We start from the raw sequence: 280,632 nt of genomic DNA on the forward strand, positions 1-280,632 counted from the left end.
CTTTTATAAAAATGTGAAATCTAAAAGTGTAAAGTGCTTGGTTGATGATTGTGTGGCAGTTTGTTTGTTGGTGTCTCTCCATTTGCAGCTCTGTCCCAAAACAATTGCTACGGAGCAGGAGCATCACCGTACAGCTCCTGGAGCTTTGCCTCCCAAGGAAGGAAATGCCCTTGTTTAGTGTCTGAGGCCAATGGAAACTGAGAGCAATGTTCACTAAAATATTGGTTATAGGTAAAATGAGCTCTGGCACTTCTGTACCTCCTTCCTGAGCTCCATGGACATTAGCATTTCCCTTCACCTCCTGTTGGTTGCAGGAGAAGCCGCTGGCACACATGGCTCAGCAGGCACGTCCGTCATCCGTCCTGTCTGAACTGAGCTGCAGAGGGATGCTGGTGGGCTGGGTTAAATTGGGAAGACATGGCTATTAAAGTGCAAAAGCGGATCAAAATCTGTATCTGATGGGAGCTGGTCTCTGCTTGGAACTGAGCTGTGAATTTGAGGGGCTGCAGGCAATGCAAAGGGACACAGAGCCCAGGGTGAGGTGAAAAGGCAGAGGTAGGCAGCAGTTGTCCTGCCTGGTTGGTTTGGAGCCTGGGCTTTGGTTTTGCTCATTGTCGTGTGCGTACTTCTTTCTGGTTCGGCCAGTAGTGTGTTAATCAGTTAAAACTGATGGCAGTTTTGCTGACGAGCTAATATTGTATCCCTCTGGGAAGTGCTGCTGGTGTGTTAGAGTACCTGATTTGTTTTCCTAATGTCTTTCCAAGTGTTTGGAGATCCCCACGCCCACAGCACTGGTCACAAAGCTTTAGTCTCCAAGAAGAGGGTTAGGGATAATGGGACTAAATAGCAGAAGTCTTCAGGGAGGAGAAAACACGTGTAGAAATGCTCAGTTCGGTGAGCTTCTCTAGCAGCTGATTTCGTTTAAAATAAACGCCGAGTGCCTGTGGTGGTTGTCCCTCTGTAGGCATGCATGTTTCATCTTGTCGAATGCTGTTGAGGATCACCCTGGGTAGCTCCAGGAAGAGAGCATACCACCTAACAGCAGGTTAGATCAAGGAAATGTTACATCACGTAGCACTTCCTGGTAAGTGATGATATTATCAGACTCATTCATCTTCGTATGCAAATACAGCCTGCACATGTAGTCACAAATCTGAATGAAAATAGTAGTCTTGAAAAAGAGCAGCTCTGACCTGGAACGTGGACAGAAAGAGCAAAACAGAGTGTGATTCTCCATTAGAAATTGTTGCTTTTCTTTCTTGACCACAGTAACTTTGAATCCTGAATCACTGCATCCACTGTTGGCTGTCCTTTGTCACAACCTCATCTGCGATGGTAGGGAAGAGCAAAAAAGTGAGAAATGGATAGAGCCAAGCCATAACGTAATAAATACAGAATGTTGGGAACTGTGGGCTATCAAAGAAGAGCGCATGCAGGTAGAAGTAAAAGGGACGATGTGCTGTACTGGCAGTATAATCCCATCACGCTGGAAATTTGGGTAGTCTGCTGTAGACGTGTGCTCACAACAGAAAGGTGAGGAGCAGTGTCTGTGCCGGCTGCCACTGGAAACCAACCTGCAGGTTCACTGGTGGTCGTTCCTGCCGGAGCTATTTTAATTTGGTCGCTTCTGTATTTACTTTTAATGTGTTTTTTTACAAAGATGCTTGGCAAATAAAAAAGGAAGGGCACAATGGAAGCCAAACAGAGCTTAACAAAACAAAGAATACATTGAAGGAGAAAACAAGTCAAACTGCAACTGCACTTGAGTCATTACTGCAGACATCAACACGAGTCTTATTCATACGCTGCTTTCCAGGCATGTAATGTCACCCCAAAAAGTAGTTTAGTATGTTCGGATCATGTCTGAGAAACCATCTCTGCCTGTGGAACTTATTTCTGCATTTTTGACATCCTTGAATATCAAGGGCTCCGTCTCCGCCAGCAGACCTCACAGCATGGCTGCCACTTCAAAACGCTGCAGGCTCTTTAATAGTTCTTAACCTTTAGCCACATAAATAGTGACTAATTGCTGTGCACTGTAAACATTCTTAGCTGAAAAAGCATTGAAGTAACGTCCTTTAAAAATAAAACAACTATTAAGTGACCTGGATATGTTATACTCGGTCTCTTATCAGACTTCCTTGTGCTTTTTCTTGGTAACTTGCTTTTAAAATGCAAAGCACGCTGATGAAACACACCATTGAGTAAGTAATCTTTGCTAGCTGTAGCTTACTCGAGCTAGTTTCAAGGCATCTTTCGACTCTTCAAGTTGGTTTCTTGCTGTATTTCTTGTAGCATGTTAGCACTTGGAGGGCCTCCGCTTGAGGTGTAGTAGAACCAACCAAAAGATATAGAAGATCTTATAAACAGTACCCTGAAGAGTTTGGTTAAATGCAGGGCCTTGTATGCTAGTGGATTTTACACATGCATATGTGCATGTGTGTATATATATATATGGTCTTTTCTTAGCTTCTCTTAGGTAATGTTAGTTATCCCATCACTTGCAGTGAAACCGACTTCTGCTTTTACAGTAAATGGTCCTAAAAATCCGTGCTGTCTTCAGCTCTGTAGGTGCTGTGTCTCCTGCAGAAACTCTTGGTCTGCAGAAATCCTCGATATCCTTCTCTGTTCCGTGGCTGTGTAATAGCAAAGTGTCCTGCGCGTTCACTAAAGTGACTGAAAAACGTAGTTTCCTGGCTCTGTTTAGGGCAAGTATTTTCAATGGAAAAATTCTTTGTGCTGAGCCCATTTCTGCTACTTATCTGTCATCTAGCTAATAATGTGTTAACCACAAGGTTATCTGGGCCTGTAAAGTAAAACAAAACAAGCAGTTTAACAGTCAAAAGTGTAGGGAAAAATGCTAATTTAAGAAAGCTGTTAAATATTTGTTATCTTTTTATCATTGTGCGTTGCCACCCACAACTCTTCCAACTGCATGGGAAAGCTGTTGCTTTACAAGCAAGGTGTATAAATAATGCCTAAGAGCACCGCTCCTTTTTATTACATTTGAATCCTGTGGGATTTCTAGAGCATTTCTATGAATAGATTAAACTCTGAGCGTTTTGAGTAACCATGGCTATAAATCAATTTAGCTCTTGGTTTTTCAAGTTACATCTGCTCTTACTAATCCTATATGTACATAGATTTTTTAACAGGCCAGACCAGGCTTTATTTTTATGTATTGGTGAGTTGGCGAAACCACCGCTCTGCTAAAAGCAGGTACCACGAACATGGCAGAACCAAAGAGTCACTTCACCTTAAATTTCTGCTGAGGGACAGGCAACACCACGGAGCGAGGGGAGAAGCTGCATCTCAGGCTGAAATATTGTCAGTGCAATACAAATTTTAATTTCTTTGGACTGCAGTGATTTGGGGGGGGGATGGGACCCCACCCAGAAATCTGTAATACTGAGGGGTTGTCAACAAGGAACGTGGCAATCCCCTCGGCCCCATCTTGCTTTCCTGCAGCTGGCTCCAGGAGGGCGATGGGATGTGTTTCCTGGCGACAGTTCGGTATCTCTATGGTTAAAGGCAGGAGCCGGGCTGCAGCTTGGCTAGCGAGCGCAGGGGGCTGGGGTTCTCCATTTCGCCTTTCACAGCTAGTCGGCGGCTCGGCCATTTTTTTCTGATTTTTGGTGTCTGTCGATGTCTGGTTTCTTTTCAACGATGCGCTGCTGGGCCGAGCCCGCCGCTTTCCCACTCCTCCTCGCTGGCGGCCACGGGGAGGGCGGCGGGGGGGGGGGGCGCGGCGAGCGGGGCCTCGGCGGGGCCTGCCGGGCAGCGGCAGGCCCGGGCGGGGCCGGCCCCGCCAGTCTGTGCCCCGGTCAGGCCTCGGCCTGCGGGCCGGCCCGGAAAGGAGGCCGCAACCCACGGCCCTGCGCCGCCGGGCGAGGGGGAACGCTCCCCTCAGGGGCCGGGGCCTGCGGGCCGCCCGCAGCGGCCGCGCCGGGGGTGTCTGCCCGGCTGGCACCGGCTCGGGTTTGCCCTTGCGGCTACGGCGGGTGAGGGGGGGGTGTGGGGGGGGTGTGCGTGCAGGCGCGGGCGGGCTGTGAGGGCGAGGGGGGCTGCGCCCGCGGGGGCCTCACGGCGGGGCCGTGCCCGTCCCGTCCCCTCAGCGGGGCCGGGGCTGCGGCGGGAGCTGCCGCCGTCCCGCGCCGCCGCCTCACGTGTCCCCCTCCCCTCCCCGCCTCCCGCCTCCGCCCCTTCACCCGCCGCAGCACCGCCGCGGCGCCCTCCGACTTCCCGTAAAGAGTCCGCGCCCGCCGCCCGTTCCGCCGCCGCCGCCTCCCGCCCCATTTCCCCCTTTCGCTGCCACCGCGGGAGTGTCCGAGAGGCGGCGGGGCCGATCGCCGCCCCCCTGCGCCCCGCCGCTCCTTTCCCCCGCTAGCCCGCTCCGGCCTTTCCCCCCGCACCCCCCCCCTCTCTCCTCTCTCCGCGGATCCCTCCGCGCCGCGCTCCGCTCCCTCCGCCCCGCTCGCACTGTTTGGGAGCAACCGGCCGAGCCAGCGGCGCCCCGGCCCCGCCAGCGCAGCGAGGCCCCGCGGACCGGCCCTCGCTCAGCCCCGGCGCGCACCCCCGGCCCTCTCCCCTCTCTCGTCATGTCCCTCAAGCAAGCGGCGGCGGCGGCGCAGGCCGCCGGCAACAACCGCAAGCCCCCCGGCAGCGGCGGCGGCGGCGGCCCCGGCCTCCCGTCAGCCGCGGGCGGCGGGAGGCAGAACATGGGCAGGTGGGTGCGCGGCGGCGGCGGGCCCGGCCCCGGCCTCGGCCCCGCCGCGGAGAGCCCGGCGCGGGCGCCGCTCCCCCTCCCCCGCCGCTTCCCCCCCCCCTACCCCCCCCCCCCCTCCTCCTCCCTGCACCGGCCTCCATGGGCGGCGGCGGCGGCGCGGCCGGGCGGGGGAGCGGGGCCTGCTGCATGGCGGGGGACGCGGCCCGGCGCGGGGGGCTCCGCCCGGCGGGGCGGGAGCCGGCATGGCGGCGGGCGGGGCGCACGCAAGGCCCGCCGAGGGGGCCCCGCCGGTTCCGCAGTGCCGCCGGGGCGAGGCCGCGAGGCCAGGCCGCGGCCGGTTGCCCTTCAGGCGGCCGGGGACGGCGGAGGGCACGGCGGAACCTCCATTTTCCGCGGCGGGGCGGCGGGCAAAGCCCCCCGCGGCCTGGCGGGGCCTGCGGCGGGGGCGAGGGGCGCCGCTTCCCCCGGGCCAACGTGACCCGCCTGCTGAGGAGGAGGAGGAGGAGGAGGGGGGCGGCGGGGGCGAGGCGCCGTAGCCGGCGGCCGCACGTGCGCGGGGGGACGGCGGCGGGAAGGTGCCGGCCGCGATGGCGGCGGCCTCGGGGCCGGGGGGCGGCGGGGTTGTCCCGGGCGGGGGAGGGGGTGGCCGGCCTGCCCGCCCGCCTTGGGGAAGTCGGCAGAGGCCCGCCTGCGGCGGAGCACCTTCAGCTTACTGGGGTTTATTTTTATTTGGATTTTTATTATATTAAAAAAAAAATTTAAATCGCAATAAAATTCTCGCGGGAAGGGAGGCCGCAGAGCGCTTGTTGGCCTCGCCGGTGGATGGTGGTTCCAAGCACGGCTTCGCTTTTTCACAGATTTTTGGGGGCGAGGAATCGGGGTTTTGCAGCAGGCTCATGCCCCTCCTCGCATCTCCCCCTCCCCACGCACGCTGCGGAGGCCCTGCTGTCTCATACTGCCTCTGGAAGATTGATCCTGCTCGGAGAGCCTTAGCTAGACAAATCCACACAGATTTGAGGGAGAGGAAGGGGGAAAAAAAACCCCAAAACTTTCTAGTGTTGTGAATTTTTCTAGTGCTGTGGGGGTCATAACAAACAGTCAAAGCAGGATGGTAACAGTTTTGAAGGTCATAGTCACTCAGAGCAGTTTCATTTCAAGTTTTATTCATATTACTCTTTAACTTGACTTTTAGTCCTACTCAGTTTTGTGCATTGGCAGTAAAACACAATTTATAGTGGTCCCATTGTTGGACATCACTGGAAATAGGGTTTTACTTGTTACCAGTCTGTGGAACTGGAATCAGAAAAGCTTTGGTAGAGTTGAAAACGTCAAAATAAACAAATAATGACAATAATACCTCAGCACTTCATCTCAGTGATTAAATACGTTTTGCATATGGCTGTTCAGATTGAACATGATGTTTACTGTGTCTTGCTAAACAGTTATCCCTGCCAACACACAGTGGCACTGTAGAGGTTAACATGAAGGGCAGCAAAACCTAGAGCATTTTTTTACAAAATTCACTATGATGGTGAGCACTAATTTGTAGATCAGGGGGTGTGAGCTTCAGTTTCTCCAAACTTAAGATTGAAGCCACTGGATTTCTCCTACCAGTGTTGCCTTTCTAGTTTTGTTGGAGAAATCCCACTTCAGAACTCCTTAGGGAGTCCTAGTGGGGCTGTTAAACAACTGACATGTTCCCTCAGAGGTATTCACACTCTTTTTTGTTAATCAGTTTTTCAAGTTACTTCTGAATGACAGTCGGTGGGCTGATGGAGCCCTGTGGAACACCTTCAGAGAACTTCTGTTGCTGTCCTAAAGCAAAGTCTTGTCTTTTGGGGAGTACAAATTCAAAGATGGTTCATGCTGCAAATCTGTTCATGTAAATGAAAAGCTGAGTGGCTTTTCTGTTTGAAAAATCAAGTTGTTTTTTAACTGGCCTGCATCTTGGTTTCAATTTGAAGTATTATATTATTTAATAGAAACTTAAACATCTCCAGTTCACGCCAAGCTTTCTTCCTAGCAGCTCATTTCCCTGCAGCACTAATACTCTCTTTCTTCTTGAGATGCAAAAGAATGTTACTTTTCATGGCTAAGTTGCTCTTAAAGGCTTAGGTTTGGGTAGAAAGCTCATCGATGGTTAACTGTCCTGGACCTAATTTTCTGCTGTGTGTTTATTACTGTAAGATTTAATTGGGCTAAGCACCTGGTCCTGCTAGGACTGATAGTGAGTGGAGGGTCAGCTTTGCTCACTACGTTTGTTTCCATGGTTTCATAATGATGGATAAATGTATTTCGTATTAGAAAAGGTAAAATCTTGTGTGAACAAACAAGACATTCCAGTATTTGTTTTCATTATATTATTAATTTGTTTTACATAAGGGGAAAAATCACAGGTGAAGGTATCTTTAAAAGAAAAACAAACAAGAAGAATTAATACCTCTTTATATAAAGAGGCACTAAGTGAAATGCTCTGTTTGTTTAATCGCAACTGCATGTGCAATATGGCAGATGGGAAATCGGGCTGTAGGGGGGATGTCAATAGCAGGTTGAACTGTAATTGGAGAAAATGTAGACCTCATACACAAACCTGCTCCTCTGTGCTAGTCAAAACATTATCTAATATCTACTCACTGTGTTTTAGTTCAGTTTTGCCCTTGTAGGAGCACAGGAAGGTTAGCTGTCCTGTGATTGAAAGTTGCATCTGTCCCAGTGTTCCTTCAAGCATGGCATCCTTTTTTGTTATCAATTTTTCCCCATTGTTATTTTGTCTGAAGGCAAAACACCTCAAACTCGGGTTTTGGATGGTTACGTGTCTAGTTACAATTGTGGCAGAAGGTCTTTTTCCTTTTCATTTGGTAACTTTCTTGCCTAACTGGACTTGGGAGTGCTTTAAGAATACTCTGAGTTACTGTCTTTTATAAATGGCTTTGCTCATTAAAAAGTTAAAACTGAGATGATCCCATGTTGCGTAGATTGCTTTTGAGACTTAACGCTTCTTGCCTGCTTGTATTTTCCTTTTTCCTTGACACCCTTTCTCATTAGCCTAACTGAAGGCTTAGGGAAAGGGCAGAAGAGAGGTGTCCATCCTGTTCAGACAAGGGATGGTGGATATTGAGTGCTGAGGCGCCCTGGTATAATGGAAGTGACTGTTCTGGAGGTCTGATCACACGTGCCAGTCAGAGTTTTTCTAGTTTGTTCTAACATCTTTGTGTGTGTCGGTTTTAGCAACTGTCCTAAACTGCTGAGCAAAATGAATGGATAACCTGCAGGGCGCTCTCCTTATCACTGATAATGCACTTTAGTAGGATACTATATACCTGCTTTTGAGTAAGTTTTAATTTAACGACTGATTCGCGGCAATGTACACAAAGAGAGTTCCTCAATGACTAAGTCCATCAGCAGGTTGCAGATGTGCTCTGGGTCAGACTTGAGTCAGGTTACTTACATATTCAGACGCTACAGAAGTTGTCATCTTGCAAGAAGACAGGAGTTGACATGATTAATGTCAGTATTGGGGAAAAACTACAGAAAACAGTGCTGCAGGACTTCTTGTATAATCTTAATTTGACAGCTTCGATTCATTCGACTTCTATAGACGAATACTGCACTTAAATGAAACTTTGTACTTCTGATTTCTCCCTTAAGAGAAAGCTTTACTAGCTCTCTGCACTTGTAATGAAAGTTCTTCAGAGTATCCTGTAGATTTGTTTTCAAAGCTCTAGTAATGTCAGCCAGTGCTGCAGAAACATCTATTCACTCTGATAAATTCAGCAGTCTTTGTAGTTGCACTTCTGCTCTAGACATTAGTTGCAGTTTGTTTCTTAGTCTCAAGGTGAAGATGCTGCTGGAGAGAAAGTCTGAGACCTTTTCACATCCTGGAAAGACTTGTGTCCCTTGCATTAGTTTTCGCTTAACTGGGAAAATATAAATGCGTGACCTTGTTTTTGCTTATACAAATGCTCTACTTGGCATGTAAACATTAGGGTGGGAGGTGAGGGATACTGAGGAATAGGATAGTAAATGCTCATAAAAATAGAAAAAAATTTACAAGTTGCTGCAGAGGAAAAATGTGCAGCATTTGGGATTAAGCCCTCCTGGAGACTTCACTCTTACGGTGTGACTGCTGGCCTGCAATGAGTTGGCCACGAAGTGTAATTGCTTGGTTGTTTGTCTGGTGCAGCATTTTTCTGACTTTGTGACTTTGCTACCCCAAAGCAAAGGGTTTACAAGTTGGATTTGCCAGGCTGCTGTGCCTTCTCCTAGGCTTACCTTTAACCACATTTCTGCTGTACAAAATGTATTTTTTTTAATTTACCATACTTACTGTAATCAAGATGTAGTTTTGGGTAGCAGTGCAAATTGCTACTGACCTTTCTAATTTCCCCCAGCCCAGTTTCTTAGGGTTACTCTCCCGTTTTAAACTGTAAACTGGCAAAGACCATCTACTTTCTGCTTTTGTAAAGGTCTTAGTTTTTTTCATATGATGCATCAAAGATGTGTCAAAGGGTAGTTTGAACTTGAGTCTTCACCTGTTGGAATATAAACCTCAGGTTGACGGCCTTGGTTTTAGCAGAAGATGCAGAATTTTGATTGAATTGTAGCATTGGCAGAATTGGTGAATGTCTTTTCTTTTTTCTAATGGTTTGTGTTTAACAGTTGTAGCTGGAAAACAGGAGCTTTGGTCTGTAAAGAGACCTGTTAGATCATAATAGCATATAGAATTTCTGCAGTTAGCTTAACTCTTGGTGTGATGTAGAAGTTAGGACCTTTTACCAGTGTGGATGTGCACAATCAGATTGTTTCTTAAAGAAATGTGGGTAGGAACAGTAATTTTGGAAATGTGGTAAGAGATGGAAAATCTAGAACACCTAGGTTGATGCTTAGAGGGAATATTCCAAACTCTCTGACCAGTCTAGCAACCCAGTTATTTAAGTTCTAAGAATACTTGTAATTAAAATGGGACTGCTTTCTGTTTCAAAGACACCAAACTCTTTCACTTTTGGCCATTTCTGTAGCTGAGGTAGGAAGGAGTATCTTCTAAAATCTTTGAGATCAACAGAGGGAAGTGATGAAATTGTTCAACTTCAGCCACCATCTTTGAAAGAACGTGTTGTTGACACTTTTAATTGTAATAAAAGGAAAAATTGGAACTGGCCTGTACCTCTGTTTGGGTGTTTCACATCTGGTGAAATGACTTTCGGGGAAAGAAGAGGATCATTCATCTGAGTATTATGCAAAAATGATGTTCCAGGTTCACGAAGGGCTCCCTTCAGCACCGTGCTGTAGGTAGCCATTTGACAACTGCCAGACTTAGGAAATGGTGAGACTTGCTTGTCTCCAGAGCAAGCTTGAAGTTGTGTAGCTGCCTTATGGGAAGTTAAGGCTGATAGGTAATTAAATAAAGGCTATTTGCATTAGGGTTTTTTTCGTGAGATTAGTACTCTGCAAGTACTCTGAAAATGTCAGCTAGACATCCGAAATCTGCAGTTAGTGCCAATCAGCAAATGTCATCAGTGTGCGTGATGCTGTATGAGACTACATTTCTGTTTCAGAAGCTTGTTTTCTTCAACGAGTCAGGTGATAGTTTAGTGGTTTTTCATTTTCTCCTCATTAAGGCCTTTTATGGTTCTCTGATGGACTTGCTTATTTCTGCAGAATTTTTTTGAGGGATATTTTTGTTCATTGGGAGAAGTTCCTTTGCTTTCTTGACTAACTCATGAGCCCTATTTATAAGGGCATGTTGTTTTGAGAGCAAGGTTGTATTCAACCACGACATAGTGTTTTCAAAAGCAATTGAATGCAGTTGACATTGAGTTGGATTTAGATTTCAGTGTTGTTTGGATATTCTGAAATGTAGACATGATTCTTCGGGTCTCTAATTAAATGGTTGTGCATCTGTAAGGTGGGTCTATTTAAAAAATTGATTTTTTTTTTTTTTTTTTAATAGAACAGAAGACTTCATTTTGCCTCATGTTACAGTGTGCACTCCTGAAGTCACCATAATACAAATCTAAGTCGCTATGAGAAATATTTGAAACTAGGACTTCTTGGTACAAGGAATTAACTTTGAAATAAGGCACACCAGTAGCGTTGAAGAGCTGTGGCTGTTGCAGACTTGGTAGCAGCAGGGATGCTGTGGGGACTCAAGTGTCTGAGGTGGAGGGCACAGAGTGTTACAGCTCAGTCATTTAAAAGCTTTTTGAAGTGTCCCGAGTGCTACACATTGACAGAGTCGCATTAGAAGTAGTTAGTGTTTTTGTGGGGATGGAGGGACTTAATTAGTTCCACTTGCTGGGTTGTGACAGTAGTTGTAAGCAACCTCTGTGTAGGGCCCTGCGGTCGGGGCTCCTCTGTAGCTTGAGCATGGGTCAGCTCTTTGGGTGGCCCTTAATCAGACGACAGTGACGATGTGCTGAGCCTCTAGTCTTAAAGAAGGGACCCTGTGCTAAGCAGGGATTAAAAGTGGGTTTTGGTTTTGTGTGCCAGTAAGTTTTGGAATTTGCTTTCGTTACAGGATTCTGCTTAAGAGAGAATATTTTTGGATTTTTGTAATGCCATAAGCTTAGTATTTTCTTCATTTTGTCCTTTAATTTATTGTAGGTAACCCTCTTGCCTACTTGCTGATGTTAACTTGCTTGTAGGCAGGTAGTTTGGAGGATAAAAGCTGTGGCCCCTGTAGGTGTCAAGTTCTGCTCTGGGGGAGTGCTGTTTTTCTCTGGTCCCATTCACAACACTAAATTAAGATGGGTTTTTGAATTCTTACTTGTTAAAAATGTACCAGTTTCGGCAGTACTTTTAACCGTATCCCATGTATGTATTTAATTTCAGAGGTCGCAGCAGTGGCAAAGGACCGCCTCAGCCTACAGTAAGTACCTGTTTTTTCCTCATTGTACCACTTCTAGATACGAGGAAACAACTTATGTACAGTGAACCCAAGTATGAATGTAAGAATAGTGGATACTGGAGTATTCACTCATTTTTTTCCGTTGGATACCGTGATGAATATTTTAGACCAAGATACGCTTTTCTAAAGGTGTAGCATCTTGCACTCATTAAGTCTCCTGGGAGGGTGAAGGCGGAGGCTTACTTAAACTTTTGACTACACTAATATAAATCTTCTGCATTTTCTTGCAATGATAGTTGTAGATACGGATAACATTTAACTTAAGGCAATGGTTTTGAATTAGTTCCTATCTGAAGATTATAACGTTGGTTTCTCCTTTAGACAGGTGACAGTAAGACAGCATTTAGTTAAATAAAAATAACAATTTTGTTTAGCTTTACTATAAAATAGTAATTGTTTAGCTTTACTATAAATTACTGTAAATAGTATTATCAGTAACCTGAATGTTTAGCTTTAGTTATTGTCGAGGCTGTATATTGTTGAAGTATAGGTGTGGCTGGACTCGTGGAACCCAACTTTACCAAAGCTAAAGATGTGAATCTCGATTTAAAGACTGGATCTTTGAACTGCAGTAATCAAATATTTGCTAATTTGTTACTGGCCTGGTTTTCAAGGATGACTAATTTTGGGGAATGGGACAGAATTAGGAAGGTTTAAAAGGTCTACAGTTTACTTACGTAAATGTTTATTGAGGATATCAAGACTTCAGTAAAAATAAAGAAGCTTTGAGGAAGAGTGGTGAAGAAAGTCATGGGCAAACACTAAATATCATAAAAGTGTTAGTCTTTACATCCTCCATAGTGAGTGTTGACCCTAGGAGCATCCTTAAACATATCTTTTCAGACCAGGAAGGTGGCTAACATGCAGGAGTAAGTGGATTAAGTAGCTGACAGTGTAAAAGATACGTTGTCAGTTAAAAAGCTCAAAATATGGTGAGGTCCTTGCATGTTTCAGCATCTCTTTGTTTCACAAGCATGAGGTTGACAGGGAGAGATACCGGATGTTGCAACAAAACACAGACATCCTCACCACTTCATGGATGCTTGGGCGAGCGTGTCATCTAGCAACCTGGGTGATATTTGGTTGGCTCTTCTGGGATCTCTCCTAGGATCACAGATTTTGATACTACAGTGAATTACTTTTGACTAATTTTATGATGGATTTTGTAACTCTTTGGTGTTCCATGATTTGATGACTTTAGCCTCTGCTAATGCCTGTAATCAGGTCCGTTAGATGAAAAGATGTACTTCAGCAGGCCCTGAAAGCACCGTTTTACTTCTACGGCAGTTGAAATACCTTATCCTGTTGATGGCTCTTAAACCAGAGAGGGATATTAGCAGGGCTTTTTCAGTTAGGAGTCTGTGCATACGAGCTTCACCCAACCAGCAAGAGGATTTCCGTATCGCTTGGCATTAGGGGCACTCTGTAATGCCTCTCTTGTTTGGAGGGGTGTTCAGATCTGTAATGATCAGAGAAAGGGGAAAGGGTCCTCTGGAAATCTCATGTGACCTAAGTTCTGTGTATATCAACTAAGTAAGGTTTTGGACCACTGTTTCTAGGAACTAGTATGTACTGCTGAAAGCCTGCATTATTTTTGGCACGCTGGCTTTTTGAATTGTTACAAGTGTTTGTCATATATTCATGACGTCTTTTTTTATTTTTCAGATTTCTTTCGATGGCATCTATGCAAACATGAGAATGGTTCACATACTTACATCAGTTGTTGTAAGTCTTCATATTTGGAAGGAGAGTAAACAGTTTCTATAGTGACAGAATTGTTAACTAGTCCACTCATTGTAATGTAATGGAGTGAATATTAAACTTTAACAGTAGACATCTTTTGCCAAGGTTGAACTTTAAAGAATCACAGTAATAGCTATTCTGTGTTTTTGGCTTGGAAAGGTTCAAATACAACTTGCAGATGTATAACAAATCTGTTAGGTGCACTGGTCGTATTTTGAATTTTGTGTCTTTAGAGACATTATGGATAAATATGAGTCTGTTTGCCTTTCTCCCTAGATTTTAAGGGAAGTCCTGACATGCCAAAATTAAGTAAGGCAGACTGTCCCACATCTGCTTGAGTCCAGGATAAGCCTTCACCGCTATTTGTACACAAACATACACACAGGTTTTGGTTTTGCACAAAAACTTATTTGTGTGCATAACTGGTCAAGAATTTTGTGAGTACCAAATATGTTTCTGGGAGTATCTTTCAATCCCTTCAGAGCAAATGCTGGTATACACCCAGCTGTTTGCATCTGCAGAACACAGTGACATATTTATAAATGGGCAAACGTTGATTGAATAGATTTGACTAAAACCAGCTGTATTTTTACACATTGTACTTATGTAAAAAACACAGCTTTGAGAAAATCACTCAAATGTCATTTGTCAGGCTGGTAGAAAGCTGTATTTTCATTTTTCTTGCGTTCTAGGGATCCAAATGTGAAGTACAGGTGAAAAATGGTGGTATATATGAAGGAGTTTTTAAAACCTACAGTCCTAAGGTAATTTTTTTCATTTTGACTCTTCCCTATTTTAAAAGATCCTAATGCTGAATAATCAATGTTTGATTAAGATTTGAATATTTACTTTGAATTATTTTGACTATTCATGTCTAGGTTTACACAAGCAGATTCATTTTTGTAAGCTATTGTAAATGGTTTTTGCAAATATGAGAAGTTATTGAGTAGCTTATTGTGCATTAAGTTAGCGTATTCTTTTTATGTCTCTAATAGTGTGATTTAGTGCTTGATGCTGCTCATCGGAAAACTGCAGAATCCAGTTTGGGGCCAAAACGTGAAGACATACTAGAGAGTATCTTGTTCAAGTCTTCAGATTTTGTTATGGTGCATTTTAAGGATATGGATACCAATTATGCGAGAAGAGGTATACTTGTTTTTAAAGTTGTCTGTATCGTAGATCATAAGTCAAGATTTTCAAAGTAGATGCTTTAGGATCCAAAAACTAAAGTTCGTGTTTAGACTCTTTAATTCTTAATGAGTGGGGAACACCCAAATATCCCATTAAAGTCGATGGAAAGAACAGACGCTCAGTACCTCCCGAAATCAGAACTGTATCAAAATTTTAAAAATAAATTGCAGAACCTTTGTGAGGGCGCACTGTTTTGGGAAGCTGGTTCAGGTGTCTGGAAAGCAAATTCTTAGTGGTGTTACAAAACATTTTACAGATTTTGTGGGAGGTTGGTTGGGGTTTTTTTGGTAAATGTCTTTCTAAATTAGTCTGTTAAAGGTTATATGAGAATACATGAGTAAACAGATTCTTTATGAAAAGATAATTGTTCAGACTTAGTGTATATGTAAGTCTATATTTAGTTAAGTAACTTTTGTCTCTAAACATCCATTCATATAAATACTCTTAAAATACTACTGCAAATGGAGCTAAGAATTCTTAGAAAATCCACTATTTGTGTTTTTAATTTTTGCTTTACTACTTGTAGATCTGTAGGTGAGGCTCTCCAAAACACAGAAGAACCTAGTGAGGTGGCAGGCAAGTGGGGTCTTAAAGTCTTGAAGTCATGGCTTGAAACTGTCAGAATTAAACAATTTTACAGGCAGTTAGGTAGCCTTCTTACTTTTAAATCTGACCTCCAAGAAGCTGAATTTGTTGGAACCTCAGAGTTCTGACATAAGTCAGATAGCTCTAGTTCTTTTACAGATTGGGGGGCGGGGGGCAGCAGATCTCAAGGGTTTTTATGCTTCTGTGTTGATTTTCTGGGCTAAGGAATAAAAGCAAATACATAGCTTTCTGTGCCATGGAGTGAACTTACATATGTGTACATTTTCAGGTTGATCAACAGCTGTCACTGGGAGCTAAGTGGTTATCGTAACACTCATGCTTTATTCGCATGTAGTAGTCCACCAGTCCCTACACGTTTCTAAGGCACATTTAATGAGATCTTTCTCTTTTCACCTTGTGTTTGTACATGCATATGTTCTTGCCTGATTTAAAGCTGAAGAACGAGAGGCTTGTTGTTTCAAGGAATTTGCTTTTCCCAGAAGAAGATGCATAATGTCAGAGCAAATGTAGCATTGAAATGCAGATAAGTTCCAGGTTCTGGATGGGACTTTGAATTTAAATTACACGAGGGCTGGTTTATAATGGGTCTTCTATGAACATCACTTTAATGTAAATGCAAACTGGGCTCTCTGTTACTCAATCTTTATAGATTTTGAGCAGGCGGAATGAAGAATATACTACTACTTCTAGGAATAATTACTCAATGGAAGTTTTCTAGAAGAAAATGACTGCTTCAGGTTGAACAGTCACTCAGTTTGCTTTATTAGGTGGAATGTCTTTGAATCTAAATCTCTTCTCTCCTCTCTGGAGAGGAGAGCTGAAATAAAGCGATAGAGACTTGAAGCAACATAAACTGGAAGGCTGCAAAACTCAGTAACTCATGGGTAAATTCATCTGCTTTCCATTTTGTCTCAAAAATGTATTATCTTGAAATGACATTTGAAAGTCTGTCAGTCTCTGATCACACCTGCAAATTAGAGCAATAAAGGGCTTTCTGCTTCTTGGGAATTAAATAAGTGAAGATTCAAAAGAATGGAAGTATATGAACAGGCATGCAGGAACTGCTGGCCTTTTGTTCTTATAAATAAACCCAAATCTTCATGGTACTGAGTCAGATAAGCCTGTGTGATTCACAGTAAAAGCTGAGTCTGAACTCGTAGGTGAGAAGATGGTGCTCCTTGCCGCCTTTGTGTTGGGAATGGTTACTCTCTGGTGCCCAGAGAAGTTTCACAGTGTTTCATGTAGCCAGGAACAAATATTTTTAAATTGCCTAGCCCTCAATGTTTCTTAGCTTTCACAGACAAGTTAGTAGGCAATTTGGACATAGTTGGTTGGAAAGGCAGCTTGCTCTCACTTCTCCAAAAATGTAGTCAAACGAAAGGCACTTCAGAAGCACTCTGTTGCCACAGGAGAGGCTTACCTGGAGTAGGGTTTGCTGGGGTCTGTGTATGTAGTTTCTTCTACCCCTTAGGAGTCTACTAGACTTTTGAGGAGGCCTTGAAGTAAACTTAATTTCTGCAAAAGGTACTGTTTTGGAAATTTTAGTGTATCCTGGTTTCCTGGTTCAGTGTAAGTATCTGGAGTTCTATGGATTTTTATTCTGGCATTTGCTTCTCTGCCTAGCTGGAGGAGTGTGGACAAAGGGTGCTCCTGACTGTGGGTCTTGATCTTCTCACTTGCCCTCAGACTTGAATAGCAAAGATGTTAGCTGCATTGTCTGCCTGTCTGACCGGGTCAGACAAGAGACTGGAAGAGCACTGGAAAAGAGCAGCAGGTGGGGAGAAAGGGGATGGGATGGATTCTCCTTTCAGAAGAGTGGAAAATACAGTTGTGTGTGAAAGAACCGTCTGAAACAGTCCGCCAAGCACCTTTCATGGCTATCATGCTTGCGCAGCTTTGGAGCAGTGAGCTGATAATTCGTCCTGCAGCTACATCAGTAGTCGAGTGCAAGGGAGGTAACGACAGTAGAGGCTTGGGGTGGGTGAAACAACCCCATTTGGAAGCAGCAGTCTTAGATTTGCTTGTGCCAAGCATGACATTGCACCTTTAGACGCACCAGTGGAGAAAATGCGGTGCCTGCCCAGATTGTAGAAATTGGCAGGGTTGGAAGAAAAAATAGTAGGTCTGTGTAGATAGGGACGTTCTAACAGTTTATGTTTAAAAAATAAATCTGTCCGTACTTCCTGGGCCCCTATTTGCAACTCTGTCAGCCTGCGTAGAGCTTTGTGCTCGTGTAGATTCCTGTTAGGCTTCAGAAGGAATGGAAAGGAGTCACCTGAGGGTCTCTTGCTGTGGAATTAGGGCTTTCTGCAGTGCAGGCAGGCTGATGAATGAAACATGCATTGGAAAGCTCAGGTGAAGTTGTATTATATCCATCATCCCCCTTTCAAACTAGTCTGTCTGCATTTAAAGAGGGACAGGCACCGTCTTCTGCATGTAGCAGTGGAAATCGACTGCTAAAAATGGGCTCCAATGTGCAAGTTGAAATCCTTGGCTGTGCATTAGCATGTAATGTCTTTCTGCTTCACCTTTGAGGCGAAGGTGAAGTGCCTGGATCTCGTAGTTGCTACATTACTTGGGCTGCATGATTGAAATATCTCCTGTGTTCTACAGAAGGAGCTCCTAGGAGTGTTTCCTGTCGTCCTAAACACTGATCAGTCTGCGGTGCTGATTTGCATATGATTCAAATTGGAGTAAGGCTTCAGAGTTGCCTTCTTGGCTTCTCTTTAAAGACAATTCAATATTGTAACTACTGTTAAAGTAAAAGGCTTCTACAATGTTTGTATTGTTTTTTTGGCACCGTTACTGCAGTCTGAGAAAAATATTACAAATCCAGTGAAAAAAGGCAGAAGAGAATTGGCTATTTAAGTTTTTCCTTGAATTAGCACTGCGAGTGGCATCCTTCCAGAGAAAGTGTTGCAAGGGGAATGGCAGTAGGCATATTATGAACAAAGGAAGGAAACCTTGGCTCTGCAAAGCTGGTGGTAACTGGTTTTAATGTTTCAAATCAGTAGTAAGTAGTTACAAAACAATGCGAGTTTACTGTTGAAACCTTCAAGATGAAACCTCAGTTTACTTTGGGCCACGCTAAACTTGATCAAAGCTTGCAGCGTGCAGCACAAACACCTTTGGCACATAATGCCAGTTGGTTTAACAGCATTTGAACTACAGAGTTGCACTTAATTGCGTATTTGTGCTCTTCACCATTAGTAGCTCAAAATATGTTTGTGAAAACAAGCATGTTGAACGCTGAAATTAGTTAAACCTGGACTCTTAATTGCTCTATGCTGGCAGTTTTTTCTCAAACTCATTTAATAGCACATACTTGAAGAATTTGCCCAAGCTGAGTTTTTTCTCAGAAGGTGTATATTTAATTTGCCTTTTCTTAATGTGAATTTCTGTTGCATAGAATTGCCTGTGGGATTTTTTTTTTCTGGTTAGCAGGCTTTAAACCAAGAAGCGAGGTCTTTGATATCAAACTTCTTTACTTCAGAGATGTCACATTAAGCAAGTACAGAGGCAGTGGGGGCTAATTGAGTGTTACAGCTCAAGCTCTTTGTTTGACCAGTTTTCATTTGATCTTTAACTTGAGTTTTACCATGTAGAAAAGCAATTGATTAAAAATTTGGCCATGTCAAGCTGTCATGTGAATTGCTCATTCAACAGCTCAGAGATATGAGGCACCAGATAAGGGGGGGGGCTGAGCCTGAGCAGTCAGTAGTATCTTGTCTGTTTTTACTCTGCCAGTTGGCACTTGTATCAGCAGTTTATGTTTTAGCTTCTACTTGACTAATAACCTTAAGAGCAGTATTTTTCTTTTGGAAACAATTATTTGTAGAATTTATTTTTTTACATATGTTCTCAATTTTGTTGCTCATTAATTTTAGTGAAGTCTGGTTTGACTTGCTGCATTTTTAATCTTGATGTCTCTTGTGCCTGCCTAGCTGTTTGTTCCAGGAAAATAGTGATCTGTGCCTTGAGGTACCGTTCTGCTACATTTAAACTTTGCCTGGATGCTCATGAGACCATATTGTCTGACTAGAAGTCTGCCTTTGTAGCTTGAATTTCTCCTAACTCTGGATTTTCTTTGAGTTGTAGAGGTTAAACTGATGTTGCAGTCTCACTTGTGACTTCAGTTCTAAAGTGAGAGAGAAATGAAGAGCAGTGAAGCTTCCTGTGCCCCATGATATACTGGATTCTACTGGGAAACAGCACTGACTGTACATGTCTTGCTCAGATCTGTAGCATTCATTAGATAGTGGAGTTTTTGTTTTGACTTGGGTTTTGTTTTTCCCCCAGTTCATCTGTATCATTATAATTTTTAACAGTATTCTGATGAATGTTTATGTGGCTTTTTATATAAGAAAATTAGTGGGTTGAGTAGATGAGTTTTGTTAAGCTAGTATTTTATTCACAGCATCCAAAATAACACAGTTGTGTATGGAGTTTGTCTGAAGTAATTTAATAGAAATTAAGGAAACGCTCTTCTGAAATACAGAAGATTACCTCCATCAGTCCTCCTAACTCATACTGATCTAATCCTATTGGAGAAGAGTTCTCTCTACTCCCAGTCAACTAACGTAGAAGCAAATTTCACAGTTTCCTAAGTGACATAAGCAGCCTCCAACTTGCATTTGGTGTACAATGTCCAACCGAGAGAATCAGACATGAAACACTGAATTAATAATGGTCAGCACAGAAGCAGCACTGGTCTGTCTGGGTTATGGCCGTGTTAGCTGCGGGGTATCGATAAGGTCAACGCAGAGTTTCCAAATACAAGTGTCTTACTTTTGCCTCGCTGTTAAATATGCTGTTTGGTTACTCCTTAACTGGGGATTGAGGTAGCACTGTGTTACTATGTAGTTTCAGATGACATTTAAACATATCTTCTGTTAATATTTTGAAGGCCATTTGTGTGAAAGAAGACCGAGAGATATTGTCTTTCAAGTTGGTATACCTTAGAAGTCTGTAGGCTATTCGGAGGGGGAGTTTTTTTGAAGCAAAATTGGGAAATACATGGGGCTGTTAATAGGTGGGAACATTGCTGAGGTTTTAATGTGGAAATGATCTTTGCAATATAATCAGTTTGAATATGTCTGTGAGAGGGACTGAAAGAGTTTAGCTTTGCCTGAATTCAGCCATATAATGTGAAAAAATCCACCTGTATTTATATCTGATGTCTTCCAATTTTTTCTCTCTCCATATCTGTTGTAGTTCCTTCAGAAACAGGTAACTTTTTTGGCAGTCACTCTGTCTCTGCATCTTGCCTTTCATAATGCTTTTGTTACCATAATATGTAACGGAAACTTAATACCTTTGCTCGCACATTTATGGCACTATAAAACATGCATGCGTAACTTCACAGAATCATTTAGAGTATCTTGCAGTTAGTTGATGACTTCTATTCTCACCCTTGATTTTACCTATTCTGTACAGTTGAAAATGCAACGATTGAAATTTGGCATCGGCACATAGGTAGTACAACGAAACGGCTGTTTCAGAACAGTTTACAAGTAATCCCAGAGCCTGCCTGCTAAAGGCATCACATTTAGTGACAAGTCTCACTTGAAAGTGTTAACCTCCAGCTGTGTTGGTGCTGTCACAGCTTTGGTTGGCAGACTGTGACATCTCGCCAGGTGATTGATGCAGGTTTTTACAATTTCACGTGAGCCCTAACCGTGGTGTGCCACGTTAGGTGTCTGTCTTTCATTTGGCTTTCTTATTTTACTGATTCTTTTATATTTGAAATGAATGTGTAGCTAATAAACTTCTCTTTCATACATCTTCTATAACATTTTGTTTCATATAAGCTTATTAACAATGCTTAATTGCTTACCCATAGTTCCTTTGGTTTTTGTGTATGAGTTGAGCATTTCATGAGATAGTGCTGAATGTTACTAGACAGACTAAGCACAGTTAATTTTTATGACACATTGTACCAATAGATGTGCAGAACTTCACTGTGAGATTGGGTGAAACAGGAATAATATGTCAGCATAATAATCATAACAGGAATAATGTCAGCAGTCTCTAAAAAATCTCCAGTGATTGTTTAAAATCAGTGGCCAACTTCATGTATTGTGAATTCTTTTCGTAATGGCTTTAAAGTTCGTTTTTCTCAGTAAGATTTCAGATCTTGCCAAAAGTTAATTTAAGCCACATTCTTCCATATCTGGCACTGACTGGTGGTTTGATTTCATCTTTTATAAAGGTCTGAAATGTTTGCTCCTTATTTTATCAGTAGAATGATAATAGGAAATTCTAGATTGAAGGCTTATTTATTTTAGGCTTATTTATTTATTTATAAGCTTATAACAAGCTTATTTTAATTTTTTAAAGTTCCTTCTGTTTAAGTATGGCAGCTCTGAGATCTAGTTGCTTACAACTATAAAAGCTTGGCTTCCTTGAATGGCTTTGAACATTTTTTTTTACAGCATTTTAATATTCTAGTATTATTCCTTCTTAAGTCTGGCTTGAATGAAGGATGAACAAGTGAAAATAAAAACTCATGATCTTTATTTTTTTATATACGTTTTCATAATTTTTATAAAAAATAAGCAGTAAGGGTCTGCTATTGTTTTTCATATGTTGTCGAGAACAAGAGGTAGAGGGCTTCTGAATCTTGCTGCGTGATTTGGGTTAGCTGCTGCTTGAAAAAACTCTTGCAGGAAACAAGACATCTCCGTTCGTGTCAGAGCGAACGGATGCACCGAGCTAATGGATAATTGAGTTACGCTGCAAAGGGAGTAAAAGTGTGTGCATGCATGCTGGTGCGTTGAGGAGCTGTGGAAATAAAAGCAACTCCGGTATTTGAAGGGAAACTCGTATTTTGCCCATTTAGGGAATGGGATTGGGTTGCAGTCATGCTTTTTTGATATTTGCATAATATGTTAATGTGCAGTTGTGTGGGCTGTTTGGAAAAGTGTATTATACAAGTCTTGGGTTTTCTAGAGGAATGGGGATCCTCAGGTAGTTTCTTTTTTGTTGGGTTTTTTTTCCCCAAAATATACATATAGTTTGTGAAAATATTTTGAAATAACTGAAAGTAATTCCTGCTATTCTTTGATACATTAGAAGTTAGTCTGTACTTCCATAGTTACTCTAAGTATGAAGTAGGCACTTTTCTAATGTAGTTCTATTGAATACAGCAGCTACAAGAGAAGGTGAATGATATTTAATGGGCCTGCGATTCAGCTCTGTTTGGTTGTTCCTCAGATAAACTAGTGTGTACGTCTTCCTGTACTTAACCAAATTGATTTCATCCCCGTCCCTCCCCACTCCGTTGTAGATGCTTTTACTGACTCAGCCATCAGTGCTAAAGTAAATGGTGAACACAAGGAAAAGGATCTTGAACCATGGGATGGAGGAGAGACCACCGCTACTGAGGAGCTTGAGGCATTAGAGACAGATGTTGTAAGTAATGCTTTTTTATCCTCTATGACAGTTGGTAGAAAATAAGCTATTTTTCTGGACATGCCTTGTAACAATTCCTTAATTTTAATCTAATAATGAACTTTTGACTAAAATTGCTGGCCTACATTGTATGGGTGTATGTTCAGTCTTTGTTAGCAGCTGCCATGGTACTTTTCTACAATTTGAATAAGAATAACTGGATCTAAAATGCCACTTTTGGCAAATATTGACAAATGGCAGCTGCTGTGGTAAGGGATGTGTTTGACTCATGGGCTGGCTGAAAGAGGAGCTGTTATTAAGGACTCCATATTCAGCAATACACGGAAGTGATTTAGGTTTAATCAGAGCATTCCTGTTTGACTATCATTGCATTTGAAAATTATGGCAAAATTGTGCTTAGCTAGCTGTCTCTGAGCTAAGATGAAGGAAACTGATGGAAGTTTGACCCATGACTTTAATAAACACAAATACAATCTCAGTAGATTATGAATCGTTAGATGAAGAATATGGTCTCAAATGACATTTCTTTATATATCATAGCAGTCAGCTTTTACTCAACCGTGCATTCTTTTTAGTAAGGTATTCAGACTGCAATATGTTAAAGAAAAAAGGTAATATTGCTGATTAGAGGAGGGTCTAGCCATGTTACTGTGGAGCATATTAACTTTGTCTGGGTAGAATAGTTATCCTGTCAATTTTAGTGTACATATTGTACAGCTGAGATTTATTAGAATACTTAATACTGTCAATGCTTTTCTAAAACATTCAAAACATTTATCATTGTGCTTGAGTGCTGTAATACAAATTTTACTGAAATGGGGAAGTTGTAGAGATCAACAGGGGTCTTCTGCCTGTGGTGTGTGTGTCTCAGATAATTGCATTAGCAGTGCATTTGAAAAGTTTCAGCACTTGCCACAGCAAGGGGCACTTTGATGTTCAGAAGTGTCAATTTGCACTTTTTGGAAAAGGCATTCATGTATGTATTTCTTGCTAGCCAGTAATCTTCTAGTAGGGAGTGGGCATGGTACTTAAAAAAACCCTCATAAAAACAAGGCGAATACACACAACAAACAAAAAACTGCCTTTTGAAGGTAAAATCTGTATATCTGGAGGACAAAGTTCCCTGAAATAAAACTGTGGCTTTAATAACTTTGTTATCTGGACAGTGAATTCATAGGCCCAGGAAAAAGAGCAAAAGTTTTAACTTCTGCCATCAGCCCTTAATTTTAAGGGAATGTGTTTCCAGTGTCATTTTGAAAAACAAGCATCATTTTCTTCTAGTCTAATGGATGGGATCCCAATGACATGTTTCGTTACAATGAAGAAAATTATGGTGTAGTATCAACTTATGACAGCAGTTTATCTTCTTATACGTAAGTTCCAAAATATTTTGTTACTAGATTTGTATTTAATGTTCTCCCTTGTTTGACAAACTTTGTATTCTGAAGATAATTTTACATACTTTCTAAAGTTGTGGAATCAAATAACTGAAAAAGTAATGAATGAATAGTGCTTAAGAAACCTTGCCAGCATTCTGTGACTAGTTAGATGTAGTAATTATTCTATATTCCCTTAAATGGGCACAGTTCATTCCCATTGCAACAGTTTCCGAATTTAGGCGTGCAATAATGGTTATTTCTTACAAAAACTTTTATCAATAGGGTGGAAAATATGCATTTGTGAAACTGTCTTTACATAGCTGCTATACGTACAGTTTGTGTTTAACCTAGAAAAACAATTTGACTAAATCCTAATTTTATCGAGACAATTGTTCAGATAGATACTGGAATGTTGAGCTGTTGCTGATAACTAAGGGGGGGTTGTGTGCTGCAGATGACTTGTTCAGCAGACTTGTCCAAATCTAAACTAAAGTTTTAGTTACAATATAATAACAACTTGAATATAGAAGTAGTATAAAGCCTGCTCTGGCTACTTTGGCAGCGTGGACCTGTTCCCAGTAGTCTGCAGCCATAATGTTAACTGCAAAGCAAATCAATTGCAGATGTTCAACAGCCATTGTGAAATGTCTTTAATGTTTTCCCACTCTTTTAACCCCCAAAGTGTAAACTTACTTTTGAATGTCAAGGAATTGCAGTGAGCGTTTTGGTTTTTGTGTGTAGAATTGGAGCACTTGTCTATGGGTCTCTGGTTCAACTATTGTACTTCTATGATTTTGTTAAAACAGACCTGTAACATGGTGATAATCAAAGTGTCTTAATCGGCTTACATTTGAATCCTGGGGAAGCTGTTCTTTCGTATACTTCGCTGCTCTAAGTACTTTTTGTACTTTTGAACTTTAGTCTTCCATCTTTCTGCTTTATGGATATTAATGGAAACAGATTAAAAACATGAAGGTGGCTTTAACTTGCCACAGACAAATTCTGTTGTTTCCTAGTCAAGCAACGTCCTTTGCTTATCAGTCTGCTAAACTGGGAAACTCTCTTCCTGGCTTTCCCAAGTATGTGATGAGCAGCTGTGTAGCGAAGTGCTTATATGTGCAACCGAAGGATTGTAAAGGATTTATTGTTTGATTGTTTTCTCTTCCTGGAGCTAAGCGTTAGCAGGTATAGTTTGTCAAACTGCATAAAGGTACAAGTGTACTGCATTAGTGTGTTGGTCACCTGCTGTTCGTGCTTCTCTCATCACCAGGTTCTGAACAGTATCTTGCCCATCCCCTTTGTTTCATCTTTAATGGCCTTTTCCCTGTTAGAAAATGTAAAATCACTCTTTTGCTTGTTTAGGTTGCTATCAGTGCTACTGCATACATCCCTTCATTTTTTTCAGTCCCTTTAAATAAATGAGGATGTATTGGGTGTTCTCCCTTCTTGTGTGTGCACTTTTAATACACAGGGTAAGCGAGGCCCATGACTTCAGGTTTGTATGCGTTGTGTTCGTGCGTATCTTACTTAAACCGAAGCTTTATGCTGAAGGGTAAGGTTTTTATTTAACGTTCTTGCAGTTACCATTGATAAGGCCGGTAGATGACTGGCCAAAAATGTGTGTGTGGGGAAAAACTTGTGATGCAGTAGCTGAGTGCTGGTTTGGAATTTGGCAAAGCCACTTGTTTTCCTAGTTCTGCCACCAACACTTGAGTAATCTTGCATATATTGTTTCATGCTTGGCTTGTATCTCCACCTACTTTCTTCATTCTTCATTTTATATTATTCAAAATATGTGCAATAGTGATTATATAATGCCCAGCATAGCACGGTCCAAGCCTCAACTGTGTCCTGTATTTGTATGTAGTTTATTCTAAAGTAAGGTTGGATGAAACAACTTTTGGAACTCAAAGCTAAAATGAGGGATGAAACACACAAAGTTGTTTTATAAAACCTGATACTTTAACAAAAATCAGAATAGGTAAAAACCAAAACCATGGGTAGACAGAAGGATGTGCCTGGTATGATGTCCATCTCTAGTATTTCAGCATTCCATTGCTCGTGTATTGAATTCCTCCTTGGTGGCTTTCCTAAGGGAGCTACATATGCTTTTTGCAATATGCTGTTACTTAATATAGATACACAGAATGAATGGTTTTGAGGTCCTAGGACATGGCAAATGAGTCATGGGTTTCTGGTCCCGTGCTCTAATGTATTGCATTCATCTTTTCTGCAGTTATTTATAACAGGAAGAGCTGAAATTCTATGGCTGGAATTATCAAAGGATTAAGCACGTAACTCTTTAATTTCAGTAGGACTGGGGATTCTTGTGTCTGTTGGGAATGTGTAAATAGCTAAAGAAATGCAAATTTGGTCTCTTACGGTAGGTTCCTATCTAAACAACAGACTAAAGCTTTTTATTACTAATGTACTCAACTGTGTTAAAAGTTGGAGCCTTTGCATAGCTTTAGGGACTGGGGATTTTGCAAGTCACATGGAAAAGCTCTGCAGCCTGACCTCAGCTTTCTAGGCAGGTAAAAGACACTGAATTTGCACATAATATCAAACCAGTCCAGGAATATTGGCATACTTGTACTAAAAAAGACAGCGAGTCTACTGGCTTAAAAGCAAATTTTCTTACTCTGACTTGGTTAGAATTAACGCTATGTAATTTTTGTAGCTCCTTTGTGCTTTTGAATGCATTTCAGAGATTCTTTTCCTTTTCATTGTCTTTTAGGGTGCCATTAGAAAGAGATAATTCAGAAGAGTTTTTAAAACGGGAAGCCAGAGCAACTCAATTAGCAGAGGAAATTGAATCAAGTGCCCAATACAAAGCTCGGGTTGCCTTGGAAAATGATGAAAGAACAGAAGAAGAAAAATATACTGCTGTTCAGAGAAATGCTAATGAACGAGAAGGTCATGGTGTGAACACTAGGTACTTGCATACACTATGAATAGTATTTTTATTTAAATGATGTACATATTTTGGTACAGTAGCAATTTACTCACTGAGACTGTGCTTTTTTCAGCAGGGCTGATTGGGTTAGGAACCTTGTGTAAACAATCCTGTGCTGTTTTTGGCACTTACAGTAACTTGTACACCTCTGCCTGGCCCTGTATTATCTCTGCAGTGGAACAGACTTCCCTGTTCTGATATGTCACTGGTGAATTCATACCAAATTACAGGGAAGGGCAGTGGTTTTGGTATGTCATGGAGAATTTCAGGCATTAGTACTAAATCACGCAGTGTCTGTAGGCTCATAGAAAGTGGACTGTGTGGCCAATTCATGAGGTGAATGTTAGGTCAACATCTGATAGTATTTAGAATTTTCCTTTAGCTTTACTTGAGAAAGATAGAAAACATCAGCAGAGTAGTTAGATCAGGTACTTTTCATTGTCTTTCAGTTCTGTCTTAACACTGATAGAAATTTGCTGTGTTTCAGAGAAAATAAATACATTCCACCTGGACAGAGGAATAGAGATGTCCTGTCCTGGGGAAGTGGAAGACAAAACTCACCAAGGATGGGCCAGTCTGGATCAGGCCCACCAATATCGAGGTCTGGATCCCATACTTCAGAATTCAGTCCTAACTCTGGAGGAGATCAGAGAGTAGTTAACGGAGGCAAGTATCTGAAGTCTAAACGAGTGTGCCTTATAAAATTGCAGTCAATTATCTAATTATGTTGAAACCGTATGTGGTGTGGTCGTAGGATATGTATTTCATAAGCTGGGGTAGCAGTCATCATTTAACACAGAGGTTGTGTTTGGTTTGGGTTTAACGTACGGAACACGCATTTGACTGCACTGTATGTAGCCTCGCAGAGCAGAAATGTCACTTGTTTTCCTTTTCAAACACCTTTGTCTTAGATGATGGTGCAGTCTGCGGTTTTAAAGCTTAGAAATTGCTTTATGTATTAACTGCTGCTAAGCTCTGTGTGGAGGAGTAGCAGTGCTGACACCTAGTGAAAGGGAGGTGGCAGCTGAGGAAGCATCACTCTTCCTTTCTGGTGCATGGATCAATTCTGTTTCCCATGAAAAAGAATAAAGCAACTGACTGACTTTGGGAAAAGAATAATTGTTGGGAAAGTAAGAGAAGTGTTAGGGGGAAAGGAATCAAAAGCCTTCTCTCCAAATAGCTATTTGAGTATTTTCTGCTATACACATGGGTAATATTTATAAACAGACATCGCTAGGCACTGTAGGAATCGGTGTTTCATAAATCAGACACCATTTTTTGAGATGGATTTCAGCAGTAGCCTGTCCTTGAGGCATTATTTTTATAAGTTAAAAATGCTATTATATGAGATGGCTGTGAATAAATGAAAAACGTATAATACTCAAGTGCCTCTATCTGGAGAGGAAGTCTGAGAAACACCTAAAGGTAAGTGAGACTTCCTTTTTGAATGTAGAGTCAGCTGTATAAAGGATGTACAGCTGAGTCTTGCCCAAACAATGCTAACCTTGAAATTTATTTGTAGTATTTGTGGTTTCTGTCATCCTATTACTCTGCTGACTGAACATCATATACCTAAAACATTCAGAATGGCTTGTGAATTCAATTTCTTTGTTTTGGAAACAACAAACCCTATATTCTAGATTAAAATACTACATTAATACTTCAGATAACTGATAAAGGCATAAATGTCAGGATTCAGACACTGAACACCGCTGTTTTTTGTAAAGATACAGTTCCTAGAATTTATATTGCTCATCATTTGGTTTGAAAGTAGCAGTTTGTATAGTCAATACTATATGTGAAACACTGTTTGAGAACTGCTGGTAGCTATTTAAAGACCTTGTCAAGAGTGATGCATACTGTAGAACATATATATGATAGGCTAACAGATCAAACTTTACTGTCTATTCCTTAGTAGTATTTGTAGATCCTAATTAACCCTTTGGGGAGTTTGTGACATTCAGATGTTAAATTTGACCTCCAGTGGAGGAGAGAACCTCGCAGAGACTATTTTATTGGTTGCAGAAATAAACTAATCTATCCCCAAAGGGTTAAACATGAAAAATCATTTTGTCATATTTTACTTTTTTTTTCTGTTGACCTTTTTCCCCATAATTTTTCTTTAGTTTTTATACTTTCCTTCATATCATTTGTTCTGTCAGGTGTTCCCTGGCCATCGCCTTGCCCATCTCCTTCCTCTCGCCCACCTTCTCGCTACCAGTCAGGTCCCAACTCTCTTCCACCTCGGGCAGCCACCCCTACACGGCCGCCCTCCAGGCCCCCCTCGCGGCCCTCCAGGCCCCCGTCTCACCCCTCTGCTCATGGTTCTCCAGCTCCTGTCTCTACTATGCCTAAACGCATGTCTTCAGAAGGTACAATACCACAATTTGTTCATGTTTTTGTTTGTCTTTGTTTAACTCCTTTGTGAGTTTAATTACAAAATTGTTTTTCCTCTTCATTACTTAACCTATAATTTGTGTTTAACTTTAGTTTATCAGACTATTTCTATTAACCTTTTTATTTGAAGAACTTTACAAAAACAAAATAAAGCTGTGACATTTCCCAAGTTGGTATGAAATAAACTCAGCTTTGTAAACGCTGCTCAGTGTCTTAACTTAACCAACAACATCATGCAGGATCTGATAACTTTTGAGGGCATTTTTAGGAATATAAATTTATATAAAATATCAACTCTTTTAATACAGTTGTTCCACATAAAGAAGTTTCAAATTTAACTAATTCATTGAATTACCTTTTGTAAAAAACCATTAATAATAATAATAATACTATATTATTGGAAGTGCACTGTGGAAGGGGATAGAATAAGCTGCTTCAAAGGCAAATCTGTAGAAGACTTTAGATCTGTTTGCGTTGAGGCAGAACAATAAGTCAGCCCCCTAGAAGTCAATAATATGCAGAGAAAGGTTAACCCATGAGTCTTCGGTAACTGCATGCAGAAGTATCTGAACTAAATTTGTTTGTCCTCTGAGGGTACAGTAAGTAATACATTTTAAAATTCTTATTTTATTTAAGTGCACTTAAAAACTAGCCGGCACAACACGATCTAGCAAGCCTGGAAAAATGCAAACTGGTTATAATAAACTCACGGGAAACTTGCAGTCTCTGCCATAGCTGGCTCCCCTGGAGCCACGGGAGAGAGAACAGTCGTCCCACTAATTGAATCAGTAACACTGTTCTACAGCTTGCCTGATAAATGCTCAGGATGGTCCATAACCAGAAAGTGGATGGTAGTGGGCATGTCTGTATGGTGTGCTACTGTCAGTTTATCAGTGTGAGCTTTTTTTATGAGGTGAGATACTGAGAATCCACATGCAAATTCAGTTACTTTTTAGCACTTGCCATTGATTTGTCAGGCATGCAGTGAACTGCTGCTTACCACAACATCTAATTTCTACTACTAGAAGAGGATTGCTGGAAAGTGTGTATTCTTTAAAATACTTGCCTATATATAATTTGGATTGAAGTCTCCTTTAGATTCATGGTTAAAATAGAGCCTGACATGTAAAGATTTATGTAACCAGAAGAGGTACTTGATGTTTTAGAACTTTATCTGAAACCAGAAAGCCATTATCTGAACTTTTCTCTATTATTGACCTACATTAAAACCAAACTGTAATCAGCCAGATTGTCTTCTGCTCATACAGTTTTTCCTTTTGAAGTATCAACAATTGAGTCTGATCTTCTAAACAAAATGTTTGTTAAGATGTAGAAACTGTATTGGTGCTTAGACTTGAGCATAACTATTCTGTGGCAGCTGTATAAGCTGTTCAGAATTCCTGTATTCACTTATGACTTTAGCTTCTGGCGTTAAACATGCATGACTTGAACCTTGGGATAACAATAACTTGTGTAGTTGTAATTTTGCTGACTTGTAAATGAATTGTGACCTGCTGCAGGCAATTTAGCCTCGGTTCAGAATGCTCTGCTGAAATTCCCCAAGAGCATTGGTCAGCCAGTGGTGACTACTCTGTAAATAAACGTTTGGTATCACTGACCACCTGAAAAAAAGTGATGGAAATTTTTTCTTTTCTGGAGAATGTTTGATAGCCTGGAACTGTGCTTATCCAGAGGGAGCTGGGCCACTAACCTTTTTGGCTTGTCTTGCAGTAAGCAATATTGGATACTTGGATTCCAATATTTTAAATCCAGGACTTGCATACCTGTTTCAATTCTGATAAAGCTTCTAAATATCAATGAACGTGAGCTGTCATAGCAAGGTGATGAGTGTGTTGGTAGTCTGGCTGGACCAATGGCTTGGCCTTTTTAGTCTCGTGGATCCCCGGTTCTAGTCGATGTCAGTGTAAATTGCTTGACTGTACTACTGCATTATTGAGAGTTAGATTAAATCCAGTTTTAAAAACGGATAGTATGTTTGGGTACTCTTAGTGATGGACGTTAAGTACTTATTGTGTGGGGTTGTCTTCTTTTTCTCAGGGCCTCCACGGATGTCTCCTAAGGCACAACGGCACCCTCGAGGTCACAGAGTCTCTACTGGTAGGGGTACAATTTCAAGTGGCTTAGAATTTGTATCTCATAATGCACCAGGGGAAGCATCTACTACTGCAGTGGCACGAGGCAGCCCTTCAGGTGGGACGTGGTCATCAGTTGTCAGTGGGGGTAGGTAAAGCTTGGCTTATTGCAGATGGCTTGCCAGGGGTACTTTAGAGTGTGAATGCAAAGCAGAACACTGCGTTTCTAGACAACTCAGGCTCTGAATAAACACTGGTCTGCTAACTTAGCTTGCTTAGATGAAGTGGGAGAAGGATATTCCCAGTTGGCTTAGTAAAATAGTTGGTGAGTCGGTCCTCCAAGTGCAATATTGTCCTAACTGTAGAGAGGTTAAGTCAGGTGCTGTGTGAAGAGAAAGGAGAGAAAAATGTGGGAATAAGTTGCTGAAAGAAGCAGTTTTCAGAGAAGTATTGAAGGAGGCATGACAAGTTACATACGTTCCATTGCATCACTGAATTTGGTTAATGGCAGTGTAACTGGGTTGTGGTTTACAAATGAAGGTTTACAGATGTTTGGATAGAGGAAAGCTGGTGTTAGAAGATGAAATGATACTCAAGTTGGATATATTTTTTCTTTTAAAATCATGCAGGTTTTTAAGTGGTCATTTTGTGTTTGTCTAAGTACTGTAGTAGCAGATATAGTCAGTGTCTCTTCTTTTCTGAATCAGTTAAGATATTTTTTTTAATATTTGACTTCAAATTCAAAGCTCAGTTTTGTGACACAGGCCCTAGTCTTGAGCTTTTGTAGTTGAGGCCGTGTTCTAGTGAGTTGTCAGCAGCTGGGCACTTTCTTGAATTGAAAGGCAAGCGAGTGACAGTGTGAAGTCTGATACCTTTTAGCAGTGCTAGAATTCTAGAGGAGTGTAGTGGGAATGCATTTTTTAGAAGGAAGGTATGAATTAGACCCCCTTAGACCTGTTGCCTTGTGGAAAAGATTTAAACTCTTCTGTTCTGGCATTATCTCTGATTCATCTTCCCTCCCCACCCCTCACTTTATATATTATTAACATGCAAGTAGGACTGTTAAACGACTTAATCTCTCTTTCTCCTCACTCATTTGAAGTTAATATGTGACGTAAAGCAACTAACTAGCCACAGTGGGATGAGCAGGAAGCAGGAGGTACAACTTACTGTTTAAAGAATATACAACTTTCCTTGCTGCTTTAACACAGGGGCAAAAATATACATCAAATAATCTTCTTTCAATAGGATATGTTGTTTTTTTTCCAGCTGGCAAACCTCCAAAAGAGGACGCTGTAAAATGGATGTGTTTTTTCAGCCCTTTAAAAAATGTTTTACATCTGTTTGTATGGAGACCTTGACCATCTTTTCAGTTCTACCTGAAAGTGTGTTAATGTGAGCTGTTGTAGTTGTGCTGCTGGGGGGCTGGGGAGCATATTGCAGTTTCATGGTGGGTCTACAGGGCAGTGGTATATATTAGGGGACAATCTGCAGAAAAATCGCACCACTTATCTGAAATGCTGCGTTGTAAAGAACTAGGAGATGTACCTGAAAGGTAAACAGGTTTTCAATTACTATATAAAGTTCCACTAAGTATTTTAAAGCATGTGTTTAGTCATTTTAAAAATAAGCAAACTGCTGAGCAGATGAGGAAACTTATCCTATAACTGTTTTTTCCTGTTTGTTTCTAGTTCCGAGATTATCCCCTAAAACACACAGGCCTAGGTCTCCAAGGCAGAGCAGCACTCCCACGGGACCAGCTCTGCCTTCTCCTCAGCCTGGTACTATTCCCACTGAATCTGTGGCCATGCCTGTTCCAGCTGCCTCTCCTACACCTGCCAGCCCTGCATCCAACAGAGCAGTTACCCCTTCCAGCGAAGGTAAGTTACCCTCGCTAGCTTGCCAGTGCTCCCTTTCCCTAATCCCTGACAATGAATACACCTATACAAGAGCAAAGCTGCTTTCTAAATGATGGGAAAACTTCTGATGCATTTAATTTGACTGTGTAGCAAGCTCTGCTTTTCCCATGAGGCTAGTTTTAAACTAAGGTTGGAGAGAGGCTTTTGGATAAGTCTGTATGCTTAATTTCTTCTGCCCTTTAAGGAGTATGGGCTTATAGATGTTTGACTTAATTGTGGATTTTTTGTTTTCAAACTGAGTTCCTGGCTGTTTACTAATTTAAAGAAACATAAGCCACTGATTTGAAAGAATATTTTGAGCATAGTGAAAGGAAGGGGGGGAAAAAAAAAGCCATCAAGAGCACAGTCAAATGTCTGAGAACTCTCAGATCTTTGTAATTTTCTGTATGAAGAGCTCAGACTATTGAAAATAATTTGCTCACTTTATAGTTTTTTCAGCCTAGTTAAGGTTCTGTGTATGATGAGAGGGATGTGTTTGGAACTTTTTCATTTGTCTTAAAGACAGTAGGGTGTGGAAGGGGGGAGGATAAATCCTCCAGGCCCTAACTAGATAGCAAAAAATGTGTAACTTAAGGTTTTTCTTCTGTAAGCTAAACATGGTTAAATCTCTCTTCTGTTTCTGTCTTGCCATCTCTCTCTGGTCAGCTTGAGCTGTGTATAAGAGAATAACTTTGGCAATTTCTTTCCTAGCTAAAGATACTAGGCTTCAGGACCAGAGGCAAAATTCTGCAACTGGAAACAAGGAGAATATAAAGCCAAGTGAGACTTCTCCTAGTTTTCCTAAACCTGAAAACAAAGGTTTGTATCGAAAGCTTTTCTATATACTTGAGCAATGTAGGAATTCCAAGCACTAAACCTGCTGTATTGACTGCTTTAGTTAGCATTTTATGGAAGACTTGGAGGTGTTCTGGCTTTGGGTGTTCTACAGTGAAAATTTGGTCATGCAGTTGTGAAGTGGCAGGCCTACAATTTTAAATGTTGTTCTTGACTCATTTCATCAACATGAAGTGTAGAGATGCTCATGTGGATGGTGTGATTTATTTTTTTTTTTTACTTGTTTTCTTCTTCTTTCTTTTTTTCCCCTTTTTTTTTTTTCCTGGTTCACAAAGCTGTTTTTTAGCTCTCTTTGGACCGAGTGAGTGTTTCTGCTCTGAGCTATGCTCACAATACTTCTGAGCATCGTGGTCAGCATAGTTTTTCATAACTGTACTTCTTCCTATTATGCCTTAAACTTGGCTTTCTCTGCAGCATTGCTTATTCATTCAGTTCTCAAAAAAATCTTCCATGTTATTGAACTTAATCAGCATTTCACCTTTAATTGCTATGTCTTGAGACGCTGGCATGTTATGTTTTGAGAGTTTTATTGGATGATTGTTTGTGTTCAGCTGGGTTCTGCAGTCCCTGCACCTCAGGGCTTCTGTCTTAGTGTGATGCATTAGAACTATAGATATGTTAGTTATGTAATGCCATGGTTTCACAGAGTATTTTTGTGTGCTTATACACATAGCTCATGGAATTTTACCAGATACAATAATATCACTGTATTTCATTTTTAGGTACATAAAAATTACCTTTATGCAAGTTTAGAAATGTAAGGGTTGTATATAAAACTTATATTAGAAATGCTTGGACAATGTTGGTCTTCTGTTTGGCAGGTGTATCTCCAATTGTTTCAGAACATAGAAAACAGATTGATGATTTAAAGAAATTTAAGAATGACTTTAGGGTAAGTTTCTCTGTATGTGCGTTCCAGATTATTTTAATGAATTGAATATATTGCATGTGTTAACAGGAAAACAGGTCTTTACTACTCATGCTTAATTTATGGAAGTATCTATAAGAATTCATGCTAGATATTATAAAATCAATGCTGATTCTTGCTAATACAATTGCCTAATACATGTAAATGTGCATATTGACTGTACACTGAAAATAGTACTTGAAAACTGTTTGGTCATTAAGTACAAATAATTATCACATTTATGCTCCGTATGGAAGAGCTGTTTCAAAGTTAAATAAAGGGTTTTGCTGAGGAAAATTGAGGAATTCATACTACTTATTTCCTGGTTATAATGGTTTATTAAATCAGGTTAGCTTTTCAAGTGTTACTGTTAAATCACACAGGGGGATGAGTCCAGAGGGTCGTCTTAAGCTTTCCTGTCACTTCCTAATCAACATATAGGTCACTTGAGTCGCTGAATAGCTTCTTTCACAGCGTAGGCTTAAAACATTGTCAATGTTCATAGATTTCTTTTCTAGTAGAAATGGAAATGTATGTTTTTAAAGGTCATTTCCAGATGATTGAGGCCTGTGGGACTGTATTTTGCTCTGTGAATGTGATAGCATTAGATTGTCTCTTCCTCATTCTGTATATCAATTTACTGAATATATTCTTTGGGTTTTTTTCAGTTACAGTCAAGTTCCTCTTCAGATGCAGTGGATCAGCTGCTAAACAAAGCCCGAGAAGGTGAAAAATCAAGAGATGTAGTTAAAGAAAAGACTGAATCAACCCCTAAAGAATCTATCATAGAAACTGGCAGTAATACTAACTCTAACGGTGGCAGTAGCAAACCTAATAGTCCAAGTATTTCTCCTTCAATAAGTAATAGTTCTGAGCAAAAGCGAGGGCCTGAGGTAACTTCACAAGGTGTACAGACATCTGGGCCTGGAAGTAAACAAGATAAAGAGGATAAAGAGGAGAAGAAAGATACTTCTGAGTGAGTAATTATGCCTTTTAGAATAAGCACATCTGTTATTAGTATTTAACCATTTGTAGAAAAAGCTATTCTGAATGTGTAATATCTTACTGTTTATATGGCTGATGCAAGTGCTCTGTTATACAGAGAAAACAGGTGAAGTGACTGTACTGAAAGTCATCTCATGAGTCAGTGGCAGAGCTGCATGTAGAACTCTGGTCCTGTTGATGCCTAATTGACATCTAAATGCTTATTTAAATGTTTTCCTGGCTCATGTGAGCTGTAGTATCAACAGTAGGAAAACTTTCATGGATAAGTATAGTAAGAGTACTGTCAGTAAGTGGCTTTTTGCATGCCATGTGTTGTTTGAGTTCTCAGAAATCTGACTCACAGATGGAAATGAGGTATTTCATCTCTGTAAATTTTTAATTGCTAGGGAGTTCTGCAGATATGCGCGTAAAAGAATAATGCTGAATATCATCTTCTGTTCTTTATGTTTAGGCAAGTTAGAAAATCAACACTTAATCCTAATGCAAAAGAGTTCAACCCTCGATCTTTTGCTCAAGTAAGTTGTTTGATACTGTTTAACATTGCCTTTGAGTAGATCTTTATAAACAAACCTTTTACTTGGAGGATGATCAAGCTAATCTTGCATATGCATTGCTGAACTCTGTTTGTAGCCGAAACCTTCTACTACACCAACCTCCCCTCGTCCGCAAGCTCAACCTAGCCCCTCCATGGTGGGTCATCAGCAGCCAACCCCAGTGTACACTCAGCCTGTTTGTTTTGCACCAAATATGATGTACCCGGTTCCAGTGAGTCCAGGCGTGCAGGTAAAGCACAGCACATGCTGCAAACTTGTTAATACTTTCCAGGTGATTGTCAGCGAGTTAGGAGATCTAAGTTAAAACAGTGAAATGCATTACCATTGTAAATATGGGCACAGTTGCATTGTTATTAAGTTTTAGCTGTGTAAATACTGACTTTCCCCAGTGGTCCCTCAACCTAGATATTCTAAGAGTCTCAAACACTTGTAAATTCCAGCAGCTCTTACTGCCATTTATTATCAGTCCGTGCAGACTTCCTCCCCAGTCCTCCAAGCATAGTCTTTTAAGTTTTAAGCTATTGTTTCTTCATCCTTAGCTTCCAGCTGTGTCCCACTAGTTTCTGGTCATTTTAGGGATTACTAGGATTTCAAATCTTAACTGTTGGAAAGCTTGAGGTTATACTGCTTGAGGTAGCAGTAGCAGCATTTACTTGACTGGTTGTCACAAACCACGTGGCCTTAGTTGTTTGTACATGCACTTAATCACAGTGATCCAAGAAAATATCATAGATCAGGCAGAGTTCACTAAACCATGTAACATAACAGAGTAAAACACCTCAAAACAGAGTGGGGCCCCCACCCAGACACACACTCAGTTTTAAAAGGAATATCATCACTTCAACTCCTCCTTCTCTTTCAGCCTTTGTATCCTATTCCCATGACGCCCATGCCAGTGAACCAAGCCAAGACATATAGAGCAGGTAAAGGTGAGAATAATACTGCCTGTTTGGTTCTTAGTCTGCATGCAGCATGAATAAATTACAAATGTTTGTGTATTTTCTAGTCCATGTTAATTTGTTTTCGATTGATATTTTAAATGCTATTTTTAATAAAGGGAAGCAAGTGGGAAAAGTAACGCATTTCTGGGCAAAGTAATTCAGCCAGAACATGATAAGTTTGAGTAATGGGGAGTTGCTTGGTTTGGAATCTGATTTGACAAATGGGAAAACATCTCTGTTACTTGCAATGTTTGGGTAAGCTGATCGTCTCCTGTATTTCATAAATGTTACTGGTTTATTTAAAGGGAACTTTCCGTGCTGGTTTTCTGTACTGGTTTACAGTAGAGCTCTGAATGGTGCTTTAAATGGAGGTTTTTTTGTCAACAAGCAAAATTGCTATTTCTTCAGAAAGAGTATGCCATGCTACTCTTCTGGAAGGAGCTTACTGCTGGTTCCAGTTTGTTCTTTTGCATTCCTTCTGCCCCAGTAACTGAACAGCTGGACTAACAATACCCTGTTTTTAACAAGTGACACCTGTGGCTGTGGAGACGAGAACATGTGTGGCGAGATGTGCTCTCTTCTGTGCAGTGCAGCGAAGGAGCAGAAAAATGATGGTCTTGTTTTTGTAGTCACATTTCAGATAATGCTCTAATTCTACACAGTGCATGCTTTCTTGCAGTTTTATACAGTGGTTCATGATGATAGGTTCCAGTGCTGCAGCTCCAGTCACAGGAGGAGGAAATTGTTGAAAAGAGCAGTTCTGCTGTTTAGAAATAAACAAGTAGCCTTTATGAATGTAGGGAAGACAAAAACCTGCAATGTATTTCTGTTTTAAAGCACACTAACTTTACTGTGGCCTGACCCGTGAAATCTTTTGGTTGGTAGCACTGATTGTTTTAATCAGAAATATATTGCTGTGTACTCACGTGCTGTGTGAGGCCGCTCTCCTGTTCTGAATTCCTTTTTTTTAAGTATCATTATTTTCTGCATATCCATTCTGTGTGCAGCATAGTCCCAAAGTGCTGCGTGGGTTAAAGTTCAGTGCCTTTTACGCTGTTCCAGTTGCTTTTTCATATTGTTGATTTGCAGTGTAAATACAATCATCACTGAGTGAATTTACTGGCATCTTCAACATTTCCCTCCTTCCCTCTCTCTCAAGGGCTCTGTCTGCATTGCACACTGCAGTGGAGTTTAGAGGTGCTTGAGTTAGCGTAGTTCCTAGCTGCAGCCTCACAGCAGCAAGCTGGAGCTCACCTTGAACTCTCATGCCCTGTTGCTTAGTAGGCTGAATTAGTTTATTCTGAGTGCCTTGCTGCTGTGGTTTGGTTGGTTGTCTTACCAGGATAGCTCAGTCCCACGCTGGAGTGCTCTGCTCTCTTAATCTTTCTTCCGTCTAATTATTCCTACTCCTCTTCTTCTTATAGGTTGACTTGTCCCCTTCAGTGTTGACTGTGACCTAAAAGTTGCTTTCTGCTATCCTGAGGGTGGTAGCACAGAGCTTAAAAGATGTGAATACCTCAGACTGCGGCTGCGTGGAGACCTTTATTCTGCTCTCCTCAGCCATAAGCACGAGTAATTTTAACAGACTCAGCTTTCCAGTCGATGGAACAGTTGCTGAGTAGTTCCCATAGAGGGTGAATTAAGCCTTTTGAAGGGGACAGGATCAAAATTGCTTGATGTAGGTATCCTGGTATAACCTTTCTCTTCTGTTACTGATTCTTGCCAGTCTTTCTCTCCCTGCACCTTTCCTCCTTCCTTCACAAAAAAAGCAGGCCTGGGTTTGTGGCCGTATACATGTCTCAAAGGCAGTGATGAAAATCAAATGTTTCTTGGAGGAACTCCTTTTCATGCTGTTCCTTTTTGATAGAGCTCTAATATGTGGTTAAAGGTGAGGGGTGAGGATATTCCACTTGGTCACATTGTAACGTAAAACGTTTCAGGAAGATCATCATCCTTCATCCTGTGTTTCTAACGTGAGGCACTCTTTGCTTTGTAGTACCAAATATGCCGCAGCAACGGCAAGACCAACATCACCAGAGCACCATGATGCATCCTGCCTCAGCAGCAGGCCCTCCAATTGTAGCTACGCCACCTGCTTATTCAACACAATATGTTGCATATAGTCCCCAACAGTTTCCTAATCAGCCTCTTGTGCAGCATGTGCCACACTACCAATCTCAGGTAAGAGTCCTTTTAGTCCACGTGCTAAGTCAAACCAGAAATAATTAAGTGGCTCAGTCCTGAATACCCTGTTGTCTCCAGTCATAAGAAGTCACTCTGAACAGTTTCTGTGTTCTGGAGCATACTTGGGGGTGTTGTAATGTGCTTCAAAGCCTGTAACAAATTTTAAGGTCAGTTTAGAAGTTGGCGTTTATTGTTGATGCTACCTTTTTAGCACTTTGAAGAATTCCTTTCAGGTCATGGCCAGGACGTCTCCTAGTTACGTGTTCTAAAAATAAAAGCCATTTGGTGTACTCCTCTTACTTCAAAGGCTTTTAAATATACATGTGTAATTGGATAAATATATAATTACATACATAAGCTTACTACATTATTAAGAGTGGCAAAAATGAGATATGCCAGTGTTTTTTGTCAGTTTCTGCAGAAAATGTTCTTAAATTTTTAGAAACAATTGGGGTAATTGTGATAGTATGAAATCTTTAGTTTGCTCTGCATTTTAGTAAGGCCAAGCTATTACAGAGTTTCTAAGTATGTGATTATTGTTTAGCTGACACTAGTTTCTTTGTAATAGTCCTCCAATTAACTGTCTGTTTTCTTATTTCTGTTGAATGCAGCATCCTCATGTTTATAGCCCTGTAATACAGGGCAACGCTAGAATGATGGCACCACCAACACACGCACAGCCTGGTTTAGTATCTTCTTCTGCAACACAGTATGGTGCGCATGAACAGACGCATGCTATGTATGGTAGGAAACGTTTTGTGTTATATGTAACTTTTTAAGTTCTTATGTTGTGCAGGGATGTATTTAATCTCAAGCTTCAAACGTGGGTATCATTCAGATTACACCAGTAGATGTGGTTTATATTTCATAAGATGATGAGCAGAGCATTGAAAACTGAGCCACCTGGTTAAAATGAAAACTCAAGTATGCTGATTTCAGTAGGATTCCAGTGACCAAGATGAAATTTCAACCTGGGAGCTGCTAAAGAATATCTGCTGAAAGAAGTTTGCTCAAGTTCTCTTGATGCTCTTGACACAACATCCCTTGATTGTTTCTTGATTATAATTAGGACTTGTTTTATTGCAAGGCTATGACCTCAGTTTCAAAACTTGACTTTAGTTCTGACAACTAGTGAAATGCTGTCTTTATGATACTACTAGCATTATTAACAGTATGAACACTGCTGTTTAAGCAAAATAAAACATGTGTTGCTTACCTTTCTTTTTTGGTAAGTCAAGAATAAGTATATGAAACAGCTCATGTATTGCTCTGACTTTGACAATTAGTCTCCAGCATTACCAGATGGGCATATTTCACTTACAGTGAAGTGCTGAAAATGTGGGTTACCTTGTTAACAAAGTAAAATGTGAAAGAACTTCTAAAGCGTTATAAATGTATGATAAATCAATGCCCAATTCAGAGGAAAAAAAACTCACTGCAAAACATGCTATTGAAAGAGGTAGAATCAAGGTTGCTAGAAGACTTGGAAATTGTCATAAAATGTCAAAACAGCAGATGGTCTCTTGAAAACGTGGCATTTCAATACTTGTTATAGCATCTGAGGAAGACTTTTATTGGGTCACGTATATTATTGACTTAGATTCTAATAAAAGATTTTCTGTACCTTTAGACATCTTTGTATGTTTTCCGGTGCTTAGTTTTACACTGCTACTTAATGGAAGTCCATGATGTGTCATGAAAACTTACAAGGCTAAGAATCTGAAGTTTAGTGTGAAATTAATTCTGATTTTAAAAAGTCTGTGTCTTACCCATCTGAAAACATCCTGTCAGATCTCTGCAGTGGTGTGGTAACATAGCTAAGAAACAAAAATAATAGAGGGAAAGCTTTTTGACGCTTGAAGGAAGACTGTTTCGGCTCATTTGTGCTGAAGCTGAAATGAAAGTTACTTGTAGAGATTAAGTCTTTCTCTCACAGGTCCTTGCTAATTGTATTACTTTGATCTTTCCAACTCTTGTGCTTGAGGTGTCCATGTAAACAGATCTTCTGTTTGCTTTTTCATTAGATTAAATAGAATTCCGATAAAGTGAATGATCAAAGGCTTTCAGACCTTTATTGGTGACAACTCTCCTCTCAAATCCTAATTAAAATAAAACCAAACATGAGATAATCTGAGATTTGATTCAGAATGGTTGCATGTGACTTCCTAGCAATTTCCCATTGTGCACCATCCTTATCTTCTGTAACCAGTGGGTTCTACAGCACTGAAGTACAAGCCCCATTCCCTTGGTTGGCTTTGATCAGATGTCTGTATAGTTTTTTCACTGATATTCTAACTTACAACTGCTAGATCTCCTTTTGCGTTGGTTTTGCAGCTTGTCTGCTATAGGTATGTGACTACCTACCAGTGCAAACAACTAAGTTGGGTCAAACTTGAGAATTCTTTGGTATTTCCTGCCGTGTAATTAAATACTACTTTTCTAAGAGCACCTAATTTAACAGAAATTGCGTGTCCCCCTGTGTTCTTTCAAGTAGCTACTTGGTGACTCTTCTAAATATTCTCCCGCCTTCCCAGTAAATGATCAAGCGCTTGAAATTCTTGTTATTGAAACCATTCAATCCAGCTGGATCATGAACTCCATATGAGACACTTTTTTTAAAGAGTATGTTCTTGCCATGTGCAGACGTGTTTATTGCCTAGTGAACATGAATTGGCTCAAATGTACCCTTAACTTACCGAGTTTACAGTTAGCTACACATGAAATGACTTCTGATGTAGTGCAGCACTGTCTCAATTCAGATTTTTGCAAGTCTTCCATGTGCTGAGTACTTGAAGACCTTGCCTAGATGGATTGTGGTTCCTCAAAATGTGTCCATCTGTAACATATTTACTTCAGCTTCCGTTTATCGATATGTGAATGCTTGGGAAAAATGTAGAAATGCCTAAGGTGATAAATATAAGCTGCTTGTGGAGTACATTGCTAAAGAACAACATGCTGGAATCATTCACATCAGATTGAGTGACTATAAGAAAGTATCCATAACTCATGTTCTGTATTTTGGGAATCTTAAGTTTACCCACATTATCTTTGAACTAAATATGCCAATGCCCTTTGATTCTGGTCCTCTCTTAAAACTAACTTGAAAGTACAGAATAACAACTTCCTGAGAAACAACAACCACTGCTGCTTTTGATTTCTGGAGCACTTGCTCAAACAAGTTCTCAGATTTCCTTTTGGCTCTTTAAAATTGCTATCTGATTTTTTTAAAAAACCCACTATTTTTAAATTTACTTTTTTCTCCCATTGGTATCAGGATTCAGTGGGCTATACTGCCCTTTTATCCTTCAAGGTACTAGTGCTGCTTTCTTTGAGATAATTCTTGCAAAATTCACTCAAATTTTTTTCCTGCGTATGTGGTAGAGAGAAGATGTCTGCAAGGACAACCGTGCTGAGACGTGGGGGTTGGGGGGCACTGCTTATGGAGTGTTCTTAAGGTGTGAAATGTTTTCTGGTGAGATCTGAAACTCCATCTTCACTAATGGTTTGGGACAAGTTGAAAGTCTGTGGCAAGTAGTAACCACCTGCCAGCGAAGAGAAATGCCTGTTGATCCATTAAGTGAACTGCCCTCACTGCCAAAAGTTTGGGTTTTGTTTTCCTTCCTGTCTCATGAAGAGATAGCTGAATCCAAAGTACATACAGTGACCTACACTTGTTGATAAGTACTCTTCCACTTTAAAGAAAAGTATTTTTGTCTGATGCTGTTTAATGGGATATTTCTGCACTTCTGGGATTTCCTTGCCAGTCGTTACAGTGTCCTGCTTCTGTTTCACAACCCGCTGTTGACAAGAGCTCAAGAGAAGCAGAGCAGCTGAGCTGCGTGGTCACCAGTAGACCCACCTAAACATATGACGGAGGCGTGTTTAAATCATTGGGTTTTCCCCCCTCAAAACACAATTGGGAAGGACAATGTTCAAGCAACTATCTTTCTTCCCGTCTACCAGCCAGACGATAAAAACGTCTATTACACACTTCAGCTCGTAACTTCTGGAGACGTGAGCCACTTAGATGTCCTTGTCAAGGAGAGTTTGACGTGCAGGCACTGCTGAAGCAGAGCAGCACCCACACCTTTAACTGCCACACGCACGTGCCTGAACGCGGAGCTGTCGTTCTTACCCTGCTAAACTGAACGCTGGTTTCAGAACCTACTGGCTGGCTCAAGTGGTGGCTCTGTGTGATCTCCCTGATGCCACTGTCGCTGGGCTGGCAGAGTTTGCTGGCCATGGTTTGCAGTTTGACTGCTTGGTCTGTGGCGCACAAAGACCCAAACTTGTCTTGTGCTGTTAGTAGAAAATTTGGTTATCGAAGTAGAGGGTGGATATATTAATTCCTGTGACAATGAACTTGTGTTAGTTTTACCATGTAGCTGAATTGCCTGTGTTTTTGGATAACTGGAGTCCTCTGAAAAACTTAACTTTTGCGTTTAAAAACACGTGTGTAAAACCAGACCTTGGTTTTATACAGATGCATTTCCTGTTTTTTTTGTGCTCTCATTCCTGTCCCCATTCTCCCTTCCCCTTTCCCCTTCTGCATATGTTTTACTGGTCTGGTGTTGTCTCTAACTTTATCTGGTTTCTGTCTCAGCAGTAGAGTAAATTCTATTACCCTGATAGTACAATGGTGGATATAATATAAACTTCAGAGGATTCTCCAGGGACTAAGAGTGAACCAGTCACCAAAGGTGTCTTGGAACTGTTAAGAATGACAGTGATATAGCTGAAAAAGCAAGGGGCCAATTTCTGTTCTAGTGTAATTTCATTTTAACCTTCTTATTACAGTGGACTTGTAATAGATCATTAATTGACATAAAGTTTGTTTTTGTGTTAAATAAGAACTGAAGACCTCAGTGTCACAGTTAAGAAGGAAGGCTTACTTGAGACTTGTGTTGTTTCATCTCCACTCATTTGTAAAACTAAGTATCCAGCTCTAATAGCACCTAAGTAAATAAAAATATCTGCATGGTTCTACAATCTTCAAAAAAAAATTAAAAAAAAAAAAAATGACGCTGACCTTTCCAGAAGACGGGAAGTATGCACGTGGCAAGAGGCTAATTTACCTTTCTATTTCCCAAATTCAGCATGTCCCAAAATACCATACAGCAAGGAGACAGGCCCTTCTTTCTACTTTGCCAGTGAGTTGGGTTTTTTGTACTAATTTTGATTGTACAGAAAAGCACTTTCTAAAGAACAGATGTTAAAGGAATGGGACGTGTTGAGGGAACAAGTTTCCTTGCACCAAACCAGTATGTGGAAAACGCAGGAAGGTTCCTTTCAATGGATGGGGGGGATGAAGCTGTTGAGCAGATTTATATGACCACAGGAAGCTGATTTGTCGGTTTTTTAAAATGTATTTTGCATGTCGAGTAATCTCCGGCTTCACTGCGCAGTGTTTTCATCTGCAACCAGAAGCGAGCACTGCATATGGATACTTAAAACCTGGGTGAACTGCCTCGCTCTCTTTCTTTCACGGCCCAAACGGGATTTTTTAAAACTTGGCAAGTTAATCAGCTTCCTAAAAGGAGAAGTATCTTGTGCCTCCTCTCTTTAAAAAGCTGTGGCTCAAGTGCTGAGCCCTTGGGAGGAAATAACTTGAGATGCAACTGAGGTGAAGGGAGCTCTCTGTAGAGTTACTTTGGTGCCGCTGGAGGAGCGCTGTGAACAACGTCCTTTGTCATTAGCATAACGAGAGGTGAGGGCTCCTTGCCGGTGCGTGGCATCGGGTGCTTCCTCCTTGGCAGATGAACATTTCCAGTTACGTTCCCTGGCTCCGGTGCTCCTGTGTGGTGTTGCTGGTGACCTACGTCGGTGTAAGCAATGGGAGAGGGCCTCTTCTCCAGGCTCTACACAACAGCTAATACAGGCTTCAGCCACGTACATGTACTGGGAGAGGCAGATAACTAAAAAACACTGCCTTGTATGTTGGCGTTCATCATAGCACTCTGAGGAAGCTGGGGTTTGGGGCGGTGTGGTTGCAGGATGAACTGTAGCTGTCACCCAAGACATGGGAAAGGAGGACTTGCAGTTCCAGGGTATTTTCCTACTTGCTCCTGTCCTGCAGCGAGACTTGTTGCCGTGTCTGTCTGCAAGTCCATGCAGCCAATGCCAGGCACTCTGCTGGGATTTTTTTGAGTTAGCTCATGCAAGAGGGATGTGAGAAATACCACTCGTTCTCCAAAAATCTCTTCTGAAACAGACTTCCTGTGTTTCTTGTACAGAAATGGTTCTGCATGAACTAGTGTTGTAGGATGCTGACCTGTCCTGTTTTCATGCGTCTTGGTTTGGTGCACTGAAATAACTTTAATAAGCTCGTTCCTTTCGTGGATAATCTTTTAAGTGAAGTCCACTCTACCTGTGTAAAATGACTTCTTTAAATGTTTGTATTATGAAAGAAATTTGCTATTTCTTTGCTTCCTACCATTCAGGTCTTTTAAATGTAGTTATCCTCACCATCTTACTGGGTCTGGCAATAGTTTTGAAGTTTGTTCACTGGTCAGTTCTTGAAAATAGGCTCTTCAGTGCATCTTTGGACGATGACCAACGATAACCAGCATTGGCAGCATTGAAATTCCTACCAGGGAAAATATGAAATTACATTATATGGTTTTTGCATATACCCTCGTAGCTGGGAGTTCTGCTTGATTTCTGCTGCTCTGACCTCTTTTGATTTCAGCTCCTTCTGTGGGTTTGATGGCTGACTACTGCTTGTTTGCCTCTCAGGAAAATGAGTTGCACTTTTGTAGAGTTGAATTCAGTAATTCAATCCATCTGATGTTTTTGCTCGCTTCATTACTGAATCACTTACCTTCACTGTGTATCCCTGCAAGGTTAGTGCAGTTAAATATTTCACGTTAGGAACCAACTTGATCGAAAAGATGCTGAAGTGAGGCAGGTTAGCCCAGGGAGTGTTTCTGGGGGAGAGGAACTTAAGGCATAAAGGGTGAGGAAAACGAGTGTATTTCTGCTGGCATGAACTGAGGTTACTTGCAGCAAGGAGATACGCAGAGCTGTTTTGTCCTTTCCTAGAGCTTTCTCAGCACTTTCTTGGATGCTAGATGGCCATTTGGAAAATCTCCAAAGTACTGACAACTGGGGGAAAATGTTGGATAATTGGTGATTATTTTTTCTTTTCTGTTTTTCACCTGTCTTATCTTGTTTGCTATTTGATACGTGTAGTGAGCTGTTTTGATGAACAGGCAAAAATTCTTGAAAAAAGTCACCGTGGAAGTGCTTTAGTTACGCCTAAGCGAGTGAATTTCTCATGACTGTTTTGCAAGACCTCTTTCACAGGCTTGCCAGTCTCATAGATTTCATTGGCTTGTCATGGACTATTAGTTGCACTAGCTAAATATGGAAAACCTGTTACATTTCTAGAGTTGAAGTTTGAACTCTGGTTTTGAACTAACAAAGATCTGTGCACGTATTTTAGACTTGCTGCCACTTGTCCTGAACCATTCTTGATCTGTATGCAGTATCTGTACAGGATTGAGATAAGTGCCCAAATAACATTTTTTGAAAGGCACTTTAATATTACTATTAAAACATAATTTGCAGCAGTATCTGAAATAGTTTTAACCAAACTTGTAGAGCTTATTAGAGTAATTTGTTAAAGAGAAAATGGGGGAGAGGAGAAGCTAGGCAAATAAAAATTCTTCAATATAAAAAAATCTGGTACTTTAAATGCAAAGCTATGGATAAAAGATATTAGACAGTTATGGAAGAGCTACTGCTATGACAAAAACTTGATCCTGCCCCCACTTCTATATCTATTCTTTAGGGTACTATTCCTCGGTTTAACTGGTTTCTTAAGAGAGAAATTCTTCATTGTGAAGTTTTATTGTATAATGTATCTGCTTCAGAATAACTTAGTTTATTATTCTCTCGGCTATAAAGAAATGAAAGATGAATTGCACAAATGGTTTAAGGGAATACCACATTATTTTGGGGGCTCTTAACAAGTAATGTGGCAGGATGTGGGAAGCCTTGAATAGCTTACAACTTGGAATTAATTTTCATATACATTTTAAAACCTCGTGAATGGAGTTGAAGTTAATTTGTAGTCAGGCGTGCCAGCTCTGTGGCTGAGGCAGTGGGATGAGAGCTGAAGAAGATTTCTGGTAGCATGCCCTTTGGCAAGCAAGTCAATCCCTCTGCATTTATTTCTATTACTTTGACAGAGATAATAACTTTGGGCTTTCTTCAGAGTGTGTATAATAAGGAGGTTGAGAAATTTTCCTACTGTAGAAAGCCTGTAAAAATGATCAGTACAATCATACTGTAAAAATGATCAGTGTTTCCATTGATAATTTTCACATAGTCATAAGGAGGAGTGATGTTTGAAAGTTAAATAGAAGCGTGGTGGGGATGCTGCTGCAAAATAAATTTTAGTAGTGATATGGGAAAAAAAAATTACTTCTATTTGAAAGTGTAACAAAGTGCTGTGGCAGAAGACACTGGTGATTTTGACAGTGTACATAGAAAATAGAGGTGTTTTCAAAACCCCTCTCAATCCGAAATGCTCATAGTGTATGGATATGTTTGTACTCTCCTGCTCACACATAAGTATGTTAGGATCAACTCCAGACTGTAGGAATTTAGGGTTACAACTGTATGTGAAGTTCATCTGCATTAATAGCCTGAAACCGTAGTGCACATCACTGTTAGACCATTTGCTCAGTGAAGATTTAATAGAGCTTTCAAAACAGCAGGGCGGGATTAAATGAAATGTGGTAGGCAGTTATTTTCTAAAGCAGAGACCTTAATAGTGGCCTGCACAGGGGAGAAAAATCTCTTATTAGGCAAGATACTGTCTATATGCATTCTAGTGAGTTGGAATATGTTAGAACTAGTATTTGTAAGCTCTATAGCAAGCCTGACTGGAGGAAACCCAAGTATTTGCACAGGGTAGTAGTGTGTCAGGGCTGGTTAACAGAACACAGTTGCTGTCTTTTTGAGACTTGCTTTTGCTGAATAGTGTTGTGCTTTCAGATGCAGCCACATTTTTGTCCCTTTTCTCCACCCATCTTGTCTTTCATCTTTTATATACACTCAGGCAGTTCTGTGTGTTCGTGAACTTAGAGCCCAGCACAGTGAAACTCTTCAGAAGCTGCAGCAGAGAGTTACTTGCAGGAGTGAGATTACACCTCACTAGCTGTGAATGCATGGGGCAGGTGGTTGTGGAGTAACGGCTGCACTGGAAGTTTCTCCCTGTGCCCTGCTTTGCAGACTTGTTTACTAGGGCAAGAAAACCCATCACTTCTGCAGGTACTCTGCAGACAGGCACTTCATGGGCCATCAAGTGCTAACAGAATACAAACCCCAGTAAAAAAGCTGTAAGCCGATATTGAGCAGTAATTAACTTCAGTCAGAATGACAAAAAGATACCAAAACAAGTAAGGAACACTTGCAGGGAAAACTCAGGAGCAGGTTGATAGTTTGCTTTGACTGTTTTTGTCTTTTAGCACCATTGTCAGCAAAAATAGCCTCCGCCTTGACAAGCTGTAATACTGGAGAGAGTAGCGTGCGTTGTCACGTGCAGAAGCGTAGCTGCGAACTGTGGACTGGTTGTTGCACAAGATCTAAAAGCAGTAGAGGGGAATAGGCAAAGCATCTTCATTTTCTTAGGATCTGGCTTTCCGGTTGCATGCTTTGTGTTTAAAGGAAGACTTGCTGTCATTATGGCCTTTCATACTTTCTTAGATTCTCTCAGAAGTAAAAAAAAAAAAAAAGATTTAGTGTGGCCCATTTTGGAGCAGAGCAGGACCCCTCAAGGCAAGACTTGTTGATACTAGTTTGTTGTTGGAGACTGGTATGGCTGTAGCAACAGATGTGGCTTCACTGTTGTGAAAGTTTTATGTTGTTAAGTTTTTTCCTTTTTTGGAATTTTGTACCTTATTTGCTACCGTTTCAAGGGATTAAGAAGTTCATGGCAATGTTGAGAAGCTCACAGAATGGTGGTGATCCAGAACAGATTCTATAATTGGCCTTGAGGGGAGAGGCAAGATAATGTTATTTTAGTACAAGATACTGGCTTCAGCAAAAATTTGATGCTCAAGCAGCCTCAGTTTTCTCAGCTGTTACATATATACTGTGTGTCCCTATAGCTCTTAAGCATACATGCGGTGTATAACCTTTACACTGACTGTACTGTGAGCAATTTCCAGAAGAGTAGCATGGTGAGGTTAGCCAGGTATAAGGCCAAAGAATTTTTTGGATGGTGGAAATAAAAATGGCTTGTAACACCTTTGAAAAGTATATTTCAGGAAAAACTAAATTGTATGAAAATTATAAATTTGATATTTTAAACTGGTCTGTTTGACAAAACAAAAGATGAAATACTGCTTTTTTCTGTGTAGTATCTGTTACATTGTCAAACTAGGGAAGATGAACTGTCTAATTATGGTTATTTATAGACTTTCCTGCAAAACCAAACTACACAAAAGCAAGGTAAGATACTCAGCTATTTGCAAGATAAATATTTTTTTTTTAGAAGGGGGAGGGAGTATATTTACAGTATGTTTGAGATATAGTGAAATCTTCAAGTGCAGATGGTGACTTGATGAGATGCATATTCTGTATCTGTTGTTAAATATTCTTCTTTTTCATCCTAGTTTCCACTGGCTCACTTGCTCAGCAGTATGCACACCCTAATGCTACCCTGCATCCGCATCCTCCGCATCCTCAGCCTTCTGCCACACCAACTGGCCAGCAGCAAAGCCAACATGCTGGAAGCCACCCTGCTCCTAGCCCCGTGCAGGTAACAGCACTCAAGGCAGTGAATGTCTTTAAATTGTATTTAACAGGCTCTACTGGAAGGTGTTGCATCTCTCTGATGCTTGACGTTGATATATTGATTTCCTTGAGAGGAAAAATGGTAGGATGGAGCAGTTGCGCAGACACGCTGCATGTGACAGATCTCATGCAGGACTTGTCTGGATTCCCCCCTGTTTTCTGGAAGGAAGGGAGCAGAGCTGTGTAATTTAATTTTTCTCTGCTTGGGGTGGCTAGGACTTAAAGGTGGTAGGCTCATGACATAGTTTGTTAGATAAGCTAGCAGGGAAACTTGTGACGATCCCTTTTCCTTAGTAAGGACCAATATCAGAGTCCAGCCATTCATTTCTCTCTCTTCACAGGGTATGAGCTTGTTTCTGTGTTACAATTAAGGAAGGATCATAATTTTGTCAGAGCTTTAATATGAGTGGAGTTACGAGCAGAAATAGCAGATAAATGCTGAGAAGCATTGGATTGTATTTTGTCAACGACAAGCAGCTGAAAACAAAATAGACCTCGTGGTAGTGCTGCATGCCTTACTACCTACTGGTGATAACTCTGGGCTGCGGAGTGCAACTGTGAAGTATGTCCAGCTGCATGGTTGCAGGTTCTCCTTGTTTTTACCTGGCAGTCTAGGTGCTGTTTTCCAGACTCCTGCTCATACCAACTTTCTAGTGCAAGGAGAAAATGAGCCCGGTGGAATTGAAATGAGTTTCCTCACAAACATAGGGATGGTGATCCTTAGGTTTGCCCCTTAAAAGATTCACTATTTAGAGCAGTTTTGCAAACCTTTCGTAATGTTGGTTTACAGAATAAACGCGTCTTGCTTCTAGACCATAATCTGAATGATCTTCTATCTTTTTTTGCAGCATCATCAGCACCAGGCTGCTCAGGCACTCCACCTGGCAAACCCACAACAGCAGTCGGCAATTTACCACGCAGGTCTAGCTCCAACCCCACCTTCCATGACGCCAGGCTCCAATACGCAGTCTCCACAAAATAGTTTTCCTACAGCACAACAAACAGTCTTCACCATTCATCCCTCCCATGTTCAACCTGCATATACCAATCCGCCACACATGGCCCATGTCCCCCAGGTAAACACAGTTTAACAACCTTCAAGACTAAATGTCTTAATGCCACAAAGTTAGGACAGTCGGGCCTGCTGAAGTGATTTCCATTCTGTCACCTCTCAGCACAGACTACCTGTTGTGTTATTTAGGTTTCTGTCTGTACATTGCCTTTATTTAGAATTTTACAAGATATTTGGACCTCAGCTTCCAACACCCAGTGCATCTACAACTGTAGTTTAATGAAGACATCTTAAGCTGGCACTGCTACTGAAAGAAATTGAGCTCTCTTCCCAGTTCCCGGCTCCCATCCTTGTCCTGCCCCACCATTCTGCTCACAGAACTGTTTGGCCATGCAGCAAACCAGACTGGGGACATGATTCAGCTGAAGTGGGCCTCCCCTACCCCCATTTTAGGCTATTTCTCAGTCAAATCAGTTCACTGCTCAGGTTCACTGCATGATCACAGCAAGAGCTGGCATACAGAAAGGTTGGAGGGGAGAGCTGAGTGGAGGAAGGCTGAATTGCTGCTTTTGGTGGCAGTTTTAGGCTCTGCATTGTAGTCAAACTTATACAAGTTCATCCAGTAAAGGATATTCCACAGGATGACTAGGGAGTAGCGTGTGCGTGTGTGTCTGTGTCTGTGTGTGGTTCTAAATGGACTGCTCATGCAGAAGATCCCCGATGCTTGTTGGGCAGCTAAACAACAGTCCTTGCTTCAGGATCAGAAACCCACTTCTCTTAACTGCTCTCTTGTGGTCAACTCACTCAAAAAAGAATTTTGGGAAGGGAAGCACATGACTGATTAATCTAGAGCTCTGCGTAAAGCAGTGTTACAAAGGTTTTCTGATGTTTACTAAATCTCATGGATTTAGTGTGCTTTGTCAAGGAATGGACAGTTAATCAGTAATTTGCCTGCACAATTTCTTCTTCAGACCAAGTACTTGGTGTCTGGCTTATGCCTTCTCATACAGGTTAACGATAGTTTGGGATAGCATGACTAACTGCAGTTAGGGAGGTTAGTCTAATAGGTGTCCAGTCTCTTGCAGAATTCTGATAAAATCTTTGCTTTGGTCCCTGGCACAGTCAGTTAAGCCAATGAATTAATAGTTATTTAGGAATTGTTTTACTGATGTTGAGTTTTTTAGCTTTTTAATTCCATTAGGCTTTTAATTTCTCTGCTTTTGTACTGTGGGAGGATGAGGAGAGGATGCCCAGACTTGACAACTGCTCTGGCATCGTGCCGTGTCCTCCCAGGCTCTGGTTTCAGCCAGAAACAAGGTCCTTGCTCTGCTCTGGTGGGATGGCACTGGTGTGAATGCCCAGGTTGTAGAGCTGCTGGGGGTGCCTTGCCTGCAGCCCTTCGGAAGGGTCTTGCTGCAAGCTCCTGGGTTAGTGGCATGTTCAGTGCCGTGCCTTGGAACACGCAACGTTTCGAGGTCAGCTTAAAGGTAAAATTGTGCTGTACACGCCACGGCCAGGCGCGTGCCTGCGCCGTAGGATGCGACCGTTGCCTTCCTTTCTGTGTGCCAAGCACTTACTAAGCAAACCTCGCTAAAGCAAATCAGATGCAACTTTTAGTCAGAATTGACTGCTCAGTCAGGATTTTTCAGCAATCACAGGCAAAGCCTGCTTTATCCTTGATTTTTGACTTACGCAGTCTCTGCTGTAATTTTTTTAGGATGAAAACTACAGTCTGTAATCCATGATACTTACACCAAACTAACTGACTTTTCAAAATGAAGTAGTTCCCACAAAAATCTCTAATGGAGGAATAACTACAGTTCTGTAAGAAATTTTAAATGCATGTAATTATTCCATTGTGGGGAAACTAATCACTGGATTTAACAGTTTCTTAGCAGCCTCATTTCCAACTTCTGAACACAATTCTGAAATGCCATGCAGTAGGAATTTCAGTTTGGCTAACACAGGCAATCAATTGAATTTCCCTTTAGGTTATCAGATGAATCTCGAGCTGTTAGATATCTCACTTGAGAAACAGTACTTTAAAATTCATTACAGAGTACTGTCAGCTGCCAATTTGCAAAGCGTTTGAGCCACAGCAGAAAATTTTTATCCAATGTGTGTATTGAATACAGCTGCTATATGAATAGCTGCTTTATAATGATGGCTGCGTAATAGCGTGTTTGTCAAAGTAAAAATGGTGCTGATCCTGAAAGGTATTCCTGTTTCACAGCCTTATCTTCTAAGCCTTTTTTAGAGCAAGAGTGAGATTTGAATTGCAGTTCCTGCCTGTAAAGGCTTCTTGAGTGCTACTAATACAGTGCAAGTCTGATAAAGAGTTTGAGGAATGTCTGTGATGAGTCAAGTAACCCTTTTGTCTTTAAGAAATAAAATTGTAGCCACTATCTGCTATTTGTCTTTACTGGCCTTGTGAAACTTGTGAGGCTGCAGTTATTGCACCATAGTGCTCTGTTCATGGGATGCGGTAGACGGACAAAACAAACCTTAGATACAAATGCTTTTTTTTTTTTTTTTTTTTTTCCTTCAAGAGAAACCCAGTTGAGAGCTCTAAGAGTTCCTTAATGTTTTGTGCTTTTAAGAAACTAGTGTTTACTAGCTTTTTAAACCAAAAAATTGATGACCTCTAGAGTCATGAACTGCTCTGAGCTAAAGAAGCCACCTGACAAGTTACTGAACTTGTTTGCCAGAAGGTGATCAGCCATCATAAAGATTAATCTCCTTTTTCCGCTGAGACTTAACTATGATTGCTTAGATTACACAAGGACCTTAACTGTGATGAGCTTAACTGGAAACAGAACAAAGCTGACCTAACAGTATAAAGGGATGAAATCACCCATCGTAGAGTGACTGCTTAGATGGGCACAGGTCACTGGAGAGAGTGGTTTCCAGGGCAGGGAGCCGTGGAAGAATGTGGGGTTGTGCAATGAGCGGCCGAGGAAGGGACGCCAGACTCCCAGTGCGTGTGAAGTTCCTATCTGTACCCGGTGCATTCTCCGCATAGGAAGTGCTTTGATCTAGGTTACTAACAGTAATGTTTTGAAGATTTGTTGCTGAGCTGTTTTTTTTTTTTTTAAATATCCAACTGTTTAACGCTGGCAGTTTCTCCCAGCGCTCACTATCCAAATGGCTAAAATTGAGAATGTGACTCAGAGCCAGCAGTAAGGATTTGAGCCCTTTTTTTTTTTATTATTTTTTAATTTTTTTTTTTAGTTATTATTTTTGTGTTAAGATCTCTGACTTAATCCCTATAGCTAATCTAGTTAAAATGGAGTAAATCTCTGGATTTACTGGTACAGCTGGAGAAAAACTTGACAGTCATGTGGCCAGGAGTGATGCCTCCTTGTGACCATTATACTAAAGAGCTCTTTGTTTCAGGCTCATGTACAGTCAGGAATGGTTCCTTCTCACCCAACTGCCCATGCTCCAATGATGCTAATGACGACACAGCCACCTGGTGGTCCCCAAGCCGCCATCGCTCAAAGTGCACTACAGCCCATTCCAGTCTCGACAACAACACATTTCCCCTATATGACGCACCCTTCAGGTGAGGAGTGTGTGCCCGGGAGACCTGCACCGTAACTGAGCCAGGTCGTGGGAGTGAGGAGAACTGTTATGAACCAGATTTGGGGAAAAGAACAACAAAAAAAAAAACCAAAAAAACAAGCAAAAACAACCTTAAGATGTCCTTGTAGAGTGGCAGGCTGCCGAAGGCAGACCGTTTCTGCAGTTCGCATTTATACTTTGCCAGCCCGAATGCGAGCCTAGATAAGTGTGCAAGATTTAGCTAATTCAGCAAAGACTTTGCTTCTCTCTAGCTGAAGTAGAGAAACACATAACTGTGCAGACACTGGCGCTGTGGGACTGTGTTCTTCCAGGTTTTGCCGTGGGGGATGGACTGTGTAGCCTGTTACAATGATCTGGGGTTTTATTAAATTTAAAGTGATCGGTCTTGAGGACAGGAGTGAAAATGTTGCTTGGGGGTAGGGCTGTTAGACTTCTAATGACTGAAGTAAAGTGACGCCTGAAGTCTAATCTTTAATTCAGAGTAACATTCTGCAGCTTTACTTTTTGGGAAAAGTAGGTGCTGTATGACTTCTTTCCACTTTAAATTTAACCTTACCTAGGTTTCTTTATTATTCATTTCCAAACAACCTCTAAACTTTTGTAGTGAACTAGTTACCTGATTCTTGTTTCCTGGGGAATGTGTGAGCAGAACAAGGCTGCTATCTGAGGGTTTAGGTAGGGAAAAAAAACATCCAAAGGACATCTTGATATGCAGGGTTTTGTTTTGTTCTCTAAAAATAAAAAAGAAAAAAGAAAAATTAAAAAAAAAAAAGAAAAGAAAAAAGTTCAGCTCAGTAGTTGTCCTGTGACCACTTTACTAGCAAACTGTTGTGTGGCTTGCCAATTTATTATTTACATTTGAACTTTTTTTTTACAGTACAAGCCCACCACCAACAGCAGTTGTAAGGCTCATCTGGAATAACTGAAAGGCTGGATACCTTTTGTAGGCCAAATACCCTCCTTCTACTGCTTCTGCCAACTGGAAGCACAGAAAACTAGAATTTCATTTTATTTTGTTTAAAAAAAAAAAAAAATTGATTTCTTGTAACATCCACTAGGAATGCTAACAGTTCATCTTGCAGTGGGAGAGATTCGGACTGAGTAGAGGCATTTAGGAACTTGTGGGCTATTCCATAATTCCATGCACTGTATCTGAGTCCTGCAAGTGCCCCAACTCTGCTTGCTGAAAACTGGAAGTTATTTATTTTTTAATGACCCTTCAAAGTTATGAACTCATCAGCTAGCAAAAGAAGTAACAAGAGTGATTCTTGCTGCTATTATCACTAAAAATCAAGACTTGGAGATCCCTTTTACTTCTAACTAAACTTGAAACAGGTTCAGTAAAAAAAAAAAAAATTCTAATCGTCAAACTGATGAATTATTATTTATAAATCACGTTTGATGAGAATCACTATCGTGAGACAGTGATGTAACTTTTAAGTTAAGAAAACTTTTACTTTGTAGATAATATAAAATAAAAACTTAAAAAAAAATTAAAAAATAAAAAAAGTTTTAAAAACTGACCTACTTAGTGTTTGTGTCTTGTTTTACCAGTATCTTTCTTTCATGTGCTCTCCAGCTTTGGATCCAAATGGGAGCACATGTTTTATTTAGCGCCAGGTAAGCTCTGCCGTGTGTGTCTGTCGTGTGCTGCTGCCGTGTCGCGTGTGTGCCCCCCACCACGAAACCAAATTCATCGTATTTGCCTTGCAGGGCCGTGATGAAAATAAGTGAAAGGTTTCAAGACCAGAAGTTTGGTCTGTAGGTTTTTAACAATTTCTTGTGTTCGGAATGATTCCCTCATGCCTCAGCCTTGATGTCACAACTGGGCCTTGATGATAAAACTACAAGTCAGTGGTGCTGCTGGAGAAGGGAAGAAAGAAATCGGGGTAAGCACGCCTTAAAAAATGACTGGTAACAAGATGGGGAAAAGGGTAGGAGAAAGCAGTTGGCTACCAGCTCCTTCAGTCGCCTCCTTACGCTGCTTGTGGGCTTCCTAACTGCGGCGCAGGCGTCCTGGGATGGCTAACCAGAAGGTGATGCTGGTTAAACTGGGTTATACAGTTGCACTTCAGAGGCAGGAGAAGTCAACTGTAGCAGCTCGCGTGGGCAGCAGTTAATGGCACGTCGTGGCTTGGTGAAAAACGTGCTGGGGAACAGAAATCCTGCGGCAGCTTCTGTCTTCGCTCCTTCCAGCAGCGCAGTAAAATGTAATGAATCCACGTTCAGGAGGGCAGCAGGGGGCACGAGACTGTCACAGACAGTGATGGGGGCTCGGGGCAGGACTCCTTGAGCTGAGTCTTCGGAGGAACAGCTTGTTCACACAGGCTTTGGGCTTGCGTTTCATCTTTAAGGGAGCGTTTCTGTCCTATGGCATCCAATATCTGTTAAAAATGGTATCCAGGCACCTAGAGAGAATCAGACTAAAGACTAAAAGTGAGAAACAAGTTCTAAAAACAGTTTATTAAGAGCAGATTTTTTTATATTATGGTAAAACTGCATTATTCAAGAAATAAGTTACTTGTACAGTACATACAGAAACAATATATAGAAAAACCTACTATACAAGAACAACTCTTCTGTGCAGGTGAAAAGTAGAACTTTCAAATCAATACACTTTTCATCCAACAAACTGTTGGCTTTAATCATCCTGCTAGAGAACACACAGTCGCCTCCCCACCTCTGGTAGTTGCTGGCGAAGGTTGGATCTGTTCGCATCGAACGAGCTTAAATTAAAATTTGGAATACTGTACTCGAACCTGTTAGTCAAGATTTCAAGGCTTTATATGTTTGTTAGAGTAAAACTGCATTGGTTGGATGATAGCAGTGTTTTGTGGTCTGGAGACTAGAAAAAAACCAGAAGCTTTGGCCTCACCCCGGACCTGGAAGAAGCTTTGCCCCAAAATAATTCCAAAGTGAAAACAGACGGGTGAGGCAATGGCGGTGTCAGTGTTTGGTAACCTGCGCTGGCTTGCTGGTGCCGTTCCTCAGAGCTGGGATGCAGGAGGGAGGGATGGATTAGAGATTAATTAATGCTCCGTGTCCTGAACTTCTTCAGAACCTGTCACACATAAGGACACGCAGAAGGCACTGACAGGTTGGGGGGGGGTTCTGTCAGCAAACAGCAAGTGGTTTCCAAAGCCTAAAATGGAGCTGAGGGGGAGAAGGTCTGGCTGGTCCCTTAGGTTATGCGCTAAACCAGGACTCTGCTGTCACAGAGAGCGAAGGCGCTGCTTGTTCGGCATCTGTATTGCCAAAACCAAACTGGTTTCAGTGGGAATTGGGCTTCCCTCCCCGCCAGCCCCCTCCTCGGGGGGCTGCTGGACTGTTGTTGGGCAAGGGCACGGCCGGTTGCTGCCCCGAGGCTCACGGCTTTGTTCCCTTGGATCCAAACTCGGGTTGCACGTGCCCATCTCCAGGGCCAAAGCACACGCTGGTGGTCACATCAGACTTTTATTTCAGTCTAAGAAACGCTTTCTCCTCCACTGGAGCCCAGGAGGTGGCTGTACCTGTGTGGGGGGGCTCTTCCCTTGGTTTCCCCTCCTCCCAAAACTCAACGCTGATACACGGGCTGGGGAACTAAACCTGCCAAGTCCTAGGCTCTTTTCCCAGGTTACTAGAAGAATCTAAAAATTTCTTTGAGTTGCTTATATTCCATAGAATGGAATGGCTTAACGCTCTTTGCCCACCACTATGATAGTACCTTACAGGCTGCATTAATTAGCTGAGTGTGCTGGCAGGAGCAGAGGTAGGGCTGCATGTCAGGCTCTGACCTGTGTCACAAGCTTTCTAGGAGAAATGGAATTTCAAACTCAGTCCTCAAGGAGCTGGGAAAGAGCCCAAAAAACCCCTCAGGTCCCGGTGCAGCTGGGGTCAGGACCACAGCAGGTCTGAGCTGTGGCAGAGCAGACCAAGGTGAGGAGATGGTGGAGCTGGGTGGCTGGACAGCCCCTGGCTGCCTTGTTGGGGAGGTTTGAGGTGGAAATAACTCTATTAAATAATCAGAGCGACTTTCCCACTGCTCAGTAGTGGGGAGAACGGGAGTTCACATCCACTGGAGTTTGTTTGCACAGGGGAAGTGGCTGATGGGGCGATAATGAACTCAATGTATATTTTGCTAATCAAGCGCAGCAATTTCCATTTAAACTACGGAGAAACCCCTTGCAATTAAACTGCAGGTTAAAAATACCACATGCGCGTGCATGTTTAGTTGTTGGCGCTCGAACAATAAGCCCTGGTGTGCCAAAACAACCCATCCCAGCAGCAGCAGCATCTGATTTATCTGGCAAGGGCTGCACCGGCTGTGAATAGCAATCCCTTTTCCCAGCCCGTTCCTTCTTGCAGATGCTCTGAGCGTAGGATGATGCGGGTGAGACGATCTCATCTTTTTGGGGCTGCCTGGAGCTCAGCAGGACTAAAAAGCAGCGCTTTGAACCTTAGATTGAGCATGTGCAAGTGTTTTCTGAGGCGTGCATGAGCCGGGAACCAGGCACCAAGCAGGCAAAGGAGCTGACAACTTGGGCTGTGCTTCATCCCCTTCCCCTCTTCATCCCTATAAATGCAACACCATGGGGAGTCATTTATTAGCAGTGAAGGGCTCTGACTTGCCTGGCACAAACCAGCCCTGGCTCTACGCTCGTGCCATTCGGTGCAGCCTTTGTGCTGGTCCGGGGAAGAAAACGGGCTGCGGATAGGGCCGAGGAGCTCCAGCCGAGGACAGGGCTGCCTTTGTTTCCCCGGCAGCCTCGTCAGGTTTGGCAGCGCTGGAGGGGCGACCGGCCAGTGCAATTTGCTCTTAATGCTCCAGTTTTAAGAGTGAGTGTGTGCCGGTGCGTGCTGAGCGCCGGGAAACACCGATCCCCACCGAAAGACAGGATTGCTCCCTGCGTGCCCATTTTCAAGTTGTTTTAAACAGAAGAAGGGGGGAAAAAAAGACCTTCCCTGCTCTGAATGTACAAAGACAGCCTGGGAGAGGGCTGGGGCAAGAGGTGGGGGAGGCACAAAATGTAAATCCTAAGTGGTTTCTCAAAACAATGGGATCCAGTTTCTCCCAGCCCTCATCCTTTTACTACTTATAAAACCAGATTTGCTCTCACGGCAGCTCCCTGGGCTGTGTTTGGCCCCGGCTGTTTTGGCCCTGCCCAGTCCTGGCTCCTGCCTGTGCTGTAGCTGCCCTTTCTGTCCCAGCCCATCACAACAACGCTGTGATCTCGCCTTCAGTTCCTGACCTTGAGCAGAGCCCAAGGAGCTTTGCCTACCAACCAGGCTTAATGGCAAAACCCTGCCTAGAGGCTGGATTTTTGCAAAACTCCCTAACTCAGCCCCACAAGGCGCTTTGTCTGCTTGCTTTCAAACTAGTTCCTAAATGTTAACGCTCCTGAGGGCTCCCACCTCTATTGAAATTTCAAGAAAAATAAAACCAAGACACTGCCCTGTAAGGCTATTTCAAGGCGAGTTTTGCATCCGAAATCCCGGGGAGCGCTGCACGGGCTGCGCAGAGAAATCTGCAAGTTGAATGCTGCGAACATCCCCTCCTGCATGTCGCAACGACTCCAGCCCCTTCCTTATTCTTAAAATAACAGCAGCTTCTAAGAAGCAGTTCCTCTCTCGGCGCGGCCGCACCGGCTGCCCCAGGTAAAGCTGCACCGGGGCCTGAACACAGCAGCGGGGATGGGGGCACGGCCGCACTCCCGGCTCTGGAGCTGCTCTCCTTGTGCTGGCGCCTTGGCCGGGGATGGGGGGACACTGAGCCCTGGGGATTTGCTGGATGCATGGTTGTTCCCACGGGAGTTACGGCAGCGCCGACGTCTTGCTTGGGCGTGCGACTCACCGTGCCAACAACCTGTGCTCCGAGAGCGGGCTGCAGGCAGGCAAACAGGTTGAAGTGCCTGCTCTGAGTGTCTTTACAGCCGGCGAGATGCCGACCCAAGGCACGTCAAGGGGTACAGCCCCTCTGTGGGCTCGGAGGGGCTGGCTGGGAGAGGCTTTTCCATCAGGCGTACCCCAAAGGGACACACACACACCCCCCACCCCCCCGCCTGCAAAAGGCCGTTGCATAGCTTTAAATACTGCCAAACTCTTGGTGACAGAGTGTTTTAGGCAGGGGGAAAAAAGGCAAACAAGAGCAGGGTGGGCAGCCATCTGTGCTGGCGAGGTTAAAAAAAAAAATGTTTGGGGGATTTGTGCCTAAATGTTTCCATCACTAGGATAAAACGCCTCCATCACTGGGATAGAACACCTCCATCACCAGAGGGAGGTTTGCTGTCAGTCTCCATGTTAGTTCTCAGCTAGTGACATTATTAACGATGGAGCAGTTAGTGTTCACTTCTTAATTAGCGAGGCTAATGGTGTTAAGTATTTGGCTGGTGCAGGGAGTGACTGCCACTGTGCTGGGTTAAAAAAGAAGAGCGAGAAAAGCCAGTTTTTTGCCTTATCTAAAAATAAAGCCTAAACTCTGATCGCGATCAGCATCTTTGCCCAACGCCAGAGCTCAGCTCCGGCAGGTCGGGCTTTGCTGGAGGGTTTGGGAGCGGCAGCACGTGCCAGGGCGGGAGGACGGGGCTCGTCTTTGCCTGCACGGCCTGGAGCAGCAACTGGTCAATGAATTTATAATCCACTTTTTTTTTTTTCTTCTTGTTTTTTTTTTTTTCCTTTCTCCAATTATATGGGTGTAATGCAAGACCCCGGATCCTTCGCTGGGCGCTGTCATGTCAGGGACAGGCGGGAGGCCGAGCCCGACGGCGCGATGCTCGGCACGCAGGGACGCAGGCACGAGCGGCGTGTGTAAACAGTAACGAGAAAGCTTTGATAATAACAACAAGAAATAAAAAAGGCCCTTTAACAGGCCGAAGAGAGGGAGCGCACCCGTACTGGAGTGAAAAATTACCCCCTTCCTTGCAAAAATATAATAATCATCCCTAACCAGAAGGAAGAAATTAGTACATTCTTTCGATGGGATACTCAGAAGGTCTCTAGGATTCCTCCACCCAAAAGTGCATCCCAGTGCTGGCGCGGCGCCCGTCAGAGTGGTGTGTACTGGTTGTCGATGGCGCGGACGTGGCCCCGGCCCGGTGCCTCCACCTCGTAGTCCGAATCGCGGGGCCGGGGGCCGGGGGCCGTGGCTGCCCTGCTGGGGCGCAGGCTCTGGGCCAGCTCGGCCGGCGGCGGCACCAGGTGGAAGATCTGCTCCGGTGGGGGACCCGGGGGGGTCTCGTCGGGGCCGCGGGGGCAGGAGGAGGCGGCAGGGCCGAGGCTGAATTCGGGGCTCCAGCTGGGGATGGGCAGGGGGAGATGGACCGTGCTGCCGGAGCCGGGAGCTGCGGGTGGAGGGGAGAGAGGGCGGGTCAGTGGGATGCTCCTGCTGCCAGGTATCGGGGTGGGGGTGCAGGGAGCATCCCGCAGCTCCCGCCCCAGCCACAGCAATGAGTGGCTGGTGGCAGCTTCTCCTTTCTTGAAAGAGGAAGCCGGGAGCTCGGGAGTCACCTTTTGTGCCACTGCTTGGACACTTCCACTTCCCCCCCTCAATGTGCGGCCAAAGGGCCCAGCTCTGCCCAGCCCCGGGGCACCCACACCCACCCCGGGGACCCTCCCGCTGAGACAGGACCCCCCCACCTCTGTGCCCCGTGGGAACGTCACCCTCGCTCCGTGCCCATGTACCTTGCGACTGGGGCAGGACGACGACGTAGCTGGACAGACGGACGTCGCAAGCTGTCCCGCACTCCAGCGGGATGGGGTAGCGATGGAAGTGGTGCAGCATCTCCACGATGGAGGAGAAGCGGAGGTGCTGGACACGGCACTGGCCCCGCTCTGTCAGCGCCAGCCGCAGGTGCTGCGGGGAGGAGCACAGACCTGTTACCCTTCCACCGGCTGCCTTGCTGGAGGAGATGATGAGGGACACGGGGATATTTGGAGTGTGTAGGGGGGGAGGGGGGACAGAAACGGCCTTAGCATGATGTGCTCTGCTTGCTGCAGGGGGTTTTGCCCCCTCCCAGGAGCAGGTGTGAGGGCAGGGACCAGGCAAGGCGAGCATCTCCATGGGGTGGGGTGGGGTGGGATGGGATGGGATGAGGACCATGCTGCAGCAAGGAGGCTGCCCAAGGGGCTCCTGCCAGATTCCCCCCCCGCCGGCCCCAGCCCCTCTCCCGCCCGTACCTTTGCTCTGCCCTGGAAGTTGAAGGTGAGCACATACTCGCCGCGGCGCGTCTCGCTCTGCCGCACCAGGAAGACACCGTGGCCCTCCAGCCCCCCCAGCTGCACCAGCTGAGCCGCCTTCACACGGGAGATGGGCCCATGGAACCAGGGGCAGGAGGAGAGGAACTGCTCCATCTTCGGCCCCGCCGCCTCCCCCGGGCCCCCCGGCGTCGCCCCTGCCAGCGCACAGGGATGAGCACCCCAGGGACATGGGGAACCCTGCCCACCGCCCCCGGCCCCCTCCCCTCTGGCTCTGCCCCCCTGCCACGCCATTTGGGGATGCCCGATCAGCCTGGCCAGCCACAGCCAGGACCACCCCCCCTGCAGCGAGGGAAGCCCCCAGCCCCTCTGCCCTGTCCCCAGGGTCCCCTGGGCTGCTCACCTTGGCTGAAGGTGTCAGTGCTGGTGGTGGGGCTGGCGGCCGTGGGGTCGGGGTACCGGCACGCCAGGAGCTCGGGGTCGCCCACGTCAGACCTGCCGGGGATGGGAGAAGCCAGGCTGAGCACCGGCGGCGGGGGACGGGAACGGTGCTGGCGGGACACAGAGTGGCTGTCCCCATCCCCAGGGACATCCACCGGGTGCTTACCCCCTGCGCACGCACTCCTGGATCTCGGCTGTCCAGGAGCTCAGCTGCTGCTCATCCCCCGCCTCAAACAGGACATCGGTGGCATTGGTGACCTGGGGGACATCGGAGAGGGACACGGGGGCTTCAGAGAGAGAGAGATGAGCATCCCCCTCCCACCCACGCTGCGCTCGGGCACCAACCCTGACCCCAGCCAGAGCAGAGCATCCCCCACTCCCAATGCCGCACCCCCCCGTGCTCCCCCTCTCCAGCTGGGAAGGGGAACTGAAATTTGGCATGGGAGCTTTCGGCAGCCACGTGCGTCCCAGAGGGTGGGAAAGGCCCTGGGGGCTGGATGAGGACCCCCTTGGCCGGGCCCTACCTTGAGGACGAAGGTGTGGAGGTTATCGGGCATCTCGAGGCGCGTGCACCTCCGCACCTCCTGGACGGTGGAGCAGGCAGCGTGCAGCTTCGGCTTGGAGGCCTGCGGAGGGGAGCACAGCAGCTGAGCTGAGCCCCAACACCCCAAAACACCACTCCACATCCTCCAACAGCTTTTGGGGTGGGGGTTGAGCCTGCCAGGAGTCACCCGAGGCACAGCAGCCAGCAAGGAAATACCCTGCTCTGCAGGGAAATACCCCACCAGCAAGGAAATACCCCATGTGGCAAGGAAATACCCCACCCGGCACTGCCCGGCCACTGTCAGGGCACCCTGGGAGGGCTGAGCGGTGTCTGGAGCGGGGGACCCATCTCAGTGGCCCCAAGGACCCAGCAGAGGAGGGATGGGTGGAGGAGGCGGGGGGGGGAGAAGGGGATTCCCAGCACGACAGCGTGTGCCGGGGAGACTGTGTACACTGCTGGGGAAATCGGGGTGCAGGCAGGGAGCACCCTGATTATGGGTGCAGGGGTGGGGGGTGACAGAGGGCTCGGTGGTGGCGTGCCGAGAGCTCCCCGCAGCCACCTGGCTGGTTTGGCGCCGAGACAGGCACATGACAAAACGCTGAGCAAACACTTCCAGAAAAAGGCTAATAATACCCCTCCCAGCAGCTTTCAGTTCCTCTGCCGCCCAGCGATCCAGCCTGCGGCACAGGATTGGGGTGCAAAATGCCCCTGGGGTTCCCCCGCAGCAGTGCTGGGTGATGGAGCCAACCCCCTCCGTGCTCATCCCAAGCGCGGGGCTCCATGAGCGAGCCACCCCATGCAGCCCGGCAAAGCTCAGCCAGCGCCAGGCTTGCTGCCAGCGCGGCGTGACAAAATTTTGGCGGGTTGTGGTTCCCACAGCGGCTTCAGCATTGAGTCACTCACACCCTGCGCCGGCTCCGGAGGTCCTCGCCGAGCCACGGCCACTGTCCCCGCAAGGGTACCAGGCTGCGGGCGCTTCACCCCCGCAGTGAAACCAAAGTGCCTGAATTTTGCTCTGAGTTTGTGATGCTGGTGGCAAAACCACCCCTGCCATGTCCCCAACCACCTACGTGACCCCAAAGGGGGTCCCCACCAGGCGCTCGGCAACTCAGCACTCCCCATAGTCACCCAACCAAACTATGTTTGGTTGCTTTTTTTTTTTTTTTTTCCATCCCCTCCCTTCTTCCTCCCTCCCTCAACACTCTCAACCGAGGACTCAGTGTACTTTGGGGCCGGAAACGCAGTGTGAGAGGGATCAGCCCTTATCAGCGCCGAGCTGTGCCGAAAAGAAAATTCTTAGAAGTCACTCGCCGAACAGCATCGTGCGATGGGGTTGGTGCCACCGCAGCTGCAATCAGTGTCGCCGGTGGGGCTGGGGGGTGCCGTGAGCCGCCACGGTGGCGCCGGGGCTTTACCCCGAAGGAGTTTAATTTTTTTGCAATCGTTGGAAGAGAACCGTGTCCTGTGCAAAGTCCTGCAGGGAGAAAGCAAAGGGTTGCCCATCCTGGCTGCTTTCCCACACGTGGGTTGTGACGCCCGGCACGTCCCGGAGGTTGCCGGCGTGGCGGGTTTTATCGGCACAGCTCCTGATCGCGGCGCTGGGGTCGGCCTCCCGCTTTCCTAAGAAGCGGGAAATTCCAGGAAAAGGGAGTTCGGCGAAGCCCCCCACGTCCCTCCCTGGGGAGAGCGCAGATGGGGGAGCGCGAAGGGAGAAGGAAATGATGCAGCAGAGAGATACAGTGCCCGAAAAACCAGTCTGGCTTCGGAGAAGTGCCTACCGCAGGCCCGGTGCCCCCGCCCCTCGAACCGCCGCACCTGACCGCAAGATGCCCTGCTCGATGGCGGCTGGTACCGAGAAAGGGATTTCTCAGTAACGAAAACTGCACACTCAACACCCAGCGTGTTCGCCCAGCACCCATGGGCTCCTCCTCAGCAAGAGAGGTGCCGCGGCAGCACGGTGGGGCTGGGTACCCCCCCCCCACCCCACTGCTGGCCAGACTCGGGATGCTCCGGAGGGGATGGGATGCTCAGAATGTTACCCCAGCTCAGTCCCCAGCCCAACCAGCATCAGCTCCCACCCCAGAGACTTCACCCCACCGCTCCCCAAAGGATCCTGTGCACACGGGGGAAACCCCAGCGCAAGGCTGAGCACCCCCCAAAAATCACTTGGGGACATGCTGTCCCATAAAGCTGCATTCTCAAGCCCCCAGGACACAGCGGCCACCGCGCCAGCTCAGAGGCACCCCCCCCAGTCCCACCACCTGGCACCTAAAACGGGCCATCCTGGGGTGTGACACTGGTGATCTCCAGCCCCGGGGGCTGATGGCAGCAGGATGCGGCCCGGCTCCCCCAAACCCCCTCCCCGCAGGGCTGACAGTGGCCGGGCGCTGCTGAGGACATTGGGCCATCGATGGGGACAAGGGTCCTGTTGGCTGGGGGCGGAGGGGACTTCAATTTAGTGCTTGAGAGCGGGGTCCTCCCACCCGCAGTCTGCTGACCCCCAGTATTTGTATTTTTGTTCTTCGCAAGGGATTTTTTTCTAGCGTTTAAAAATATGAAACTTCAGCCAGGCCAGAGCTGTCCCCAGTGTCAGGGGACACGGGACAAACTGGCAGATGGAGGAAAATGCCCCCAGGGTGAAACCCCCTCCTGCTCCCTGCCCAGAGCATCCCACCAGAGCCTGTCAGGGGGGTGAGGGGAGGGAACAGACAACACCCCCCATGTCCCCACGTCCCCAACCCCTGGCAGGTTCCCGAAGGGTGTCACAGGGAGCAGCGGCACGGTATCCGCGGCCACCACGCACCTGGGGAGGGCAAGCGCTCAGGAGAAAGTGGGGTTTGCCAGCATCTGCCAAATATAGGAAGGAGACCGATGCCAGCTCGGGGCTGTGGTCGTGCAGGGAGCGCGAGCTGAAGGTCAGGCCAAGGTCACAGCTGCGCTGGGGCGTTGCAGGAGCAGAGAGGAGCTGCTGTGTTTCCGCCTTGCAAAGCCCCGGTAACAGCTCTCACCGCAGCTCCTTCGCCCACCACTTTCTTTACTACCTGTGTTGAGGCGAGGCCGGGCGCGGTGCCGGCGAGCTGCCCGTGCCGATGAGCGCCGCCGGCTCCTTCCGCGGCGATTCTCCTTCCAGCAGCCTCCACGGCACATCTTCCCGCTTGCCCTTCGTGCTTTCACGTGCGAGGGTGGTGAGGAAACCACTGCCTGGGAGGGCTGGCTCGGCACAGCGGGTCCCCCGGCACCTCTCCAATACGGATATTTTGAATTTTTTTTTTTTTTTTGGAAGCAAAACTCCTCCCAGCCTGCCCACACATGCTGGGAAAGCTCTCACTGTGATGCTCTGAGGTGCTGCCGTGAGGAGCACGACGTGTATGGCTGCACGGGAGACGCTGCCGATGCTGGGAGAGGTTTTTCAGCGGCAGGAAGAGGAAGGCAGCTGGCTTTCCAAGAACAAGCATGAAATCCCACTGCCACGCTGCCCACGCCTGGGAGAGCCGCGGGTGCCTTGAGGTTTGACCGGCACTGCCCACACACCAGCAGGGTGCTGGCACCTACCCAGCACCCCTGGGATCAGCCTTTTTCTGCCAGGTCCCCAAAGTGCTGCCACCACCCGCGATGCTGGTTTGCACGGGAAGGAGCCAGAGCCACCTGCCATTCCCAGTGGATTTGGCCAGTGGCAAAGGCAGCAGTGATGGTGGTGGCACAGCGATGACAGTGGTGGCATGACAACGATGGCAGTGGCATGGTGACGGTGGCAGTGGTACAGCGATGACAGCAGTGACATGATGATGATGGCAGTGTCATGGTGATGACAGCGGTGGCACAGCAATGATGGCAGTGGCACAGCGATGACAGTGGTGGCATGACGATGAGGGCAGTGGCATGGTGATGATGGCAGTGGCACAGCAATGACAGCAGTGGCATGACGATGATGGCAATGGCACGGTGACGATGGTGGTGGCACAGCAATGACGGCGGTGGCATGACGATGATGGCAATGGCACGGTGACGACAGTGGTGGCACAGCAATGATGGCGGTGGCATGGGACTGACGGCGGTGGCACGGCCGTGGTGGTGGGGTCGGCTGGCCGAGCCTGCACGGAGCAGAGAGCAAATCCTTCGAGAGCGGTGGGCGCTGCCGCCGGCCCCTCCACGCGCTGGGGATTTCCCCACGCCGGCTCTTTCGTTTCCACTCTGAGTCACGCCGCGGGAGGCGGGGAAGCGCCACAAGCCCTTGTGCAAGGTCCCTGACGGATACGGGTGAGATTTGTCACTTCTTGTAAATCACGGAGCCCGCCGTGTGCCTCTTACGCAAGGGACAAACCTCAGCCGGAGCTGCAGCGTGCCCAGGCATGGCTCAGCCCCGCCGGGCTGCCGGTGGACGGACAGACAGACGGCCACCGCGATCTGCAGCGGCGCAAGCGCCGGGTTATGCCAACGTAAAACCACATCCCGTGCAAACAGCCCCAGGGAGGTTTTGTGAAGTTTCCCAGGAGCATGGAGGCATGAAGCCCTGTGCCGGGGGATGCCGGGCGAATGGGAGGGGAAACACGTCCACTTGCCACAGCGTAGGGCACTGAGGGGGCACCAGGGGGGATGGAGGGGGCACCAAGAGCTGCGCTGGAGGGTGTGAGGTTCCTGCTGCACCGGCGATCGTCCTCGGGGGTTTCCACTGTGGGTAATCCCAGCCGTCGTCCTTGGGGATTTTGCACCACGGATAATCCCAGCACGTGTCCTTGGGTGTTTGCACGGCCCAGCTAATCCCAGTGTTCATCCTCAGGGATTTGCACCCTGGCTAATCCTGGCATTGATCCTCAGGGATTTGCACCCTGGCTAAACCCGGTGCTCAGCCTTGCAGATTTACAGCACACCTAATCCCAGCCTCTGTCCTCCAGCAGCTAATCCCAGCGCTCCGGGGGGTTGGTAGCACAGCTAATCCCAACGCTCCTCCTCTGGCATTTGCCCCACAGCTGATTCCCAAGGGGACAGGTCCACGCCAGGCAGCCCCAGGCCAATGCCGGTGTTGGGGACAGGCTCTGAGATCCCACTGATTTGGGCCATTTCCCTGCACGCTCGCAGCTTCTCATGTGCCTCCTGCACCCCACATCCACTACGGAGCCCCCCCCAGCTCAGCTCACACCCTCAAAGCTCACTGGGGAGGACCCTAGGGTGGCACACTCTGGCCTTTCTGTTTGCATGCAGAGGCTGTTCACTCTGAAACCTACTGACAGCAGCAGTGAGCGTCCTTATGGAGTTCTTTGTTCTGGGCTTGTGGCACTGGGCATAGGAGCTTTCCTGCCTCTGTTAAGCAGAGAAACATGAGAGGTGATCCCCACTGCGGGCTACTGTGTGAGCTCGAGCTCCCCCACACCCTGGCCATCACTTCCCCAAAAACCCCTCTCTGCCCACCCCAAACCCCAGCCAGCATCCTCAACCCACCAAGAGTGGAGGGACAAAAGAGTTTCCAAGAGACCCCATCTCTGAGCATCCCCAAAGCTCATGGCAGGGGACAGAGCTGTCCCCGAGGGGAACTGGACTCAGCAGTGACAAGAGGCACCGTTGTGCCGGCCTGAAGCGCTGGCTCGGGGGCGGCCAGGGCACAAAGAACCTTCTGTTCCCATCTCCAGTGGCTGCTGAGCGCCGGCGAACGGCGACACAAGAAAACACAGCCCAGACCCCCATCGACCCACTGAGCCCCTATTTCTGATTAAATTAAATCCGGGGCGCTGTGAAACACAACCCCAAGAGCCGCCGGGTAAATCCAGACCGGTGGGGAGGGATTTGGGGGGATCCAGCTAGAAACCCCCGCCCCATCCTCAGGGCTGATTGCTCCTCTTTGTGCATTGATAAACATCCACCAAACGAGGCGGTGACTGCCGGTTCCGTGCCAACGAGTCAATGCTCCCTCCCCAAAACCCAGCAAACCACCCCAAAACCAGAGCCCAGCAGCTGACGTTCACAGCAGGCTTTAGGAAGATGGGGACTATAAACAGGATCTGTAAACAGGCGGCGTTCGCCAGCCCCTTTATATTTTTTTTTTTTATTTTAAGCCAAACTCACTTCCAGCGTGGGCTGCTTTAATAATTTCCTGGAATAAATAACAAGCGCGGAAAGTAAACAAGGTGTCTGCATGCAAGCGGGAGCCGGCTGCAGCCGGGGACTGAGTCACCCCAAAGCCTGGTCCCGGAGGGCTGGGGAACACGGGCTGTCCAGCACAGACCCCATAAAGTCCCCACGGTCCCCAGAATGTCCCAGGATTCCGCATCGCCCCAAGGTTTGGTGTCACCCAGGGGTTTGGCATAACCCAGGACAACGCAATCGCAAGAGCTTCAAGAGCCCACGTGGGAGCATTTGAACCCCCTGGGTGGGTATTTCGGTCCCAAAGCAGGACCTGCCCCTTGCCTGGTGCTGCGCCCTGCCTGGCTGAAGGAAGATGTTGCCCAAAACGCTTCATTTTTAACATAATCTCAAGATGATGCTGAACATTACAACGCCCATCACAGGCATCAGTCAGAGCTGGGACCGGCTGCCCGGCGGGGAGAAGCGGGGTCCGCCCCGGCAGAGCCCCTGCCGCCGGGATAAATCCTTCCAGACCCTGCACTGCCTGCGCAGGCTCTCATAAATATTTACCTTTGAAAGAAGCAGCATTCAGCCTCGAAACAACCACATCCTGGGCCATAGAAAAAAAAAAAAAAAGGAAAAAGAAAAAAAAAAACCCAAGAGACAACTACGCAAAAAAACACCACCGGGCATCTCACACCAGCTGCCAGGGCTGAGCGGGACCCAGCACCCTCCCACACCCACCAGCACCCTGCAGCCTCTCACACCCTCAGCTGTGGGAGGCTCAGGGGAAGCAGCACGGTCCTCGAGTGCTTTCGCAGTCCCTTTTCTTGTGATTCACTTAATATCTCCATTTTTCACTCACTTCTTGGCTTGCAGGCGGTGCTTTCCTACCCGAGCAGCTCTGCAGCATCCCTGTGAGGGAGACGACCCCGACCGTGAGCAGCCAAGTGCTGGCAGGCAGCAAAGCATCACTGCTGTGAGCAGAGGGGTCACAGTGATGGGACAACCCCCCTACCCAAGGCAACAGCAGGGTGGATTTTAAAGGATGGGGATAAAAAGAAAGGAGCCCCTCTCCTGCAAACCCCGACAAACCCAGTGCTCGGGGAAGCAGCAGGTTGGGGATCCGTCCCGCACCCTTCCCCTCACAACCCAATCAAGCCCCAGCGAGCTCCATCCCAGCAACACAGTTTCCAAAATAAGAAACTCTGCTCTTCAGCAATTAACGCCGGGGCTGTGGTTACGCTGCTAAAAGTGTTTTTTCCGTGCATGACCAAGGATGGAAAAAGTTGTGGTTAATAAATGACAAATAACCTTTTGTCTCATTGCCCTCCCCCCGCGTGCCCTCACTCTGTGATACCAAAAAAAAGGGGGGGTGCGAAAAAGAGAAAAAGTCACCACCAAAATCTCAAAAAGACGAAAGGATGCCTAGCCCTGAGCGCCTTCGAAGAACAGCAAGCGTGCAGGGGATGCGCTGCCCGCCCTGCTCAGCGGTGAAAGTCTGCGGGCGGGTTTCGGTGCAGCTCCGGGCACCTTTGGGTGCAGTTTTGCTTCTCCCAAGGGACTCGCAGTGCACCCAAACCCCTCCGGCTCTTACCCCACGGCAGATTTCCCAGCTCCTGCCCTGGGGATGCCCAGCGAGGGATGCCAGGAGAGGAATGCAGCTCTCCAGCCACATGCTGTCCAGCCGCCGAGGGACGATGCAACAAGGTCGCTCTTGGCCGGAGGATCAAGGCAGCAACCCCCGCCAGCCTGGGATTGTTTAATATTTTTATGACAACAAAAAGAGAAAATAACATGCAGCATGAGCCGGCTCGCCCCTGGGCAAACCATAGGGACCAGGGCAGGAGCACACATGGTCCAGCCTGCTCTGGCTTGCAGGATGGAGGACACCAAATGAAAACCAGACTGACACAAGCGTGCTCTTCCCCAGGCCAGCGTGATGACGGGACACTGAGATGCTTCCCATCACTGGCAAACCCCTTCTCATGGGCACCAGTTGCCTGTGGGCTCCAGCAAAACCCCCCTGGGGTGCCCTGCTCATGGTGGCCCTGGGAGGAAAAGACCATTTTGCATCGTTTTTTTGCAGGAATAGAGGAACAAAGGAGCTCATGGGGCTGCAGCGGCGACAAGGGCATTTGTGCATCCAACTTGGCGCATCAAGTTTTTAAGCATAGTTATAGGTCACTAATAAGAGGAAACGTGCTTTGGATCTGAAGCAAAGCGTTGTGTTGCAAAAGAGGGGGTTTGCTCAAGTCCCTGCCTGGGATAAAGATGCAAACACAGCTGCTGCTGTGGGTCAAGGCTTCCCAAAATGTGGCCTCTCCATCCCTGTGGGCAGGAACCAGCAGCAGCTCCCCCTCCACTACTGTCTCTCCATATATCCTTGGGCGAGTCACTTAAGGCCATGTTTGAACAGTCCCAATTGCTCCTGGAGGTACAAAGCAGCTCCAGGAGGAGCCAAAATGGGGATGAGGACTACAACACGGAGATGTCCCCCACCCTACGCCTGGCCAGCTGCCACACAGAGCCCCAGGCGCTGAAAATCAGAGCCCAGCAGCATAGGACCTGCTTGCTCAGGAGGTGGCAGTTCTCGGAAACCAGCTTCAGGTGAAAGGAAGGGGAAAAAGAAAAAAAAAAAAAAAAGAAAAAAAAAGGAAGTCAAAGCAGTCTCACGCTGAGCAGAGATAAAAATACTGCTCCTCCTGCGGCCACGGCTGAAGACGTACGAGCCATGACAGAGGCACCACGGGTTTTCACCGGAAGCAGTCTTCCCGACTCGTCTCGGCATGCCATCAATTTACGGGATGCACTGGATTTCATTAAAACACTATAAAGAAACCAGTGCAAATGCAAATCCCATTTCCCTTCCCCTTCCTGTAAAAACATCTGGTCAACAGAAACGGCTCAGGACATTTCCGTTGCAAATCACAGTTTTCATGGAGTTTAGGACTTGGCTCTATAAAAGGCACTTGGGGCTGGGGCTCAGCTGATGAACAGGACAGCCCCAAAATCCTGAGGGGCTGCCCTGAAACATGCAAACCTGTTTTGCCAGCTTTGACTTAAATTTATGAAAGTGGAGAGGCCTCGGAGCTACCCAAGTCTACAACTTATATGAGAATAAATGGCGTGGTAGAGGAGAAAGCCCTTAGTGCCTCCACAGAAAGCAGGGAGCGCTGGCGAGCATCGCCTTCATACTAAACATCAGAGAATCCACCTGGGCTGCACAACTAGGACCATACCCAGGGTTTCACTGGTTTTCCTGTGCACGTGTACATATACACCCATAGGTACAAGCACTATAGATACCCCGATATCCCCCTGCTCCGGGCACTCTGCATGTCAGGATGGCCCCAGTGTGCCAGGTCCAGCTCCAGCAGTCTCACGCCCCGGAGCATCATCACCTCACCCTGACACTGAGGGGTGGCACGACCCCCTCGCACCCCTCTGCTCCTCAACACACCAGCACCCTCCGGCGTGTCCCCAGGGTGGGGGTCTGGGTGCCCTGAGCCCACCAGTGCCCTGCGAGCGGCTCCTGGGAGAGCTCCGGATCCGAATCCTCTCCAAATCCCCTCCCTTTGCAACATCATTTTTCCAGCGCTCGAGGGAGGAAGGAGCAATGCCAAAACCAACCCAGCAGCGGCTGCAAGCATGGGAAGCCCCATCTCATCCGGCTGGAGCTCATCGGGCACATCCCTGGGGGAGGGGATGGCCACACCGGGCAGCACCGCAGGGACGGCCGGTGGCTCCTGCACAACCCGCCGACACTCATCCCTTCACCCCTTTGCCCAGCGCAGCGCTGGCCGCAGCCACCCAAGCAGTAAATGGGATTAGGGCTTTTCAAAGCACCCTGCTCCCTTTGATGCCGGGCACGTTACAGGATTAGGCTGAGAGGCCCCCGCTGGAGCGCACCGGGGGGGGCAAAGTAGCAGGGAAAATAAGATGAAAGCTGCCAAAAGCAGCAGCCAAGCCATGGCGGGGCACGTGTGGGGCCAGCTCCCTTTCCCCACACACCCTGCCTTTCCAAGGCCATAGCAAGGTGCTGAATATTTGGGGGCTTGGTGTGATGCTGTAAAGCCATGAGGCTGAGCCGAATTTCCGTTTACATTGTATTTTTTAAAGGGTAGAAAGGGAGAAGAGGAGGGCACTTCTGGGGAGGCCTCGAGGGTGACCAAGCCTAATGGTCCAGAGACCCGCCAGGGATTAAAGCCCCCAAAGACTGTTTTTACAGTCACTTACTTAAAACCACTTCTTCACGATGTTGCTTATCTAAAAGCAATCTTTCACAGTGATCAACAGCATCTTCAGATCAGGAACAGATCCATAACGCGGGAGACAGAGGCAAAACCCTGTGAGCATCCTGGGGCCAGAGGATAGAGGGGAAGGGGCATCCCACAGCCTTCCCCAGGGAGTTATTGGGTATGATTTAGTTTTTTTAAAGGAAAAAAAAAAAACGCTAACAAGCTGTTCTGTTCCCACTGCTCCAGGGTTTGCCTCCTTGCTGGGTTGGGGAATGGGACCCACCAGCAGGGCACAGGGCTTTCCACCACCCCCAGAATTCAACCGCAGTTACTGGGAAAGGAGCTGGATTGATTCTGCCGTAAACGAGACAGGATCTGGCCCTGGCCCTGGCCCAGTTAATTAGAAAGGAAGGACCCGCCCTGAGAATATTTGCACAGGAAGCAATTTGCTCCGGAGACTCGCGAAATCCAACGAGGAACATCCCCCCCCGCCTTCCGTGGACCTGGCTGAGAAACCCCCTGCTTGGGGCCCTGGGGGGCCGCGGGGTCCCCGGCCTCGTGGTGACAGGGACTCACTGGGAAATCTCTGTGGGACAGAGATTTGTTGCAAACTGGAAGGAATAATGGTGCAGAGCACTGGGTGAACTTGCTAAATGTTTGTTTTAAATGCCTCCCACCCGTGGGTCAAAGCCGGTCAGGGGCTGCGGGGAGAGGAAGAATGTGCTGTGCACTGGGCTTGCTTCCCAAAGGGAGGAAGGGGAAAAAAAAAAATAAAGAAAAAAGGAAAGAAAAGAAAAAAAAAAAAAAGGGAAAAAAGCAGCGTTCGCAAGCACCAAGTCCTGGGGGCAGGTGGGATGCAGTAGGGGCCCGACCGAGCGCTTGTCCTGCGGGACAAAGGTGCTGCTGTGGTGTGCAAGGGCCAGTGGGGCTTCTGCTCCCTCCCTTGAGCCCAAACACCTTTGGGGGAAAAGCTCGACAGAAAGGACGGCTTGGCTTTCCCCGGGGCCATGCCAGGTCACCAGGAATTTTACCTGGTGTGGAATCAGCCAAATCCATTGCAGCCAAAGCCCACCCCCACCCCGTGCCGGGGAGCACAGCCAGCCCCGGGAGGGCATCCCCTCGCTTCGCTTTTATTTTTGGCTCTTGCAAAGCCCCGATGAGGAGGAGCAAAGCCAGCAACAGATTTGGCAGCAGCGCTTGAAATAGCACCAGCCCAACGCCTCCTCCCCACCGGCCGGGCTGTTCCCTGAGGCGGGGTCTGACGTGCTGGGAGCACCCTCAAAGAGCCCCAAAGTGATGCTGTTTGGAGCCAGAACTCCCCGTGACCCGGGATGGGGACACACGCTCCCATGGGGACAAATAACCGCAACCCTGACTCGACGGAGCAAAACTGGCTTTTACTTTCAGATTTCACAATTTTGGTGTTCTTTTTTTTTTTTTTTAATATTTAATACTGGACTCGTTTGACAAAAATAGCAGGAATTTAGCCAGCTGCTCCCTGGCCCCGCTGCCACGGTGAGCAGCAAACACAGCCTGAAGGCAGGGACAAGGCTCTGGCTCTACCCAAGGCTTCCTCCTTCCAAAGCACAAGTTAGTCAAAGTTAAACAAGCGCACACAAAAAAAAAAAAAAGGAAAAAAGAAAACCCAGCCCATCATGCCTGCGTAAGACCTGCCATGTGGAGGAACTGTCTTTTTAAAGATTAAACACCACGGCTCCCCCCGCACCGCTCCCCGTTCACTCACATCCTGCATCATCTCCGCTCCAGCCGGCGTCTAAGCACCACGGGAGCTCCCCAGGGTAGCCGAGATCTGAATTTCTAGCCGCAAAAGTACTTACAAAAGTAAAATTAAACTCCCTTACAGGTCCCACGGGGAGCAGGGGAAGGCACAGAGCCTAATTTCTGTTTTCCCCTTCCTCTCCCAACTTGCCCAGGCGAGAAGATTCCCTGGCTGCTGAAGCCACAGGACAGGGTGAATTTGGGGTTCGCCAGACACGGTGACCCCTCGCCTTGCTGGGATGGGCCCGTGGCGCTGGGAACCAGCGGTGCAGAGGCCACCAGACCCTGTCCTCAGCTCTGAATCTGAGGGCAAAGCAGGCGCTCTAGCCAAAAAAGCCAGGTTTGGGGTCCCAGCAAGGAGAAACGCAATTGCATCTCGACCGATTGCAATAATTAGCGCTCACATCGCCCGTGGCATGTGGACGTGGCATCTTTTGCCCCCTGAGCGTGAGCCTGTGGCAGTGGCTCTCCTCAGAGGTCTCAAATACAGGGTTCAGCCTCTGCACCTTCCCACAGGACGTTGCCGGCACCCTGGCACCGTCCCCAACCTGCTGCCGAGGGACCCGCAGCATCGCCTGGCTGCAACGGGTAAGACCCATCCTTACCTTGGGCGGGTCAAAGAGCTCCAGCACGTACTCCTCGCCCTCGGACGTCCCCGCTCGCCGCAGCACCAGCCGGCAGCGCTGCCAGCGCGTCCCGCTGTCCAGGGAGGTCTCATCCAGCAGCCCGTACTTGAGGAACCCCTCCTTGCGCACCTCGGGGGGCTGCTCCCGCGACAGCCCCCACGGCAGGATGCGCTTGCCCAGTCCCGGCTTAAGAGCTGCCGCTGCCTCCGCCGCCGCATCCCCATCCCCGTCCCCAGGGAGGGCATCCGAGGAACGGCGTCGGAAGAGGCTGCGCCAGCTCCTGCGCAGCTGGCTGAGGGAGAAGGGCCGCCGCGCCGGCCCTGCCAACTCCTCCGAGCTCCAGGACTTCCGCAGCCCCATTGGGGTGGCCTCAGGGGCTCGGCTGGGCTGTTCGGGGTGGGGGCTCGGCTCCACCTCTGTTTTGGCAGCCACCGTGCCCAAGGAGGCATCCGTGTGCCGCCGGTGAGTCTCCCGGTAATCCCGCGCCGGGCCGGCGGGCAGGATGCGGAGCTGGTTCATGGCGAAGCCCTCCTTCACCTCATGGCAGAAGTACTGCTGGAAGAGGTCGGTGAACTGCACCGAGAAGTTCTCGGCGGCCAGGAGGTCATGGTGCGGGTGCTCGGTGGCGAAGCGCAGGTAGTGCCGTGCCAGCTCCTTGGCGGTGCTGATGGCGTGCAGCTCGCAGAACTCATGCCAGCCCCGGGGATGCGCTGGCGTGCCGGCCGGCAGAGCGTGCCCATTCATTGCCGTGGCTCCAGCGAGGCGGCCGCGCTGCAAAGACAGAGCACACCGGCGGCGTCAGGGTGGCCCCCACACCTCAATACCTCCCCCACTGCCCCGGTAGCCCCCAGCCAGCACGGCCGTAAGCCGCTCCGAATGCGCACCCATGGGGCAAGCGGCCAAGGGTGGCCGGCTTCCCAGTCCCATAAGCCACCACTACAACTTGCCACGGGCCACGCAAGACATTGAGCACTCAAGCCCTGATGTGGCGCCTCGCATCCCCATCCCCAGCTGGCAGGGCCGTGCCTCAGTTTCTCCACCTGCAAGGTGGGGTGCAGGCAGGTCCTAGAGCGGGGCGTCTGCACGGCTTCCTGCCAGCACAGCTGCCTGCAGCTGCCCGCCGCCCCACGGGGACGCCCGGCCGGGCCGCATCCGCTCTCCTCCTGCCAAGGCTTCGCAGCGCCGATGGGTTTCCCTCCAGGGACCTATTTCAACAGAGCTGATAAAACTGGAGTGGGGGCGGGAGGGGAGGAAACAACATGAAAAGCTGCAGAAATCCAGGGACAGAGCTGCCTCGCCTGCCAAATCCACCCAGCTCCACCGGCCTGGGGAGACGCGGCCGCGCCACCGGCGCAGCCAGGGACGAGGACGTGTCCCCGAGGGGATGCTCCGCTGCCGTCAGGCTCTGGCAAACCATGTCATATCTCTGCCCCGAGCAGATTTTGCTGCGAGGCCAATCTGACGGCACCCATGGCCAGCGTGCAGCCGCCCCGGCGTGCCTGGCTGAGCCATTCCCCACGGCCGGCCCAGCTGCACCGCGCTGCTTACCGCTGAACCTCGTGCTCGCCCGCCGCACTTATCGGGGCCGTGCACTCCGCTCAGGCAGGAAACATCGGCCAACCCACCCGGATCCTGCCGCGCCGGCACGGGCACTGCCACCTCCCCGAAACTCCGGCCGCTCGGCAACAGCACCCCGGCTGCTGGGAGGGGAGGAAAAGGGATTGCATTTGTCCTGGGGAGGAAAAATTTTTTAAAAAAGAATAAAAAAATAAATAAAAGAGGGGCCAGGAGGAAGTGAGCGGGGCAATGCGGAGCACGCCAGCACGGCGGATCTGGTTTGCAGCCGGGGAGGTGATAACGCCGGGAAGCGAACCTCTATCTCTGCCCACCCGCCGCCCTTCCTAGCACGTCCTGCGAAGTTTCTAGGCGAGGGGAGATGTTATCTGCGCCCCGCCAGCCTCACTCGCGGCCCGGCTTCTCAGAAGAGCCACCCGAGGCTCGGGGCCGGCCGGTGTGGCGGCGATGCTGAGCGTGCGCCTGGCTGCAGCCCGGCTGAACCCCCCGGCGGGGCCCCCGTCTATCAGCACCGCCAGCCTGCCGATGACTCAGCATCCTCCGGCTGCGCTCCCGCTTCCTCCCGGCACCCGGGAATCGCCGCCACGGTCGCCGGCACCGCCAGCACGTTCGGCGGGATGCTCCCCCCAAAATGCAGAGGGACGCGGGATGCCCGCAGGGATGGCTCCTCAGGCTGGCAGGAGGTTCCCAAGACAGGGAAGTCGCCTTCCAAGTTTTCAGGCTCGCTCGGCGATGGCTGTGGGAGAGGTTTGCGGCGCGGGAAGAGTCGGGCTTCGCCTGTGCCACGCGGCGGGAAGCAGCTGAAGGCCGTCTCTGGTAGCAATGTGGTTTTTCCAACCGGCACGACGATGGGAAATACACCCTCAGTGCTTCCTCCTGCTGGCACAAACCTCGATGCTGTCCTCCCTGCTCCTGCCCGGCACACTTCTCACGTGGAAATGGTTATCCCAGCTGAATCCACACTTGAGCTACCGCAGCAGCATCCTGCTCCTCCACCCGGGGTTTCGGCAGGGACATGCCGTGGGGATGCGAGTGCCCGTTGCCAGGTGGGCTTCTCCCTGCTCCAGCCCATCGCGCTCCACGATGCCGGAATTCAGCAGCCAGACACTTTAAGTCAGACTTTACATCAGTCTCCCTTATACCCCACACGTTCCTACAAGGGGCTCCCAGCCGTCCTGCAGGTCAGCACCGAGCCAAACGACTCGTCGAGATGGCTAATTGCTTTAATTGGCACTGAATGGAGAATCCAGCCCATCCTTGGACACACTGCAGGCTGGTTGGGATGTTGGGGCTAATGTCCGCCCCCCCGGCTGCTGGAAGAGCTGTACGTTGCCCAGCCTGCCCTGTCTCAAGGGTGTTTTGGGGTGCTGGGGTTATTTTGGGGTGTTGGGGTTGTTTTGGGGTGCTGGGCCAGGAGCTCAAGGAAGAGAGGGACGAGACGGACCGGCCACGAGCTGGCTTTGATGCGGGCTGGGGCGGCGAGCCCCGGCTTGCGCAGGACCCAGCCCTGCAGCCGAGCCGCCCCCGGGAGATCACAGACTCTTGCCCAACCTGGCGAGTATCGCTGCGGCAGCGGGTGCCGGCACCGGCTGGGATAGTTGGATCCAGTGATGGGTTATTTGTGCCCTCGTGATAGCCAAAATCCCAGTAAATGCTGGGATTTAATTGCAGCCAGAGGAGCTGGCAGCACCGAGCAGCGCCAGGGCAATACTGGGACCCAGCGCCGCAGCTCTGCCACCAGATCCCGGAGGATGAGCGGTTCGGAGCCGGCCAGCCTTGCCATGGAGGGGCTGCAGGATCTGGCCCACCGCCTTCCCACCACACGACAGCCACGCAGGGGGCTGCGGCTGCGCGGGAAGGGCCCCCTCCAGCACCCAGCGCTGCAAATCCAGCCTCGGAGGGAAACGTGACGGAGCAGGGACCGTGTCGCCGTGCCCTGCCGAGCGAGCCCCGCTTGCACACGCGTGCGTGAACAGGCAGCCCCGGAGCATGTGCAGCGCAACCAGCGATCCGAAAACGAAACCGGCCCCGGACTCCTCGCCGCGACTCTCCACGCCAGGAAAATACATGCCAGCAACATAAATAGGAAATTTGATTTATGTGCTGGTTCTCCCAGAAACAACCGTTCCCCAACCGGAGGAAAAGCAGCCGGTGGCATTTTCAGCTCCCTTTTATAAGCACGAGGCTCTTCAAAATTCACCCCAAGGACTATTTTCAGGAGGGAGCAAAGCGAGGGGCTGGGAGACGCCCTCGGCGGCCCTGCAGCTCCCCGCTTCCCGAGTGGCAGAAATACAAAGTTCCCACAATCCCAAGAGCGGGAACATTGTTCCTTCCCAGGATGTCCTCCATGAAAAGAGCTATTCTGAGCCGGCAGCAGCCTTTCTTGGCACAGCCCCGCAGCCCGCTCGCGAGGCGGCTATAAAAGGCCGGGTTACAATGAACAGCACTTTTCAATGGGAGAGCATCCGGAGCGGGGGGTTCGGGGGGATGTGGGTCCCCATGGAGGGGGGCGGGGTGCTCAAGGGGATGCGGGTCCCCAGAGGATCCAGCCCGCCCGGGGTGGGCTTACAAGGACTGGGTGGTGTAGAGCATCCCCCCCCCCCCGGGATAGTTCTGGTGGCAGCCCCCCTCTGCATCCCAATGCCCCAGAGACCGTTCAGCAAGGCAGGAGAGGGGCTGGTGCGGTGGGAGAGGTGGGAAAGGGTCCGGCTGCAGCCTCCCGATGCGGGGTAAGGGGTGAGGATGGAGGGGTGCACCCTGATTTCACCCTCCTCCTCCAAACTGGGTCACAACATGACGTGTTCGTGGCACATTCCCGGTCAGGCTTGGGGCAGAGCGAGCACGGCCATGGGAAGCCGTCCTGACTCCACGCTCACGGAAAGCCCCATGAAGTTTTATTGCTGCCCTTCAGCCGAGCCTCTTCTCCCTTCCAGCAGCCCACTTTCACCAGTGGGGTAACTATTGCTGATTTACCCCCGAGCAGAACAGAAAGCCCCAGCCCACACACCCAGGGCAGCATAGAGACTCCATGGGAGGCAGGGAGGGCGACCAGACCCCTATCACCCCCCCCCCAAAACAACATCCACATATTTACAGCATCGCTATAAACCAGCCAAGGCCACGCATGCATCAATCCACAGCAGAAACTGTCCGGCAAGGTCCTGCTCTGCTCTCTGGGAGCAGCCCCCCACAGCATTGTGGATTCTCTGGGGTCTCGTAGAGGGTGATGGCACAGCACCACCATTCCCTGTGACCTGCCGGTTGTTGCCACACAAGCTGGAAGAGCCCAGGGTGTCTCGGGATCTTCCCTCCCTCTCCTTTGGTTGAACCAAACTGGCAAATTAAAAAGCAACAGAGGAGCAAGTTGGAGACATCCCCCACACCACACACCCACACAAGCTGTGTTTTCTTAAGAAATCGGGTTAAAAGCCAGTGGGGTTTGGGGAGGCTGATTTTGCTCTCCTATCCCCACTTACATACACACCCCTCTCACTTGACCACCTGGCTCTACACAACTTGCTGTATTAAAGGCCAGAGCTGGCCTTAATCTACGGCTCTGCGTGGGCTGAGCAGCACTGCAGAGCTCTGGGGACGTGGGTGATGTCACAACACTTTAAATCCAGGGGAAATCCACCCGTTTGGCTTCCCCTGATTGCTCCACCGGGAGAGATGGGATGGAGACAGCCCATCCCGAAACTATCTTGGGCCAAACGCAAGCTCCATGCTTGCTTGAGCTCGCAGGAGCTCACCAGGACGAGCCACTGCAGCCAGCCCAGCTCCCCAGAAACCCTCTGCCTGCTCCCGTCCACCTGAGCGCCCATCACCGGGGCGTCTGGCACCCTTGCAGGCCAGTTTACACCATCACACTCTCCTTACACCCACTGCCTGCGGGGAAAAGCCCGGCAGCGGGGTGGCCTCTTTCAACAGGGTTTGTTTTGTTGCATGAAATGAATTACTGTGGTGTAGGCGTGGGAGAAACCAGGCGTGGGGAGCGCTGCTGGGGGAGCGACTGGCTGGGGGTCCCCAGCTTCACCCACAGGGACAAGGGGGGGAGCAGCCAGCAGCTCAGCTCCCCACCAACCTGGCTCTCCCTCCCCACCACAGCGGTGCCCCCAGGGCTGGATTTGGCTCTTCCTCCTCACCAAGCTGTGGCAGTGAGCACTGGCAGTACCACAAACCCCGCCAGCACTGAGCTCTTGCACTTTCACTTCATCTCACCCGCTGGGATTTGACCTGATGTCTATCACGGTGCCGGGGTCAGTCCCGGGCAGCCCCGTGGGTGGGGAAGGCTTGCTCTGAGTGAGGGGGACACAAGACCCCTCAAAAGCCACCAGCACTTGCACCCCAATCTCTCCGGGGCAATAGCAGACCCGCTGCCCTGCGAGCTCTGGCGAAATCAAACCGGATCTTTTCAGATGCAATAAATACATAAAGGCAAAGGAGAAAATAAAACTAGCGTTGAGGCGGGGGAAATGCACAGGGACAAGGCTCTCCTGCACAGAACGCGAGATAAAAAGAAATCTGAGACGTCAACCTAGTCCCAAACAAGTCAAAGTGAAACCTGCCAGTAATTTCACGGGCCTTTAAACTCCAATCCCGTAACCTGTCAGCAAAGCCCAACGGCAGACGGGGACATGCGAGAACAGGCAGCCCCAGGTCCCCACGCCAGCCACCTCTTCCTCCAGCTGCTTTTCTACCTAAGCACAGCAACCCGAAAAATCCCCGGGGCCACCAGCCCACAACTCCAGCACATCTTGAATCAATTTGCAACAACAATATCGAAATCGCAGCTCGACAACTCGTCCCGGTTTCCTTGACAGTAAATCCCAGCCTGGGCAGCAATGACCGTGTTATTGCCGCTGCGGGAGCCAGCGGGTCCGGGCTCTATGGGGGTGACCCTGCTGGGGCTTGGCACTAGCAGGACTGGGCACGCTGGCAGGGCATGGGGAGGCCACCAGGACGTTGCCCGTCGGTGCATGGGCCTCGTGGTCTGAGCCGTGGTGGCTGCCAAGCCAGGCAAAGCCTGCGAGCCAACAAAGTCCGCAGGGAGCAGAAAGCCAGAGGAGCTGCTTGGCAAGTTCCAGCTGGCACCTCCGCTTGGCACTGGCAGCGGGCACGGGGGCAGAGGAGAAGGGGGCAGCGGGGTGGGAAGGTGGGGCAGGGCCCCCACGGGCAGGGCAGCACCCCACAACGGCAGCTGGGCCAGGTGGGCATCACCCCACGGGGTCCTGCACCCTCCAAGAGGGGCCACCCCCATGGTGGGGGCTGCGGGGGCCTGGGGGCAGGCAGAGGAGGGGGGCAGGGCAGGATAGGGGTGGTGGGAAATGGGGGACCTTGAGGGGGACAGGGATCCCAGGAGAGGGGGTGCTCTGGGGTAAAGGGGTGCTCGAAAGATGGGGGTCCCCAGGGTTGGCTGCACCCAGAGGGGAACAGAGCCCCTGGGACAGGGAGTGCCCCCGGGGGAAGCGGGTGCTGGGGGGACAGGGGGTCCCCGAGGGTGACCGCAGCCCCTGGGAAGAACGAGCCAGAGGAAGGGGCCCGGGCTAAGAGTGTCCCCCCCGCAGAAAAGGGGTGCGGGAGGGGGTGAGGAGAGGGCCGAGGGTTGCCAGAGGAGGGGGGCTCCGCGGGAGGAGAGGGTCCGCGCCCGGGGCTCCAGGGAACGCTCAGACGGGAGCTCCCCCCCGCCCCGACTCCGCCGCCACTTTCGCTTTGCAGCGGCCGCTCCCCGGTCCCGCCCGCCCCGGTCCCGCTGCGCGCCCGCGGTTACCTGCAGGAGAAGGCGACCGGCTGCCGCTCGCCCATGGTGGAGCGCGGCGGAGCGCCCGGGGACGGGTCGGGACAGGACGGGGCGGGCGGCTCAGCAAGGCTCGGCTCAGCAAGGCTCGGCTCGGTTCAGGACGGCTCGGTTCAAGCAGGAAACCGGGGCAGGCGGCTCCGCATTTCCGCCGAGCGGAGCCGCGGCGGGGCGCGGACCCCAGCCCCGGGCGGGTTATGTAAAGCGGAGCGGCGCGGCCGAGGGCGGAGGCTGCGCGGGGGCGGAGCGGTGCGGAGCGGAGGGGCCGCGCCGTCTGTCCCTCCTGTCCGTCCGTCCGTCCGTTTGTTCGTCCCGCCGACAGCTCCGCGGACGCGCACCGCTCCGCGCCGCCCCTCCCCGCTGGTGCCTTTATCTTATCGCATCCGCGCCCGCGGAGGCAGCGGCATAAACAGCCCGGCGGCGCTCGTGGGGGTTGGTTTTATTTTTTAAAAGTTTTTGTGACTTTTACAACTTTTTCTTTGTGGATTGGGGGGTGTCAGGGCACCGCAGCCACCCACATCACCGCCCCCGGCCCCAGCCTGGCCGCTGCCCCCCGGGGGCCGAGAGGGACCCCGGGCACGGGGTCGTTTGGGGGTTCGGAAGGAAAACACCCCATTTTCCTGTCCCTGCCACGCTGCATCCTCCCACGACTCGGCGGGCTGGGACACAGGGGACCTCTGCGGTGGCAGCAGTGGGCGAGCCGCCGTCTCAAACCCCATTTCTCATCATTTTCCTCCGCCTTTCAGTCGAGGAAATCATCTTGCTGAGAAAGGCACCGCAGGGCACTGCCCACACCCGGCGGAGCGGGTCACGGCCACGGGGCCCACAGTTGTCTCGCACCGTGGGCGAGGGCTTCAGCCGTGACAGAGCGGTCACAATGTCCCTCCGGTCCCAAGCAGGGCCAGGCTCAGCCATCCTGCTGCTGTCCTTGTGTCATCCCGACCCGGGGGAGCAGGGGCAGAGCACAGCAGAGCCATGGGAAATGGGAGGACAATAAACTTTCATGGCACCTTTTGCCAGGTTTGTGGTCTGTACCGTCACACCTGGCCCATCAACATCTCCCACCTGTGTCACTGGCTGGCCCGAGAGCTCCTCCGGGGCCTCGTCCTCCCCGAGCAGCAGTGCTGGGGACGGAGGGGCTCCTCTTGCCCCACAGACCCCCCACGGGTCACCGTGGCTTGCAAGAGCTGTGGCAGAGCAGCCCTGCTCAGGGGGCTGACACTCGCCCAGCATGCCAAGCCGAGGAAACCCAGGGAAGCGGCAGCTGGGATTTTACAGACACCACGCGATGGGTTTGTGGGTGTTGGGAAAGTGGAAGAGCTGCAGGCTTTTGCCCTTGGAGAGCAGGTTGAGGCATGCTGAGCTGTTTGTGAACGGGCAGCTGTGTGCCGCCACCAGCGGGCTCCATCCCCGGTGATATTTTAAAATACAGCCCAGTCGCTCACCCCATCCATTCCCAATCCACCCCCTTCCAGCAAGGAAAAGACTGAAATGGGAACGGGGGTCCCCGGGGCTGCTGTGCCCCAGGACTGGCCATCCCCAGACCACAGACCTGGGTTGTTGCTGGTGTGGACACAGCCCCGCTGCCCCCCCTCCAGCCCCACCAACCCCCCCGGCCCAGATTTGAGCTTTCCTGCAGGGCTATAACCCACTAACCCACGCTCCCCTCGGGCATCGCCTGCTCCAGGGGTCCAGGCAGCTCTGCAACCAACCAGCCCTCCCCAGACCCTACAGGGAATGGTTGGGAGATAAAATCTTACCTTAAAAGCTGCTTTTTAACTCCTCCCGCCGTTGCTTTATGCATAATTGCACCTTCTGGCTTTTTTTCTGAGCACAGAGGAGCGGTCGGCGGAGCCCGGTGCCCGTCCTCCTTCCCACGGGCGGCCGTCCCAGCTCGCAGCTATTGCACACTTTTCTTTATGAGCTTCATCTATTCCAAAAGCGCCCTCTCAGCGCCCTCAGCCCCCATGGCCTGAGATTTCTCTTTTGTTTTGCTTCCTGTACGGATTTTCTACAGTCCCTAACTGCTAATTCACTACCACCGACTTCTGCTTTTTCTGTTTGTTTATGCAGAGCTGCGCAGATGCCCTTGTGCACGCACACACAGAGGCTGCCGCTTCCCTTCCGCTCTGCACCGGGTTCAGCTTTTAACCATTGCTGCTTTCTGCTCCTGTAAAAGCCTGAACCAGCTTCCAACCGCCCTTCCCACTTCTCTCTTTAACTCCCGCTTTGTTTTCAGGCTGTGTGGGGTGGTTTGGAAGTGGCACATTTGCTTTTCCCCGAGGTGGGATGTGATCGGCTGTGGGTAACCTCTGCCATCCCGCAGTGAGATGAGGGTGTCCCTTCTCTCCCCAGAGCGGGTCTGGGGGTGACATCTGGAAATGATTGGTGATGGGGGGTCTGTGCTGAGCTGGCAATGCCCCCCAAAATCCCAGCCTGGTGCTGCTTCAGAGGGCAGGGTAGTGATAGGCAGGGAGGTGATGGGCAGAGTGGTGATGGGCAAGTTGGTGATGGTCAGGGTGGCGATGGGCAGGTCAGTGATGGGCAGGGAGATGATGGACAGGTTGATGATGGGCAGGGAGGTGATGGGCAGAGTAGTAATGGGCAGGGAGGTGATGGGCTGGGAGGTGATAGTCGGGGTGGTGATGGGCAGGGTGGGTGATGATGGGCAGGGAGGTGATGGGCAGGGTGGGTGATGATGGGCAGAGTGGGTGACAATGGGCAGGGAGGTGATAGGGTGGCAATGGGCAGGGAGGTGATGGTCGGGGTGGTGATGGACAGGGTGGGTGACGATGGGCAGGGTGGTGATGGGCAGGGTGGGTGATGATGGGCAGGGAGGTGATGGACAGGGTGGGTGGTGATGGGCAGGGAGGTGATGGTCAGGGTGGCGATGGGCCGTGTCCCGCCGCCGTCGCTGGGCTGCAGCTGCCCTCTCCCGGGCCCCCGCCGCACTGCACGCCGCCTCCCGCCCTCCCCGCCCGGCCTCGCCGCTCTGCCCTGCCCGCCTGCCCCGGCGGGGGATTGGGGGGGGCACCCGGGGGCAGCGCATCCCCGCCCGGTGCCCGACCCCCGGGCTGCCAGGCTGGAGACCTGCGTGGGACGGTGAACCTCGCGTGGGCCCTGAGCGGGACAGGGGTGCCCGCACCCCAAAATGCACCGCAGAGTGTCACGCCAGCCCCCCACCAGGGTTGCTGTGGGCCTCACAACTTGTCTGCCCTGAACCCCGGGGCACAGCTTCTGCATTCATTTGGGGTCCCTGGGGACCATTCACTGCCAGCCACGATGGGGACCCACACCCCTTCTCCTCCATGTGCCGGCTGGGGACACCCAGCAGCCTCACAGTAACCCCCCCCAGCACCCCCAGATTTCCAGCACTGGCAGTGACTCAGAGCTCCCTGGCTCACCTCGCTGAGCCGTCGAGCACCCGCCGCTGCGTAACCGCACCACCAAGTCACCAGTCATGGGAGCAGCAGGAAGCGGAGGCCAAGGGCAGCCCACGTCCAAAACAGCACCCGGCAGCCCCTCGCCTCCTGTCAGACCCTTTTCTTCTCCCTTTTCCCTGCTCTTGGGCAAAATCAGCATGGGAGTTCATGTTCCAATCTTGCCCAGCAAGACCTGGCAGGGGAAACTGAGGCACAGGCTGTGGGCTCCTCGCCAGGGGGGGCAATAGGGAAAATATCACGGGGCTGCGCAGAAGGGGAAGTGCTGGAGCCTTGTGCAGCGACACGCGACTGTCCCAAGGGAGATCCAACGGGAAGCAAAAACCCACTGGGGAATTCTGCTGGTGGTTTTTGAGGAATTGGGGGTATTCTCCAAAGCAGCTTCTGAAGGGAAGTGGCTGCAGTGGAGGAGCAACCTCTGCTAAAGCAGCCGATGGGGCTGCAAGAAGCAGCCGGGGTTTTAGAGTCCCAGCAAAGGAAGGCAGAGCCAGGAGCACGGCCGCCTTTTTTCAATTACTCCCGCTGGTCTAGTAAAGATATTGCTTTTCCCCACAGTCCTTCCCCCTCCTAATCTTGCCGTGTGAAAGGGCACCTCTCAGCAAGGCGGGGAGATAAGCAGTGCAGAGAGACCCGAGACTTCCCACCAGCAGCCTTGAGCGGAGCCGCGCCGCTCAGGAGGGAAGATAAAGCCCAGATGGTTTTAGTGTTGGTTTAAATCCCTTTTTATAGTCTGAAAGAGAAAGTCTGCAGGTGATAGGGAAAACCCTCAGTGAACTGAAAACCACTGCCACGAGCAGAATGTTGCAAAGCCCCGAGAAGCCTTGTAGGGCAGTGGGGGCATCTACGGGGAGCACCGGTGAGGCCCACAACCTGCGGGCAGTGGTGGTTGTGGCAGAGGTCACCAACAGCAAGATTTCTCTACTGAGGGCCTGAAAAATGAGCATCAAAGGCCTCATTTGCTACAATATACTCATTGCTGTGCAGCTGAGCTGGGGAACAAAGAAACTGGAGGAAAGGGACAGCAATAAGGAGAGCAAATCCTTGACGCTGGTATTTACTGGGACAGGGTGAGCACAGCAGCGCTGCCGAGGTGGTCCTCGGGCTGGTGACACTTCCAGCGTGGAGAGCCAACTGGGAGCAGAAGTCAGCCTGGAGGCTTCTCCCCGCCAAAAGGTTTATGGTTGTCCTGGGACGTGGGTACCAGCAGCGAGAAATCCAGTCCCAGCCCCAGTGCCCAGCACTGCTGGACCCGCTCACCCCTGGCCCAGATGGGGCAAGCGCTGGCCACCCGGCCGAGAGCGCATCAGTGGCTCGAGCGCCACGGGGCTTCCGCGGTCAGGAAGGAGCGAGGGGGCTGCGATCTCTGCCCACGTGGTTGCACAATGCCCGGCAGCTCCAGCACCCGGCTAATGGCTTGTCACCTCTTGCTTTCTGACTCTTTGTGCCAGTTGTCACCTTCCCCTGGCCGCCCACCCAGGCCCCTTGGCTCCTGCCTCAGCTCCCTCTTTTCCCCCTCCCCGGCCGCTTTTGGCCCAGCCTCTCCCAAGGACATGGCTGAAAGCCCAGGGGAGCAGCCAGGATGTGCAGCCTGGTCCCTCGCAGCATCTCCCACCCCTGCAGCACCAAGCTCTGTCCTGCTGCCTTCACCTCCAGCCCTCCCTGACGCGCTTGTGTCGTCCACCCCATCCATCGCCCTCCGTCCCTTCCCTGCCAGACACTCCTGGGCACCCACTCTCTGCCCCAAAAACCTGACTCAAAAATTCAATGTTGGGCAGCTACTTTCAGCACCAAGCTCCTGGGTTTCCCACCCATGTGTACATCCACGTGTACATCCATGTGCACATCCATGCATACATCCATGTGCACATCCATGCACACCTCCACACACACATCCATGCACATATCCATGTGTACATCCATCTGTGCGTACATCCACACGTACATCCATGTGCATATCCATACATCCATCCATGTGCACATCCATACGTACATCCCCATGTACATCCCTGTGTACATCCATGAACACATCCAGGGACGTGCGCATCCCCCCTGCACCCCCAGATCCGTGCTCCCCTCTCCCTGACGCTGCCCGGACCTGGGTCCCAGTGCCCAGAGGTGTGACCCTCCGAGGGCCGGAGCAGTTTCTTAGCCGGGCCAAGGGCCCTCCCTCCCCCTCCCCGCCGCAGCCGCCGCCCGCCGGGCCGCCCCGAGCCGCGGTGAGGGGCGGTGGCGGAGGAGGAGCCGGGCGGGAGCAGCGCTCCGCCCGCCGGAGCCGGGGCCGGGCCGAGCCGAGCCGGGGCGGCGGGGAGCCGAGGACAAAGGTGGCCGTGAGGGACCGGGAGAGGGACCGGGAGCGGGGCCCGGGGCCCGGGGGCGGGGGAGGAGCCGCAGCGGAGCGGGGCTGAACGGGCAGGAGCCGACCCGGAGCGGGGCCGCCCAGTGCCGGGGGAGGGCGGTTCCCCCACTCCCAAACATCCCCAAGACTTTGGGGACACCAAAGAGGTCCCCAGGCTGCCTGGGGGGAAAGGGGACCCCGCTTCCCCCGCCGGCACTGGGCGCCCTGAGACCCCCCATCTCATCTCCTTGAACCCTGCGACGTGGCTTAATAGGAAAATAATAATCCTGGCGCACGTCCGCCTTATGCTCCAGGGCTGCGGTGACGTGTGAAACCCGCAGGCGTTTCGGTGCTGGAGACAGCAGCTGGAGTGGGGACACCAGGTCCCCAGCACCCCCTGACACCAGGCGACCCCGCATCCCACGGCCACCGATGCTGGTGGCCACCGGAGACCGGAGTTAGAGGCAGAATCCAGGTAAGCAGGAAGCCCGGCACTGCGAGGTCACCGGTGAGTGGGGGATAAGGGGAGAGGTGGCCTTGCCCGGGTGACAAGGTTCACGGTCACGGCTCTTTGGAGCGGCAGCCGGATCTGCGGCGCAGGCCGTAAATGCGGCGTGCCGTGGGGAGGAGCACCGTGGCACAGGGCAAACATGGTGCTGGCGGGGAGGTCACCTGTGCCAGGTGACGTGGGGCAGTGGGACGAGCCCTGCCTGGGGGGGGTCCTCCGTGGGAAAACCCTCAGCTGGGGGGAAACCCCTCCCCAGGGAGCCCTGTCACACCCAGCACCCACCGCACACAGCAGCTTGTCTGGGAGCGGGGCTGTCCCAGCTATCCCAGGGCTGTTTATTCACCGACTCAATTTCCTGGGTGCCAGGGCCGGTGCCGCCAGAAACAAAAAGCCAACAGCTTGTTACTGTGCAATTCAGGTGCACCCATCCTCCCCGTGAGCACCCGCTGGCCCCGCAGGGTGCAGAGCCATGAAGCTGAACGAGCGGAGCCTGGCCTTCTATGCCACCTGCGACTCCCCGGCCGACAACACCGGCTTCCTCTACAAGCGCGGCGAGCGGCACACGGCGTATCATCGCCGCTGGTTCGTGCTGAAGGGCAACATGCTCTTCTACTTCGAGGAACGGGAGAGCCGGGAGCCCGTGGGCGTCATCGTGCTGGAGGGTTGCACTGTGGAGCTTTGCGATTCGGCCGAGGAATTTGCCTTCGCCATCCGCTTCGGCGGCACCAAATCCCGTACCTACGTGCTGGCGGCCGAGAGCCAGGCTGCTATGGAGTCGTGGGTGAAGTCGCTCTCGCGAGCCAGCTTTGACTACATGCGCTTGGTGGTGCGGGAGCTGGAGAAGCAGCTGGAGGAGATGCGCTGGGGGCCGGCCGGTGGATGCGGGGGCTGCCGGGGCTTGCCCAGCTCATGGAAGCCGAAGCCCTCAGTGCCAGAGCAGTCGCCGGAGCGGCTGCCAGCTCTGCCCGCCATCCTGCCGAAGGAGAACGGCTGCGCAGTGTGGAACAACGCGCCAGGAGCGGTCCGGCCCCACGATAGCGAGGGGAACCCGCGGCCGCCACCGCTGCCGCCGCGCAGGCGGGCATCGAGCAGCGAGGCAGGCAGCGCCGGGGCGGCCATGGCGGAGAGTTCATCCACCTTCTGCCGGCTCCATGAGCAGTACGGCCGGGAGGTGGCCCGGCTGCGGCAGGACTGGCTGGAGAGGCGGCGTGGCCCCCGGCCCTGAGAGGTGGCCGAGCCCTGGGGACCCACCAGGACCCGTGGCAGGGAGGAGGTGAGCATCCGTGGTGCCACATCAGTCCCCTCCTCGCCCCGGGATGTGCAGCCCAGTGATGGACACCTGCTGATGGTGCCATTGAGGGCCCAGCATCAAGGTACACCAGTGAAACACCAGCCCAGCACTGGTAGCATGCTGAGCCCAGCCAGGTGTGAAACCCCCGGGCTCTCGGGGCTACCAGGCTCTTGGGCAACTCATCCGGCTGTGCCCGGCTGCGGGTGTGGGGTGGTCCACCCATCGCAGACAAGCTACGAACCACTTCCTGGCTGATGCCTCCCAGGAATTGACCGCTGCACTGCATCTGGTGGGGCCTCTTGGTGCTCTTGCAGTGGGATCATGCACCGACAATAGTTTTGGAGGAGGATTTTGATGAGATCTCGCCTGCCTGAGCCCCTGTGTGGGTGCTTCACAGCCAGGGAGCCTGCTGCTGCCTTCCCCTCCCTGCCCGGCACAAGCCACTGGCTGAGGTTGGCTGAGCGCTACCAGATGCCTCTGCTCCAGCAGGATGTGGTTTGAAAATGAAAATATCAGCGAGCACAGCCCTTCCTTAATGGCAGCAGCACCGCACACCCCGGCTGCCCAGGGAGCTGGTAACACCCAGCCCTGGGTGTTTTTCAAGGGGCGATTGCTGCCCAGTGAACCCATTGGGGGGGCAGAGCTGAAGGGAACACAGCGGCTGCAGGCACTGTCTTGCTGGGCAGATATTTTGGGGCAGGGCATCATCCCCAGTCCGGCTCGCTAAGGGGAAGCATCGCTCACAGTGGCGAACAGGAACGTATGCGTCAGCAGCAGAGGGTGTCGAATGATTCATGTGCCGAACTGGAGTGAAGCCCGTGTCTCGTGCCGGTATTTCTCTTTTATTTTCCCAACATTTTATATCAACGCCAAAGCTGCTGGCCCAGAGGTGGGGTGACCCACCCTGGGTTTGGAGGGAGCAGTCAGGGTGCCCCGGGTTTGGGCTGGGTGGCTCTGGCTCCCTTTGTCCCCTTGGGACAGGCACAAGGTTTTGCTACAATAAAAGTTGTTTCAGAAATTCCCTCCTGGCTCCAGTTCCCATTTGTGCCTTTAAGCCTCTGGGGAGGGGGGCGCAGGTGGGAATTAATTCTTCATTTTAATCCCACTCCTGTCCCCACCATGTCCTGGGCAGGGACTATGTCACCCGAGTGGGACACAGCCAACACCAGGGTCTTGCAGTGCCCTGGAGCTCCACATCTGCCCACAGGGATGGGATGGGGTGGGGTGGGGTGGGATGGGATGGGGTGGGGTGGGGTGGAGTGGGGTGGGGTGGGGTGGGAAGGGGTGGATAGGATGGGATGGGGTGGGGTGAGATGGGATGGGATGGGATGGGATGGGATGGGATGGATAGGATGGTGCCACCCTGGGGACATCAGAACACAGGGGACATCAGGACACACAGCGCCAGGGTGGTCCCATGGCAGGTACAGCACAGTTCTGCCCTCCATGACAGCTTGAACAGCCAGGCACAAGTGACCAACGTGGAGGTTTGGGCATTGGAAAAGAGTTGGGAGGCTGAAAGAGCACATCCCTTCCACAGTTTCACCGGTGGAAGTGGCACTGGGTGCCCCAGCATGGGTTGCCGGTGCATTACAGGCTCCATGGGGTGTTACAACCATCCCTCCAAACCCTGTGTTACAGGCAGCACCGCATGATGCCACTCAGGTTTGGGTGGCCCTGGTCGAGTGGCCCTGTGCCCTCGGTGGGACATCCACAGCCCTCTGCCAAGGGGTCTTAGCCAGGGACAAAATATCTGTCCCCTTGCTGGGGCCAGTGTTGGTGCTACAGAGGGACTGGGGACGCTGCCCCTGTGGAAGCAGCCACCACGACCCCGTGTCCCTGCCCACGACATCCCACCTGCATGAGCATCTCCAGCTTCTTGCTAACATGGGGTCTTGCAGCCGGCTGGGAGGGGTGATGCCTCTTGGGGAAACTGAGGCACGAAGCCAGGCAGGGTCACTTGCTTGCTGAGAGCACTGCAGAGCATGGAGCCCCGCTCCTGGCCGGGCATGGCACCCCGCTACGTGTTTCGGCATTTGGAGCGGTGCCACCGAGGGCAGCCGGGGCACAGCTACACCCGCAGCACCCAGATGGTTAACGCAGCCCCATCAGTCGGCTGCAGAGGAAGATTCTGGTTTCCATGGCAGCCGGCCCAGCTTCTCCAGACGTTCAGATATTCATTAAAAATAAATCCTTCCCAACATGTTAGCCGACAAACAAGCTTAAACAGATACGCAACATATGGATTTATTAATTCATCAAACGCAAACACCCCCGCCTCGTGTCGGAAGCTGCAAACTTGCCCGGCGATGGCCGGCTCTGAAGAAGAGCTGTGCCGGGGTGCGGCGCCAGCGGGCAATGCCGAGCCGAACCTCACGCTGGAGGATGCTGAGTTACCCCGGGGGCAGGAGCAAACCTGCACCAGGGATGAGCACAGGACTTTCACAGGGCAGGAGCCCACCCTGAGCTGGACTAACCCCGTTTAACACCCTCTTTTTAACCCCAGTCACCGGGAGATGTTTATGGAAGTGAGAGCTCTTGCCACAACCCCAAAGTAAGGCTGTGACTTCAAAAGGTTCAACCGAGGTGCCCATCCCAGCTGCCTCCAGACAAAACACACCCCGAGGCCAGAGTCGTATCCAACTTCTGTATTTAGTGGCTCTTTACAGAACTTGTTCCTTCCAAAATTGTTAAACAAAGTTCATCGATCTCATAGAAACTTTTGAAGTACAGTACATGAGCCTAACAAAAACGTGACCGGTATGTCCCGCTAGCTTTAATACAACAGGATTGCCGCGTTCAAGACTATCCTAAGTGCTTCCTCGAATCCCGTTCCACTAAAGCTCCCGCTAGCACACGACGGAGAAAAGCAGTCAATGGTCACGCCTCGACCTTCCGCAGCGCGGTGGCAGGGAAAAGAGCGGCCGTGGGCAAGCTGGGGCTCGCTGGGGCAGGGTAGGTGGGCAAGCAGAGCCATGCCTTCGCAGAGCCGCTTCTAGCATCGCTCATCGCCTACCACCCAAATATAAAAATACCTTCTATTCTGATAAAAATGTATACAGTGGAAAATTAGTCAATGCATAGCCTCGGAGCCTGGCAGGGGAGCCCTCCCGGTGACGGTGGCCTTGGTGGGTGATGGCTGATGCCATGTGGGCAGGGGACAGGGCAGAGCAGCCCAGCACGGGCCACCCCATGTCATTTAAAGGCATTTTGTTAGCAGAGGCCGGCTGGCGGTGGTGGGGTCAGGGAGGTGGTGGGGAGCATGCCGGGATGGTGCTGAGCTCCTGCATCTTTGCATGGGGTCAGCTCTGGAAGGCCAAAGCTCAATGGTGCTTTGCCCAATTTAGGCCTGAGCTTGCCCAATTCAGGCAACACCCCGGGGCTCAATCCTGGCTTCATCGGCAGCCACCGCCTGGGGACATGCGGTGAGGGGGATGCTCCTCCCGCCCCGGCGCTCTCCCTGAAAAAAAGTGCTTCAGCTGCAAGAGCTGGTTGTGATGCTGGGAGCAGCCTCAAGCAGGGTTGGTTCCCCCACGAGTGGCTGGCTCATAATTTTTGGGTGCTCGTCCCCAAGCACTGGTACCCCAGGGGCAGAGCTCGGAGGCTCCATCTCTTTTTCTTTCCCAAATGGATGATGGCAGAGCGTGGGGAACCAGGATCCCACGGATGTCCATCCCCAGTGAGCCGGAGCCGTCCCCAAGCATCACACCCGGGTACCTCTTCCCATTTCACTCCCCAAATCGCAAGCACGGGTTGCTTTCTTTGCTTTTGCATTATTTTTTCTCTTCCTTTGGGAGCTGGCAGGAGCTGTGCCATGCCGATTCGGGGCTGCCACCGGTTGCTGGCTGGAGGAAGCGCGAGGGACGGCGTTCGGACCATGCTACATTTTGTTCCAGAAGGCTATTGCAGACATTTCTACAACATATACAACCGCACGGGACATTCTGTGTTACAAAGGTTTCAAAAAACATAAACCACCAGAACTAAATACATACTCGATGGCATCAAGGTTTTCACTTTAGAGTCTTCAGGGACTATGACGCAGTCTATGGCTGGGGCAGAAGCGATGCAGTGTCTTACAGACAGAGGTGGAAACCACTCGGCAAAAGTTTCTTAAATTTGGTCAGTCTCATAGTGCTTCTTGATGGCTTTGCTCAATAAGTCTTTTCTGTGGGGTTTTTTTGTTGGTTTTTTTTTTTTTTTTTAATCTCATCCAGTGGCAAACTACAAGACTTCAGTGTACATTTAATGACACGACTGCTACATCATCTTGATTTTATAGCTATCTTTAATATCAAAGCAGCTTAAGCTGTTAATAAATTCCAAAGTATCCTTTTATTAAAATATCTAAAAGAGGTCTATAAATATTTTTTGTTTTTTTCTTTTCTAAAATTGTTCCCAGTTTTTCACATTTAAAACAAAGCCGGGGGAGGGGGGGTAGCTTCGTAGCGGTGGGCCCCCCCCTTTCCACGGGCGCTCCCCTCCATGGTGCCGTCCGCCTCTTGGTGCATGTTGCATTTAACAAAATATATATATATGTGTGGGTGTGTATATATATATTTAGGGCGGCGGAGCCTCAGAACTCCCACTCGAGGGCCTCCTCGCGGTTGGCGGCCCGCTCCAGGCGGTGGATGATGTTGTTGAGGTTGGCCATCTTCTCGTGGCGCCGCTGGACGCTGGTGCTGAGCCGGGGGCCGGGAGCCGGCGGCAGCGCCGGTGAGACCGGCCCGGCAGAGGATGGCCCCGGTGAGGCTGAACCGGCGAGGCCGGGCGAGGATGCCGCCGAGGGCGATGTTGGGGAGACCTCCAAGCTGCAACGGGATGACCCCGCGGAGGACTGGGAGCTGTCGGGGTGCGGCGGCGGTGGCGGTGGGGGTCCCCCGGCGGCAGCACCGGCACGGCCCCCCCGCCGCGGGAGGCTGCCGGCGCTGGGGGCGGCGGCGTGGGGGGCTGCCCCCCGCTCCTCCTGGGGAGGTCCGGTCCCCTCGGCCGCCCCGGCCGGGCTGCGCGAGTCCCGCCGGCGGCCCCAGCTGCCCGCCTCCCCCTGCTCCTCCTTCACCTTCACGGGCGCGGTGGCACAGGGGTGCTCAGCCCCCCCAAACACGGGTTTACGGTCCTCGGCGTCCGAATCGGGGCTGTGGGGGGCCCGGCGCCCGGGGATGGCCGCCCCGCCACTCTGCTCCGGGTCCGTGTCGTTGTCCTGCGTGCCCTCCACCAGCATCTCCCGGCGCATCCGCGACCTGCCAGGACACAACCGCGGAAGGTCGGTGACCACCAACAATCTGCCCGCGTCGCGGGCACCGTGCATCTTGAAAAAGCATCTCCAGGCAGAAAAATGCAACGACATCGCTTGAGATGTAAAACCCCACCTTGTTGGCCTTTAAAACATTTTTTGGGGGGGAAAAATCACTGCCACTTGAACACAGGGAATGGATTTTGCAACACTTTGGGCTGTTTCCAGCCGAACCAACCCAGTTTTGCAAGTGTTTTCCACTACCTTTTGTTGTTGTTGTTGTTTAATACATAACATTTCTCAAAGGTTTATTTTAGGGCAGTTGTGTTTACTGAGAGCAGGAGGGGCTTTCCTGGAACCACTCAAGCGGAAAGGTCGCAGCTTTAAAAACCCTGTTAGTCAATATTTCACCAAAAAGCCTGATTTTTCAACCTCTCCCCACACAATGGCTTTGTGCAAGAAACCTCAGCCAGCTCCCATAAATATTGACCATCGACTTTACACTGCTCGGGGGGAGTTGGAGGCAGTCGGAGGCTCTGTAAACTCGACACAAGCACTTATACGCCTTTTTATACTGGTTTATATAGGGCAGGGGCACAATCCATCACCTGGGCTGTTGACTCAGAGTGGGCAGCTCTTGGTGTGGGTCTGGGGAGGATTCCAGAGTCATGTGTCCACCTGCAATACTGCCTGAGGATGAAGCCTTTGCTGCTCCCCAGGGCCGGGCTGCTGTGGGGATGGATCCTGTGTTCCAGGAGCCTCCATAAGTCTTTTCTCTACCTATCAGGGAGCTCCCGCTTGGTGTCCTGCACCGGTGAGCAGGTGGACACAAGCACGGTAACCTCTTCAGATGCTCAACATGACTTGGTTAAGGTGGTCAACACCTCTTGACCATCCACCAGCCAGGGCACATGCAGCATTTCGGCTGCGACCCTGAGCCTGGGGACCTCCAGTGACCACCCGTGGGTCTGCACCTCCCCGTCTAGGCAAGAGGGACTGGGAAGGCTGGAAGAGGAACAGTGACACCACCATCAGATGTCCGAAGCCTGGAAGTGCCCGTACCTGTAGTTGTGGAACCAGTTGATGACGGTGTTGGTCTTGAGGTTGAGCTGGAAGGAGAGCAGCTCGATGGTCTGCTGGGAGGGGTAGGGCTCCAACTGGTAGGCTTTCTTCAGGGCTTCCTTCTCCTCTGGGGCCAGCACCACCCGTGGCTTCTTGATCTGGAGGAGGCTGAGGTCCTGCGGCTGCAGGCTGGGGCTGGCACACTCGGAGCGGGTGCTGGGGGATTCGCTGTCCGAGCCGGCGCTCATCAGCCCATACCGACGCTTCAGGTAGGCTGCAGGAGAGGAGATCCAGCTGCATGCCACTCACTCCCCCAGCCCGGGGAGCCCCCCGCTCAGCCAGCACCCCAGAGACCCGGTGGGGCTGCATTGCCCTGACCCTCACCTTTCTTCTCCAGCTTCTTCATGTCACGCAGCTTCTCCACGTTGTGGGGGTCGTTGAGCCAGAGCTGCATGCGGACGAAGGGCTCCCTCCCCTTCAGGCTCAGCTTGTGCCACGGCTTGGGCCTGGAGAGGAGATCGGACACCGAGCCCTGCGTCAGGCCCAGGATGCTCTCCCCGAACAGCCGCTGGCCTGGCGGAGGAGAAGCAGCGGTGGTTAGAGTGGGGTAAAGCAGCGGGGCAGGCATTAACAGTCCCCCCGCGGAGCGGGTGCACCCCATTTCCCGGCCAGCATCCTCCCCCAGTGTACCAGGATCCCCCCCAAGCACCCGCAGTGAACCACGGGGGGTCTGTGGCTACAGGAATTGGGGTGATGCATCCATGCAGCCTCACCAGCAGCTCCCGAAAACCCGGGCGGAGAGAGGGTCCGCACCTAAATTGTTGTCCGTCAAGACCTCCTTGACCTTCTTGGTGATGGAGTAGGTGTCCAGCTCGGGGGACATGGCGACAATCTCCTGGATGCCCACGGGTCCCTGGCTGTTGGGGTACGGCTTCCCACCCAACACAGGCGTCGACCGGCTCTCGGGCTGCTGGTTTTCTTTGCTGCTCTCCAAGGCCAAGGTGAGGGGCTCCTGACAGCTCTTCTCGTGCTCGGTGGGGCTGGGGGGCGGCGAGGGGGACGGCTGGGGCTCCGCCGGGCTGGCTGCGTGACACCGGGGCAGAGGGGTCAGTGGGGATGGTGGGAGGGGAGAGTGGCAGGGACCCGGCAGGAGCAGGCAGGTTATTTTGGGAATGCCTGTGGCTCTGCCCTCCGGAGATGGGGGATGCTGGCTGAGTCTCCCCGACGACTACGGCAAAGTGGGAGGTGCCGGTGGAATAATTAAAGAGGGAAAACATCACTAATATAAACCCCCCCCAGTTACTACTTTATGTCAGGCACAAAGCCAAAGATTTTTGTTGTGGTTTTCCTTTTTTTTTTTTAAACTAGATGACTTTCAAAACCCATTTCTGACAAAATAACATTTGAGGATCTGTACAACAGCCCTAAACTGTCTAAGCGACTAATTAACGAGGTTCAAAATGAGCTGGATGCATCAGAGGGGGATCAAAGGGGCTTCCAGAATTGTGGTGCGGGTGGGGGTGCTGGCGGTGGTGGGGGCAGCTCTACCCAGTGCTGGCGTGGGAGCAAGACGAACTCGCCCTGCACCGGGATACGGGGACGGATGTAGAAGCGCTGCGGGCACTGATGGCACATGGGGATGATGGGGACGGTGGGGACAGCAGTGGGGGCACTTACCCTGGGACGGTGTCGGCTGCTGGCTGATGCCTTGGCCCAGCTGGTCGGTCAGCCAGAGCTGCATGCGGATGAAGGGCTCCCGACCCTTCTGTGTCAGCTTGCTCCATGGCTTGGGCCGTGACAGCATGTCGCTCACGCTGCCCTGGGACAGCCCCAGCACCTAGGCACAGCGCAGGGGTCACCCGCCAGGGCTGGGGCATGCTCCCCCCAGCGCCGGGCTGCTGCCTGCCCTCCGTCCCCATGTCAAGGGAAGGGAAGCAGGCTGCCACCCTCACGGTCATGTGGCACATCCGGACCCCTTGGCCCCAGCCGTGGGTGCTGGGACCATGGTGGGTCCCCCTGAGATACCCAGGGGGCTGGGAGGACGGTCCCTGCAAGGGCTCTGTGCAGGGGACAGGGTTTTCCTGGTGGGAAGTGCTACCAACCAGTTGGCGGTGACCACTGGGAGACCGCTTGGGGTTGGGTCAAGCCCTGAGGACTCAGTGTCCTCCAAAGGGAAACCCACTGGGGAGAGCAGGGATGCTGGAAGGAGCTGGCAGAGGCCACCGATGAGCCCCAGGCTCAGTCACAGAGCAGAGGGGACACTGCACCCCCCTTCTCCAGGCTGGTACCTTCTCTCCGAAGATCCTCTGGCAGATGCCGTTCTTGGCCAACTTCTCCTTGACCTGCCGGGTCAGCTCCAGCGTGTCCACCTCCCTGTACATGTACATCTCGTACTGCTCTGGCGTCAGCGGTGGCACGGTCGGTTTCAGGGTCCGTGGCACGTAGGTGGGGTAGTAGGAGAGGCGACCACCAGCCGCCGGCTCCGCGCCGGCTCCCTCCGCCTTCATCTCTGTCAGCCGGTGGGGCTCGTCGTCCGCCGGCGGCAGCTCGTCCTCATTGGTGCCACCCTCACTGGGCTCGCCCCGTGGCCAGACCCGGCCGTTGGCCATGCTGGAGTAGCTCGAGGAGGAGGAGGAGAGCGAAGGCGAGACGGAGGTGTAGGGTCGGCTGAGCAGGCTCCGCTCCGACGCCCAGTGCTGGTCGAAGTAGGAGCCGGCATCACCGATCTCCGACTTCACCTTCCGGATGATGCTCTGGACGAAGGCAGCGGGCGAGAGGACGGCCAGGGGTGTCTGTGGGGGGCCGGGGCTGGCTCCGCTCCCCTCCTCCTGCTTGACATAGGTTGGGACGATGTTCTGGTTGACGGCGGCCAGCGTGGAGCGCTCGGCGGGCGGCGTGTCCCCGGGGCGCCCGCTGCCCCCCGACTCCATCTCCAGCAGCGCCTGCTGCTGCGCCTGCATCTCCCGCCGCGCCTGCTCCAGGATGCTCTTGATGGCGTCCTCCGAGCTGCTGCCACCCGCCCCGTTGGCCACTGCCTGTGACGCCGATGGCGTTTTGGGTTCCCCTGGAAAGAAAAGGGGTGAGGGGAGCCCCGAGGCGCAGCACGCATCTCTTTACCATGTGGCCATAATTCAAAATGCAGGAGAAAAGGGATTTTATCCTGACCTGGTTCAATGCCCCACATGGGTGCAGATCAGAAGAAGGACCAGCAGCACCCACAAAGCAAAAGCTGTGACACCCCCAGCTCAAAGTGAGCTGCTTTTTTGACGATTGCAAAATAAATCCCATTACCAACAACAGCAATAGACAAACATGTTTGTTTTCCCTGTCTGTTTTTCCACCGTTCCTGTCTAATTTAATTCTCCGGGATTCTGCTTTCTCAGCAGACTACCTGTTTTAATGTATTTCATTTCTTGTAATTGACTGTGAGCGCAGCTGCTTTAATGATTCCTCGTGCCAGATGGATCGCACATCCTCATTTAATCATCTGTTTTGGGGCAGGGGGGGAGGAAAGAGTAGATCCAAAGTTTCTGAAAGCCCAGGTACAACCGCTGCTGCATGGAGAGTCCTCCATCCCTAGTTACCAGCGTTTCTTCCCACTACACTCCAAACCTCTCTGAACGTCAGTGGGAGAAATGACAAATAAAGCCCATTTTGGCCCAGGACTGTGTCCCAAGTGCCTTGGCACAGGCTGGCTAACGTTTCCGAGGGGAGGCAGGGACCCCTGCGCTGGACGCTGTCGGTTTTCCAGGTGTTCCGGCGTGCCGTGGGACCCGCAGCCACACAGCACCCAGCCACCGGCACCCCTCTGGGTGCTGCTCCCACGGGGGCAGAGCGGGGGGGGCTCTGCCACCCACATGCTGGCACCCACCTCCCTTCTGCGACTCGATCTCCTTCTTCGCCTGCTCCAGGATGCTTTTGATGGCATCGTCAGAGCCGGTCTCTGGCGTCCTGATCCGCGGCGTGATGCTACCTGATCAAAGAGGCAGGATAACAGCTTTGTCACCGGCGCTGGTTTTACAAGCTCTGCTTGTATGTCAGGAAGTATTTACTGCTCCTCATGTTCAGTTATTTTTAGGGATGCTGGTTTTAAGACAAATGTCACTCCCGATTAGTCGCTAGCTGGAGCACAGGGAGCCCTGGTAGCCCTGGCTGCCAGCTCTCGCCTCTGGTGTGGCATCTCCCAGCCACCTTACTTGCCCCATCCAAGGGCACCCCCTCGCCACTGGGGCGCAGGGTGCTGAGCAGAGACACGGGGACCAAGTCCCCCATCCCTGGCATTGGGCCCTCCCGGCTGCGCAGGCAAAGGGTTAACGCTGGATCAGATCCAGGGGATCAATCGGAGCCCTCCGGGTTGAAACACCAGCAGATGAATGGAACGTGGACCTCCATCGTCCAGTCCCTGTGCCACCACGGGGACCCGAGTGACCAGTCACCACTGCTGCCACCACTGAACCGGAGCTGGGAGCCACCATCCCTGGAGCCGAGCGTTACCATTCCATGGCGGTGTCAGCACCGCACCGAGATCCCGCAGCATTAAGACTTCATTATTTTAACAAAACATTCCCGAGGACATTGATTCATACGCCACGAAACAGCCTAATGAATAATTAAATGGCACTTGTCAGAATAAGTGAGTAAAGCACGTCCAGGGATGCAGCTTCCGCAACGATGGGTTGTTGTTAATCGCTACCATTTGCCAGGGATCCATCCCACTGGGCGGCTGGTTCCATCCCACCCTGCAGCAAGCCTGGGGACCACCGGGGACAACTCCCCCGAGTGTCACCAGTGGCTCTGTGCGCATCCCTGCCTGTCTTGCCACCGCATCGCGGGCTGGCGGGCATCCCTGCCGTGGCATGGGGCACCCCGGGGTGCTGCTGGGGTGCATCGGGAGGGGATGCCACGGCACCGCTTGCAGCATCCCGGGGCAGGACCCGTCGGCCGGGGCCACCCCAACCACTCACCTCTCTGGCGCACCTGGATAGTCCTCAGGGCCAGCACGTTCTGCTCGTCGGAGAGGAACTGCTTCATCTTGATGAATGGCTCCTTGCCTTTCACCGTCAGCTTGCGCCAGGGCTTGGGCCGGGCCAGGATCTCGCTGACGGAGCCCTGCGACAGCCCCAGCACGTAATGCCCAAAGACCCGCTGCCCGATGTTGTGCTTCAGCAGCTGCTCCTTCACCTGGAAGGCGATTTCGGCCGTGTCCAGCTGCTCCTCATCGGCAGAGCCGCCGGCGCTGCCCTCGGACGGTTCACCGGGTGGGCTGGCGGCACTGGCAGCCGGAGCGGTGCTGGGGGGCACGGTGTTGTTCTTGGCCCCGAAGAAGGTGGAGGGGAAGGGTGGCCCCCCACCGGCGCTCTCGCTCTTATAGGTGTGTGGTGGGATGTGGGGGGCCTTGGGGTCCCCCGAAAGTCGCTCGCCCCCCGGGAAGGGGGACAGTGAGAAAGTCCGAGGGGCATCGGGGGCCAGGCCAGGGCCGGGCAGAGGCGGGAGGGGAGTGGGGGAGGCGGGTTCGTCCGCTGGGGCGTGCTGGGGGGATGGGTACGGCTGCTCCATGCCCAGCGAATCCTTCCCCGACTCGTCTTCGGAGTGATCCTCCTCTAGAAGTGAATGAGAGAGAAGGAGACGCACTAGAGTCCCCCTGGCCGGCGGCCCCGGCACAGCCCCGCAGCGAAGCATCTCCTGCCTCAGTTTCCCCAGGTGGCATCCCACCCCCTGTCCTCCCTCCACCCCTCTCTGCTGGCTCCGGGCTCCTTCCCACAGCCGGGGCAGGATCTAGCCCTACCACCCACATTCCCAGGGATGCTCCCGGTGGGACCAGGGATGCTGCGGGACCCGGAGACCCTACCAGTGCTGGCCAACAGGCTGGGCTTCTCCAGCAGGTACTTCTGGGAGGGGTAGAAAGCCTCCTTCCCCAGCAGCAGGGCCTCCTCTGCCTTCGATATGCTCTGCAAGGAGCCAAGCCGAGGTGGGAAAGGGCGGCGGAGCCACGGGCGGCAGGGCTGGCACGCGTGCCACAGCCCGGCAAGCGTGTCGGCACACGCCGTGGCACTTGCCTGGGGAAGGCTGCAGCTGGCAGAGGCCACCTTCATCGCCTTCAGGATGCTGGGAGGGAGACAAGGGGGGTGACTCGGTGCACGTGGCTTTTCGCTGCCGCCAAGGCACCGAGCGTTACAGGTGCTGGTGTGCCGTGGGTGCCGGCAGCACCTGGCCAGCCGGGGTACAAGCAGGCAGCAGGCATGGATGCTGGTCAAGCCATACCTCAGCTCTGTTTTGATCTCCTCGTAGTCTGCCTGTGCCTGCAGTTTCTCCTCCAGCTTCTGCGGAGCAGAGAGGGGGGAGTCCTCGCAGCCGGCTCCCAGCGCACACCCGGCACAGCCAAACCTGTGCCCCCCTGTCCCCAGCAAGCCCCTAGCCCCCGTGGGCGCACCTCGATGGCTTCGTTCTTGGCAGCCAGCTGTCCCTCCAGCTCAGCGATCTGGTTGGCAGAGGACTCCTCCAGCTCCTGCAGCGAGCTCTGGAGGTGCTGGACATCCTTCAGGAGCCGCAGGATCTCCCGGTCCTTGGCAGCCAGAGCCGCCTCCAGCCTCGACCCTGAGCACATGGAATAGTTCACTTTGTCCTGCTGGGAGAGGGGACACCGTCAGCTCCTGGCCGCCTGACGTGGGGACACGGGCCACCCTCCCCGTCAGACGTGTCCCCACGGGGAGCAGGCGAGCCCAGGACTCAGCCCTGTGGGATGGGGACCGCAGGTGACGCAGCCGTGGGCAGGGACAGACCTTTCCTCTGCCCTTACAGGTCTCCCGGGTATGTCTGCTTGGTGCTATGGGGGTGTACGTCCCCCTCCCTGCAGGAGGCAGGTAGGGCATGGCCAACACTACCACCTCCGTGGTGGAGAAATGGCTCAATCACTGGCATTTCGGGCTTGTTCCCAAACATGGTGGGTGCTCCCGAACGCAAAAGGGTGCTCATGAACACAATGGGGTACCCCTGGCTGCTACGGGGTGCTCAAAGCTATGACAGGGTGCTCCCAAGCGCAATGGGATGCTCCTGGCTGGGACAGATGCTCCTGATTGTGATAACAGGGTGCTGCCAGCCCCAAGGGGGTGCTCCAGGCCATGATGGGGTGCTGTCAGCTGTGATGGGGTGCTACCAACCCCAAGGGGTGCTCTCACCCCAGCAGCGCCCGGCGGGGAACAGCAGGCCAGGCGCAGGGAGCTATTCACGGCCGCCAGCTGCTCCCGCAAGCTCTCCACCTCCCTCTGCGCCGCCTCCGCTCGCTGCAAGAGAGCAGAAAGCGCATCAGGCCGGGCACCCACAGCTCATCCCACCCCACACAGGGCAGAGTGGGGCCCCGGGGTCTGCACTGAGCCGGGCATCCTGCTCCCACCACCATCACCATAAGCCCCCCTCAATTTATTTTGTCTCCCCACGTCCTAACACAGTTCCCAGTCCCAATCCCTGGGCACGGGCCACAGCCCAACTCCAGGACACTGCCTTTTTCCACCCAACAGGCCGTATTTACATGCAAATTGCTCTTTAAGCCTATTTTATTACCCACATGCATTTATTTGTATCTACGCTTTCAGAATTAAATAAAACTAGTGAATAGGAATGGATAGGACCAGAAGTAATTATGCCAGAAACCCACATCAGGCTGGTGTGTGTTTGCCCTGAAACACCTGGGAGAAGCCAGAGGTGACAAACGCTGGCTCCTGTGGCCAAAGCAGAGCCCAGTGGGAGCCCCAACACACCAGTGACCCTCAACATGGGGCAGGAGGGTGCCGTTGGGCTGGTTCGGAGGAGCTGCTGGGCGAAGAAAACCAGAAGCCCACTTCTAGGGCTTCCCAGTCCTGGAGCCCGGCCAGCCCGTACCATTTTGGGGACAGACATCCAAGCCACGCGGATGCTCGGGGTGCTGCGGTGGGTGCAGCGGCTGGGGGGCCCGCGGCTGAGCATGGCGGAGGGGGAGCAGGGTACGTGCCCTGAGTTGGCTGGAAAGTCAGCTCCCAGCTCACCTGGTTGGCTTTTTCGAGGTTTGTCATGATCATGGCTACTTCGTCTGCCCTGTGATGAGAAAGCGAGAGGTCAGCCCTCCACGGCCGGCGAGGGCTCCTGCCTGCGCTGCAGCCGAGAGCACAGGCGGGCCTCTTAGACAGCGGGACCCCCCGCGGCTTGGGGTGCTGCTGAAGTTGCTTCAAGCATCTCAGCTCCTCAAGTCGTTTAGCACCACCGCGGGGACGTCCCAGCACTGCCGCAATGCCGCAGGCGGCTCGGCTCAGGCTCGGGCACGCCAACAGCCTCCGGGCACAACCAGGCATCATCGGCGACTTACTTGGACGCGGCTTCTTCGTCGTATTTACACCGCAGCTCCAGCAGCTCCGTCTGGGTCGCCTTCAGCGCTGGGAAGAGGAAGAGGAGGGTGAGGCGCGGGGTGAAGGCTTGGCCCCCCATGGCCGGCGGCCCCTGCCCCAGCCCCCCTACCTGCGTGGAGCACTTTGATCTTCTCCTCTGCCTCCCCCAGCCGAGCGGCCAAAGTGACCTGTGCTTCCTGCAGCCCCCTGCAAGAGACGGGCATCAGCCACGTGCCGGTGGCACCGCGGCCGTGCCGACCCTGCAGCCCCCCAAGGGAACACGGAGACCCCCCCGCTGCATCCCCATCGCTCAGGGAAAGACCCACTGGTGGATGCCAGGGTGTGTTCAAGCCATGTTACCCCTCGATATTAAGGAGTTTATAGCCCTGGGTGTAAAATAATTCACTTAGGGCTGAAAATGGTCCTGATCCCTGCGGCTGAACCCCCTCCAACAGGGGAGATGGCAGCCCACCCCTGCCTGTAATTAATTGGAGGTGGGGGAAGCAATCAGGGAAAAGTTATTCTGCATTATTTATAGCCTGCACTTGCCAGGAACTTACTCGCAGAGATCTGCAATTTAGGGTTTAAAGATTCCTCATTTGTTTCCCGGTGCAGCGTGTTAAGGAATAACAATGAAGGTACCGAGAAAGCCGGGAGCCTCCAAATTAAAAGGCCATTAATGAGGTTCATCTGTCGACCTGGCTTTAACCCATTTGTCCGCGCAAAGCCACGTGCCAGGGAGACGGTGCGAGGGGCCAGCAGGATCGACCTGTCCTGGCTCTGCCTGTGCCCGCCGCTGCCCCAAAACTGCCTGGGATTGGGGATGGACAGACAGATGGACTCTCGGAGAGCCTGAGATTGTGTATCAGGGTTCTGGACAGGATAAGTCTGCTCTCAACCCAGACAGCAAAGGAGGTGAGGGAAGGACAGATGGACACCCCCGTGCAGGAGTGGGGACAGAGCCACGTGTTCCCACAGCACCCCGGAATGAACCCGTATCCCTGTACTCACGTACTTTTGCTTTTCTGCCTCATTTCTCTGCAGCAAGGTTTCTGCGCACGGTGCTTTGCCGTCGATGCCGGAGAGCAGGGGCTCGGCCGCTGACGTGAGCCCGGTGGCCGGTGACGTCCCCTCTCTGCGCTCTGCGGGGGGGACACATATCACACAGCTGCGTAGGGGACACCAGCGGTGGCTGCTGGGGACCACAGGCCAGGGAAAGGGGTCCTGGCCCTGACACCCCCCCAGGGATGCTCAGAGGCACGTGGGGGGACCCAGCTGGGGACTGCCACTGTCATCCTCGTCCAACAGGGCGGCTGGCGCCGGGGGGGTACCTTTGGTGCCGATGAGCTCTGGGTGCTTCTTCCAGGGGCGGCTGAGGTCCTTCAGTGGGGGTGGGTCAGGCTCAAGGCGCTGGAGCTGCTGCAGCCGGTCCTCCAGGCTCCGGGCAGCCTCCAGCACAGGAGCGGGGTCTGCGGGACACGGGACACAATGATGAGCAGCAAGGATGCCCACCACCAGCCCTCTCCTACCTCCCCGGGGACTTGCCCACCCTCCTTGCCACCCATCCTAGGGCAACCACCCTCCACACCCCGCTTAAAACCAGAGCGGGTGCTCTCCCAGCCCTGGGGCACCCCACAGGGTGCTGGGTGCCATGGGGACACCCCCTCGGTCCTGTGCTTTCCATCACCAGCCCCAAGGGACCGGCAAGGCTGGATGGGGACATCACCTCCCCGAGGGAGCCGGCGGCACCCGCAGCACCGGTGGCCCCGGTGCTGCCAGCGCCGGCCCGTTTGGGCGCAGACAATGGCGGTTTGTGCCGAGGTAAGCAGGTGCATTCAGAGCCGTCCGTCTTCCCTCTGTCAGCATTACACCATCATTAGCTAGTGTCTGCTCAGCAGGGTGTGCCATTATGTCTCCCAGGGCTGATGTAATTATACATTGACATAATTAACCCAGCAAGCCCATTAAGCAGGCCAGCTAAAAATTCATCTATAATTATTTGTTGTGTGCATGCTAATGAGTCCATCTGCACTGCCATTGTACAACATGAACAAATTAATTTACAAGTCTGGATTTTTTAATAAGTTCAAGAAAATGCCTCCTATTGAGCCAGGTTAATATAGGTTTGGGTTTTTTTTTTAGAAAAGAAGAGGAAAGAAAATAGATTTGAATTCTCCAGGGTCAAAAAGTTAGACAAACAGAGAAGTGGGACAGAGCCGGGAGTGCTACTGTACAGCACGGACCCGTGGCAGACATCCAAGGGTAAAAAATAATAACGGTGATGGAAAAAAAATCACAACAACTGGCTGCCTCCGCTCCGAACGGGATGCAGAGCAGCTCTTCTGCTCAGTGAGTGCCTGGCGGAGACGGCAGCGGTGCAGGATGAAGGGGGCCCGGCACCACCATGGCTGCGCCGTGGGATTTGGGGTGGTCTGGGGCTGCAACCACAGCACCGGGCATCTTTGGGGTGAACCTGCCAGAAAAATGCAGGATTTGGCCCATGATCCTTGCTGCAAACGCCCAGCATGGATGCTCCTTGGAAACGAGTGGTGCCAAGACATGTGACCCCCCTCAAGATGGGGTTTGGGGGTCCCCCTGACCCACTGCTGCCCTCCCATCCCACAGCATCGCAGCCATGTGGGGTGCAGGGCGCCACCTCAGCACCAGGACCCCGCGCTAACGCCGAAAGCCCCCAGAGCATCCTTCTCCGCAGGGAACGTTCCCCCTTTTTTCTGCTGAACATCACAGAAACCCCGCGGACACGCTGGGATAAAAGGTTTGTGTTCAGAGCTCGGCCACGGGGACCCAAGCAGAGGTGGGTGCTGAGCCCTGCTGGCACACTGCTGGCTTTGGCACTGAATCGGTGACTCAGCTCCAGCCAGGACCCTCCCGGGCTGCTCGCGGCGTCTGGCCGGCGCCGGAGCCGTGGCTCAGCATCCTTCAGGCGGGTTCGCCATCCAAGGATGCGGGACTGCACCATCAAAGAGGGTTGCGGCGATGAGGCACGGCCCCAAACCGGACTGGATGCTCTCACAGCCATTAATAACACCGTAAGTACACGAGCTGAGATAACGATACGGTTAATTAAACCCTGTGCTCCAGGGCCTCAGCTCACAGGCTGCAAGGGCCGGAGGTCCCCCCCCTCCCCGCGCTCCCCCAGCCCTGGGGGTGTTGGCAGGAGGCTCCATGCCAGCCCACGAGCTGCCTCTGCAGGGATAAACCCCGGGGCAGGACCCGTCCAATCCGTGCTGGCAACTTCTCTCGCCTCCGTGATGAGAAAAAATATGGGAGGGACTGGCCTGAGCGATAAAGCTCCAGGGATTTTCCTTGGGTCAGTGTTTCCCCTTCCGTGAACCAAAGCCCCACGGCTGAAATACAGCCGGCGCGATCCCCCCGCACGCTGCTCCCTGTTTGCAGCCGACATCCCGGGATGAAGTGGTTGGGAGCGGAGCTTTTCGAAGCGAAAAGAGCAAGGGGTGCTTTGGCTCCGCTCCCTACGTCAGCCGGGGCAAAACGCTCGGCTGGATTATCACATCGTGCTAACACCACCCTGTCCAGCCCCGGGCAAAGCGCTGTTCTGGGCTGTGGGGCTGGCTCCAGCACCGCATGAGAGGTGTTTGGATGCACCAAGGGGCTGCCAGGACTGGGAAGCAAGCTCGCCCCATGCTCACACCACGCTCACACCAAGCTCGCACCCTGCTCACACCAAGATCACACCAAGCCTGCACCATGCTCACACCAAGCTCACACCATGCTTGCACCATGCTCATGCCACGTTTACACCATGCTCATGCCGCCATGCTTGCGCCATGCTTGCGCCATGCTTACACCACGCTTACACCATGCTCGCGCCATGCTCGCGCTGCCGGTGAACAAACCCTCCTGCCGCAGGGCTGGAGAAGGGATACGCCCCAAACCAAGCACATCGTTTGCTTGCACCAAGTCACCACGGATGCCACGTGCCGTCGCACCCTGAGCCACGCTGGAGGGCTCGGGACACCGCCCGCGGCGCAGGGGACAGTCCCCGCTGTGTGGGTCACAAGCCCGGTGGGAACAGGGTAGAGGAAACGGCACCGACACTGCGGCCGAGCGGCCGTGCAGCTGTGAGCCCCGCTGCGGTGGTGACGCACCGGTGGCACAGCCGGGTGACGGGTGACATGAGAGAGGCACGTGCCAAAAGGGGATCTTGGGGTGCTGCGTCCGCGGCAGCTCCCGCACGCTCGGGGGCTACGGCACGGCGGTGACCGGCGTGGGAAACGGCAAGTCCCTGCTGCAGAGCAGAACCCGCTGCCCAGACGTGCTTATCGATCGCTACATATACTCGCCCACTATATATATACATATTTTTTTAATATATATATATTTTTATATATATATATATATAATAAGTGCTGCCACTAGCTGGCGTTATTGGCTGTCCTTTAGTGGCACCAGCCGTGCTGCAGCAGGGCCGGGGGCGGTGGGCCGGGATCCCTCCCGGTGTCCCCAGCCCCGGCACAGGGAAGCGGGGCCAGGGGCCTTTCCTGATGCTGGAGGGGGTCTGGGCTGGCAGCAGACCCGCTCCCAGACACCCCCACCACAGCACTGCGCAGCTTCTGCGCACCCACTGCAGCAGCTCGAGGTACCCGTGTGATGGTGGGATGGGGTTGGAGGTGTTCTGGATGCTCGGCACCTTCTCCTGAGCGTGCACAGCTCCAGGGAGCACCCATGTCCCTGGGGACCAGCAGCTCAGCTCTGGGCCAAGGCCTGGCCCCTTGATCTGGCCTTCGGTGGAGGTCTCCATGCCAAGGGCTGAAGGGTGGCATCTGCTCCACGCTGCTGCCCAGCTCTGAGAGGAGCACGGGGCACCCACTGTGCACCCATGGTACACCCATGGCGCACCCATACGGATGCACGGTGCATCCGCGGTACCTCCACGGCACATCTGCGGTGCCATCACCTCTCAAACCGGGGCGGCATCTCCTCGGCCACCCCACCCCAACCTGCTCAAACACATCCACCGGCGCCCTACGAATCCCTCCACGAGTCAAAGTCAGCCTTAAATCAAATCATCCCCAACAACAATGACATTAATTATGCTTTTAACACATTTTACTGCTTCCCCCCCTTCTCTTCACGCCACATCTGTGTGAACAATATCCAAAAGATTTACGGTTTTCTCCCGTAATTACAGACACACAGCCAGCTCACTTATCAAAATACTTGCTGAGCAATCAGGCTCCGTTAGAGTCTCTGCCAGAGATTTGTGTTGACAGCAGCCATTCAAAGCAAAAAATGTCGAATCAGGACTTATGTGGCGCTTGTAAAGTATTCCACAAAGAGTTCGCCTGTCGAGAGACACACGGACATGTAATGGACGGGGACAAAATGACGGGCAGGAGGATTTGGGGAGCAGGAGGGGAGAGGGGACCAAGAGGTGGATGCTGCAGGAGAGCAGGGAGAGAGGAGGAGGAGGAGGAGGAGGAGGGGTGCAGAGACCATACGGGAGCAGTTTTGGGGTGTGCACGTGTGTGCATGCAGGAGGAACACGGCGGGTGAGCGTGGGGAGGTGGGGAGGGAAGATAACTGGGTTCTGGAAACCGAGCTGACATTTGGTTCTTGTAGCACAGGACAAATTTAATGAGGACAAAAATACGTCTCCCTAATTCCCCTAAGAAATCATTAAAACATTTTGTTATTCCTAAATGTCTGGAAAATGAATTAGTGGCCCTGCAGGAGCCCTTCTGCGCATCTTCAGCTGTTTGCAGCTCTCCGTCCTCGCCGCGCCGGGGGACGCTGCGTGTCACCGTGCCCAGCACAGCCGCCCCCCGGCTCAGAGCACGGCAGAGCCCACGGTGGGGAGCGGCGGGGAGGGGGGTCCCAGCCCCTCACCCAGCCCTAGCACCGACTCTGCCAACACAAGCCTCAGGGTTGCCCTGTGCCTCAGTTTCCCTCTCCCAAGACTTGGAGCAGCGCCCTGGACTGGGGGTACGCCCCGGCACGGCGGTGAAACGGGGAAAACCGTCCCCAAGCCGCGGCCGGTGCCAGGAGCCGTGGTGCGAGCCAGCGCTCGGTCGTTTCGGTTAACTTACCGTCAAAAAGACAACTGGGGATAGCCGCAGTGTTATTACAAGGGCTGAGCAAATGTATTCCTTTCCTAATGTCAAGATGCATTTGGCTCAGGGGCTGAAACACAGCGATGGCAAAAGCTCTTTCCACTCCTCTCTTCGGCTGGTATCTCCAGAGCACCATGCGCGAGCGGAGGTCGGCGACGCCAGCCGCGCCGGGGATGGGGACGGCAGCGCTGCCGCAGTCCTCGATGGCTCCTCTCGGCACCGGCGCCGGCGCGCGACTCGTTAGGCAGCCAGGTCGCCACCGCGTTGCTTACCTGGAGCTTCGATTAATTGCTTGTAAACGCTCAGGAAAGCCGTCTCAGCCTCCTTGCTTCTCTTACTAAGTGCAATCACCTGCAGGGAGATGGAAAAAGGGGGTCAAAGACGGGCTCGGAGGAGGGAACCGGCTCTGCCAGGCCACCGGGACCGGTGTCACCCATGACCGGCACACGGGTCCCCCCCGGCGCGGCTCTGCGCCCGCTCCACGCCCCGCACAGCCGCTCGCTGCCTTTGGCTAGACTCCTCGTGCCGCTGCCATGCCACGCCGCCCTAAATCATTGATGCGCTCTGAGTAAATGAAAATTATAATTTAATGTCGGCGCTTAAATAAGAAATAAAGAAGCCTGCCTGTTGTTGTGCTTTGCCGGGCCGGATTCAGCACACAGCCCTCCCCAGCCGCCCTCCCAGTATGGGCAGAAACGACGCTCAGGCCGGGACTGGGACATCTCCTCTCGCTCACGTCGCTGTCCCCCTCGGCTGCCAGGGCACCAGGGTGCCGGTGACACTCTCGCTGGCTGGGCAGCAGGGAGACAGCACGCTGCATCGCTAATAACTGAACAACATATTAATCTGCTGCGCGCTCCCATCCAACATTTATGAGCATGAATCATTTACTCCCCTTAATTTTTCAAGGCGCGATGACACCTCGGGGCGGGGGCTGCTGCCCACTGGGCTCCGGTGCACTTTGTTTGCTGAGGGTGCCCTTGCTACCTCTCCACGTCCAGCCCCACCTGCAGCGGTTGGGATGGGGTGCGGGTGGGACACACGGACCTCTGTGTCTCTACTGCAGGAGCTGGGGATGGAGGTGACCCATTTCCAGCTGGAAAATGCCCAGTTTGATCCAAACTGGGCGCCCAGTGAGGGAGGAAGAGGTGCCCACCTGGCACTCAGTGCTGGCAGACACACTATTACCAACAGCAGACCAGTCAATTAAACCACTCTTAAGCCACTGATGGGCTAATTATCAAAGAAAGCCTGAACTTTGTGCCTCAGCCCAGTGGCAGCTCCCACACCAGGGCATTTTTTTCCCTCCACCCATCTCCTCCGTGCCGGTGGAGCTCCCAGCTCGCCCCGCCAGCCCAGATTGCGATTGCTTGTCATTCAAACCCAAAGCAAACTGCTCATTTGTAATCCAGCAGCCACCTGAGCAAACCGCCTTCTCCTTCCAAGCTTGCAGGCACTGGAGCACAAAGATCATTTTTCTATTGTTAAAATTGTATAAGCTGGGCTTTTTATAGCGTCTCGTACACAAACCTACTTTCTTGGCGCCGTGTTTCCAGCAGAGGAGGAATTTGGGGGCTTTTCTTCAGCGTTCTGCAAAAACGCTTGGCTTCGGGGTGCTTTAAAATAATAATAATAAAGCAAGGGAGAGAGGGGGGAGGCAGCAAGCACACAGCAAGCAGCGCTGCCTGTGTATTGTAGCAGGACAGCATTGCGTCTGCCGAACTTGCCAGTGGCACGTGGCATTGGGGTGGCACAGGGAGACCTGCCCGAGGGTCTGTAAGGATGCAGAGACGCAGCGGTGCTGGGGTGCTCCACAGCATCAACCCTGCGTGACCCCCCCACTTCCCACATCCTTCGGATTTTGCACGGGAGAGGAGTGGGAGCGGGCACGGCCCATCGGCACGGCTCTGCCGCGGGGTGACGGGGATGCCTGGACCTGCTTGAACTGCTCTGAAGAGCTTCATCTCCCCTGGGACAGCCTCAACCAAAGGGTGAAGAGCAAGGAGCCAGCCCTAACGCGTTCTCCATCACCCGTGCCAACCCACCGCGCAGCCCCAACCTGTGCCAGCAGGGAGGAGCCGGCCCAGACCTCCAAATCGGGCTGTTTCTGCTGGATTTTATTCCTGAAGTCACATTATAGAGACAAAGCATTTTTCAAAGGGAAACTTTAAAGCTTTTCCCTCTCCTTGGCAATCCTGATGGAGGTCTGAGGACTCCCCACCAGGAACGTTGTGGTTCTGGGGCAGGCTGGAGCCTGCAGCATCCCCATGTCGTGGTCCTGTGGACCTTGCTTCTCCACGGCCACTGGCCATGGGATCACTGGGGACAGACCCACGTTTCCATCTGGTTCATACAAGGGGTCGACCCGCCGCTCATCCCACCTTCCCAGCGAGCGCCCGTGGATGTGTAACACCTTCCCACCCATTAACTACCATCAGCATCTTAATTGAAGCCACAGGACCTGCAGTTTGCTGTCAAGGAGGCATTTGGGGCCATTTCATCAGCCTCGGCTCCTGCCCCAGCCCCTCGTGCTAGGCTCTGGCTCGGGGCCGGCACATTTCAGACCATGTCAGTGCCAGGGCATCACTGGCACAGCCGATTGGCAGGATGGCGAGCCAGGCGTCCGCTCTGCTCTTTCAGAGTCCCACTAAACTTCAAGGAAATCTCAGTGAAAAAAAGATATTTAAAATTTTCAGCGACATTTTCTGGATGGGGACAATTCACCAGAATGTCAGGGGAGATTCCTGCCAGAGCAGCTCTGAGTTCTGCACGGGGACAGCTCACCCCAACCCTGAAACCACTGTTATTCCTCATGTAGAGCTGAATAAACACCCAGAAAAAGCCCACATCAGCCCTAAAATCAAGGTTTTATAATAAAAAAACCCAAATCCTTGCTTTCTTGGGGCAGAAACAGTGCCCCAACCCTGTGCTCTCATCCAAGAGAGAGACATCACCAGCATCCTGCTAAAAAGAGGAGAAAATCTAAAAATGGGGGAGCTGAACATCCCCGCGACAGCCCTGCCTCAGTGGGGTCAGGATGGCATCGTCCCCACTCCCCCCATCACCGCAGTGTCCATTGGCGACGGCAAAGCCGCCGCCAACCGCTCTCCCTCCGCCCACAAAGCCCTTGGCGGCCGGCGGCGAGCTCTGCCTCTGCATTATATATCGATGTACTATTAATTTCTATTTTTCCCACCCCCCTTCGTCTCCCTCCGCAGCATCCACGGGCTCAAGGTGAGGCACGGCAGCAGCGCGGGATCGCCGCCGTGTGATAAATTACATTTACGCGCCGGGTCCTTTTCATGGCTGGTGACTTTCCAGCAAAGCAATTATCACTGTAGAATGCGTAATAGCCTAATTAATTACTATTGTCAGGCTGGCCTCTGTGCCATGATTATACCTTCCGAAGCCAACTTTTTAAACATTTGGAAGCAGAAATATTATTATAATTGACTGACAAAATGGTAAAACTCCCCCAGCGCAGCCGGTCCTCCTCCCGGCACAGCGGCGAGGACCGACCGTCTGAACATCTCCTCTCCAAAGGCGCGGGATTTGCATCGCACCGGCGGTGAGTTTATTCTTATATCCATGAGATCAAGTGCAGGATAAGTAGTGGGTTATTTCCATCTAAATACTGGTGGCAGTAAACCACAAATGAGCTCTTTTTCAGCAGAGAGGAACAGCTGTCGGGGGAGAAAGCGGCAGCAGAGACCCCAAATGTTGAAGAAAACTGATGAAAAAATTCATTCAAGCCTTTGCTATTTTCCTCGCTTTTTTTGCTGATGTGTAAAGAAGTCGGGGAGAGCGGGAGGGCTGCGGAGGGGTGAGGGGGGAGAGCCTGCGAGGGAGCCTGGCCCGGGGGAGAGTTCCAGGTGACGGGGGCTGGACCCCCCGTGCGGCACCAGCCGTGTGCCGGGGAGCCCCCGTCTCATGCCGGGGTCCTTTGCTGCCTTCCCGGTGCCCCACATCCCACCGGCTCCTTACACCCATCGCACGCGTGCACAGCCCCATCGCAGACACCCACAAACCCCTCACACAAACCATCACCCCCACCCACTGCACATGAGCACAGACCAATCACACACCCACAGAGACCCATCGCACACCCACACCCTTGCGCACCCACACAAACCCACGGCACACACCCACACAGACCCAATGCACACACATGCAAACCCACTGCATGCAGACACAAACCCGTCGCACACCCGCACAGACCCATCGCACGTGCACAAACCCATCGCACACCCACAGACCCATCGCACACCCACAAACCCACCACGCACACAGGCACAAGCCCACTGCACACCCACACACGCTCATTACACGCACCCATCACCCACACCCACAGACCTGTTGCACACCGAGACCCATCGCACACCCAGAGACCCATCGCACACCCACAGACCCATCACCCACACCCAGAGACCCATCGCACACCCACAGACCCATCGCACACCCAGAGACCCATCACCCACACCCAGACCCATCGCACACCCACAGACCCATCGCACACCCACAGACCCATCACCCACACCCAGACCCATCGCACACCCACAGACCCATCGCACACCCACAGACCCATCGCACACCCGCAGACCCATCACCCACACCCAGACCCATCGCACACCCACAGACCCATCGCACACCCACAGACCCATCACCCACACCCAGACCCATCGCACACCCACAGACCCATCGCACACCCACAGACCCACTGCACACCCACAGACCCATCGCACACCCGCAGACCCATCACCCCCACACCCAGACCCACTGTACACACCCCCACACCCATTGCACACCCCACAAACCCATCACCCACACCCACAGACCCATCGCACGTCCACCCCTTTCCCACTTCTTTCACCCCCCCTCCCCATTCTTCCGAAGGCAGAAGCAGCTCACAACGTTTTCACAAGGCCAAAAAGCAATTCATGTCAAAAAGATCGATAATATAAAAATAAAGCCTGAGAATTCTAGTTAAAGGGAACGTCATAGAAATATGTTGTTCACGTTCATGATTCGGAGATTAAAAAAAAAAAAAAAAAGAAGAAGAATCAATATAAGTTCTTCAGATGATGTTATTTCTAATGAGAAATATACCGAGACTGCTGCAAATAACTGCTTAACAGAGAAAAAAAATGCATTAATAATTTACTTTATAAAGCATAGGATCCCGAACACAAGAAAATTGCTGCTGGTTCTTAATTTTGTTGTAATACTTCCTGACAAGTTCAATGATGCTTTGGCAAAGTTCCTGAGAGCGGAGTCAGAGGATGTTCAGCTCATTAGGTTATTTTTTTCCCCCCCTTTTTCCACAGCATCCCGGCCGGCTCCAGGAGAAGGTGCCCGAGCTCTTCCCTTTCTCTGCACCGCAGGATTTCCTGGGCTGAGCCCCCAGACCAGCGCTGGCCCTGCCAGCCCCTGCCTGCTGCCGGGCAGGACCATCCTCCTGCCTCATCCAACGCCCATCCCCAGGTGAGCTACAGCCTCCAGCCACACAACGCAGCAAGCAGGGAAAATACTGCAAGCTTATTTTACTATCCTCACCAACATAATTTAATACACTTTTTTTTACTGGCTGGTTTAGTTGGGTTTTTTCTTGAATTTTTTTTTTCCCCTTATTTTTTCTTTATTTATCTTTTCAGTGCATTTGCTGACAGTTGGCAACTCCAAACCATCTGCTAACGGCACACACGCCGAAACGAAAGGCTTCAGCATCGAACCCAACGTGGCTCGAAGGAGCAGGCTAATTTCCAGCCAGCGGCATGAGAAGGTGCCACCCGGGCGGGTTAATTCCCAGCAGAGCTGGATTTCTTGCAAACCCACAAGATTGTTTTCCTGCAAAATTATTTTCCTGCAAAACTATTTTCCTGCAAAATTATGCCAAACTCCCCGGGGCGGCTGATGGCAGCGGTGCAGGTCGGCGGAGGAGATGGGCAGGGATGCGCGGGATGCTGCATCCCTGGCACAGATGAAGTGGGGTGATGAGGGGGCTCCCGCTGGTCCCCGGGTTCGGGATGGAGCTGGGATGGAGCTGGGATGGAGCTGGGATGGAGCTGGGATGCAGTCGGGCTGGCCCCAGCACGCGGGCGCACCCCGAGCATCGCAAAATTTCACCTCCCATTTAGCAGAACAAAACTTTTAATTTAGATGTTTTCATCTATCTATCAGAGTTTAAAAAAAAAGTTTAAAATAATGACTGTAATAAATGAAGGTAATTAATTGTAGTTTGTTCCTTTACTGTCTAGTCAGCTTAATTTTACCTTTTCATCTAATAATGAGAAAATAATTTTTGTGCTCTGAGGGTTAATGATATGTAACTGCAAGAGCTGCTAATTGCATGTTGCAAACTATTCATCAAAATCCCCATCTGCGCTACTTGATTATGTTTGCTAAATTATTGCTTTGAATTATCTTTCATAAAGCAACTTTTGTAATTAGCAGGGCTTTCGCTTTGCTCTTTTCTCCGTCGCAAGGATATTCAAACTTTGTCCGTCTCAAGCTGTTGCCATTAAACTGCCATCGCGGGCAGCTTTTGGTGAGAGAAAGAAACTGCCCTTTAGCTAATCGGGGGGGGAAAATAAAAGCTGGGTTTATTTGCTGTGGGTACAATTTATTCTCCTGGCACTGCTCCTCCTTCCTTGAGGAAAAAATTATATAGGAAGGATGTAGGAGCCTAAATGTATATGAGATGTATTTGGGAACGGCAGAGAGAAACAGCCCAAAAAGCCCATCCGCTGCCACCCGGGTTAATATTTCAAAATGTGAGTTTTTTTCCTTCCCATTTACAAGAAAGAGCGGAGGGGGAACGCTCGCCATTCATCACCGCGCTTTTATGGGCTCCTTCCCGTGACGCAGATGATGTAGCGCTCTGCTCTCCCTGGTTAATATTCATGGGGAGTGCTGAAAAGTGTGCTTTGCAGGGAAAAAATATATTAAAGAAGTATTTTTTAAAATTTGAAAAAGAAGGGAAAAGAGGACAAAGATGGAAAGAGAAGGAAAGAGAGGGGAAAAGAGAGGTGGAAAGAGAGGGGGAAAAGAGGGGAAAAAAAGAGGGAAAAAAAGAGGGGTGGAAGAGGGAAAAGTGGGAAAAGAGGAAAAAAGGAAAAAAAATTTTAAAAGAGAAAAAAGAGGAAAAGAGAAACAAGAGAGGAAAAAAGAGAAGGAAAAAAGAGAAGGGAAAAAAGAGGGGAAAATGAGAGGGGGAAAAGAGAGAAAAAGAGGGAAAACAGGGGGAAGAGGGGGAAAATAGGAGAGAAAAAAGAGGGGGAAAAAGAGGGAAAAAAGAATGCCCAGGGCCCCCACGAGCCTCGCCCCAGGAGAAGCAGCAGCATGCTGGTGCCCATCCTACACCTCCTGGCACAGAAGTAGCCAAGAAACCCCAACTCAGGACACTGGAATCCACCTTTTGGGACAAAATTCTGCAAAATCTCCTGTGGAAAAACATCTGGCGGGGGAGGAAGGCGGCCGCCACCGAGCCAGGAATCACATCCCGCTCTCCCTTACACCCCCATAAATCCAGAGCCACTTGGGCGGAGGGACCGGCTGGGGCTCCCCGAAGGACATAGCTCATATTCTCGTAGCGGATCTAATGAAGACTATTGGAAAAAATGCAGTATTTAAAAGAGTGAAAATGTATTCCTATTGTTATCACTCTCTTTTATGTGTTTATGCATAGTGCATCGGAATGAATCAATACTGGATTGCCCTATAAATAAATGAGCATATCAGTAAACCCAGTAATAAAATGAAGTGATGAAAAATATGGAAATCAGTCGCATTTGTGTAAATCCACTTATTGTTTACTTTAATATTTTCTCATGCAGTTCCGTAGCTCCAAAGAGACAGATTTAAAATCAGGTAATGCTCAGCAGATGACAGATCCTAATGTGTCGCTGCTGGCAAGCTCAGAGTACCGGCAGCTCTCCAGGGGTTTCCATCGAAGCACATTAGAGGAGCAGAGAAAGCAGCCCCCAAAGAGAGAACATTAAAAAGCCAGGGAGAAGAAGAGGTATCCTGAAGTGCAATGCATCTCTCGCCAGCATCGGGGACCAAAGCCAAGGCATCCGCGGAGCCTCCGGGGGTGTGGTAGGGGCCCGAGGCTGGGAGCACCTGGGTCAGGATGGAGAACTGAGATGCCTTCTGCAGCAACGCAGCGGGCTGGGACCCTGTCGTCCCACCCCGGTGCTCGGCTGCTCCTCAGATCGCCCATTGCAACCTCACCTGGTGCATCCTGGCCAGGTCATGGCATCTCCTGGCCACGTCACGGCACCTCCCGGCCACATCGTGGCATCTCCTGGCCACTCCATGGCATCTCCCGGCCACTCCATGGCACCTCCTGGCAGTGACAGCTCCTTCCCCTACCTGGAAGCTCTCCAGGCAGGGCCACCATCCCGGTGCTGCCCACCCTGCCTGTACCCCTGCCCACACGTGGCACAAGGACCATGCAGCACCAGCTGAGAAGGCACAGCAGATGGATTTTATCGGCTGCAGAAACCCCTCAGGGGCTGGGGACAGTGACACTGTGCCTTGGCCACACCAAGCCGGGTCCAGCCTGTCCCTTCCAGGGCTCTCTCCTTCCCATTCAACCCCCCAAGAGCCGACAGGGTGGAAAGGGGCTGGGATCATGCCTGGGACCATGGGGGGCGAGGGAAAGTCCTGCCCGCTCCCCTGCCCACCTCTCCTTTGAGCTTCCCCCTATAACACTGCCAGTTTTTCCTCCCACCCAGGCAGGCAGAAAACACCCCTCCCCGCACAGCCTCTGAGGAAAGCTATTTTAGAGTTGCTCTTTTTTTTTTCCCTTCTCATCTTTTTTTAATTTTTTTTTTTTTTTAAAAACAACACATCTCCCCCCATCTGGGCTGCGAGCTGGGTGCCAGCATCTTGGCTCCGAATGCTCAACGTTTGCTTTTTATAAACTCCTCGAAACCCAAAGTTTCCTCCCGCGCTGCCGAGATGCATCCAGGAGGATGCTACAACCAGGCGGATGCTGCGTCCCCCCAAGTGTTCTCCCCCAAGACCCAGTTCTGCCCATCCAAAGGAGCTACTGGAGGCAGCGAGAGTCAGAAATCCCTATACCCCAAGGTTAGGGGCTATAATTTGTCTTTGTGGCTAATTAGCTTTCCTTCTTGCTAGTCACTTACATCTACAGTTCTCAAAAATCTAGTTGCCGGGGAGGGAAATCTGGTGTCCTGCCAAGATAATTCTCTAACAGCAAAATCTCCTGTACCTCAGGTACATTTTTCTTAAATTCCCAGCTGAGTTCAATTAAATGTTTATGAGACTGTGCGTCTTCCCCCCGCCACGCTGCCAGCGTCAAAGCAAGAGAATTAAGCTCCTTCTGGAAGAAAACAAAAACAAAAGGAGGAGAAAAAAAAAAAAAAGAGGGGAAAAAAAATAAAATAAAGGTGGTTTAGGAGGGTTGCGTTTTAAGATTGCAGGAATATAATTCCCCCGGACTGTTTCTGCTCTGCATCACAAGCCACGGCGCGTTGGCAATATCGACAAGGGGGTTTATATGAATAATTGAAGAAATTCTGTATTCCCCGCAAAAGAAAAGGCAAGCCGAGAGGGTTGTTGAGATAATCAGGAGCTCACTAATCAATATTCTCAGCCCCAGCCTCCTCCTCGCTTCTCCAAAAGGAGCAGTGCCATAAGCTCATCAGTAACTGTAAAAAAAACATCGCACTCCGAGTGTCAAAATAGTCAAGCACAGCATATTGTATTGCCAGATTTCCCTCCCGGTCCACCCCGGTGCCAGATTACATCCATCAGCGGGGAGGGAAGCCGTCCAACGATGACTTACTTATGCTTAAGTGTTCATAAATAAGGTTTTTAAGATATAGATGGCTTTTTAATTTTGGTGGAATGTGGAAAAAATAAATAAAATAAAAATGATGGGGTTGATGTGATGTGAAGCGACCTCTCGGGTGCTCCCCAGTAAATCCCACAGCCTGGCTGTGCCGGGGGACGCCCCAGTCCCTGTCCGGCTTGTATCGTGGTGAAAACAGCCAGAAAAAATTTACACTGGCACCATATACTGTGGCAAAGCCTTTGTCTGATGGGGAGATACAGCGAGAGAACATATCCCTGCCATGAAAACCTCATTAGACAGATTCTAATTACTGCCCTGCAGTCGGCGGGAAGAGACAGAAACCGTAAAACCTGAGTGGGGGCAGTGGCTATTAATTGCTTTTTGATAAATTGGGGGCCGAGGTGGAGGAGGTCGGGAGGTGTCTGTGTGGGGCTCGGTTGCACCCTGATCTCCGGCCGCTGGTGATGCACGTTCTGTCCCTGACTTGCCTGACTCGAGCATCCCCGTTCAGGTCCCAAAATGAGCACTTTTTGGGCAAATTGGGTTTGCAACCGAAGGAGCTGCCACCTCGAGGATCAGCAGCTGGTCCTGGCTGTAGGATCTGCTGTTTGCTCCATCCTCACGTCCCACCAGAACCTCAGCACCGTGACCACCACGCTCAGCGTGGAGCCAGCCTTGCACCCCGGCGCTGCCGGGATTTCAGCCACGACTGCTCAGATCGCCAGGGGCCGGCTCCTTCCTCCCTGGCGTCACCAAAAACCCACCCAGCCGTGCCACGGTGGGACACGGGGCAGGAGGAGATGTGGTGCAGGGCAGCCACCACCATCCCCTGGTATGGGGCAGGTGGGGTGACCTCGGCCATCAATCACCCCCTAAGCCTTATGTAAACCCGCGATGCTTAAGATGTATGGAGCCAATTACCAGGGGTCACTGCTGGGTGTAAAATTCAGGCAACGAAGCTCCCAGTCTCAAATGAATTTGCGCAAGATTGCAAGCTTACTGCCTTTTATTGGACAATATAAATATTTCACTGTTATATAAAAAAATATTGGCGAGAAAGCAGATAAACCCGAGTCCTGTGTGTATACAGAGAAGCAGGGAGTGAAAAACGGCCGTCAGCATCTTTTTAACGGCCTTTGGTGTGGTACGGGAACACGGGTTGTGGAGGGGGTTTGATGACCACAGTGGCACAGCGAGAGCGGGGGACCCCGGGGACCCCCACCCCAGACCCGCCGGGGCTCCGCCGGGAAGGGGAGCAACGCCGGCGCCGCAGCCCGGACACACAGACGGCAACATGGTCCAAGGGGTTGGGTCTGGATCCGGCCATGATGGAGAGCAACATGTGGGACACAGAAACCTCGGAGGCTCAGCACCATTCCCAAGAAGAAGGTGCTGCCTCCAAGCACAGGGCTGAACCTGTGCCCCCCACAGAGGATGCTCGGGAGGGTTGGGTCGGCCTCGCCATATGGACCAATCCTAAAGGCATTTTCCTAACAGTTTGTCCCGATTTGTCCTTCTGGGATCATATCTGTCCTCATCTGCAGACCCCTGTGCCAGCACAGGACATCCTTATTTCATGGTCACCAATATATCAACGCTTCCCCGTGACAATAAAGCAGGAGAAAAGAAAAAAATAAAAAGCCTATAGGAATCGATACCTCTTTCTCTCACTCTCTACCTATATTTTATTAAAAACTTTAGCATCAATATTAATGTTTAAATCCTCACCAAGCTGAGTTTAATTACCTGTAAACTGCATCCACAGCTATGTGGACTTTGCTCCTCACTGCAGTAAATACAGCTGCGAAGGAGCAGTGCCAACATCTCTGAGCATCACCTTCCCGCCCCCGCAGGAGCGGCCATAGGAGAAGGGGAAAATTGGGATCCTGGGAAGAAAATGATGCGTAAATATAAAATATCTGAGGCTCTTGCTGACAAAAGAAATCTGCTTTCAGCTACTATGTGAATCATATTTGGGAGCGGGGAATGAGGGAGAAGTATTTGAATGGAATCCATTAGTGGCTGAGGACGATGAATGACTCGCAGGCAGCAGGAACCGCTCCCGACCCGCCGCCGAGGTCACGGATGGCTGGCACGAACGGCCGGGAGCTGACGGAGAAACCAAGCGGGGCTGGGACCGGACCCACCTGACCCACGCAGCAGCCACCTCCTCCCTTTGCCTGCTGTGCCAGAAAAGAGAAATACAGGTTCGTTGTGCTTTCCCGGCTGTTTTGGCCGTGCCATGCTCCCACACGTGCAGCCGCATCCTTTAACCGCCGGCACATGTGGGCAGGGCAGCTGGGAGGGGGCAGGGATCGGTCCCGCCGCTGCCATCAGTCACCCTGGGACCCCGTCCCAGGGCCACCGATGTCCGTGGTCCCGCCGCGCAGATGCTGAGCCGCAAGATCTCAGCATCTAAAATGGAATCGGGGTTTACAGCGCGTTATCAAAAGAGTCGTAATGGGATCTCGCTGAGGGCACAGATTTGAGACGCACATCAGATTTCCATTCCCGGGGAGATAGGAAAAGGCTGGGTTTTTTGGAAAAAAAAATATATCAAGGGATGCTATCTCATGTGTTGTATTTGTGGCTGCTCACGGGCAGCTCCACCACCCCGGAGTTTTGCCACCCTGCTCCCTACCGGAGGCCAAAGAGGGGCTGATGGAGGAGGCCAGCCTGGTCCTGCCCCCCCAGACCCCACATCCCTAAAACCCCCTGGCAAACCCCCCTGCCATGCTTCTCCCACATCCCACAGCCTCAGCTCCTCCCGGCCGGCTTCATTAAGGCCCCTTCCTTATTACATCCATTACAGAGGCTTCCCAAGGCCAGGGCTGGGACGGCGACGGCAGCGTTCGAGGGTTACACTTCCAGAATAATATTCATTACCATATTCATTCAGTGTTTATCTCGCAGATGTACGGATCCGTTACAATGGAGAAAAAAGAGAACTCAGAATTTGTTCTCAAAAGATATTCAAATTAGTTAATCAAGAGTCCTTTTATTACGTGTCTCATGTACCAGCAGCAACTATCCATCGAGATAAATGATCAGCTGCTAATAACTGATTACATTGCAGCAAGTGTTTTCTTATCCCTATTACTACCATGTTTAAAGACATTTTATAAATTTCTAATTATTGTAAATTGTTTCTCCTTTTGAAAACATCTTCCCATAGTCATCAGCTGTCAATTTTCCCTGAAAATCTCTCTCTGAAATGAGCTTATAGCAAGATGCTCAGGAAGCAGAGAAAACCCTTCCAGGCTCCCTGGCTGGCGGGATGCAGCCTGGCCACCTCCACCCCGGGGCGGTGGGGGACCGGGATGCTCCTCCAGCCCTTTTATAAGTAGACAGGACTTGAAAGAAAAATAAAAGCATCCGTAAATTGGATCAATCATGGATGGTGCTGTCTTCACCCACCGCATGGTGTCAAGGTGCTGCACAGTGGAACGGGCCATCCCCCCGGATGGATTCACTCTCCAGCAAACCACAAACAAATAAATAAGCCAGCAGTAAATAATACAGCTCTTGACAAGTGCAAGGCACCCGCTCCTACAGACACTGGCATCTGAGGGCAGATCTGGGCTTGGGAGAGCCCTAAATAAGATCCCGCTTGCTTTCTGAGTATTTTACAGATGAAAGCTGAAATAGTTGAGAGGGTTTGAAGCCAAACAGGACTTTAAATCCAGCGGCCGGCCTCGAGCCACTGCTCCAGCCGATTTCTAGGCTCCATTCATTATTGCAATCAATCGGCTTAAAAAAAAAAACCGCAACCGCAAAAACAACAATAAACCACCCTCTAAACTCTCTTAGACGCTTTAATGGAAAAGGTTTCTCCTTCCATCTTCCCCGGCCGTGACTGCGGGGCTGGAGCAGCAATCTATGTGTCATGGGCCAGGCTGCAGCCAGGAGGGTCCGTACTGTGCCGGGGACCATGGTGGCACAGGCAGAGCATCCATGTGCTCCTGGAAGGGACCCAGGATGCAATGAGCCCCCCAACACCATCCACCACCACCACCCTGGGTGATGGTAGCTCTGCTGGTGACATTCGCTGCCCAGGGATGACCAGGACAGGAGCACATCACGGCCGTGCCCCACGGTGTAGCCGGACCCTTGAGATATTTGCCAGGGTTTGGGCAAATGACTCCATGGTGGAGCCAACTGAGCCAAAGCGGCCAGTGGCAGCTGTACCATGGAAGCACAGGATGGGAAGAGGAGAAGGAGGAAGGCTGCCCGGGATAACCTCCCTGCAGAGGACCAGGGTGTCATCAAACACATTGACCGGGCAGAGCAGGGCCCAGGGCTGCCAGGAAAGGGAGGAGCAGCCGGCGGGACACGGAGCCTGACACGATGCAGCCAAGGTCCTTCCCGGCTCCAGGGGGGCTCAGACCAGGGGAGGAGACGCCGCAGGCACCAGCCATGCCATTATACGCATTATTGATGCTGTTCTGAAGAAAGCTAATCAATATATTAGATTTCCCAAAGAAAGAAAACACCAGCTGCCAGCAGCACATAACTCCTCCGCCGCGGTGCATTTTTCCATCAAGCCCCGGAGCCGTGCGTGTCTGCGCAAGATGAGGTCACGTTCAAGAGGAGACCTCCCGCTCCCCCGGCAGCCAGGTCAGGGCCAGGGCCACGGCCACTGCTTTGCCAGATGGCAAAGCCCACGTGCCCCCCCTTGGGTTGAAATAAAAACGTGAAATTCCCCAAATATCTTGCACCAGCATCACTGCGGGGTGCGGAGAGACAGCACAGTGCCCAGCAGGACCAACCCAGCTGGGTCCTATGGGGCTCCACAGGGACACCCCCCTCAATTCTGATGCCTTTGCACCCCTGTGTGGACCTGCAGGCCCTGGCGCTCATTTGGGCTTCACAGAGGGTGTCCCATCTCAGAAACTGCCCTTTGCCAGCCACATTTCCCCAGCAGAGCCATTCCTGCAGCACCAACCGGTCCCAAACGCAGGCGCTCAGCCACGCACCGACACTGGAGAGAAACTGGAAAGCATCAAACCGATGGATGCGCTTGGCAATAACCGGATCCCAGCACATGGAACCCCAGCAAACCAAACTGCAGTGCCCAAAGCGTCGTGCTCCCCTCGCTGCCGCTTCAGGGTATTCATTCCTTAAACCATTAAAGCTGATGCCATGGCAGCTCCAAAAGCTGTTTGAAAATGAGAGGATAAATCCACGTTGGACCTAACGCTCCGCACCGGCAGGAAAGCAGACTGACGTCACGGGGAATTGATTAGTGTTTTAATAGAATTAGATCATTGGGAGGGTGGCAGACCTGTTTCAGAAACCCAAATGTTATGCAGATTCGCATTCAAAACCCTAAACCAGGGCGCATTTAACCAAGGCAGAGTAAATGTCCCACATTTCCCCAGGATTATCTGAACCATATCAGATATAATCCAATGATCTGTAAAGTGATTATACCCAACTGAATATAAGAGATCTCTTCTGGTAATGCAATATTTCATCCAGCTGCAGACATTAGGAGGAGGCAAACAAAGGAGGAGATTTAATAAGTGGAAATAAAACTATAGGCAGAGATAGTTTTAAATTTTTTTTTTTTGTATCGCATCTAATTGCAATCAACAACAGACATCTGACACAGTGACAGCATCAGCAAAATTGCTGCTGAGAGCACAGAATCTTTGTCTAAAAATAATCAGACATTCAGCGCGCCACTGTTTGTTATAATGGTAATCGATGCTGGAGGCTTTGAATTCCATCAATTTATAGATCTGCTCTGTTCTGCCTGGTGATTGTGTTCTGCACACATCCACTCCCGCTCGGCGCAGGCAGCGCCGGGGCACTGTGTGATTAAGATAAGCTCAGATTCCTTTCATACATTCCTTATCAGCTCTAATTCTCCACCAGGCAGAGATGTTCACAGCAGTTAAAGATTAGTTCAGCTTCTCAGACGCCAAATTTGAGGGTATTGATCAATAAATCAAATCACAGCAATCAATCGCCCGATCCGAAGAGTCTAGCCGATGCATTATTACTGGCGCCTTCGAAGCTGAGGCTTTTTCATGGGTTTCATCAAAACGCGGCTTCCCTGGCTCCCCGCCAGCTCCTGGGCTGCCTAATAGACTCCACAGCAGAGGAGCTCCAGCCCAGCAGAAGAGCAATAAATTTCTCATCAAACAGCCGATAGAGAAACAAGATGAACATCTGTTTTGCTGCAATGAAACTCCTGTGTTCTTCAGAAGCTGCAAACCAGGTCTGACAGACCACCCCAAAGGCAGCTTTGCCTTCAACAAAGCAGCAAAGCAGAATATTTGCCGGTTATTTCAATCAGGTAATTTAAGAAGACTTTGCATTCTCCTCTCTGCAGCTGCCGGAGCTTTACAGACAGGATTCCTGCTCAGTCGATAATAAAAGCCATCCTGGGACCCTGTACTATGAAGGCAATTTTATGATACCCATTATGTGGCAATGTAACTTCATTAAAAGCTGTTTATTCCCTCTAAGCATTTTAAGCACTTTCCCTCACCCATAAAGAAGAGCCTCTCGGTGCACTGGAAAGGTTATTTGTGCCGGGTATTTCTTGCCAGGGATGAGGGTCGTGTGGGCAGCAGGATCCCCGGCAAAGGGGCTTCTCCTCCTGGCCAGCAGCAAGACAGGAGCTGCCGGGAGGCAGCCGTATATTATTTTTATTATACACTCAAGATGAGCTATGTTTACTGCAGCTCTGTTTAGGTGACATTTATTATGCCAGCTTCTTTTATAAATTAATACAGACAAGTGCCCTGAAAATTTGCCTCCACTGCGAAGACGAACTTGCTCCTCTGCACACCCATTTGCTCTTCCATTTGGGACAATTTGGGGTGTCTCAGCCCTGAGAGCTTAATTTTCCAACCCAGCGTTATAATTCAGCATTCAGAGATGGAGCCGCAATCACGGCAAAGCGGGAGCCAGACACCATCCTGCTGCCAACTGCATCCCTGCGGCATGCAAGAGTCGCCTTGCTCCAAAGGAGGGACAAAATGAAACCCTTAAAAACAACCAAGCAACCCCTAAATCGCAAATTTAGTGCTCCTTATTCCTGATGGTAACATTAGCAAAAAAAACCCCAACCCTGGCAGTTTGGTCCCACCCCAGCGCTCAGCAAAGGAGTAATTTAACAAGTTCATTCTTTGTAAGCACAGCTGATGGACCAGGATGGGTTGGGGACGTTTCTCCCCAGGGCTGCCAAAACAAATCCCACATGGAGCTAAAGAGTTAACCCACTGCGGGGAGGATGTTTGTCTCCATCTGGGATTTAGTAGCCCCCTCATCTCTCCAGGTTGATAGAGCAGGTAGGTCTCTGAGACGTCAAACCAGCCACCAGTAAATGGCTGTTTGTGCTCGGCTGATACTCAAGAGTCAGTGAAACCACCCAGCAGCCACCTCCCCGTCTAACGACTCATCCTCAATTAGCCAGTGGACTGGGAGAAATTATCTACAAAGCAGGGCAAGCAGGCCCACATTTGTAAATTCTACTTGAAATAATGTGAATTAAAGCAGAGAAAAGGTGAGGAATAAGAGAGAGAAGCGATGGCTCTCAGAAAGGGTGTGAATCCCCAATTTTTTGCTCCTGGCAAATTTTCTCCTCCGGCCACGGAGGGTTTTCCCACTGCACAGAGGCTGTGATGTCTTTAGGGAGTGGACCTAAAGGTCCATTTACTGCTGGACCACCACACATTGCTCTTCCATCCTCCTAAGTTAACTCTTCCCAAAAAAACACCTCTGGGAACACGCTCAAAGGACGCAGCTACATCTTTAGCAATTAAGAATCAGGATAACCATTGGAATGAATATGCACATTTCAAGAAAAAGGAGATTCTCTTATTACCTTCAAAAAACCTGCACCTTTCTCCAAATAAATGGGCAGAGACTCGCACGGCTTGCGGGAAGAAAGCAGGGCAGGGCACGCTCCCTCGCTCATCGCCGAGCACCGAACTCGACAGCAACAGTTCGATATTCTCCCATAAACGCACACACAAACATACACAAAATACTGTTAATGGCTTGGTATTTCTTTAAACAGAGTCGCCAAGGAAAAATAGAATTACTAGAATACATTTTAATTGATTTACAACAGCACTTAGTAACAGTGATAAAAGAAAAACTTGTTTTATTGGACCTCCTGCTAATTAGCTCGACTGACTCCGGCTTAGAAAAGCGTATCCCTCGCAACCGGCACAACCCCGACCAGCACCCGACACGAAACCGCTTTTATGCACAGAAAATCCTTTATAATAATCAGAGAAAAACCGCTGCCAAATGGTTATTGCCAAGAGACAGCGGAGGAAAGAGGGCTGCTCCGAGGATGGAGCCACCGAATGGGATAAACCAGCCTCTCTGGCGGATTCAAGCATCCCCTTTCCATCCATAAACACGCCTTTATTGCGACTTTGATAAATCCTTCCCTTAATGACTTTTAAGGGCAGCAGATAAAGTCGAAAGAAGCACACAAGCAACCAGCAAATGTTTAATATTCAATAAATGTGTCAATTTTACATACAGAGGCAAATGGGGCTTTATTGAAGAATTGGTAAACTTCCTTGGAGGAAAGTAAGTGCGTTTTAGCCTTCAAGGGGTCCCCGATGAATAGAAATGGAATGTGATTTGTGATAAAACTCAGCTGCTCTATAAAAGACGTTAAATAAATGTTGCTGTTTCACTAGGGATATACAGAATTGATTGCATTATAGACTGATTTGAAGATGCACGCTCCCTGCAAGCTACCTGCTCGCTCCTGCGCGCCGCGCAGACCGTTCCCATCGCCTCTACGTTGGCTTCTTGATACCCGTGCAGAATTTTCTGGAAACACTTTAAAACCACCCTTCCCCATGGTTTTCCCCTCTACAGCATCCTGAGCATCGGCTGCAGTGGCGCAGGGCCGGATCTGCCCCAACCTCGGGGAAACGCCCGACTCTCCGGCACAGGGCGAGTGCCACGGTGGATCCGCCCCGGGCAGCTCGATTCCTCCCAAAACACAATATTCCCCTATTATTTGCATCGCTGCGGCTGAGAGTGCAGAATCTGGAATCACCATTAAATGCAAAAATAACGAGGGTCGAGAAGCAATTAAAAACGTTTTCACCACCGAGACCAAGTCAAGTCCCCAACCGCCCCGAGCATCCTCCACCAGTGCCGGGGGACCTGACCCACCGGAGCGACAAGCGATGCCCGGGAAGGGCAAGGCAAACAAACCCATCTCCGACAGACAAATGAGAGGCCAACGGTACCACCGCGGCGAGCGCAAACTGTGATATAATTGCGCTGCTGCTACATCATCTTTAATCAATAACATCCAGGGCTGCCACCGTGCGCACAGCCCAAATCCCAGCCTCCGCCAAGAAACAGCATGTTGTTAAAAAGCCCAATAGCTTTTTCCCTGCTAATAGGTGGCTCATTCCCTCAACCCTGCTGATTTTTTAAATAAACCTAAATTCCAATAATTGTTTAATGTTTATTTTTATTTAGCTCTGGTTCACCTAGCCTGGCTTTCCATGTCAGAAATTGATATCTTGCTCCGGTGGCTGGGAAAAAAAAAAATAAAAAAATTAGGAAACTCTTAGTTACATCTTGTCATAGTTAAGACTGTGCTGTAACTGCAGCTCAGGGTGGCCTCCAGCACACTGGAGGAACAGCTCCACTCCCCCTAAATTCATATTTGCTCCAGTTTTCCAGGGATCAGCTTGCCCCAGGACCCTTGGGAAGGACTCCCGGCACACAAAGGCTTTCCCATAAGCATGGAATTTTTTCTTCCCTTACCCTGTATAAGCCTGGATTTAAGCCCAAAAGAGATGCTCTCGCTTTCTAGGTGGATTCAACCCTTTAAAACCCACCAGTTCACTACTCAGTGGGGTTGAAGGTGGTTCTGGAAAAGTACAGGAAAGCTACAACCAATTCCTTTAGGAGATCCATCACATCAGATTAGCAACTTAGTTTCTTATTAGCTATTTTCCATCCTATCATATTAATATTTGTTTTCACTAATACAATGCAGGAGTCTTATCACATTAGCAACTTTCACATCACATTAGTGAAAACAAATACTAATACAATACAATACTAATATGACATGATCTGATGGGAAAGTACTAATACAATAAGACTCTCCTACCATATTAGTACAGAAATATCGTGTGTCCCAGTTATGGCTCTCTTTGAACCAGGTAGATACCCAGCATTTCCAAACCCAGCCACCTTCATCGTGTCCAAAGGTTCACGTGTGGGACAGGGGGATGTGCAGGGTCACACATTGAGGACAACGCTCTGCCCCGGCTGTGCAGATGACCCACAGTAGATGCATTACATTGCAATAAAAATTCCTTATTCAGAAGTAAATTAGTGAAATTTGGGTCCCCCCCAACCATGCAACTGGCTCACCGGGACCAGCTCCCCTGGCCGCGGCAGGGGATGGAGAGCCAAGGCAGCCACCACGACCCAGGGACACCGCATAGCTCTGGGAAACATCGTGGCCTGAAAACTCGTACAAGCAATACTAATTTGAAAGAGAAATCCAATTAAACCAAAGAGCCTGACACGTAGTTTTGGGGTTAGCAGCTGACTCTCACCAAGCCCCCAACACTCCCTGGCCCAGACCCGCAGTGGTGCTGGTGGGAGCAGCTGTGGTGTCGGGGACTGTCCCAAGGAACAGGAGACTCCAGAGCCACTTCGCGGCAGCAACTGGTGTGGGGAACACATCCGAGATGCCGTGGGGGGAATGTCCCCAGGCAGAAATGCCACGAGGAGGAGGAGAAGGAAGACATTCAGAGCTTAGGCTGAGGAGGAAGGCTGGACCACAGGAAGCCCCAGTGAGTGTTGTGGTCCCTGAGACAGGGATGCTCCCCCAGACCTCGGGGAGTTCAAGCTCAGCACCAGCCCAGGAATGAGACATGATGCATGCGTTAGAAAAAACAAACATCTTAAAATACCGGCTCCATCAGGCAGCCTCCTCCGGCTGGGGCAGACGGCCCTGGCAGGGAAGCTCATCCTCCCACACCAGCTTTATTTCCCCCTCGCCTCCAGCACCTGGAGCCATTTTCCTGCTCTTCCGCTTCACTTCTCCCACAGGTCCCACGTAACATCTCCCAACCCCTGGCCGCGAGCTTCAGGCTCAAAAGCAAAGGGGGATTTCTCGCCCCAGCTCCTCAGCAAATCCATCTCCAGAGCCGCTCCCCGGCTTGGCACCGGCACGCACCCAGGGATGCTCCGCGCTGCCCCGGCCAACTGTGCCACCAACCGCTGCAGAAAATAGCTCAAGCACGGAGAGAGGCAGGCAGCGTATCTCCTTCGAGCAATGCCCAGCTTCGGCACGCTCAGCAATTTTCTATTCTCTCAGCAATTTTCTGTTCTACTGAATTAGTAGTTTGTATTGAATTAGTATTCATTTTCCCTAATATGATATATAAGCATAATCATGTTAGTGACTTTGATATCGCATTAGGCTCTACCGCCGGCATGCATCCCAGCCCCAGCAGCGCCGGGTGGGGAGCACCGCGGCCAAGGAGGAGCCCTCAGTGGGAATATTCCAAACGTGGGGCCAAATCCTGCTCTCACGACCTCCCCCAGAAGTGCCCCAGCCCCACGGTGCTGCGCTGAGGTCCCTGCTGAGTGCACAGCCAGGGCAGGATTTCCCCGCTCACGACAGCGAGATGCAAACCAAAATAAAGGGTGCCTTATCCTGAACGAGTAACTCGTTCATCTAAAATAAAAAGATTCCCAAAGGTGAAAGCTGCAGCTGCACAGCAGCAGCCTAACAGCACTCACCCCCCAGGGACGTGTCCCCGGCGGCACTGGGTGCTCCTCTCCTCGCCGAGCCGCGGCAATTTGGGAATTAAAAGCTGAGCAGACAGCAGGATGCAGATGTGCAGATCAGGGTTACAGCAGGGATGGGGGATGCTCGCTCTGCTGCAGCAGAAAGTCAGCATCCTCCCGTAGGAAAACCCCAGCCAGCACTCAGCCTGCCTCAGTTTCCCCATCAGGATGGCAAAGGGCTCTGCAGGGCCCGGTCCTTAATTAGCTGATGAAGCTGCAACAAACATAAAGGGCAAGAGGGAGATGGGGGGGGGCACAGAGGGATCGGGGAGGGAGGGAAGGGGGCTGGGGGAGCACACAGGGTTGCCGGTGGGCACAGAGCGGTGGCTCTGGAGTCGATCCCACAGGGCTCAGCGGGCTTGGCAGCGGGACAGGAATGGGCTTTATGTCAGGATGAGCGGCTCCGGAGCTGCGTCGCCAGCGCACATCTCCCCACTGCTGGTGTAGAGCGGGCGGGTAACAGCTAGCGATCTGCTGCATCCCTAATTAGCTCTTTTATGGACTCAAATAAATTGTCTTCGCATTAACATGAAAGCATGTTTCTTTTAATCCACTGCCCACGAGGCTCTGAGAGCACCAGGCCTGCTCTCCTCCGACCGAGATGCCATCACCCACCGCGGGTGGGAGCAGCGCCGGGAAGGACCAAAACAGCACCGGGGTCGGAGCAGAGCTGCCCATCAAGCATCAGTCAAGATCAGAGCAGTCACAGTGTAAGATCGGCACATTTCATATGTATTTTTAAATACATAATTTATTTATTTTTATATATATAGAAATCCCCTACCTGCTGATGGCCATGCAGATGTTCCAGGAGAGCCAGCAGCTCTCAGCACCAAGCACCCAACCCGGAGCCCAGAGGTTACCCCAAGAAAAGAGCTCCCAGCCACGCACAGATGCGTACACGTGCGTGCAAACACACACACAGACACATATTTTCAAATCCTAAGAAAATCCTGAGTCTTCACTGTCAGTGCTGTATATCACTTTGAGATATATACCATATTAGCAAAAAGAACTGAATTATATTGCATTCATGATGCAATTAAACACTTCACTAGGAATCAATGTAAAACTGATGAGGCCTGAAAGTAGTGCATATGGCTTAGAACATTATAAAACATTACCTTCACTCAAATCCTTTTCAGTAGCAATTTAAATCTTCTTACAGTTACTGCTGCCAATGGTAAACCATCTACTGATTCATAACAGTGCATGGGAACGAATGAATTTTTTTAAAAATTTATTCAACTACTAAATTACCCATGAAACCGGAATAGCTGACAGGAGTAATCTGAATTATTATTAGCTCTGCAAGTATTCTGCATTAGCCAATTTAAAACCACGGCTCACAGGCAGAAACCAGTTAGTACAGGCAGGGTGTTAAATGACTGCCATAGTTCTTCATTTTACTGCTGCTTACGTTTAAAGGTCAAGAGATAAAAATTACATATGACTGCAAACACAGAAAGGGTGTTTATCTTTTTTTTCTATGAATCAGGTCAACCAGAAACTTTAAAAACATTTGGAGATACAACTGTATAAACCACGATGCCTCTGAACTATCCCCAGGATTTAGGGTTGTGGAGGCTGCACCGGGGGGGGGTGGTTCTTCCTCCTCCATCCTCCTCATCCTCGTAGCTTTTCATGCCAGAAAAATGGGAGGAGACAGGGATGAGATGGTCCTGAGCTCCAAAACATGGGCATGGCATCATGACCTGACGCCCAGCTGACCTGTGGCTGCTGGGATAATGCACTGGATCACCCCATGGTCACAGAGGGTGCCACCGGTGAGGACTGGTGGCAGCTGGAGGGGATCTCTGACCCCTCTCCATCACCTCCACCGCAGAGCCAGCACTGGGACCTGCTCGCAGGAGGATGAGCAATTCAGCCCTGGCTGAAATCCCTGCTGGGTGCCTAATCCATAGGATGATTAGTCAGAAAGCAAAACTACCTGGGGATTCAGGCACCGGCTGCTCCCGGTAGTATCAGCCAGCAGGCAAAGGGAGACCCTGGTGCCCCTCGAAATAAGGGAAGGGGGTAGCATGGAGGGGCAAGCACCCACTGTACCATAAATCCTGACGTTCATAAAGCCATCAAGGTGAGAGCAGCCCCCTCAGATGCCAAATGTGCCGCAGCCCTCGTTTACATCTCACAAGGCAATGAAAGCCTGTGCAAGGCAGAGCAAGGGATGGGCTCAGCCCCCAGCACGGGCACCCTTGGGGTCCCCGGCTCTCCGCCTGCCTATTTGGGGGGCAAAGAATGTGTCTGGCCCCCCCAAACAAAAGGCAGCGATGGGCAAAGCGATGCTGAGAGCCGCCCCGACCGCACACGCATCGCACGAGGATCTTGGCGGTCGCTCTGCCCGTTTTCAGTGGATGAAGAGGGCAGGACGGGGCGGGTTTCCAGGCAGAAGCCCCTGGTGCTGGCACAGAGTGGAGGCGGTGTCTCTTTAACTGACCATAACACTGCATCATCCTTTCTCTTCCTATTTTCAGTTTTATTAGCAAAGCAGCACAATGTTTATACTAGTGGGTATTACATTTGCCAGAACAATTACGGTATGACAAATGGCACATCAATGTAATCCATCAACTCGGCTGAGACAGGAATCCTTTATCCTGGGCTGCCATTAATTCCCAGCCGGGTCTCTGGGGTCCCATGCGTCAGTAACCATGACAACCCGGGGGACGCCAGGCGGCGATGGCATCTCGCTGGGAGAGACGGGCATCCCGGCGGGGCGCTGGGATTTCACCTCTGGCGCCGGCCCGTCAGCCCTGGGATTGACCATGGAGGGGTGTTCGCATGGTGAGACCCCTTCATGCAGCATCTGAACCACGCAGGAGTCCAAAAAGTCAGTGTGGGGACACCGGGAGAAGCCGTAGAGGATGGTGGCACAGCCCAGGCTATGGCAGACCACTCCCATGTGGATTCTCCAGTGTCTAATATGATGATGGTGCTCGCATCCCCTCTCTACATAGAGGAAAACCATTTAAGGTGGTTTTCTCTGGCCTATTTTCGTGGAAGTTTTCAGAATATCTCTTAAAACACTACACCTCCAGTAACTGGGTTAAAATTAACTGAAGGAATCCAACATTACTGAGGGGGATGGACACCGAGGACAAGCCTCAGCCCTGCAAGAAGCCAGGCACAGGGAGACAGGGCTCCCTGCCCAAGGACACATGGCGTGGGCCGGTGGGGATGAACACGTGACAGGCCAGTGGTGCTCTGACAGCCGAGGAGCCAGCAGCGCATCCCACCCCGCACAAGTGCCGATCAGGGGGCAGCTGGAGGGCTCCTGCCCAACTCACTGCTTGGGGCCACATCCCGGTCGGCTCTGAAGACCTCCAAGGATGGAGGTCCCAGCACCTCCCTGGTCCATGGCTACATCTCTCCATGTGGATGAGCTTTTTCCTTCCATCCGCATCCTCTGGGATGGAGACCCTTGCCCAGCACAGCGACGTGGGAGCACACATCTTCAGGGCAAGGGCTGATATGTTTAGAGAAACACATGCTTGGCATGAGCTGACAGATTTGAGGTCTGACCAGCCAACACAGACCCTTCCTCTGCTTCCCACTGACCGTCTCTAGGAGGAAACTGCAACTTCCAGGAGTTTCCACAGCCTGTGGTGGGTCTGAAGCTGTGAGCAGCATCTGCAGCGCGAGCCAGGATCACATCCGCTCCCTGAGCACTGAGTTTGGAAGCAACCACACATCTCAGGTCCCACCAAGGCAAAATCCACAACTGCACCAAAGTTCATTATGAGATGAGATATGGCTGCACCGACCCATGGCCAAAACCACCTGCCCCCTTGGTGATGCCTGGGCAGGCACAGCTGCTGTTGGGCTCCCCAAACCCCACGCTGGGAGATGCCCCCAGATGCTCCCTTCCCACCCAAGAACGCACAGCTTGGCTGCTTCTTTACAAAAAAATGAGGAGAAATTCCACCAGGCAAGAATTCCCAGGGGCCAGCACATCCCCCAGATAACGAAAAGAGCCAACTGCTGCTCCTCAGAAGCCAAAACCAAGAGGGGGGAAAAAAAAAACCAAACCAAAACCAACAAAAACCCTCCCCATGGCCATGCTCTCCAAAGTGCCAATGGGGTTTCTCCTCCTCTGCCAAATCAATCTGGCCCTGACCCAAAGAGTATGCAGACAGCCTCAACCACCTCCCCTGTTTTATTAAGCCATTACCAGAATCATCTTATCCCCATTTATAATGTTCAATACATGGTCTGAAGACTTCTGTAATCCAGTAATTAGATGCAACACTTAGATGGGTGAAATCAGGAGGGTATTTTACACAATTACATGGGATTTTCCAAGGGTCTGTCCCAATTTCAACCCCTCAAGCAGCTGGCTGTCTCTTGCATCCCACGCCCAGAAAGAGCTTGACTCACTTTTTGGAAAGCAGATGGGTTTGTGGGGTAATGCCACCATCCCAAACCCTCTTCACCTCCGTTGGGGTCCCCTCTCATCCCAGCACAGAGACAGGCAGAGCAGATACCCAGGAATATCCCTGGAGAGCCCCAGCACAGACCTGTCTCTCTTCCCATCCATCCCCAGCAGGAAAATTAAGGTTTTTCCCATCTTTCTGTAGGTAACAGCACTGGCCGCTGCGGCTGCCACAATAAAACCATTTTCTCTCCAGCCTCTCCTACATGCAGGGCCAGGAGACGGCTTTATCCCCCTGAATCCTGTAAATCATCTCAAAGCCATCCTCGCAATTTATGGGTAGGACATTAAACATTATAGCCACTGACGGCATCAAATTACACTTGAAGAATTGAGTTCTGCTGGAAAATGAATTTAAAAACTAAATTAAATTAAAACCTAACTAAATTAAAATTAGGTTTCTAAACTAAAATGACTTTTTAATATTTTCAGGAGGAAAAAAAAAACAACCCTTCTGTCAACTAATAAAATTTGCCAGTGTCTTTTATAGCTGACAAGTCCTGTCTGAGAGCAATTCTGGTTATGCTGCATAATAAATAACTGGAAAAGAAAAGGCGGCAGAGGATGGGACGATCAGCTGTGCCATCTCAGCTCCTTCAAAGGGGGCTGGGAAAGGACAGAAAGACCCCCAAGCAAATAAAAAAATAATCATAATTTAACACAATCTTGAGCAAACAGCTCAAAATGAGGCAAATCCAGCCTCAATCGCTGTGCTGTAATGATGTCAATGCAGTCCTGCTGTGCTCATGGGACATTTGGGGACCATCACAGCCCATGGATCATGCACCATCCCACAAGGATGCTCAGCCAGGGGTGTTGGAGGGAGGTTTGCTGATTCAGGACCCAAGGGATTGGGGAAAAGATATATCTAAATGCCCTAGCGTTTGTAAGGAATGAGAGCATTTAGATATATCTTTTCCCCAGGTCTATTCCCTGCCAGATGTGCAGGGACTCATCACACCCTACAAATTTTGGTCAGTCTCATGCAGGTGGGGACTGTGGACCACAACATCCCAGGCATGAGCTGAAACATCAGTGATGAAGCACCGTAAGATACCACCTACTCAGTTTGTCTCATGCTCGAGGCTCCAAACCACCAGCTGAACCTTCCTAAAGTCTCTCCTCAGTCATTAATGGCGGTAATTAATTCATCCTGCTTTTTAAATAGCGTTCGATGTATGAGCCTGCCTGCTCGCATCTTGATCTTGTGTTGTCAGGGCTTTGATAGAAGAGATACATAAACAGCCTGGGTGACCATACGTCTATTGATTATTAGAGCAGGCAGATTTAACACGAACACCGTAATAGGACACATCCAAACGAGCTTTAGGAGACGAGAGAGATCAAGCATGCAGCAAGTGGGTCTACACAGTCTCATCTGATCATTCCCAGTATCCAGGAGGAGTTTGCAGGTATTTAGCCCTGCAAAAGCATCCAGAGGAGTAATGGCAGGTGGGTGCTGCCAGATCCCAAACTGGCACGGTCCTCATAGCTTGAGCCAGGGAACAGAGGCTCAACCAGCAACAGCAGCACTGCATCCCTTTTTAAATGCTCTTTTTTATCTCTTGATATTATTTATTGCTCCGTTAAATTGGCAGTTCCCTCGGTGGGGAACATTTCCCCCCCTGACTTGCTGCTGCTTCACAAGATGCCAGACTTGGGGGCTAGCCTGCTAGACGCCAACCCAACGGTCCTCTTTCAACAACATTAATTATCTCGAGCTTTCCATAACAAAAAAAAAAAAATCTTGATCCCACTGGCTGCCAATAGCGGAGAAGCTCACGGAGGAAAAGGCTTTTATCTTCGCATCTCAGAGAAGAGCCTCGTGTTTGATCAGTCGGGGTTTTTTTTCTTCCCTCTTTGTACATTTTGAACTTTATAGACTGATAAATTCCTCCTATGGCGGTAAACTGCTGCGTATACTCTTGAGTGTTGACTTTATTTTCTTTCTATTAAAAAATAAATATCTTCATAAGAAATTAAAAGAGCTTAGCACATCTTTGCTCTGTAAGCAAGTTGGAAAGAACCTCAGTCTGGAAGAGTGGGATGGAGGAGGGGAAAGAGGCAAGTTGAAAAGATTTCTTTATTTTAAATTAAAGTTCAGGATTAAAGGCATCAGGCTTTCAAGAGTTACTGTGAAAGCCTTTTAAAAAGTCCCAAGTGGATAGTCCATAATCTTCTTTTAAATGGCTAAAATTTAGAACAAGAAACCCTCCAGCCCTTCAAACTCCAGCCCCCTACACCTGGCACATGGCACCAGTGAGGGCTCGGGAGCTGTTGTTTGTTTGTTTTTTTTATACGATCACTGTTTCACAAATACCAAACAAGATTTACACTATTTTTGTAAGCCTTGGGTCCACAAAGCCTGGCTTTCCTGAGCTCAGTATCAATAGGATAACAAATAAGCGCCTGTCCCCACTGCCCATCAGCACGAAGGATGAAAGTCAGGAGAAAAAGATTGGAGCCATTGAGTTCAAAAGTTAATTTCTTCAGCTAGGTAGGGAAGGCAGAGGCAGGCACCATCCCCAGTATTGACAGGCCAGATCAAAGATCCCATTTATTGTAATTTATTCCTTACTTTTTCATTTTGCCAAATTATCTTAACCCTTACCTCTTATCACAGAACAATGGGCTGGCTGGCAGAAACTCTGAGCTGGTCACAGAAAATTCAGTTTACATTTTACTCTCTACCTTGCAGTTTAAGCTCCTTAATCGTGTCTAACAAATAAAGGATTTGACTGAGTTCACAGCTATTTCAGATAATAAATACTTCCAGATTTATGGTATTTATTCATGCAAGGACTACATTACATGTAAATCAATACCATAAAGAACAATTTGCTAAAAATATAAATACCATGTTTAGGCTTTAACGATATTAGCAAAGTGGGATTCTTCATGGCTGTATGTAAAATAACTGCACCTGTTTGAGTGCCCAAGCTGAGATCAGACTAGTGCTCAATGCTAGTCCACCCTAAAAATAAAAAATAACAGCAACACCTGCTCTTCCAAAACAGCTCCAGAAGCCCTGAGGTTCTGGGGGACTTTGTTCTCCATCCACATGGATGTTCAGTTATGGAAATCACAAATAATTGCAAATAAATGCAAAATAATTTGCAAATAAATGCAAAAGCTGCTGCAAACCCACCTGCAAGGAGACGCCAGCCTTCTGTAGAGACCTGCCCCTCTCCTGCCCACCCATCTCCCATTGCAAACTGGAGCTGGACCCCGCAGTGCCACGAGCTGGGTGCCAGTGGCTTTTCCACCTTGAGACAGACACCCAGCCTGAGCATCGCCAGCCGCCTCTTCGTTTGGCCGATTACAGAGGAAGGTAGCAGAGACTTAGGGTTTATTTTTGTTGTGGTTTTTGGTTTTCCTGCTCTGGCCAGTGCTGGGCATCCCTATCCCACAGCTGGCAGTGAGATGGGATGTGCCACCCACACCCAGGCAGGGCAGGCACGGGGAGAGGGACCTTTTCCCATGGGACCGAGGGCTGGAAGAGAGACATCTCTCCCTGTAACTACATAACTCAGAATAAAAAGCTGAAGCTCGAACACAGCACAATTAATGCAGGAAGCATCGATTTCTGCACAGCACCAAGCTGGCTCATTAATTCCAGGTGCTCCTACAAGCCAATTCCAGCACCGGCCTCCCTGCAACAGGAGACAATCGGGAGAATATCAAAGGCTGAAATTCCTTCGTGCACTGACCTTTTATCACCACGGAGCTTCAAAAAAAACCACGCACCCTCCACTGCTCTCCTCCCCAAAACCTACATTTCATCTGCCAGTATTGCAAAGCCACACGAGCCACCATCCTGGGAAATGCCACCACAGGCCACCATTTCAAGGGCAGCGCTGCCTGCAGCCTCCTGCCTGCCTCTGCCAGGGACTGGGGCGATGCTCAGATGCAAGGGACGCTTTTTCGGATGTGGGGGACAAGCCACCTTCACGTGCCTCAGCTCAGCCCCTGCCACCGCAGCCTCGCCAAACCCCCTTAACCCCTTGGTCTGCCCAGCAACACCCTTTTACCGCCAGCATGGGCACAGGCAGTGGGGTCGGGGGGATCCCCTGAGCTTTTGGGGAAGTTGCTAGAAGTCACTTAACCTCCCCCAAACCATCTGAGACCGATGTTGCTGCCCCAGTGCCACGCAGCCAGGAGAGCATCTCCCCACGCTGGGAACCTGCTGCCTCAATGACCCTCGGGGTGGGGGCACAACACACCTGGGTGCAGGAACATGGATCAGGCAGCCAAAAAACAACCCTGATGGGTTGTCTCTTTACCCCAGCACCAGGGTCTGTGCTGCTGGAAGAGCAGATGAGGCTGTAACCCATCTGGGAGATGCAGGTATGGGGATGGGAGACAGGGGAGCAGCCACCCTGGCCGCCCCCCCGGCACCCAAAGCACCCCCCCTGCACCATACAGGACCACGTCCCTGCACGGGGGTCGGATGCAGCAGATGCTGGGAATGTGGCAGCATCCTCCCTGCTGTAACGAATGGCAAATCTGGTTTGCACTTGATAGAGCCTGACAAGAGCAACAATCACAGATTAGTAAGAAAACTTCTTGCTTTTCAACAAAGGTTAATAAATAGTGACAGCATTAAGTCTCTTCTGATTAACTATGCTGAAAGATATTATTGCCGTTTGTAACACAGAATCATTATTGGATTAAGCACAGTGTATAAAAATGAAATGTGAGTTTTAATCTCAAACGCAGGCTCTCCATGCTCCGACGCAGACCGGGCAACTCGCAAAAGCTTCCTTGTATTAAATTCTGTAACTCCGTCTGTGGAGAGATACCATCTAAACCGCGTCGCCTTTCTAGTTTTGGGGAGATATTTTTCTTTCCTCGACTGTAACAAAGCCACCTCGACTTGACTTGAGAAGCATCTAAAAATGAGCCACATGCTCTGGTTAAAATTAAGCCCCAAATCCCCTGTCATTTCCGAATACAGCATCTCCCAGGGAGGATTTCGCTGCGCTCCAGCCCCCAGCGTGGAGAGGGCAGGGACGAGGGCAAGGAGCAGAAATTGCTGCGCTAATTAAGGAGGCACTAAATTAAGCACTTCTGCTCATGCATGACCACCTCCACGCTTCCTCACCCTGTGGCTCTGGGCAGAGACATCCTAGGGGACAATGCCCAAGGGCAGAGCAGGGGACAAAGCCAGTGCTGGGGACACCAGCACCAGGCGTCACACCAGAGGCAGCAAACGGGGATGGGATGGATCCTGGCCAGTGATGGGGTGGGATGGACAGGGAGGGGACTGTCCCCAGCGCCCCAACTCTGGGATGAGCTGCCTGGGACCTATGGTGACTCTTTAGGAGAGGGGACACAGTCCCGTGGTGTTACACTTAAGGGACATCCTGCTCCTGGTGCCAGGCTGTGCTTGCTGCACCAGTGCCTGGAGGGGAAAGATGGGAAGGGACCTACCAACAATCACCCAGTCCGAGGTGTTCAAAGAGAAAAAATTTCATAAGAAAACAGTTAAAAGCAAAACTCCTTAAGTGAGAAGACTGAACGCAGTATCTGGGCTGACACTGCTCGCGCCGTACAGTGGAGAGGGAAGAGAAAGCCCTCACGTAAACCTCACATTTGCTGTAACCTAACAATTTCCATACGTCACGTAAATTCTCCTCAGCTGCTCATAGGGCATTTGTGCACAAACCCAGCACTCAAAATAGAATAAAGGTGCTGCTGTGTTTAATTAGACATACTTGGGCCAAATCCAGGCACAGCAGAGGCTGCCTAACGGCCAACACCATTACAGCAGGTAGGAATTTTACCCATTTCTACTCCAAATTGTCTATTGAAAAAGAAAAGCTCATGACTGAGCAGAATTCTGTCAGCCTGGGGGTATGTTCAGGATTCCTCCCTCCAGGCCTCTCACCAGGACTTAAAACATCTCCAGGCTTGGCCAAGAGAAAAATCAGGGGGGAGATTAAAAAGAAAGCTAATAGTAGAAGGGTTTATTTTTCACAGAAAATGCCACTTTTATGAAGAATAAGATGCATTTCCTCCAAAAAATGCATTTCTGAACATCACCTCATTGAAATACTGGGAAAAAAAATACTGAACATCTCCCAAAAGAGATTTCTGTTGTTTTATTTCAAGAGAATTCTCGTTCATACTGTTGGTATTACTCCTACCTTATTTCGCTCCACAGCACTGGGGCTAGTTTATAACATGACACAATAGCTTAACTAGTCTATTATTATAGTTTTTTCTTATTTTTATTTTTAAAATCATTAAGAGCAGCTGCTAGTTAGCACCGATTGAAACCCGTTATCTTCTTTTCCGGATGAAAGGGGGGCCTGTTTGTTGTAATGAAACCAGTTTGCACCTAGATCAAAGTCTCTGCTGCTTGCATCTTTGGAAAAGTGTTTGACACTTGTGTCAAAGTGTCAAACTATTTCATTACCACGCAAAGCGGAGACACTTTGACTAGAGGAGATAAGATGTTTCCATCAATCAGCATCCAGAAACAGCCTCCCCACGATGATTAAAAAAATAAAATAAGGTGGTTTCAGCCACAGCATTCGAACTGCAGCTGTGTAATGAAGCAATGTAGTCATAAATAACGGCACGAAAGCAAAGCCCAACAGCAACGCACGAGCATCCCACAATGCTCCTTCTGGGGTCACCAGCCAAGGGGAAATTCCACCTAATAAACGGGAAAACAGAGGGAAAATAAAGAAATGCTGCTCAAGGAGAGAAGGGGATGCTGCTACCGGCTCATCCCGCCATCAGTCCCAGCACTGCAGGTTTAAGGCCAGAGTCTGGGGGATATCCCTGGCCTTGTAGGTGGGAAAAGGTGAGTCAAGTCTGAGAAGTGCCAGAAAGCCTAACAACAACCCATTTCTCTGCCCACAAAAAATCAAAAGCGTAAGTAGGAAAGCCCATACCTTCACCACCCTGCAGCCCGTGCACAGCGGAGATGAGAATGCATGAGGGATGGGATGAACCTGAGGAACGTTACAACGCCCTCCAATAAATCACCAGCCTGATGAACTGCAGCCCAAGCCAACTTCTTCCATGAGGTGCCACCAAAAACACCCCAACCACGCAGCCCCGAGGAGCAGGCAGGATTTCCATGAAGACAAGAAGCCACCTATGAAACCAGGACCAGGTCAACAAAGCTTCAGGAGGGAGCTGGGACCCCCTGGATACAGCAAAGGAGACGACAACAAGTTGGATCATGTCTTAAGGGACTCATCACATGCACAGAGTGCTTTTGCATTTGGAACAGACATAAACTGGTTGCAAAATTTAGTTAGAAAGGAAGGTCTTGGGTGCCATCAGCTTCATTTCCTCTGAAAAGACCATGTAGTAGCTGTTGGTGGTCAAAACTGCTTCGGTAAAACACCCCTGAGATGTGCTGCTCCCTATTTCTGTCCATTCCTCCCAAATCCATCTCTTGCAGCAACATGTGGTTGGGGGCTACCTGGTGACACGAGACACTCATGCCTGATGCCAGGAGGCAGCACGTGTCCCCGCACAGCAGCGTCCCACTGGCACCACTGAGCTATGCCAAAACCAGTAAGCATGCCATAAATGGGTTATGGGATCTTCTCAACAGTGGGTACAACAAATGTTTGTTCAAGGGAAAATAGAGTTAGAAGCAGCAGCCAGCCATGGTGGAGATTAGAGAAAAGCCTGCTTAGACCTGGCCGCGCCGGAGGAGCCGTATGGGAACACTTCATCCCTGTGTAAATATCGCCACCGTAATGCCAGCAGAGCCGTCAGCTCCAAGACCGGCTAAAAGTTATCAGCTGAGCAAATTCTGCTTGTTTAATTTTATATTGCCTTCAGGTACATTCACCTCTCTGATTTTCCCCAAACGCTCTCTCTGGAGGAAGGAGACTTATTCCTCAGGCTCACTCTCCCACAGGATTCACAGAAGCAGAAGAGCAGCCACAACCCACACCGAGGATGCTTCCCGGGTTAATTCAGGTCGGAGGCGAGCTCCTGGCTGGAGCGAGTCATTTGGGGCGTGGAGGCAGATCCTCTCCGCTAACCTCTTTGCAAACTCCTCTTGCAAAATTGGTTTTTAGCAAAGCCACTTATCACCTTAACCATCTATCGATTCCTTGACTCCTGGCCAGAGCTCCCAGGATCCAACACAGCGCGGGCAGGAAAAGCAGAAAAACACAACTGCAAATGAGGGCACTGAAGCACGTGGCCGAGATCACCCCGGCGAAAGCAAAGCCCCTGACTGCAAGCAAAAGTGGTAGTCGGAGGCTCAGCAGGGACTTCAGCATCCTCGTCTTGAGGCAAATGCTGCCAGACAGAAAACTGCTATTTTTTTGCCACATGAAAAAAGAAAGATGCCCATGAACCAGCTCCATCCCACCAGGGCCAAATCCTGCTCTCTGATGCTGTTGCATCACCAAGCTGGGCCCCGCACACGACTCCTGCGTGATGCCAGGACCCCCAGCTCGCACCTGACAACTGCAAAAGAGAATTAAAAATACCCCCCCCGCTGCCCCCGAGCATCCCTCTCCGGGGAAAACCCCCCCCATTTTGGATGTGTCACCTAAATCCAAGCTCTGCAGCCAGGACCGCCTGGCAGCGGCCGACGCCAGGACATGGGCTGCGAGCAGGAGCTCGCCGGCTGCGAGCAGGAGCAAGCAGGAGCTCGCAGCCCCGCGCGCTTCCCGGCAGTATCGATCTCTCGGCTGTAACAGCCGGTATAATTTTGCTTAGCTTCAAATATCTGGCGATCATGAATTCTTTGGCCACAAGGTTATAAAGCATTCTCTAAAACATGAGAAAAAGATTAAGCCTGCTTATAGTTAATAATATACTGTATACTGTCTATCAAGCTGGCTGTTTGCTATTGAGAGCCTACTATTAGACACTTATTTAAAAGGCCTTTCAAGGCTTCCCAAGAAAGTGCAGTTATGCATTTTTTTTTCTGGCAAGAACTACTATAGATAAACATCAATTCGCTCCTGCAGATCACAGTTGCAGTAAATAAATTTTTCAGGAAGCTAAGTTCCATACAAAGCCTCCTCAAAGCTCCCATTTCACACAACATCAATGTTTGGCCTCTGAGAAATAAAAAGCTCTAAGGTTGCTTTATCCAGAGCTAAATTATCAATTGTAGCTGCTTAAGAAAAAAAAATAAAAATAGGGTATTTCAATGAGAAATCAGTGTGGGAGGCAAACACCACAGTTGCTAGATGGTGATGCCGATTAGAGACAAAATGGGGAAAAAACGGGGATTTTGCTGGTGATTGATCTGGACCCTCTGCGACGGCATCTGCAGCCCTGAACGCATCGCTGCGGCTCCGCATCGGTGACGGTAAGGAGGGAGCAACCAGCTTCGGGCAAGCTCAGCAGCCAGCGCTTGCGCTATTTTCTTTTATAGCTTTTTAAAGTAGCAGACTGGGATTATCCATTATAAAGTATTTGTCACCAAAAAACCCCCACACCGGTTATAATCGTAAAAGCTGCAGCTCCTCGGATCGCTCGCGAGTTGCTCGCAGAGGCGGGATGGAGGGAGAGTCGCCCGGCACCCGGCTGAGCCCGCGGCAGCCGCGACGTGCCGGATTTTGCCGACTCAGATGGCGGGAAGGAGTTACGACCCATCGGGGCCCAAAACTGCTTTTCGAAGCAGCTCGCAGGGATTCAGCCATGGGATAGGAAGGGAGGGCAGGAAAGCGTCTCGGCTCACCTCTACCTAAGGATGCCCTTTGTAATTTTGAGCAGCACGAGCGGCATCCCACGGGGCTGCTGCCTGCGGGGCTCCTGCCTGCTGCTGCCCAATAACGCGGTCCTTGGGGGGCACATCCAAACCCCGAGCTCCAGGACTTGCCGGCGCTGTCAGAGCCAGGACCATGCTAATATTCAGGATGCTCCATCTGCTCTTTAAATAAAGAGATGCTGGGCTCTGTTATCGTTTAATTATTAGCCTGAAAAAAGACCGAAACACAGAAACCCTTCCAGGCTCGGGTTATATGGTAGGAGCGGGGGGTTCTTCAATAAGAGAGGTAAGGAGAAGATGACTGCTGCCAAAAGGCAATCCGCACGTCCCCCAGAGCAAGACTTAACAAACCCAAACACCCTGCAGTGCCCAAAATTGTTGGCGCTTCATACCTAGCTTAAAAAACAAGGAGGAAAAAGGACAGGACGATGCGCTGCTCTCAGTAACCCCAGATCAAACCAGCGCAGCTTTCGAGCAACACACGGGGTTGTACCTGCCAGCCTCAACACTGTCGTGAGTACAAACTCGTAGACCCAAAACGAACCCTGAGCTGCAAAGGAGCAACCCCCTCGCATGCCCTTAAATTGCAAATGAAGCAGCAGAGCCCCATTTCCAACCCCGACAGTGCAGTTTGCTCCCCCTCGCACGGAGGACCCAGCTCCCATCACGCTGCACCCACAGGGCCAACAGAGCCAGCCCCGGCGCGGTTCTGGGTCAATCCTGTCTGGAGCAACAACACTAAAACCCAGGGACCCAGCAGCAATTCATTTACTCAGTTGCTAAACACAACAGCAATTTTGAGAGTTAATAAGTTACCAGAGGAGTTGCTGCCTTTCTCAAGCACCAGAACTGGGCAGCTCCCCATCGCCCCTCAACGGACGCTAAAGACCGATCACCTCCCTGGGTGCTTTCTAAGCACCCATTATTAAATAAAACCCAGGTCAGCCGCCCCACTACTCTTTGCAAAAATGTTTTTCTTTCAGCTCATCTCAGAAAATAACCAGCAGATGCTCAACAGAGAAGCACATTTTCCATCACTAAAATAAACTTAATTTTGAAGTCGTGAACTTGTGACACCCACTGCTCTCCTGAAAATAAAACCGCCAGGGATGATATAATATGCATATTTAACCTTCTGATGTTGCTAATGTTTTTAGCAGAAACTGATATATCGCCCGTGCCCGCTGACAGGCGCGAGAGCCCATAAGCTACTGCTGTGGCTATTAGCAACCACCTATTACCTACAGCGTTATTTCCAGGTTATAGAAATGAGCCCTTGGGTTTTGGGTACTATAATAACACCCGGCACTGTGAAGCCACAAAGGAGACCTCAGAGCGTGGCTGGTCGTGGCCAAAGGTCAGCAAAAACGGGGGACGTGGGTGCCCACGTGGGGCTGGAATAGGCTACGGCACCCAGCAGGATCAGGGAGCTCATCCCCAAACTCACATTCCAATCGCTGGCCAGAGGCTTCAGCACACTCTTCCTGGTGCTTAAATCACTACCTCATCAAATCAACAAAAAAATTATATATATAAATTCATAAACACACCCAATTTTAAATAAGAGGCAACTATTTAGAAAAAAAAAAAAAGGAGAAATAAACCTGCAGGAGCAAGCCCCCACAACAGCCATGATCTTCACTGATCCATGGCAAGAGGGAAAATATTTATTTAGGTTAAGGAGACTGCCAGAAGGCACAAGTTTTAAAACTAAAATCCCAAAGCACCCAGGGCAAAAACCATGCAAATTACCATCATGACCGAGTTCTTATCTATAACAACATCCGCCAGCAACAGACCGTCCCCAGCCAGCCACCAGCACCCAGCCAGCCACCGCAGAGTCACCTGTACTCTCATGACACTCTTCCAAAAGTTATGTTTACAAGACTTTTACCTTTTCTGTTACTAAAAAAAAAAAAAGTTTCATTTTCAGAGAGTCCTGTTATAACAGTTGTTAACACTTGCTTTGAGCCAAAATTTTGACCCAGCGGATTCCACTTCAAAAAAAAATAATGTATTTTATGCACGTCTTTACAAGATGCAATGCAACATGTCAAGTTCAGGATGCTTTTTGTGCCCCAAGTAATCAAAAAAATTTAAAAAGAGCAAACATCGGCCCAGTTCCCCAGCCAGTATTTAACTTTTAATGGGAATCCAGCTCTTTTAGTATTAATGATGAAATCAAAGTTACTCCCTCTGAAACTTTACTCACACCCAGGAATTTGGCCAGCACCTTTCTGCATCCTGCTGGGGTTTGTCCCCTGCTCTCCCAGCACCCACAAGCTCATCTTGAAGGTGTTTCTCAGTGGCTCTCAGTGGGGGGAACTCCCCGCAGGGATGCTCAGGGTGAGCCAAGCACCCCCAAGGTGCTACTATATATAAGATTTGGTGATTGGAAAGTAAATGTTTTTCCATTGATAACAACAGATAGCTAAATCAAAGCTTCAGTGTGCCCTCAGATCTCTTAAACAGCATCATGGATTTCCTACCAAATCAGTAGATGAATCAAATACCTGGTGCGAGGCTGCAGATAATCCTGACTATTTATTTTGGGGGAGTCAAGGTGAGGGAAGGCGGGGGGCAGGCTCCAGCCCCGGCGAGGATTTGCGTATTAGTAAAAACAAACAATCCTGTAAATAACGAGACCCTCGTCCTGTCTCCACCACGCTACTCTTATTGAGTGAGTCAGATGTTCTGCTGATTAAAAATTGATCCATTTCAAAATCTAATCAACAGAATAGGATTCTTTCATATGTTATCAAGGCAGCTGCTGACAACAAAAACCAAACCTGTTATTAACCCATGAACCCCAATGACCTGAACCTGGCTGGGCTCTGCAACTGTAAATTATTCAGTAGTCCAAGAGCAATACCCGTAAGCCTGATGAATTTACGCCCCGACCGGAGCCGGTGGGGGTTAAAGCCAATATCACAGACCCGGGGGTCCCCGGGGATGCGGTTCACGACACGCTGCCACTCTGTGTCATGCCTGGGAATACATTACCAGCGTCTGCTCAGCTTCGCCTTGCAAATGTGTAGTCCTTTTTTTTTTTTGTTGTTTTTTTGCTTTTTAAATGACTTTCTGGATTCAGCACAGCACTACAGGGAACAGCCCCATGCCGTCGCAGCAGCGAAGTGCAGGCAGCCCTGCGAGCACAGCCGGTCTCTGCTCAAGCCCCAGGTTGTCCCCGTTGGGCAAAATTCATAGAGCAAATGGTTTGCATTCCCACTTCAGCTGTGGCCCAGCATTGCTGCTTCAGCCAGGGAGGAACAATTAGGATTTTTTAAAATTTTAATCATTATTTTTAAGCGTCACTTGCATTCCTCACCCACGCTGCTCAACACGATGATGGAGACATCGCAATGGGTTGATGTCACCGCTGGGTTGCCTCTTGGATCTTGCTTTGTGGGCTGGTGACGTTCCTTCATGGTCACACCATGCCCAGGGGACGCATGGTTGGCACAGACCAACCTCAGCTCTGCCAGGGCCCCAGTGCCAAGCCTGGGCACTCACGTGCTGCCAGCTCATATGTCGCTAAAAAAAACCCTGCTCACCCAAAAGCACCCAGGGATGCAGAGGAGCCCCAGCCTCACCCCAGGCTCCAACCTGGAGTGAGCCAGGACCACCACCAGCTGAGCCACAGCAGCATCACTTGCCTCCCCAAACCTCGAATCACAGAATCATCTATGTTGGAAAGGACCTTGAAGATCATCCAGTCCAACCGTTAACCCAGCACTGACAGTTCCCAACTACACCACATCCCTCAGCGCTATGTCGACCCGACTCTTCAACCCCTCCAGGGATGGGGACTCCACCACCTCCCTGGGCAGCCCATTCCAACGCCTGACAACCTGTTCTGTAAAGAAATGCTTCCTAATATCTAGTCTAAACAGTCCCTGGAGCAACTTGAGGCCATTACCTCTTGTCTTATCGCTCATTACTTGGTTAAAGAGACTCACCCCCCCCTCTCTGCAACCTCCTTTCAGGTAGCTGTAGAGAGCAATGAGGTCTCCCCTCAGCCTCCTCTTCTCCAAACTAAACAACCCCAGTTCCCTCAGCCACTCCTCCTACAACATGTGCAAATCACCTTTCTGCAAGATTCAGGGGGAGTCAAAAAAAAAAGTGGCAGTTTTAAGTGCAGGTTTTGATGCTTTTTGGGGAAAAGACTCCTTGCCCAACACTTTATTTCCTACGCCAAGCTGCCCGGCTGTTGCCTCGGCTGCAGGCAGCACCAGCCTGGCTGACCAGCTGCTGGTTGATCCACCTGGCGTAAAGGCTTGAACCAGAATGGGGGAAAATTGGCGCCACATAAACCAAGCTTGAAGATAACGATGGCTCTTCTCTTAAATCATAATATATTTATAAGTTTAATGACTCTCTGACCTCTCCTTAAAGCCCAAATAACCCCTGGGGAGCCCCCTCAGACTGGCCGCAATCGATCCCGGCTTGGCTGCTATCTCCCAGCTAGCAGCACCTCCCAGGGATGCTCCACGCGTGGGGGGGGTGGCAAAACCCCTCCTGCCCCCCCCGAAAATCCCACTGGGTTCCAGCGCCACGCTGGGGCTTTTCAGTTATTTAACAGTCAGCCCATCACCATCCTTCACCCCACAACCTCAGGGGGACGCAGAGGACCCCAACTAGTATGGCTAAACACACCAGATATTGACTTTTTTTTTCCTTCCCTATATTAAGTCCAAAAAGCACTTTAAAAACAACCCAGAGAGCCGCTGGCAGTGGCTGAGGGGATGCTTGGCAGCCACCCTGGAAGGCTCCTTTCAGGATTTTGGAGAGGCGCACTCTCTCCGCACGCCGAGGCGGCTGGAGACGCAGCCCAGCCCCGCGGCCCCAGCGTCAGCACGCAGACGTCACCTCCATCGATTTTGAATCCAAATCTCAGTTGAAGGTGTCGGGGCTGGGGGTGTGAGGGCAGAGCACAGCTCCCTCCTATGCAGGGGTGGGAGAAATAAAAAAGCATCAGTAACTGGGCAGTGGGTAGCACCCCCGCCAGCAAAAACCACAAGCTGAGCATTTTTGTGTTGTTTTTCCCTTTTTTTAAAAGCCTGCCTGGTTAAAGGCTTTTGGCTGGACATCCCCAGGCTCTGCAGTCAGAGGAGGTTGATCACACACATAACTCCTGGACAGGGGCTCTACAAGCCCTCAGCCACCATGGGGTACCTGGATTAAACCCCCGGCAGGCTGCACCCCCCCCATCCCTCCTCATGCCAGCTCCAGGGCTGTAGAGATGCCCCTCAGTGAGATCCCCCCATGCACTTTAGCATCCTTACGGGGATGCCCCCCAGTGGGATACCAAAGTGATTCAGACATGGAAAACACAGCAGGGTTTTGCCTCTTGATAAATCAGATATTCCATATAATTTCATTATATTACAAGGTAGATATTGGGGAATGAGTCTTGGAAGAGAAAGTGAGTGCAGGAGCAGCCCCATCCTGGCACAGCCAGCGATTCACTCCCGCGATCTGCAGGGATGCACGTAAACAACCACTGGCTTGTCTCACCATCATCATCATCACCACAGAGCTCCGGGGGCCACGGCGGCTCCCTCGGCGCCGCCAGGGCAGGCAGGCTCACCCAGCACCAACCATCTACCCCTCTGCTCCCTCCTTGCTATCTAATAATCACACTTGTGCAGAGCTGTTGCCGTACATAAGGAAAAGAGAAAACATCCTTGGAGAGCCTAACAATCAGACAATTTTTAAGATCATGGAGCATTAAACCATTCCCAATAGGGTTTACTAATCAAACAGCCAAATCCTTCATAACCAACCAATCCCTACAGAGCAATTAAATCCTTCCCCTTTAAAACACTTGGCACGCCGTCTGGGGAGAAAAAGAAAAATTTGCAAAATTCATTTGATAAATTAACCAGGGAAAAGAAAGAAGTGAATCAAGCTTTGTTCTTTTCATTTTTTTTAATTATGGAATTCACAATGCCTGAATAATGTTTAATAAGAACTATGAAAATTCCTAACAGTATTACAACACAACACAAAAGAATTAACCTGGTTACCGTGAAAAATTGCATATTTAATTAAGAACTGAGAGTTCAAAACTATCCAGAGATTTCAAAAGTACCGTTGCCTAAGGGGCTAAATTACACGCTCGCAGTGCTGCTAACAGGGCTGGAGCGCGCAATCATTACCCAAGTGTCCCCATTAAGTGACAATGGGCAGATGACATCAAATTCATTTCAAAAGCAACAGGAATTGAAGCATTCGCTTGGGTAGTGGAAGGGAAAGCAACTATCCTGCTGGTATAAACCAGACCCCTTGTTGATAAAGGCAATAATTAAAGAATAATGTTAATTAGCTGCTTTTATTTGAAAGAAAAGTGCAGTGGCAGGAGACGCTACCTCTGCAGCGTGCTCTGAGCGGAGAATGGAGCGGGCAAAGCTGCTGGCCCTGGATGGCGGCCACCGTCCTGGATGCCGGGACACGTGCCGGAGCTGTGCCCTGGGCACCCGCTGGCCCCAGCCAGCCCTCAGCTCTGGCCAGGGCTGGGGTTGGGGGCAGTCTGGAGGTGGTTGGGATCAGCAGAGCGCAGCCCATCACCGGTGCTGGAGGAAGGGAACCAGAGCGGCACGGCCAGGGCGTCCTGCTCCAGCTCCAGTACAACAAATGTGGCAGCAGCAAATGCTCACGGGGGGAGAAACCCTGTGGAGGAGCCTTCACCGGCAACTTGGGCGCTGAATTTGGGGCCCAAGGGTGTTGCTTGGGGGACCTCGTGAAACCCAGCGCCGTGCTCTGCCCCACCAGGGAGGGGAGTAAGCTGCCATCCTGGGGGTATGGGGAGCTGCAGTACAGGGGTCCCCAACTGCCTTCCTCCTGGAGGGCACCGTCCTCCCCATCACCCGTCCCAGCTGCCACACTGCTGTGTTGCACACGGGCACCACAGGGGGCTTTTACCTGCCCCAAACTGTACCCTCCACGGGGGCAGAGCCCACCGCTCCCCCCTTGGCCAAGAAATCAGGCAGGGGGGGATAAGAGGGGTAATGATTACCCAGGGATGAAGCAATGTTTGCAAACCACTCGGAGAGCCGCAGACGAAGGCAGCTCTCCCCGTCGGTGTGATTAATAAAGAATAAATGTCCTCTGCAGCCAGGCTAAGCAATAACACACCGGCTCCGGCGCCGATGAGCGGCTGTGCTTACACCGCACATTACAAGACCCGCTGCCAGCGCCAGGTAATACTTTATTATGTTATCCCGACGGAAGAAAACAAAGGATGCCCGAGGTCCTGACTTCGGTGTAAAACTGCAGGAGCGTTACCAAAGGCAACAGCAGCATGCTCAGAGCAGCTGACGCACGGCACAGCTCCCACCAGAGGAATATTTACACGGGGTTCAAATTGGTTATTTACTTTTTTAGAAATCCGCGTTGCAGAAGAACTAGCTAGCACGCACACGCCAAGCAATTAATATTAAAACGGCCACGCGTTAGCAGCGAGTCGCTTAAACTGCAGCTAAATCAATACTCTGGGGTCCTGTTGCAGCTTTGGGGAAATCATTAAGTGCTACACCAAAGTAGTCAAAAAAATAATTACACAGCAAGGCCATATTAAAAAAAAAAAAGCACTGAAACCATTTTGGAAGGAGGTGTTGGCGCGTTCAGCTGCGTGAAATCGTGAAGCTCAACTTAAAAGAAAAACCACCAATTGCAGGAATACTGCAGAGCAGCTCCTCAGCAGACATGGCCAAAATTAATCATATTAACTATACAGATGAAGTTGAAGCAGCCCATCATCACACGCCGCCCTTCTGACAGGGTTCCCGCCTGCAAGCGGGGGGTGAGCATTTATTGTCCCCCTCGTCCAGGGCTCCCCCTCCACCCCAAACCCCAGCCAGGATCTGCCTGGGAAGGAGTGGATGCTCCCGTGCCTCTGTTCATTAACAAGCGCTGCAGTAAATAACGAGCACTTCAGCTTCCCAGGCTAAGCCTTTTGGTTAGATTTTGCCAATGATCCCTGTAGCTGGCAGCTTGCTGGCTTTCCAGAGCCAGTTCTTCATTGCACCGATACAGCCTGGACCTCTTTGCAGAGATGCCCCCTAAGATTTTCTGCAAGGGCCACCAAAATGGCACATGCAACCTTTCTGAGGGCCCTTCTCCTCAGAAGACAAGCACACAGCCACACACCCAGGGCACGGGCACAACTGCCATGATGCTGCCAGGCCCGTTTTGGGGGCAATTTGCCTCAAGATGCTGGTTTACAAGAATATTCCATCATCCCTTGTGCCCCAGGAACAGGGAAACTGAGGCACAAAGCCACTGCCCAAAGCAACAAGAGGGTGCTGGGACTGAACTCAACCAGTGCATCATGGCTGTTTCACTCCACCCTCAATTGCAGACGTTCTTCAGTGTGCAACAGGGAAGGGAACACCATCCTGTTATTTTATGGTGGGCTCAGAACAGGAACCCTGAGTTTTAACCCTCCCGCAGAAAAACCCAATGCCCCAGGCTCAGCCCACCAAGCCCTGAGATGATGGGGCGAGGCACCCACAGACTCCACTCCCCCTCAAGCCCCCCAACCCATCACCAAAGCCAAGCCCGGAGAGGGGGTTCTTAGCAAGGCAGTGATGTCGAGCAAGCCAGACCCAGCACAGGGCCGAATCCTGCTTCCCAGGTTTTGCTGTCTCAGCAAGACACACCAAAAGCTGCAGGGAAAGCGTGAACCACAAAAAAAAGGTAATTAAAGAAAACTCAGTCATAGATCCTAATGCAACATGCACGAGAAAGTGTTACGAAAGGGGAAAACTTTTTAATAAAGTCTGCAAGTATATATTCCTCCTTTATCAACCTCAAGATTTATTGACCCGAGAAGCCATATTGACTGAATAAATCTTGATAATGACCCCAGCAGAAGTCAATACCTGCTTATTATCTCCCAAGTTGGGGAATTACATCTTTCGGTAATAGGAGCAGGATGGTACAAAATGTACTGAGAAACTTCATCCAGGCTTTTTTGGGGGAATAGATGCCTCTAATGTGCCTTTTCCAATCCAAGAGGGAATCTGCTACACCATTAATTCAGTGAGCAAGCTGTGGTGTGGTTTCTATCTCAAGATCTGGCAAGGCGGGGAGCACACACCATTGCTTTTGAACCCTAAATTAATTTCATTTCAAGGCAGGCTGTTGAGGAACAGGATGTTGCAGCTTGCCATCGCCCTCCCTCCCTGCAAACAATGGCCCCGCATTTTCAATTTGCCATGTTGTGTCGGCAGCTCCCAGGATAATTCCCTGAAATTCAAGACATGGGAATTCCCGCAGCCGGGGACGTACAGCACCATGATTATCCCAGCACCAAAGGGAGGAGGGGAGCAGCATCGCCACCATCCCAGAGGACACGCAGCCACCCCTAGGAACCCACATACACTGCTTTTCTCCAACCAGCAAAATTAGGAGGGGAAAATGGGGGAGCCACTCCAGCCCCCAAATCCACAGGCAAGCAAAACCTTCTGCATTTAAAAATGGTGCTTCTTTTGCCAACAGTTAACTTTCTGTTCAGCAGAGAAAACAGTAGCTATGGGACCAGCACGCACAACAATTATGCCTGCATTTTTATTTGAAGTCTCTGCAGACAGCAAGAAAAATTAACTGAAGGGAGCAGCTCCTGTGCCAACATATGGAGGGAGATGAATAGCGAGTTCCGCATGCTCTGCTGAGGTTATCTAGTTAAGCAAGTACCTCCTAAAGGACTCACAGGCTGGGAGTGTACTGTTTGCTTAATCTGGTCATAAATAATAATTCGGATCACCAAACGTTTTAACATTCAGCTCCACCTGCAGCACAAAAGCCCTGCCAAACTCACGGCCGCAAGGCAGCGGGAGATGACGACGTAGCCCAGGGACCCCAACGAAATGGCTCCCCTCTTGCCATCAAGCCTCGCAATGCAAGAGGCTCCTCCACCACCCAGGCTGGCCTGAGTTGGGGGCACCAAGCAGCTGCCTCCACCCCATGAACCCCCCCTCCGTGCTCTCCCCCATTTCAGTGGGCACAGCAACCCCAAGCGCTCTGCTCGCTGTCCCCATGCTCATCTCCAAGCTGGGTAACTCACCAGGAGGTGGCAGGGCTGATATCCTTCCCTCCGGTCCCACAAAATCAAATTATATTTCCATCCCTGTCCCCTATTCGCCTCTCGGTCACAATCCCTATTTCCCCCCCCACCTCCAAGGCCACAGAGACAATTCGCTAAACTGGATCAGGAGGCCAGCGCATACATCTCTAATGGGCTGCAGCACGCACACAATTAATTAATGGATTTATTAATTAGGGAAGAAGTCACTCTTTGGGCTGGAATTGGGGTCACCAGTTTCTAAAGCGAGAGCTGTGGAGCTAAAGATAAACTCTCATTTTCTGCAGCTCTCTTCTTGTCTGGCAGAGTCTCAATTATTCAGCCACAGGAAAAAAACCACATTTCACTTCAGGAACTTCACGGTCCGACTTTCTGCCAGGGCACAACACAGACCCAACAGCAGGTGGAACCAGGAACACAGCCCATCTCATTCTCCCCTTCACATATAAATTGGAATTACTAGAAATAGCAAGTATTTTCTTCTAGTGCAGTATTTGGGGAAGAAGAGTAGGATGCTGGAGGGATGCAGCACCTCAGCCTGACCTAAGGAGGGAGCTGTGGTGGAGGTGTGGAGGAAAGGGACACCACAAAGTGGTCAATGATGGTGACACCCAGAGACCCACAGGTCCCCCCAACCACCAAGGCTTTAACAGGCCATGCTGGAGCACCAGCTACGCTTTGGTGGTCAGTTCAACTGAACCTCCTTGGTGGCACATGGAGGGGACGAGTATTTCTGGCTCTCTAAGGATCTCTAAGGAAACAGGGCTCCTGGGTGAAGGAAAGAAATGCCACTACTGTCCCTGCCAAGAGACAGGCTACAGAGCACAGCTGCAACAGGAGACAGCGGAGAATCCACATGAAGAGCACCATCACGAATGCCCTGGTCACTGGGAAGGCCCCAAGAGGAGCACACAACCAGCAGACACCAGATAACCCAGTCACAAGACAGACATCTGCAGAGAACCAGGCTTCGTTAGTGCTGCTGCTCCTAAATTCATATTAATTGTTTAAAGGGGACAATTCTGCAGCCCACTCTCCCCCAATCCCTGATGCACAGGAAGCTGCTGGAGCCACTGGAAAGCACAAACCACGTTGACAACCCTACAATGCTCCTCAGCCAGCCCTGGGCATGGGCTGCACCTACATAAACCCTGAGATTTCAGCTTGGAAAGACAAAATCCCCCTGAGATGGGGGCACCCAGAGCTCCCCTCAGGCTCCCCCCGCTTCCCCTTGGGCACAGTGACCACAGGCACCATCCCACCCTCCACCTCTGCAAAGCAGGTGTGGGAACAGATAGTGCTGGAGGAAACTGGAAGGTCCCACCAGTCTCTCCAGAAGCACCCTAAAAACCACACAGAACCTGGGGAATTTGCAGAGGTGAAGTTGCCCCCGTTCACAGCCCCAAAAGCGTCGTGGCCTCCCCCCGACGTTATCCTGCCCATGGGCTGCTCCACAAGAGTGCAGTTAAGTTTATTAGTCCAAGCTCCAGGAATTAAGCTTCAGCCAAGAGGACTGATAGCTTATTTACTGCTGTCGTCTATATAAAGAAGAATTTTGACACATTGTTAAATGATAGCACATTTAGATAAGTCAAGCTGTCATATCATTTAATGGATGTCTAAACTCCCTCTGTAGCTGATATGTAAAATTTATGCACTCCAGAATATCATAAGGTTATAATATTTTAATCACATCCACAGTTTTTTTTTTTTCCTCCCCTAAACTTTGAACAGCAAAAACATTCCATCAACCACACCGCGCTCCGAGGCTCCCGGCACACCGCCATCCGGCAGAGCCGCCGCCGAAGTTTCTGCCCAACTCCACTCTGACATGCAGAGAACATTTGCATTACGGGAAATAAAACGAAGAGCATTTTATTTGACGAACCAAACACTGGAGCCGTATAGCCAGAGCTCATCTGCATAATGAGATGTGAAGACATTTATAAAAGATGGCTATAATCGGTCTCTCTCCCCTCACTCGCGGTTGTATTTATTATCCCAAATCAGCAGCTCGCAACTCTTCCCATTTTTTGCCGTTTTAACGCAGAATGGGTTAGATTAAAACGGCGTCAGGCACACGGAGCATGTGATCCATACAATGCTAACTAGAACATAATAAACCGAGAGCAAATTAAAACACAAAAAACCCATAAAGGTATGAATCCCACTATGACTATTATACACAAGAAAGCTGTAAAAAAATACTGCATTAGTAATGTACACAATAAAACAATCTCATAACCCAGTGAAATATGTCTGGTATTATCTTTGATAGAATTTTATCTCTCCTCATTTCCGAGACTATTTGCTGTAAAAAGGCTCAATGCCGTTTCGATCAAAGTGCTGCCGAGTAGCACATTATCTACATGTTTTACATATGCCCACCATTCATCAGGGTTGCTCAAACTCTGCCATTCCCAGCCAGCCCCAGGCCAGCAGAGCTGCTCAGACACATGCATTAAAAAGGAAGGAGAAAAAAAAAAAACAACAGGGAAAAGCTCTTGGAAGAATAATGAATTGATTGTTTCCCTTCCTTTTTTTGGGGTTTTGGTTTGGGGGGGGGGGGGGGGGGGGGGGGGGGAGGGGTGTAGGGTTGGGTTTTTTTTAAATAGAGGGCATTAGGCCAAGCTGGCACAAGGTCACCTTTCCCACCGTGATCCCGGCGAGGCAGCAGAACTGCTGCCTGGACAGAAGTCAATCCCCACTGCTCCCTCTCCAGCTCCGTGCCCAGCCACGGCCACCCGGCCAAGCAGAACGGCGGGGAAGGCGAGCTGCCCACCTCCCAGCCCACCTCTCCCACCCGCCAGGTCCCCCCTCGACAAACCCCCCCGAAAAGTAGCTACCAATATTCGCCTTTAAATAAAGGTCTGCGCGCACCCAGGAAAAGTCATTAGCGTGATGTAGCGAGGAATGCTTTTGTATCCGAAGCGCTTAGACCCGTAATCCCTTTCCGACCACAATGCCATAACTGAGCAGTCGCGGCGAGCCGGCCGGCCGTGGTACCTGCATTACTTTTAGGGGAGCATATCACAGATGTAGCACGTAATCTGCTTAAAAGCCAAAATGTATTAAATGCTGGAACTGTTGATACAGTACCGAAGCCCCATAAATCGCATTTCAATTTGTTTACTCCCCTATGAAGCATGCCACGTTTTAAACTCCATAATATCCTACAGGGATAAACCCATTTAATATCCATGTAAATGAGCGTTTCGGCTTTTGTAGTAGATCCAGGTTGGGTTTCATCCCATTATGTTGGGAGAGCTATTGTGTTAATTATCCGCCTCCCCGCTACATAGGTGCCTATTTAAGGTCACAAACTGTCAACATCCCCTGACAAACCTTCCCTCGCACACGTTAACAAAGGACTTACCGTTAATTTCACAGCCCGAGGGCACTACGGCGGGATACGGCATCCGTGACCTGCCCAGAGCCACAAAGGATCTCTCTCCCGCCGCATCCATCACAAGTCCCAAACGCCGGCAGCCAGCCCTTCCCCGGGCCGGCCCGCAGGACCGGCTAGTAGCCGCTTGATGCCGATCGCCTTCCCTGCCATTCAGGGCTGAGCGACCCCCAGCACCGGCACCGAATAACAATGGGAGGGCGGCGGGGCTCCGGGCAGCCCCGCTCCGCCATCCCCGGGGCTACCGCGCATCCATCATCTCAACCGAGAGTCTCTGCCCTCCCAGCTCCAAGCATCAGCAATTCCAGAGCCGCCCCCGCTACCGGCTGGTGGTGGGGAGGGGGGATACACACACACACACACGCACACGACACACGGGACGACGACACCGGGGACACTTCGCAGCCCGCGGGCACCTGCGGCTCCGCTCCGCGGGTGGGGACCGCAAGAAACTTGGCGGAGCGGCGCGGGAGGCCGCGCTCCCCGCAACTTCATCCCGCGGAACTTCCCTCCCTCCTCTCCCTCCCTCCCTCCCCTCCCGCCGGGGCGGAGCGGCGGCCGCCCCCCGGCCCCGCTGTCACCTCGGGGGCGGCGGGGCGGGGGCCGGGCCGGCGCGGCTCCATCGCCGTTAGCGCTGCTCCATGCTCCCGGGCGGCGCCGAACAAAGAGCGGCGGCGGCGGCGGGGATCAATTTCTGATACCTATCGATGGGGAAGGGCGGGCGGAGGGAGGGAGGGCGGGAGGGATGGGGGGGGGGGGGGGGGGGGAGGGAGGGAGGGATGGGGGCGGCCGCCCGGATCCCCCCCCCCCCCTCTCCCGCCCCGCTGCCGCCGCCGCTGCCGCCACCAACCTGGAGCCGGCGGACATCAAACCGCGTCCGGTATCGAAACATCGATCCCACGTCGGCGGCCATCTTGGGGGAGACCGGCGGCGCGGAGGGGCGCGGAGCAGCGCGGAGAGCAGCGGAGGAGCCCGCCCGCCTCCACCGCCGGGGGCGGCCCCCGCCTCGCCCCGCCCGCGCCCCGCGGGGAGGGAAGGGGCGGCATCTCCCCCCACCCCCCCCTCCCCTCCCCCCCCCCTCCCCCCGCCCAGGGCACTCCCCACGGTCGTGGGACCCCCCCGCGCAAAGGCGCGGAGCCTCGGCGCAATTTAATTTTTTTAAAAACAAACCGGTGTTTTAAGAACACCCAGCCGCCCCGGGAAGGTGGAAAAATCACCATCCGGAAGCTGCCCGGTTAAAACTTTTTCAGGTTTGGGTTTTTTGGTGGTTTTTTTTTGTTTGGTTGTTTTTTTTCCCCCTCCAAACCTAACACGTCCAACACCTTTGACCCTGTCGGGAATGGCCACAGCAAACACGCTCACAGCACACCACAGCCAGAAAAATCTCCAAATTCAGACTGGTTTAGGACTATGTTTTTAAATGACTTAATGCAGTTGGTCTCTGAAGAATTCAAACAACTTAAACGGAAGAGCCGAGCACTGCCAGTAGCACTCGGGCAGTAACACAACCTGTTCAGAAATACCCCCTTTGCTTTCCTACCAAAAAAATAAATAACTTTATGGTTTCTGCACCAAGTTGCCCCATATCCTATCGTACCAGCCACACCAACATCCAAATGGCTTTGAGGATTATTTTCCTTTCCATAACTCCCAGCAGTGTCCTGCCGTGCTTTCCCCAGAGGGACCCCAGTGCCACTGACGGTGACTCACTTCTGAGTGGAGAAGGGCTGAGCTGCCCCTTTGGGGACGTTCCAGGTGGGTATTTGCAGACCAAGCAAGTGCAGCATTGTAATATTCCTGCTAAGGCACAGGTAACACCCCAAGCTGTCACACAGACACATCTCTGCACATGGAAGAGCTTGGGGGTCCTGCCATGCTGGAACACAGACCCACACCCCAGCTCCCCTCCCTGAGACCCAGCGTGGAGTGAGCTGGGCCCCCCCCCACACCCCCCATCCCATGGAGGGGGATGTGGTATTGAAGTGTCACCCTGGGCGTGGATGCTGCTTTGCCTCTGAAACTGCAGAGACGAGGAGGGCAGCAGCCCCCTCGTGCATCAACACGTTGGTCCCCGTCCTCCGTCTTACCTGTCACCACGTCCCACTGTGGAGATCCCCGTGCTCGGAGGGGCCAGGGGGAGATGGGCAGCCATCCTGTCAGCCTCCGCTGCCGCTGTGCGTGGGCACCAGCAAACCCAAGACAAGTGCCCCCGTAGCTGCCACTTGTAGTCCTTCACCATCCCAGCCCCAGAGCTCTCCGCTCCTCTCGCTGCGGTGGATCTTGCAGCACTGGAGCCTCTGTCCACATGTGGCTGGGGGGGGGGGAAGAGGCCCCTTGGCCCTCCTGGGGCTTGGCCCCACCTGGCAGCCCAGGTATCATCCTGCTGCCGTTCCCTGCATTTTGCAGGACTCTTGGGATTTCAATAAAAAGCAGGATTTGAGTTCGGAAGACACCAAAGAAAAGGAATATCCTTCAAACCGCACCCTGCTCTGTAGATGCTTCCAGCTGTCACAGGGACAGGTCTGCTCCTTCCCTTCTTGCCGTCTGAAGTTCACCTGAGCCAGGAAAACTGTCCAAAAGGATAAAGCAGACACCCAAAGTGACCTTGGCACCATGCTGTAGCACAAACAGCGAGGAAATGATCTCGTCCTTCTCATCTCTTCCACTCAGAGAAACTCAGAGCTGCTCACAATCCCACAATTGCAAAACGCCTCAGGCAGAAGAAGTAAACAGAAAAATCAAAGTTCAAAGAAAGGATTTGCAAGAGCCAAGGCAGTTTGTGTTAGAGAGAGAGCGTGGATGCTCCTGCAAGCCCTGCTCCAGCTTCTTCCACACTTCCAGAGCTGGCCGGAGAAAGGGGCTCCCACCACAGATCCTCCTCATGGTCCTGCAGCAAAAGCACCTGCCTGGAACTGGTGAACCCAGATGCAAACAATGAGCTGAAATCTCAACCCCACTGACATCTGCAGCAAACTCCATGGTTGTTCTGAGACCCCAACCATTGGGTGCCTCTGCACTGCCCCTGCTTGGGCGCACCCAAGTCAAGCACCCAACTTTGCTCTGGGAACCCATCTACTATAAATAGATCCTCTCTTGACCCCTCAGCCACACAAATCAGAGCTCAAACCACTGACAGTTGTTGGGATTTGTAATGAGATTGGACCTGCTGGTGGTGCCAGGCAGGTGTTTCACCTTTGGTTTAATGAGGCTGTAATTAGCCAGGGGTGAGAGCACAGGCTGTGCGGGGGGGGAAATCCCTCCATGGGTATTTGTTTCCATCCATCTCACGGCCTTGTATAGGGGGAGATTTGGTTCTAGATGGGTCAATAAACCCACATGGGATGGATGTTTTTTGCTGGGGGGAGAGTTGGTTTCTGCTGCTTGATGCCAAGGTGTCCTCTCCATGCCAGCAGTGGGGGTGGCTCAGTCTGTTCATGACCAAGATGCTCCAGGCATCTGCTGTTAGACACCATCAGAGACAGGTCCCCAGCAAGGGGACCTTCTCCCTGCGCCCACAAAGCTGATCTCACGCCCATAAATCACTGCCCCGCTCTGCTGCTGAGGGAACAGAAGAGCCTGCTCATAAATCAGAAATAAAACTAACTTGGCATCTTTGGTGAGCAAATTAAATTGTGGGCTTTGGAGGAATGTTTCTGTTTGGCCAAATCATTAATAAATCAATGGGAGCCATAAGGGAGAGGGGCTGCACCCAGTGCTGCAGGGAGGGATGGAGAGCTGCAGGGCGGCACGCTCTGTCCCTGCTCCCCCTGTGTCCCTGTGTCCCCTCGGATGCTGCCCCGCTGGCCCTGGGGCACCCCGGGGAGAGTAGAGGGAGCCCGGTCCTGCTGCCCCCCCCACCACCCAGGGCTCACCCACCCCGGGGAGCGCTGCGAGGCGCAGGTTAATAAATCAGTTTGTCTCCAGAACGGTTTGCTTTGTGCGCCTGACAATAGCCCGTTGTAAATGGCAGCCCCTTGCCTCCTCTTGTGAAAGGCTTTTAATTAAAATATGGAAGGGGCTTTTCTGTGTACTTAAAAAAAAAAAAAAAAGTTAGATTTCAGCACACTCCCATTTCAGGCGTTAATTTATTCTTGCCTTCCTGCCATTTGTGATCCACATGATAAGTCCTTTGTGCAGTGATCCGGCCCCATTAGGCATCCGAGGGGTGATGTTGGCAGCGAGAGCTCAGTGCCAGCGGTGATGGTGAGTTCGCTCGGCCACTCTGTCCTGGCAATGGGCCAGGGGACACCAGGAGCCACACTGAGGGACAGCAATGCCATCGGGGCAAGCAGGGACGAGTCAGGCCCCGGGGCTGGCCAGGAGCTCGGGCCCAGCTTCAGCCCTGGGCGCAGGGCAGAAGGACCCTCGTGGAGACCCAGCCAGCCGCTCCGGAGCTGTGTCCTCACCCTGCGCAGGGGAGGGCAGCTCAGCCCCCGGCAGTGGTCACCGCCGGGGCTGGGTCCTGGGCTCCGGGAAACCCTGGCAGGGGTCCCACCACCTCCCCCGTGCCCCCCACTGCAGGGTCTCTGCCTCTTCCAGCAGGAGAGGCTGAAGCCCTCACAGCGATGCCTGGCTCTGCCTGGCCCCCACCAGCCAGGGAAGCAGGACCCGACCCCCCCCGCAGTGGGGTACGGGGCTGTTCCAGTCTCTCCCCCATATTCTCACAAAGCATTTGATAGCCCGTTACTGCAGGTCATGGAGCTTCATGGCCATCTCCCCTCTCCTTCCTGCTTCTCTCTCCACTGCCCCTCTCCCCTCTGCTCCTACCCCTCCTGCCCCTTTCCTTGCCCTCTCCCCCTGCCCCTCTCCCCTCTCCTCTGACCTTCTTTCCCCCAACCCCTCTCTCCCTGCCCTCTCCCTGGCCCTCTCCTCTCTCCCTGGCCCTCTCCCCCTGCCATTCTCTCCCCAATCCCTCTCTCCCTGCTCTTCTCCTCTCTCCCTGCTCCTATCCCCTCTCCCCCTGCCCCTCTCCCCTCTCCCCCAACCCTCTCTCCCTGCCCCTCTCCTTTCTCCCTGCCCCTCTCCCCTCTCCCCCGCCCTTCTCCCCCCCAACCCCTCTCTCCCTGCCCCTCTCCCCTCTCCCCATCCCTCTCCCCTCTCCCTCCACCCTTCTCTCCCCTCTCCCCCCATCCTTCTCTGCCCTCTCCCCATCCCTCTCCCCCCACCCTTCTCTCCCCTCTCCCCCCATCCTTCTCTCCCCTCTCCCCTCTCCCTTCTCTCCCCTCTCCCCATCCCTCTCCCCTCTCCCCCCATCCTTCTCTGCCCTCTCCCCATCCCTCTCCCCCCACCCTTCTCTCCCCTCTCCCCCCACCCTTCTCTCCCCTCTCCCCATCCCTCTCCCCTCTCCCCCCACCCTTCTCTCCCCTCTCTCTTCTCCCCTCTCCCCCCACCCTTCTCTCCCCTCTCCCCCCACCCTTCTCTCCCCTCTCCCCATCCCTCTCCCCTCTCCCCCCACCCTTCTCTCCCCTCTCTCTTCTCCCCTCTCCCCCCACCCTTCTCTCCCCTCTCCCCTCTCTCCCCTCTCCCCATCCCTCTCCTCCCGCCCCCCCGGCAGCGCCCGCACCTCGCCCGCTACAACGGCGCCACCTGGCGGCCGACGCGGCACCTGCGGCGCGTCCCTCCGGGCCGGGGCGGGGGGACACGGCGGGACACGGAGGAGGGGCGACTGGTCACCGCGGGGGGACACCCCGAGGGGGGGGACACTGAGGGGCACACGGGAGGCACAGGGGTGCAGGCTGAGACACCGCACGGGGGGGGGCACAGCACCCCTCCATCTCCCCTCGGTGCCCACCGCGGCTCCCGCAGGGCATGCACTGAGCTGTGCCCGGCCTCAGCCCTCGGTGCCCCCTGGGTGCCCCAGGATGTGCGGGGAGGGTGCCCGGTCCCCTCCACCGGCCGCGTTTCTGCCATGGCTACTTATTTCCAGGCACATTCCCCCTACAATTAGCACATGCTCTTTAATTAATTTTCCTCTTTTATTGCTTCGCCCAAATTATCTCAACAACGGCGCCATTCGGCATGTGTACAGCAGATAACGCTGCTATTTCTGGCTCTCCCCCGTCAATGCCACGGCTCGGGAGGCCAGAATGGCCTCCTGGGGCCACATCCTGTGCACAGCGCAGAGCACGTCCCTGGGACAGGCCAGCAGCTCGGGGTTGGGGGTATCATCCGTCCTCGTCACCATCACCTGCCCTGTCCTCAGGCCAGCTGGCCCCCGGCTCTGTTTTGTGAGCGGCAGCTCTTCCCCAGACCCCTGAGCTGGGCAAATCCTCCTGGCCATTACCGCGGTGATATATCCTTCCGAGTGAAAAGCTGAATCAGGCAAAGCTGCTAAATTAAGCTCGTCTGGGATAAGCTGTTAAAGACTGAAACCTTCTGAACACCAAGGGGAGATGGATAAAACTCTCCGAAAGCTCCTGAAGATGCTGCCAGAGGAAAGGGCTGGGGGGGGGGAGACTGATGAGCGAGGGTGAGCCCAAGGAAAGGGAAGGTTGCCCCCAAAACCCATGCAGTGGGAACTGAGGCGCAGGGATGTGGCCAAGGGCACAGGGGCCATCTGTGGCAGAGAAGATGGGCTTCAGCCACCAGCCAGCACTGGGACACACAGGTCACCCCCATGGTGCCCCTCAGTGTGAGCCCCGGGGAGGAGTGACCACCACTGCCAGCTTCAAACTGCAGCTCTGAGCCGCACAGGAATCCATCTTTCTACCTTTAATAAGCTTTCTCCCTTTAAAAATAATCATTACCAATACAGAAATATACCAGCCAGTGTATATAAGTATCAAATTAAGTAGCTACATGCATTTGTTACATTTGATATAGCCTTGTTAACTGGAAATTCCTAGGTTTGGAATATGTATTGATTTCAGCAAACATATATTATTTTACTGTAAGTACCAACAGCCATTGTAGTTAATATACAACAGTTTAATTTAAAATGCATTAGTTTAATAAAAATGCATAAAATAGAAGAGAATTGCATTAGCTTCAATAAAAAATTCAATTTCATAAATATTATCCAGTGTTAAAATGCATTGATTTCCCGGGAAAATGTATTGGTCAAAGGTAATTTACATTGGTTTGAATGGGAATGTACCGGCGTGTATACATATGTATTAGTTTAGTCAAATGTATCTGATCGCAGAAAAAAATATTAGTTGAAGCAAAGATATTCATAAGGAAACCACAACAGTGTGGGGTGCACGGGCTGGCTCTGGAGCATCCTGGCACGCCGATGTGGCCACTCTCGGGCAGCCCTGGGGCCTGGACACCCCCAAATCAGCTCCATCGATGTCCAGACTCAGGACTACCCGTGGGCACGATGCTGCCGGGCTCCCTGGGACGAAGGGAGCCCGTTATCGGCCACGGGCAGGACTCGGCTCAGGCGCAGGCACGCGTCTCGCTCAGGCAGAGCACGCGCCTGGAAAAGAGCAGGGGTTAATCAAATCCTTTTGACTCCATTTTTTATCGAGCTCAAGAGGGGCTGTCCTATTAATTAGAAAGGCTTTTTCATGTAAAACACAGGCTCTTTTGCAGATAAGAAGGGACGATGCTTGATTTTGCCATGGCACAGATACATGTGTTATTTCCTGACATCCATTCGCAGGCTGCAGCCACTTCCCAACAGCTCTTTTGTTCACCGCAGAGCTCTGTAGGCATATATGTACATACATATATATTTAAAGCACCTATTTTTTCCTGAATGCCAGTAAGTCCCCCAATATCCACAGCAGGAGAAGGGAAAGATGTGCCTGGAGCCAGCTCCATCCGCAGGCTGGACCAGGATCCTCACTGAGGGGACAGGATCCGGCCCGTGCAGCACAGAGGATTACGTCTGACAGTGAGAAGTGAGCAGCGGAGCAGATGCACCGTCTTACAAATTATGGCAGAAACACAGGCAGCCATCTGCACCCCATCCCTGGCCAGGATTTCTGTGCTGCATTCGACGCAGCCGGCCTCTCGAAACTCCCAGCCACCATCTCACCCCCAGCAACGCCAGGGAGAGACCGAGGTCTGACCTTTGCCAGGCAGGGCAGGCAGAAATGGTACTTCCTCTCCAAAAAAAAATATTCTGGGAAATCTCCGTGGCTCCAGGGCTGACTCTGTTCCACCAGCCAAGCCCCGGCACAGACATGGAGCCAGGGATGGGCAGCACCCAGGCAGCGCCGGCGGCTCCGCAGCCAACCCGTCCAGTTAAACCGCTACACATCACTTCCCTGATGCTTATGGATTTTTCCTTAATGCCACAAATTAAGGTAATTGGGCTCGGCTGGCCGATGAGTCCAGCTGAACTTGGCAGAAAGAGGGAGCATCCGTGCCGAGATTGATCCTGCTCATCCCCAGCTGTGCCCACATGCCCAGGGCTGGTCCTTGCCCCAGCTCTGCCCCTCGGGCTCTCTCGCCTCCTCTTTTGCCCCAAACCCCATCCTGAAATCCCTTCCCTCAGCTGCAGCTTTGTCCAGACGAGGCAGTCGTTCCTGGATCAGGAGTTTTCTCCTCTCAGGGCACTTTTTCCCTATGCATTTCCCTGTTGCCTACTTAAATCCTCCCCATAATGCCGTCCTTGCAACTAGGCATTGAGGTGTGACCAAGTGGCAAGTGTCAGGGATTCAACACAATATTTGTGTCCTCTGGGGGAACGAGGGCAGTGTCTGGGCAGAGCCCGGAGCTCTGGGGATCCCATTTCACGCTGCCTTTTGTTCCCAGCCCTCCCCGCTCACCCACCAGCCTCCTTGGCACGCGGAGGGGACGATGCTGGGCAGCAGCATGAGCAGCGAGGCCGGCAGCCCCCTGCACCCCAGCCACCATGTCAGGGCCATGTCAGGCACAGCAGAGCTTGGGGGGGGCACAGCAGTTGCTGCCAGCACCATTCCCACCCCAGCAGGCCCACATCCCCACGGCAAGGCGAGAGGGAGGAGAGATAAAATTAACAGGCTAAAAATACTGAAGAAAAAACAGAACCGCCAAACGACCCAAGTGGTTGTGCTCTGGGAGGACAGCAGTTGTGTCACCGCTCCCGGGTGCTGCAGGATGTGGCCCCACACCGGCTGCCAGAGCCTGGGATGGGGAGAGTTAATTGTGTGCTGTGTCTCGCTGGGACCAGGGCGAGCAAGTGTTTGGCTTAACGGCGTGACAGGTGCCTCGGTGGGGGGTGACACATGAGAGAGGAGCCCCAAGTGCCTGCTCGGCTTTGCGGGAGCTCAGCATCCGCCTCCGGCCTCATCCCAGTGCTCTGGGATGGGGGGGCTATATCCGAGCCGGCGCTGCGGCAGGATGGGCCCCTTCGTCCAGAGATGGGATGGCCGGCAGCCTCTTCTGCTCTTCAGGCATTACAAGTGACCTGACCCCAGTGCAGGGAGGGCAGGTGGGGGCTCCTCCACCTCCAGCAGCCGAGCTTTGCCATGCCAACACTGCAACGGGGCATGAAGGCTCCCGAGGATGCATGGCAGGACTGAGGCAAAACATCCATGTCCCAAGGCTTGGGGGACGGTAGCTGGGGATCCCCCCAGGCCAAGTCCTCCCTGCATGTCCCAGAAGAGGAGAAAAGCCTGGCCACAGCCCAAGTGACAAACGCAGGTGGGATTGCTCCTGTGCAGTCCCTGCGGAGGGTCAGCATCTCCAGTGTGGGAGCTGCGGGGCCGCTTGGCACTTTGTTAACCTTGAAACCCTCTCTGGCTCACATGTCACGTCAGCCGGTGACAACAACAAGCTGCTATTCCAGATTAGAGAGAGAGGGACAGAGAAAGTCAGAGACAACAGGGTTGGGGGCGGCTAACTTACCTATTACAGCCAAAAGTGGGCATGGGGTTATTTTTAACTCAGAGTGGGATGTATTTATTGTTTCAGCCGAGGGGAAGTGAGGGACTCCTCCGAGACATCTCTCGCAGCAACATCGGCGGCTGTGTGAAGCCATGGTGAGTACCGAGAGCCCAAAGCTCCAGCGGGAAGAGGCAAAATCCATTAGCTTTTTCGCCAGGATAGCTTTAAAGAGCAGGGAGCAATGGAGGCAACAGGGATCTGATGGCCAAGGATCCCTCCTGCCCTAGAAAGGGGGTGAGCAAGTCGGGGAGCATCTGGCTGCATTGGCAGTATCCTGAGGGGAACAGAGAGGTGTCTCCCACGCTAGCAGAGCTTTCTAACTGGAGCAGACCATTTTGGGGTTCAAATGCCATCTTTCTGCTTTCCCTTCCTCTATGCAGTGAGAGGAAGGGCTGTTGTGTCCCCTGAAACCCTCCTTCTCTTCCTTATCCTGGCGGACCCCCCCTGATTAGAGGGAAAGGCTGCTGGAGCACATGGCTGGACCAAGGGATGATGGGCAGGGTGGGAGCGTGCGCGGCTCTGTCCTCCGCTCCTGCTTCTGGTTGTTTCAAGCCTCAGTGCAGGAGAAGGCAGATTTTTTTAATAAGCATTTTAATAAGTGCTGTGGTCTTAGCGAGAGGCACGGCAGGGTGAGGAAGCACCTTGGACGTAACCTCAGCAGCGTGCTCCCAACCCCAGGTTTCCACTCGGGGAGATCTCACCCCAGTGCCGATCCTCTGAGCTGCTGTAGTCTTTGGTGGGGGATTGATTTCCCGACTCATCTTTCCTCAGACCTATTTGCCTAAATTCATCAGGAAAGCAAAGATGGAGCTGTAATTTAATCAGGAATCTTAACAGCCCTTAATATCTCGGAGGGTCACATGGGCCCAGAGCTCCTGAGCAATACACAGGAAAACCACCAAGCACACAAGTGCAGTGGCAGCACCAGCCCAGAGCTACCGTGAAGGACTCATGACTGAGAATAGGGTAGTTTCATGCTTTTATTCCACACCATAGAAAGCCAGCGAGTTAGTGATATGTACTTGAACCCCTGCAGGCACCCAAGAAAGCCAAGAAGAGGATTGAAGGTGCTAATTCCAACGTCTTCTCCATGTTTGAGCAGGCCCAGATCCAGGAATTCAAAGAGGTAGGTGGGTTTAGTAGAAAAGACCAAGGGTCCTTGATGTGAGCCTTCAGCTCTTTCAGAGCAGTGACAGCCGGTTTGCAGCAAGAGGCAGCGTGTCCAGTTTTGAGTCATTTTATTTTAAAAGTGAGAATAACAACTCAGCGACATTGTTAAATATGGCATCGCCTCAAAGCTTCCTAGGAGCCCGCACCCTGCAGAGGAGGAGAGCAGGAGCACACCTCCCAGCTAGCTCCTACCCGCTGTGCCAGGAACTCTTCACAACTTACGCCCTGCACGGCTGGCACATGGTCCTGTGTAGATCCGTTACAGGGATAACTGGTCCCAGTTGGAGGAGCTGATGGCTCGGGCTGTCCTCCTCAGCTGGTCTCATCCCAGGGTGAGAAGGCTTTGGCCAAGGCATGGGGTTTGGATGGCATTAGTGTTTGGGTTACTGTAGGGAGCCATCACCCTGCAGCGCCCACGGGTGCAGGGGCCAGGATTGGTGCAGGATTAGGGTGATGGTTGTTGCTCCCTCGCTGGGTGAGGACCCCTGGACCCCATCCCACGCAGAGCTCGAAGCGCCCTGTTCCCACCCAACTCCATAGGAGAAGAAGGAGGAGGGTACTAAAACCTTTGCAAAGGCCGACAACTCTCCCTCTGCCTGTGCTCCCTGCCCTCCTCCTGTGCTTCCAGGCGTTCACCATCATGGATCAGAACCGGGATGGCTTCATCGACAAGGCGGATCTGAGAGACACATTTGCTGCACTCGGTGAGCCTCCTTTTAGAACCCTCCCCAGCAGCATCAATGACATTAGACCTATTAAGTGTAAAACCAGCTGTGAGCTCCTGTTTAACCGAGCCCCAGCGGTTAACTGGATCTCCTGTTTTGCTGAAAACCTCCTGATCCAAACCCACTTCTGTTAGCCGGTGAGATTTCACATGGGGTGACTCAGAGGTGCTCCTGCAGCAGTGAGAGTTTAATCCCATAGGTACTAGAGAGAGTCAGCTCCTGGATTATACGCAGCAAATGCTCCCTGCCTTCTTGCGTGCTAAGAAGCACGTGGCTGTACCCATTCCACAGCACCCCTGGGGGTATGGGCATTAGGGGGATTTACGGGATTTGTGGGAAGCTGTGAAGTTGCGAGCTTGGCTGTCTCATCACAGAGGCCAGCATGAACCAGCGATGGGGCCAGGGAGTCCCAAAGAGAACCCAGCCTCAGGTAAAAGGATGTAGGCATTCAGTCCTGTTCCTTTCTGACACCAGGGGCCAGGGAGAACCACAGCACTCGTGGTTTTGACCCAAGGAGGGCTGAAGCAGGCTGATCCATGGGGCAGTGAGGGAAGGAAGTAGCACAGCTCAGTCCTTTGCAACCCTCTCTTCCGTGATCCTGGAGCCCAGGAAACCAGAGCTGGAGGTGTCCAACCCACCCATCCTCTGCCAGCACATGATTCTCCCTTCCTCACTTCTGTTGCTGATGTTTCTTGTTGGACGTGGCTCCCCAAGGCTGTGTCACATCCCTCGGGTGGGGGGAAAAACCTCCAGGGAAAGGCTTCCGTGGTGTATCTTTTAGCCCCCAGCACATGGAGCAGAGCCTGGAGGTCTGCACACATTTGCAGCTGGAGATGGACACATGATTCACCCAACTCTGCTCTCCCCTAGGGCGCCTGAATGTGAAAAATGAGGAGATCGATGAGATGATAAAGGAGGCACCAGGCCCAATCAACTTCACCGTGTTCCTCACCATGTTTGGGGAGAAACTCAAGGGTGAGAGGGCACCTGGGGAGCTGGGGGGGTGGTTGGTGAGCACTCACACCATCATCAATGTCCTGTCCCACCTGGGGAAGCCACACAACTCCCAGGGCCTCCGTCACCCATCACCCCGTCATCCCTGGAGGCCTCAGGTGGGAGCTGCTGAAGGAAAGGCAGGTGGCACCGCCGGCCGTACTGCGGCACGCAGAGCCGGGGAAGTGGGTCAGGGCAAAGATTCCTCCCACACTACGGCCAAGAGGTGACACCTGGGGACAACCACAGGATACCTGTGAAATGATCTCCCTCACCCATCCCTCCCACATCCCTTAGTGCCATCTTCTCACAGCGGCAGCACAGGGACACCCCCAAAGATAGAGGCGTTGGTGGGACCATCACCAGCAACAACCTCTCTCCCCAAGAGCTCCAGTCCTTGTCCTCCAAATCCTAGACTTGGGCACTCTCCCTGACTCCCCATCTCAAGACACCACAGATAGGACAAACTCAGCTTCATGCACCCTGAGCAACTGTCCCCAAGGAGGTCCCTGCACCCCAAAACTCATGCTGACTCGCAATACCAACAGTCCCAAAGGCAGGGCTAGGGCTGCCCATCCAGAGACCTGGATCTCATCCTGTGTCTCCTCAACCTGTTGGGGGGTATGAGCAGGTCTCTGTGCCTCAGTTTCCCCAGCCATTTTAAAAAAACAACAGGCTGGGATGCTGCTGTCCCCATAGAAAGAGGGGACTGGAGATCTTGCAGCACCTCTGAGCCTGCTGACACCTGCGGTGGCACCAACAGCCACCCTGGCAAGGGCGCTGGCTACAGCATGATTTTGACCCAACAGCCCCGCCTGGCAGCACCCTGGATCACTTACACAACCCAAGGCATGCAGCCTCCCTGCAGATCTCCAGGAGGCTACGCGGCCCCAAGGGCCTGCGCCTGGAGCTCTATAAATACACCCAAAAGATTAGATAGACGCCGGATGCCAGGGCGGCGGTGACGCAGCCTGCTTTGTGGGCACACCACGACCCTACGTCCGCTCCTCTCACCACCCGCGCTTGAGGACCCAGTTGCAGGGTTGGTGTTCCTGCGGGGCCCCTTGCTTCCCAGCCTGCCCCCCATCTTCTCCCCGAAGGCTGGGGGAAACAGGAGGCTTCCCTCTCTGCTGCCTCCAATGGCCGTGGCCATGTCATCTGCAGGTGCTGACCCAGAGGAAACGATCCTGAACGCGTTCAAGGTGTTCGATCCAGAGGGAAAAGGCCTGAAATCTGCCTAGTGAGTGCAGGGGTGGCCGAGGGGGGAGGACAGGCGTCCCCTCCGAGGCCTCCCTGCTGCTCACCGTGCTCTCTTGTTTGCAGCATCAAAGAAATGCTGATGACGCAGGGTGAGAGGTTTTCCCAGGAAGAGGTACGAGCTCCTTCCCACCCTCCCTGCCAGCCTCCCGTGCCCTCCATCCTGACAGACCCCCAGCCCTCCTCCCAGCCCCAGCCCCAAACCCCTTCTGCTCCGCCTTTTCACCCTGGCTCTTTCCCAGCAGATTGATCAGATGTTTGCAGCCTTCCCTCCAGACATGTCCGGTAACCTGGATTACAAAAACCTTGTCCACGTCATTACACACGGTGAAGAGAAGGACTAGGCCACGCTCAGCGCTGGGGCTGGCACTGCGAGATCGCCTCTCTCTAGGTCGCATGGGGGCGGCCCTTTGCCTCTCGTCACCATGAATAGCATCCACATTAAACCACCTTTTGGCAAGAGGAAATCCAGCCGCTGGTGTGAGTGGTGCTTAGGCTTGCGTGGTGTGTCTGCACGGGGCATCTGTGCCCAGCGGGAGCTCCCAGAGCCATCCCAGACCCCGCTATCCCCAGCCTCCCGGCCCCGCTGCACATCACCCTTGCGTGCCCTCAAGTCCCTCTGCCTCGCCGTTTCCCAGCCTGGCCCAGCTCCCAGACCCAAACAGCCTGTTTCGCACTGGGCTGTGGCTAGCAACCATCTGCTCCCACCAGCCCAGGACCAGCACTGAGCTCAGCTTTACTTTAGGCAGCAAATTGCTCCCAGCTTAGCAGGAAACACCCAGCAAGCACACTCATGCTCCCTGCATCCCTCCAAGCCCTCCCCAGGCCCCTCGGAGCAGGCATGACGCAGGACTGGGGCCGTGCTCCCCATCTCCTCCCCAGCAGCCACGCAATGTCCGGCTTCGAGAGGAGCATTGGGTTGTGCAACGGGGGCAGCACCCCACTGGAGAGCAGCTGTTCCCACCCCCAGTCATGGCTACTGTCAGCAGTGGGCGAAGCAATGCCCAAATATCACCCGGTGAGCTTTTGAAGCCTGTAGAAGGCGTTGGGCTCCTTCCAGAGGAGAAGGGAGACGGAATCACGTCCAGGGCGCAGAAGCAGAGGGTGAGCTCAAGAGTGAAACTGTTTATTTAATTCATCCCCGCTGGCTCTCACACCTTAATGCCACTCCTCTTCTTTCCTGTGCTGGTGGTGTTGCTCCTGCTCTTTCTCCCAGCTCTGGAGAACCAGCTGGCAGAGCTGGCTGTGGTCCAGTGGCACCTCCACTGCCCAAGAAAATGGCCACCCCATCACACACCCCACCCCGGGCCTTATATACCCGTCAGGGTGGGGCAGGCTGGTTGGGATTGGCTGGGGACAATAGGTGACAGCAGGGGATTGGCCGGGCATCCAAGGGGGGAATTGTGGATTGGCTGGTTGCACGGCCACAGCCCCTCCCTCCCGCCTCCCACACTCACAGGAGTCGATGGCATCGGTGGTGCCGTCCAGGGTGGGGGGCAGCAGGCAGAGCTGGGCCTGATCCGTCACCTGGAGGTGCTTCGTGCTGCCCAGCACCGGGTTGGCGAAGGGCTCGGTCGGAGGCGAGCCGTCAGCCGATGTGTAGCGCAGGATGGACTCCAGCAGCAGGAGCTCCTTGGTCTTCTCCACAAGACCTGCGTGGGAGGCAGCGCCATGCCGCAGGGTCCCTACACCGCACCCCTGCCCAAACCCATGCCCGGCTCTTTGCTGAGCATTGATTTCCCTGAGGCAGTGCCATTGGGCAACCTGGCTCTCCAGGGGCAAGGGTCCGAGGCTGGGTCCTACACTCAGAGCCAAGATGAGGGCTTGGGGATCCACCGGGATGTTTACACAGTCAGGTTAGTTCCTGGATTTGCTGGGAATTTGGCACCCCAAATTCACATTAGGGACATCCATGAATGATGGGGCAGGGCAAAAAACCCCAGCTCGATTAAAACAACAGTGCAAGCAGGTGGTGGACATACAAGGTCCAGGCCATGTGGCAGGGGAAGACAGACAGCCCTGACCCACCGGAAAACCGTGTCAGGTTCAGCTCCATGATCTGCTTCTTTTCTCCGAGCTGCTGCATTATCTTTGTAGCATCGCAGTTGATTTCTTTGCACAGGTCTTCCATGTCGGATTTGAGCTGGCCCAGGACTTTGCTGCTCTTTTTGCATCTCTCTTCGTACCGTCTGGTTTCCTCAGTGGTTTCCATTAGTTTTTCCTAGGTTTTGCTAGGTGTTACACCAGCCCCCTGCTTTCCCCCCACCCCAGAGCTGGCCATTTCCAGTCTGGACACTGGACACATCCCAGAAGAGGCTGCGGGATGCTCCCATCCCTGTGGGGAAAAGGCTCTGTGAAGGGGATCCCAAGCTCCCTGTGCCACAGATGAGGCTCCAGATGCTGGAGGACCAGGGCTGGCAGGAGCCCTGCAGTCACCGTCTCACCATGCACTGAGAGACAGGGCTGCCAGAGCCAATGCAGGGCCCTTTTCTGCCCACACTTCCCCAGCCGTTGGCCAGAGCAGCATTGACAGGACCAGACTTCCTAGGACATGCACCAGGACTGACAGGGCTCTGCTACCCTTGCAGAGGGAAACCCCGGCCGCCATACCTTCAGCTCCTTCAGGATATGAAGGTTGCTGCTCTCTGCACACTCCCGGTCCATCACGATGGCCGTAATTTCATTCTGTGTAAACACAAGCACACGGAGGGGGTACTAGCTGAATGCCCACCAGACGTGCCTAACAGAGGCTGGGGACCATTCCTCCGCCCTGGGAGCAGGGATGTCCCACTTGGCCCCTCTGGGGACCACTGTCCCCAGGCCAGGAGGGCAGATGACAACCCCACAACAAGCACTTCTCGCTCCAGCCAGCCCCACACACAGCTGAGGCAGCTCTTGGCCCTCCTGGATACTGCAGTATTTTTGCTGGGTACACGGTGGCAGCATTGAGTCACTTTTAGCTCTGAGAACGCAGCATTCTGGCTATTGGAGTTATATTTTTGGCTATCCCTTTGCATTCCCCTAATCCCACCCGTGTGACAGGCTATGAGCCGTGCTCTGGTGTGAGCAGTGATGCTGGACACACGGGAGAGGAAAAATCCACCCCAGCCCAAAAGCACCAGCTGAGAAAGGGGAGACATGAAGAGCCTGGAACAGACCTGGAGATCCTTGATCTTCTGTTGTATCTTGTTCATCTCGCTGCTCAGCTTGGTGGCATAGCTGAAGCAGGAAAAGTTCTTCTCCTCCCTTTCGATGAAGCCATTCACCAGCCGATCGATGTCCCCGTCCTCCGCCAGCTGCATCAGGCGCCTGTAAACCACTTCATGGCTCACACTTTGCCTCTGCTTCACCCGCTGGGCTACTTTCAGGGCTGAGGGAGAGAAACAGAGCCTGGGCTGTGCGTGTCCCCACAGGCTGCCCGTTGCAGAGCCTTCCCCTGCAGGGGCTGTGGGGTTTGGTGGGGTGCTTGGGGCAGGGAGGCACAGAAAGTGTCTCTGTGTCACTCAGAAATTAAGCAAAGAGGCCACAGTCTGTATGGGAATGGGGCAAACACAGTGGGATCCCTCCCTGGGAGGATAAAAGGAGCCATGGTTGCACATGGAGACAGGTCCCTGCCTCCCCATCCCTCTCTCTCCCCCAAGTGCACCCCAAAACACATGGTTTTTGGTGGCCTCACTTGACTATCACTGTTTCTTCTGTAGGGCAAAGGGTGGGTGAAGGAGCCTGCAGGGAGGGGAAAGGTCCTGCCTTTGGAGTGCGGTGTTATAAGCAGCCCCTTTGCCAGCCCTGCAGCCTCCTGGTTTGTGGTCCCAGCTACACATGGTTTCTTTCATCTGATACCTTTTTTCTCTTTGGCCTGTTCCTCCAATTCAGAGCGATTTCTAGATTTGGTGAGCATGAAGTTTTTCAGTTGGGCCTTCTGGGCAAAGACACGCTTCCGCTCCTGCATCTCAACGTTGAAGTGGACAGTGTCTTTGCTGTGCTTTTCTTTCATGGCTGAAATCTTTGCCAGAGAGTCCATCCTGCACAGAGAGAGCAGCAGGTTACACCACGTGTAGGTCTAAGGATTTGTATTCCTGGCCATTCCCATGAATCTCTGTGCCCAACCTAGCAAAGCTCCTGTGATGCTGCACATGTGGCCTGGCTCTCACCCAGATGCAACAGTGTCAGCCCAAGGCCAGCAGCAAGCTAACACAGCTCTTGGTGGGGTTTTGTACTTGGATACAGCACCTAAATGTGGCAGCCAGGCTCAATTTGACCAGAGCTGGCTGGCCTCTGCTTCAGGTCTGCTGCATTGCCCTAGGAGGACTCAGGTGGGACTCCGAGGAAGGAGGCTGCTCCATGGGGAAACTCACCCCATCCCAAAAAATGGCTGAGCTAGGTGGAGTAAATCACCCTGGAGGTACCAGTCTCCCTGCACAGAGCAGACACCTAGCCATTAGAACCAGCTCTAAACAAGAGCAGTGAATCCTCTCTCTGAAGTTGCAGTCAGTCTCTCTTTACATGTCCAGAGAAGGGCAACGATGCTGGTGCAGGGTCTGGAGCACAGGTCTGATGGGGAGCGGCTGAGGGAACTGGGGGGGTTTAGTCTGGAGAAGAGGAGGCTGAGGGGAGACCTCATGGCCCTCTACAACTCCCTGAAAGGAGGGTGCAGAGAGGGGGGATGAGTCTCTTGAGCCAAGGAACCAGCGCCAGGCCAAGAGGGAATGGCCTCAAGCTGTGCCAGGGCAGGGTCAGACTGGCTCTTAGGAAGGATTTCTTTGCAGAAGGGGTTGTTGGGCGTTGGAATGGGCTGCCCAGGGCAGGGGGGGAGTCCCCATCCCTGGAGGGGTTGAAGAGTCGGGTTGACCCAGCGCTGAGGGATCTGGTGGAGTTGAGAACAGTCAATGTGAGGTTCATGGTTGGGCTGGAGGAGCTTCAAGGTCTTTTCCAACCGAGATGATTCTGGGATTCTGTGATACTCGTCACTGGCATCGCTCATCAGTGCCGAGTTTGCCACAGAGGGTTTGCAAGGCCACGTACTGCTGCTTGCGGGCTTGTGCGGATTGTTCAATAGCAGTGTTCATCCTTCTCATCTGCTGATCCAGCTTCTTATGGAGCTTCATGTAGGAGTTGTCCAAAACAGCTTTCTGGATTTGCAGGTTTTCGATCTCTTCTTGGAGCTTGTTATTTCTGGTCAGGACGGTATTGAAATGAACAGTGACCTGGTGAGAGGGAAGCAAAAGGTTGAAGCTGGTGCAGGATGGGGGAGCTCAGGTCTCTGCTGAAAGACCTTGACCAGGGCTGGGACAAACACAGCCCAAGAGATTTTTAAGTTGGCCCTCCACTATCCTTCTCCTCAAGACAGAGGAGGCAACAGTATGGCAGGCGGATCACAGCAGAGACCTGGAGCTGGCATTGTCCAAGGCAAGGTGGCTTCAGGCAGCTCGGTTTTATCACTAAACAGGTGCAGACCTTCAGGCTTCTTGGCATGGCACAAGAGCTGCATTTGGGTCACCAAGCTTGAAGGAGCCTTTGAGATATTCTGGGAACAATTAGGCCAAGGGAACAAGCCCTGTCCTTTATGCAGCTTGTGTCAACCAAATGCATTTGAACCCTTTATCCTGACCAAAAACCATTTTGCACACAGGCCCCAGTGTGGCCCCGCACATGGTCTCCAAAGGTCTGCAAAATGTTTCCTCACGTTGTTTAGATGCATCTCCAGTGCCTCAATCCGCTTTTGCAGTTGTTTGCTACGGTTTGCTTGCTTCACCTTCGTTGCTACCTGGTTTTGCCTCACAACCTTTTTTTCCAGCTCTATTATCTGCACACACAGAAAAAAAAAAAAAAAAGAAAGTATAATTGAGTATAATCGCTACCCCTACATTCTGGACTCTTGTCAGGACACTTAGCCAAAGAAAATACTCTCTGCTGACCTGAACTACAGCAACCATGTCATTAATGAGCTCACAGTTATAGAAGCAGCTTTAATCCCAAAGGATCCCATCCTGCACAAGCAGTAACATAAACTGTAACTAGGAATGGGTTTATTTTCACGTCACGAAGGAAATGCAGCTGCCTCTGGAGGGAAATTCAGCAGGTGTTGAAGAAGGCACAGCAGCACTCTGTAGAGAGGAAGAGGCAAAGAAGGCGGCTTTTTGGTAGTGGTATTGTGCTGACCAGACAGGGATCTGTACAGTCCTCCCCGGGAATGAGAGGAGGAAATCTTTTGCCAGAAGTGGGGACCTGCCAGAGGAAATAAATCCACGAGAAGAATGAAGCAGTTGGAGAACAACGAAGCAGGGGGCAGGTGGGAGAGGTATGACTCAGCCAAGACATCCCTGACTGAAAGCTAACCCTGTTGTGGAAAGCTCTGCAGCGTCTCGAGAAACTATAAGCTACCCGAGCATGTTCCCTGACTTCTGTCATGGGCAGGTTGTTCAGAGCACAGAGCTGCAGAGACCTGTCACTTCTGTAGCACTGCATTGCCCTTGACCTCCCACCCCACTGTTGACCCAATCCAACCAGCCTGTCCTCAGGAGAAGTGATGGGACATCCCTCAGATGTTGCTGCTCTTCTATATTTGCCATGTCTCAGGCAGCACAACTAAATGTTCCATTTTTGCCTCTTTTTTTAGCAGAAAAAAAAAAGTCAAGGCACAAGCAGAGGGATGTTGCGTCAGGCAGGTGTGTGCCATCAACAAGGAGCTGCAGAGACTGGTAGGACAACAAGGCTGAAAATCAGACCTTACTTTTCTAGCCAGTGCTGCTGACTTGAATGGGAACCTGACTCTATCCATTTGTCATTGTTATGTGTCTTTTGCCAGGAGGCAGCATTAGATTCCAAGGCCTGAATTAAATGCATTTTACATTGAGGAGTTTCAGCCATAGGTCTCACTCTGTGTCTCTGCTCTGCTCTACCATGCTCAGCCAAGGAACGGTCCAGATGCTCTTACCTGGTTGTTCAGGTCGGCTAACAGGGCTTTTCTGTCTCTAATCAGAGAATCATACTGATATTTGGTCTGCAAAAGGCATTGGAGCTCCATACAAATCTTGTCATCCAGCATCTCATTTCTCGGGGATATGAGCTGGCTCAGCATTAATGATTCCTTTTGATGTTCTTCAGTCGGCGACTTTATCTCTTTTCTGTAAAAATGGAACGACAAATGACATTAGCACATCCCACCTGCAATGCTGGAGCTGGTCCTCACTCCTCCTTATCTCAGCAGCAAGGTCCCCAGATCTCGGCAAGGAGTAACTTTCCAAGCACAACGTAGCCGAGCAAAGCTGCACTCACTCCTGAGCCTGAATTTTCTGCCTCATGTTGGCAATATAAGATTTCTTCTTTTCCGCTACTATCCGAAACTGTTTCTGCAGTATCCTGATCTCGGCTTCAGCCAGCTTTTCTTTCTCCTCCACATGGAAGTCCGAAAGCTTCTGCTTCAAAGAGGGCCCTGCCTGCTGCCACAAAATAAAAAGGGAGAATTTGGTCACTTGAGGGGAACAGGTTAATGACATCACCACCTCCAGCTGTTTGTCACCACCTTCAGCTCCTTGCTGCTACCTAAGATATTCCTTATCACCCAAAACACTGAGCCAAACAAACCAACTCCATGAGTGCTTCTGATCCACTTCAGAGCGAAGTCCAGCCTGTACTTTGCTCTTGGGTAACCCACTCCCATGCTACCACCACCCTCCAGTGCAAGGAGGTGTTTACAGCAACCAAAATCAGTGCCTGTTGACTGTGGCAGCTGAGCCACAGCCAGCACCTTAATTCCAGGACCTCCAGCAGTGGGGAGGGCAGGTGATGGCCAGTGTCACCTCTTTTATCACCCAGCATGACTGCAAGAACCCCATGAGTCAGAACCAAACCCACCCATGCTGGGGACATGAATGAACCCAGCTGACTTTGCCCAGGAGCAGAGCAGGAGTGCTCACATCCCCAGCTGTGGGACGGTTTTAGTTGAGAACCTGCCTAACAGGTAAGTACTGAAGCTGTGGCAGTTAGATCCACCACCACCTGTGCCCTCAGCTGCCCCATATTCCCCAACCCTACCTCCCCCAACACCCAAATCTCAGGCCACAGCTTCATCCCCAGATGGGGAGGGCAGGCAGAATCAGCCCCACTGCAACCCAACACCTTGCTGGCAAAAGAAATCCTGGCTCCCCACTGCCTGTCCGGCTCACCGCACGGCAGCACTTACTTCTGCAGGTGAGATCTCCATGGCAGATCCTCCATTGCGCCTGTGGAGAAGCTCAGCTTTGGATCGTGCTTCAGTTTTTACCTCTGAGCCTTTCATTTCTTCCAGCCAGTTGCTCTGCAGATGTCTTGGGAAGGGGACAAGGAAGCCTCTGCGGGGCCAGGCCTGCTTTCCAAGGGGAGAAATGAAACCCCGAGTAAGGGGGTGGTTGTGTTCCCCTGCCCGTCCCTCAGCACCCGCTCGCGTGTTTGGCACATGAGGAAACCATCACAGATGGCTGCGCGATGAATAAAAGGAGAGCATTTGTAGTGATGTCATCGTGAAACACGCTCCTCTTATCGAGTTTATAAGTAGGGGAAGAACAGATGGTTTGAGCTATTCCATTCCATTCGTTACCTGGGTTTCCATAGAAATCCCAGTGAGCACCCCCACCCCGCCCCATGCCAGCGGGCAGAGCCCCCAGGGAGCACAAGTTGGGGATATCGCCTGGATTCAGCCCTCATCCTGCTGCAGCCAGGGAGGGCATTGGGGCTGTCCCTGCAGCCCTCACCCCCAAACCTGGTTCCCCCCAGCCCCACTGTAGCCTCACAGGCTCCCCTGTCCCCCCCGACACCACTCACCCCGCTGCAGAGTGCTGCGGTTCCTCTCCAGCCAGGGAACAGGACCACGGCAGCAGTCGTGTATTCCCAAGGAACAGCCCCTGTTTCCAGTGGGAAGCACAGGAGAGGTGAGAGCCAGGCAGGGAGCGGATCCCCAGTCCCTGTCCTGTGCCCTGCACCGCCCCAGGCTCTGCGGAACAGGCACTGGCCTGGTTGCCACGATAGTTGCCACACCAGAGTGTGAATGGGTCCTCCATGGAGACCGTTACCCATGGGAGTGCTGGGAGATTGTGTTACATGGACCAAAGGGGTTTCCATGCCCCAAATCAGCCCTGAAGCATGTGCTCCGATGTCTCCCTGGCCACACATTCGCAGCAGGCAGGAACCCTCATTTTTTCTTTGCAGAGTTTGAATCATCCCATAACCTGGGACTTTGAAGCCTTTCGCTCCGACTGGAGCCCATCCAGAGTTTCACCATCCCCAGCAGCACTTTGGGGCCACAGAGCTGCCGTCCCCTCCCCTTCCTTGCCAGCCCTGCAGCTAGCTCCTTGGGTTTCTATCCTTTTTGTTTGTGGAGAGGCAGCAATCACCACATCACTGCCATTGCCCTTGGCATCCAGACACCCTCGAAGTGCCCACCATCAGCAGAGAAGCAACCTGGGGAAGGTCCCTGAGGACAGAGACTGTTTAAGGTGGCCAATATTGGAGACAAATTGAGGATCCATGCCTGCTTTTCTCCTTTCCGTGAAGTACACAGGAGCAGTGGGCTGAGTCACAAGAGCCATGATAATCCCTTCCCCATAAGCTGGAGCGCGTGGCTGGCTCCTTCCCAGGGACTCAGCAAGCCCTGATATCCCTGGAGGGCAGAAGCACGAAACAGCGCTGGAGGCTTCAGCAGGGATGTGTTTTGTAGCCCTGGTGTTGCTTACTCAGCTCTGGGATGAAGTGGAATAGAGAAGCGCTGAAGGTGAGCAAAGGGCATCCACGTCCCATTTCGCAGGGCTGCGGCGAGTTCAAGGCGATGAGCAAAATCCCCAACCAGCGGCATCGCTCTTGAGGCTGCGCCTCCCCGTTATCCTGGAGACTTTGATGAGCTAACAAGCCAGCCATCAAGTTCCAGGCTAATTCACAGCCAGATAGGCTCTGAGGATGCATTTAATTGGAAATTATTTTCATGGCAGAAAGCAGAATGTGGCATTAGATAAGAAAAATCGCAACTAAGGGCAGAGCGATGCTGGGAAGGCATTGGAGCCTGAGGGTCCCGCTGGGGCCGGGGAAAGCTCCTGGAGCTTTTCATGCTGTTCCTGCATGATCGACAGCTCTGTGGGATAATAACGACAACATCTCCAGGGATGAGGTTGTCACTCTGTCTCAGTGGCCCTGGCTGTGTCATACCGCAGATCCCTTCTCTCCAGTTTGCTTCTCTTCATCCTCAGCAGAAATAGGGCCAAACCTCCAGTTCAGAATAAAGGTAGAGCTGCAGGGGTGGACATTATTTTTCCAGAAACAATGCCACTGGGCAGCTCAAAAGCCTGGTTTCCCTTGGCTTGGACTAATCCAGCCTCAAAATACAGCCCACATTGTCCGTCCTTTTTGTGTCCCTTCTCTGTGGACCAATTCTCAATTGTTTAGCAACGAACAAGTCAGTAAATTAAACTATTGAGGAGGGATCTGATTTGGTAGAGTCTGTGTCTGTCACACTCATTGCAGAAGCGTTTGTTTTACTAAAGGGGACTGTTTTTACCCAAACAATGCTGACTGTTAGTCTTGCTCTGAGTGAGGGTGACTTCATTGTCTGCGTGGACCTTTAAGTTGTGGCTGAGCAGAACAGTAATCGGAGCTGGATGAGATTGTCTGTAACATCTGAATCCAACAAATCCCATCTTCTGTGAAAAACAGAAGAAAAGTGAATTTCTATGCAATTTTCATCTTAACCCATCTTCCCTGATTTAATAGGTACATTTAGCACTGATTGACATGGAGAAATTATTCCTTCAGCTGCAGATTTGGGGTCTAATTAAAACTACTTGTACTATTTTAAGGGCCAAATTCTGATCTGTGCAAGCAGCATAAATCCTTCCTGATTTCCCCATTTCACCGGGTCCAGTTAAATGGTGGCTGCAGGGGACAGTCGGAGCTGGGCTGGCTCTGATCTGAGCTCACCTACCTGGGAGCGTCCCATCGACGTCAGAGAAAATCTCTGGGGTAAGCTAGAGAATCAGGCCCACATTTTCATGCAAATGTAATACATTCATGTTACTTGATGCCTATTTATAACAAATCCAGAACTTAATTCTACTTAACCCTTCTTCGGTGTTTGACACATGAAATCTGTGAGTCAGAGGACTATATATGGACCTGTCAAAACTTTCTTTTTTCCCTCCTCTAAAAGCCTGGATTAAATCATAATCAAACTCCCCACAGCTCCAGCAGCAGCGCTGGGAGGAGCAGGAAGATGCTGACAACTGCTAAGGCAGCTGGTGATGGGGAAAGATCTTCTCAGCCAGCAGTCCGACAGCAAAACCTTACAGAAGAGGTCCTGAATTCAGACACACGCTAGCTCCATCTTTGCTAAAATGTCATCCTGTGGTCCTGGAGTGATACCTTGGCCTCGTGGTGTCACCTTACCAAGACTTTGTTTGGGAATGGCCTACCATGAACACATTTTCTACCCAGGTTTTTATTTCTTTCCTCTGATGAGTGGTTATCTTCATATGTGCATGAACCATACCGGCCTTCAAAAGGCAAGAGCAGTTTTGGACCTAAAACCATTGCAAACACATTGAGAGTTGTAGACTTGCAGCCTTTTGCAACTGGACAGAGTTTTGCTCCGTGTTTCTCTTACAAAAAAGGTTTATTTCAAAATACACACCATCTAGTCATCCAATGCTGAGCCATTCTCCCCCTGCATGATACCACTTGCCTGCCCTTCCTCAGCACACACTCTTCCAGGAGAGAAGGCTCTCTTGCTCAGCATCTGAAACCACACTGCAAACTTCTGATGCTATTTTCCTTATTTAACACTTAAACTCTCAACAAAATGAGACCCAAATATGCCAGACACTCTACAAGCATGCAGCGGGACACCCTTCTCACACTGAAAATTGACAGTGTAAAAATAACAAGTGCATATCCATGATCAGAGACAACAAAATAGCACAAAAGTAGCTGGTTTTCACCCCTGGGTATGTTTTTCCTGACAGCCTGCGAGTGCAGCAGCAATGGCCTCTAGGTAGCAGGATGGGATAGAGACATCTCTGCACAGGCACATGGCACCAACTTTTAGGAGTAATTGGTATTAAGTAAGGAGAGACGAGGCTGTTCGCTGCCTCCTCGATTACAGCAAAGAGGAATTACAGCTGTAATTCACTCAAAGAGGAAATTGTCATCATAATTTCCTGCAGATGGATTTCTTCTGAATTGCTGACACCAAGCAAAACGCAATTTCCAGCAGTGAACTGACTCCTTCACGGCATTACTTGGTATTTTTTAAAGGGTCATTTAGGAGCAAGTTCCTCAGGCCTTGACTTCGGGAAAGTAAAACTCTTTTCCACTGCAGGCTCAATCCCTTCAGCAGAGCCTAATAACATGGATTTACTTCATCCCTCTGTGCTAACTTATGTCTGTACGTGCTGGCTTTGACTGCAGCAGGTACACCGTGCTGAATTACTGCTCAAAGGCTGCCGCCACGGGTGGGAAAACACAGAAGCAAAATAGCTGAGGACACGCTGCCGTCTGAAAGCAAGAAAAGACCTCCAAAATCTCACTGGCCTGAGGTCAAACCTGGCACACAGCAAGCACTCATACGCTGCGGGAAGGTTTTAGCTAAAGAGAAGAGAACAGAGGACTCAAGGACAGAGCTATCGCAGAAGCTGCTGTCGCACAGCATCTTGCCTGACCGGGAATGAGGTTCTTGTGTGGAGATTTTTTTTTGCCTGAGATTTAGGCAAAGCTGCACAAAGTAATGGTCTTAGCAGGGCTGCTGATCCCCCAGCAGTTTTGGAGGGACACAGCCTTTTACAGCAGAAAACCCAAGCAGGAGGTAGTCTTGCTCAGGGGTGGGATGTGCAAGGCAACAGCTCTGAAGGTCTGGTGGGGTGCTTGGCTACAGCTAAGCCAAGCTAATAAATTCCCACCATGGCCTCCCAGATCCCGTTCTTCTCCACGGAAGTCTGTTGGCAAATCTAGATGCCGTGCTGGAAACCCTCCATGCCAGATCTAGCTGGAGAGCACTGGGAAGACGGGTGGGAGGATGATTTGTGGCTGAGAAAGCAGCACATCATGGGGGGGAGTCGGGAGGGAAAGTCTCTTCCCCACAGACCCCACCGGCTCCCTGTCAACTCTGGGCAGCATGGGAGAGTGCAGCAGGTACAGCCTGTTTTAGAAGAGCTATTTCCAATTAATCATTCCTAATTACCATCCCATGCTATGCTCTTGATCAGGAGTAAGAATACCTTATTAGTTGAACACACTCTGCAAGTGGCTTAAGGCAATTGAGTATTTGCCTATATAAGATCACTCAGGGAAACTATTTTGAATTAACATTTAAAGGCAATTAATTAAACTGCTGTATGGGTGATCTGCACCATCTGCATTCAGTTTATCTTCTTTTACTTTTCTTTTCCAAATCAAACAAAGGCTGCTTGATCTCTGGGTTGGGCACAGGAGGAAAGGATCCTGGGGATCCCACAAGCTCCAAGGAAAGCAGGACAACTGAAATAAATCTGACTGGAGGAACTGCACCCCGGGTCCAGCCCAGCGTGGTGTTGATACGGACAGTCCCAGACCTTTCTGTTCCCCTGGTTTTGGCTTTATGGGAGAGGTTTGGGTGCTCTGGGGTATCCTCTTCCAACAGCAATCAAAGCACCGGGCAGGAAACTGGGTGCATCAACTGTTTTCCTTCTGGCTCAGTGACATTAATGCCCAATTAAGTAGGTGACAGTATGAGACAGTAAAGCACATGGCCAGACGCAGGCAAATGACCCGAGCATCAGCGTGGCGGCTGCGCTGCCGGAGCAGAAAGCCGTGGACACGGCAGCGAGCAGGTCCATGGGACGAGGCAGAGCAGGGCTTCTTCAGCACAAACCTCCCTGGAGAAGAGTCAACCCAGCAAAGCCACTTGCAGCCTTTTTATTTGATTTAGGGCATGTCTCCTAGTAATTACCCTGTCTTGGCCCCGCCGTTTTTCTGAAGCAGAATTTCAGACCAGCTTCACGCCGAGAATAGCCTCTTTCCCAGCCTACTGCCGGCACCGCAGCCTTTCTGTGGAGAAGGAACAGATTGTTCTGAACAGTCTGGTCCATTTGCCATTTCTACGAGCTGGCTGGATTTGCTGTTTATTGCCACTCACTCAGCAACTGATCTTTTGCAAGATCACAGCTATCACTTGCCTCCCCTCTCGTCAGCCGTTGCTTCATGCCCCTTGCTGCAGGTCCAAGGCTTTACAAGGGACATCAGCTGATTTTTGTAACAAGAGGTTGTTACTCAAGAGTTGATTTAAATTGAAGCTTTAAAAAAGAAAATCCCAAGGGTTAGGGCTGCATAGTTCTCTTAGTGTAAATCTGAAGCAACTCCCAAGGAAATGCAGAGGTGACACTGATCAAAGTTGGGTTATAATGAGTCCTCCTGGGCGTGTTAGCACACGTGTCTGGGACTAGTTCAAAAGGAAACTGCACAGCTCGGAGATGGGTTGGAAGAGAGAGCCCGTTTCTAACCCTGCTGCTGCTGGCGATTTGCCATGGGTTGGGCGTGCAGGAGTGGTCATCCCTACCGGCCAGGAGCATCCTGTCCCACCGGCCACGAGTGGTCCCTGCCTTTCCCAGTGGCACCTCCCTGGGCAGGTGGAGGCAGGCTGGCACAGCCAGGGAGCGCTGGGCTGGCGGGGCAGAGGGATGCAGGGATGCAGCCATCCCCTGCCTGCTCACTGCTCAGAGGGAGGAGAGGAGCAGGAGGCAGCAGAGCTGCGCCAGTTGCTTGGCAACTCCCCTGCAAATCTCCAGCCTGTCAGAAAACATTTTTTCCAGCTATTCGGATGGGTTTCACAGGCGCAGGATCAGGCCTGGATGATTGGGTGGTTTTGAGAAACCACACACTGTATGTGGAGGGGCTGCGCATCCGCTTTGGCCAGGTCCTGGCCATGCAGCCAGGCACGGGCTGTGAAACACGCAGGGAGGGCTTCAAGGCAGGTAATGAGGCTTCCCAGGGCTCCTACATCCCCATTCTGGCCTCTGCTCAGGGACCGTGATGCTCTCCATCAACCGCACTCTAGCAAAAGATGGGGATGCAGCGGTCTCCCCCTTGCCCATCTTCAGGCAACCCATGAACTGGGCATGAGCCACCTCCAGGAGAGAAATGAGTGGCTGATGTGAGCCCAGGCAAGCTGTTTCCTGATCCCAATGGCCAGGGCAGGCCCTCCATTAGTTGCCCTTTGCTCTTTGAGAGAGAAGCTGAACTAAGCCGATCCTATTCAATCTTTGCATCCCTCCATCACTGCGGGAGCAAGGCTGCGGCAGCACCATCCCCTGCACATCCCAGCCAGCCTTTCCTCTGATGTCCCATGCTTCAGCCATCCTTCAGTCTGACCTGGCTTCCTTGATCCCCCAAACTGAGCGGCCAAACCTGACCTGAAAATCCATCTAGCTCTTCTATGACTGCCCAGCACCTGCAGTCTTTACTCTGTGTGCAGAGGGGAAGGAGAAGGAAGACAGGCCAGGCTGTTCCCAGCATTTCATGGAGAACAGGGACAGGAGGGAGCATCCTCCAAGCAGAGCAGGACGCTGAGTGCCGTGCTGGGCTTGGTGGTGGAAATACAGCCAAAGAGAAAAAGGGCAGGAGCTGAGGGAGTGCAAAGTGGCCCCAAATCATTGCCAAGCAGGTTGGATCCTGGCACATACAGCATCTCTCTGCATTTCTACTTTGCTCCTCTGCTGTTTGCATTTCCCACGGGAGATGCTCCTGACTTTGTCACCTTCGAGCAGCAGGAGACAGTGATGACGGTGATGATGGCAGCAGGTCTTGCAGGAGCCCAGCATCACCATTACCATCCCAGAGAGGAAGGATGAGCCATCCAAAACTCCCATTAACCCCCTCCGCACTTCGACATGAGCTGATTTGTGTGGGAGCTGATCCTTCTGCTCAGAGCTAATGAAGGGGGGAATTTCCTCAAGGAAAACAAAATCGTCTCAGCTTGAAAAGGCTTTTCTCTTCTGGATTCTTTGGTTAGAAACCGTGGCTGGAATTTTCCTCTCAGCTACACTGACACAACCCCTTCTCCTCCAGTGTGGGAGGGGAATTTGGCCCACTGATATTATATGCCAAGTTTAGATCGGGATAATGATATACTGTTCAGGTTTCTATAGATTCTCAGGTCACTTTGCAAACATGAATTAATCTTGACAACGCAGCTGCAAAGAAATGGAGGTTTTATTGTTCCTGATTTAAAGAGAGGGAAACTGAGACTTGGGGAGTAAATGTTTTTCACAGGGTTGAAGAGAAAACAAGCGATGGAGGCTGGGAGTGGACCCAGGGTCCCGAAAGCCTTTCCGTTTCTCGCAGTGCTGCAGAGTGTTCCTTCCCACACAGACCCGTTCTGGAGCATCGTTTTACACCAGCCCAAAATGTAACTCTCTTTTATATTTAGCTCCCAGGTTCTGTAAAGGGACGTTATATAACAGACCTCAAGTGTGGCATTTTATAATTTACCAGCTCAACTTGTGCTGCTTCTAGAAACGCGCCTGTGCAGTGTATTCACCGTCTCAGCGCTAAGCCCTCTCCCATCTCCTTCTGAGCTGGCAAAATATCCCACCAGGCACTCATCCTCGGTTTTAAAACCCTGCAGTGTGCCATCCCCCCAGCCCCAGGCTGCCATGCCATCTCTTAAGTAATTAGCGCTGTCGTCAGCTCCATTTTCATTGTCGAATTTTTTGCTCCTGCAAGAGGAAGAAAGGAGGTAGTTGGATGCGCTGCTCTCAGAGGGCTGGTGCATCCCTCGCTGGTGGGAAATCCTCTTTTGGGTTGCAAAATGGTTCAACGGGCTCTGAAATCCCCAGGGGGATGTGGGGAGGGAGCGCACCCAGGCACCTCTGCCCAGCTGGGCTCTGCAGGGAGTCCTACCCATCTCTCCGGCAAAAATCGGTGTCCCAAAACCTGGGGGTGAGTGTGGCAATGCAGCCGGCAGCCAGCACGATGCAGGGACAGCCCCGCAGCCATACAGTCCCTGTATCCCTGCTGCTCCCACCCCCAGGCACGCCAGGAGGGCTGTGGGACAACCCCCCCCCCCCCCCCCCCCCCCCCTCCGTGAATCAGAAATGGGGGCTTTACACCCTGGGATGCAACCCTAGGGAGAAGAAACCCAGCCCTGGAGCTCCAGAGGCTGCACGGTGTCTTTGATGCTCAGTGCTCCCGACAGCTTGTCTGGTCCTCTATGGATCTACCGCTCCAGACCAGCACAAGATCCTGACGCTTTGGGAAGGCTCCGCATTGCCACACACACTCGTTGCCATTCATGTCCTCTTCCTCTGACCGACGGTGAGTTAAGCACGGACCCACCAGAGCTGGAAGAGCATGTTGCCTAACAGTGAGAGCTCAGCCTGCTCCCTCCACTTGCAGCAAACTGGTGCTGCTGGGCTTGGGAGAGAGATTTTCCAGCAGCGAGCATCCTCCCCGGACACAGTTGGTCCTGCCAGGGAACACGAGTCTGCCCAGGCACAGAGTAAAGCAGGTAAATACCAGACCACAATCATGTTGCTCCCCACTGGCAGTCCACAGATCCCTGCCCCATCCATGTGTTGAAGCTTCTCGATGCTCTGAATGTCTATTGTCTGATGGAGAGTTTGGAAATCTGGGGTGTAAGGGCAAGGAGGGAAACACCAGGGTACCAGCTTTTAGGATCCAGCCCTGACAAGTGCCAGCATCCCCCCAGGGAGGCTGAGGAGATACATTGCAGGTGAAGCACCATTGCAGCGCTGACACCTCCAAGGTGAGCTGATGCTGGCAGGACAAACACGACTGACAGCATTTCTGGCTTAAATCCCTGCCTGCAGGCAGAGGCGAGAAGCCACAGTAAGGAATATTTGCTGAAGTGGCAGTAGAGAAGGGCACCCTGGCTCACCACCCAGTGCTGCAGCCCCCCAGCCCCTCTGGTGCCATGGGCCTGCTGCTTCTGGGGCCTGGGACTAAGCAGCAGGAGCCCTGGGTGGACAGACAGACGGACAGACAGCCCTGCTGTGCTCATCTCCAGGCCAGGGCAGCGGGGCTGATCTCCCATGTCTTTCAGCTGAGCCAAGCAATAACGTGGAATGGCTTTAAATCCTGCTGTGTGCCTTTTCCAATACATTATTTCTGTAATAATATATATAATCTAGAGCTCCCTGGAAGTTTTGCCATAAACTCGGGTGCCTGGTGCCGATGAGCAGCGAGAGCTCATCCTGCTGCTCACTTCCTTCTCCCTCCAAAAGCCGAACACTTAACTCCCGTATTATTGTAACCTTCAACATCTGCAATAAACAACAGAAAGGACTTGGCGTGTGACTCAGAGACGGTTGAGGAAATGACCAGAAACTTCAAATCCTGAGCTGAAAATAATGTTTTACTAAAAATACACGTCCAACCTGTTTCAGTGCATGAGACTGTCTCCGCCCTGGGAGGTGAGTTTCAGTCACATCACTGAATATCATCATCAAACAAGTGAAACAGAAGAGCATTAATTAACCAAGCAGTTGATGGCACGGCATTTATAGGCCACGCTTAGGAGAGCCTGGGACCAGCCAGCAGAGGATTTAAAGCATCGCTTTGTGCAACCCAGGGGAGCCAGGGACACCCAGCAGCCCAAAAGGCATTTCCAGAGCAGGACCAGTAAAGCACAGGGATGTGTGGTCACTCAGCACAGGCATATATGACAATTTCCATATTAATCAGACAAAAATAAAAAACACCAAATGGAAACAAGCTTGTCGGTGTGGCTGAGCTCCTGGCACATGAGGATCAAGTGTGTTCTTGCCATCCTGGCCACTTGCACCCCTGGGATTTCCAATCCCTCCTTGCGCCCTGGTTTTAAGCCCCGGGGAATTCAGCAGCCGTATAGCAGTTTCACCCAGTGACTCACACCTCTTCGCCTTCAGACTTTATTTCCTCCCCACTTCCTGCTTTCTCACGCAAATGTTACGTCTGGGCCAAGGTGTTGCAGCTCCTGGAGCGTTTCTGGCATCGCCTGCTGCTGCTGGAAGGAGCGAGTCTGGATGAGATGGGGCAGGTCGCTTCACCAGCTGGGGCTGGGAAGAGACTGTAATATGCACACTTGATAATAAAAAAAAATTTAAATAAATTAATTAAAATGTGTCTGTGGTCAAGCAATATAACACAGCAGCAAAGAGCTGCTGGCTTGTACCACCTCCTCCTCCTCAGACAGCAGCGAGGACAAAAGCACCCAGTCATGGCACAAGGGACACCGGGTAGCATGGCTCACAAGGGAGGAGGATGCTCAGGTCTGGAAAAGGTCATTTGAACAACCAAAATTTAAAAGAGTGCAGGAAGAAAGAAAACAGAGGCAATGGTGGCTGCTTGCCTTGTTTTAACCTGTTGCCCATGCTTACGCTGCTAAAATAGAGAGAGATGGTGTTAGCCTGGGTTGAAAGAGCAGCGAAGACAAAGCAAATAAAGACTGGGAGAAGAAGCACGTGCTCTGCCATGACTGTCCCCGTGGGTCCTCTCCAGAGGTCACGGCTGTGAAGGCATCTCATCGACAGGGCAGGCTCTGCAGCAGCCAGGACATGCATCTCCTGGGGTCTCTGAGCCATCCCAGGGCTCCTGCGCAGACCCCAACGGTGAGCAGGTCTCGGGGGTCAGCCCACAGCCCGTGTCCCCCCCCCCGGCTTGTCCTCAGCAGCTGCCCCCGTATCACCAGCCCCTGCACGTGTCGCGGCTTTCCTTCCTCAGCTGGGGAAGGGCAGCGACCTTGCCGCTGCTTATGCCTCATGTGTGCCAAATCACAGCTATAAAAGGGAGAAAAGTTCAGCTGAAAAATACAGCTCACCTTTTTATAGAAGAGTATGGGATCTGTTCCATTCCAGCTGAAACCCTTCCAAAAAGCCAGGTGGGATTTTTTTTCTATATATATCTAAATAAAACCATATCTTTCAACAAAAAAAAAGGAGCTTTGGCAACTATCCCACACCAAGAAAGACCTTTAATTGAAGCCACACAAAAGGCAGTCGGTCTCACCAGCAATTGCACTTCTATCGCCTCCAGAAAGTTTGACGCACGGATTCAAAACCAAGGATGAATGTCAGCAGTCAGGTCCCTAAGGCTCTCCAGTGACCTACATGCTACCGAGAAAAAAAATACCCAACACTTGTTTGAGGTTGCGCTGGGAGAAGTGGCAAAGGTAGCACGGCTCGGCAGAGGGGGGTCACCAAGCCAGGAGCTGGGGTGAAGCATCCCCCACGTAGACACTGCCTGGAGAGAACCCCCTTTCCTGGGGAGCTTGTGGTGTAAATCCATCGGTGCGTGGAGTTACCCAGGAGCAGCTCCTGCTGGTCCCTTCCTCACTCCTTGTTAGAAAAGTTAAATTCACAAGCTTAGCACAGAGGGAATTCTTTGCAGGGAAGTCAAACGGTATCAGAAAAGGAGTGAAAGATGAGCCCAAGGGCTGAAGGTCACCAAGGCTTTCACCTTCGCTGGAGGCTGCAGAGAAGCAGGCTGCATGGACCTTCTCTGACCTCCTGGAGGGGTTCCTCCATCTCTGGAGATGTTCCTGCTTCATCTCTGGACACTTGTGTTTTGGGCTGAGCTACCTGGGAAGAAGTTGTTCTGTTGGGAAGAGTCTCCCATGAGGAGGTACACAGAAGCTATGATGGTTCGTGTTATCATCAGATAAACTTTCAAGCATGCACAAACTTCCACAAACTACTTTCCTTCTAAAATACTGCCTCTTGGCCTCAAAATCTGCTTTTTCTCCTCAGGCACAACAGGAGGGTGCCTGTCCCTGTGGCGGGTTTGGCCAAGTTGCATGTGCTGAATCAGTGAGAGTGTCAGGAGGTGCCATGAGAAGGTTTGGTCTGATCCTCACTAGGATTGTAGAGCCTTGCATGGGGTCACTCTTCCCCGCTCCAGCTTTGATGTGACGGTTACTGTCACCAGGCACGTCCTGGCTTGTGCCAGCTCGGCGGCAATGGGCCAAGCTGGGGTGGGTCCCTGTGACTGGCCGTGAGTCCTGCCTGACGTGTGTCTGGATGGAAATGCGAGGACTGTCCCACTGCCACAGCCAGACCCAACACAACAGCGCTGAGTGCTTGAGCTGAAAGGACTGATACAGTCCTCTCCACTTTACACGCGTGTTCCCTTTTCGTGTGTCCCGTGATTGTCCAAGACAACATACGCTCAGGTTTCACTCTCTGCCCACAGTTTGCCTTTGTACACCTCTTCCTTTCCCACAAAGCACATGAATTTCTGCAAACCCTCTTTATAATAAACTCAAGCCCACCAAACTCGGTGGCGAGCATCCCCTGGAAGGGAATGGGAGGGCAGAATAGGAATTCAGTCACAATATGTAATGATACATTTGAACCCTAAATGCATCCTTGAATAATCAAAGCAGTCCTGGCTGCAAGGTTAGTGCTTCCTCTAATTTTTTTTTTGTTTTTTAATGGAAGAAACACACTGCCCATGCCCACAGCCATTCGCTCTGAGGCAGACGTTTAATGTCAGCCCCGATGTTCAGCTGGTTGACCCAGAGCTGATGTGATGCTGAAGTCCCACCCGATCTCAGTCTTGCACTGGGCTGAATCTCACCTGCTGAGCGAACATGTGCAGGGTGTTCTTACTGCAAAGAAGGCATCTATTTTTAAAAGGCAAAAAATCATGTGAAGTAAAACATGGAGGAAAAGAAGGGGAAAATTGAGTTCCCGGAGAGCAGAGACTGGAACAAAAGTGGCAAGTTTCCAAGGCTCCCTTTTCTCTGCAGATTAATGTTTCTGACTCTCCTGTCTCACCTGCTGCCTGACAGCGTACGTGTGTATGGAAGCATTTACGTAAAAGCCCAATTTATTGGCTAAAAACCACTATTGCGTACGCTCTCATTCACAGCCCTTAGATTTATCACCACATCCAAATCAAAACACTCATGATTTATCACCAAAGGCACTGGGCTGGAGACTGGCATGGAGAGAGCCTGGCTCCATCGCTCTGGGTTTGCCTGTGCTGCGACCCAGAGACGGGATTGCAGCTACCTCGGTCACGTTTGCTTTAAAGCAGCTCACAGCAGCACCCAAAGTGCTGTGGGTGCCACGGTGAGCCCTGCACACCTTTCCATCGGGCGCACCCCGCAGCGCATTGCAAGCTCTCTGGTGTGATGGAGATCCACAAGATCTCCCTCTCTGCTGCTGGGCTGAGCCCCCACGTCCTCTCCAAGCTGCCCACGATGTGGAGGAGAGACCGTCCCAAGAGAAAGAGGGTTTCCTCCAGTTGCTTAAGGCATCCTCGGGATGTGGGTGCAGGTCTGTTGAGCTGAGAACACAGCTCAGTGCGACTCAGGCTGAGGATTTCAAATGAGTTAAATCCATTTCGTACCCACTCTCTCAACCGGATAATTACCATTAATTATACAGGCTTGAACTCTGGCCACGCTCTCTTGGAGACATGGGAGATGCTGCTCCTGTAAGCGGCTGCGTGCCCAGGAGAGCCAGCACGGCACCACACCCGCCGTCACACGGCAGCCGAAGGCGGCTGCGGCAAAGGCAGCCCTCGCGGAGCGGCAGGGCTGGAGACCTCATCCTCCACGTTACTCCCAGTGCCGCCGAGGGTTGCCAACAGCAGAGGATGCACCAGGGAAAAGCAGCAGCTCACAACCGTGTGCCCAAGCTGTATGGACAAACCAGAAGGGAATCCAGGGATCAAAGGTGACTCCAGCGACAGATTCCTCCAAATCCTTTCGTACTGATTTTGGCGCAATGTTATGTAAGAGTAGCCCAGCTCCTGAAAATCTGCCAGGCTCATGAGCAGTGAGCAGCAAGGAGGAGGTGAGAATAGAAACAAATAAATAAGCACACGTGGCAGCTACCTCCACAGTGGATCATGTTTTCAAAAGCTGCATGTAAGCAGAAACTCCAGGTGTCCGAGAGCTGTCAGTGGGATTGTTCTGGATTTTCAGGAGTGTAAGGGAAAACAAAACCTGGACCAGCAAAGCCACTGCCCTTCGAACACTTGTTACCTGTCCCAGGCCTGGGAAGGTTTTGGTGCACCAGCCTTTGGGAAGCCTGCAGACACCTACAGGTGGGATCTCCCACATATTTCATCCGTATTTCAAAATCCCCAGTGGAGTCAGGGATCCCCGGGGTGCCTGGAAGACCATAGAATCACAGACTGGTTTGGGTTGGAAGCGACCTTAAAGATCATCTAGTTCCACCCCCCTGCCCTGGGCAGGGACACCTTCCACTAGCCCAGGTTGCCCAAAGCCCCATCCAACCTGGCCTTGAACCCTTCCAGGGAGGGGGCAGCCACAGCTTCTCTGGGAAACCTGTGCCAGGGCCTCACCACCCTCACAGGGAAGAATTTCTTCCTTAGATCTCATCTAAATCTACTCTTTCTCAGTTTAAAACCATTTCCCCTCGTCCTATCCCTACACCCCTGATCAAGAGTCCCTCCCCCCTTTCCTGTAGCCCCTTTCAGTCCTGGGAGGCTGCTCTAAGGTCTCCCCGGAGCCTTCTCTTCTCCAGCTGAACCCCCCAACTCTCTCAGCCTGTCCTCACAGGGGGGTGCTCCAGCCCCCCGAGCATCTTCGTGGCCTCCTCTGGCCCTGCTCGAGCAGGTCCGTGTCCTTCTGATGTTGGTGCCCCCAGAGTTGGACACAGCACTGCAGGGGGGTCTCACCAGAGCACAGCAGAGGGGGAGAATCTCCTCCCTTGACCTGCTGGCCACAATGCTCTTGATGCAGCCCAGGGTACGATTGGCTTTCTGGGCTGTGAGTGCACATTGCTGGCTTATAGTTAGTTTTCCATCCACTAACACCCCCAAGTCCTTCTCAGCAGGGCTGCTCTCAATCCACTCTTCGCCCAGCCTGGATTTGTGAAGATCTCTTTCTCACTCCTGCATCTCATGTTCGGTGATGTGTCTCCCACTGGGGTGTGCAGAAGCACAGCAGCCGTTTGACCAAGAGCAAATCAACAGACTTTCATCTTATTTCCACTTTCTCACTCCCCTGGCAGCCCTCCTGGTCCTCCTTTTTCATCGGTTTTAATTAGAGAAGCAGCTCATCCATGAAGCAGAGTTATGCTGGGGTAAAATCAGAGGAAGCAAAGAAGCCAGCTGTGTCCCAGGCTGCTAACGTGCATTTCTGGCCAGTGCAATGAGGAACATCCACTTTCTTCAAGCCATGTGAAGCTGAAGCTACACAAAAATGTCCCACTTAATCCTTCTGAGCAGCAGTTGCCTCTCCCCGTCCTGCAAGTTCTGCTCTACACCATGGGACAACTCCCATCCCTCTGTAACCGCATCCAGGCAGACCGAGGTCAGCCGTGCAGAGAGCCACGCCGCTCCCCAACGCCTCTCCCTTCACACAGCAAAGAGAAAAGGCAAATTACGCTTGCCCCACCATAAACCAGCTGAAGAAGGGCTGAAAAGCTCTTTGCTGGATGTATACCACTGGCTGCCACGTATGTTTTCCCCTTTCCCCCTCCGTGAACGGCTCAGCTGAGCCCCGTGGAAACCCGCAAGAGTTTTCTAGCCGGTTATGAAACTCAGGCTTTGGCGGAGCGTAGAGATTCCTGACCGAAGAGGGGAAGACGGGGGCTCCGCTCCTTGCCAAAGCAGCGTCAACTGATCCGCTACGGCTGTTCTCCACTTAAAGTAGGACAAAGCCTCCTTTAGCACTGCTTCTCCTCTTTTTCTAAGCGACGGAGCAGACCTCCACCACGCTTGCCCAGGGATGCTCAACAGGGGCAGGACACATCAATCAACTAGTTCTCCAAATGGCTCTTGTGCCTGGTCTAGCCTTAAAACTCAGATTCGTATAAGAAACTCACTGAGAAGGTGGAATGTGCTGTGTTTTCTTTATCCAAATAGCTATAGCAGGAAAATCCTATTGTGGTCACTGCTGTATTAGAAAAAAAGTGACTTAGGACATTTTTATATGAGAAGGATTTTATTGGTAGCATTTTTGCCAATACGAACCTTCCAAAACTCACCAACAGAACATTTTTCCATCTGAAAATACCTTTCATCAGAAACCCATGAAGTACATCAACTTTCACCAAAAAAAAGAACGGCACATCACATTTCTCCCATGTCAAAATAGCCTGTCTCAAAATTTTCTGAGCAGAATCTTTTAACATTTTTTATCAAAAATATGATTTTAACAAACTTAAGATGGACTTGTCATCGTTGTTGACAGCTTCTGTCGGTGGGAGATTTCAGATGGGAACCAGCTGTTAAGACTGTGAAATGTTTGGCTCAGTGGAAATCAAGGCCTGGCTCTGGTGTGCAGGATACACCAGTGAGAAGAGAGCATGTAACGAAGTTCTCGGCCGTCATCCTGCGGCTGGCTGGCTGGGGATGGGGCTTCTTTCAGCTTCTGCACGTGGTTTGAGTCCTTGGCGAGCCCCAAGGCGAAGCCAGAAGCTCTGGAGCAGCAGCCAGCCCCGAGCTCCTCGCCAGGTCCCGCATCGCGCAGCCGCCTGCCTGCAGTTCGCAGGTTTTGTTGCTGGAGGGAGACCATTGCACTGTATATTTTGTAAATAAAATATGACACTAAGAAAACACCTGCCTGTGCGTCATCAACTCCCTTCCAAACAGGACACGGACCCCTACATCTCCAGATCAGCCTCGTGGCATGTTCCAGCTGCTCTTCTTTTGTCTGACAAATTGGCACCGTCCACCCTCAAAACTCTGCAGCATCTGAAATGTGGGGGTCAGCAAAATATTTTAGACATCAAAAGCAAGAAGCATGCATAAAAGCTTTATCTTGATTGTAACACAAGGAAATCTGGATGCAAACAGTAGGAGTTATGAAAACATTTAAATCATGGCTGTGTACCGAGTTAGGAAAAATAACATTTGACCCACGAGTCAGCCGTTCTTGTTTTTGCAGTGTTTGAACAGCCTGTGTAGATCTTTGTTTGAAATGTACACAAACACATTGAATTTCACGGACTTAGCAAATATGTAATCTAAGGCAAGGGGAAGTGTGGGTGACTCGCATTTCTTAGGATCCACCTACATACAGGGATAAAATAAGGAGCTTTTCATTATTAACTGCATATATATACATGTACATGTGTGTGTATATATAGTGCATATACATATTATATTATACACACAGTATATGTGTATGTGTGCATATATTATGTATATATATGTACAGAACAATAACGAATTGGGTCCTGTATGTAGATGGGTATTATACATATAATTTTTTTAAACATAGCCAGATTATGAGCAATCATACAATAAACAAAGTGGCATGTGCATGAGATAGTGAAGACAAATCAGTGGGGAAAGATATTTTACATGGAGGCTTCCAAGGAATGTTACCAAAGCAGTGATTTATTTGTGGAATTTGGGGGGGGGGGAAAGGAAGAAAAGGCACAAAGGTCTCAGAGCTGCGAGCAACATGAACCATATATCATCATGTATTTAGCAAACTAGAATACAAATTGTAGACAAATAGAAAGAAGGGGGGAATATATGAACCATAAACTTCAAAATTATGGAATGTTTCAAGCCTGTGTGCTGAGTTTAAGGACAAAGGGATTTCCCCGATTGTTCCCCCTCTAGAAATAAATCATTGTTGTGAGCAACACCGGAGAACAAAATAGTTTCGGGATATTTATAACACCTTGGCTGAGTCCCTTTTCTAATCGGAAAAGCTGGTGTGGGGCGAGGCTTATTTCCAGCAGAGACAAGTTAGCTTATTAAAGAGATAATTTTGCGGTGGCATTTTAATATCTCTGGCTTGTCACAGAGTTTACTGCTGTTAAGTAAGAGTGCTTATTTTTTGTGTTCACAGAGCAAAAATGTAAATGCGAAAGACCCTGTGCAAAAATACAGCCCCCTCCGAACAGGACTAGCAGCTGCTGTCGAGATGTGGAGCTGTAGCAAGGCACGTTGGTTATCAAGGTGACGACGGGGCCTCAACAGATTCGCCTTTATCTGTCACTTCTCTCCCTTCCCCTTGGCTACGCCTCTTTTAACAAGAATTGATGGTGCTTTGGACCTTGCCTGATATGGTTCAGCAAGTGAGATATATTCCTTGCCCTGACCGGTATCTTTTGAAGGGCCGGATCCTTCCTTCCAGAAGTACAGTGTTTCCAGTGAATTCCCAAGTACATCTCCTGGGTCGCACTCTGGAAGGTGCTGAGCTCTCCATCTCCACCCTGTTTCCCAGAGCATTAACAGGAGTGAAAGGGACTCAGCACCCCGCTAAAGGTGCTCAAATCCTCGAAGGACTTGTCCCTGGAGAGGGAGTAACAGCCAAAGGAAGAGATAAGATAAAGGAGATTTCCAGCAAGGAAAACAAGGCCAGAAAGGTTGCTCTGGAAACACAGGACCAATTTCCCTTTTTAAATAATTCAGCTAAGTCCAAGAGAACAACTTGCCCTGCAGAATTAGAAATTATTTGAAACAGAAAGCATTCGGTGTGAAAGAGCCGGGGGGGCAGTTCCCTGGGAAGGTGCAGCATAAAAATAGACATAAATCTGCAAAGGCTGTTATGTTGAAGTAAATCTGAAGTAACTCTATTGTCTTCAGCGGGGTTACTTTGGGCTTACACCAGCATGACTAAGATTAGCATATTGGTTTGGGTGTGCTCCTTACGATAAGCATTCGCTCGGGGAAGTCGAGTGTTGAAGCTGCGTTTTGCAATGGGCAAGCGCCTGTGTTTCAGGCAAACTCTGTCTGCGTCCTCTTATCACCTTCCTCCCGCCAGATCTAAGGTGTGCTGAGACTGCAAGTCCTTTGCTTTACTGCCCTCACGAACCCAAACTCTGCTCTGGCCCCACCACGGTAATAAGCTGTTATGAATATTGTATAACTGTTGGCAGGAGGAATCATGCAGAGCGGGAGCAATTCACGCGGGGAAGGGAGGGGAGGAGGAAAGAGGTTGACACAGCCATCCCTGCAAATTAAAGTAGGAGTAAATAAAGCAATTAAACAATATTCAATCAGAGATGCAAACTGAACAGTGGGAAAGGCCCGCACAGCCCATCTCCCTTGCAAATGCAATCCAGTTTATGAACAGAATCTCATTTAATCACTTGAAGCCAAGACGTACCTACGTATAGAATAAAATAATAGCTGAAGTGTGAAATAAAATAGCAAGATGCTCTTGAAAGAGTAGGGTAATTTCTCCCATCCATAAGGATTTCAAAGCGCTGTACGTTTGTTATTTAAAGTATTTGCAGGGGGAGAGCCCCATATTTGAAGTTGCTCAGGAGCCGAAGGGCTCACTCAAGCTGCAGAAACTCTGGAGAACAAGCGCAGACAGGAGTTTACAGTCCAGCAGCGACCAGACCATGGTCTGTGAGAGCTGGCAACAGCGACCAAGTGGCCATCGGTCTCGTGCAGGCCATCCTGCAGGCCAGGGGCCACATGTTGCCCAGCCCAGGGCGTGCAGGGAGCAGGAAGGGGCCACCACCGCCTTGACCTGGTCCTGCCAGCGGCAGCATGGCCCCGCGTACCCCACAGGCCTTCCCCCCGCAGGCCGCAGCACCCCGTGAGGGAGGCGGCAGCTGCAGGTGTGATTTTGGTGCTGTTCGCCCAGTTTTAGGGCTGGGGAAGCGGTCCTTCCACAGAGGGGGAGTGCACCCCTCATGCCGGCCACCTCACACCGAGCTGCTCACGCCTCATGGGTCGAGGCCATGTAGCCTTCGAGTGGATGCCATGAGGAGGCAGCACCGACTGAAGCCTGACCCCAGCCACTGCCTCCCGCCATGGGCAGACACCAAAGTCCTGCTGGCCCAGCTCACGGCCACGTTTCGACGGACCGAGGCCGAGCCGAGCCCTGTCACAGCCCCAACACCGGGAGGCGGCAGAGGCGCACTACTTCACCTCCCGTGAGCGGAAGGATTGGGACGGCTGCGGTGCGTTTCGCCCGCCCCGCTCTTCCCGCCCGGCCTATAAAGGGTTTCCGGTGAGCCGCCTCGCGCTCGTAGTATCCGTGCGCCGGCCGAGCTGGCTGAGGAGACGGCGGCCATTTTGTTCAGTGCTGGGTCTCTGCTGAGCCCGGCAGTCGAGGGGGGGGCGGGGGGGGAAGAGAGAGAGAGGGGAGAAGGAGAGCGGGGAGGAGAGGAGGAAGGGGGCAAAACGAGACAGAACGAGGAGAGAAGTCGGGCCGGCCAAGCAGCGAGCGGAGGGAGGGGAGCCGCGGGGAGGGGTCCGCCCGGCCGCTGAGAGGCGATGGCGGATATAGACAAGCTCAACATCGACAGCATCATCCAACGGCTGCTGGAGGGTGAGGGTCGGGGAAGGCACGGGGCGGGTGGCCGTGGGGTGGGTGGCGGCCGGGCCGGTGCCCGGGAGCCCGCCCGTGCGGCGCCTCCGTGGTTTCCCCCCTCAGCCACCGTCGCGGGTGATGCACCGCGTCCTGCCCGCCCGGTGGGGTCGGGGGGGACCAAAATGGAGGGGCGCCGAGGCTCTTTGTCTTCCTGGGGCTGCCTCCGCCGCCGCCCCGGGCGGCCCTGCCCATCAGCCCCAACTTTTCCCTCAGCCCTTGTGCTTCCGAGCTGTTCCTGCCCTCTGCGCCCCCGGTGCAGTGTTGGGACCAGCCGGCTGCCCCACTTCTCCTCCCCTGCAGCTCTAAGGAGATGCTTAATTTAGTATTATTTTCGTAGGAGAGTGTTTTAACAAAAAAGGGGGTTTCTCTTGCCTTCCACTCGTGCACATGGGGTCTGTGCTTGCCTGGGTAGTCGTGGGGCTCTGGAAATAAGACCTAGCGTGTTTAAAGAGTCTGTTGAGACAGCTTTTCAGAAAGTCCGGAGGAGACTTGCATGGGTTTCAGGCTATCGTGGTTTTAGCTTTGATTAGCTGCTTGCATTAATGCCACCATAGGACTTTGGCTCTTAATTTGTAACACATGGTGGCTTTTTAGGTGTGAATAGAAGGTTGGGTTTTGGTGTTTCAGACAGTCTGTGGAAGGGCTTATTGTCTTGTATTGGTAGTGCTTTGGGTTGAAAAGAGTTGTATGGGATTTTCTAAATCAAAGGAAAACCTAGAAGTTGCAGGGGGTGTCTTCAGCATCATCCTTTCAGTTGCAGCAGTCGGCACCGGACTAGAATTGAAGACTGATATTTCTTAGGGCACAAGGCTGAAAAGTAGCCAATGACAAATTTTCTTCCAGGCATCAAGGAAAATCATAATTATTCAGAGAAGGAAGCTAGCCCGATCCAGCCTCATTTCACATATATCAGGGCAGGCATCTCATCTGGACTTATGCTTGAAGAGCTTGGTCAGGGATTTAACTTTTTTCTATTTGGCACAAAGTCATCTGAGATATTGCTGAGACAAACGGTGAAGAAATGTTGTTCAGCTATATTACACCCTTACAAGATTTTGTTTGTGTAATGGCTTGGGTAGCAAAAGGTCAGGCAGAGGAACAATAGTGGTACTCTAGAAATTATTTGGAGTTAAAAATCCTATAGATGTATTATGGGATTACTGAACTAGAATAAGTAAAAGTAAATAGGGCTTTTCCTCTGATCCGTTTTGGGTTTTGCCTGTTACCAATTTAAACTGCCCTGGTTTAAATTATTTAAAGGCTTCCCTTCATAAATTTAGACCAGGATTTTCCTGAAACTCTAGTACTACGATTTGTAGATGTCAGGTCCTGTATGTCGTATGTTTGGTGACATATTAATACGTACTCAGTTTTACTGCAGTTATTAGTTACAGTTCTTACTTGATTTTCCCCAGTGTAGCTAGTGCAATTTCCCCAAAGTTCTTAATATCAAAAACGTGGAATAATGGAGTAATTCTAGAAAAAGATCTGAATGATTTTGAATTATTTGTTTAAAGTTTCAAAAAGTAGTAAGAGGTACTGTGGTAATATGTTACGTTCTTACCCAGCTTATATCAGTATTAGACGTTTGGAGGAGATGAGAGTTCATAAATCAGGCTTCAGAAGGTTTACTGACAAGATCTGTTAAGAGGTGGTTCACGCAGCTAAAGATGTTACCTGAGGTTTCATCAGCTGCCAGAACTGAGATTAAATTTTTTCCTTTATTGACACTTCGGCTGGGATTTTGGATTCCTTGAGGTCATGATTGTCTTTCAATATTTAAAACAATTGCCAATGTTAGTAACCTATGCTAGTACTGCTTTTATTGCTTATTAAATGTCTATTATAAACATCTTTGCCAGACAGAGCAATGATTGACCTTTGTGGCAGTCTGTCATTTTTATACTTTTTCCCCAGAAAGGGCAAAATGATACTGCATTTTAGCAAACACTGCATTTTTGATAGAGCGCTAAATTGTGAATTACTGTGCAAATGCCATTCTATTCTGTTGTTTAAAATTTACTTGACTCATCCTTTCCCTGAAATCAGTAGTTTGTCTGGCTAGGTAGGTTAGGTGATGGGGCTGAACTCCAAGGTGGAGAGCTGCATGGTATTAAATGGAGGGAAAAAAACCCAAACTGAAGTATGTGTAAGGATTCTCACCCTATTTAGACTTGCAGCAACCAAGAAGTTATTTCTCAGTGCTGTTCTGGTAGAACAACTGCATAGTGTCAGTTATACAAAGTCTGGTGTGCCTGTACCAGAACTCTCTTTCAAGTCATACCCTTTACAGACAACGTTGTGCACAGGTTAAGATCATACTCAAGCACGAAAACACCGCAAAATCTGTTTTAATAATCAGCTCACAATCTGAGTTGCCCAAATCTTTGTGCAAGCTTTAATTTTTAGAGCCATGTGGTATTTCATTACAGCTGTCTTTAAACTGCATACTTAGATATTTTTGTAACAGTTAACTTTAGGTGATTTTGCTAGTAAAATGCAAAGGAGATGAACGGGGGGCATTATCCCTTTCTTTTTAAAGGTAACAAATTCAAGTATTAAGGAGATACTTCATTAAATACTTCAAATCAGTGAGAAAATACAGTTAAGTAGGTATTTGTGTTTTATAATATGCCTTAGAATTGCAGTGTTGGAAGAGCCCAAGAGAGCTACACCTGTAGTGAATCTGGTCTAATGGTCAATGTAAAGTGGTTAAAGGGTGAATAATAAATTACTCTCACTTTTGTTCTTAATATAGGGTATTAATAATGTATTTGTGAGGGGGGGTTACCTTCTATCCTGCCTTCTCTGATCAGATGACATTATTCTTACTTTTCCCCCAAATAGTTGATATTTTCCCACCCACATTAGGCTAGTTTCCTGAGATTATTAGTTCATTCTTTAAAAGGCCTGGAAGTATATATTTAGCTTCTCATTCTAAGGTAAATATTTGAAGAGTCTTTCTTGCTCCAAATGTTGATAGTACAGAGTCATTTGGCATTAAAATGTCACAAAAACCATTTTTCAGTAACATTGTTCTTAACCTTGGAAAGCCATTCAATGAAAACATTGAACATACTGATCTCTTTTTCTGTAATTGAATTTATTTGTTGCCTTCTTTACTAATGAGGGTTTTGTTCTGCTAGGAGCAGTTTTGTGAGTACAGGTTGTCTAGTTTTGTCACTTTTAGTTGCTGTACTAAACAATTTCCATGGGAATAAGGCTTCTAAAGTATAGTAAATGACAGTATCCTGCAGTGAGTATTGAAAAGTTTCCAGAGTATGCTTGATAGTGGATAAAAGCTCAAATATTTATGGAACTAACTTTACTGAGCAGTAAAAAGGAACATGAGAGCAGATTACTCTTCTTTTAGGAGGAGTATTATAGGCAGTACCTTGATGGTTCTGAGCTTGCAGCTGTGCGTGTCTGCTAAGTCAAAACTGCCGGTAGACATGAAGGTGCTAGAAAAGCTCCCTGTAAGGTGAAAAATCAGTGGCATCTGAATGGTCATGAAAAGGGTTCCAGGAAATGGCAGAATTCCTGCTCAGCTCCAGGTAAAGAATGAGTGACAAATCCCAAGATGCCCCGAGTGTGAGCATGGCTTCCTTTCCATGTCATGTCAGGTGGTGTTCCTATAACCTGAGCCCCTTATCGCTTTCCTTCATCTAGTGGTTGGCAGCTTTTCACAGATAAGCAGGGTCTGGTTTGGAAATGGAGCTCACAGTAACATATCTAGAAAAGAGGATTGAAATGTGTTAGTCTTACCACGGTAATGATAAATAACAGGGTAAAATAACACAATTTCAATATATGTGAGTGGAACCCAAGTTGAACTATGTTTCTGAAAATAATTTCTGTGCTGCAGCCTCTGCAAACACTATTAACAAGAAACTAAGTAGTGAATGGAGGCTGCTTTGGATAAATCCATGTGAGGCTAGAATGGTGGTAGCCATTCTGAAAGCTGAAATCCTGGTTAGTGCACTAAAATCACCAAAAAGACTCCAAACCCTCAAACTTTCCAGTTTATACACCCACAGATTTCTATTCCCAGTAAAGCCTGTTGTATGGCTGTCAAGGAGATACTCTCTCAAATTTGCTTTAAATGGGGAAAAAGGATCATCCAGTTATTAAAAGTAGTTGAGTCAAAGAGTATGGATAAACTTTTGCTGACAACTGGGAAGGCTATTTCTCACAAATGCAATTCTCTGATTTTTTTTTTTAACCTTTCTGCAAAATACAGCATCGATTGGGCCTGAAGGCTTGTTTTCTGTTTTGCTTCATATACCGAGATAAGTCTCTGTCTGTCACAGATGTTAGTCTGAAATGTGGTCAGATTTCACTTGTTGATGAGTTGGGAAACTGTGATAAAGTTTCTAACAGACAAGCAGTGTTCGTTGACCTCAAACCATATAATTTTCCATAGTTCGTGTAGCTTAATGCTAATTGTTTCCTGCCGTGTTGCAGCAGTTTCTAATAATGGGAAATAGGAGCTCTGCATTTGGAAGACAAGGATTAGATTCCTATCACTGCTGTGGATTCAAGTCAGTCAGTTAAATTCTGTGTGTTGCCCCGTCAGTGAAGTAGAGGAATTTGTCATCTCTGAGTTATTTGTGATCACCACGAGTACCTGTTGCTATGTAGCTCTCCAGTGTGGAAGTATTTTACAAGATAAAAATTTTGCAATCGTGCAGAATCTTCTGTTTGATAATGCTGCTGTGAACTTTTGTTATACTAAAAAGTAGACTAGAACTTTTTGGGGGCTTGTGCACTGAGGAATTGCTTTTCAGTTTCAGTTTTGAATTTGAAATGGTCTGATCAAAGTTGGTAGTGCCTGCAGTAAAGTAAAACCTTTTTTACATCAACTGCTTTCAAGTTATTTATTCCCTTTGTGCCTGTAGTGCAAAACTGAATGTGAAACTGTCATCAGGAACTGCTAAAAACAAGATGAAAAACAACCTGCAGTATTTTTGGAAATATGTCTAGGATTTCAGACATCTTAATGTAAAATATAGTAAAACTGAGGGACTTAAGCCAAAAAATGAACTGACCTGCTGATACACTGTTTTCTTTACGAGAACTTGATTCTAGCACTTCGACAGCATTTCAACTGCTTCTTTTAATGAAGAAAATGAGTTGTTTGGATCACTGAAATTTCTAATATTTACAAATTTTCTACTATTTTTGACTACTTTCCTAAGTAATCCCTTTAATATTAACCTTGAGTGAGGTAATATACTCAGTTTTATAATAGCATTTGCCTTCATTAAGGGATTGTGTGGCACCAAACTGAATATTGGAAACTGCTAGGGGTGGGGTGTGGTGTGGAAGTCTTGTACTCTACATGCATGTGGTCTTCTGATTGTTGTACGCTCTAGATCCCATAGTTCTTGACCCATTTATCCTTTCAAAGCAATGTATAAAAGTTAGCCTAGTTGTCAAGTGCTGTTTTAACTTCAGGCAGCTGCAGCTAGGCTTTGTACTAGCTCTGTTTGCTTGCACCGAAATGACCGGGTGCTCTTCTAGCTCTTCTTTTTCTGCCCTTTTCCCCCTCTGCTGGGTGGCTGTTGTACTGCACTCACCTCTGTTTATAATAACTTCAAATTTTAGAGTTGGTATCTGTTGTTGCTTTCCAGCAGTTTTCCTCCTTGTCTTGGAAGGCAAGGTTAATTTTAATAGTTGGAACCTAAGTTCAAGTCAGTACCTCTGCAGCGATCATCCAGGCTCCAGGGAGGGAGCTTTCCTGTAGTCTTTGCCATCCAGTGGAGAGCTTATTTTTCCAGAACTTCTTGTGCTTGTACAGTGGAGAAGATTTTTACATGTTAGAAGACTGCCCAGACTGGACATTGAAATTCAAGCTCTTGAAAAATTATGTTTAAGAACAGGAGCATCTCTGCCTAAAAGAGAATGAGAATACATTACTGTCTGTAAGTAGTGCAGTGGTATGTCGAGACAAGACATAAATAAAATATTATTTGAAATGGGCTGACTTTTTTTCCTCGACTGATTAATCTTTAGCTTGTTCTGCTGTCAGTTCCAGACTGTCATTTCTGAGAGGTTATGGTTTTTTATGCATCGAAAGAACAAATGTGCATGTACAGTACTATTGAGCTGCTCTTTTGACTTTATGACCAAGCTGCCAATTAGTATCGTACTGTCTGATCTCTACAAGCTGAGTTGTTTTGCTCCAAAGCAGAGAAAAGAAACTGTAAACACAACATATTTTTTTTGTAGTGTATTATTTTTGCCTTTCTTAGTGGAACTAAGTAACTTGAAGGCTCAAGCAGAGAAACCTTCTAAGAAGTCATTCAGACTGAGCATCCTGTGTTTCCTTGCCAGCTCTTTCATCGTGGATGAGAAAACCCTTGCACTAAAAATATAGATTCCTCAAACCAACATGCACTTCTGCATATTTGATTCTTCTGAAGCCAAAAATACTTTTCCAACTTTTCAGGATATATAGATCAATGTTAGAAGAAATTAAACACTCTTGTTTCTTCTGTGTCAATTCCATGTTGGACAAAAGTGGTCAAAACATCATCGCCAGGCAGTGTGCTGTTCTTTCATCCTTCTGGTGTCTGTGCTAGTGAGTTTGTGAACTGCAACAAACCATCATTTTAGCTTGTCAAGGTTTTCTACAAGCAGATGACTAAAACTGCATGAAGATTATACTGGTTCAGTGAAAATATATTGGAGAAACATAAACTTGTATCTGAAACAGTCAGTTTTGCGATTTTCATTTAATCTTCAGCAAAAATGAATGCATATGCTTTATTCATGAGCTTTAGTGACTCAGTGCATGACATAGTCTGTATAATATTTTATACTTTTTAATTTATGGATCTGAGATACAGGCTTTGGTTTTAGCAATTTCTAACAAGACCAAATCATGGAAAGTTAGATTTTTGGCTTCTCTGAAAACTAAATACAAGTATATTGTATTATGTCAAAACCAAAGGTTAGTTGTAAAATTTAAGAGTAGGGGAAAATTTAACATTCATAATTCAGCCAGCTGATCACTTTATTCTATAATTTCTGTTCCTTTATTGCTTCTGGATATTTGGCATTTTGAGTAACTTGCTTGTTGCTCAAGAGCATTTGGAAAATTACTGTATAGATGAAAAAATTACTGTGTGGATGAAAAGCCTCATGCGTGATAAACTGCTGTGACAAAGATTTAACTTTCATTTATATGCTTCATTACTTCAAATATTTTAATGGAAGACATGAAGTTTAGTGGTAATTCCAGTGTTGCCATGTAATGTCAGTGTTGAGTGACAATACATAGGCAGTGAATGAAAAGGAGCATGTATTGCTTGAAAGGTAACACTGTTAAAGCTGTGACTTTTGACCTACAATTAACTTAATGTCACTGTCAGTATACATGGCAGTCTGAACTAAAGCTTAATTTTGGAGCTTGTTTGAGGAGAGGTGGTGTGTTTTAGGGTATTGTCACTGGTTCTGTAGGGCAGGCTGTGCCACCCTGACTAGGGTCTCTGTGATGGGGTCAGTATGCAGGGTAGGGTTGTTGTGGTAGTAACACGGTACGTGCTGGTAGCGATTGGGTCCAGTGACACTTGATTTTATGGATGGCTGTTACACAATCATTATATCATTCCTGGTCTAGATAAGACGCATGCTGACTGAACAATGTTTTCTACTCTTGAGCAGAGTCTTGCACATCTGTGCTAGTGAGAAGTCGTAATCCCTTTGGAACACAACCGCTTCTGTTCCTACTCTTCATGAAACATGTCCCCTGTCCCCCCACTGTCCCCCCAGCCTTTCCTGCTGCAGTTCTCACGTCTTGATTTCATATAGCGCAGGGCCCACAGCAACAATATGGAGATTTGAGTCATCTGTAGCTTCCAGAGTTCTCTGAGGTTAAACAATATCAAGGGAATTAGACTGAAATGGAATCTAAAAAGCTGTTTATGAATTCAGGAAGATAATATTACATTGGTTCTTGTATTTGAAAGGATTCAGGGCTTGTTGCTTGCTTTTTTGTTTTGCAACAAAAGACTAAGCTTTTCTGGGTAAGAGCATAGATTCTTCAGTCTCAATGCCATACAAGTTGTATGCTTGAAGTTGCCCATCTAGGCAACAATACTAGTGTGGTGATTTTGTTTCTGGAGGTGTTGTCAAGAGTGTTTCCAGGCATCTGAGGCTAAAGTTTTGAGGTCATTCAGCTTTGATGTGGCTAAACCAATGGGTTAGGTTGTAAAAGATGACTGCTCTTATTCCATAATTTTACTGGAATTTGCTACAGGTGTTTTTTTGCTTCAGCTTTATCAGTGTTCCATGTTGTCACTGGTTTTGACACCAAATAAAAATATAATAAGCTTCACCAGTAATGGCATAATCACAATTTTTTTATTTAGTCTTATCCTAGCCCTCATAAATGCTGTTGCATGGAGTTTAGTCATAGTTACAGCATTGCTGCCATAGAAATGTCCTTTGTATTTCTGGGCAACAGAAATGGGAGGGTGGTGGTGATAAATAAATGGAGGGAAAGCTGTGCTGGTGACTGTAGAAACTTGTTCAGGCCAAGCTGGTGTCCTTGTCCAGACTAGGAAAGCAAGCTTCCAGGGACATTCAAGGCAATCAATAACTGTGAATTGTTGCAGGGGCAGAGATTGAAGCAGTAATGCAGGGGTGAAGGATTGGGGTGGGGGGGAAGTGATCTGAGGCTGGGAGATAGATCTCCTGCTAGCTGGTCTTTTACTGTGCTCCGAGGCAATAGTAAGGAAAGCTGTTTTGTCATTGTGATCCAAAAATGTTTCCTCACATGTAGTTCTGACCTTCCAATCATAGGCTTATTTTTCTTCCATGTTTGCGAACTGCAGTGTAGAATGGGGCAGTACAGTATTTCTTGGTACTGTAGTCTTGTTTGTTTGCCTTGGGCAAGGTTATGTGATAGTTTAGGGAAGCTTGCACATTTGAGCTACAATGTTGATGATTAAATGGGAGACTTCCTTTTCTCAAGTTCAGACAGCTTTCCAGAGAACAAGTGTATAACTGCTTCATGTAAAAAAAAAAAATATATATATAGTCACATTATCCAAGATGGGTTTTATAACTAAATAGAACAACACTGATGCTATTTAAAATGTGACATTTAACGGGGGAAGCGTTGAGCTGTGAATTCTGTTAAATGAAAGTAACATACAACTGAAACAGAACACACTACCCTTTCTGTGGTAACATGGAATTGCAGTTTCATCTCAGCAGACTGATATTACCCTGTTATCATTCTGTGTTACAGTGGCATTTAGTCAGGCTCTTAAAATAACACTAGGGATATTGTTGATTTTGATTACTGACTTCTGACTCCTTCCAACAGTGCGAGGATCAAAACCAGGCAAAAATGTCCAACTTCAAGAGAATGAAATTAGAGGACTGTGCTTGAAATCCAGAGAAATCTTTCTGAGTCAGCCTATTCTACTAGAACTTGAAGCTCCACTGAAAATATGTGGTGAGTATCGTGATTTTGATTTGATGCTTGGGGAGGGTGGTGTGTCAGGTAAATGCAGACCTTAAGCAGAGAACAAATGCCAGATGCTACTTTCACTTATTAACAGTGGAACTAGTAAACTATTCTAGCAAAAGGGAAAATAAAACCCTGATGGATGCTTAGGATGGAGGAGTGGGGAGAAGGTAACAAACATGGCAATTGGAGTGGAGACCAAATTAATCCAAAATCCAGTTTCACCAGGTCCCGTTTATTGTAGTTGCTAATTCAGAGTTGAACAGTGCTTTGACAATATTTTTAAATCCTGCTGGAAACTTAAATTTCTGTACTGCTTCTTGGAATTACTTTCTAGCTTGGTTTCACCATACTTGTACACAGTGGTGCTCCTTTTGCACACACAGACATGTCTAGTTATGCTGAAAGAATGAAGAATGCCAGAATAAAAGCCTCAATAAATGCACTTTTAAAAGCTTCCAGCAAACAGTATTTTATCCTACTCTAACACTGAGGATATGCTTCAAATTGAAGTAGTGTGTTCAATATTTATAACATTGGTAGTCTAAAATCATGATTTAGTGTTCTGCTTGTCAGAAACAAACCCATGATTTAAACCAAAGGCAGAAATACCAATTTCATTTTCGATACAACTTCACTGCTAGAATTTGAATTACCGAGTGCTTCAAGAAAACGCCAGAGATTGTACAAAGGAAAGCAAATTCCCCAAGTGGTCAGTTTTTCTGTCAATATTACTAATGCTGTGTAGAATTACCAAGAATGAGGTAAAGATTCCTGATCTCACAGCCACTAGTCAAGTAAAGGATTTGACTGGATATTGGATTTTCATTTGGACATGCACTTGCTTTCTTGGAATCTTGATTTTTTTTTTACATGCATATGAATATTTTTAAGTAGCTACATACTTCATCTTAGTGCAGTTAATCACTGCATTACTTAGATACCTAACTCCAGAATGTGATAATTTTGTATAGATTAAGATAAACAGTAATTTTTAATTAGGTTGTAGGCAGTATCTAACTGCAAGCTTTTTTCTTTCTGAAGTGCCATTCATGTGTTCTTTCTCTAGAATCAAAGAATGTATCAAAGGGTCACTTACATGTCACTTCTGAACACTCTTTACAGGTGACATCCATGGACAGTACTATGACTTGCTTCGACTCTTTGAATATGGAGGTTTTCCACCAGAAAGTAACTACCTGTTCCTTGGTGATTATGTTGACAGAGGAAAACAGTCTTTAGAAACAATTTGTCTACTATTGGCCTACAAAATTAAATACCCAGAGAATTTTTTCCTCCTCAGAGGGAACCACGAATGTGCCAGCATCAACAGAATTTATGGGTTTTACGATGAATGTAAGTAATGCAGATGTGTGTGTCTTTGGCTTGGGAGAGCAGGGTAGGAGGTGTTGGTGTTGCAGTGTTAGATGATTCTTTCCTCACTTGCAGCCTTGTGTGCACTTCAGGGGGGCCCTTGGCCTATTTTAGGAAGGATTTGGAGTCTGATCCTCACAGTACAAAGCAGCATGCAAGTGGGTAATTTTAGTTACTGGCTGCTATGTTAATTAACAGTTCTCGCAGGAACATATTGTTAAAGTTCTTAAGATAAGGTCATTTAATGTGAGATGAGAGAATTTTATTTGATGTACTTTACAGAAGTTCACCTCTTTCATCTGAGGGATGATGATGATGTGTTATAACTTGGAGAATGCTCTGGTCTTTACTGTGGTTATGGTACAGTGCTTGCAATCTACTCCATGTTAAGACCTGTAACTTTGTAATGCTAAAAAATAAAAAAAAGACTTTGCCATCTCTGTATGCAGTCCTGCTGTATTGTGTGGTATTGCTTTGGCCAAAACTGCTATTTCTGTTCATAAATGGGGCAAAGTGTGTGCAGCCTTCAGTGTGGTGTGTGCTTGGATTGAGCACCAGGTACTTGCTCTTTCAGTAAGTAGTTTCAGCTGCAGAAGTTGTTACTTGAACTATTGTCAGCCTTTTAATGAAAAAATGTGCTTGTGTTTGGCATCGTGCAGTTAAGTCACTGCAGAGTGCATTAAAGTCTGTTGTGATGGAAACTATACGTAGACCTTACTTTAACATAAGTAATTTTGCTGTGAAGTAGAAGTGTATGTTCATGTTTCAAAGGATGTGACTTAATAAATCCAGATAATGTAGAGGAGATTAAACTGTTAAATTAATTGTGCAGTGAAGCATTCTCACAACCTGTGTTGTAGGACATACTTGGCTTGTAGCTTACAGAATGTACTCTCCATGTCTTGTTCTCCTTCAGCAAGGAAACAAAGATGTGTGGTATTTGAGTTGACTCCTCAGAAATTAATCATGGGCTTAGTCATATATCGCAAATATCAGGGTTCATATCTGTTAGGAGAGTCCCTTTGAAAGTAAAACTGTAGCAGTTTCGTTTTTCAGTCCTGTTTCTTTGCCCAGAGAGACTTTATGTGGTAAAGCACTAGCAGGAGTTTAAAGAAAATCTGCTTTCCAAGAATTGCTGTCTTCTCCTGAAGAAAAGAGCAAATGGCAAGATTTTCTGAAATGGATCAAATTCACCAAGGGATGATTTTCCAAAGCAGAGTTGGGACTGGAGAGTCTGGCTGCCAGCGGTGGAATGTTGTTCTGTTGGACAGACTTGTGCTGTCCTCGGAGCCGCTTTGGAGTGCCCTGCCACACCGAGAGGCCTTTGCGACTTTGTTATAAGCAATCCAGTATGTCAGTGGGTATCAGAGAAGATAAATTGTGTAGACGCTTTAATGCTAACTTCTTGCAAGTCTTAGTAAACTTAAGGCAGCCATGTTAGGTTGGTTGTAGTTGTGTTAGAAAAGCATATTGACTTTTTTCTCCAAAATGTCTCCTAGGTAAGAGAAGATACAATATTAAGCTGTGGAAAACCTTCACAGACTGTTTTAACTGTTTACCAATTGCAGCTATTGTGGATGAGAAAATATTCTGCTGTCATGGGGGTAAGTAACAGTTCCTTAGTTGATACTTGAGAAACTGTAATATTCCAGTATCAATCATGGCAATTTCATGTTTACGTTGCTGAAGCTTCAAATCTTCAGGGGTTTTTCTCTGCCTTGGTTAATGTATGAGACAGGGTTGAGCTTGGTTAGTGTCAGCTTTGTGAATCATTGAGCTGGTAGTTTTGTAACTTCAGACACAGTGATCTGCTTTTCCTTTTATACCAAACGGCATATTTAATAGCCTCTCCTTTTGAGTAAAGAATCCTCATAGGCTTTTTTAGACTTATATGACTAGGAGTTTTATGTACATTGTGAAAACATAGGTTTTCATAGAACGGTTTGGTTGGAAGGCACCTTTAAAGATCATTCAGTAGAATCCACCCAGCCATGGGCAGGGCCATCTTTCATTAGATCAGGTTGCTCAAAGCCCGGTCCAACCTGACAGATTTGGACTTTCATTTGGACAAATTGGCTCTGTTATGCTATGTGATACCTGCTTCATGCAACTTTTCGAAGTAATAAAAGATATACTGCACCTTAAATGTTTTATCACTTGCAAGTAATTACAGTTGCCCGAGGAGACATATCAGTGAAGAATGGTATGAGGCTGGTTTGATACTGTATTTCATCTTACTAGGCCTGATCATTCAAATAAATATACCCTGCAATTTCTAGTATTAATGCCTCTTTTACTTAACAGCTCTTTTAACAGACACTTGCAAAATGTTACAGTGAGATTATTGTAATCCTGTCAAATGTGGAAATGGCTTTGCTTATCTTGCTTCCAGTAAATCTTCTAGAAACTGACTTGTCTTCTGTTATAAAAGCTTTAAAACAAATGCTGGATTATAAAAAAGTCAGTTAACATTGCCATTGAACTACGTAAAATTGCAACCATTAGTTTGAATACAAATTATTTTTGTCTTGAATTAATACCTCAGTCTCGCAGAGCAAAATTGGACTAAAATTGAACTGCATGTGTCTTAACTCTGAACAGGTTTGTCACCAGACCTGCAGTCCATGGAACAGATAAGACGAATTATGCGCCCCACTGATGTACCAGATCAAGGTCTACTTTGTGATCTCTTGTGGTCTGACCCTGACAAGGATGTCTTGGGATGGGGTGAAAATGACAGAGGAGTGTCCTTCACGTTCGGCGCTGAAGTGGTTGCTAAGTTTCTCCATAAACATGATTTGGATCTCATATGTAGAGCTCATCAGGTATTTTAATTTTTACATTAAATAATAGAATAATCTAGGATCAGAGGGACCGGAGGTGGTCATCTGGTCCAGCCCTACGCACGTGTACTCAACACGGGACAAACCAGTCTAAGCCCGAGTCGCTGAGGATCTTGTCCAGCCAAGTTTTAAATATCTGCAAGGATCAAGCTTCTACTGTCTCTGAACAACTTGTCCCAGTGTTTAACAACCCTTGTAATGAACATTTTTTTCTCAATACATATAAACTGTGGCTCTGATTGCTGAACAAGATTGTCTTGAACCTAGCAGAATCCTGGTTTTCTCATTGCTAAATGGACTCTGTTGCTGAACTGGATCCTGCCATGGTCTTCCTGGTTTGGTATAAAAGTTTGGAACTCGTGCTCCTTAAATGTAGCCAGTTTTTTGCTTCTGGCTCTGTTAAAGCTGCTTCACACCTTGGCAGGAAGAAGTTACCCAGTCTAATATTTCTGCTTTTCTCTCTAAAGGTTGTTGAAGATGGATATGAGTTTTTTGCAAAAAGGCAATTGGTAACTCTCTTTTCTGCCCCAAATTACTGTGGAGAATTTGATAATGCAGGTGCCATGATGAGCGTGGATGAAACTCTAATGTGCTCATTTCAGGTATGGTGTCTGAAGGTTTTACCTCCTAGCTAGTGTAGTCACACTTCAGATTTGCTCTATTTTGAATTGATAGTTTACTGTTACAAAACCATAATGCTTGTTTCAAATAGAGCTTTACAGATACCACATGGAGTGGTATCTGCGGTTGCCCTCATGTCTTCAAAAATGTGATAAGCCCTTGCTGGTGTGAGTCAGTGAACTGTTTTACCCTGGAATTAAATCATCCAAGCAAATCTCGCGGCTGTTAACTGCTTCCCTTGGCAGGGGCTCTCCGATCCGCGGCTCTGAGCCCTGTCGTAGCTCTGAGTAGGAAACACATTTATTTCTTGGCGCATTTATGACTTTACTAGTGAATTTTACTAGTGAATTAATTGACTGTAAGAAAGCTAAAACTTTCCGCTAAATGACTGAACTGTCTTTTCAGATTTTGAAACCTGCAGAGAAAAAGAAGCCCAATTCCAGCAGACCCGTAACGCCTCCCAGGGGTATGATCACAAAACAAGCAAAGAAATAGTCACTTTGGCGCTGCCTTGCTGGGACTTGTATTATAGTATATAACCTCCATTTTTAAAACTGTAATGTGTACTGTTCAGCTTGCTCAAAATAGATACTGTGTTTGTGGTTTTCCTTTTGATTTGATGAATGGCATTTGCTGGTTGTAACAGCGAATGAAAGACTTTTCTCCCTCCCAGGAAAAGAGTTTTAAACTTTCCTTTCGTTGGTGTTACAGCTGTACACTCCACAGCATCCTCTCCCGTCATTATGGGTAATTGTACAACTGACTTTCTGGATCTGTACAATGAGTAGTGTAAATGCTTGTTTTCTTCTTTAGGATCTAAAGAGGGCACTAGTGTGCTGTGAGAGTAGAAATTGTTACTGTCAGAAATTACATACTGTTTATACAAACCACTGTGAACTTTTTTACGTTAAATTTTGTTTTAAAGGGATTGCTTTTCTTTTAATGTCTTGTCATGTACACGTTAGTTTTATTGCTGTCAACATTAGAAATAATCTTCGACCTTGCCAGCATCACTGGTATGATGTATATTTAATTCAGACACGCATCCCGTTCCGTATACTTCAAATGACAATTAAAGCCATTATTTTAAGTGTGTTTGTCTCTTTCCTGAAGCCAAAGTTCGCTTAGAAAACTGTTCGTACACGACGCACCACACTGAGTTGGCAGAGCTCTTCGTTCACGCCTTCCTCCTGGAGATAAAAGGAAGTCCTGACTCGAAATAGCAAGTAGAAATGCTGTGCTGTTTGTTCTATTCCTGGTCAAAAAGTAAACACATTTTTGTACAGTTTCCGTCTGTTCGATCAAGTGGACCGTTTCGCAGTGGCATCAGTCCTGCGGCAGAAAGCTGGACGTTACGGAAATGGTTCTAGATCTTCCTGAATGGTTTTGTGCATTTTAGCCTAAAGACTTTGTTCTACAAAGAAGCCTAGAAAATAGCTTGATAAGCCAACCAGAGGTGATCTTGATCACCGGTTTATATAAATCTCTCACAGAATCTTGTTTTTTAAAAACTGTTAATCTTTTTTGAACAGATAACAGTGTACAATACCATGTAGTGAAAATCACTTATTAAATGAAGAAATTGTTAAATCTTCTCAGCGTCAGTTTATCACAACATATACACTACTGCTATCAGAGGACCTGACTTAGAGAAATAAATCATTCTGGAAACCCACAAATTCTCGGTTTGGATTTGTCTAAGGTCTGGTTTTAAACAGGAGTGTTGGATTCCAGATTGTGGAGCTTTAACGCATCTCCTGCCCTTAACCCCAGGCGCCCTCCCTGCAGGAGGGGTTTGAGTGGGGTTTGCCTGCGCTGCCCCCACTGCTTTGGGACCCTGGGCTTAGGAGCTGAGCACAAAACCCCTTTCCTCTGGTTCTTAATTAATGAAATGTGAATTCCTGCCGAGGAAGGAGAGTCCTGTGACCTTCCCTGCTGTCGGGGGCGGTGGGTGAGGTGCGCTGCCAGCTCTGGGCAGGCGCCAGCAAGGCGCTGCTGGTCCGCGCTCGGCCGCCGCCTCCCCCTCTGCCCTGTGGGAAACGGTGCAGGAATTGCTGGCACCCCCCCGCCCCTTCCCAACCGGCCACGGCAACGAACCTGTGTGCGCTGGCTGCCTCTGAGGCTGCAATGCCCTGCTCAGCTGAGTCCCGCTTAGCAGATGAGTTCCCCTTTGCCTCCAGAGCAAGCCGAGCTGCTTTTTGATGTAAGCGCATCTTCTGGGCTGTCCCCAGCCATTGATTTTAGTTTTTCGATGTATTTCTCTTGCCAAATCACAGAGCCTTTTTCCTACTCCGAAGACTCTAGTTTTCCTCCCTCTAATTAATCAAACCACCCCTTGGTAACTTTTGATGAGCTCGTTAGATGAGGTGTCAGAGATTGCCTGTTAAAGGCTTTCTCACAAATGTACTTTCACCCTTTAAATCACATTTGTGGTTTTCTTTATAGCTCTATAATTTTTCTACCTCCTTGTAAAACAGTCACCTGCGTCTCTGTTATTGATCTGGTGAATAACAGAGCACATGTGGAACCAGTTTTTATTTGACTTGCATCTACAGGAATGCATTAACCCATCTCTGCAGCCCTCAGCTCGCCAACCACTCAGCGTGTTGCCGTGTCACACCTTTTTCCTCTCCGACTTGTTTTTTTTCCTCCTCAAACGCAGCTTTAGTGACACACGTGCCTATTCTGGGCTGCGTTTTCTGCTCGGCTGCATTCCCCGGGGGTGGTTCACGCTCCTCTGGCTCCCCAGCTGCTCGGGGTGAAGGAAGTCCCATGGCACCAAGGCGGGAAGGTTCCTGTTCCACTGCAGAGGCAGGAAGGAAAGGGGTGACCTGCTGGTCTCGCCACGGGGCGCTGTCGGAAGGTCAGAGGCTCATTTTGGGCCCATTTATTGGGTTTTTTGATCAGTGGAGGGAGAGAAGGAGCAGCAGCCACCGATTTCTGATTGTTTTTCCATAATGATACTCGTAGGGACATCTACTTTAGACGCAGAGTGGCCTCTGGAGGCTGTTCTCCCTGTGGCGGGGCAAGCCCCAAGCTTTGATGAGGGCAGGGTGTGGCGGGGAGGGTACCAGCCCTCACTGACGGTCTCCACAAAAGGTAGCAGGAAAGTCGTGACAAACCCGAGTTCTCTCCGTTCCTCGTCTCATGCCTCCTGCAGCAGGCCCAGGTCTAACATAAAGGTGTCACTCTAGAGAAGAGAGGTAAAATCTATCGATTTGGCTGTTGCTTCTCTGAGATGAAACGAGTCCCCTTTGCCATCCAGCTGTCCAAAGGCTGTTTTTTTCAGCCCAGCTCATCTCTGATCGTTGCTGGTTTGCTTTAGGATGCGTCAGCGCTGTTGTGGCTTTCGGCCCCGAGGTGTTCAGTGAAGCTGCGGTACTTCAACAACAGAACATTTAATTTTGCTGGCAGTTCAGACCTGATCCCAAACGGCTCTCAGGCCTCCGTGGGAGGATACAGGACTTTCGGGCACACGAGTGCCTGATGCGTACGACGTATTTTAGACCCAAGCTTAAACCTCTGACCGATACTAATTGTGGCATGAGAACTGGATCTAGCAAAGCACAGGCAGCATCAGGCCCCTGTGCGTTGCCAAGCATCAGGGACCCCCCCAGCTCCTGGGCCGTGGAGGGGGCTCGGCACCCGTGCGGGGGGCTCGGGGTGGGCTGAGCTACCCGTGTGCTGCGCCGCAGGCCCCCGCCGTGCCACGCAGAGCAGTTCTTACTCAGGGCTGTGGCTTGCGAAGCACGACGCGCAGCGTGCTCTCCTCGGGGATTTTGGGCAGCGGTTGAGTTCCTGCAGCCGAGCTCTTTCCAAGCAGTCGGGTTTTCTACCCTTCCCACTTCTGGTGAAAAGAGGGGCTTGAGCCTCAGGGCTTCCAGGGTTAGAAAACATCTTTCGGGTCTCTTGTTTTCATGGGCGTTTATGTTTAAAAAGCTCTTTTTCTTTGTACGATGCCATCCAATCCCTTCTTCATTCCACTGTCCACCTTCTGTCCCTGTTTCCCTTTGATGTCAGTCCCTCAAATGCCAGAACTGAACTGCTGGGGCCACCTCTGCCCCGAGGCCGGTACCCACGTCCTGTCAGGGGGACACGGCAGCTGCTGGTGGTGCCGGGGGTGGCAGCAAGCTCCAGGCTCTGCCCCGGCGCTTTGGGGAGTCCGTGGGCTTCACCCTCCACAGCTCAGGCAAATGGTCCTGACCCCATCATCCCAAAGCAGAGACTGGGCTTGTGAAAAAGCATGCTGTTACTGTAAAAAGAAGTGTAGAAACCAGGAGTTTCACCTGCCAGTGGGCTGGGAAGAGGTTTAAGGTGAGGCCCGGGGGGAAGCAGCTGAGGTCCCCCTGCTCCAGTCCTGTAAGGCTGGATTCACCCTTAAATCACACCCTGGGCACCAGCCTGGGCCTCACCGAGCGCTTTGCATCTCTTCTGGCGGCATCTCCTCCCACCAGAGTGCCAAGGGTAACATGCAGCCCCTCGGAGCTCTGTGTGCATGTACCGATTCTTGGAATTTTATTGAAATTCTGACCATGAGGTTTCACATCTGTGATCGGCTCCGTGGCCCCGCTCGTGGGCTGGGTGAGCCCACGCTGGTCCGTGGTGCGAAGAGGACTTGGCTCCTGGGGGAGGAGAAGCTGGCTGTTTTCTCCTTAAAACCTGCACTCCTCACTGAAAAGGGTCTGTTGAGCTCTCGGAAGAAGTTCTACCATCTGCAGTTCCAGCCCTGAGCTGGTGGTTCCACCATTAGTTGATTGTGTTGGTGGTTATTGGAGTCAGCTGAGACCAAAATACTTAAATTAGCTGGAAACTCCCAGAACAAATCTCCTCCCCACTGCTCTAGGGGTGCACCTTTGCTGTTCTACGCTCCAGGGTGCTCGGCTGATCTCTGCAAGTGGGTGGGTTGGGGTGATGGTCAAGGGATGGGGGGATTTTGGGGGCTCCTTGCCTGTGCTGATTCCTCATTGCCCCGGGGGGGAGGGCAAAGACGGGCCCCTGAGCTTTGGGATGAGGCGCTGGAAAATGTTTAGGTTCCAGGGAAAGTTTTAGGCAGTCTCCAGGAGGAAACTGTTTCCAAGAAACAACTGGCTTTAGGCTTTAAAAGTGGAAAAATTGAGAGATGTTTCTTCATTAGGGGAGAATTAGAAATATTTCAGGTTTATGCCAGCAGAGATGCAATAGAGAAGGGACCCTGGGCCTTTGTGCAGCTGAGTTTTCTCAGGGCACTTCCAGAACCAGCTTGTGTCTGAAAGACCCCAAATGAGAAGAGGCCTTGTGGTAAAGCATGAGTTTATAAATGGCAGCAGGTTAATCCAGGCCTAATTTCTAGGTTTATGCTTTTGATCCTTGAACTTTGTGGGATTAATCTGTGTCCCCGCTCAGCAGCTGAGCTCTGATCTCAGCAGAGACTCACGGTTTAATTGCGCCACTGGCCGTCCGCTCGCTTTGGAGTAGGGGGGGCGCTGCTTAAAAAATGTTTAAAACCAAAAGTTTAAATCCCATCCGGAGCGCCCTGTTCCGGCAGCTCCCGCTCAGGGACGTACCGTAGCGAGCCTGGGGACGGGGCGGGGGGAAGCTGCGAAAACAGAAAATGTCGGAGCGGGGACCCTGGTCCGGCGGCTCCGGGAGCCGCTTGGAGCCTTTTGGGGAGCGGTGGGGAGGGGGCGGCGGGGCCGGGCCGGGGTGGCGGGGCTGGGCCAGCCCGGGGGAGGCGGGGCCGGGCCGGGGGAGGCCCCGCAGCGCCGGGGGAGGCGCAGGGCGGCGGCGGGCGCAGCCGGGACGCGCACGGTACCGGGGCCCGGGGCTGGGGAGAGGGGGAGCGGGGTCGGGGGGGGCGGCCGCGGTGCTCCCGGGGCTTGGGCTAGTGAGTGCCGGCCCAGGGTGGGGGGGTTTGGAGTGGGGCAGCCCCCCCCCCTCCCTCCTTGGACCGCCACGTCCTTCCCCTCGGGGGTCCCGCCGGGCTGGGGGGTCCCGTCCCGCTGCGGGAGTGGGGAGCCGACATGGTCCCTGCGGACGGGGGGAGGTTGGGGGGGCCCCAACCGCAGCCCGGCTCCTGGTTGCTCCATCCACCGGCGGCGGCTCCAGGCCCCGCGGCCCGAGCGAGCCCGCAGGCCGTCCCGCAAGGGCCGAGGGGTCCATGCCCGGGGCAGCTCCCCGTGGGGCTCCCGTGGGCTCTGCTCAGCACCCGGCAATGAAGGTGCTGCCGCTGTGATGGCAGCGTGGGGCCAGATCCTTGACGAGGTGGTCTGGAGCCTCCAAGAGGCACCGCCGCTGTGAGCGGATCCCACCGGGACCCCCAGCACCTCCGCTTGCAGGGAGTCGAGGGGAGGGAGAGCAGCCCAGGGGCACAGGCAGACCCATGGAAGCTCCAGCGGGCCATGAGTGGCTTGTGCCGAGCTCCCCGGCCAGTTTTGGCCAAGGTGGACACATGGAGAGCCCCGCCGGGGATGGGGATGTGGCCGTCTGCGGGGTTTGTGGGCCAGGCAGTCTCCTTGGGTTGCCCAAAGAGGAAGGGTGAGCTGGTGGGGCTGCGACAGGGCCTCTCCTGCAGCCGTTCTCAGTGCTGAGCTGCAACCGGGATCATCTGTGGGTCTGGGGTTGGTTCTGCCCCTCGCTGGGTGCCCACAGGGACGGGCTGAAGCTGGGATGCCCAAGGGTGAGGTTGGCTCTGGGGGATGCAGGGAGAAGAGATGGGGAGGACAGCACTGCCCACCAGATGGGCTGAAATGTGGGGATCACCTGCTGCAAAGGCTGAAATAATAGTGGCCCCTGATGTTAACGAAGGGAAATTATGGTTGTTGTTCAGCTTGGTGGTGTGGCTGGAGGGTGAGGATCCCCTGGTTAGCCCGGGGACAGTTGGGCTGCAACTGCAGCCACCTGACGGGACGAGGGTGGCTCTGGGAGCGCAGTGGAGGGTTTACCTCAGACCCGATGCCAACAGCAGCCTCCCTGGTGTGTGGGGCATGAGAGAGCAAATGAAAGGGAAGAAATCTGCTTCCAGCTTCTGACCAATAACCTCCATTGATCGGTGTCTAATAGGAGCACAACAGCTCTTTCCAATGGGAAATAGGCAGCTGCTGCCTCTTGAATCACGAGATGCGGGATAAGGGCTGATGTTTGTTTTGTCCTGTAATCGATGCTTTGTTTTGAGATGTTTGGAAATACCTTGCAAGGAAGTTCCTCGTTGTAGAGCAGTGTGGCCAACGGGGTGCAAACAGCACCGGGGAGGGTGGTGGGGGCTCCACATCGCACCGTGGGAGGTGATGCAAAACAAGCAGCACCACCGTTAAGCAATTTCCCGTCAGCAGGGTCTGTCCACAGCGCCCAGCCAGCCGTGTCTGAATGAAGCGTCACGCTCTTGTCACGCTCACTGTGGTGAAACGAGGGAGATATGGCATCCCCAGTCAGCCCCGAGTGGGGGGGTGATGCTCTGCTCTTTCCCCTCAGACATTGGCAGGGTGATGCCAGCTTGATCCAGAGCCATGTCCAGGTACCTGAAGCACTTCACGGTGGTGGGGGATGACCCTGTGCAGTGGAGCAACGACTATCAGAAATGGGAGGACGAGGAGGAGGAGGTGGCAGGTGGGGAGAATGGGGAGAAGCAGCCAGATTCGGAGATCAAGCTGGAGCCCACCAGGAGCCGCATCTCCTTTCAGGATATGATGAAAAAGCTCTTCAGCTCCCGCAGGTTTCAGGTGAGACAGACAAACCCAGGCCAAAGGGAGATGAGGGTGAGATTTGGCCAAAGGCACCTGGGACAGCAGAGTCGACGTGGGATGGAGCTCAGGGTGGACTGGGAGCAGCACCGAGCTCGTGAGCAGCTCATGAGGGCGGCTGCTGCCTCTGAGCTGGGCCATCCTGTCAGAAACGAGCCACTTCGCAGCGGGCGCAGGTGTTTCCTGAGCGGCGACAAGCCTCGGTGCACGCTCATCATGGCGCTGGCGGAGGCACGTGCTCTTCCCCAGCTCGAGCTCCCCGAGACCCCCCGCGCCAAATGGTGGGAGAAAATGGCTGGGTTTGGTGGGGAGACAGGCAGTTTTGTGCAGGCAAGACTTTGCAGGAGTAACCCACTGACCAAGAGCAGTGGGAGTCCTGGGTGGGAGCAACAGAAAGCTCCGTGAAGTGCAACCAGCCGAATCGGCGACGCAGGGCAGGGTCCGGCCGCGCAGCTGTGTGAGCCTTGGGGCATGTTTAGCTGAAGGCTGTGTCAGCTCCTCTTGGTGATACATCCATGTTGGGAGAGGGTTTCATATTGGTTCTTCTCCAACAGATCTTGGTTGTCTGCTTGGTCATCCTGGATGCCTTGTTGGTTCTGGGGGAGTTGCTTATGGACTTGAAAATCATCCATCCGGACAAATACAATATAACCCCGAAGGTAAAATGCGGGGAAGTGTCAGTGGGAACCATGATTTCCCTCTCTTTGGTGTTCAAAGTCCACTAGATAGGACAACCAGGCAGTCAGGACCTCAACCTTCAGCCATGCCGAGCTGGCAGTCACAGGCACAGGGATGAAGGTCTGGCAGGGACAAGTGTGACAGCCCTGCAGTGTGCGGGACCAACCCAGCTCAGCTCACGTTTGTCTGTGCAGCAGCTTTGTGTTTCTGTGGGCTGTGGCAGAGCTGAATTGTTCTCGCCACCCTTCTCCCAGTCATCTTCACACCTCCTGGTCCAGCTTAGCCAAAGCCACTGGCTGCCACATGCTGGCTCTGGTTGTCCCTTAGAGCAGAAGAAAAGTCCCCAGCCTTTCTCCTTGTAGAGCCAGATTAGACACGTTCTCAAGAGGTGGAGGTTTTCTCCAACACAGGAGGGTTTCCTGGCTCTAAACTTGCGCTCTTTTCTCAGGTTTTCCACTACCTCTCCCTTTCCATTTTAACCATCTTCCTGGTTGAGGTGGGGTTTAAAGTCTTCGTCTACCGCCGGGAGTTCTTCCACCACAAGTTCGAAGTGCTGGATGGGATTGTCGTCATTGTGTCGTTCATCCTTGACGTTGTCCTGATCTTCCGTGAGCACGAGTTTGAAGCTGTCGGGCTGCTGATACTCCTGCGGCTGTGGCGAGTGGCCAGGATTATCAACGGTAGGTGTGTGCGGCCGGTCAGGAGCTTTCCCTGGTGCGTGGGCTGGATTTGCTGACCTTGCCTGAATTATCTGGGCTCGTGTCTTTGTTCCTTTCTCAAAGTCATCTGCAACACCCCAGGGTCTTGCTCTCCCAGTGAACTCAAGAGTTTTGCCCGCGTAGTTTTCATTGCTGAAGTGTGGCCTTAATTAGGCTGTAATTTCTTTGGAGCAGCAATAATCTGCTGCTTGTGTTGGTGCGATGCCTCGGTGACGGGGGCACGGCAGCTGGCTGGGGCTAGCAGAGATCCCCAGCTCTAGCATGGCAGCATTGGCACCTTCCCCTAAAAACAACCCTTTATCTGTTCTTGCGTCCCTCCCTCCTGGAGGGGGATCTTAAGTTTGCGTTGTAGGATCCTTTTGCCAATGTTTTAACCAGGGAGAAGGGTAAACCCCTGCCCTCCTGAATCTACTGCTGTAGCAGAGTGAGTTTAACTGCTCTGACATTCTGCTGCAACGCCGTCATCCCCTCCAGGGATGCTGCAGGGAACGTCCTGATCTCACTCTGGATCTTTCTTGCTTGGATTCAAAGGGGTCACTGTAAAAAGAGGAATATAAAATGTCCCCAAATCAGACTTTGCTGTTGTAACTGTAAATTGCTGCAAATAGATGTAAACTCAGACGCTACTGAAACAAGTGTAGCTGGAAACATTTTCTGCCTTCTGGGGGAAGAGATTTTGGGATGGAAAAAAAAATGTGGCCATGAGATTATCTCTAATTCCTGCATGAAACCTCAGCCCGGGTACTGCCCTGTGCCTACAAGTGCACTTTTGGTGAGTGCTCTGTACTTGATGCAGCTTCTAAGTCTTTTAGCTGGAATAAAATGAAAGGGTGGCTGGGGCTGGGGCTGTCACCTGCGACCCCCCGCTGCTATTTTGATGGGGAGAATGTGCCTGATCGGCGGCCGTGGCTGGGAAAAGGGAAGATGCGAGAGCAGCTTGTGGCTCTTCTTAGTTCAGAGTGAAAGTCAGAGAGAAACTGCATTTGTGTGCAGCTGCGTGAGCCACGGGAACCTCGGTGTCTCTTTAACACGCCATTTTACAGCAGAAAACCAGTATTGCGTTTACACTAAATCCCCTCACCCCTGGGTGCTTCTGGTTTTCCCCCCACACTTTTCACCCTGCCTGCCCGCTTGGAGCAACAGAGGGGACAAAGAAAATCTGCCCCGAGCTTTGGGTGTTGTGTGTCTAAACCTGGGCAGGGTTCACTGCCTTGGGTTGCTGTTGATTGATAGGGAGCAGCTTACAGGCAGGTGGGGACTGTTTGATGTTATCAATGCAAATAAGCAGCATCGCTGCTTTGTCTTCAGAGAAATGAACCCCCAAACCTCAAGCCTGCTGCCTGTAGCACTAGAAACACAGGCACACATCGGTGCCTGCCTTCGTGCGTGTTGTTCTGTCAGCAGCCGGAGGAGAGCTCTGTCGGATAAGAAGAACGTGATGTTCTTGATGCTCTTACCAAGCTTTTTTTAATTTTTTTTCCCCCCCCGCCTCAGAAAAGGGTGGGAAGAAAATGCCTTTACTGTGGGGGCTGAGTTCACGTGTAACAACAATTTTTCAGTCGAGAAGCGACGCCTCCGCGGTAACAAACCTCGTGCCCTTGCTGCAGCCATGCAAGGTGAAGCCAAAACTTTAAGGAGCAGATGATGTTCCACATCCCACTCCCCCGGGCCAGAGAGATCAGCTCCAGGGGTGGCGGAGCCTTGTGCCCTGGGCTGTGCTGTGCACTGCTGTCAGACCAAGGCTCCCCCGAAAACGCAGCCCCTCGTGGCAACAAAGCTGCCAGTTACCTCGCCCTCGAGGCTCTGCCAAGGGAGCGAATTCAAATTCAGGATTTGAATGACAGTCTGACTGATTAATTCAGCTCAGAGGCCAGACTGCCTCTTCCCAGCAGAGTATCGGTATCTGAATCCCTGGGGTGGCTCATTTAAAACCCTCCTCATTAAGAAAAGCACTTGGGAAGGGTGGTTTGAAGATGACAGAACCAGAGCTGGAGAGGAACACGTTTAACTCCTTGACTACAGACCCCGTGTCCTGTTAACCTCCTGCTAGTGGCTGTTTTACACTGTAAGATGAATCCTCTGTGAATTGTTTCGCAGGAATAATTTTATCGGTAAAGACCCGCTCTGAACAACAAGTGTCCAAGCTAAAGCAAGCAAACCTGAAACTGGCAACAAAGGTTGAACAACTGGAACACAGCTGTGTAGAGAAGGTAAGAAAATGCTTTTAATTTAAGCAAAACCCCTCAGGACAAGCTGGCTTGGGATCCTTTTGCAAGGTTGCCACGGTCAGCTCGGTTTCATCAGAAACTCGTGGGGTAATCTGGGCCGAAGAACCACAACCCTGCCTGTCCTACTTACTTTAGCCAGGTTGTCCTGTTTTACTGCAGCACAAGATAGGTTTCAGCAGTGGGAAGATCTGTGGGAACCTGGGAAACTATTTTAAGATGAGAACTATATTCATGATTTGACTTTTGTTTCCAACAGGAGCAAGAAATTGAGAGGCTTAACAAGATTTTAAAAGAGCATGGACTCATCAGCGAGCGAGGTTCCTGAGGGGGGGTGGAAGTCTGCCCTGGAGAGTGCAGTGTTGAAATGTACCAGTTTGACCTGAAAGGTTTTCCTCTCTCTTTGCTTTCTCTTGTATAGTGTTGCCTGTAAACATTTTCTATTTGACCACACTTTGATTAGATCTTGGGATTGCAGAAATAATTTTGCTGGAAAATTAATCACACGGCCTCCCCATAAACAGTGATTTCATAAGACGTTTCTTGTACAGTTGTACAGTCAAAACTGCAAAATAATTTAATAAAGACAACTTTACAAGCTATACGTTTATGAAAGTACCGCTTATTTTACTGAATTTTTCTGTGATAACATGCTTTGTTTGCAATGTCTTGTAGAAACTTGCAGCACAAACGATAAGAACCCAGGCTGAAAAGGTCATTTCTTCTCTCCAAGCTGACCGTTCATCGTTAGTACATCTCTTCTTTGCCAACCATTCTTTTCATATTGTTGGTAGTTTCCTCATTTCTGTTGCTGCTTGTGCCACTTTGTTATTTATATAATGTTCATTTCAAAAATACCAACACACCACTCCTTTTAGTTGACAATCAAATCAGCACCAAAATAGAGGCAACCATGTGCCACCTGACGTCAAACAATGCCTTGTTGTCAACAGCAGATTTGAGGTTTGATGCTGCATTCTCTCATCTCTTCTTCCATTTTAAGTGTTCGTTTGCAGCCCACTGGGCTACAAAGTTCTTTTGTTTCCACAGCTCATAAATCAACATATTAAAAGAATTAGAATATGTAAGAACAGGTGTAGGTGAGTGGACTGCTGGGAACAGTTAAGACTCCAGGAAAGCCATTAGGAAACATATTCTAAAGGACCAGACTGGTGTTTGAACACAACATGAACTTTTTCAGGTACTGGAAGGTCCCTGTGGAGAGACTTATTTTATAGTTGAAGACTAAGATTCAGTAAGTGGGAATTTAGAAAGGTGTTGACTGTAGCAGATGTCTCCAACTGATTTCAGCCAGAGTCAGCTGGAAGGGTCATTGAGCTTTTCTGAAAGCATCACTTAACTGTTTGGATTTTTCAAGGAAGGTAATTAATTAGTGGTTTAGGAAAAATAGCTAGAAATACGTGGCTTATTCATCTATGAAAATAGATAAAGCAGAGGCCTTATCTAATAGCACATGATTACTTTAATTAACAAGTTAGCTCTGCTGTTCCCAGAATAATGAAACGTAGTTTCCTACGGAGCCGTAGCGTGTCCCTGTGCTCTCCCCATCCCCTCCTGCCTCCACACTGCTAGGCAGGCAGCTCGGACTAGTGCTAGTTCAGGGCAGCCACTGGGCTGGAAGGCTGGTGGCTGTATGTGTGCTGACCGGCCAGCTAGAGCCACCGTCAAGTTCATCCTGCAGCCTTTTTTCCTCTCGGCAGAGGTATAATTGGGAACTCGCCACTGATGTGGGTTGTTTCCTGCCCTAAAGCTTCTGAGAACCCCCGTAAGGGCTCACCCTTTCTCTCTTGGCAAACTTTAACCCAGCATGTCTACAATTTAGAAGAAACTGATGGCCCACTGCAGTGACTGGATAAACCTCGCTTTAGGAAATGGACTAAGAATCAGAAGAGGCAAAAATATGGCTTTTTTTTTTTTAATGCATACTTACCTTAGACAAAAGGAAAGAAAAAATCAAAGGGTAACTTGGCATTAATGGTGGGCCAAGCTTTATAGCCTGGCTCTGCAGGTGAAGAAATATCAGTGAAAACAACAGAACTTGTTATAGGAATAGTCCTTTCCCTTCCTGAGGGAAGCTGCAATGAAAATACAAATGTTCATTAGCTTCAGCCTTCTCTTTGCAGCACTACTTTACTTGGACTGGGCTGTATTTTCAGCTGTTCTTTGTAGTAACTTGGTTTTTCATATACAGTTCCACGTTTCTTTTCATGAATGATGTATAGATTTTTATTGAAGTGTGTTTTGGCAAGCAGCCCACAGTTGTGTTTGAGTTGGAACAGAAACTGTTGGGTGCAATATGTTCTAATAAGAAGTGTTACCTTTAGATAAAGAGATTAACTGGGTCACTATCGCACAGCCAATACCTAATGGCTTGTTTTGCTTCTTTTTATCTTAAATCCTGTAATTTAATTACATACCTGCTTCGCTGTGGTGGTAGTGATTGTTGCTGTAACGTTCACTATTCTGGCTTGTGGATTGACCAGGGATCCATATTTAGTCCACTTCACTTCTATTTCAAGGGATACTGGTATTTGGCATGAGCTCTGAAAAGTGTTATAAATTCTCTCATTGTCTGACTTATACAAGAGTGACCACATTAATTATTCATCTTATTAAACTGGCAGAATGCCCCCAGAAAGTTCACGCTGGGAGGTTACCAGAGCAACTGCACCATGGCTGTGCCCTGGACCGCTGCCTGTGCAGGCAGCACAGGTGCCTGCAGCCTTGGCTCGGGTGTCCCTGCAGTTTCTCCACAGGTGACAAACCGACTCTGTAACTGCACTTCAGGCAGGAAGTTCCACCTGAGGCAGGACTTTGGCTCTTAGTGACAGTGCTGAGCTGGCTCTTTTTAGTACAAAGATGTATTTCAGCAACATCGCTGGGACAGTAGAAAATGCTTAACTCTGCCAGGGCAGAATTTTGAAGCTATACAATCTTAAATATTTTTAAGTATTTCTTCTTGAATCGTCAAGTTTCTGGTTACAGAAATCATTCACTACTTAGCTGCAAAAGCATACAAGCTGTCCTTAAGAGACAGCACCCACCCAGCAGCACTGCCTAACACCAACAGCAGGGTCTGCACTGCATCGGGAGGGGAAGGGCTAGGACAGAAGATGTGGAGAATAAACATGTTGTTTGGCTTACTGTTTCGGTGCTTTAAAGGATTCTTGCTATCTTACTCTAACCTGGTATAAGAGCACCAAGTAGAAACACTGACTCTGTTACTTCACTCTTCCAACCTTGCCAGTTGTGTGTTTCAATCCCATCTAAACAGCAAGAGACTAAATTGTGGCTAGAACTGGGTTGTTTTGTACCTGACGTGTTGTCCTGATCCATAACTGAGGATACCAGCTTGATTAAAAGTAAACTCTGTCCTTACAGCAAGAGTGAAACCCCTTGTTTTTTAATTTTCCAGGAAGACTTCCCTTCAGTTTGTTTCCGAAATTTTTTTCCCCATAGGTCTGAGAAGCCTAAGCTGCTGCTGCAGCACAGGTACAGATCTCAGGAGAGAGGACAGTGAGAGTGAAGGGGGTGGTGGCAGTGGTGTAACTCTCACCTGTTCTGAGGTGTGGAGGTGAGTTATCGGCACCCAGTCGAGCACATCCTGGGCTTGAGAATTTCCAAATGAGGCCACGTATTCAGGAAAGCTTTGTCCCTTCAGTAAATCTAGGAGGGTCTGAGTCAAGGGTTGGCATTTCATAGCTGCTGTAATTCTTCCAGAAAAAAAAAAAAAAAAAAGATGAGTTAAAGCAAAATCCATCACTTTGACACAGTAATAATTTCTCCTTGCTCTCATGCACTGTTCAAGCCTTCTGGCTACAGTTGCTAATGTACACAATCTTTTCAAGAGAAAGGCCATTGTTAATTAAATGACATTTTTTATAATTAAATACTCCATTCCCAATACTGCTACAGCTGTGTAAATGTCTCAGGACCTGAACAGATCCTAATGGAAAGGGTTGTCAGAGGGTTAAATAAAAAAAAAAAAAAAGAAAATATCCTCTTACCGTAACTTACAGCCCGATATCATGTTATGACCAAATAATACTGGGGTTCTGGCTCCCTGTGCTGCCATACAGTCCTGGTTGGATGTACTTTGCAGAATGGTAAGTTGACTGTATTTGTTAGTATTCTGAATGATGCCAGATGTAACACACAGTTAAAGGGAAATTCAGTACTTGATGTATATCATGAAGAAAGACTCCTTACTCATATCCTTAAAATATATCTGAAAATGCTATAATAGCTCAAGACTCCTCTTACACTGTGAAAAAGCACTAGAGTGTACAATGAAGGGCTAAATCTATCTCATGAAAAAGTCCCAGGAGATTGCTGTCAGGACTGAGTCATTCGCTACTCCTAAAACAGAGCCAAAAAAAGCCCACTTTTACTTTTGGCAAAGAACAGATATATTTTACAGATGTCCACGCTAGAAAATGTTTGTGAAGATGGACCAGAACAAGTGCTGCAAACAAAATTTCAACAGGGAAAGGATATCCTGGTGGCCGGAAGCCCGCTCTTAGAGGCAGTCCAACAACATAACCGGGATTACCACTGAGGGGAACTGGCTTTGTATTTACCTGCAGTGCAAACGTACAGTATTAGTTCTTGTTCTGTACTGAAATGCTTGGAAAACACAGAAATATTTCACTTGTTTTAGGATTATTAACTGCCTTGAACAATGATAAGTAGTAGGACTGCTCTGTAGAATTGTAACAGTTCTCTAACACTGGAGCAGGCTTTGCTTTCACTGGATACAGTTATACAGAGTCACAAGATGACTCTTTTAAACTTGAGAAACAGATTTAAGAGACTTTTATTGCCCAGTTCTGAAATGCTGCCTTATTTGAGTGTCCAGGGCAAGTTACATTTTACCTTGCTGCTAACAATTGTTCTGATTCAAGTTTAATAAGTTTTGTAATTAAATGTCTTTCAGCAAGTCATCCGTAACATCTCTAGCAGTTACCTGAGTAAAGCTGATTTCAAAGCTCTGCTGTATTGAAAGTGCTTCTTTGTTAATTGCCCCCAAGACAAAAGAAGCAGCTGCTTCTATTATTTCTCCTGCGTCTGTGTATGTAATGTGATAACTCACCTGAAAATTAAACATTTTAGATATTAATTAGAACAAATACATAAGAGTATGAAACTAGAAAAAAGGAATTTAAAACTATGTAAGTATTGTTTTCTTTCTTCCTTGCTTAAGAAACACTCAACTACACGGTAGAGATATAATATATCCTCTAAAGGCTGGAGCCTCTTCAAAACTGACTTCTTGATAAACCCCTTCTAAGCATAAGCCTAACGTTCATCTATTTAAGATGAAAAGATGAGATGATTTGCACTGTGTATTCCTGTCTCTGCCACCACTGTGCCTGAAGTCATCTTCTCCCAAGCCTAATGTAGATTCTAAACTCATGTTATTGTCTGTTATGTCACATACACACAGTAATAATAGAAAAGGATTTCACCCTGTCTCCGTCTTATGTTGCATATAGTTATTATTTTGTTGCAAAACACTCTCTTTTATCCCAAAGTCAGTGTTTTTCCTCTCACATTCGCTTTAGAGATGTCACAATATATGGAAACTGTGCAAGGCCCTTCTCACATCTTTGTAATTTGTGAATCAGAAATTATTTGATGCATACATGCTTTCCATCAAACGCGAGGAGGAAAAGAACTGTCATACCTACCCCAAGAACTATATTTATGCACAGTTCATCCAAAATCATAGGGAGCCTGAGGAGATCACTACCATTGAGTAAAGTCCGCATTCCATTCAGAGACTGGACAACTATGGACTGGACAGTAATATTAACCTGAAAAACAAATTCATGTCATTTCTGAATATTGTGTATAATTATTTTTGGCTTTTTCTGTATTATTATATTTGTGACCCTTCCGGGTTCTGTTCCACAGAAACAGCAGTCAACTCTGAACAACTGCTGTGTTACATGTATTGCTGAAGTTCACCAAAAGGTTCTATTTTTAAGTAACTAGAGAGAGTTACTTTAAAAAAGAGAGTTTTATATGAGGGGAATGCATCAGGCTTAAATATTTCCTGGTAGCATATTATCTTGGAGTTTCTAAGTATCATTAATGATAGCAAGTGATGGAAATTTTTTAATTTAAAGATTAAGTCCCTGTTCTGATGAAGTCAGCAGAAAACTCCCACTGACTATAACGAGTAAGAATTTTTCCCCCAGCTGTTCCAACTAAGTTAGAAGGATACTTACCATCTGACTTGATTTGGGCACCTAAAGAAGAATAAAAGAACAAATTCAAACAATAGCAAAGGTATGACCTATTACAAGTAGCAGTGAAGTAAAGCATTTTAAAGCTTAACTGCTTTGCCTATTTAACTCTGTATCGTTACGATAACTTTTACATTGTGGCAGTGATTGGATAAACACTACTGTATCCAAGTAGTGTGAAAATAACTGGCATTCTCTGTGGCTAGTTGGCAAAACCTTATAGCCAAATCCTCTTCTTTCCCTGACAGTAACTGGAAGATTTCTTAGTGACTTCCATCAGTTTTCCATCAGGCCTAGCTTTGACTATATTCCCAATAAATATACATTGCATTAAATAAGTATTAGGTGAATCTAGTGGTTCCCCTGAACACCCTATTTGCAACTCAGAACTAAGAAACACTGAAAAAATTTACTTGCATCAGAAAGGTGACCTGAGAAAGCATCTCAAGTTTGGCATGAGTGTTACTGTGCATCGTATCGTTTGACCTATTGAGGGCGTCAGAGAACACTGTTCCTATTGCAGATCTGTGCAAACACTTGTAACTATTCATAGACTGACAGTTTAGGAAGTCTGTCAGGCTGTTCATACCCACAAAAATGAAGAGCTTTTGTTGTCCCATTCTGACGGTAATGAGTCCATAGTTCACGGTCTCTAAACAAAGAAATGAGAAGCAAGTATCCCTCTTGTCATACAGCATGTGGACATGCACAGTTGCCCCACTGGAAAATTTCCACCAAATTTTCATGGAAAAGCAGAAATGCCAGACCAAGAGCATCAATCAGGCCTGCAAAATACTCACATAGAGCACCATTTTGTCAAAAGTGTTATTTTTGTGACTTCCCAATGAGTGTCTAATTCACATCTTTGGGAAAGGACCAAAAATTGGCCTCTGACCGTGAAGCAAGTTCTGCAGAATTATGACAGGATACAGAGACCAGTCTGCTCACCTAACATCACGGCAGAGAACACATTCCTATGAGCTGGAGACCTGAAAGTGATGCAGGGAAAATCTGTCACACACTGTCACATATTTATATCAACATCCTGAGGTACAGCTCAGCCATCACAATCAGCTGTATGAATAAAAGTGCCTGTAAAGATTAGACTCATCCTTCAGGGAAGCATGCTCTTTTTGATGAGGGTAGACAGAATGATCACCACTCCTAAAATTCTATTTATCTGTCACTGGGGTGACAGATTATGTTTCTGTAGACAGCACTCCAGTCTTACTGCTGCTTCCCACTGACTCATCCCACCAGCCAGGGAGGCAAGCAGGGGCAGGCAGCAGCACAACATCCTCAACACCCCTCGCATCTGCTGGACAGGCCAGGGTAGAGAGCAGAGACTAACGGCAGGAATTATCAAGACCTTCGTATCTCTCAAGTTGCCTGGCAGTGAGCACGGGCTCATAACGATGGGGTTTTTTTTGAGGAACTGCTGTACCAGTCCTCTCACCGGGGACTCCCCCTGGGACGATGTGTTTTGCTATTTCTTTTGCCGGCAGCTCCACCTGCTGGCACTGGAAGGGCTCCCTGCTCTGCCCTGCGACCACCCTGTCCCCAATACCAAGTCACTTTTCTACTGTCACATCCCATCTTCAGCTCCCTTGGGGAAGGAGAGCTTCCTACAGACCATCTCATAGCGTCTGTTCAGCCTTCTCCAGTTCTTGCATTTGATCCTTCCTGAATGTCCGAGGTACTTTTGACAGAAATCTGACCTCTCCTAAGCTGGGCCATTTTAATTGGCAAGCAGCATGCGGGGAATGTGTTAGGCACTGTTCTAGTGAGGAAGGGGAAGTCAGCTGTTAGTTCAAACACATTTAGCTGCTTGGAGCCTGTCCTGAGGCACGCTTTTTCTTTTCTGGTTCTGCAGCCACCAAGAACTCAAATTTTGGGTGCACATGGAAATGCTCAAAAGCCATTCTGAGGCAGTTTTCTCCACCTCTTCCACAGCAGGATGATCAAAAGGTAACACCTGTGAGCAACCCTCTGCTGATTTCAGCGAGGTCCTCAACGATCAGGAGAATGATCCCACCTGTGAGAAAGTGAACTACTTACTGGGCTTTCCCTTCCTGTTGATAGCTTTGGAATGTGAGGGGACTGGAGGGGGTCTTTAAGCAGCCACTCCCTGGAGAGTACTAATTAAATTAGTTTAAATAATGACATAAATTAAAAACATTTTAATGGCAGAGAGTAGGCTGTTTCTCAATGATCTTCAGCTTCTGGAAGGAGCTATCAAGGTATTATGTATTTCAGTTTCAATTTTGCATGCATGATTTATCTTCCTGAATATCTGTAAAGGGGGTTTCTTTATACATAAGACATCATCCTCCAGTTCAAAAAGGAATGAAAAAGTAAGTTTAGCTTTGAAAAATAACCACAGACTGGATTTGGTAGTAGGCTGGATACAAACAAATTTGCTCTCAGGGGGGTAAAAGGTCATGTTCTTTGAGGAGTATAAAGAAGGCTTAGCATGCATGTGCAGTATCTCACTATTAAGAACTGAGGCTTGTAAGAAAGGTATACATGCAGAGGATTAAACCTTACAGGTTCTTTTTAAGTACAAAGGTTTACCAACTCTTTAAAACCCAGACTTCTCAGAATTATCCACCCTGGTAACAGGCTTCTGGGAAAAGCCTGAACATGCACAAAAGCATCAAACCACTGCCACTGCAGTGTTAGCTCAGTGACATAAGCTTGTCTCTTCAAGACTATTATTTTTGTCGGCTTAGCAGAGAACAGTAAATGCTTCTGTTACCAAACCTTGAAGTAAAAACATTTCCAAAGGCTTTCTATATAAAAGTCTATTGCATATGGAGATTATTTTTTTCCTCAACCCACAATTTAAAAATCCAAATAAAACACCATATCCTTTAGTAAATAGAAGTTACTTAATCCTGGAGACGCAAAAAGACATATAGTATCAACGGTCAGCTCTATTACTGTTTCAAATCATACTTACTGCTAAAATGCTGGAGTTGATATAGAACAGCATACTAGCTGCTTGAATGGTGCCACATTTTTCCACGCTTACTGATCTAGTACATTTTGTAGCCTGGTTTACTAAAAACCCTGGAAAAAAGTCAAAGTATTACTGAAGCAAATTAAAGAGTAATTATGAAAAGCAGAAATAAAAACCAATATGAAAACCTCAAGTGCAAGCAAAAGTGAAAGTAAATATAATTTCTATTGCAGATAAGGTTTTATGTGAGCTATAAAGAATGATACTTTCTTAGATTGTCCAAAAATGCTCTGAGACAAAATATTACTTATTAACAACAGGTTAATAAAAGCTAGAGGAAAATTTATTACTTCATTTCTGAGATCTTATAAGGGGTTTTTTCTTTCACAAGAGACTTCAGTTTTCCTATGGTCATCTCCATGACTGTTATGATAACATATTTAATAATAACAGTGGGTTTTGGAAAATGTAGGTATGTGGGTTTGGTTGTGGCATTTTTTTTTTTTCCTTCCCCTCCCCCTCTGCCGATTTTCAGGGAACTGTGTGAAAGATTAAAATGTAAGGCTCAAGCCTGCAAGTCTGACTTGAGTTGTATTCAGGCTGTGAAAGGAACCTCATTATACCAAAGGGACATCTTACAAAGGTTGCCCAGTTAGGTCTTGCTTTCTGTAATAGCCTCTTCCCTCACGGTGTCACCCTTGTACTATTTTATTAAATCAATTATGTCAAATGGGATGTCTTACTGTTGGATAAACAAGCCTCTCAAGGATTTACATATCTAACTTTGAATGTTTAACATAGATGCAATGCAACTTCCAACCTATGTCTAAACCCGCCCCCCCCCCGAGAAACAGAACCTATTTGAAAAACTTTTGTTCATGAATCTTTATCTGAATTTACATTTGTGTGTGTGCCAATTTACTGACTGATTAAGCTCAAGTCAGAGCAGAATACTCTAAAGCAAAAAAAAATGGAATTAAAATGCATTTTCCAACCTGCAGGATTCGCATCAGAACACCACGAGGAGACAACAGGACTAGGTAGTCTTAGAAATGCATCCGCTGTCTGTATAGGAACACCATACTGCCAAATAAAACAACATATTCAAGTATAGAGGTGTGTTTCAGTCCATGGATTTGTATCAACAATAAATCTGAATAAAAAGCACTTATTTTCACTATATCTGTCAATACTGTATACTACTTTGTGCATCAATTCTTAAGCCACTGCTCACAGCTTTATGTTAACTCTTAAGCCACTGATAACAACTTCATGTTTACAAAAGCAAAACAGCTACTTCTTTTTCAAAGATCTTAAAAATCTGGTTCACTTTAAGTAAGCTAACACAAAATGCTACACTTCTTAGTTTTACATTTCTATACTTAAAGATCAAAATAACGTTTGTCTTTTCCAGAACTGCATTTTTTAAAAAGCAGATGCAAACAATGCTCACTTGTTCTTTTATGGAACAATCTAATACTGATAGAATCAGATAATTATTTACCTCGTATCTGTAAGTTTCATTCGCATCAGAAGGACTTTGAGCATCTGTGTTCATACGCCAGCTGTCAGGCTCAGCACTGAAAGAAGCACTTCCAAACTGTTTAAACAACTGATCAAAATTTTCAGGAGTAGGCATTTCAGGGGAATTGAAGGAGAGTGCTTGTTTATCTGTCAAAACATTTTAAAGAATCAGATAACCTTTAGGATAAAAGATACGGAAATGGTATTTAGTAACAATTTTTCCTTCTGGAGTTGTTAAAGACTCAGTTACAGAAAAATATCAATGCAACTTTTAAGAAAAGCTTTCTCTCTTCTTTACAAGAAAAGCAAGGCAGTATCTTGATTCAACATTTCACCCAGGTCCATGAAACTTAAACTTCAGAAAAGAGGTAAGTCCCTTCTTTCAAAATCATGTTTTCTGACAGCATATGTTCCAAAACAACGACATGCCAATTCATGTCTGCAGTTTCCATGCTAAGTATGAGATGACAGTCATAATTAAATTAAGAGAACATAGCCCTGATCACTTCTTCTCTGCAAGTCACTTCAAAGCTGGGCATAAAGGATTTGTACCACTGGTGACTTACATAGTTACAGTGACAGATCGGGAAGGAGTCAGTTTTCCATGAAACAACTTTAAATGTGATTTATTGAGGATGCTAAATTCTTTACAAAAAAACCCACCACCAAAAAACAATTACTTTTTTTTTTTTTCCAACAAAGACGACTAAGAGAGTATGAGATGTTTTAACTCCATAGTTTCACAAGTGAAGGGATTACAACATAAGGACTGTGAGCATACAGAATAACCAGTTTTCTGACAGGTTTAGTTACTTTTAATTTTAGTCTGTTTCTGGTACCTGAAGAGCTTATAAAAATAACAGCACAATACTTAATATTGGCAACAACTCTACTTACAGTTTGTAGCGTGAATGCAGAAAACACTGGGATTGACTTGGTCAATTAATTTAAATATCCTTTCTGGTGGATTTGCTTCAACATCAAGTGAATATATAGCAGCTTTTTGACTACAAAGATGGCTGTCACCTCTGCAAATAATAATAATACAATCAATAATCCACTAGAAGTTAGTACTGACCATATTTTAAAGTTCTTTTCATGTATTGAAGCAGCATCAAAAAAAGCACTAAAGAGATTACTCTTTTTAGCACAATTTGTACAGCAATTTTGCCTCCTTAGAAGGTTTATTGTTTTATCCTGTGTGCTTAGTAATAAGCAAAAGAATTCCCCAACATGTTTTATCTAGCAGAGGAAAAACTGTGTGAGCAGCAACATGAAGAAAGGTAAGAGACAGACCAGGGGGAAGGGAAGAGCCCGACTAATAATATTAGAACTAAAATGACAAGTTGGATGGGATCCAGATGGTGTGAGACACCACAGATGCAGGGTGCACTACAGGCTACACAGGCTCAGAAGCACTTTTATTTATACAACACAAGTGGGAAGTATGACCTTTAGGGTAACGTGATGGCACGTAGACCAGAAAAAAAGGTCAGTTTTGTGAATGTTGGAATGATATTTGCTTTGTGGGAGGGAGCGGGAGAAAGTCCTACTTGAGAGCACATAAAAGAAGTGGCAAAGTGAGAAACAGGGAGGTGAAATAACTCATCCAATCTAGGAAAAGTATTTGTAGATGTGCCATGGTTCATCACCAACAGCCCAGCACTGCAGTAGGCTGCACAGTGAATGTGACAGTTCATACCCTGAAGAGTACTGGTGTGTCCTACATGCTAGAAATACAACATGATGATCCCTGTGAAACCGGTACTTAGGCAGGGTTAAAGCAGTCAAGGACAGGTACTGAAGAAGTGAAATGGCTTAGAAATTACTTTTTAAGCATGGAGCTAAACCAACCCATTTGTTAGTAGGCTAACATCATAAATCAAACACCCTTTTTCTGCTGTTTCAGAGACCACATAGCCTCTTGTGATCAAACCCTTTCAGTAACTAACACAATTACGCAGATGTACATAATGAGATCCACAATACTTGCAGTCACTGAAAATCCCATGGATTTTCAGGCAAAATGAACCTTTTACACGAAATACTTTGGGGAAAGAAACACAACTTCTTTTTATGCATTTCTAGTTGACAAAGACAGAATAGTCACCTGAGACAAGCTGTCACTCAGGAAGGCGTTGATTAGACCTTTCTGATATATATAAATATCTATAAATGGGTAGAAGTAGTCATTGTGTGCAAGAACAATAAGAAACCACAGTCTGGGATGACTGCTAATTCAAATTTCAAAGCACTGAGAATAACCCCCAGTATTCAAATCGGCGTAATTTATGCAGAAGGTGGGTTGAAGAGCTGTACTTATTGTTCTGAGAAGTCACCGAGAGATTTTTTTACATTATAGTTTTGAAGTGAGTTTTCTTAACTACTTTGGAGAAGATTTTCAAATTGGGTGAAGGCATTTTCAGATAAACTGTAAAAAGCAAAGAAACAACTATTGACGTTATTGATATAATGCTACATTTTGCTGTTTGTGAAGTGACAGACTGGCAGTGAGGCAGCACGTTGGGATGCTGACTTGTAAAACTAGGATCACAACGATACTCACACTACTTCATTAAGCCCTGAATTGATCAAGTTTCTACCTGATATCATAAACCGTAACGAAAGAGGTTACGGATAAATTGCTGATGACCTGTGGAGGTGACCAGATGGTCCCATGGTATCAACTTTCTTAACTTCCAGACACTGCATTATGTTGATGAAAGTCTAAAGGTGCGTTATTCTTCCCCCAACAGAAGGCATCACCACCTAAGCACCCACAGACAGTAGCACAGTGAAAGAGAAAAGCAAGGGGCATGAGTTTAGAAAAGAGGGAGTAAGTGAGTGAGAAACTGGGGTGGGAGGCCCATTTGCTGTTCTACCTGGTTGGGGCTAAAAGTTTACAGGCCTAGTACAGGAAGGACTGGTGAAAGGGTAGGCAGGAGTTAGGATGGCAGGTGGGTGGGGGTTAGGAATTGGTAAGAGGAGAGGATAGAGCCCTTACAAACACATGCAGCAAATAGAGCAGGATTTTGTATTTCATATAGCTATTTATCCACTTACGTGACAATAGGAACTGAACATGTAGTAAAAAGACTGAAATCAGCTGCGCTGCAATCAGGGTCACAGCAGCAATTTACATCACACTGTGCCACCAACAGATCACAAACACACAGCTTGGCAACTGCAGGAGAGATTTAAATTAGAATTAGAATTGGAACTTTACACATTACAGCAGGTTCCCTAACACTTTCATTTTTCACCCCGCCTTATTTCTGACAATAGTCAAAAGTCTATATCCAAAATCACGTACTTTTTTTTTTAAAAAAAAGTCATTTTTAAAAGTCACCTTTTCTGCTACTTAGCAAATCTATTTGGAACACCATAACAAAACCAAAGGCATAATAAGATGATGGTGTATTCCCTGTGAAATCAAAAAAAGCAACTTAATAGGAATTTTGAGGGTATGAAGATATACTCAGCTCTGCAGAGGAAAAAAAAAAAGATACAAGCCAGGTATGCTTATCTACTTGTTTCAGCTTATTGAGGAAAAAAACCATCTTGATAGAGCAATGAGATGTTTACAAGTATTGAGAATGTCTCGGTGTCCATTAATATATTTTCCTGACATGCCAACATAACCATAGTTGACTTCTTTGAAATTGTTTTTTCTTTCTGTCTTTAGATAGTGTGAAATATTGCAACAATACAGAAAGTAATTGCTAGCAATACTGTAAACTGTCTCAATAAAATACATCTGGCAAATTCTTAAAACATTCTTAGGTTTTCATGTTTATAAATTCAAAGAATAAATATTACTCTACTGAACTGTTTTTGAGAGTTGCTGTTCTATAATAAATCTAGAGTTAAGAACAGTACAGTATGAAGAAAATTAAGACCCATGCTCTGTAAAAAGACATTCAAAGAACACGCATTTTCATAACTAGTGCTTCTTGTGACTGTTGGCTCTTTCTCTATGGCCTCCTGGATGCTCTCTGACCATCTGAACAGCATCCAGGTATTTCCTGGAATCTCTGAAGTTCTGACTGTTCCAGTTTAGCACTGGAATCCTTAGCTCACCTTGTAAACAAGAAAAGTTTAAACATGGATGATTAGATTGCAAGGTTATGTCTCTGAGATCAGGGATTTAAGTCTTTTCCCTAAGGAGGTACACACTGGGACATGTTTAATTTGGCAAGTAATCTAGGGAAGCTGAACCGATGGCAACAACACTGGGAAATCAAAAGATCAATAAAAGTATACCCGCCAATTAGAAGACACAGGGGAAACATCTTAACAGCACAATAACAAGTTGTGATCTATATTGCCATAGCACCACTATATATCCACAGAGCCGAGGCTGAATTAGGAGTCTTGAGGCAAACTGTGTGCACAGGCAGCTCGGTCTGTAAGTGGAGATCTCCAAACACATCCAGGGTGAGTCGGGGTCCCCTCTGGGAGGCCAGGCTCTGCCCTGTGGGCTCAAAGCAGGTTGCTGGGGGCAGGGGAGAACCTGCCCTCCCTCAGCACCAACTCACAGGACTGTGCATGCAGGGATCAGCGTGCCCAGTACCCGAAGGCTGTGTAGGGGCTTGCTGAGCCTGCCTTTCTGAGGAGGCTCCGAGCCTTGGCTGCAGTGGGGTGCTGCCAGAGAGGGGTGCTCACAGCCGCGCTGCAGCACAGCCCCGATAAATCCCCCGGGGGAAGCAGGGCAGCTGCCGAGCAGGCGTGCCCCAGCCGTGAGCGGCTACAAGGGGAGCCGCGGGGAGACCAAGGACTCAGAGGCGACAGGAGGCCGTGACCGGGGCTTCCCTTAGCCCGGGAAGGGCCGCCGGTGCCCCGCTGACCCCTCCCCGCAGGGCACCCACCGTCCGTGACCGGGGCCGGCCCGCTGCGGGTCCGCGCCCGGGCGGCGCCACGGGTCTCCGGTGGCACCACGGCACCCGCCGCGCTGGCTGCGGGCTCCACGCTGGGCTCTGCTGCCCGGAGCGGCAACAGGAGGAGGAGGAAGAGGAGACGAAGAAAAGCCCTGAGACTCATCGCGGCCGCCCCTAGCAACCGCGCGGTTACTAGGGAGCGCGGAGCATCACGGGAAGGGCGTGGTCCGCCCCGCCCCATGGCATCACGGGAAACAGGGGGGCGGCGGCCGCGGGGCATGATGGGAAGGGGGTCGGACACCCCAGGCGCCATGGCGGGAGGTGAGGGGAGGGGAGGTTGTGGCTGGTTGTCGTCTCTCTCCAGCCTCAGCGCAGGAAAACTTGGGGTGAGGCCACGCACGGGGCCTTTGGCTGGACATAGGCTGCTGTGAGGCTGCCCCGGTCGCCTCACCGCTCGGCTCACCGCTGCCATCGTGGTGGTCTCGGGTGTCTGCTCGTGCCACCCAGCCCTTCAGAACCAGCCCAGCATGGCGGTGAACTGGGTGTCAGCGGGCCCTCAGCACCGAGCCAAGGGCAATAGGAAAAGGTTTAAGGTGTAGTGACCTGCGTGTAAGCCACGAATGTGGTTTGGGCAAAAAGGCTACTGGAAGGTCATACCTGAAAAAACCAAATGTGAGGAATGGCCCCTTGTGAGCTATAAAATCCTATGTTTAGCGTATTTTTGCAACTTTGTTTTTAGTAGTCTGCTTTTCTTAAACTAATTTTTAAAATCTTACCAATTTCCTTCTCCTCTTGAAAATGCCATGCTTAATATTCAGTGTGCATATTCATGAATTAATTTTGTTAATAATCTTGCAATATATACAGGTATTTTTATACTAATTTGGAAAAACTGAGCTAGAGAGTGACTAAATGATCACGGTTCCTTATGGTTATCTTACAAACGTTAACATTGAGGCTTCAGTTCCAACCAAAAGACCATTTTCTAAAACTGAACTTGCTGAAGTTTGTGCTCTGCATTATCTCATCAAAAGCAACTTTGCAACATTTGTTTATGCATCAAACTGACAAGTACATTGTTACACAGTGTTTCTTATTTTTCTGACCAGGTTCGTTCCTATTGTCTTGAAGGGAAGCTGGCAAAAGCTTGAAGATCATGAGAGGGCACGTTGTCTTTTATGTTTAATACACTTGACTGCTCTCCGTGCCAGTCACAACATCTGAACAGCACGACTTCATGCCAGCATGCAAATTTTGTACATTGGAGATGTTCCAGCTTCTCCTATTGAAAACTGAAGTAATTCCACAGTGCACACAGCGTCTTTGGCACTTCTTTGCACTGTCCTCTGCTGCACAAGAGCCAATTATTCACAAAGGTGTTGGTGAGTTATGCAAGACAGACTATTGTCTGCTTCACACAGTACAAGGCTACCAAGGTCATTTGGTATTACCAAAGAGCTGGTAACTTAGGGTGGATTTGAAATAGCTCCGTATCATGTGGCAAAGTCCTGGAGTCATCCGTCTCCTTGGAAAGACCTCATTCTTCTAAGGATATGGTGACTTGAAGATGAAAATCCACTGTACTCCATTGCACCTCAGACCTCTATGTGCCTGACGTGCAATAATAGTCTCACCTGGGTCTCCATTCTGCATTCCTTCTCTTAAAACAAATGTAACCCAAAGTTACTGTATCTGTCTTCTTCCTCTGGGAGGAAGAACTGATGTGTTTAGTCTCTTTGTTTCATTGCTGTTTCTGAGATTATTTTGATTCAGTTGGAAACATTCATGCATTTCCTTTCAGTCAGGTCTCTTAAATTTTGTTACTAGTGATGGGGATTTTTTTCAGGCTTGAAGAATAACAGTAACCTCAAGTACACTTCCATTTTGAAAAGTGACTATAAAAATAGCACCATAGGACTCGTTTTTGTTTCTCACTAAGTCTGTACTAGGACTGGCTTCAGCCATAGAAGAGAATAAGTGCCTATATTTGGAGGAAATCATGGGAATCTTTAAAAAGCAGTACCTTTCATTGTTCCACAGCAGGGAAATGTGTTGACTTTGCCAGTTTACTCTCTTAGATTTGCGTATTCGTAGCTATGTTCAGGACAGATTCTGGTGCACTACTTTGAAAACTCTAGCGTCTTTGGCCCCGCTTAATAAAGCAGATAGGCGCAGGCTGTAGAAGTCGGCTGAGGACCTGTTCACAGCTGGCAGAGTTAGAAGAAGGAGGCCTTAGGCAGGCAACAGTCCCCTACGTAAAGGAGGCTTGTTTTCCTGCTTGTTAAAAGGCAAGGGAAGGTCTTTACTTTTGTCACTGTTAAGTGAGTGAAGTTTCTGCATCCTCTTGCTTGGGGGAAAGTAAAACAGATTTTGGAGTTTTACTTCTGATTGCTGTGGTGGTTGGCCCAGCTGGGAGAGGCAAGCCTGCAGGAAGGAACAGTTTGAGCACGTGGCTGCGCTCTCCTTTGCTGCCACGTGTTTGACATCAGACATCTCTCTGGGTGAAGCTGATTTAGGGGCTTCCTGAACTTCCTTGACTGATCTCCCAGACACTACATATGGTCGGTTAACAAGGATGAAGATGTTTCTCCTACCTAGAAGTCCTGCAAATTTTGAAACTTGGAATTTAGTTTGCAGGCTTGGAGGGGGAGTGGTGCTTAGTTTATTGTTTATCATCATTGGTCGTATTCTGCCTTCTGTATCACTTGTTCAACTGCAGTGTCATGAGATGAGATAATATTAAAGTGCCTCTACTTGTTAGTTTACACATTTCTGATGCATTTAAAATCAGTAACAAGGGCTGTTGACAATGCACAAGGGAAAATAAAATTTAATAGATTCTTTTTGCATCCAGAATTACTTTGCAAAACTGATGGTGCACAGGGGACTAGATTCCTAGATGAAAACGAAGCTTTGCTGAAATCTGTGAGCTACTCGCACAGATTGCACCCGGCATGCATGTGGGCAGGAGCTGGATGAATAAGGAGATATTATTTCTTACTGCATCTACCATTGAAATAGAACTGGGCAACGGTTCAATAGCAAAGTATAATGTAATTAATCTGTTCTTCTCGTGACTGTTTCTTTTTTTTTTTTCCAGAAGTTAGGGCTTTACTCAGACCAACAGTTCACCTAAACCCATCTGCAGTACTTGCTGTAAAAGAGTAGGATGAACATAGCTGTTGTGTCACTTCAGTTTCCTCTTTATTAATGTTTAAGTGACTAACTCTGAATTCCTTAACTGTACAATGTGATAGTTCAATAAAGTCATGAAGCCTCCCCAGAAATACATACACAGAAACAGAATGCAGTACGTCTGTAAAGAAAGAAACACAAAGAAAATAGAAGAAACTCCTCCTTTGTCATACAGAGAAGGCAAGACAAAAGCCAAGTATAAGAAGTCATTTGAAAAATCCCACCACCACAAAAAACACCCTTGTGTGATACTTCTGAAGCAGGTTCCAAAGAGCAAACTCCACAGTATGTAGGACAGATCAGGACATTAATAAATAATGCATGTTCTCCATCACAGAGATTTTAATTTATCCTATCAACATGAGTCAATTAATAATTAAAAAGGGCACTGTGATCCTCATATGGGAGGTCCTATAACATGGAAATTCAAGCAGTTTAAGATGCAGTAGATTGCTCTCTATTAAAAAACATGTTAAGGGATTGACTGTATTACTATCTTAATTATATTTTAAGCAGCAAGATTTTGATGTGCATTTAAGCATTATAGTGTGGCATTTGCAATCCAAACATTACAGGATTAAGTCTCACCAAGTACAGTAAAACCAGGGGAAGTAACTGATTATAAACACAAATAAAACTAACACAGATATCTTTTATGAAATGCTAAGACTAAGCAAAAAGCACCACTTACATATCAGTTTCTCTCATCCAAGCTTATTTTAATAATTCAGTTAAATTTAAATTTTTTAACTATATAACTTTCACCACAGCCCTTCCCTTTTAAAATTACTTGAGGTTTAAATAATTTAATTACTTTTACATGTACAAAATTACTGCTGTTCCTCAGAACAAAAGACACTAGAGTTTAAGTAGTGCATCAATATCTGTCCCAAACATAGCTACGAATATGCAAATCTAAGTGAGTTTTGTCAATATGTTTTTCTGCAGCAGGATGATGACAAAAATTCTGCCCATGGACACATATCCTTTTGATTAAACAGTTTAATTTTATTTTTGGACATTTAAACTAACTCAGAGTAGAATTAGCTTAACCATGGTCTTCATAAATTATGATGGATGAGGTGTCCAAGCGATTTGTTTGCTGAATGTGTTCTGCCATTTCTGAACACACCATGTACAAGGCTTTTAACTCACTCAGGTTTTAGTTTTAGGAAATTTTTAGTAATAAAAAAATGCTAAACAGAGTTACTATCACAAAAGAGCTTCTCTAGGAAGTGGTATAATTCCTGTTACTTTAAACTTTTAAAATTAGGAGAAAATCCTAAGAGGAAACAGTTTTGTGTGTGCATTACTTGATCTAAATATGTATTTTCAGCTTGATGCCATTCAAAACAATTTTACCACTGACCAAAAGTCAGAGTCACCATTAAACTACAATATCTTGTATTTTATAGAGAAGCTGCATGACTTGGGTGAGGTTCTAAAGGAACTGAGGGAGAAAACGATACACAAAATAAATCAGCTCTCCAGGATTTCAGAAAGATAGGATTTGGGAGACCCTGGTTCCCCATCCTGAGATGGTGATCTTCTGACTGTGCATCTTCTCTTGACTCTCCCATGAGGAGAAGTCTGGTATCATCCTTTTCACATTAGTTTTCTGTTTGATGCTGACTGTGCTGTCTTGAACTTCTTCATCTTTTCAGGGCAAACATTGGTTTTGCTCTCTGACGGATCACTTTAAAAATTCAAGTGGACAGGCATTTTTAATTAGAGTCAAAACAAAGTCAAATCAGGCTGAAATAAACTGCATTCTGTTCTAGCACAACATTAGCCCTTAAATAAATAGTGAGAAGCCTGGGCTGCCTCTGTACAGCAGATGGCATTACAGGTAATATTTATCATACTCCAATCCCAAGGCTAAGATACTAGGGAGGGAGGATTGACGTCAGCTACAAGTGAATCAGTCTTAATACAAGCTGAACAATTGCTTGTGCCTTCAACAGTTGATTACATTGTACAGCACTTCTGCTTAGTGCTCCCCGTTGCATTTATTAGTCTGTCTGAGCAAGCCTAGCAGGAAGAGTTCATTTTGTTTTGCAGCTTAAATGAACTGATGTAAATAGATCTTGGACTTTGAGGTGGGAAGATTCCACCCAGCTGCAGTAACCAGGGGGATGCCCTTTGCCCCAGTTTTTGTGCCAAATTTGTGCATTTGAGAATTTTAAACAAATATCACTTGGCAGGATATCGACCCTCAGGGTACAAGAATAATACAGAGTGAGCCAGCGGGGCATGTACTGGGAGGGATTTACGAGGAGGTCTATCAGGACTGATACTGAACAGTGGGGAAAACCAAGTCTGTCCTATTTCATTAAAAATGGTTGTTCTTTGTCTTACAGGAGCCGAGTGATCCTCTGAATGAAAACCAATAGCAATTTTTCATCTGGGTACGGCGTCATCACGCAGGAGTGAAAGAGTTCAGCAAAGGTTACTAATTATTACGTAAATGATGTAGTCTTCCTTGGTTGTCTGGGCAGACCTGGGAGGGTGACCAGGGATGGAGGAGTGTGAACTGCTCACGGTATGCTTTGTCTTGGGAGCACTTACCAAAACACACAGTCATGCTCTGCCAACTCTGTTTGACAGCCTTGTGCTCATACCGAGTTTCTCAGTCTGCGAGCCACGGCTGATTGGCAACAGGGTACGGAGAGCGTCCTGTCCGGCTCTGGGAAACACGCTGTGATGAGGCATGGGGAACTCAGGTTTAGTTGGAAGTGTGGCGGGGGGTCACAGGTGGAGAAGCAATGCACGCTCAGCAACTGTAGGACAGATCACCTTGCACTAAGCAGAGCTGCCTCAGGGCACCCTGGCACTTCAGGCAGTATTAAAATCTGCTGCCTTAAAGAAAAAGGGGTTAGGACAGGCTGGACTTCCCCTAGAAGGGACCTGAACAACGAGGAGGAAGAATGAGGGGAGGGAAGGAATGACTCTGGGGGGGAAACCCTGAAAATATGTGCTTCCCTTTCCTGTTAGAGATATGGGAGGGGGTGAGGCAGCAACGTTTGCTGCTGAGGAGAACTACCTTGCAAGTACTGTTTGTCATCTCACACACCCTGATGGGCCTTGGCAGCAGCAGCACACCCTTATCTCCAGCATGTTGCCAAAGTCGGCTGTGCCGCAGTTTCCTAATTCACCAAGGCTGGGACTGAGCTGCTCTTTGTGTTCCCTGCACTTTTCTTCTCCCCATTCTAACGGGCAGATTAATTTTTTAATCAGTTTGGGTACAATTTCAGCTTTAGGTGGAAAATTTTCATGCGTTGCTTAAGCCTTTAGCAGTTTAAAGGGGAAGAATATTGCTCTGTCAAGGTACACAGCAAGTGAAATGCCTACTGTCTCTTAACGCTATTATAATGATGGTGCTTCAATAACATTCCCCATGGGTTGGGTCCATGGAGTATGCCGCAGAGCTTTTCCTTTCACTGGAGTCAGCTTGGGGTTGTTTCACACCTACTTTTGCTTTATTTACACCCGTCTGTTGTTTTGTTATTTACATATCTCGGGTTACATAACGCAGCAGCAGCCTCTTTAGGTGTCTGTGGGGGCATTAAATGAATTTGCACCCCTTGTGCAGAGCTACCTGCTAGGCACTTCCAAAGGGACAAGCCATTTTCCACACTCGCAAGCAGCGTGGAAAACCGAGCTACAGAAGATAAAGAATTGGGTCTTTTTAAAATGTTGATGCCTTGAAGTTGTCGGTATCTTTGAAGTTGTCCAGGGGGCCACCCGAAAGCCGTCTTGCTGCCTTTGTATCACGCTCACCTGCAATTAAAATCATTTTAGTGGTTTTTGTGTGATGACTGCATACTGCGGCCTTCTTGTGAGGGTTTTGTTTGGCATTTCACGTCCCGTACCCAAAATGGATTAATGCTCTGCACTTTCATGAATTTCCACAGAAACCACACAAACATCACGTGCCGTCGTGAGCTGGCTCTCTCCCTAACTGCACCCCGCCGGGGAAAACAGGAGGAGTCGTCCTTTAAAAATAAATTTTTGTGTGGTATGACTCACATAACCGTCCTTAATAGCCAGAAAGTACAAACGGCCACCGAGTCCCTTCAAGTTATTTGGAGCACGCGAGACATGCGGCCCGATATGGGCGTGGAGGGCAAGTATCTGGGTTAGGCGCAGCCTTGCTCGCCCCGGTGTTGAAAACATAATTGAAATAATTACAGGTAAAAAAAACGCAGCAAGCAGGGGAACCGTCTCCCCAGCCGATGCCCCCGTGTGGGGCCGAGGGGCTCTGAGGCCGCTTCACCGTGGCGCTGACGGGAAAGGGGGGGGGGGCTGAGGGGGGGGGGGGGGGGCGGCCCCGCCGTGCCGCAGCCGCCGCCGCGGGGGCTGCTGGGAGCCGCTCGGTGTTATTGTCCCGCAACATGCAAATGAGGCGCGGCGGAGAGCCAATGGGAGCGCCTGCCGGCTGCTGCGCAAGCGCGTCAGGGCGGGGCGGGGTTGACCTCGCCGCCCGCTCGCCGAGCGCCGGGGCCTCAGCACGCGCGGCGAAAGATGGCGGCTGCGGCCGGCGGGGTGCGGGGGCGGCGCAGCGGGCACCGCCGGCTCTGACCGGGCCACCCCGGGAACGCGGCGGGAGGGCGCCCGGAGGCCTTCGCGGGGCAGCGCTCGGCCGGCCGGGGAGGAGGCAGAGCCCCCCTCGGGGGGGGGGGGGAGGTGGCGCGGTGCGGAGGGGAGCGCTGCCGGCAACCCGGCCGTGAGGGGCCGGTGCGCGGGGTGTGAGAGGCAGCGCGGGCGGCGAAGGGCGGGAGCCGGCCCGGAGGGGCGAGGCGGCCCGCGGAAGCGGGGAGGACGAGGGGCCGGGCCGAGGAGGGGCAGCGCGGGCCGGCGGGGGCTGAGGCGAGCCGGCCGGCGGGCAGGGGAAGGCTGGCGCCCTGCGGCGGGCGCTCGCAGGTCAGGAGGCGGCTGCGCCGGTGGCTCCCCGCGTTCCTGGCTCTCGGCTGCTGGGCGCCCCACGCCATGTTCTCGGTGCTCTCCTATGGCAGGCTGGTGGCCCGGGCAGTCCTGGGCGGCCTCTCGCAGACGGACTCCCGTGACTACAGCTTGGTGACAGCCAGCTGTGGCTTTGGCAAAGATTTCCGTAAGGGCATCCTCAAGAAAGGCATGTGCTACGGGGATGACGCCTGCTTCGTGGCCCGGCACCGGTCGGCAGATGTGCTGGGTAAGTGCTGGCGGGGCCTTGCTCGGGGGTGCGGAGGTGGCTTTGGCGTCGTGACCTCCCCTCCTTGAGCCGCACATGGCGAAGCGGCTCAGCCTTCGGTCACAGACAAAGGAGCCGGTTCTGCCTGTAAATGTCAGCGTGATTTCTCTCTTTTTAGTTTCAAAAGAAAGCTCTCGTCCTCTTTGCTGCAGCACGACGTGCACCTCGCTCAGCCTGCCTTTGGGACGGGGTGATGTGGGTGCCGGGCACCGGGGCCCACCCTTGGTGTTTCACCTGTGGGGGCCTGTAAGGTTCTAAAAGCCAGAGAAACAGCTTGTAGTGCATTTCACTTTCTGTGTGCCCTTAAAACCTAACCAAGCTTGGTGTATATATATTGCATTTCCACAGAAAAGATCATTGAAACAAAGACTTCCTGATTTCAGCGCGTGCTGTGTCCTTGTCAAGTGAAAGGCAAAGTGACATTGAGACTGGTTTCAAATGTCAAACTTCAATTTCAGTATTTGTTCTACCCTGTTTGCACTCTCTGGTTTGGATTCACGTGCAAAATGGATCTTAAAGAGTTCAGATTTTAGAAGTAGTGAATAATTATAGATAATCAATGGAATCTTCAGTTTATGAGCAGGACTGCTTTTGACAGTGCTTGACCTTTCTCCTGTGTAGTCAAGGTTGAATTTGACAAACTGACCCTCTGCAAAAGTTAGTCTTCGAACAACTGACAGAAGTAAATCTTCACCCAAACTTTGACGTTAAAAAAAAAAGCTTCCTCCCTGTCCTCTGTGTTTGTTTTTTTTTTTTTTAATTTGAAACTGGTGGGATTGCACTGCAGTGCCTCATGATGTGACAGTGCTTGGTGATTCTTCAGAATTTGGTGCTGTCATTGTAACTTGGTTGCTGTTTAATATAGCTGAGACATTTTTTCAGGAAGCTGTAACTTGGTGCTAGGTAACAATATTGCTGATTATTCCTAAGGGGGTGATGCTACAGCTTTCAAGGAGATGTGCAAAACTGGTCAGTTAGATACTCTACGTCTTTTTTGTTGTGCCTGTTCCAGAAAAACTTTTTTTCTATTAGAATTAGCTGTTGGACAACCTTACTTTAACATGTGACTAAGGCTGGCTGCCTTTAAAGTTCATACTAGGCCAGCACTGATAAATAACTGAGCAATCGGTATTTGCTCGTAAGAGAAATGCAGAATCTGCTTTGCTTAGGTGGACTCTTTGCATGGGAAAACTTGATGTTTAGGGGGTTTTGGCCATATTTGGTAATTACCATATGTGGACCTACAGCTTGTCTTCCTGCTGGAATCAACAGAGAATTGCATTTCTAAGTTGGTCTTTGCATTAATTTTCATGGCAACTTGAAAACAAACGGACTTGTAACTTCACTTAAGAATCAAACAGAGAAGGCTTCAGACCAGAATGTCTTAAGTACCAGGAAGAAAATAATTTGAATGTAAAAGCTGGGTTGTGGGTTTTTTTTTTTTTTCTATAAGACTATTTTCATGTTGGTTCTTTACTGCTTTTCTAATATACATACCAAAAAAACAAGGTCAGTGTGCATTCTGCAAACTGTAATGCTCAGGATGGGTTTTGATGCAATCTAACTTGATGCTTTTTCTTCATCTGTAGTTCTTAAGTTTACAGACAGTAGTTTTTTCCTTGTTTCTGCTACTATGATCATCTCTCTGCTCCCCCTTTCTCAACCAGCTCTTCTACACTGTTGCCGAGTTTCAGCACCAGTGTTTTCCTGCCCTCAATTCCTCTTACTCTCATCACACATCTGAGGTTCTGTACCTATTTTTTTAAAGACCCTTATAAGTTTTGTACTACCTCAATACCTGCCTAACTCTGCACCTCAACAAAACTGTCTGAGCTGAACTGTTGCTTTTCAAGCTTCTTTTTTTCAGTATTAGTTTAATGAAGAGGCTCATGTGGTTTTAGCCGAAGTGAACACTAGACACAGTAAGAGTGCTTTTAGAGAACAGTAAATTTCAAGTGTATCACTTAGTCTGCCCTAGTAGTCATCAGTGACAAAGCCATGCCAGATAATTAATTTAAAATTCTTCTGTGCCAGTCTCTTCTAGAACCAATTTATGGGAAGCATGCCTGTGTGGGATGGATATGGGTGTGGTGTAACAGTGAAAGAGCTACTCCCAGCCGTTTGGCATGAGTGCTTGGGGATTCATTTTCTTAGGTCAAACAAAAGTTGACTGGGCGGTGTGTTTATAGCAGATACAAAAATGCTAAACACTTCTTTTGTTATATGTATACTGTATAGTCTAAAGGCTGAAAATGTAACAGTGTCTTCTAGTCCGTGCTCTATCTTCTCATAGTAAGATTAACAGAAAGGTTATGAATATTCGTGTTATTTCAAGTCCTCCCACAGTTGTTAAAGGCTTGATAAGGCCTGTTACTGGTGTACCCGAATCCTTGGGGGTTTTGTCTCTTATTTTTACTTTTGTATGGGATGTACCTGTTAAATTTGCATGTTCTCTTCCCATTCTGAGCACAGGGAGAAACAAGAAACTCCGGACCAGAGTGTTTCCTTTGGAATCGCTCTGAGAAAAGGAAATGGCTTTACTACTACTATTAATCTCTAGAGCTTTGTGATTCAGGCCTGTGTTTCCTTTTTGCTGCTGCTTGTACGATGTTGTACCTTTCTGTATGCTCACCATCAGTGTCTTGGTTGCCCAGATCCTCAGAATATTCAAATAACTTCTTGAGACTTAGTAGATGTTATGTACTACTTCACGTCTGAAGGCATACCTTTGTAACTCTTGCAGACAGAAATACTGTTTTTCAAAGCTGAAAACCAAATCTTAAGAAACTGACACCTCTGTTTTTTTCCTAATTAGCATGTGAGTAGAATTTTTAGTGCATAGGGAGCAAAATACAAATGTTTAGAACGAATTTAAACACTTCATATAAACATTTCACTTATTTAACAAAGCTAAACTTTGAAGCTTGTTTATAAATTTTGAGATGTCTTATGCTGGTGATCGCTTTTTTGTTGTTGGGATCTGTCTTTTCTTGCTCGTTTGTGCTTTATCTGACTCTTTGCTAGTTTTTTATGGATTTTCCAAGCTGTTGTGTGACTCATTATTGAAACATTACAGCAACCAATGCGCATCCCGTGACAGCATCACTTATACAATGTCTGTGCTGGGTAGAAGTTTGGGTGTAGCCAGTGTGACTTGACTAGTCTCCCAAACTATTCCTGTCCCCCAGCAGTAGTAGGAAAAAACTGTCTGGCAGCAGGGTACTGTTTGTCCACTGCAAAGTTAAAATTTGGCAGCCGTTCTATCTACCGTGAATCTTGATTTTTAATATTTTTTTTTGAGAGGGGAAGGGTATTGTAGGGCAACTACTCTAATCTGAAAGGAATTGCACTTTATTTGAAACTGAAGTTTGTCAGCAGCCTGCATAGGAGGTGTATAAAACCCCTCTGGCATATTGTTAGCCTCACTGTTGTCAAGAAGAGTAAACTACAAAATGTAAAAGGATTTGTAGATGAAATGTCAAGGTGGTTCTGGCAACTACAGAGGAGGAAGGGATTCTCACTCTGATGCCTGAAGGTCATACAAGACTATGTTAACTGGTTTATTTGGTATCACACCTATTAAAGTTTAGATTGCTGCCTTATCACAACTTATCACACTAAAGGAGGCGAGTCATCTGCTTGTTTCAGAGTGGCCTTTTACCTACTCTGCTGGGAGAACTCAGGGCATCTTAGAGGGTGTAATCAGTGATTTGAAAAAGAATTGTATATGTGTTTTAGTTTGTAATAGACCAAATGAAACTTTCTTTCTAACATGGGAGCATAAGTACTGTCATTTGTAGAGAAACTACAGATTGAGAAACACCCCATTAACAATCATATTCACTGTCATTCTTCTCAGTACAGCTAATCCAGATGTCAGCAGAGCTGTTCTTAAGTAGCACCGAATGTAACCTCTTAGAAATGTGGTAGCTCTCCTTCTGAGAGTGAAACTAAAATCTGGTTATTTTTCTTTACCCCAGTTTCTGGAAGGGCATTGCACACAACATATTCTGATCAGAACTTGTATTTGAACACTTGTTTTAATTGTAAGTGCTATTGATACTTGTTGATAGTGGTCAATTTTCCATTCATACGGAGATCTTAGCTTGAACAAAAAGCAGGTTCTGTCAGAAATTGCAGAAGGAAATAAGCAAAGCTGAACGCAGTACAGTAGGTGAGGTGTTAATCATACCTATGTCGCAGGAAACGTTGCAAAAATCTCCTGCTGTTTACTTTGGTTCATTTGTGCTATTAAGAGCCTGAGATTGTTCAGACTGCAAGTGATTTCGGTGTAGCTTGGCTGATGTCTGTCTACAGTACCTGTCCCTTTTCATCACTTAAGTGCCAGCCACCAGTAGCAGTTCAGCTATGAAAATAAGTTCCACGGTTGCTCAACACCTTGAGAGATTAAATAGTTATAACTCTGGAGGGAAGGTTTTACAAAACTCGCAGAAATAAATAGAAGTGTTCTCCTGTAGCTCCCAAAATCCACTGAGTGATTTCTCAGACTTAAATAAAATAGGTGAGAGATCTATCTGGTAAAAATCTGTTTCAGGAGCAACAGTGTATTGTAGCAGGGGGGTTAAAAAAAAAAAAAAGATAGAAGGAATTGCTGCTTTTTCCTGGAAGTAGATGGACAATTTAATGTGTTCAGTTCCTTGTTTCTCCTTCAGTTTGTTCTTCAACATCATCACTCACTTTGCCTCTTCCTTTTTGTTCCTCAGGATCACTTAGCCAGTTATTCTTCCAGTACCTTTCTATTTCATGCAAGGGTAGTTTAAGGTCTACATTTTAAAATGCACAGTGTGAATAAGTAACCTTTCCTTTTGTAACTAGTTATCGGTCGCACACAAATCTGCCTTTAGGGATTTGTATTTAAGCAGGTTATTTCTTTGGCAAAACTGGGGGGGTGGGGATACACACCATTTGGCTGTAGCACTGTGATCCCGTGCATGCTGCCGGTGAAGCGGCTGGGAGTTAGTCCTGGCTTTGAGCGTGTGACTTGCTTTGGTTGGAGAACCTATCTACGCGTGTGACTTATCTTATCACTGATAAACTGGTAAGATTTCTTGTTTTATCTCAATTCTGATGTGTTGACAACTATTAGGCGCTGTATTTCAAACTTGTGTAGGTGCAGCAGATTGCACTTTGTTACCATTTTAGCCATTCTTCTATGTTTGATGCAAAATAAATTCAGTCACAAATACATCCTTTTGATGCTTTTTTATCAGTGATTCATTGCTAATTCACGTAAGGATCTCAAGAAATTTAAGGTTCAGTAGGATACGTGGAGTTTCTTCCAAAGTTAATTGTGGTTGCGTGCAAATGCAATTCCTGCTGGCACACTTGTGCCTGCCTGGTGCTTCTGTGTGTGACTTATTATTCTTAGCTGATGCAATGTTTGAAAGTATCCATCTTTCAAGAGATTTTGGGGACGGGCCGATACTTCTGGATTTTGACCATGGGCAGGTTAGTTTGCTGGCTAGCCAGAACTTGCACTCGTAATGATATTTATATTAAACAGGGTTTGATTGGTATCGTGGTTTTGTTCTGAACTTTAAGCTGGTTTAGTTTATATTTGCTCTGAACTAGATAGAACGTCTGGATCTGACTTACAAAAGTGTGTGGTGCAAAGCACATATGAGTAGTCTCAGCGCTGGCTGTTCCCTGGGCTTCTGCAGTTAACCTTATGTGTTGGCAGTCAAACAACTTTACGTTTGCCTTTCAACTGGTATTTTATCCCAAGTGCTTTTAGCATTTTGAAATAAATTTTAACAAGTTTCAGTGGCCGTATCTTCACTTGCTCAGTTTCAGTGCTGCAGCATCAGCCACTTGTGCTTTGTCTTGAAACTTCATTACAGCCGTCTCCGTGAGAGATCTTGATATACTGAATCTTTTAAGAAGTTAGAAAGAGCCAGTTTTTGGACTGACACATGCAGCGAGTATTTAATCTGGCAGTAGTATTTGTGTATTTTCCAGCAGAAGGCAATGTAGTGGAGTGTTAACTCTCAATGATTCTGAAAGGACTTTATGGTTAAATACTTGAGAAGCATTTATTCTTTTGAAGTAATTTATTGTGAAATTTTAAATTGCTTTATTTATAGCGGTGGGTCATCCAGCCACGGGCATTTCACTATGTCACATGGACATTTGTGTAATTTCTACATAGGCTTGAGTGGGGAATAGCCAAAGAAGTATTCTTTCTATAAAACTTTCTGATTTACTGAATAGCTTAGAAAAAAATCAAGGATTGTGTACGATTCAATTTCAGCAGTTTTTCTCAGCCATGAATCGCTGGACCTTTAAGACAAATTGCATATTTTGTAAGATGGGTATTTTAAGTTAAATGGTGAATACTGGAAGACAATATTTAATGTTTTATGGTGAAATGTAAGAAAATGAAAACCTGAGTAATCTTCTTCACTTGTTAAAACAGCATTTATTCTGAATATTTATGGATTTTTTTGTCTTAGATTAAAGCAAAGCTAATATAAATGAATAGAGCTTGCCATTACTCCTTGGCAATGATACTGCCAGTTGTAGGACCTTTGAATTTTCCTTTGGTGACAGGGGGAAATGTGCTATTACAGAAAAATTAGTCCCTTTTTATGAGTTGAGTTTTCGGTTCTTGCTAATTGTGGAGTTTGAAGTATCTCACAGATAGTTTTGCTCCTTGTTTGCTGTATATCAAATACCACAAAGTTTTCTTAAACTTTATCCTCATTTATATTTAATCTATTTCAGTAGCAGTTTGTTCAATCTGTTTTAAAGTCACGTATTCCTTTCCTATAAAACTGTTCAGTTTCTGTTGAGAATGTAGAATGTAAAGATACTGTTTTTATTTTAAAACCAGGCTGAAGGTAGGATCTTAGGGAGTATAAAAATCTTCTTTTAAGGCACAACCAGTCAAGGTGGATGTCTTTTAGGTGACACTGTGTGGCATAGGGCTTCTTGAATGTGCTTTGCCTATGTGCTGCCATTGATCTCGATGGCAGCAGTAATTCCTGGCTCTGTGCCGGAGCAGGAGGAAGCATTTGACTGCTCTGGCAGTGCTCGTGAGCCACGCTTTGGGAGCCAACAAGGTCATTTAGCTTAATTAAATTCACTGACCTATCATCTTTAAGAGATACAGTTTAAAAAGAAAAAGAGGAGGGGGGGAAAAACCCCAAACCTTTGCAAGAAAACCCACATTGTCCGTTTTGGGCAGGGATGAGAAATAGATGCCAGTGGTGGTCCCTGAGTTGGTGAGCTGCTGAGGTGTCGTGGAGCGTGTCCTGGGGCCTGCTGGTGAATGTGGTGGTCCCGTTGGCTTCTGTGCCAGCCATGGAGAAGGAATGCACAACTCTCCTGGTGATTCTTAAGCAGACGAGCTGTTCTCTTAAGTGTGGTACAAAGCTAAGTCATAGGACCTACTTGTGGACTGTCTAGAGGATGATTGTTTTGGAAGGCGCTGGCAGAATGTACTTAAAGCTGTTTATAGCTTGCAAAAAGCAGACAGGAAGGCAGACAGACAAAGCCATTTCATGGCTCAAGATAGAGTATGAAGTATGCTGCCATGCTTACGGATTCCAATTTCCTGCCTGGAGTAAGAAGTGAGCAAAGAAAATCAGGTGGCATACTCTTATTTTTGCGTTAAAAATTGAAATAGGTTTTGATAATTAACCTGATCAGGTGCTTGCTATGACAGCTTTCTTGTACTCTGTACTGACGCCATAGTGTTTCTATTTAAATATTTCCCAAGGAGACTAATGCAAAAATGGTTTATTGATCGCTTGAGGAACTCTTAAGTTCTGATGAGCTTGTTTTGTAACTGCCATAGGAGCTAAAAGCTTTGGGCAGTACTTGTCAAACATCATCTTTTCATTGCATTAACCCCGTTGTCAGTGAAATAATGCTGTATTCAGCTAGCAAAAGTACATCTGGACTGCGTTCATCTTAAAAGGAGAAAAGCTGCTCATCTGGTAACAGCATGTAAAACAAGCATCATCACCCAAACTGAAGCTTAGTTTCTATTTCAAGTTCTAGATCTAGAACTTTTTCTTAATAATCTCTTATTCTGGACTTGTCTCCGTGGCAGCAGAAAGCAAAGGGTTAATCCAGTATTAACCTGAAGTTGTCGGACCTGTAAAGAGAGGATTAGTTTGTTCTTGAAAAACCAGAAAATGCATTTCCGAGAATGCCAGGGTGCTTTTGCATGAGCTTCTTCCCAGGGTCTGGTCTGAAGAGGTGAATACAGGGCTCTGCCTTCCTATAGCGTTCTTCTAAGAAAGCAAACGGACAAAGCAGGTGTCTAAAAGGTTGTGCACTATTTTTGGGAGAAATCTGATTAATGTTGATAGGCTGTTCAGAATCTGGCTATAACCTCCTGTCAGATTATAGTTCGTGCCAAGGTCGGCTCTAAACCTTCCGTCTCAGTTTCAGATGGTGTCCGATGTGAAGGGCATTTGTAGATGAGGCAAACTTAGTTTTACTTAGTCAAATTTTCATGCCTTTGCTAATAGCGGCATTTTTTCTGAGAAGACTGTTGTTCTTCAGCACAATCTGAGCTCTGAAATTGGCTCTTTGTGCCTTTTACCATGGACATACTATTTCAGCGTTGTTACGTTACGGAAATCTGTGCTTGAAATGGTTAGTCCCCTACATGCTGAGGATCAAAAAGATTTCTGGAAAATTTTCCAAGGAGAAATATTTTTGTCTCATAAGTAATAGCTTTAGGCAGTATTTTACTTTTTATCATTAAAGCCAGCTGAGGAAGTTCAAAATACTTTAGCCACATGGTCAGCAAAATATTGTAGCTGCTGCTTATCTCCCTCTGACCACCCCCCTTTTTTATGTGCAGCTTCACTATTTGCCTCTGCGGTTGCTCAGAAGCTTCCCAAGCTTTGGCAGAATGGGTCTAATTTTCTGATATCTATGTTGTTTTGAATAACTGAAAATTAACTGGATCATACTCAGTTTTCATTCTCCTGCTTGGCTGAAGCTGTAGGCAGCAACCTATCCTTGGAAGGGGTAGGTCCCAGCGTTGTGTTGGTTACATGGTTTTTTTGAATACACTTTTAAAATGTATTCTTGTTTACTTTCTACAGCAATTGATATTGCCAAATAGAAAACATTATCCTTCATATGAGCAAATCGCTTGAGAAGAAACTTTGGGCCGTTGAATAGCGGGGAAGAGTTTCTTTATCATTTCTATACTAGTTAAAATCTTAACAACCTTCAGATTTACTAAAAATGCTTCTTTTTAATGGGCTAATTAAAGGTTAATATGATTGAATCCCTCTCTTCCCCCCCTGAATTCCCATTTACTTGTTCTCTAGTGAAGTCAGCTGCCTCAGAGTTCTCGGCATTAGGTTTTTACCTTCTCAGCAATTCAGATTATATTTAGAGATTTGTCTAGGAGCTGATGACAGAAGTTACCTTACAAATGCTTAGAAATGTTTTTATTCTTAATCAAATATGTTTTCCATGCAGGTGCTATGTCCTACTTTTTAGTTACTGAATATCATAAGTGATGTTAAAAACTAAAAACCTGGTTTTGGAAACCATTTTTGTTCATATAACTCTTGTTTTTTGTTCTCTTCTAGGGGTAGCAGATGGTGTAGGTGGCTGGAGAGACTATGGGGTTGACCCTTCACAGTTCTCAGGGACTCTAATGCGAACATGTGAACGTTTAGTAAAAGAAGGACGGTTTGTACCAAGTAATCCTGTTGGGATTCTCACCGCAGGTTATTGTGAGCTGCTGCAGAACAAAGTACCTTTGCTTGGTAAGACAGTAAAAATACATAAACTAGATCTCTGTTATATGTTTTCTAGACTGTGCTTAGTCAAGGTTGCTTAAATCTCTTGTCAGCTTCTACAATAAGTTTGCACGCAGTTATCTTCTCTTAATTAACCACAGAACATAGAAATGTAGTTGTCTTGGTAGCATCCTTATTTTCTCTTGTATGTTTAGAAACTGTCTTGATTCATTCAGTAACGCAGGGAACGTTTGTGTGTGTGTGTGTGTGTGTTTATATATATTTAAAAAAATACAAGGCAGGCAGCCTTTAGGTGTGAAGGGTGGTAATTCACCGGCGCTTGCAGAGAGTTTGCAAAATGAGTTCTGCAGTAGAATATGCTATGGCATGTGCACTCCTTCTCTATTTTGTATGTATAAATAACTGTTCTCTGTTGAAAACTTAATGGTTGGTTGTGGCTTTTTGCTTAAGCTATGCAAGCAAAAACATTTTCTGACGATAATTGGATGCAGTTCTGCTCATTTCTTGCCTTACTGCTCCTGTTGCCTTTTATGTCCAATGAACTTTAAACCGAATTGGTTAAGTAGTTTATATCATACAGTCACTGGTACCGTATATTATTTTTACAATTCTTTGTGGGGCATTCATTACAGATTTTTTTTGAAAGCAAACTAAAGTAGATGCTTAGCATATTCTGTGTCAAACTTGATTTTAGACAGGGCATCCAGCTGCCTGGGGAACAGTGGGCAGATAGAGAGGCAACATTTGGCCTCAGCTGACAACCCTGAAAGCAGAATACTTTTCTAAAGGGCATGTGACCTCTTATGCACCAAGAAAGTGTTACCCTGCATGATATGCATGCTTCTCACCTGACCTTAAACTTCTGTGCCAGAAGAGTGCTGTGTAAGCTATATTTAACTTGTCTGCTGAGCTTTGGAACAGATGTTCTCACATTATATGCCTAAAGAATAGGTTTGAACCTCAGAAGCGACCTTACGTATCACTAAAATAGCAGTGGTTGGTAATTATGTTAGCATTTTGTGTGTTTAATGGTGTTTGAGCAAAGCAGATGTAGCTGTAAGTGATCTACAAAGTGGGCCACTGGTGAGAGCTCTCACAACGGCTTTGTAGACGGAGGCAGCCCTGCTTGGCTTGACCTTTCGAATTCTGAAAAGCAGCATATGCTGAGTCACAAGATCTGCATTCCACACATGGCCTCCTAGTTACACTCTGCTAATAGAGTTAGAATTTGAAACTAATGATCCTTAGTGTTTCTCCTTTAACCGAGAACAGTATTTTCAGAAGTAGAAATAAAACCATGGAATTACCACTGCAATGAGCGTTTAGAGTTTGTTTAAAATAAAGTGAAGGGAGAGGACCTCATTAAGGAGGATTCATTAGGCAGTAACTTTCCCTTGCTGTTGTGCTTTAAGTCTTGATAGTTCATCAGAATTGGTTCTAGCAAATAGTTTAAACCAAAACTGAAATGGGAGGAAACTGCCATTTATTTAAAGACAGTTCTTGTATTGCAGAACAGTCTTGGATGCTGTCACCTATAAAATCTGAATTTTTCCTAAGATGCTGCTTTGACTTACCATTCAGTAAGAGTGGAGAAGGTCCTATATAATCACTAGCGGACAAATTAAGTGCAAGTGTATTGCAGGGAACTCCCTGTGTTAGAAAGGGAAACATCTGGAACAGGGGATGCCTGAAGCCAGCTGGCTTCTGCACTAGCAGGCCTGATTGTAAGCTTAGCTCATTGCAAGCTTGTGGTCTGTCCAACATGTAGCTGTGCTTGGAAACTCCTACATCAAGATAGATGATGAAGGCTGTTCACCAGCCGGTGATACGGGGTCTTCTGTTAGAGGCAGAAGTCTGTATTTCACCCTCCTCAGGAATGAAAGTTCTTTTGGTGGATGTGCGTATCCTATTTGCAGAAATTCAGTGACTGCTGTTTGCTGTGAGGACTTAGGCTGTGGATCGGTATCTTTGCAATACAGTTATTTTTGTGGCTTGCAACCAAGCACAGTTGGTGGCTGCTTCCCAGTGAATGAATCAAGAATTCCTCAGTGCCCTCAAGCATGGCTGGGATAGTTCTGAGCACGGTTGACAAGGAGATATGTTTCTGTTCTGTCTTACTTTAATCTGGAATAGTATTTGTCTCTGAAACATGTTTTCTTTAAACTTGTGAAGTTAGTATCCTGAAGACGTGACAGGATGATTATCTTTTTAAACATGAAGATAGCTCTACAGAGCCATACTATGAAGAAAAGCATTTTAATGTTCTGACAAGAGTAATGCAATGATACCTGATACTTAATTGCAAGCAGTTCTTTACTTGGCATGGTTTTACAGCTGATGAGTGAAACTGTGTGGAGAGCCCCTAGCATTGTATGGATGCTACTAGAATTCTATTATCTCAATGATTTTGGAATTTCAGTATTTTATGTGACTTCTGTAAATCCAGTCCTATAGCAGAATGTGCTGACATATGTTGGGATGGAAAACTGTAAATAAAGTGGAACAAAACAGGTATTTGTCAGCATAATGTGTTTACCAAAATCAAAGCAGGAAAAGTAAGTTCTATACAAAAATCATCATTTCTGTTGCAAAGATTTCTAGCATTTTGCTATCGCCAGTGTATATTAATTTTGGCATTACTGAGTATTTCCAATTTCTCCTGATTTCTAAGCTTTGATAAATATTTGAATAATTGGACTGTGAATCAAATCAGTGAAGGAACAAGTAATTTCTGTAAGGCTAACTCGGGTTACTGCATTCTGTTTGCAGGAAGCAGTACAGCTTGTATAGTAGTTCTGGACAGAACAAGTCATCGTTTACATACAGCCAACTTGGGAGATTCTGGATTTTTGGTAGTCAGAGGAGGAGAAGTAGTACATCGATCTGATGAGCAGCAGCATTACTTCAACACTCCGTTCCAGCTGTCAATAGCTCCACCAGAAGCAGAAGGAGTTGTCTTAAGTGACAGGTAAGGTGGGAGAAGATCTTAAATTTTTAATCTGTGGATGTGATCAACTCCCAAAAGGTTGCAGTTTTGCAGCTGGGGTGCTCTTTGTAAAGTGCAGTGTAGTGCGTGGGGATTTAAGCGTGTAACCAGTCAGAGGGCCTTATATCTGCCCCCCGCCCTGTCTTTAGGTAATAGGAATGTCTCTCACCTTGAACTTAAACTTTGTACGCTGTTGCACAGTCTGAATTTATTGGGCTAATGATTCTTCATTCACGATGGCATATTCCCTGAGTCTGGTGTGTGCACTAGGCATGCTCTGATCCGTGGAGAGACGTCGCTCTGTAAATCTGCTGTCGTGAGACTGGTGCATGTGCTGGTCATCCTGCACGAGTGACTTGTCTTACCAGCAGCTTTCGTTCCCGGTCCCTGTCCGGGCTCTCTCGAGGCTGGTTTGGAGTACGCTAATTTAGATATCTTGACAGTGAGGTAGCAAGTACTTGAAGAATAGAGCAGAGGGACATGTGACTGTAACTTGTGTTTTCAAATAGCTATGTTGCCCGCAGCATATTGTATTTGACCAAAACGAGCAAAAAAAAAAAAAAACAAACCTGTTTGGCGGAACACCAAGCTGGGAAATGAGAGTATTAAGAAAGGACAATCTGTTCACAGAAATGAGTTGTTTCAAAGGCAGATTTGTACTTGTGTCTTCCCCTAAGAATGTCAGGCTGACCATCCTCTCACTTTCTGAAGTCTCATCAGTAATACAAAATTTAAAAAACAAATCAGCTTTCAAATATATATTAAAATACAGTTCTAAAATAATGGTTATACACTCATTAAAGTGATACCCCTCTTCTGAATACAGGAAGATGATAAAGGCATCTTCAGAGAGTGACCACAGTATACAGGGAATGCGACAGGTATCTTAAGTTTTTGATACAAGGTTTGGACTTAATGATATTAAGGGTCTTGCAACGTAAATGATTCTATGATTCTATGAAATATCAAGGCTGATGCAGTAAGGGATGACTTCAATGCCAAAATAGCTCTTACTGAAAGTGTAGGTTAAGTTGTTGAAACTCCTGACTATTCTTGCATGTGGTTTTATTACTTCATCATAAGACTGCAGAGAGGAAGCTAGGGTAGAATTCTGAAATTAGAACTCTTAAATAATCTAACCTCTTCATTAGACTAAAATTAAATGATTGTTGAAATGCCAGAGCTGTGAAAATCTTAATTTTTCTGAGATTCTGTCATCCATGGGAAGACAAAACCCAAAAAGCACAAAGATAATTGATAATGTCCAGTGGAAGTCAGAAAAGCAATCTGAGTCATCACATAATAAGGAAAGTGCAAGATAAATGTGCTCCCACACTTCAATTCTGAATCATGATTATAGCTTTCTGGCTAGTTTCTGCACTGTTCTTGACGTTAATTAGTACTCATACGTGTTGTCTAAATGCTTTTTAGTCCTTTTTTTCCCAATTTGTTGTCCCAGTTAAATGTTAAATTTGGCTATGTATGGGAATAGGCAGGCAATCTTAACTCTATTCACCCTCCTGAAACTACAAATCAGTTGAGCAAAGCAGCTCTTTTGCCTTTTGGCATATCCAAATGGGATGGGATGCAGCAGTTTCTCCCTTCTAAAGACCCCTGAGGAATCTTTAAAAATGAAGAGTTTGTCATTATGCTGCTTCTGAGAATCAGATTTTGCAGGAATATTAATGGCCAAAGTAGTTATTTCTCCTCTTGGTATTGTGTAATGGATTAGACATAAGTAGACCAGCCGGCTGTGGTCTCCTGATAGTGATTTCCAGACGTGTTTCATACTCTGTTGCATTAGAAAGTGATTCAGAATCCTGAAGTGTTGTGGCCGTTCCTGTTAGGAGTTGTCCTTTCAAGTATAGCTCTTACACCTTGAAGATGAGTGAGAAGGAAGCCCTGAGCTACCATTCTACTTAATGGTTTCCATGGAGATACACTTGTGAAGCAGATTAATTTGCAGGATTGTTCATCTGGGAATTTTAAATGCAAATCCTTTGTGTAAAAGCTAGAACATTACCTGTTTGCAATCAGGGTTCTTCTGTTGTAGCTTTCTTGACAAACCATGCTGGTGCAAAAGCTCCACTGTTAGTGATTATTTTTTTCTTTTGCAGAAAAACACATAACAGTAGTGAATTACAAAAGCTGTTGATGTGCTAGTTTGACACTGCTTGGTGTCTTAGTGAAAGCTGGAGTCCTTTTCTTTAACATATCTGTCATCTTCACAGCCCTGATGCTGCTGATAGTACTTCTTTTGATGTCCAACTTGGAGACATTATTTTGACTGCAACAGACGGACTGTTTGACAACATGCCTGACTACATGATTCTGCAGGAGTTAAAAAAGCTGAAGGTAAGTGTGTGTATTCTAAATTACTCATCTTTTGCACTGGTCATCCCTTATAGTTACCACCATTAATTTTATGCACATAACTCTTATTTTGCATAAAAGACTCACCACAAAGTGCTATTGTTTAGAGACTCCTCAGTTAATACCACATGTGAGAAGGGGACAGCGACCCCAAAGCGCTGTCTCTCGGATCTGCACTCAGGCTGAATCCAGAAGCAGCAGTTTGGGCATAAATTTCCCGAGTAGCAGCTGGTACCATGTCAGTAACTAGTGATGGGAGGGAGAGGGGGAGACGCTCAGGAGCAGGCACTGCCCTTGGCCAGCTCCTCACACTGTATTTTAGCTGTACTTGCAGGTTGTAGATTATATATGTGAAAATACAGCATTCTCTCCTGGGTTATTTGAGGGGGTGAGCTGTATACTTAAAAATAATTTGAAGCTTTTCTGAAGGGTTGTAAAACAGTAATTCTAAAGTAGTATGGGCTGTCTGAATTGTGGGTTGCATGTGCTTGAAAATCTTTAATGTTCTGTAAAAAAAATTTCCTGGCAACTTTTCCAGGTTAGTGACCGCAAATGTTCTTTGTAAATAGTAAAAATACATTAAAGTATTTTAATTTGGATGAGAACATTTAGCTTAAGGCTATTTACTTACAGAAAGGAAAGTATGCTTAAGGAGATATCAATATGTATAGCCTCCCTGAGGAAACTATTTTGTTATGAAATGCAAATAAAGTTAACATGTAGAATTATAGTGTGGTTTTAAAAAAAATTTTGCGTGCTCTTGCCCTGCAGCTTACATAAGTGAAAGGTGGTGTCAGTCAGAGAATGGGTCCTTACAGACAAAATGTCTGAGAGGCCTCCACGTCAGGCAGACTGTTGCATGTCTAGGCAGGAGGGTAAGGTTAAGGTTAGTCCAGGCAGGAGGGTAAGGTTAAGGTTAGTCCAGGCAGGAGGGTAAGGTTAAGGTTAGTCCAGGCAGGAGGGTAAGGTTAAGGTTAGTCCAGGCAGGAGGGTAAGGTTAAGGTTAGTCCAGGCAGGAGGGTAAGGTTAAGGTTAGTCCAGGCAGGAGGGTAAGGTTAAGGTTAGTCCAGGCAGGAGGGTAAGGTTAAGGTTAGTCCAGGCAGGAGGGTAAGGTTAAGGTTAGTCCACGCGGCCGCTGGAGATGGAATTTCCCTGTGGAAGAAAGTTGAGCTCCACCTTTTGGCGTGTTTGGGAAAGGCACTGAACTTCCCCGTGAGGTTCAGCCAAAAGTCAATCATGTAAATGCCCGCTAATTCCCCAAACTGCAGGGAAGACTCTTGAAATGTCAAGGCATTTCAAAATAGTTACAAACCGAAAGAACGGTGGTTGTTGTGTCGTGTCTTGAGTAAGAAAAGCCTTGGAGTAAAGCAGCAGTTAGTGAAACAGAACAAAAAAAAGGCATTTAAAATGCAGTCTATAGAAAGTTTGTGTGCTCAATACATTTTTTTCTTACCTAACTTTTAAAGTGTCCCTGCTCCCCAAGTGTGCTCGTTGATTTAGGTAAGAGGGTCAGAGCAGTAAGGCTTCCCATTCAAGGTAAAACATAATTACTTCAGCAGAGTGTAGTTTGTGAGGGAAGGGTGGTTCTTCTGGTGTGAACTGCTAGTGCAGCTGTCAAACATCCCGCTTCCCTCAGGGGAGACGGTTTAGTCTAGTCTGAGTATCAGTCTTCTAAGATTCTAAATTCTACAAATCCTCCAGAACCAAGTCTTGTAGCTGCTGGTAGGGAAACTCCAGAAGTCTGGACTTCAGTTGTGAAGATTTGCACTTCTAACCCAAATTTATAAAGCTTAGGAGATGGTGAGGGCTCTGTTTGGAAGAGAAGCTGATAACTAGTGCCCTGATCTGAGAGAGACCTGGCAGTCGGGGATCTCTAAAACTGACACGCATCAGCAAAACAACTACTGGTAGACTTTCTCATATGAATAAACTTTTTTCCTCGTTAATTTAGAACTCCAACTATGAGAGTATACAGCAGACTGCAAGAAGCATTGCTGAGCAAGCTCACGAGCTGGCTTATGATCCCACTTACATGTCGCCGTTCGCACAGTTTGCATGTGACAATGGATTGAATGTGAGAGGTAAGTTGTTTTTGTTTTTTTTTTTCTCTCCTCCTCCCACTCCTGCTATCTTTGAGAAATCTTAAGCAAAGTGAAGTTCTGTTCCAAAAGCTGACAGGAAAACAGAGCGTTAAGAAACATGGTTGGCAGTAGAGTGCCAATGTAGCACGCGGGGTTTGGCAAGGCCCCCAGCTCCTGAGGCGGGTCATCCCAGGGCCTGGCTGATCAGAAGCCTCCTGTGGGGAAGCAGCTGGAACGCAGGGAATGCAGTGCACTGTTTTTTTGTTTTTTGTTTTTTTTTTTTATCTAATATGCACACTCCTGCCCCAGGAATCCTGCCTGATACAAGTTCTCCAGCCTCTTGGGGAAACTACTTGACTTGTTCTTTGGATTCGGGTGTGTGTGGGTGGATTTTCATTGGGCGTGTTTTTTTTTTAAGATCTATTATTGATACTTTTTAGCCAAGATTCTGCCCACTCTTTGGTGATTTGATTTTTTTTGGTTCAAATTTCTGACCCTTGCACCGTTAGCATCCCTGTCCTGATCATTTTGTTGATTCTACTTCCTAAGCTCTGGAAAGATACTAACACCTAGTGGCGTTCAGAGTCCTATCAAACACCTTTCTTTTGTCTTTTAAATATATAATTCTGCTACTAAGGATGTTCTGATTATCTCCGTAGCAGGAGGGCAGGATTTCCTGCGAGACCCTCAGGCGTCTTTCCTAAGGGTAGAGAGAACAGCTCTAAAGCTGGGGCTCCATGTTGCTGTAAAGCTCAATCACTCAGTAATGAAACTGCAATCTCCTGAGTCTCTAACAACAAAACACCTCTTCTCTGAGCCATTGCTCTGGGATTTGAGTGTATTGCTCTAGCTGTTGAGGCTTGAAAAGTGACTGCTAAAAATGTGAAGTAGCTTTTAGAAAGATATGTGGTAATGCAGTGCTGAAAAAGATGATGAAGAGGTGTTTGATTTACAGGAGAAATTCCTGAAAAGATACTGATTTTATTGCAGTTTGCTTGTAACAAAACAACGTTGGGTTTTTTTGTACATTTATTAAAGTAAATAGTCTGCAAGAAATCGGGCTTTTCCTGCTCTACTGGCTGACACTCGTGTCCAGGGTTCTGTACTCCTCTGAACAGATTGATCTCGCTGTGGCTTAGGGCGCTGGTTTGCTGTGTTAGATGTCACTGCTACCCTCAGTCGTGTTTTGGAAAGGAGGTGGAGGACACAGAGTTTTTGTGTCTACATGAAACAGCTTTTGACTGTTGAAACTACTTTTTTAAAGAGCTTGCTACGGGGGAGTGTCACAGATTATAAGATGACAACCCACCATGATTTGATGGAATTTTTCTTACGTTACAGGGGGAAAACCAGACGACATCACCGTCCTTCTTTCTATTGTAGCCGAGTACACAGACTGATCTGCCCGGAGCGTCAGCTCTCCCCGAGCTCCTAGCTTCACACGTACGGTTTCCTGCTGGCAGGATTGCTTTCTTCCTTCGCAGCTGATCTCAGCAGCTGGTTCTCGAGCTCGTTGCCTGTCTTGAGACACAACTGAAGTCCTTGTTAAGAACCACTCTTGTAGTACACTGGTCTTTGTCTGCCAGCAAGAAATGAAGAAGCTCAAGGCTTGAAGCATGTCTTTCAGAGCTTAGTCATCGCCCTTAAAGGGGGAGGATCAATCCCACATCCTTACTGCGTTTGAAATGTGACTTACTTTCAAAGGAGTAGAATTGGTTTCACATCTTTCAAACTAGATTCGATAGCTAAAACCTCTCCAAGAGGGCATATTACTCTATTTACTAGAAACGTTCACTATTCATTAAAGGGTATGTTACAGAACACAGTTTCATAAGCATAGTCTTGTTACAGTGATAGCTGAGGTTTCGTGTTTCTAAGCTCCAGTTTTCAGGAGGTTTATAACTGCTGTAAACATTCTGCTCTTGCCATACATGGTGTCAGCCTAGGAGCCTTTTCTAGTACGAAATTTTAAAAACCATACTTAGTTCAAGTTATATGGATGCAAATGTGTTTTGTGATTTCAGGTGCTTAACTGTGATCTTAAAAAGTTCTGCAGATCATTCGTCCATAATGGGCCTGGTATCTGGATGTTTTGGCTGTGGATAATTTTTTTTTTCTTTTTTTAAACAAAAAATTTTAACTCAGTCTCAAAAAGCCGAGCTGGCCAAAGTTGAGGTCCCTTCAGCATTTTAACCCATCTCACCAGCGCGGGATGATGCGGCAGAAATGCTACAGTGGGAGGTTGCACAAAAACCAGATCATCCTCAGCTCTGAACGTCTTCACTTTTGGTAGATAATTCTGTTGTTAACGAAACGTAATTTGTGTTACTAATTGCCATTCTCGCTTGTGTAGAACAGAATATGCTGCACCAGTTGAAGTCCAGTTGATCCTTATCTTTGACTCTCCAACAAGCACCTCTTTGCTTATGCTGTGGCAGCAGCAGTAAGTACGTAAAAGGAAACTATTAATGAATAATCAGCAAAACTTACATTTCAGTAACTAAAGTTTAGGGTTTTCGGAATGAACCTTAATGATGTTTACAGTTATCTAACAGCCACTTTGCAATACTACATTTCCTTTTGAATTACAGTAGCTCACATTTGTTCCCCCTGTTCCAGCAAGCTTTCCTTTTTCTTTCCTGAGGTTCATACAAAAAGCTGATAGCTGTAAAGATATATATATTTTTGGTCAGTTTTTCATTAACTTTTTTGCTGGTAGAAAAGTATGTAGAAATAAATTAAAGCCATGTTTTTATATATAAAAAGTCGGGTAATGTTGCTGTTTAGGTGAGTGCAGTTAAACTTGGTCAGTAAGTAATCTTACCTGCTCTCAAAAGGAGATTTTTACTACCTGGTTTATTGTATTAAAACTGTTTAAGTTTGAGGTTACCTCAACCTGTTTAAAGAATTTTTGTGGACTTGTACTGTATATTTGCGTAACTATGTCAAGCTTTTATTTAAGGTCATTTAACATGTACCATGTACATGTCATTTTACTATATTTCAATGCATCATGCTTGTAACAGGCATTTCATTTATAATAAGAATAAGTGATTAATTTGGAAGCTCTTCAGTAATTTATCTGCTATTCCTAAATTGGCATAATGTTAGCTATTTTAAATCACCTTGTAATTACTTGTCAAAATGCCTTAACTACCCTAACTTGACCAAAATACTATTTTGGTGAGGGTACGGGGAGGATTATATTAATGAAGAAAAATTAATTAGTTTTGCGATCCGTGGAACAGTGAGTGGTGGATAACTTTGCACAAATTGTCAGTCCTTGTTGTTTTTTTAAAGCCGAACAAGCTGTATCTAGCTGTCTCGTTAGAAGGAATGTATTCACGCTGCAGTACAGGGCTTTGTTTCTCGCGTTTGGGAGGGGCGTTTCTCTCTCAAATCTGGGTGTCTTTTACACTTTATTCTCCAGTATTTACTATCACGCTTCTTGATTAGAGCAGATTTGATCAATTATTCTTTCCCTTGACCTTACCTTAAAGCGCTGCCCCCGCAGACCCGGGCTGTGTTGCACTCTGACCCCTCGCGCTCAGCACCCTTGTCCCCAGCCCTCGTTATCCCAACCCCAGAACTTTCTAGAACTCTGGGAGTTCTGGGAGACGCACGCGGATCCGATGGCGGAGGGCGGCCACGGGGCCTTTCCCTGCCGGGAATGCCGGGAATGCCGCTGCTGGGCCGGGCTCTGGCCTCCCCCAGCCTCGGTGCGTGGCCCAGCCTCACGCTCCCAGCTGAGCCGTGTCTACAAAGCCATTTGCCTCATATCACATCCTGATTTTTTTTTTTAAAATAAAGAACAAATTTGGATTTCGATTTACAAATCATGAGTTTATCCCTCACCGGACACACCAAAGACCAGTAAAGCTTATAGCTTTTCCATCTGTTTATAAAGCAATACTGTATTATAAAGAATTGATATTTTTATCACATGCTTGTTTTTGTTTTTGATTTTTTTTAAGATGTGCACTCTAAACATATCAAACCTAATTTCTTCCTATGAACTTAAGCTGTCTGCGCACAAAAAAAAAAATTTTGGAAAAGGAAATGACAGGGCCCATCCTATCAGAATAATTTTAAACGATGCATGAAGCAGTAACACTTCCTAGGAATTAGATTATTGTGAGTATTCACGAGAGGAAGGGAGAAGGGTGTTCCATGAAGCGGAGGCGCGCGCGAGCGGAGCACGGGCTGACCTGGGGCTGCTGCAGAGGGGGCTCGGGAGCAGCCGGCGGAAGGAAAAGGAAGAGGTTTAGACACCAGTGACCACGTAACGTCCCAGGACGGGCAGGAGCTGGGAGTTCTGCAGCAGCGTTACTCGGTATTTGGGTAAAACAGGGCTAAGATGGGGGTGAATTGGAAAAACTGTGGTTTCTTGCTACTTTTCTGGCTATCTTTGGGTGACCTGCTACCTACAGTTTCCCTCTAAACGTACTTCTTTGTGTTTATGAAGAAGGTGTGGCTGAACAAAAACCAAACCAAAAAACCAGATTTTGGGACCAGACAGGACCGAGTCAAGGGGAAGGGAGAGGCCAAGGTCTGGCAAGGGGGTGAAGGATTTTGTGATGGAACCTCCATCTCTGGGTCATGGGCGTCCTTTCTCCAGGGAAAAAAAACCAGATTGTGTGTGCAGAAATGGACTGTATGAAGTAGTTTCTTCCAAAGATAGCTGAAATGACGAAGCAAATCTGAGTCTGTATCTAATGAGGATGCTTTTTTGTTTGTTGTTAAAATGAGACTATCATCTATGCTTACCGAAGAGGCGATTATGTGAATTTCATGTCTGAGGTATAACTTATGCAGGAATAGTTCTGTAAATACATTTAAATGAATTGTAAAGATATTTAATAAATATAGTATTTATACTAAAAATGTGGTTTTTAAAGTTGACTGCAAAAACTCTGGTACTGCAGTGCTGGCACTGGTGGTGGTGGAGAGTCACAGCCACCCAGCCCCTTGTTCAGACCTTCACAGTGTGTTCTCAAACCCTGTTTGAGGGTAAAACCCACCTGTTAAGAGGTTGCCAGACAGAATAATGGTCTTTTAATTGACCAAAGACTAGAAATTCCAGTATTTTATTCCAGTGTGAGTGTGGCAACACCATGCTGTCACTGACTTGGGGTGGAAGAGGCAGGGGGAGAGAGGAGAACAGCACCCGTCTGAAACTCATGCTGTCAGATGTGACTTTTATTTTTTTTAAATGCATTTCTATGACAACTTTGGCTACTCAGTTAAACACTTGTTCCACACTGTTTCTGTAAAAATACCAGCTCTTCTCTAGCAGTGCTGTGTTTGGCTGTGGCAGAGTGGATGGGTTTGTTATTCCAGCACTTGTAACTTTACAACAGCAGCTTCCTTTGCCTGAAGCGGTACCACAGTTTGAATTCTCTGGTGAGACTGTACTGGAGAGCTGCATGTCCATAACACACAAAATCTGGTCAATCGTGACCAAAATTTATCTTATGTTATGACAGCAGCTGACAGTGTTAGAGTCACCCTGGTGCTGGTGGTTAACATGAGCAGTGAATAAACACTGAACTGGTACAGGCAGAGCAGGAAGGGGTAAAGTGCTCGGTACCGAGTCAAGTTTTGCCCTTAAATCTCTTGCAAAAAAGGAACCAGGTGCCAGCCAGGCAGGATTCCCCCTTCCCGGGTGCTGTGGATGGGGATTTGCAAAACGCAGGTCACCACACAAGCTCAGAGTTCTAACTTGTTACAGAACTGCAACTAATCTTTCTGAAACTAGAAACAGCTCCGCCATTACCATGTCAAAGGCCCTTCTCTCTTGGGGCGATCCCCGAGAGCTTTACGGGGATTCGAAGGCTTCGTGGCGCTAGAGAACCTGGGAGCTCTGCGCAGCGCCAAAATCCTCTTCAGTGTCACTAGCTGTGGCTAAACTGTGGAAGGTGTGACTGATGGCATCCTTCTCCTTACAAGAAACTGCTCCAAAAAATAAGGAGTGAAACTGGAAAATGCAATATTTATAGAAGTGAGAAACTGCATGTGGTATAGAATGTGGGTGTTAATTATTCCTGCAGCTTTTTCCACTTTAAAAATCTTGATCACTCTACAGCCTTCCCTAGTAAAACACACCTGCCATCTGCAAATATTTCCAGCATTACGGTTAAACGCTGTAGTGGTGGTTTTTGTCAGCTGTGCCGCTCTGAAAGCTGCTTCTGCTGAAAGGCTGCGTGCGGAAGACTGAGCCCTGACATGCAGACCCCCCCCCCCCCCCCCCCCCCAATCTGCATGCAGCACCCCGCCAGCGGAGGGGCTGTGCGGAGGACACAGCGGAGTCTCCTCACCTGCTGAGACCGAGACTGTGTCGCCTCTCCCCCCAGCGCTGCGGGGCCCTCAGTGGAGGCTGTGCCATCTGCACCCGCTTTCTCTCTCTTTGGGGCTCCGGGATTATTTTTAATCTCTTGTTTCGCCAGAGGACTCGCAGGTTTTGCTGCCCCGGTGTTCGGTGCGTTGCCGCTCCGCTGTGGCTTTTTGGAGCCAAGCGCTGCTGCGTGGCTCTCTTTACCCGTGGGGGCTTTCTCAGGTTTACCCGGACATGTCTTTGAGCTGGATTGGAGAGAGCAGGTCAGGTTAGTAACTGGCTTTTACGTGGTTTTGTTAGAATGTCTTCATTTTCTGTTCATGAAAAGCATTATGGCTTTAGAATGGCTTCTCAACAAGTATCTTCCCTTCCCCTCCTACTGCGACAGAACCCCGTGCAGATAAAGGAAAGCGGGCACAAGCGCCGAGTCTTCTGTTGCATCGAGTTTTATTGCTGCGCATGACCCTGAGCTGTCACAGAATCCCAGAATCATCTCGGTTGGAAAAGCCCTTGAAGCTCCTCCAGTCCAACCAGTAACCTCACACTGACCATTCGCAACTCCACCAGATCCCTCAGCGCTGGGTCAACCTGACTCTTCAACCCCTCCAGGGATGGGGACTCCCCCCCTGCCCTGGGCAGCCCATTCCAACGCCCAACAGCCCCTTCTGCAAAGAAATCCTTCCTAAGAGCCAGTCTGACCCTGCCCTGGCGCAACTCACACTTTTCCTTTGCCCAAAGACCCGGATCCGTACAACACTTACCAACCCCCTGCAAGAAGGAGACCACTTCCTTTCCATCTTAAATCCGACTTGACCAGAAAATGTTAAAACTTCATTTTTTCACCCTCCTAAGGCAGTCTGCTTCCCTCACCGTTACCTTTCCAGCTGCTGTGAAAAGCAGGCGGGCCGCAGGGCAGCTGTCTCCTCTCCAACCTCACACAAGGTTGCCAAAATAAAGCTGGCTTCCAGTACTCTGTCTTCCATGCTGAAAGCAATTGGTCTAGACACAAATATTCAGAGACTAAAACCATGTGTAACTACACATACTGTAGGAGGAAATACAGCCCACACAATTCTATACACACTAAAATTGCCTCCCCTGAAAAGCTGAAAATCTAACACATTTGCCGCTGAGGAATGAGAGCTTCCTGTCACAGGTTTAAATGCCCCAATGAGCAAGTATTATACTTAGTCAAGTGATAGTTTTAAATATGTAACTGTTAAAATTATATTTTAAACAGAAAATGTATTGTTTCTTTAGACTACTAAATAAAACAACTGCATGCATTAGACTGAGAACCTGAGGTGTCCAGGGAACCTGCAGGTGCTCCTTAGCCAGCTTAGGAATGCTGGTGCCCCTGTTAAATACTTGATGCATAATAACAAACTACTTAACCCTGTACTGCAGATCAGAAATGCAGCTTTTGGTACAAAACGAAAATCTATTTCACTGTTCCAGTTAAATATTCATTGAGTAACCTGCAGTCAAAAAACGACCGCGGAGTTGTAACTGCCGTAGTTCTAGACAGGCTCCAAAACGTACTTTCCAGAGATGTCAAAATGGATAGAGAGAGGAGCACTGGTGGCTTCTGAGAACACTAGCAGTCCCTGGAAAGAAGGGAGGGGTGGTTAAGCACTGCTTTAAAAACAGAAGATCAATATTAGAATGTAAGTTTATCCCAGCTGTTGTTTACTGGCCCAAAGAGGGTGAAAGTCTCCCACTTCTAGAATGCCTTTCTTGCCTGGAGCTTTGCCAAAGACACTCCTGCACGGAAAACTTGGGAGGCCCCGACGCCTTCTGCAGTGTAGCTACAGTGTGTCAGCACCAAAACCACAGTTTTGTTGGTTTAAAAATGCTTCTCTTGCCTTTCAAAGGCTCCTGTGAGGGACCCCACAGTGACCCAAAGATCCTGATTTTTAAAGCTACTCCTCAAGCAGCTGGTGAGATGCTGCCGCCTGGCAGGAGGCCTGTGGAACACTTCCCAGGGCCGTTCCACATTGTCCTGGTCAAGTCAGGCAAGTTTCAAGACAAATTCTTACTTTACCCTTAATTCTTTAAGGCAAAACGTCACTTCAGAATCTACTCCAACTTGAAAGTAGTCAAATTCATCCGGATTTAGTTGTATTTCAGTAAGCATTGTCCTTGAAAAATCTGTTTAAAATAACAAGA

The 280,632-nt window shown here is 49.0% G+C and overlaps 11 protein-coding genes and 1 long non-coding RNA gene across 44 annotated transcripts in view; 7 read left to right on the forward strand and 5 right to left on the reverse strand.

The window, feature by feature from the left end:
* The first annotated feature begins 4,192 nt into the window (after nt 1-4,192).
* Nucleotides 4,193-56,681, forward strand: ATXN2 (ataxin 2). Of its 11 annotated transcripts, none has more exons than XM_074843736.1 (25): nt 4,195-4,726; nt 11,558-11,594; nt 13,299-13,358; nt 14,069-14,140; nt 14,372-14,522; nt 22,462-22,586; nt 23,868-23,959; nt 26,703-26,900; nt 27,409-27,587; nt 29,084-29,293; nt 31,377-31,559; nt 33,103-33,291; nt 34,021-34,128; nt 34,986-35,056; nt 35,740-36,047; nt 36,528-36,591; nt 36,707-36,859; nt 37,493-37,559; nt 39,568-39,752; nt 40,367-40,499; nt 44,852-44,905; nt 50,381-50,526; nt 51,410-51,637; nt 54,970-55,138; nt 56,036-56,681. In XM_074843736.1, exons 1-25 carry the CDS (start codon nt 4,599-4,601, stop codon nt 56,062-56,064), a joined length of 3,339 nt encoding a protein of 1,112 aa, XP_074699837.1. In that variant the 5' UTR covers nt 4,195-4,598; the 3' UTR covers nt 56,065-56,681. The 11 variants fall into 11 exon arrangements, with proteins under 11 accessions (XP_074699840.1, XP_074699847.1, XP_074699836.1 ...); XM_074843738.1 differs by having other exon boundaries at nt 37,493-37,553; XM_074843739.1 differs by having other exon boundaries at nt 4,193-4,726; nt 31,377-31,529; nt 54,970-56,681.
* Nucleotides 56,682-57,595: 914 nt separating this feature from the next.
* Nucleotides 57,596-86,429, reverse strand: SH2B3 (SH2B adaptor protein 3). Of its 10 annotated transcripts, XM_074843757.1 has the most exons (9): nt 84,358-84,711; nt 78,564-78,747; nt 76,995-77,786; nt 64,293-64,394; nt 63,935-64,026; nt 63,731-63,822; nt 63,310-63,524; nt 62,815-62,986; nt 61,943-62,474 (listed from the first exon to the last, which is right to left on the reverse strand). In XM_074843757.1, the coding sequence occupies exons 1-9, from the start codon at nt 84,390-84,392 to the stop codon at nt 62,179-62,181; spliced, it is 1,980 nt and encodes a 659-aa protein (XP_074699858.1). In that variant the 5' UTR covers nt 84,393-84,711; the 3' UTR covers nt 61,943-62,178. The 10 variants fall into 10 exon arrangements, with proteins under 10 accessions (XP_074699857.1, XP_074699851.1, XP_074699848.1 ...); XM_074843756.1 differs by lacking the exon at nt 63,310-63,524 and having other exon boundaries at nt 57,596-62,474; nt 78,564-78,712; nt 84,358-84,779; XM_074843750.1 differs by lacking the exon at nt 63,310-63,524 and having other exon boundaries at nt 57,596-62,474; nt 78,564-78,715; nt 84,358-84,779.
* Nucleotides 86,430-90,064: 3,635 nt separating this feature from the next.
* Nucleotides 90,065-92,979, forward strand: PHETA1 (PH domain containing endocytic trafficking adaptor 1). Of its 3 annotated transcripts, XM_074844075.1 has the most exons (3): nt 90,065-90,145; nt 90,474-90,634; nt 91,086-92,979. In XM_074844075.1, the coding sequence occupies exon 3, from the start codon at nt 91,137-91,139 to the stop codon at nt 91,890-91,892; it is 756 nt and encodes a 251-aa protein (XP_074700176.1). In that variant the 5' UTR covers nt 90,065-90,145; nt 90,474-90,634; nt 91,086-91,136; the 3' UTR covers nt 91,893-92,979. The 3 variants fall into 3 exon arrangements, with proteins under 3 accessions (XP_074700176.1, XP_074700177.1, XP_074700175.1); XM_074844076.1 differs by lacking the exon at nt 90,065-90,145 and having other exon boundaries at nt 90,382-90,667; XM_074844074.1 differs by lacking the exon at nt 90,065-90,145 and having other exon boundaries at nt 90,382-90,634.
* A 1,612-nt stretch (nt 92,980-94,591) lies between these two features.
* On the reverse strand, nt 94,592-162,987 carry CUX2 (cut like homeobox 2). Of its 6 annotated transcripts, none has more exons than XM_074844034.1 (20): nt 162,845-162,964; nt 112,975-113,053; nt 107,939-108,076; nt 107,623-107,749; nt 106,738-106,814; nt 106,589-106,655; nt 106,272-106,320; nt 105,429-105,533; nt 104,684-104,875; nt 104,515-104,573; nt 104,310-104,358; nt 104,102-104,201; nt 103,218-103,853; nt 102,125-102,226; nt 100,542-101,317; nt 99,931-100,090; nt 99,067-99,336; nt 98,638-98,826; nt 98,254-98,527; nt 94,592-97,198 (listed from the first exon to the last, which is right to left on the reverse strand). In XM_074844034.1, the coding sequence occupies exons 1-20, from the start codon at nt 162,905-162,907 to the stop codon at nt 96,535-96,537; spliced, it is 4,176 nt and encodes a 1,391-aa protein (XP_074700135.1). In that variant the 5' UTR covers nt 162,908-162,964; the 3' UTR covers nt 94,592-96,534. The 6 variants fall into 6 exon arrangements, with proteins under 6 accessions (XP_074700135.1, XP_074700133.1, XP_074700134.1 ...); XM_074844032.1 differs by adding an exon at nt 112,679-112,772 and having other exon boundaries at nt 104,102-104,358; nt 162,845-162,900; XM_074844033.1 differs by lacking the exon at nt 162,845-162,964 and adding an exon at nt 161,965-162,475 and having other exon boundaries at nt 112,679-113,053.
* Nucleotides 162,988-171,795: 8,808 nt separating this feature from the next.
* On the forward strand, nt 171,796-176,429 carry MYL2 (myosin light chain 2). Its single transcript, XM_074844036.1, is given in 8 exon segments — nt 171,796-171,856; nt 171,859-171,908; nt 172,850-172,939; nt 173,612-173,687; nt 174,579-174,683; nt 175,866-175,941; nt 176,025-176,073; nt 176,204-176,429. Coding segments are annotated over 8 exon segments (606 nt in total). The 3' UTR covers nt 176,303-176,429.
* A 680-nt stretch (nt 176,430-177,109) lies between these two features.
* On the reverse strand, nt 177,110-184,240 carry CCDC63 (coiled-coil domain containing 63). The gene is given in 12 exon segments (XM_074844336.1): nt 177,110-177,157; nt 177,159-177,223; nt 177,416-177,610; nt 177,987-178,179; nt 178,569-178,643; nt 179,117-179,328; nt 179,799-179,980; nt 180,981-181,162; nt 181,642-181,761; nt 182,893-183,082; nt 183,234-183,394; nt 184,141-184,240. Coding segments are annotated over 12 exon segments (1,719 nt in total). The 5' UTR covers nt 184,237-184,240.
* A 20,775-nt stretch (nt 184,241-205,015) lies between these two features.
* On the forward strand, nt 205,016-221,124 carry PPP1CC (protein phosphatase 1 catalytic subunit gamma). Its single transcript, XM_074844103.1, has 7 exons — nt 205,016-205,173; nt 214,553-214,684; nt 215,822-216,052; nt 217,570-217,674; nt 218,672-218,895; nt 219,381-219,515; nt 219,940-221,124. The coding sequence occupies exons 1-7, from the start codon at nt 205,119-205,121 to the stop codon at nt 220,027-220,029; spliced, it is 972 nt and encodes a 323-aa protein (XP_074700204.1). The 5' UTR covers nt 205,016-205,118; the 3' UTR covers nt 220,030-221,124.
* A 4,139-nt stretch (nt 221,125-225,263) lies between these two features.
* HVCN1 (hydrogen voltage gated channel 1) lies at nt 225,264-231,473 on the forward strand. The gene is made up of 6 exons (XM_074844733.1): nt 225,264-225,321; nt 226,981-227,228; nt 227,804-227,908; nt 228,376-228,607; nt 230,744-230,856; nt 231,131-231,473. The coding sequence occupies exons 2-6, from the start codon at nt 227,016-227,018 to the stop codon at nt 231,197-231,199; spliced, it is 732 nt and encodes a 243-aa protein (XP_074700834.1). The 5' UTR covers nt 225,264-225,321; nt 226,981-227,015; the 3' UTR covers nt 231,200-231,473.
* TCTN1 (tectonic family member 1) lies at nt 231,474-242,651 on the reverse strand. 5 transcript variants are annotated; one of them, XM_074844723.1, is made up of 13 exons: nt 242,527-242,651; nt 241,610-241,776; nt 241,101-241,188; nt 240,106-240,215; nt 237,126-237,146; nt 236,583-236,708; nt 235,859-235,984; nt 235,388-235,472; nt 234,900-235,038; nt 234,449-234,605; nt 233,310-233,435; nt 232,823-232,967; nt 231,474-232,086 (listed from the first exon to the last, which is right to left on the reverse strand). In XM_074844723.1, the coding sequence occupies exons 2-12, from the start codon at nt 241,742-241,744 to the stop codon at nt 232,824-232,826; spliced, it is 1,257 nt and encodes a 418-aa protein (XP_074700824.1). In that variant the 5' UTR covers nt 241,745-241,776; nt 242,527-242,651; the 3' UTR covers nt 231,474-232,086; nt 232,823. The 5 variants fall into 5 exon arrangements, with proteins under 5 accessions (XP_074700824.1, XP_074700823.1, XP_074700822.1 ...); XM_074844722.1 differs by having other exon boundaries at nt 231,474-232,231; XM_074844721.1 differs by lacking the exons at nt 231,474-232,086; nt 232,823-232,967 and adding an exon at nt 232,994-233,210.
* Nucleotides 242,652-246,768: 4,117 nt separating this feature from the next.
* On the forward strand, nt 246,769-253,516 carry LOC141931924 (uncharacterized). Of its 3 annotated transcripts, none has more exons than XR_012625706.1 (3): nt 246,769-246,827; nt 247,616-247,888; nt 252,062-253,516. It is a non-coding gene; the product is annotated as an uncharacterized LOC141931924 (long non-coding RNA). The 3 variants fall into 3 exon arrangements; XR_012625705.1 differs by having other exon boundaries at nt 246,799-246,892; XR_012625707.1 differs by lacking the exon at nt 246,769-246,827 and adding an exon at nt 246,921-247,178.
* Nucleotides 253,517-254,396: 880 nt separating this feature from the next.
* On the forward strand, nt 254,397-277,013 carry PPTC7 (protein phosphatase targeting COQ7). Its single transcript, XM_074844732.1, has 6 exons — nt 254,397-254,892; nt 264,516-264,695; nt 267,459-267,657; nt 269,907-270,030; nt 272,000-272,129; nt 273,471-277,013. Exons 1-6 carry the CDS (start codon nt 254,691-254,693, stop codon nt 273,527-273,529), a joined length of 894 nt encoding a protein of 297 aa, XP_074700833.1. The 5' UTR covers nt 254,397-254,690; the 3' UTR covers nt 273,530-277,013.
* A 297-nt stretch (nt 277,014-277,310) lies between these two features.
* Nucleotides 277,311-280,632, reverse strand: part of RAD9B (RAD9 checkpoint clamp component B) — a 10,057-nt gene continuing 6,735 nt past the window's right edge. The window contains exons 7-11 of the mRNA XM_074844736.1: nt 280,508-280,614; nt 280,006-280,070; nt 279,340-279,462; nt 278,391-278,708; nt 277,311-278,349 (exon numbers count right to left, since the gene is read on the reverse strand). Coding sequence (XP_074700837.1) covers nt 278,034-278,349; nt 278,391-278,708; nt 279,340-279,462; nt 280,006-280,070; nt 280,508-280,614 — 929 coding nt within the window. The 3' untranslated portion in view covers nt 277,311-278,033. The remainder of the gene's footprint in view (nt 278,350-278,390; nt 278,709-279,339; nt 279,463-280,005; nt 280,071-280,507; nt 280,615-280,632) is intronic.

Source organism: Strix aluco, chromosome 18 (genome assembly GCF_031877795.1).
Source record: "Strix aluco isolate bStrAlu1 chromosome 18, bStrAlu1.hap1, whole genome shotgun sequence".
In the NCBI taxonomy this organism is placed as follows: domain Eukaryota; kingdom Metazoa; phylum Chordata; class Aves; order Strigiformes; family Strigidae; genus Strix; species Strix aluco.

What these genes read in the sequence shown, in the direction of transcription:
- ATXN2 (XM_074843735.1), top strand. Translation starts at nt 4,599, where the DNA reads ATGTCCCTCAAGCAAGCGGCGGCGGCGGCGCAGGCCGCCGGCAACAAC. An exon ending in AAGGACCGCCTCAGCCTACA is followed by an intron (nt 11,595 to 13,298) that starts GTAAGTACCTGT and finishes TTTATTTTTCAG; the next exon opens with ATTTCTTTCGATGGCATCTA. An exon ending in TGCCACACTACCAATCTCAG is followed by an intron (nt 39,753 to 40,366) that starts GTAAGAGTCCTT and finishes TGTTGAATGCAG; the next exon opens with CATCCTCATGTTTATAGCCC.
- SH2B3 (XM_074843747.1), bottom strand. Translation starts at nt 84,392, where the DNA reads ATGGGCGAGCGGCAGCCGGTCGCCTTCTCCTGCAG. An exon ending in CCGGTCGCCTTCTCCTGCAG is followed by an intron (nt 78,748 to 84,357) that starts GTAACCGCGGGC and finishes TTTCCTCCCCAG; the next exon opens with GACAAATGCAATCCCTTTTC. An exon ending in AGCTCTTTGACCCGCCCAAG is followed by an intron (nt 64,395 to 76,994) that starts GTAAGGATGGGT and finishes TCCCCTCCGCAG; the next exon opens with GCCTCCAAGCCGAAGCTGCA.
- PHETA1 (XM_074844075.1), top strand. Translation starts at nt 91,137, where the DNA reads ATGAAGCTGAACGAGCGGAGCCTGGCCTTCTATGCCACCTGCGACTCC.
- CUX2 (XM_074844031.1), bottom strand. Translation starts at nt 112,838, where the DNA reads ATGGTGCTCTGGAGATACCAGCCGAAGAGAGGAGTGGAAAGAGCTTTT. An exon ending in CCCCAGTTGTCTTTTTGACG is followed by an intron (nt 108,077 to 112,678) that starts GTAAGTTAACCG and finishes CGTGTCCCGCAG; the next exon opens with ACCCCGCTCCTGTGCTGGAG. An exon ending in GAGATCAAAACAGAGCTGAG is followed by an intron (nt 104,359 to 104,514) that starts GTATGGCTTGAC and finishes TCTCCCTCCCAG; the next exon opens with CATCCTGAAGGCGATGAAGG.
- PPP1CC (XM_074844103.1), top strand. Translation starts at nt 205,119, where the DNA reads ATGGCGGATATAGACAAGCTCAACATCGACAGCATCATCCAACGGCTG. An exon ending in TTATGGGTTTTACGATGAAT is followed by an intron (nt 216,053 to 217,569) that starts GTAAGTAATGCA and finishes AATGTCTCCTAG; the next exon opens with GTAAGAGAAGATACAATATT. An exon ending in AATATTCTGCTGTCATGGGG is followed by an intron (nt 217,675 to 218,671) that starts GTAAGTAACAGT and finishes AACTCTGAACAG; the next exon opens with GTTTGTCACCAGACCTGCAG.
- HVCN1 (XM_074844733.1), top strand. Translation starts at nt 227,016, where the DNA reads ATGTCCAGGTACCTGAAGCACTTCACGGTGGTGGGGGATGACCCTGTG. An exon ending in TCAGCTCCCGCAGGTTTCAG is followed by an intron (nt 227,229 to 227,803) that starts GTGAGACAGACA and finishes CTTCTCCAACAG; the next exon opens with ATCTTGGTTGTCTGCTTGGT. An exon ending in AACACAGCTGTGTAGAGAAG is followed by an intron (nt 230,857 to 231,130) that starts GTAAGAAAATGC and finishes TGTTTCCAACAG; the next exon opens with GAGCAAGAAATTGAGAGGCT.
- TCTN1 (XM_074844721.1), bottom strand. Translation starts at nt 241,744, where the DNA reads ATGCCTACTCCTGAAAATTTTGATCAGTTGTTTAAACAGTTTGGAAGT. An exon ending in TCAACTCCAGCATTTTAGCA is followed by an intron (nt 237,147 to 240,105) that starts GTAAGTATGATT and finishes ATTCTTCTTTAG; the next exon opens with GTGCCCAAATCAAGTCAGAT. An exon ending in TGCCCAAATCAAGTCAGATG is followed by an intron (nt 236,709 to 237,125) that starts GTAAGTATCCTT and finishes TTTGTTTTTCAG; the next exon opens with GTTAATATTACTGTCCAGTC.
- PPTC7 (XM_074844732.1), top strand. Translation starts at nt 254,691, where the DNA reads ATGTTCTCGGTGCTCTCCTATGGCAGGCTGGTGGCCCGGGCAGTCCTG. An exon ending in GAACAAAGTACCTTTGCTTG is followed by an intron (nt 264,696 to 267,458) that starts GTAAGACAGTAA and finishes TTCTGTTTGCAG; the next exon opens with GAAGCAGTACAGCTTGTATA. An exon ending in AGGAGTTAAAAAAGCTGAAG is followed by an intron (nt 270,031 to 271,999) that starts GTAAGTGTGTGT and finishes TCGTTAATTTAG; the next exon opens with AACTCCAACTATGAGAGTAT.